The following is a 274,301-nucleotide window of genomic DNA, read 5'->3' on the forward strand; positions in this document are numbered from 1 at the left end:
TAGGCTGGTCATAACTTTTCTTCCAAGGAGCAAGCATCTTTTAATTTCATGGCTGCAGTCACCATCTGCAGTGATTTTGGAGCCCAAGAAAATAGAGCCTCTCACTGTTTCCATTGTCTCCCCATGTATTTGCCATGAAGTGATGGGACCAGATGCCATGACCTTAGTTTTCTGAATGTTGAGTTTTAAGCCAACTTTTTCACTCTCCTCTCTCACTTTCATCAAGAGGCTCTTTAGTTCTTCACTTTCTGCCATAAGTGTGGTGTCATCTGTATATCTGAGGTTATTGATATTTCTCCCGGCAATCTTGATTTCAGCTTGTGCTTTATCCAGTCCAGCAATTCTCATGATGTATTCTGTATATAAGTTAAATATGCAGGGTGACAATATGCAACCTTGATGTACTCCTTTCCCGATTTGGAACCAGTCTGTTGTTCCATGTCCAGTTCTAACTGTTGCTTCTTGGCCTGCATTTCTCAAGAGGCAGGTCATGTGGTCTGGTATTCCCATCTCTTGAAGAATTTTCCACAGTTTGTTGTGATCCACACAGTCAAAAGCTTTGGCATAGTCAATAAAGCAGAAGTAGATGTTTTTCTGGAACTCTCTTGCTTTTTTGATGATCCAACAGATGTTGGCAATTTGATCTCTGGTTCCTCTGCCTTATCTAAAACCAGCTTGAACATCTGGAAGTTCACAGTTCATGTACTGTTGAAGCCTGGCTTGGAGAATTTTGAGCATTACTTTACTAGCGTGTGAGATGAGTACAATTGTGTGGTAGTTTGAAAATTCTTTGGCATTGCCCTTTTTTGGGACTGGAATGAAAACCGACCTTTTCCAGTCCTGTGGCCACTGCTGAGTCTTCTGAATTTGCTGGCATATTGAGTGCAGCACTTTTGCAGCATCATCTTTTAGGAGTTGAAATAGCTCAACTGGCATTCCAACACCTCCACTAGCTTTGTTTGTCGTGATGCTTCCTAAGACCCACTTGACTTCACATTCCAGGATGTCTGGCTCTAGTCCAGTGATCACACTATCGTGATTATCTGGGTCATGAAGATCTTTTTTGTATAGTTCTTCTGTGTATTCTTGCCACCTCTTCTTAATATCTTTTGCTTCTTTTAGGTCCATGTCATTTCTGTCCTTTATTTGTGCCCATCTTTGCATGAAATGTTCCCTTGGTATCTCTAATTTCTTGAAAAGATCTCTAGTCTTTCCCAGTCTGTTGTTTTCCTCTATTTCTTTGCATTGATCACTGAGGAAGGCTTTCTTATCTCTCCTTGCTATTCTTTGGAACTCTGCATTCAAATGGGTATATCTTTTCTTTTTTCCTTTGACTTTTGCTTCTCTTCTTTTCACAGCTATTTGTAAGTCCTCTTCAGACAAGTTTGCTTTTTTTCATTTCTTTTCCTTGGGGATGGTCTTGATCACTGCCTCTTATACAATGTCACGAACCTCTGTCCATAGTTCTTCAGAACTCTCTCTGTCTAACAGATCTAATCCCTTGAATCTATTTGTCACTTCCACTGTATAATTGTAAAGGATTTGATTTAGGTCATACCTGAGTGGTCTCTCCCATCAGGAAACTTCCATAAGCCTCTTTTCCTTCTCCATCAGTGGGCAGACAGAATGAAAACCACAGTCACAGAAACTAACCAATCTGATCACATGGACCAAAATCTTGTCTAACTCAATGCAACTATGAGCCATGCCATGTAGGGCCACCCAAGACAGACAGGTCATGGTGGAAAGTTCTGACAAAATGTGGTCCGCTGGAGAAAGGAACGGCAAACCAGTATTCTTGCCTTGAGAACCCCATGAACAGTATGGAAAGACAAAAAGATAAGACACTGAAAGATGAACTCCCCATGTCAGAAATGACTCCAGAAAGAATGAAGAGACAGAGCCAAAGTAAAAACAACACCCAGTTGTGGATGTGACTGGCGATGGAAGTAAAGTCTGATGCTGTAAAGAGCAATATTGCATAGGAACCAGGACTGTTAGGTCCATGAATCAAGGCAAATTGGAAGTGGTCAAACAGGAGATGGCAAGAGTGATTATAAACATTTTAGGAACTAAACTAAAATGAACTGGAATGGACTGGAATGGGTGAATTTAACTCAGATGACCATTATACCTACTACTGTAGGCAAGAATCCCTTAGAAGAAATGAAGTAGCCACCATAGTCAACAAAGAGTCTGAAATGCAGTACTTGGATGCAATCTCAAAAACGACAGAATGATCTCTGTTCATTTCCAAGGCAAACCATTCAATATCACAGTAATCCAAGCCTATGCCCCAACCAGTAATGCTGAAGAACCTGAAGTTGAACAGTTCTATGAAGACCTACAAGACCTTCTAGAACTAACACCCAAAAAGGATGTCCTTTTCATTACAGGGGACTGGAATGCAAAAGTAGGAAGTCAAGAAATACCTGGAGTTAACAGGCAAATTTGGCTTTGGAGTACAGAAGGAAGCAGGGCAAAGGCTAATAGAGTTTTGCTAAGAGAATGCACTGGTCATAGCAAACGCCCCTTCCAACAACACAAGAGAAGACTCTACACACAGACATCACCAGATGGTCATTACCAAAATCAGATTGATTATATTCTTTGCAGCCAAAGATGGAGAAGCTCTATACAGTCAGGAAAAACAAGACCAGGAGCCTAGTGTGGCTCAGATCATGAACTCTGGTCACTAAGCAACAAGTAAGCCCAGCTGAGAAGCACAAAAACCTCTAAGATTTACCCTGAAAGTGACCTAATCCATCAGCTCAATACATACAAAAACCAAAGCCCTGACTGATAGTGTCTAGAAGAGTCCAACTCTTGTACATGTATCAATGGTACTCTGAAGGGGACATATCAAACCATTATTTTGACATCTTTTCAGGTAGAACCTGGAGAGGAAAAAAGTGTCAATTAGTTAGAAGAAAACACAGGGTTGGCAATGATTTCTTGAATATGACATCAAAAGTACAGGCAACAAAAGAAGAAAACAGGTAAGTTGGACTTCATCAAAATTTAAAACATTTGTGCATCATGGGACACTACCAACAGAGTAAAAAAGCAACCTGAAGAACCGGAGAAAATATTCAAAAATCATACACCTGACAAGGGATTGATACCCAGAATATACAAAGAACTCCTACAACTCAACAACAAAATTGATTTTAAAAAGGGCAAAGGACTTGAATAGACATTTCTCAAAAGAATATATACAAGTGGTCAATAAGCACATGAAAAGATGCTCAACATGACTAGTCATTAGAGAAATGCAAATCAAAACCACAATGAGATACCACTTGACACCTGTAAGGATGAACATTATAAAAGAAAAACTTTTTCAAAGAAAATAACAAGCTTTGGTGAGGATATGGAGGAACTGGAACCCTTATGCATGTAGGTGAGAATGTAAAATGGTACAGCTGCTAGAAAACAGTATGGTGGTTTAAGATAAAATTATGCAATCCAGCAATTCTACTTCTGGATATATACCCAAAAAAAGTGAAAGCAGGGACTCAAGCAGATACTTATACACTCATGCTCAAAGCAGCGTTGTTCATGATTAGCTAAAATATGGAAACAACCCAAGTGTTGTTTCACTGGGGTTCACAGTGAATGGATAAGTAAAATGTAGTGTATACATAGAGTGGAATGTTATTTAGCCTTATAAAGGAAGGAAATTCTGACATATGCTACAACATGGATGAAACTTGAGGACATTATGCTAAGTGAAATAAACTAGTCACAAAAGAACAAATATTGTATGAGTCTACTTAATCTACTTAAATGAGGTACTTAGAATAGTCAAAATCATGTAGACAGTAGAATAGGGGAGAAGAGAATGGGAAATTATTAATATTGTTTGATGGATACAGAGTTTCAGTTTCACAATATGAAGAGTTCTGTGGATGGATGGTGGTGTTGGAAGCACAACAATGTGAATGTACTCAATACCACTGAACTGTACACTTAAAATGGTTAAGATGGTAATTTTTTAAAAGATGATGCATTTTTATTTTATTTACTTTTGGCCATGTGTCATGGCAAATGGGATCTTAGTTCCCCAACCAGGGATAGAACCCGTGCCCCCTGCGGTAAAAGAACTGAGTCTTAACCACTGGACCACCAGGGAACTCCCAAGATGGCAAATTTTATGTTATATGTACTTTATTACAATTAAAAAACAAAACAAAAAGCATAAGCCTCAGCTTGGAGGAGCCTGAAATTACTTCTACTTATCAGTCTAAAGTTAGTAAGACTCTCCCTTGCTGACTGGCAACAACCAGTCATTCATTCAGCAAATATTTCCTGGGCATGTACCACGTGCCAGGCACTCTTCTAGACACCTGGCACACAGTAGGGAATAAAACAGACAGAAGGCCCCAATCTTCACAGAGCTTACATTCTAGACTGCTTGATAGTCAAGACTCATTTTGAAACCTAAATGGCAATATATTGATTTACAAAAAGAACTAGAACTGGTGGTTGACCAATACAAATGGTCTTTTAACATATGAAAGTATGTTCAACCTCACTCAAACTAAAAGAAATGCAAATTAAAACTATACTCTGTTCCCCTATTGATAGGGGAGTCTGAACATATTGCATATTGATAGAAAGTCCAAACTTTGACAACACATTCTGTTTATGAGGCTGCAGAGGTACAGGCACTCTCATACATTGCCTGTGTCAGGGCAAAATGGCACATTTTCCATGGATAGCCATTAAGTATTCACAACACCAAGAGCAATGAAGGTTCAGCAGGCTTCCCAGTGAGTTCAACAGCGTGTCCCCTGCCATGGAAATCGAATTCAATTTGAACTAATCACTCTCCTTTAAGAACAAATTCTAGGGTTTCTCTGATGGTACAGTGGATAAGAATCTACCTGCCAATGCAAGGGACAAGGGTTTGATTCCTGGTTCAGGAAGATTCCACATGCGGAGGAACAACTGAGCCCAAGCTCTAGAACCCGCAGGTCACAACAACTAAGCCCACGTGCCACAACTACAGAGCTCCATGCTCTGCAACAAGAGAAGCCACCACAACGAAAAGTAGCTCCCACTCACTGAAACTAGAGAAATATCACACACAGCAACAAAGACCCAGTGCAGCCAAAAATAAACTAAAAATTTTAAAGACAATTCTAAGAAATTAATGCAAATGTATAAAGATATCAATGTGCTAATTCACTTCAGTCATGTCCAATGCTTTGCAACTATGGACTGTAACCCTGCAGATTCCTCTGTCCATGGGATTCTTCAGACAAGAGTACTGGAGTGCGTTGCCATGCCCTCCTCCAGGAGATCTTCACGATCCAGGAATCAAAATCCTGATTCCTACGGCTCCTACATTACAGATGGATTCTTTACCACTGAATCACTGGGGAAACCCAAAGATATCAATAGAAAGATGATATTAATAGTTGCAGCATTATTTGCAATAGAAAAAACTGCAAAAATAATCTGAATGTTTATCAGATGAGAAACAAATAATGATATATCCAAACTACAGAATGTTACAGAATCATTGAAAATAGTTATAGTTTGTCTACATTCCACCATATATTAAATAAAAATTAAATTTGTTGCAGACAAAAATGTATTATCATCATAATAGCTAATACTTGGACTTTCCTGGCAGTCCAGTGGTTAAAACTCCACACGGCAAATGCAGGGTGCATGGATTCAAATCTTTCTTGGGGAACTAAGATCCCACATGCCATACAGTACAGCCAAAATAATAATAATGACAGCTAACACTTATATTGCATTGATAATCTGTCAACAGTGTTCTAAGGGCTTTTCATATATTATCTCATACAATCCTCACAACAAACTAATGAGGTAAATACTGTTATTGTTGTTGTTCAGTTGCTAAGTCATGTCTGACTCTTTGTGACCCCTTGGACTGCAGCACGCCAGGCTTCCCTGTCCTTCACTATCTCCCAGATTTTGCTCAAATTCATGTCCATTGAGTCGGTGATGCTATCTAACCATCTCGTCCTCTGTAGCCTCCTTCTCCTTTTGCCTTCAATCTTTCCCAGCATCAGGGTCGTTTCCAATGAGTCAGTTCTTTGCATCAGGTAGCCAAAGTATTGGAGCTTCAGCGTCAGCGTCAGTTCTTCCAATGAATATTCTGGGCTGCTTTCCTTTAGGATTGACTGGTTTGATCTCCTTGCAGTCTAAGGGACTTTCTAGAGTCTTCTCCAGCACCACAGTTTTGAAAGAAAACACCAATTCTTCAGCATTCAACCTTCTTTAGGGTCCAACTCTCACATCCTTAAATGACTACTGGAAAGACCATAGCTTTGACTATACAGATGTTTGTCGACAGAGATGTCTCTGCCTTTTAATACATTGTCTAGGTTGATCCGGAGAAGGCAATGGCACCCCACTCCATTACTCTTGCCTGGAAAATCCCATCGACGGAGGAGCCTGGTAGGCTGCAGTCCATGGGGTCGCCAAGAGTCAGACATGACTGAAGTGACTTCACTTTCACTTTTCACTTTCATGCATTGGAGAAGGAAATGGCAACCCACTCCAGTGTTCTTGCCTGGAGAATCCCAGGGACGGGGGGAGCCTGGTGGGCTGCCATCTATGGGGTTGCACAGAGTCGGACACAACTGAAGCGACTTAGCAGCAGCAGCAGCAGCTAGGTTGATCATAGCTTTCCTTCCAAGGAGCAAGTGTCTTAATTTCATGGCTGCAGTCACTGTCCACAGTGATTTTGGAGCCCAAGAACATAAAATCTGTCAGTTTCCACTTTTTCTCCTTCTATTTGCCATAAAGTGATGGGACCAGATGCCATGATCTTAGTTTTTTGAATGCTGAATTTTAAGCCAACTTTTTCATTCTCCTCTTTCACCCTCATCAAGAGGCTTTTTATTTCCTCTTCACTTTCTGTGATTAGAGAGAAATCTGCATCTGCATATCTGAGGATATTTCTCCAACAATCTTGATTTCAGTCTGTGATTCATCCAGCCCAATATTTCACATGATGTACTCTGCATATATGTTAAATAAACAGGGTGACAATATATACAGCTTTGTCATACTCCTTTCCCAATTTTGAACCAGTCCATTATTCTGTGTCTGGTTCCAACTGTTGTTCCTTGACACACATACAGTTTCTTAGGAGACAGGTAAGGTGGTCTGATATTCCCATCTTTTTAAGAACTATCCACAGTTTATTGTGATCCACGCAGTCAAAGGCTTTGGCATAGTCAATGAAGCAGAAGTAGATGTTTTTCTGTAATTCCCTTGCTTTCTCTATGATCCAATGAACGTTGGTTATTTGATCTCTGGTTCCTCTGCCTTTTCTTAACCCAGCTTGTACATATGGAACTCTTATGTGTGTGTGTGTGTTTGAATACATGAAAATGGTGTGTGTGTGTATGTGTGCTTAGGCATATAACTCTATGCCTAGATACATAAACTTCAGTTCAGTTCAGTCGCTCAGTCGTGTCCAACTCTTTGCGACCCCATGAATTGCAGCACGCCAGGGCTTCCTGTCCATCACCAACTCCTGGAGTTCACTCAAACTCACGTCCATCGAGTCAGTGATGCCATCCAGCCATCTCATCCTCTGTCCTCCCCTTCTCCTCCTCCCCACAATCCCTCCCAGCATCAGAGTCTTTTCCAATGAGTCAACTCTTCGCATGAGGTGGCCAAAGTACTACTGGAGTTTCAGCTTCAGCATCATTGCTGCTAACACAAACTTAGCAGGGACATAGAAAGAACACCCATTAAATGTAATGGTTATAACTCTTGGAGTTGTAGAGTGAGAGAAGTAGGGGAAGAAATATTTACTTCATTATGTAGTTTTTTTATGTGGTATGTGTGTGTGTGTATGTGTGTGTGTGTATGTGTGTGGTCTGTTAATTTGTGGTTTCCAGAAAGCTTTTTTCCCGATTTTTTTATTTTGGTAAAGTATACATAATACAAAATTTACTATTTTAACTATTTTTAAGTGTACAGTTTAGTAGCCTTAAGTATATTCACATTGTTGTGCTACTATCACCACCATCCTTGCCCATAACTCTTTTTATGTTGTAAAACTGAAATGCTATACCCATAAATCACTCCCCATTTTCTCCTCCTTCTCATAGCGCCAACCATTCTGCTATCTGTTTATATGATTTTGATTAAGTATCTCATATAAATGGAATTCTATAGTATTTGTCTTTTTTCTGACATTTCACAAAGCATAATGTCCACAATGGAGTTTCATCTACCTTGTAGCGTATGTCAGAATTTCCTTCCTTTTCAAGGCTGAATCATATTCTATTGTATATATACAGCACCTTTTGTTTATCAATTCATTCACTTGGGTTGCTTCCATGTTTTAACTATCATGAATAAATAATGCTGCTATGAACATGAATATATAAATATCTGAGTCCCTTTTTTCACTTTTTTGGGGTATATATCCAGATGTAGAATTGCTGGAAACATAGTAATTGTACATTTCATTTTTTTGAAGAACCACCATACTGTTATCCATAGAACCTGCACCATTTTACATTTCCACCAATAGTATATAAAGACTCCAATTTCTCCACAACCTCACTAATGCCTCTTATTTTCTGGGTTTGTTTGTTTTGATAACAATAATCCTAGAGAGTATGAGGTGATATTTCATTGTAGTCTTGATTTGCACTTACTAATGATTAATCGAGGAGGGCATGGCAACCCACTCCAATATTCTTGCTTGGAGAATCCCCATGAACAGAGGAGCCTGGCGGGCTACAGTCCATGGGGTTGCAAAGAGTCCAACATGACTGAGTGACTAAGCACAGCACAGCACACAATGATTAATCATGCTAAACACCTTTCATGTGCTTGCTGGCCACTTGTATATCTTTTTGGAGAAATGTCCATTCAAGTCCTTTGCCCATTTTTGTTTTATTGTTGTTAAGTTTTGGAAGCAAAAAAAAAAAAAAAATCAACAGGTCAAGAAAGAGTCTCTGTAACAGACATCTGTTAAAACCTTATCTATCTAGCTACCGATCTACAGAATTACAAGGCCTGGATTTACCACTCACACTTTCTGAGATGAAAGTGTTTCTCGATCAGTCTTATCTGACTCTCTGTGACCTCATAGACTGTAGCCTGCCAGGTTTCTCTGTCCATGGGACTCTCTAGGCAAGAATACTAAAGTCGGTTGCCATTTCCTTCTCCAGGGGATCTTCCCCACTCAGGAATTGAACCCGCATCTCCTGCATTGCAGGCGGATTCTTTACCTTCTGAGCCAGCACTTTCTGAAGTGTCTGCTGCTGCTGCTGCTAAGTCGCTTCAGTCGTGTCCGACTCTGTGCGACCCCATAGACGGTGGCCCACCAGACTCCCCCGTCCCTGGGATTCTCCAGGCAAGAATACTGGAGTGGGTTGCCATTTCCTTCTCCAATGCATGAAAGGGAAAAGTGAAAGTGAAGTCGCTCAGTCCTGTCTGACTCTTCGAGACCTCTGAAGTGTCTGAAGTCATTTAAAATTTTCTACAATTGGGGGACCAAAAGAAAGCAGGAGTCACAATACTCGTATCAGATAAATTAGACTTTAAAACAAAGGCTGTGAAAAGAGACAAAGAAGGTCACTACATAATGATCAAAGAATCAATCCAAGAAGAAGATATAACAATTATAAATATATATCCACCCAACATGGGAGCACCGCAGTATGTAAGACAAATCCTAACAAGTATGAAAGGAGAAATTAACAATAACACAATAATAGTGGGAGACTTTAATACCCCACTCACACTTATGGATAGATCAACTAAACAGAAAATTAACAAGGGAAAAAAAAAAAAAAAACATGTATCTATAAAGTTCACTAAAGCAAAGCACAGTAAAATGAGGTATGGCAATAAAAGGCGTTAAATTTATCAAATAAAAAAAAAATAAAGTGCTGAAAAATTAAAAAAAAAAAAAAGAAATGGTAGCTTTAAATGCCTATTTCAAATAAAGTATGGTACTGTCCTCTCTAACAGAAGTGACATCTGGCTTTGTTTTTTTCAAGAAGGGTGTTCTAAAGTCCTGAGAGTAAAACCAGGAGCAGGATTTCATGATGAAACTTCTTCACTGATGATCTGCTACCAGATAAGCTGGGTAGCAATTCCACAAATTCTTACAGAAAAGCTAGAAAGGACTGTAAACTTAACCACTTCCTTGCCAGCAATAAGACTCATATTTCCTGTCTCTTTTGCTCTGGTGTACGTAATTAACATTTAGTGAAAATATCATCAGGACTTGTACCAGTCTCTTCCTTTCTCCACTGGAAGAATTAACCACTTCCTTGCCAGCAATAAGACTTGTATTTCTTGTCTCTTTGGCTCTGGTGTACATAATTAACTTTAAGTGAAAATACTATCAGGACTTGTACCAGTCTTTTCCTTTCTCCACTGGAAGACTTTTGCATTCTTAGCAGCGAAGTGGGATAGAGAAGTATATGAGGGGTTCTTGGGCAACTTCTCACTGGTCAAAAAAAAAAAAAAAAAGAAACACCACACCTAATTGGAAAATAAAGGTGTGCAAAATATTGTGAACATCACTTTCAGAAAAAAAATAAATAAATAAAATAATTAAAAAAATAAAGCAAACTATACACACACACACACACACACTCCACCCCTCAACACTTCCCGGCCCTGACCATGGGCTCTAAGAACTTTTCTGTTCCTTTTACCTGAGACGGCTCCATAAAAAAAAATAAAAAATAAAAAAAATAAAATTTTCTACAATTGGACTTTCCATACCCTCATCACACCCCCACACAATCCCCTTGTGTGTGCGTCCTGTTTATTTACTCACTCCTCTTTTCTCTTTCTTCCTGAGGGTTTGTAGGACGGTCAAACATCTTCTGCAATGTATACCCATTTAGTTGAAAACATTTACTGAGTTGCCGTCTGCCTTTCCTTCTCCAAGCTAAATTTTCCAAAATTCTGAAGAAATAGTTTTTTTTCAGCACCGTCGCTAACTGGTACAGGGAAGAAATGACAAGGCCCGTCAGACCCATGAGGAGCGTTCCTGAGGAACGCGGGCCAAGCCACAGGCGCCGCGTGAGAACAAATCTCAGCCGTTGGATCTCCGAATCCCGGCATGCAACGCGGCCACGCGTGGTAAAGACCCTTGCAGAAACTTTCCCACGTAGTGAAACACCGACAGTTCTTGTGTTGAAGGAGTGCGCTGCCTTGCTGGAAAGCTCCTTCCAACCAAAGGACACTCAAGCTGCCTCACCCCGTTTCCACTGTGTCCCCAAGGTCCCGCACTTCGGCAGGCCTGGCTGACGCGCCGCAGTCACGGCCCCTTTCCCTTAGGGTGCTGCACTTCTCAAGACTCCAGTCTTGTGGCCCGTCCAACTCAACTTTATAGTGTTCTTGGTTCCAAATTTATTTCCAACCTGATTAAGACACAGAGTAGGGTTTCAATAAATGCTGACAGATTGAATAAATGAAGATGTCATAAAAGAATAAAATTTTAGCCACACATAATTTGGCATAAAGATTATGGAACTGTAACCTCACACTGATCGGGTTCCAACACTAGTTTTTCCACTTAATCCAGTCGGTCGGGTCCACTGAGACTTCAAAAAATGTTTCTTGAATGAATGAATAAAATGTTCTTACAGAGACGTATGACGAACTAAGTGCGATAATGCTTTTATCGTTCCCAGCCACAATCAGCGCTTAATATTAATGGAATTACTGCTCTCCATACTATTCCATGTTCTGTGTTTATGTAGACTTGTGAGTGCCCTGAGGGTAAGGAATGTCTTACTCGGTCTGGACTCCCCAAGGTGCCGGCTTACGTTAGGTGAGGAGAAAGAAAACTGAGGACCACAATTTTTAATGTGCTGGGAGCTGGTGGAAAAGAACCCGCCTGCCGATGCAGGAGACAAGTGACGCAGATTTGATCCCTGGGTGGGGAAGATCCCCTGAAGGAGGGCATGGCAACCAGTCCAGTATTCTTGCCTGGAGAATCCCCCTTAGAGGAGCCTGGAGGGTTACAGTTTATAGGGTCGCAAAGAATTGGACACGACTGAAGAGACTTAGCACGCAAGCACGGAGTGGAGATTATACATCCAGAGCTGCTTCGCAGAGAGTCTCATTATCCCCTAAGAACGTCAGTTTGGTCAAGAACAAATGATGACGGCAACACTTGCACTCCATAAATCCTCTCCTCGCCGCCCGAGTGCCTCAACTGGCCGAACCCGCGCCGCTGGGCCCCACTGCTCTCTGCCTCGCAGCTCAGCCATTAGGCAGACCTAGGGGAAACGCATGCGCATTCTTCTGCCCTCGGCTCCACCCTCCCTTCTTTCTCTACTCCTTCGCATTTCGAGTGCTGGGTCTTTTTGTCCCTTACTGCGTGCCGTGTCAGTTTCCGTGCGGAAGTGGTGGCCGTGAGAGAAGATGGCGGCCACTGTGGTGGCACCGCCTGGTGCGTTGGCTAGTCGGGTCAACAAGCGCAGCGGCGGCGGACCGGGAGGCGGTGGCGGCGGTGGTGGCGGTGGCGGCGGTGGTGGCGGCGGCGGCGGTGGTGGGGCAGCCAGAGGGGCGGAGGAGGAACCGCCGCCGCCCCTACAAGCAGTTCTGGTGGCCGACAGCTTCAACCGCCGCTTCTTTCCCATCTCCAAGGACCAGCCTCGGGTGAGCGACGTGCTCGAGTGCTGCCGGAGGGCCTTGTAGGTGGCAGGGCTAGAGCAAGTTATACTGTGTGGTGAGGCGGCCTCTGGAAGGACTTGTGCCCACTCTCTTTCCCAGAAATCGGGTTTATCTGGTTAGGAGGAAGGCAGAGAGACGGTCAAAAGCCCTGATGACTACCTGACCAAGTGAGTGGCTGGAAGATTTGGGCACGCGTAGTGCTGTTCACCTCCAGATTTTGGGAGGCCCGCAGGACTAACCTTGGACCAGTGTTTGTGAGAAGCCTTCACACGAGGATTCAGTGCCTCAAGAGGAGGCTGCGCGGCTTTTGTGCTTAGGAAAAAGAGATTCTTAGGTGAAAGAAAATGTAACCTCCTTTTGCCTTCAAAAGGGAGGTCCTGGGCCTAAAAAAGGAGCAGACTAGTCTGATCCCATAGTAACAGCTGTTTTGGATCTTGTACAGTGTGCTTTTTTCTTTCCAGGTTTTGATGACAGTCAGTGCCATCTGTCAATAGGAGAACAGAACGGGTTCAGTGGCTGGTTGCCAGCATCCCCTGTATTGTCTAGACACTGGGGAATTGGACTGAGCTACTCCTAATGATTGCTGGGTTCCTCAGCAGTCCCCATTTCAAAGAAAAGGACTTACATTCTGTTTACGGAAAACTGTCTTTGACTCCCCACCCCACCTCCAAATAGTCTAATTGGCTGTTTATTTGGGGCAACTGTTTGGGATGGCTAGACCTTGGCTCTTAGAAAGAGATCAAGGAAGGAAATCTTACAGTGAAAAAGGCCTTAGTGGTGTTTTAAGTTTCTGGAGGTATGACTGATTTCTAGTGTTAGAAATCAGGGTTGTCTGTTCTGTATCAGCTTTGTCTGATGCTAAGCAAGTAGATTCTATGTTTACTGTATCCAAATTGCAACACATTAGACTCGTGTTTGGGCTTCCCAAGTAGCTCAGCTGGTAAAGAATCTGCTTGCAATGCGGGAGACCTCGGTTTGATTCCTGGGTGGGGAAATTACCCTGGATAAGGGATATGCTACCCACTCCAGAATTCTTGGGCTTCCCTGGTGGTTCAGATGGTAAAGAATCTGCCTGCAATGTGGGAGACCTGCATTCGATCCCTGGGTTGTAAAGATCCCCTGGAGAAGGGCATGGCAACCCACTCCCAATTTTCTTGCCTGGAGAATCCCCTTGGCCAGAGGAGCCTGGTGGGCTGCAGTCCATGGGGTTGCAAAGAGTTGGACATTGGACATGACTGAGCAACTAAGCACAGCAGACTCATGTTTAGAGCATGCTATAAACATCAAAGATAGGAGCCTGATTACTTTTAAATAGGAAACATAAAACTACTGTTTGAAAATACTGACAGAGGAGTGAAATTGTGGTTGAAGTAGGAGAAAGAATGGTTCTCAGAGGATCCTCACAGATAACAAGTCTTCAGACTTTTTTTTGTCTCTTACCCTCCAGGTCCTCTTGCCCCTGGCCAATGTGGCACTAATTGACTACACTCTGGAATTTCTGACTGCCACAGGTGTACAGGAAACCTTTGTCTTTTGTTGCTGGAAGGCTGCTCAAATCAAGGAACATTTACTGTAAGCTCTGCAACTTTTCTTTCCATGTTTCACCATTTTTCCCCTGGTTTCCTTAGGGTGAATGTAACTAAGGGGAAATTATGAGGGAGAAAAATGTGTCTATTTGTATCCCATTGTAAGGTCTTAAGGGCATTCTCTTCACTTAGGAGGTGAGCAGCTGAAGCTGTGACAAAGATTAAAGAACAGCATTTGAATTTTTTCTGAATCTCATAGAGTTTAGTCCCAGTGAGTTTTGCTTTTTATTTGGTGGCTCCAATATGCCAGTTATAAGAGTAACATCTTTGTTTTTCCACTGAGCTTCTAAATGTTGAGCTCTTCCTCATCTTTGTATTCCTGGTACCTAGCTTAGTACCAAGCACATAGTAAACACTTAACAAATGTTGAGTGAAATCTTTTTGAAAAAGAGTGACTCTCAGGATTTAAGGAAGCTTAGGAAATATAGGCTAGGATTAGCATGATCTCCATCAGACAGCTTCTAAATTTGATACGAGCTTTAAGAGAAAGTTTGTCCCTAGAATACTTCGAATAACCTAAGTCTCAGTGGGATTTTTGGTTCCAATCCATGTTTGGGGATTGGTCAGGGAATGGAGAGGAAATAGCCCTGCTTCTCTAGCCCATAAAACAAGATTATATACTGAAAACAAGATTTATATACATAAAACAAGATTATATACATAAGACAGTATACTGAAACCATTCATTATAGTTCATTAATCTCTTTGAAGTTGAGGACGCTGGCAGAAACTCCAAAAAAATCACAGCAAAGGAGTGTGAATGTTGAATGGCGCAGGAATAGAGAAGCCCTGCATGATCTTTATGTTTGGTTTACTCATTCCCCTCACCCCTCCCTTCCCTTAGGAAATCCAAGTGGTGCCGCCCAACATCCCTCAATGTGGTTCGAATAATTACATCAGAGCTGTATAGATCACTGGGGGATGTTCTCCGTGATGTTGATGCTAAAGCCTTGGTGCGCTCTGACTTCCTTCTGGTGTATGGGGATGTCATCTCAAACATCAATATTACCAGAGCCCTGGAAGAACACAGGTCAGGATGGGAAAAACAGTAGAGGTGGGGTTTGGGACCACAGAGCCCTAGGACTGCTTTTTTACAGCTCTCTCCTTCCTGTCTTTCATAGGTTAAGGCGGAAGCTAGAAAAAAATGTATCTGTGATGACGATGATCTTCAAGGAGTCATCCCCCAGCCACCCAACTCGTTGTCATGAGGATAACGTGGTAGTGGCCGTGGATAGTGCCACAAATCAGGTGCTCCATTTCCAGAAGACCCAAGGCCTCCGACGTTTTTCTTTCCCTCTGGTATGTGGTTATCTGGGGTCCTTGAAGTGGGAAGGTGACAGGCTTCAGCAGGAGAGATGAGTTAAAGTCCTTGTAACTTCTTCCCACAGAGCTTGTTCCAGGGCAGTGGAGATGGAGTGGAGATTCGCTATGACTTACTTGATTGTCATATCAGCATCTGCTCTCCTCAGGTGAGCTCCTCAGTCAAAGGCTGCATATCCACCGAGTAAAACTCTGAGGATATATTACCACCCCCTTAAGTGACAAGCTATATTTCTTCTCCCCCTGTCTCCCATCTGTTCTATAGCAAAGAGGTGTTGTCATCTTGACCCCAGTAGCTCATTGGCTGACTTTTTTGGGATTCTGGCCCATGTCCTGCTGTCACAGTGTCTGATATGTCTCTAGGAGGCTATGTTTGCTTCCAGAGAATAGTACTTAACCTTATCCCCCTCTGACTTCTCCACACAGGTGGCTCAACTATTTACAGACAACTTCGACTACCAAACACGAGATGACTTTGTGCGAGGCCTGTTAGTAAATGAGGAGGTAATGAAAGGCTCCCAGTGCCTCTTTAGAAGAGGGCTGTAATATTACGTCACGCTGATAACTTTTGGTTTCCCACCCCCACCCCCCTTTTTTCCTCTCTTTCTTCATTGGCTTTTTTATTTTAACCAACTTCAGGGACAATAGACCCTGCTGACACACGAAAGCAGAAGATTCATTTTTCGTTTTTGGCAGATCCCCAATACCATCTGACCACCAGTGACATGTTAAAAAATCTCAAAATCAACAAATTGATTGCTAAAAACATGACTATCCACCATTACACGTAATGTGAAAGTTTGTTTTCCCTTGGGTAGGTGGGGGGACTTTTGGTCCCGTCTCATATTTTATTGGGCTGTAGGAGGAAGGAAAATAGCTGGAGGTGAGAGGGAAGCAGTACAGAGAAAAGTCTCAGGCCACTTGGCTGTGACATTGAGAAGCAGTAGGGAATTTAAGGAAGTTAGAAGAGAATTATACTGGGGGATGTTCTTTCTCTCTTGCTTGCTTGGGTGACCTCTCTTTTTTTCTCCTCATTTAGATCTTAGGAAACCAGATCCACATGCATGTGACAACTAAGGAATATGGTGCCCGGGTCTCCAACCTACACATGTATGCTGCTGTCTGCGCGGATGTCATCCGCCGATGGGTCTACCCTCTCACCCCAGAGGCTAACTTCACTGACAGCACAACCCAGAGCTGCACTCACTCCCGACATAACATCTACCGAGGGCCTGAGGTCAGCCTGGGCCATGGCAGCATCCTGGAGGAAAATGTGCTCTTAGGTTCTGGCACTGTCATTGGCAGCAATTGTTCCATCACTAACAGTGTCATTGGCCCTGGCTGTCATATTGGTGAGTATAGGTAGGGAGGTCAAGCTGGCCATCCTAGAAGCAGGAACTTGGGGGAACCCCATGAGTCCAGAAAAGGATACAGAGGGATAGTCCCTGAGAATAAGAAACTAGAGTGGCTGCCTTAATTAAGGAAGGAACAGGGATGTAAAAACAGTGATACTTTTAATTTGTGGTCTGTGGGCCTATTATTGGGTGACTCTTCACATTCCAGGGTACCCTGTATTCACATTCAGGACCAACTGGATAATTAACATGCAATAATACCTATTTAGTACATTGCAGTTTACAAAGGGCTTCTGCGTACTTTATTTCATTTAATCCTCATAAAAACCTTGTGAGGTATTATTTATAGATAAGTTTTATAGATAATCAAAAAGGCTAAAAGTGGTTGTCCCTCCAAGGTCATGGCTCATAAGAGGCAATGCAGGTACTTGATTCTGATTATAAGTCTAGTGTTCTTTATACTCTTTAATAACTCACTTTGGTTATAAGAAAGTGATGCTTCTAATGGAACTGCCCCATTAAGAGAACAATAAGATTCTGACTTTAAAATGTACCAAAACAAAAGAGGTAGAATAATTTGGTTCTACTTTTAGACATGAGTGTGATTCTAATAAGTTTCTTGAGTTCAAGGGATCTCCAGAAATCTTAAAGGTTCTCAGGTTCTTAAGTCCAGTATATAGTCAAATTTTTGTAAACCTGGTGGAGGGTAGTCAGGCTGAGCAATGTTCTAGTCTCTGGCCTGAGCTTAGAGAGGGAGAGGGAATATATGGTGATTTGGGGATGGAGTAGTAGAGCTGGATGGGATCTCTGTTGGTGTCAGCCAGCCCCATTCTCCACAAATGGTCTGAGAAGTGGTCTGGTCTGGAATTGGAGCCATGGGTGACCAGGAGTGTTTCCTGTCCTGAGCCAGGTGATAATGTGGTGCTGGACCAGGCCTTCCTATGGCAGGGTGTTCGAGTGGCTGCTGGAGCACAGATTCATCAGTCTCTGCTCTGTGACAATGCTGAGGTCAAGGAAAATGTTACACTGAAGCCTCACTGTGTCCTCACTTCCCAGGTAAGACCTGCTCCACATGGCACATAGGCCACGAGCTGAGTGGTGGTTATGCTGAGCCAGAAAGTGCCTTATGTCCACCAAATCCAGCCTGAATTGAAATTCCCAATCCAGTGGTTTCATTTGCTTTCTGCTTGACTTAGTAAAGTCACTTTCCTTTGCAGTACTTTTCCCACGCATTAATGGATCTGTGCCACCCACTCCTTTTTTCTCCTCCAGGTGGTAGTGGGCCCAGATATCATGCTACCTGAGGGCTCAGTGATCTCTTTGCACCCTCCAGATGCAGAGGATGATGAGGATGATGGTCAGTTCAGTGATGATTCTGGGGCTGACCAAGAAAAAGAGAAAATGAAGCTGAAAGGTGTGAGACTCAGCAGGTGTGGGGCATCTGTGTGTCTCTCTGCCCCATAGAAATACCAGTGTTTCCTCCTAAGGGGTTGGTGCTTCTCCTGGGCCCTTGCTAAAGATCAGTGTCTTTTCCAGGTTACAATCCAGCAGAAGTTGGAGTTGCAGGCCAGGGCTACCTCTGGAAAGCTGCAGATATGAACATGGAGGAAGAGGAGGAACTACGGCAGAATCTATGGGGTGAGCTAGACCTCATTCCTGCCATGCACCATCTAAATCAGATTATTTTGAGGGAGTTTGAACACTTCAGAATCAGACTGGCAGTGGTTTAGTCCCTAAGTTGTGTCTGACTGTTATGGCCCAATGGACTGTAGCCTGCCAGGCTTCTCTATCCATAGGATTCTGCAGGCAAAAATACTGGAGTGAGTTGCCATTTTCTTCTCCAGGGGATCAGAATCAGACTGCTTGTTCATTAATTTGTTCATGCAGACAGAGCAGATACATTGCTCTCCGTCAATGGCTCTTCCGTTTTCTTTTTTCTTACCCCTTCTGGATTCTCAGGACTCAAAATCAACATGGAAGAAGAGAGTGAAACTGAAAGTGAGCGAAGTATGGATTCTGAAGAGCTAGACAGTCGGGCAGGCTCTCCACAGATGGATGACATCAAAGGTATGTGGCCAAGGGAGCAGTGTCTGGGACAAAAGAGGAGAACATCCAGTTTGGTTGGGCATAAAGTGAGGACTGGATGATTTAAAGCATCCTGGAAAAATATTGGTCCATGAACTTATTCTTGCTTTGATTTTAGTGTTTCAGAATGAAGTCCTGGGAACCCTGCAGCGGGGCAAGGAGGAAAACATTTCTTGTGACAATCTAGTCCTGGAGATAAATTCTCTCAAGTAAGAGCAGCCGCTCCCTATTCTCATCTTCTCAGGGTAATTCTAGGTGGTGGAGGTTCTCTCCTAATTCTTCCCCAAATAGGAACATGTTCCCTTGACATCGAGACTGGACAAGGCTGGTAGCATTTGAAACAGGGAGAACATTGTTCTAGCCTCAGCATAGACTTCTTCCTTCCAAAATCCTCCCTTTCCATGTTGCATCTGACTTCCTCTTACCAATGTCCTGCCAAAGTCATAGTTCTACAATATGCTGAAAGGGCCAGTGAATGCCCTGGTGTCACCCCAGTGTCCCCACAGGTATGCCTACAACATAAGCCTGAAGGAAGTGATGCAAGTACTGAGCCATGTGGTCCTGGAGTTCCCACTGCAACAAATGGATTCCCCGCTAGACCCAAACCGCTATTGCACCCTGTTGATTCCTGTAAGCAAAGATTGAAGCTGGGTACAAGGGGTTGAGTGGAGCCAGGTATACATTTTGGGGGCTTGGCTTTAAAGGAAATCAGGAGTAGAAGGTCTTACGGGGTATATGTTACTTGTGGTTCCTTTCTCCTTGCCTCTGGACACAGATTGGGTTCTAGAGCAGGTTTGGTTGTCCAGGGGAGTCAAGTTAGTTTCAGTAATGAGTGGCCTTTGAGATTCCAGTATTCAGGTGGTATTCAAAGGCATACCCAAAATGGACTGGATTGTCATACTCTGACTGAAAATGATCTGACCCAGAATAAGGTGAACATTTAGACTGGGAACAGATATTTTGAGGCAGCCTGCAGCATCTGACCCCCTTCACCTTCCCTAGGAAATTTCTTTTTCTCCAGTCCTGCCAGCAGCTCCCAGGTGCCTCTGACATAGTTCCACAGAGCCTGTATAATCTCTTGTCTTTTTTAATTTTTAATTTTGTGACTTGTGGGATCTCAGTTCCCTGATCAGGGATTGAGCCCAGGTCATAGCAGCAAAAGTACCAAATCCTACCACTAGACCACCAGGCAACCACCTCTTGTCGTGAAAGACCCATGTTATCATGATTGATTCTCTTTACTGTCCAGGTCTAGATGCATGCTCAGGAATATATTGCAGCTTCTCCTCTTTCCCACAGTTGCTCAAGGCCTGGAGCCCTGTCTTTAGGAACTACATAAAGCGCGCCGCTGATCATTTGGAATCTTTGGCAGCCATTGAGGACTTCTTTTTGGAGCATGAAGCTCTTAGCACTTCCATGGCCAAGGTGAATACCACCCCAAGCCACATAGTCCTGCATTTACTTTGAAACAGGCTTTGGTGACCTCCATGGAGACACAGTATAGACTGACGTGAATCCATATGGAGTTTGATTAATAGCGTCATCCACCTGTAGTGTTGTGCTCATTGCTGGGATAGTACAGCTTGGAGCCAAGGTAGTAAGGCAGCCATTTGGAGGTTGTCCTGGGAATGTGTGGAGCGCTACAGTTACAGAAGTCAGACCTGTCCCAGTGTCAGAGTGAACAGCTCACTCTTGTCTGTTTTGGAGGAGACTCCACAGTGTATAGGAGGCAGCTGAGGGCCTGGTAGGAAGCCACTAGATCTTGCTGCCTCTTCCTCTGTTATCCATTGTATCTTGAACCCTGCAAGGCCCCTGAGACCTCCTCTGCTGGCCTTCTGTAGGTACTGATGGCTTTTTACCAACTGGAGATCCTGGCTGAGGAAACAATTCTGAGCTGGTTCAGCCGAAGGGAGGTAACTGACAAAGGCCAGCAGTTGCGAAAGAACCAGCAGGTGAGTCAGGCTGCCTTCCTCTCACTGCAGTCGTTGTCTGGTTCCCTGGCTCCTGGCCCCAGACTCCAGGTGGTTGGTCCCTGGGCCTCTGGTTGGTTATCCACTAAGGAGAACAGGAGGGTTATGTGAGTCCCCCTCAGTAGCTCTCCACTCTTCTTCCTTACAGCTGCAGAGGTTCATCCAGTGGCTAAAAGAGGCAGAAGAGGAGTCATCTGAAGATGACTGAAGTCACACTGCCTGCTTCTGTGGGTGTTGTTGATTAACCTCAAGGTTTCTGGGCCAGGACAAGTGAGAGATTAGTTCAAAAGGATGAGTGACCACCGTCTGAACTGAGACTGGAGCAGAGGCTGGAACTACAGTATTCTTCCCACCATCAGCAACCATCTTGACTGGGGAGTGGGGATGAGGGAAGTTGGGCTGGATAACAGCTCTGCCTAAGGAGGAGCTAAGCAGGCCCTGCGGTTAGAGGAAGACCAGAGGAACAGCTTTGTCCTCTGGTTCCCCTCAGGGAATAGCAGAGAGCAATTGGCCCTCTCTGCTGCTTGTATTTGTTAATATTAAAAAAAAAACAAAGAGAGGGGTATATTTGCTTTCTCTCCAACTCTGACTGATCAGCCATTGATGTGACCAAAGAGTTCTGAACCTCTGATGCAGTAGTAGCCTTTCCTTAACCACCTGGTGGAGAGGGAGAAGAGGGGTGTTGTGGCCACTAGATGGTACTGTGGTGCCTTGCTAGTTGACCATTGCCATTGTCATGATAGTGGAAGGGCTAGATTCTTTTCCAGCCTTTGTGAACCAATTTGTGGTCCTGGAGTGGTGTGCCCAAACCAGGTTCCATAGAGAGTCCTACTCCAAACACTTCTTCAGAGGGTGATGATACCAAGCATATGTAAAGTCCATTAGCCACCTGCCAGTCCATCACATGCTTTGTCCAGTTGATCCAGTACCACTGTCAGGTAACAGGGCTACTCTTCATCTTCAAAATAAGGGAATTTGTTCAAGGTCTCATGACTCTTGGGGGATAAAGTTAAGGACTTGATCCTCGTCCAGAATTCTTTTTCCTTCACCATTTTCAGTGTCTCAGTGAAGGGAAATTCCCCCCAGATGCAAATACAACCTCAGGCCAGCAATGGATATTCTTAAGAACAGAGGAAGATCTGAAATGGGCTGTCCCCTAATATGTGTTATTTTAGTTAATCTTCTGGAGAAGGCAATGGCACCCCACTCCAGTACTTTGCCTGGAGAGTCCCATGGATGGAGGAGCGTGGTAGGCTGCAGTCCATGGGGTCGCTAAGAGTCGGACACGACTGAGCGACTTCCCTTTCACTTTTCACTTTCATGCATTGGAGAAGGAAATGGCAACCTCAGCCCTATGAAGTAGGTCTTATCCCCATTTTCCGATCAGGAGTCTAAAGTTCATAGAGGTCCCATAAATAGTAATTAATAGAGCAAGGTTTTGTTATTAGACTCTAGAACTGGAGTTTGTCAGGTTCCAATATTGTCTGCTTTAACTTAGACCATGAGACATGCTCTTCTGTCTTGTCTTATTGAGTTTTTTGTTGCTTTCCTATAATCCTCACTCTGTTAACACTTAACTCTGGCAGATGTCTCTGATAACAAGTGGCCCTCTTGGACATCAAATAAAATAGTTGCCTTTCTTCATTTCAATTGGGTAGAAAGGAGTAAGCTGAGGAAGGGGATACTGAACTGTGTTCAGGAGTGTGAATGGGGCATTACTCAGTGTTTCTGAAGAGGGAGAAACAGGGTGGCTGAGATTTGGCTTAATTTACTTTTCTTATTCAGTAAATCTCAGTTTCTGGGTTCGATCCCTGGGTTGGGAAGATCCTCTGGAGAAGGAAATGGCAACCCACTCCAGTGTTCTTGCCTGGAGAATCCCATGGACAGAGGAGCCTGGTGGGCTACAGTCCACGGGGTCTCAAACAGTCGGACATGCTGAGCAACTTCAGTTCTTTGTCAAATATAGGACCTAGTGAATAGAAAGCATGTGAAGGTTATAGATGGATCTCATAGGGGCAGTTAAGTACAAATAACTGTAGAGTACCTCTAATTTATACCTAGTGGGTGGCAGAGATCAGAAGTGGCCTGTAGAACTTTTTAGAAGGAAGATATTCCTTCTAGTTTGGGTGCTTAGGGAGAAGGCTTACAGGATTGTGACACCTGAGTGGCCCTAAAAAAAAAAGTAGAAGGGAACATTATAAGCAAAGCAAAGGGTTTCCACTTGAGTATGGCAGATTGAACACATGGGCTTTTTACTCCCTCCAAAACCCCTTTCAAATGTCAACAGAGGAATTTTTCGAAAAAGGCACATGACTCTATGACAAGGAAAACAAGGTGACAGCAATGAGTGAGAGACATCGACATTTTGGAAAAAAAGTAAATGGAAAGGTGAAAGTTGAGCTAGCAGAGCAGAATGAGATGGGCCCTACCTGCTGAGGTGGTTGTTAACAAGAAGCAAATCAGTGTGCCCTTCTGAACCCAGAAGAGGCTCAGGAGAGGGGGTACGGATTGGGGCTGAGAACTGGGGTTGGGGGAGAAGGGAATCAGAGATGTGTATGAGAAAAAGCCCCCCAGGTCCTTTATCTGATCCAACCAAGTGATTACTCGTATTTTCTCTGCGAGAAATAGGAGCTTTAGTCTCTGGAGAAATGGTGGGGAGGCAATTTTCAAAGAACTACTTATAAAGGTTTCCTAAACCCAAAGGTTGTGAATTTCTAGACTGACAAGAGTCAGTGAGTGCCCAGCACAATGAACAAAAATAGCACTGTGAAATCTCAGAACCTTAGGGAAAGTATAAACCTTTAGAACCACTGGATTTAATAGGAGACATGGTGGGGATGAGGAGAGGGCAATGGCATCTCACTCCAGTACTCTTGCCTGGAGAATCCCATGGACAGAGGAGCCTGGTAGGCTGCAGTCCATAGGGTCGTTAAGAGTCAGGCAGGACTAAGCGACTTCACTTTCATGCATTGGAGAAGGAAATGGAAATCCACTCCAGTATTCTTGCCTGGAGAATCCCAGGGACAGAGGAGCCTGGTGGGTTGCCATCTATGGGGTCGCACAGAGTCAGACATGACTGAAGTGACTTAGCATAGCACAGCATATGGTGGGGATGAGAGTGAGGGGCTAGATTGAAAATGAGGAATAAAGTGAAAGTATATGAGTGGCAGGACTCTGAATGTCAGCACAACTGACATAGCCCCTAGGCCAAAACAATTGCAGACAAAAGGCCTACAAATACTTACATTTTTGTTTCAAAAAAAAAAAGAGAAATCCATCTTTCCCCCACTCATCACCCTACAGTGATCACTTGGTTGGATCAGATAAAGGACCTGGGGGGCTTTTTCTCATACTCATCTCTGATTCCCTTCTCCCCCAACCCCAGTTCTCAGCCCCAATCTGTACCCCCTCTCCTGAGCCTCTTCTGGGTTCAGAAGGGCACACTGATTTGCTTCTTGTTAACAACCACCTCAGCAGGTAGAGCCCATCTCATTCTGCTCTGCTAGCTCAACTTTCACCTTTCCATTTAATAAGCCCTATACATGGACAGAATTTACAATTATGGAATACCTCACTGGCTCCCGGCAATTAGCCTTTTAGTATTTCACTCTTAAATATGAATAGACCATTAAGGGCCACTGGACACAACTGAAGCGACTTAGCAGCAGCAGCAGCAGACATTGGAGGAAACTTGCAACATGGGTAGAGATCAAAACAAAATTGAAACCAAGGAATTCACAAAGTAGCTTTCTGAAAACTTTAGGGAGGAAAATGCTATAATTCTCAAAGCTCAGAGAAGATATTGTGTCTTTGAATAAATGCTATGAAAAGGAAAAGTTGGAGAACAAAAGAATTCTTAGAAATTAAAAAAATAGGTAAATGAATTTTTTCCTACTGGAAAACTGGAGGAGTACAAAACCAAATAGGAGGGATATTATACTACGTCCATCCTTATATACTTACTGAGTTTTTAATTGTGAATATTTTACCTGTACAATTAGATAGGGGAAAGGTTAGAAATAAGAAATCTTGCAAAAAGGTGAGATCATTTAAAAATGGATGATAAAAAAGGATCAATCCAGAAGGTCCAACATCTAGCAGGAGTTGCAGAAACAACAGGAAAAAAAAATGGTAGTAATGTTACTAAATAATTCAAGAAAGTAATGTTGAACTTCTAGATGGGAAGTGCTCACCCAATGCCTAGCACAGTGAATAGCACCAAGGCATATCACCAAGAAATTTGAGAATCCCCAGGGATAAAGAGTACTTCCTAAAGACTTGCAAAGAGAGTTAAAAACAAGTCCTGTACAAATGCTTAAGAAAAATTAAGAGATCAAAGTGATCACTTATAGCAACACTGGAAGCTAGAAGACAATGGAGTGACTCAGAATTCTGAAGGAAAATTATTAATACTTGAAATGCAGAATCATACTCTCTTCAAGTTTCTCCCCAATTAAAAATCTTTTTTTCAAAACTTTTTATTGAAATATAGATGGTTTACAATGTTGTGTTAGTTTCAGGTGTACAGCAAAGTCATTCAGTTTTATACATATATATACTTTTTCAGATTCTTTTCCATAATAGTTCACCCCAAATTTTATTTCTCATGCTTTCAAGGGAAACTACCAAAGGATGTGTTTTAATACTATTGAGGAGCAAATTATTGAGCAAACGGATCCAACACAGAGGAGAGGTAAAGAGGGTTCAGAGAATGATGCAAAGAAGTCCAAGGCTGAGAGCTGTTCACAGACTGAGACAGCCAGCAGTGCGGACCAGAGCAATGGAATGGAAGGGTCCAGAAAAGAAAGCCAATGGGTTATCTAGTACATTTAACTGAATTAGTAAAATACAAATTGAGAAGCTATTAGATTATGTGGAAAGACTTAAGTACACTATATAAAAAAGCAAATGCAAGAGCAAGGCAATGATTAATGCCAGAAAGAAAAGTTGGAAACATTTATAGTCAAAATGTCAATGCTAAGTACTATATTTTCTTAACCAAAATCCTAAGAGGTTAGGGGAGGTGGAGAAAAGGTAAATCCATTCATCAAAATTGGAAATCAATAAACAATGTCTAGAATGCATAAATCAGGGCTTCCTTGGTGGTCCAGGGGTTAAGAATCCACCTGTCAATGCAGGGGACATGGATTCAGTCCCTGGCCCAGGAAGATCCCACATGCCTTGGAGCAACTAAGCCCATGCGTCACAACTACTGAGCCCATGTGCCTCAATTAGAGAAAGCCTGTGCACAGCAATGAAGACGCAGCACAGCCATAAATAAATAAAACTTCTGAAAGACTCACAGAATGTATAAATCAAGAAGTAATACGAGCTTAAAAAATGTACACTAGGGTGAGGGTGGGGAGGGAAATGAAACAGGACTGCTGTTAAATGTTTTCTTAGTATTTGTCTATGCGTGCATATTACTTTGATAAAAATTTAAAGGGAAGATGTGAAATGAAAATATATTCAGTGTGTGAGCAGGGGCTGACAAGTAGGTTGAACAGATTTAAGTCAAAACTTTATTAGACAGGATACAATGAAAAAAAGGCTGTAGAGGTTAGATTATAGAGAGCTTTGAATAGCAAGCTAAGGATATTTGGAAAGTACTGCAAAATGTGGAGAGGTTTCTAACCTGAAGAGGTATCTGAAAGGTCCTTAATCTTGAAATGTGTATTTGGCAACAGTATACAAAATGGAGTGGGAGGAGCCCACACTTGTTACTGTGGCCTAAAAGGACCTATGTGGTCTGGTCCCAGCCTACCTAATTGACACTCATCTACCACCATCATTGTAGTCACAATGACCTTCTTTTTGTTCTTCAAATTTGGCAAGTTTATTCTTGCCTTAGCCCTTATGCTTGTCTGTCCCTCTGCCTAGAATGCTCTTCCTCCGGACCAGACCTTCTTATAGCTGCTTCCTCACTAGTTCTACGTCTTCAGGCAAATGGAAGAGGCCTTGTCTGACTGCCCATATTACTGTTTCCCCTGTTACTATCACATCACTCTGTTTTACTCTTTTTCCTAGCATTTGTCACTCTGAAGTTATTTATTTACAAGCCTGTATGCTGCTACAGTCCATGGGGTTGCAAAAAGTTAGACACTACTGAACGACTGAACACTTTGCCTCCTTCCAAATGAGTGAAGAGCCTGAGAACAGCCTTATCTGCCTTGTTTTGCTCTTTCATGCAGTATGCCTTGCACATAGTAGGCATTCAGTATTTATTAAACAAGTTACCTAAAGCTTAGGCATGAGGAGATCTGTTAGAAACGATTATACTTAGCCCTGGCTTGAGACTTTATGTCCCAGTCAGGCAGGCATCTTCATACTTAAGCTCATTCTGCATTCAGTCCATTTATTAAATCACTACTTCACACTTAGGTACTGAGGTTACAAGAAGGAATCAGAACTCGATCTTGTTCTGTCCTTAAGCAGTTGTCGGGTAGACTCAATGACAGCAGCTATGCTTCTCAGCAGACCCTAAAAGACCAGGTCGATGAGGTCTCTATCCTCCACAGATACTTGGTCAGAACCCTTTCTCTGGGAAGCAAAGCAACCCCTACATTAACGCCTCCCTAGCTGCAGAGGAGCAGCCGATCCCCTTGGGTCCAGAGCCAGGGCCTTGAAGAGTCCGGAAACCCGGCCATCCTGGAGAGATCTATCCATCCAGCCCCTGGGGGCGTAGGCGACCGCCGCCACGCTACCCCCGGGCCTGGGACCAGAGCGCAGGAGCCGAGCCTGGTGGGTGGGCGGGTTGTCCGCGGGTCCGGCGGAGAGCCAGGCCATCTGCCGCGAGGCCAGAACGGCTCGGCGGCAGCCGGGGGCGGGGCCGCGCCGGGGCGGGGCGCGCTGGGGTCGGGGGCGGGGAGTGGACCGGGCCGCGGCCCTGAGCCGGGAGGGCCGCGGCCACCGGAAGAGTCGCCGTAGCCAGCCGAGCCGGGAGAGTGGGGAGCGGAAGCGGCGGCCGCGACGGCGGCAGGCGGCGCTGGGACCCGGGAGCGGCCGGAGAACAAGGGAGCTGGCGCCGCGGCCGGCCGCGGAGCTGGGCTGAGCAGCTGGGCCGCGCCGAGCGCCGCCGCCGCCGCCCGAGAGGCCCGGCCCGGCCTCCCGAGCAGGCAGCGCGCAGGCCTCCGGGCCCGAGGCCGGAGCCATGGGCGAGACCAAGATCATCTACCACCTGGACGGGCAGGAGACGCCGTACCTGGTGAAGCTGCCCCTGCCCGCCGAGCGCGTCACGTTGGCGGACTTTAAGGGCGTTCTGCAACGACCCAGCTATAAGTTCTTCTTCAAGTCTATGGACGACGATTTCGGGTGAGGATGGCTCCGCCTCGCCTCCGGGGGACCCCGGCCACTCCGCTTCTAGGGCCCCACTCGACCAGTTTGGACGCCCCCCTCCCCTTTGCTACGCTGGCTTCTAGCCCTACTCTGGATTCTAGGGGCCACGCGGCCATTCGGCCCCCGTTGGCTTTTTCAGAGGCTGGACTTTCAGCCCCTCTAGGGGCTCCCCTTTCCCCTCTTGTTTGGGACCCTGGCCCCCTAGTTTAAAGGGGACGTTCAACTCCCTAAGAGCAGTCAGTTCCAGCTCAGTCAAGCTCCCTCATCTCCTCAGAAACCAGCGGCCCACACAGACAGACACACCCCCCCTACCCATTCCAGAGCGCAGTCCCCAACCCTCCTGCCAACTGAGCCACCTTTCTAGCAGAGACTCAGGGTGTTTGGCACTCGGCCTTTGCCTTCTCCATCTTTTCAGCTTCACAACTCCGAGCCATATTTGGAATATGGAGCATCTAAGGGCTATGCTGTGGGACCTTGAATTGGCTGGGGGTTGCTCAGGCTGTAAACTAAGGCCTGCAGCTCTGATGTTTACTTAGCTGTCTCCCCTGTCCCCTGTGGGCCATTCGGGATGTTGTCAGGGAGCAGGGCGCCTCACCCCCGAGGAGGAGTCCCCACTAGCCCAGGTGCAGATTCCCTTGCAGAACTGGGGCCTCTTTCCTCCAGATGGTGGCCAAGGAGGAGACCTTGGAAAAGGCCTCAGAGCCTGAACGGGAGGGCCAGGAAGGGTCTCTTGGTGTTCATCCTCCCCCGCTGACGGAGTCTTCTTCCCCCAGCTGCTGGGCTTTGGACAGGCGGAGTTTGGAAGCAGTGACTTCCCCTTTAAGAGGGGATGGAATGTTAGAGCCGGATGGTTCTGTAGCAGCTGGCCTGGGAGAGGGAGCCTGGCCGATCCCCTCACTCCCCGCCCCGCCCCGCCCCGCCCCCCACCCCCCCCGCAACTCCCAGGGGACTGGGGAGGGGGCGGCCCCCACACTAGCCTGCCCCGCAGTAACTGGGCACTGGGCCTGAAGGCCTGCGGGGAAGGCCTTCCTGGGCCCTCCAGGCCTAAAGGCCGCCTCTCCAGCCGTAGCCTGAGGCCTACAGTGCTCTTTAGAGCCGAGGCCCAGAGCTGAGTAAGGGGAGACATTCTTCTCCCTGGTGTTCATCACCCTGGCTTCTCTCCAGGGCCCCTAGCCCTCCTGGCTCTGGGATGCTAGCACCTTCTCTGTCTTCTGCCTGGCATGTTTTAGTGTCACCTTTCCCCCTGGAACTCAGGGTTTGATGATCCCATGAGCTCATATGTGTGAAAGTGCTTTGTAAGGTGGGAAGTACTATGCAGCTTCTAACTGTTCTTGATTCTGTTGCTATTCCTGCCTTGGGGTAGAGTACTCCTGGTGTAGTAATGATTATCTGGCTTCAGTCCAGAGACAGACACCCCTGATTGGAAGATGGTGAAGAAGGATCCATCTGCAAGGGGTGGGAGTGGTGGGGGGACTGGGGGAGATGCCTTGGTCTGTTAAGGGAAGAGTGGAGTTGGAAGAGACCAAGATACTGCCTCAGGGTATGGAATAGGGGAAAATCAGCTGGAGTCCAGTGGGGCCAGCCTGGGGCCAAGTGCCTTAAAGGACTAGGTTAGGCCTGTGTCTCTACCCCCCTATTCATCCCAGAATACACTAGGCCAAGCGCCCCCACCTCCTAAACCTAGACCTCTGTGGGCCACCTCCCACTGTCTTCAGGCTGCTGTCAAGCCAGGCCTAACTGAAGTCATAGAGTGCCCTCATGACATCTACTCATTGTTGACTTAATATCTTTGAGTCCACTGTCAGTCCACTCACTCTTAGTTTGACCCAATCAATAATATGGAACCACAGGTCTGATTTTCTGTTTATATTTCTTTCTAAACTATGTTTAAAAATATTTAACTCTTGAGTTAAACATTCATTCAGATACTCCTGAAATCATCTTGCATTCATCAGTGGTACTTGAGCTTGAACCATCTTTTGCAAAATATTAGAGAAGGCCATTTTAGCAATGTTGAAAACAATGGTAAAAATGAAGTAGAGGAGATTGATCATGTTTATACCCAGAAGGATTAATGATGAGGAGACCTGATAGGGCTATCTTGTCACAGATAACTAATAGCTGATGAATGTGTATATCTATTGGAGCAGGCAATGGCACCCCACTCCAGTACTCTTGCCTGGAAAATCCCATGGACGGAGGAGCCTGGTAGGCTGCAGTCCATGGGGTCGCTGAGGGTCGGACATGGCTGAGCGACTTCACTTTTCACTTTATGCATTGGAGAAGGAAATGGCAACCCACTCCAGTGTTCTTGCCTGGAGAATCCCAGGCACGGGGGAGCCTGGTGGCTGCCATCTATGGGGTCGCACAGAGTCGGACATGACTGAAGTGACTTAGCAGCAGCAGTATATATCTATATTTCATTTATTAAACTTTTTTATGGTGCTTATAGTGTGCAGACACTGATCTAAATGACTTTCAAATCTTTACTCATTCAGATCCTCTTAACAGTCCTGTGGAACAGGTAGTAATATCGTCAGTTTATAGATGAGGAAACTAGAGCACAGAAAACTTAAGTAACTTCCTTATCCTAGGTCACACAGCTAATAAGTGGCAGAGCTTATTAGGAACCTGGCTCCAAAGTCTAAGGCATTAATCACACAACTATAGGTATTATTATCACCATCACTTAACAAATATATCCTCTCTGAGGAAGACGCTGAGCCTCAGCAAACTGTGGAGATGACAGGGCTGCCACTTATCCTAGCCCCATGATAAGGGGTCAGGCAGGGCCCTGTGACCCCTGCTGACAGATGGGGAAGTGGGTCAGGGAAAGAAGGCTGCTATCTCCTCCACCTCTCCAGGGTCACTCACCAGGTTCTGGTGTATAAAGTCTGAGGACTCCCAACCTCCATCTGGTCTTCAGAAATATTTGTCAAGCTCAGGGTAGGCCCGGTCCTCTTAGAAATAAACATTAAACATTTTCAGCACTGAGGAGATGGTGGATGGGAGAACAAGGTACCACCACTAGAGGAGCTGTGAGCCGTGGGAGGAACAGCATGGGCCACAGTGTTGCTCATGTTGCTCCCGGCTCCACATCCCACACTGGCCCGTCTCTGGGCCTTCTACCTGGGGTACTTCTCTTCCCTGATCTTCTGCAGGTCCAAATTCTTTCCTCTGGGTTGTACTTTTGAAAGTTATATTCCTCTTTATCCTTACACCTACCCTGGTCGTAGCCAGGACTCAGTAATACTCAGCAGATGTCTGTCCAGTAAACACATCTGCTGTCTTTACAGCTCTGATCACTTCCACTTGCAGTATACTCACATGAACTGTGTGCATTGGTCAGGTCCTCCAAGAACAGGGCAGGTTCCAGGTCTGATGCTTCTTGAGCACCATGCAATGGCGAGCACAAAACTTAAAGCCCACTGGGCTCTTGGCAAAGGCTTTTTACTCCATTGAACAATGAGTGATAAGCAGATTTGTTTGGTCCCTGCCCTTAGAAACTTACACTTAGTTAGAAAGAGATTATGGATCCTGCAAAAAATTGACAAAGTTAATAACTAGTTTTTAGTGTATGTCTGGCCTATGTCAGGCATTTACAAATCTCACTTACCAGGATGAGAAAGGGCTTGGAAAAGTTAAGAAAATTCTCTAAGAGAGGAGGGCTAATAAGTGGCAGAATTGGAATTTGAACCCAGATTTGTCTGATTCCACTTGGTATGTGTGTGTGTGTGAGTGTATAAGTGCTGTGGAACCCTGAGCCATTCAGCTTCGTGGTGGGAGGGGGAGGCCTGTCTGAAGTCCCCCAAGGCTGCTGAAGATCAGCTGATCATTGTGAGTCAGCAGAGCCTTGGTGACCTGTCGGTGACCCCCAGAAAGAGAGGAAACATCTGTAGTGTGGAGCTGTGTGGTGGGGCCTCCAGGGGGAGGGGGTGGTGGGGACCCAACAGCAGTTTCCCACCACAGGGGTGCTGAGACCCTCTCCAGAGAAAGTCGCAGTCTTTGCCCCATGGCCCACATATCTCCTTTCAATTTGAGCCCCAATTCCCATGGGGGATACAATCTTGGGGTCCCCTGCGATCAGACTGGCTAGTGTGTCTGAGCTATGTCAGTGTCTCTGTTTTCTAGTCTGTTCTGTCTCCAGGCTTTCTGTGGTGCGCCTACACAGGATGATTTGAGCTGCTTTCTTGGGGTTGCTGTGGGGTTGGAAACGTCGGAGGAGTCAGAGCTGAATGGGAGGGAGGAGGGCATGCTCAGCCTTTGAACTTGGCTGTGAGTCCAGGAATGTGAGCATCACTAGGAGCCAAGCACGTCCCTAGCTCTGGGCAGGAGCTGCTTTAAGAACACGGGGGGACTGGGCTTCCCAGCCTCCTTCCTGTCTTCCCTCTCTGCTTGGAGCTCCAGGCACATGTCTTCCTCTTGCCCTGGATCACAGCTTTCTAGTTCTGTGCTCCTGAGATGTCTGATGCAGTCTGGCAGGGGGTGGAGGGGAGGTAGGTGTCAAGCTTTTCTGTTCCCTTTCCTGGCCCCAAACTATAGTTATAATCTGACTTCTTGCCTCACTGATGCACCAGGCCAAACTGCACACCTGAGACTATATGCTGCCTGCCTCGCCTATACCCCGCATCACGTCTCCCACACCCCCACCCTCTACACAGACCCACATCACCTCCATCACTGTATGGAAAATAATGTGGAATACCCTGGGAAGAATATAGGCTTTGGAGTCAGACAAGCTTAGAGTGGAATTCCAGCCCTGACATCTAGCTCTGTAACCTTGAACAAGTTTCTAATTCTATTTCCTTATTCATAAAATCAAGATCATATTGTCTATACAGTGAGGCTGATGTGAAGATTATACATTCTAACTGTAGGGGGATAAGATGGTATAATAGATAAGAATAAAGGCTTTGGAATCAGGCTGACCAGGATTCAAATTCCAGCTCTTCATTAATTATGTGACTGTAGGTGAATTTCTGAACCTGCTGAGCCTTGGTTTCCCCATCTGTATCTATTTTACAGCATTGCTGAGAATATTAAATGAAGTGATACTAGTAAACTGCTTAGCTTAGTGCTTGACCCATAGTACATGCTCAGTAAATGAAAGCAGTAGTTACCAGTGTCATGGTGGCAGTGGGTGATGTTTGGTAAATGCCTTCTCCCCTTCTCTTTTCTAATTTCCTTCAATTCCTCATCCACACCTCCCAGAAGAATGTCAGGATTCCCAAATGAGAAGAGGACAGTAATAAGCATGTGTTTTTTCCTAATTTCGGTTCAGAGGGAAAGATAATATCTAGCACAGGAGAGCCATGTTGGGGGATGAGTACCGCTCTTGAGATTATAGGGGTGATTGCGCTCAATGGGGACAGAGATTTGTCAGGTGTAATTTGCAGTCACTCAATGGCCAGGAGAATGCCCCAGGAAGGCAGCTGGCCTGGGCATGGCTGGTGTCCTTCTGGTGGTGATAGAGATCTGTTCCTGGGTCACCCCCCTGCTCCCATTTGAACAGGCTTATGCTGGTGGTTTGATTCCCAGTTCAGGGTAGAGGAGCCCCTGAGAACTGGGGTTGTATTTCCCACCCCAGAAAGCTCACTCTGACACCCTTCTTTCCCTGCAGAGTGGTGAAGGAGGAGATCTCGGACGACAATGCCAAGCTGCCCTGCTTCAATGGCCGGGTGGTGTCCTGGGTAAGGAGCTCGCCTCAACCCTCTGTCCACCTGCATTCCTGCAGTGAGCTGGATGGAGGAAAGGCATTGCTGAGACCGTGGTTTGATGCTTCAGTATCTGAATCTTCCTTGAGTTTTCTAACTGAACTCTCTCACTGCAGATTCTATAGCCTTGGTGAAAAGTGAGAGTGGTGGGAAGGGGGGAAAGAGACAGAAGTACACACTGGAGACAAAAAGCGTCTCCTATGTCCTTTGTGGCACTTGTCACGTGCCGACCTCTACCTTGGACCTCTGACCCTTGTTCTCTGCCCCCATCCCATTTTGCTAGCCCATGCGTTTCAGCCTCCTCGTCGTCTCAGCTGACCTTGCACAGTCCCGTCTCTTCTCCCCCCATGTCCCCGCTTCATTCTTCCCAAGTCTTCATGCCCTGCCAGAAGCCAGCTAGCCCCTTTTTCCTGGGGTCTCTGTGCCCCAGTACCCAAGCATCTTCTCCCCATCAGCTGGTGTCGGCTGAAGGCTCACACCCAGAACCAGCAGCCTTCTGTGCTGACAGCCCGGCAGAACTGCCACCGCCCATGGAGCGCACAGGAGGCATCGGCGACTCCCGGCCCCCATCCTTCCAGTGAGTGTGACCAGAGGGTGGGGAGAGCCCTGGGGGAGGGCTGCCTCAGCTCAGCTCGGCTGGAGGAGGGGGCCCCCAGCCTGCACCCTCCCCCACCGAGTCCTCTCTTCCCTACAGCCCTCACGCTGGTGGGGGCAGCCAGGAGAACCTGGACAACGACACAGAGACTGACTCCTTGGTGTCTGCCCAGCGAGAGCGGCCACGCCGGAGGGATGGCCCAGAGCACAGTGCGTCCTCCCTGAACCCACACCTTCCCCACCCCCAACATCTCTCCCTGCCCCTTCCACCCAGCTACCCAACTCTCTGCCTTCCTTCCTGAGCTCTGGATAGGCCTGGCCCCAGTACAGCCCCTGGCTCGTCCCTCTCCCCTCCTTCTCTCCTTCATCAAGCACTGTGAGCCCAGCTGCCTCCATCCCCTGCAGCAACCCGGCTGAATGGAACTGCCAAGGGGGAGCGGCGACGAGAGCCAGGGGGTTATGACAGCTCCTCCACCCTGATGAGCAGCGAGTTGGAGACCACCAGCTTCTTTGATTCAGATGAGGATGATTCCACCAGCAGGTGGGGCTTTGGTATTCTGGGTACTGTGGGATAGGTGACCCGTAGGAGCCCTGAACCCTGAGGATGCTGGGCCCCTGTGGGGAATGTGGGCTTTGTGGTGGGGACCCGGGCCCTGCGATGCCTCTTATGGGATAGGGCTGGGCCAGCCTGGTGGGGAACGACTGTGGGCCCCACAGGTTCAGCAGCTCCACAGAGCAGAGCAGCGCCTCACGCCTGATGAGAAGACACAAGCGGCGGCGGCGGAAGCAGAAGGTTTCCCGGATTGAGCGGGTATGGGGCCAATATGCTGGGGTGGGTGGAGCAGACTGAGCCCCCCTGCCCACAGCAAGACGAGAGTTTGTGCTTCCTTCGACCCCTCCCCTTGGGTCAGGGTATAGCATCCTAGAGGGGAGGTGGTGCTGAGGGCTAGCCTTGAGGAAGAGCTCGGTGGGAGCAGTGAGTTCCTGCCACCCCTGCCTGCTGCTCAGGGCCTCTGTCTATTCCAGTCTTCGTCCTTCAGCAGCATCACGGACTCCACCATGTCACTCAACATCATCACCGTCACTCTCAACATGGGTGAGTCTCGTGAAATGACACTTTCCAGCACCTGCTATGTGCCAGACACTGGGAGTGCAGAGAGACACATGATATGTTCCCTTCCCTCAAGGAGCTCTCTTTCATAAGCATAAACTGCTACATACACTGATCCGTTCAGTATCTCACGATCAGAGCTATGACAGAGATAAGCACTATGGAAGCAGAGAATGGCATCCAGGAAGGCTTCCTAAAGTGATTCTGATGCTTCCCCGCTTCCCGCTGTCCATCCCTTGCATTCTTGGTCTCTGATTTCTGCCCTAGGTGTTCTTCTTTAGGAGGTAGCAGGATGTAGTGAAAAGAGCCCCAACTTTGGAATTTAAATCTGAGTCTGAATCCTAACTCTGCCACTTCATGGCTTAGAAAAGTTGCTCAAATTCTCTGCACCTCAGTTGTCTGCTCTGTAAAACAGGATTGAGTCCCTACCTCATAGCCAGCAAGGATTAAGTAAAAGTATGTTTGAGTATGCAGAATACAGTGCCTGATTCAAGTTCAATAAATGTTAGTTCTTGTCCTTTTCTACCCTTTTCTAATGAAGGGCTTAGAATTTGGGTAGGAACGTTGTTCCTGTCTCAAGTTTTTATTACTCCCTATAGAAAAGTATAACTTCTTGGGCATCTCCATCGTGGGCCAAAGCAACGAGCGTGGTGATGGAGGCATCTACATCGGCTCCATCATGAAGGGTGGGGCCGTGGCTGCTGATGGACGCATTGAGCCAGGAGACATGCTGTTACAGGTACCATTGCCCACCCTGGGTGGTGATATGGATGGAGACGGGGAAATGTCCGCACCCTCTGTATCCTGATTCTTGGTATGGGGAAGACCCCCAGCCCTCCAAATTTAGCTTCCCTACCATCTCCCCAACACAGCTGCATATTCCACTCCTGGTCCTTTTTCCCAGGTAAACGAGATCAACTTTGAGAACATGAGTAACGATGACGCAGTCCGAGTACTTCGGGAAATTGTGCACAAACCAGGGTATGGATGGCATTGGGGAGGAGAAGAAAGATATTTCTCGCTAACAGGGAAGGGGCTTGGTTTGGCCTCCACACATCCTGCCCTCACTAGGGACACCCTTGCTTTCAGGCCCATCACCTTGACTGTAGCCAAGTGCTGGGACCCAAGTCCACGTGGGTGCTTCACACTGCCCAGGAGTAAGTGGATGGGAGACTGGGCCCTAAAGCTGGTGCCTAGCATATGTGAACCCTGTCTCTCCTTCCTTCTGTGTTACCCTGAACCTCACCCCTGACCCCTATAGGGCCAGGCAGTGGGCAGGGTGGGTAGTCCCTGACTCCTCATCCTCCCCGCAGGTGAGCCCATCCGGCCCATTGACCCTGCGGCCTGGGTCTCCCACACTGCAGCCATGACCGGCACCTTCCCTGCCTACGGCATGAGCCCTTCCCTGAGCACCATCACCTCCACCAGCTCCTCCATCACCAGCTCCATCCCTGACACAGAGCGTGAGTGTCCAACCCTGACCCCTGGGCCCAGCACAGGACCAGCTGGAAGGGACTGCTGAAGGCCCACCTGGAGACTCTTGCTTGAGCATCCCAGGGAGCTGGAGAGGAGAGTCGGTCTGTTCCAGCCACCTCACTCTCCAGTTTCCCTCAGTGGACACTGACCCTCACCAAACAGTTTGTTTCTGAACCTGTACTGAGCACCCATAAGCCTCAGTTTCCTCTTGTAAAATGGGACTGATGATATGCACTTTACCAGGCTTCTGGGGTTTAATAAGAGGATACAAGTAAAACATCAAGCACAGTGTGTGGCATAAAGTAATCACTCAGTAAATGACTGCCTTTCTATTATCACAGCATACATTATACACTGGGCTAAGCACCTTCATTTACATTATTTAATTCTGTCTTCAAATATCCCTGTAAAATAGATATTAAAGTCCCTATTTTTACAGAAGCGGAAACTGAGCGTCCAAAATGTTGGTAGTTTGCCTGACATTGGTCCATGTTATTAGGCAGTAGTGCTGGAATGCAAACTCCTGTGTACTTGACTCCATAGCCCCTTTCTGCCTCACCATTCTACCTCCCACCCCCAGGCCTAGACGACTTCCACCTGTCCATCCACAGTGACATGGCTGCCATAGTAAAAGCCATGGCCTCCCCTGAATCCGGGCTAGAGGTCCGTGACCGAATGTGGCTCAAGATTACCATTCCCAACGCTTTCATCGGTGAGAGGGCCCCATGGTGGGATGAAGGATGGGGTGGAAAGTGGTGGGGCGGGGCAGGCCAGGACCCAAGAACTCCCTTGGGCCACCCCTTGGAGTTGGAATCAGCACCAGCCTCATGGCTCCTGTGAGGTCAGAAGAGCCCAGGTCTGGTGGGCCTCCAATCAAGTGGCAGCCTTGCCCTCAGGCTCGGATGTGGTGGACTGGCTGTACCACAACGTGGAAGGCTTCACTGACCGGCGAGAGGCCCGCAAGTATGCCAGCAACCTGCTGAAAGCTGGCTTCATCCGCCACACTGTCAACAAGATCACCTTCTCCGAGCAGTGCTACTACATCTTCGGCGACCTCTGTGGCAGTACGTGCCTCCCCAACCTCCTTGCCCTGTCTCCTGGTTGAAAGTGGGAGTTGCCTGGTTGGATGTGGCAGCAGACTCTAGGGAACCCAGATTAGGGGGCAGCAGAGCTGGGGGAGCCTCAAGACCTGACAGTTCTGTGCGGTAGAGGCAGAGCCCAGACCAGTTCTTAGGCAGAACCAGTTCTTCTTCACTGCCCTGCCCAGCCCCCTTGGGGCTGGCATTTTCTGAGTGCCTGCTCTGTGCCTGGCACCATGCTGGTTGTTTCTAAAGCATCATCTCACTCTCACTCAATCCTCACAACCTCCCTAAAGCCCTTGGGGAGATGATTCTGTTTTCAGATGAGGAAACTGAGACTTATATAAGTTAAGTAGTCCACTCCAGGTTTCACAGCTGGAAGCAGAGAAGCGAGACCTTGAGTCTAGGTCTTTCTGGCTCCAGAGCCTTTGTTCTTCCCACATCAAGGCTGTCCTAGGTGTACAGTGCTGCAGAAACATTGCCGCAACAAGGCCAGTCAGAGTTCCTAGCCTTGGTTCCTGCTCACGCTCACAGCAGATTCCACTAAGACAGAAACTGGAGCTGGCCTGAGGCCTCAAGTCCCCAGCTTCCTCAGACCCCTGAAGCTATGCCTCACACTGAAGCTGGAAAATCTGACAGGGCCAGCCTGTAGAGGACTCTGCAAGCTGTATCAAGGGATCTGGACTTGATCGTGAGACAGTACAAAGCCAGTGAGGGTTCTTAAGCAGGAGAAGTCTGTAGGGAAGCCCCATTCTCCAGAGCCAGTGGACAGCCTTTGGAGAAGGGAGTCCTCAAAACAGGACAGCAAGGCTCAGAATTGGAAGCTGAAGCCCAGCCTCAGAAGCCAGTTCTGCCTCTGCTTCAGCTTAGGTTCAAGGGACTAGAAAGGCTGTTCTTGTGGAGTACAGGTCCCTGCATGGGGGGTAGTGTCCCTGGCCCTCAGCAGCTCCAGCATGGCCCCATGGAAGAGGAGTAATAGATGCATAAGGCTTTGGAATTAGACAGTTCTGAGTTCAAATTTTAGTTCCACCCTTACTATGTGAACATGAGTAAGTGACACAGCCTCTCAGTGCCTCAATTTCTTGATCTGTAAGATGGAGTTAATAGTAAAACATATCTCAGCTTTGTTTTGAGAATGATATAAGCTTAATGTATATAATGTTTTTAGCACCATGTTTGGCCCACAGTAATTGCTCTAAAAAAAAAATAGCTTACCCATTTATCATATATTTAATTGATTCACTGAAGAACATTTTTTCACATGTCAATATCTGAAATTGGAGTGCATCTTATAATCAGTGACTCCTTAGACTCAATCAAATATTATTATCATCATTTAGGAGAAGGCAGCCCTGGTCCCAAACCTTCAGAGGTACATAAAGCTTCTCAGGATAGCTGTGGCTTTTGCTTAGAGATACTGTGAGATACTGTCATCCCAGGGGCATTCTGGTCTTCTACCCATGGACCAAGTCACCAGAAGCTGAGCTCAGGGAGATGCTCGCAGAACAGGCCTTTTCCTTTGTACTGGCTGAGGTCTCCTCAGCTGGGAATATGGCAAGCTCAAAGGGAAGAGCTGGGGACTTGGGTAGCCCAGGAGCACACGGTCACTGCCCATGGGACGACAGCCTCGTGGCTGAAGTAGTCACCAAGTCAGCTGTCTGCTTCCTCCCACCACCACCACTCATGCTAGCTACTGGCCTTGACCGGTGGATGGTTTGGCTGGTAGACTTCATCAGCTGCCTCAGCTCCCTCTCCTGATTCCTCCTCCCATATAAGTTTGGGTCAGGTCCCTTAAGGGCTGGGATCAAAGGGCTCAGTCTGGATCCAACAACTGGCCCCTAGGGCAACTGCAGCTCTCTCACAGCTCTGGAACCTGGTACAGATGGGGTGTGATCTTAGTCCTAAGTGAAAGAGGAGGGCAAAATTTCACCTAAATTTCCTGAAACTACTCCTTTCTTACTAATGCCCTCATCTGGAAAGGTAAAGGTAGCAACTCTGAGCTTCTACAATTCAGGTTGACCTCTTCTGGCTGGTCATTTAACCTCTCTGGACTTCACTGTACTCATCTGGAAAAAAAAAAATGTGACTAAACATACCTTCCTCATAGGGTTGTGGTAACATTTGCATGATATAGAGTGCTTCGTATTGTGCCTGATAAAAGGCAGGTGTGCAACACCTGGTGGCTATCTGGTATTTCAGCTCCCATATTCCCCTCCCTACCTTTTACCCTCTAAGCGAACTGAGGAGAAAATTGCCAAATAAGAATTTTGCCCCTTCTTCCAGCCCACTGAGGAAGCAGGAGAAACTGGGCATCTGACCATCTGAAGTGGTGACTCGGGACCTTCCAAGGGATGGTTTTCTCTGGGCCTGTCTCTGCAGGGTCTCCCTTCCTACCACCTTTGGAGGGTGGCAGAGGGGGTCTGAAGGAGTGAGCGATCTCTGGCCTATCCCTCCTCCCATTCTGGCAGCCACTGCTGTCGCTGTCTTCCCAAGCACATCCACCCAACCTAGGCTGGGGATCTCTCTGCTGACTAAGGGTGCGGAGGCATGGGACAGAACTGGCTCATGCGTCCTCGGCTTCCCTCCACCCGACCTAGGCTGGGGATCTCTCTGCTGACTAAGGGTGCGGAGGCATGGGACAGAACCGGCTCATGTGTCCTTGGCTTCCCTCCACAGACATGGCCAACCTCTCCCTCCACGATCACGACGGCTCCAGCGGCGCCTCCGACCAGGACACGCTGGCCCCTCTGCCGCACCCAGGGGCCGCTCCTTGGCCCATGGCTTTCCCTTACCAGTACCCGCCGCCCCCACACCCCTACAATCCGCACCCAGGCTTCCCAGAGCTGGGGTACAGCTATGGCGGGGGCAGCGCCAGTAGTCAGCACAGTGAAGGTAATGAGGAGAGGGCCACGGGCGAGCCCCAGGCTTCCTCCGCAAGCTCTGAGTGTCTCCCACCCCGTCCCTGCCTGTCCCCTGCAGGCAGCCGGAGCAGTGGGTCCAATCGTAGCGGCAGCGACCGGCGGAAGGAGAAGGACCCTAAGGCCGGGGACTCGAAGTCGGGCGGCAGTGGCAGCGAATCGGACCACACGACCCGCAGCAGTCTGCGGGGGCCGCGGGAGCGGGCGCCCAGCGAGCGCTCGGGTCCTGCCGCCAGCGAGCATAGCCACCGCAGCCACCACTCGCTGGCCAGCAGCCTGCGCAGCCATCACACGCACCCAAGCTACGGCCCCCCTGGGGTGCCCCCTCTCTACGGGCCCCCCATGTTGATGATGCCCCCACCGCCCGCGGCCATGGGGCCCCCGGGAGCCCCTCCGGGCCGCGACCTGGCCTCTGTGCCCCCCGAACTGACCGCCAGCAGACAGTCCTTCCGCATGGCCATGGGAAACCCCAGTGAGTTCTTCGTGGATGTGATGTGAGCAGGGCCCCTCCCCCACTACCATCCTACCCCGCCCCAGGCTGGCTGCGTTCCTCTCTCCGTCCGTCTTTTTTATTTTGTCTGGTACCTGAAAGGGAAATAAATGGAACTAAATCCAGGCGCGCTAACTGCTCGCTGGGTGCAGCGAGGGTGGGGTGCACCCACTGATCAGCAATGCAGCCCTTAACCTGCCACCGGCCCCAGCTTGTCCCTCTGCCCGCTAACTGCTGCGCAGGACTTCCCAGGATCTTTCATGTCCCCTGGGACCCAAATGGCTAGTGCTGCTCCTTACCCTCCCCCAACCCCCCACACACATATTTCAAGAATTGACCCCAGAGGTGCCCTTGAAGACCTGCACACCCCTCTTCCCAGTTCCTTTTCACCATTTAGCAGCATCATCCCTCTATTAATCTTGCATGCATGCCAGTTTCTTGATTTTTTCCCTTAATACTAACACCAAAAAAGACTTGCTTCATCTGCCTCTCCTCCTAACTGTCCCCACGTACTGCCTCAGCCCTGCACCCTAGAGCTGCAGTTCCCTCCAGTAACCATCCATACTAACCCTACCTGTGCTTAACCTTAGCAGAAGCCCAGAGGGCCCCCTCAGTTGCTTGAGCTGCTAGCAGATCCCAGGGAGCATCTCTGCTCTGCACCCAAACCTACACCCACCCCATGCCTGCTCCGTGTGCTGGTTCCTTCAGACCCCTAACCCTACTAATCAGCAGGCTCATCTCACCTCTGGGCTGAAACATTTCTTTTCTTTTCTTTTTTCCTCTCCCAATTTTTCCTGGGCCTGGAGCAGCCAAGAATTTCGGGCTGTTTGACTTTCTGTGAGTCCCCAGCGAGAGGAGGCCCAGCCTCTGAGGAGACCAGGAACCTTGCTTCAGCAGCCCCTCAGGGCTTCCCAAGGATATTCAGCCCCCATACCCACACTTCAACAAACACGTCAAGTCACTAGACTTCTGAGAATCACCCCAGCCTCTCACCCACCTACGAGAGCCTCTGTTCCCCTTTCCCCAGAGAGTTCTCTGCTCTCTCATTCCCTCTCTCCCTTTTTCTCCCTCTGTGTCTGCCTGTGTCTGTCTGTCTCTCTCTCACACACACACGTGCCTATGCAAGTTCACTTAAGCCTCAGGGCTGGTCCCTGACCAGAGGGCTGGACCCTCTCTCCCAGTCCTCTCCCAAGTTGTGGGGCTGGTCCCCTGACTTTTTTCTCTTCATAGCCCTCACACCTCCCGCATATGTCCCCATCATCTTCCTATCTGAATAAAGCCCATAAGCTGAACTCAGCACAAGATACCCCAGGCAACTAACAGATTGTTCTCATTCTGTCCCCCACACCCTTCTGTGTTTTCACAGTCATCATGATAACTCAGAGCAAGGTTGGGCAGGAGGACTTCTGGGACTTAAGATAGAGTGCCAAGTTTTGTGGGGTGGTTTTTTATTTATTTATTTTTTTCTTAACCTTATTCTCCATTTAAACAAATCACAACTTTCTCTATGAGCCTCTTCTATAAATTCTGGCTCACCTAGGCTTCCATATTTTTAGACCTGGGGTGTCAAGAGTAAGATGAAGTCCTAAGCTCCCAAGTTTTGGTGTAAACCAGGGTAGGGGTATTTTGGCATTCATTCATTTAACAACTATTCCCGGGGCGGGGTGGGGGGGGGGTGGGGGGCGTTGGTGCATAAGGGCTGTGTTAGAAGTGTAACTCAGTCTTGTCTTCCTTCTGGGAGCTCTAGGTTTGCTCCCAGCTCAGACCATGGTTGCCTCTAGCCACTACTATGGGGCTGCCTCCTGTACTTCTCTTCCTCCTCTGGTTCTGCCATCTCTGACTCTCTTGAGGATTCTTCCCCTATTGCTCATGCCTTCGGGGTCCCTGTATTCCATCATTGGTCCACTTCTCTTTCCTCTCTATTTACTCCCAAAATAGAATCATCCATCCTGATGTCAACTGCCATTGATATGCTGGTGATTCCCAAATATATATCTCAAGCCCTAACTGCCCTTTATCTTTAGATCTGTATTTTTATCACCTGCTGGATATCTCCTTGGACATGTCCAGATGGACTCAACTCTTTCTGTCCCTACTGCCAAGTATGTTCCTCCTGAATTCCAATCCTGGTTACATTCATCACTCTTCATAGGCTCACCAGCTAGAAACATTTTATGGGCTTAAATTCCTTCCCATATTTTACTAGTCAGTATATCATATCCATTCCACTCCAAGTTTTCTTGTTTTTGGCCCTTCTTCTCCCCTCTGCCTCTACTCTAGTTCACAGGAGCTTGGGATTTGGAGTCAGGTTATTCTGGGTTTGAATCCCAACTCTACTACTTTTTGATTGTGTGATAAGAGAGTTATTTAATCTCTCTGAGCCTCAGTTTCCTCATATATAAAATGATAATAATACCTACCTCACAGGGTTGTTGTGAGGATTTAAATTAGATATTGTACGAAAAGTGCCTAGCACAGTGCCTGGCACACAGTAGAATAGGTGCTCAATAAATGGTAGCTATTATTATTACTACTACTATTATTATTATCATTATTACTTACTCTAAATTGGTAGAGGGGTTGGGTATGTGCTGAGACTTCCCTGGTGTCTCAGACAGTAAAGCGTCTGCCTACAATGCAGGAGACCCGGGTTGAATCCCTGGGTTGGGAAGATCTCCTGGAGAAGGAAATGGCAACCCACTCCAGTATTCTTGCCTGGATAATCCCATGGACGGAAGAGCCTGTTAGGCTATAGTCTATGAGGTCGCAAAGAGTCGGACACGACTGACTTCACTTTCTTTAGGGTATGTATTGAGGACAAAGCTCCTAGAAAGGTAGGAGTAAGCCTTGAGTGCCGGTTCAAGAATTAGACGTGCCTGTATTCAGTCACTTAATGGCCTAAGACTGTGACCCTGATCTGTAGGAGGTCAGATTTTCATCCTGCCATATTCTGGTTTCTAGCAGGAGAATGCTAGGAATAGTAGGATTTGCAACTAGTCTTGCCCTTTCTTGCCCTTGCTTCCTCTCATGATGGGCTCGGCCCTGCCTAAGGAAGGCAGAATGGTATCTCTCCCTACAGAAAGAGAAGAGCCAACAGATGTTCTTCAGGTCCTGCAAGAGCCAGGCAGGCCTTTCATGTGCTAGGATTGGCTCTGCCTCCTCTTAGCTTGGATGTGAAGGTTATTCATCAAAGAAGGGATTTCAAATACCATGTCCAGTTAAACTCAACTTGCCAACAGTTTTCTAAGCCACATATATGCCTGTCAGTAGAAGACACACAGGTCCTGACCTTGAGGACCTCATAGTCCCATAGGTATATAGTTGAGGTAGAACACAAACATATTTTGAAAAATTTTAGCTTTTCTTCTAAATATTTGATGCCTTACTCCCTGCCCCCTACCTTAAGTCTTGATTCCTGGGAAAAGGCTCATGTCTAGAACAAATATACGATGCAAAAAAGCTTGGGAAAATCAGAGGTGATGTTATAAAGCAGTTAACTCAGCACAAACACTTATACTGCCAGTCCTGTGTGTGTGTGTGTGTGTGTGAGTAAAATGACAATCAGTCCTCGGACTCTGGAGACTGAAAGGCCTACAGCAATCCAAGGCTTAACAGATGGGCTTCAACAAATGGCAGTAATCCTCTGAGGCTCTCACAAACTCTGAAAGACGAACAAGAGGGATTGCAGAGACTACAATTCCCAGAACGCTCAATGAGGAAAAGGAAGTGAGCATAGCAGCGTATTGCGGATTGTGTATTTCGGGTGGGGCCGAATAAAGCCCCTCCTACTCCTCGGCCAAGGCACGCCTAGTCCCTCCTTCGAGTCTCGAAGGCTGTCGGTAGTTGTAGTTCTGCCAAACCTAGGGGAGCTTAAAATTTTAAGAGATAAGGCCGAGAGACCTGTCGGGATTTGTAGTCTACGCCGTCGGCGGACGCGCACGCGCAGTTGAGGCCGGGGCGGGGCCGCAACACTGCAGTGAAAGCCGAGGCAGCGGGCAGGCGAGCAGGGGGCGGGCGGACATCTTGGGATCCGGAGAGTGGCCGGGCCGGCCGAGCAGAGGGCCGCGGACACCAGGTGAGCTCGGGATCTGGCCGTACGGGGTGAGGGAGGACGCCTCCCTGGCTGCCCAGCTTTGCCGTTCACTGCACTGCGCTACGCGGAAAGCAGCCCACACCCGGGAGTGGCCTCAGGCTTCAGATCAGAAAGGGAGCTGACGGCGGGGCGGGGGCGCCCTGGGCGCGGTTGCAGGACAGGCGTGGAGCGGTGCCCTCCACCTGACCCGCCCGGAGCTTCGCTTGAGAGGGAGACCCTCCTGGAATCCTCCCAGACAGAGACGCCGCGCGGCGGCCCCCTCCCTGAGATCGTGACAACCTCCTAGCCCTCGGCGCCTCCTCCTCCCGGGGCAAGGACAATTCCCCCATCCCCTAGGACGGTGACACCTCTTTGTGCCGCCTCCTTGGACTGTGACAAGCTCCCCACTCTGCGGCACCCTCTCCTTGCAGTTGAGTGACAGCCCCCGCATGCCGTGGAACCATCTTTACCCGTGATGTCCTCCCCGGGGCGAAAAGCCCACCACCCGCGCATGCTTATACACCTGCGTACCACAGCAAGCTACGTCTCCTCAGCTTTCCCTTATTCACCACTATTAGTCTCACCCTGCTGTTTTTTCCTCTTCAAAGCCGTGACCTTTGCCATACTGGAAACTCTTTTCTCCAGGTGCCCCCACCAGCTCTGTTGCTGCTGTGGGCTCACCTGAGTACACTGCCTGGCTGTTGCTGCCAGTCTATCCCTTAACTAAATATTCCTTTCCTGACCTGGGCCCCATCTCTGCTTTGATGCCCTGCGCTCCCTACCACCTGATCCCTGTGAACTTGCTTCTTTGCCCAGGGCTCTACCTCCATTTTGCGCTTTCTCTCCTGGTCTCTGGGACTGAGGAATGGGAAGTGTCCAACCACTTTGAGAGACTTCTCATTCTCTCAGCCTGGGACACCTTGACTGCTATAGTAATACACTTTATTTTCCAGTTTAGAAACTGAAAGTCTCCTAAACTGCCCCTCTTGTGAAATTAACACCAAGGCTAATCCAGGAAATCTAGAATTAAATTAACCCCTTTTCTCCTTGCAAACAATCTAAATCAGTTGGACCCAAGTAATTTAGATAGTTCCTGGATTCTGCCCCTTGTTTTTAGGCATACAGGTCAGAAATGAATTATGTTGCAGGTCTGGAATCAGAATTTTCACTGGAAGGATCTTTAAAAGAGAGGTGGTCAGAAATAACTAATAAGCTGCTTGGGTCACTGAAGTGTAGTCTGTCAGGGCTGGGGCCTTTCTACTCTGCTGTTTTACTTGTTTATTTGACTGCCTGGGAGAGGTTGGAGCAGCACTCCTGGGTTGATGTCAGGGCCTTAGGGCTCTCTTCTCTCCTCCCCAATCCCTGCACACCCTTTCCTAGAATGTTTAGACTTTTGTGAATTAGAGAGCCAGAGGTTCAGGCCCTGCTGCCTTCTCTGAAGGGTAGTGGAGCCTGAGAGACTAGCGCTCCTAAAGTTCTGCCTGGGGGCCCCAGGCCTGAACCAGCTGGAGTAATTCCTACTGCCATTCCTGCACCCGCAGGCAGGCCTTTGCAGTGACTCACCAGCTAGAGCCTGATTGAGAGTCAGCACAGGAAGGGGCCTTGCTGAGCTCAGCGCTGTGAAAGGGGGAGGGGGCTACTCTGGGCTCAGTCCCAGGAAAGGGAGGGTCAGAATGGCCTTAGAATCCTGGGCCTAAGTCCCTCTCCTTTTCTCCCTTCCAGTATGGGATAAACAGGAACTGGGGCCTGGTGAAAGGGAGGGGCTTGGCTAAGAGGACTGTAGGGTCACTTGCTGGAGGGTTGAGTCAGGAAAAAGGCCCAGCCAGTGACTTGGACAGCCCCTTAGGGGACAGGGCTCGGATTCTGCCGCCTTCCCTTACACTGCCCCCATCTATCCTAGGTCTCTTCTCAGAGCGATGGGCTGCGAAGACTGAGCTGCCGCCATGATTGGAGGCTTATTCATCTATAATCACAAGGGGGAGGTGCTCATCTCCCGGGTCTACCGAGATGACATCGGGTGAGTGCCCTGGCTGAGCCAGCTGTGCCCCTACTCCCATCCCTCCTCTCCAGCATGCAGGGCCAGGTCTCTTTCTCCCAGAGGCTTGATCTGGACTATTCCCCGCCCCTTGCTGCATCCTGGATGCTCAGCTATTACAGCCTGGTTCCCACTAGGTCTGGTGGTATTGGCCAAGCAGCCAGTTGCTGGCCACTCAGTGGGACCTGTGAAATGGCAGGACCCCCACAGTCCTAGGAACTCCTACCCTTGCTGCCTCCTGTTCCCTGTAGTGACAGACCTAGTTGCTGGAGATGAGTGCTTTTGCTTGAAGGGTTGATCCCTCCTTTGAGAAGGGAGATCTGTCTCTAGCGGGTGGAATTAGTGGTCAGGCTGGCAGTACTAATCTAAGTCTTGCTCTCAAAAGCCCTTCTTGTGGTGAGAGCCTTCACTGGACTTGAAAGCCTCTTCAGGCTGCTGAATCCTCTCCCACTCCCTTTCTCAGGAGTCAGGCTGCTGACTCAGCTGTTTTCAGTTCCTCTGGGCCACTCCAGGAAGAGAGGTGCTGGGCAAGCCTGAGGCATTCTCTGGGTCACCAAGGGATGAACAGGGAGGCTGTGCTGCTTTCCTGGTCTATCAGAGTAGACCAGGAACAGCTCCTTGTCTGTGTCGTCAGACCTCTACGAGGAGACATAGCCTCACTTATTCTGCCCCACCTGCATGCCACTGACCTTCCCTGACAGAGGGGACTTGTCCTAGCCTCAGGAGCTCTGATGAGATTAGGTTCCTCTGGTTCATGCTGCCCTGTTTTTCTTCCTAGAATTGCTTAGACTAGACAGTCAGAGATGGGCCTGCTACAGTGGCTCCTAGCTTCGTGGCTAATGGGGATAGCCTGGCCTTTGTGCCTGTTTGTTGGGTGGTGGTGGGGCATGAGCTAGAGACATGGCAATGCCTGGCATGCCTGTACCCATCCACACCCCTCCTCTGGCCCTGGAGGGCCTGGCTGAGCCTACCAGGGCACACACTGTCTTGCATGCCTTGCTGTGCTCTGCACCCCTTGCCTGTTGCCCATCTGCTTCCGCCGCATGGTGTGTGCTGCCCACCCCAGTGTGTTGTGTCTCTAACCCTCTCTCTCGTTACTGTCACTCTCCTCTTCTCGGTGGCGTCATTTCTCTCATCCCATCTCATTGGCTGCTGTAGCAATAGGTAAGCGGCCTGTCAAGCTGCTGCCCAGGCACAGGTGGGTGGGGGGCCCTGCCCCCCCATCACTGTTCTCTTCATTCTTTTTTTCATCCCTGAACTTGCCCTGGAATTAGATCCTGGACAAGCATGGGTGACCCAGCTCTGTGACCCCTTGGCTTTTCCCTTAGTATATTAGAGCCTTCTCTGAAGGCATGCTGGCTTTGCTACCTTCTGGAGGACTCAGCCTTCCCCGCTGGTGGAATGACTGGAGAAAAAGCAGTGTCTCTCTCTTTTCTGGGCCTGGAGCTTACTGAGAAGCTATAGAGGTGGAAGCAGGGAAACTGCAGCCAGGCATGGGAGTCAGGAACATATTTTCTCTAAATCAGATAGACCTCACTTTATTATCTGCCCTACTGTCATTGCCACTTGACTTCCTGTCTCTCATGGCCAGATGTCAGCCTGGCTCTGGCCCTTCTCTTGAGCCCCTGCTGGGAGGAGTCTTAGAAACTGGCCCGACAGTTAAGGCATTGGCTTTCGAGTATGTGTCAGGCTTCAGCAGAGAGGAGGGTGGCTATTTGTTAGCAGCTGTGGTTGATCCCCACGGAGTGAGGTTTGCCTGTACTGAGCAGCCTCTGTGCCCTCTTTTCTCTCAGGAGGAATGCAGTGGACGCTTTTCGGGTCAATGTTATCCACGCCCGGCAGCAGGTGCGCAGCCCCGTCACCAACATCGCTCGCACCAGTTTCTTCCATGTTAAACGGTCCAACATCTGGCTGGCAGCTGTCACCAAGCAGAATGTCAATGCTGCCATGGTCTTCGAATTCCTCTATAAGATGTGTGACGTAATGGCTGCCTACTTTGGCAAGATCAGCGAAGAGAACATCAAGAACAATTTTGTGCTCATATATGAACTGCTGGACGGTGAGGCTGGTGGGGCAGTGGGTCCAGGGTGGGAAAAAGCCTGGTGGGGCCTGGCCTGGAGGTGGGAGTAGGTCTGAGGCTCGCTCCAGTGCCCTCTAAACTTTGTTTCCTATATGGTCTTTTGAGCCAGGAGGAGGACAGTCCAAATCCAGACCTAAAGACTGATCTGAAGTGAATACAGAAATAGGCTAGCGAGTAGAGGTGGGGGAAGACCGAAAGGTCTTTTGGTGGCTGGTCCTCCTGCTGTTCAGTTAAGCACACTTCATTCTCTTAACCTTGTGGTTTGGGCCTTACTACACTGACTGTCCTACCAGCTTTCCATATCAAGAGCTGCCTCAGAGCCTGGGTTAGGATGTGATATTGCAGGTTCCTCTGGATGCATTGTTTCCTCTGTAGGGTATGATTTAAGTGAACGGAGTCCTTCCACCTTCCCACATCAACACTCTGTATTTTAAGGGCTTAGGGCTTCTGGACTTCTTACCCACTGGCTATGTGACTCTTCTGATTTTTTTCTATTTGAAAAAAATGTAATGTTTTAACTGTTTTCTTATAAAGCATATATTCTAGAGTAAATGCTACAAAGCTAGAAAAACCTTGCTGTAGATGATGCTACAATGTCTTTTAGAGCTATGCTGGCCAGATGTATCCAGGCTGGGGGGATGAGAAGTAGGAGCCTTCAGCTTTTTCTAGGAGCTGATGAATCCCTTCCTTTTGCAGAAATCCTAGATTTTGGCTACCCACAGAACTCGGAGACAGGTGCACTGAAAACCTTCATCACCCAGCAGGGGATCAAAAGCCAGGTACTCATACTGTCCAGGCTATAGTCAAGGTGGAGCCCAGCCGCCCTTCACCCCGGCTGGCCCGCAAGCCTTTTCTGAGCTGACACATGAGCCCATCCCTGATAGGAAGTGCTGGCCTGAGCCTTCTGCCCTGACTGCAGGCCTGTTCTGCTCTGTGTGGCCTTCTCCCACCCCTGGAGCTTGCCAACTCAGCGTTTCTGTTACTGGGAATACAGCGCAAGCAGTTTCCTTCTGTGTTGTGGGGAGTGGGGTGTGGGCTGCTCTGGAGGCTTTGATGTTCCTCAGGAGGAGAGAGCCTGGGCCCCCTTCTAGGATCCAGGCCTTATAGCCTTCTCCTTCTTTTCTGCCTGCCTCTTCACATCTGCACTCATCTGCTGCTTCCTGTGGGCACCGTGTTGGCTCTGTGTTCTCCAGCATCAGGTAAGCTGTTCCCTCAGCTTCCACCCTTGCAGCTTTGCTCAGTTTTCTCCAGGCCCTGCCCCATGGGGGAAGATGGGTCACACGGTGTGGACTAGAAGGCTGAGGGGATGAGGGTGGAGTGGGGATGGAGATAAGAGAATTGAAGGGGGTGAGGAGTGAGGCCTTGTTGTTTGTCTCTGTGCCCCATGTAGACAAAAGAAGAGCAGTCTCAGATCACCAGCCAGGTGACAGGGCAGATTGGCTGGCGGCGGGAGGGCATCAAGTATCGCCGGAATGAGCTCTTCCTGGATGTGCTGGAGAGTGTGAACCTCCTCATGTCCCCGCAAGGTGAGGGCCCTCGCGTGATGAAGCTGGAGGGGAGCCAGGGCAGGATATTGGTCCTGACTCAGCTGCTTCTGGTTATCTGTCCATCACCAGGGCAGGTCCTGAGCGCCCATGTGTCAGGCCGGGTAGTGATGAAGAGCTATCTGAGTGGCATGCCTGAGTGCAAGTTTGGAATGAATGACAAGATCGTCATTGAGAAGCAAGGCAAAGGCACAGCTGATGAAACAAGCAAGAGGTGCCCGAAGCAGGGTAGCTGGTGGGAGAGGGTGGACCTTGGACGGCTGAGCAGAGCCTGGTGAATCACAGGTTCCTTCTAGATTGCATGTCTGCAGTAATGCAAACTCTCACTTCCCAAGGGTGTGCTTGGCTGGTTGCTCTTAGTATCTGTGTTGAAGAGATGAGGGGGTTGTCCTCACCCTACTCAGAGTAAGCCCCTTGTTTTGGTCCCAAGGACCAAGATTCTTCTGTACATACTGGTGGCCTCTGCCCAGTGTGCCTGAAACTTTTGTGTTCCACACAGCAAAACTCTCAAAAGATAATGAGTTTGCAAAGCTTCCACTCATCCGTAACTCTAGGAAAGGGACCCCCAAGTGAGAAACCTGCATTCTGGCAGCTTTCCATAGGTTACAGTGCAAGCCTTGTCCAAGCTGTTGCAGCCTTTGTGGGTGGGGTAGTCTCCCAGCCTGACTCACTGCTGCCATCCTTGTATACCAACAAGACCTTCTATCCCTGCTTGCAGCGGGAAGCAATCAATTGCCATTGATGACTGCACCTTCCACCAGTGTGTGCGACTCAGCAAGTTTGATTCTGAACGCAGCATCAGCTTTATCCCACCAGATGGAGAATTTGAACTCATGAGGTGCCAATGGGGTGTGAGGAGCAGGGGTTGCTATTGGCAGAGAGCGGGGAGAGGGGGGAGGACAGGCTCTGCTGTGCCAACCTAAAGCTGTCACACCCCTGAAGGTATCGCACCACCAAGGACATCATCCTTCCTTTTCGCGTGATCCCACTAGTTCGGGAAGTGGGACGCACCAAGCTGGAGGTCAAGGTGGTCATTAAGTCCAACTTCAAACCCTCACTACTGGCTCAGAAGATTGAGGTGAGGATAAGGGGCTTAGGGAGGAGGAAGCACTTGTCTCTAAGAATAAAGGCAGGTGATGTCGGGATTCAACAGAGCTCCCTGACATGTGTGTCACTTCCAGGTGCGGATCCCAACCCCACTGAACACTAGTGGGGTGCAGGTAATCTGCATGAAGGGGAAGGCCAAGTATAAGGCCAGTGAGAACGCCATCGTGTGGAAGTGAGTCTTTCCTTCATGAGGGCACAATAGGGCTCAAGAAACCTTCGTGTATCCTCTTGTTAAGTGTCACCTTTTGTGCGCGCACGTGTGTGTGTGTGTGTGTATTGGGCGAGTGGGGGTGACTGCTTCTCCTGGAGCCCCGGTTGTGTTCTCATCCATTGTACCTCTGTGCAGTTGTGCACATGCCTGCACTGGGGTACCTGCATGCATGTTTTGTCACGATTCTTTAATGTTTCCCCATTTGCCCTTGTACCTCTGTGAAGTAGAGAGCAAGGGATAGCTTGGCCATGTGTCTAAGCAGAAACTGCATGCAGCCCGCAGTGCTAAAGGAATAACAGACCCAAGGTTTCATAGCAAGAGGTTATCAGAGTCCTCAGCACCTTGCCTTGCCCTGGCACCTCCCCTGAGCTTCTGGGTTCTTTTCCCCCCACAACCTCCTTAAAGGGGCATCAACCCCCCTTGAAGCTTTTCTTAGCTACTAGGGGCCCGTGCTGCCTGTTGACCCTGTGTTTCCAGGATCAAGCGCATGGCAGGCATGAAGGAATCGCAAATCAGCGCTGAGATTGAGCTGCTGCCCACCAACGACAAGAAGAAATGGGCTCGACCCCCCATTTCAATGAACTTTGAGGTACGGCAGAGAAGGGGCCTAGAGCAATGTGTGCTAGGAAAGACCTTAGAAATCCTTCCAGTCTACCTCTGCACCTACCACCTTGCTGATGATGAAACTGAGACCCCTGAGAGGTGATTTCAGTTCACAGACCCATTCCTTCCCCTGCAGGCTTCCTCCTAGAAATTGATATTCACACTGACAAAAATCTTTGACTTCCTTTGGCTGGTCATAAAACAATTCTTAGGAAAAACTGAGATTGCTTGCATGCTCAGTAAGACACAAGACAGGAAAATGGGCTGACTTTGCTTTATGCACATTAAACATGTAATTTTTTCCACCTTACTGTTTAAGTCCATAAAACTGAGCAGGATAAGTATATTTTAAGGTAGGTCTTTGGTTGCTGTCACCTCCTGATTAAAGGAACTGATTCAGGTCATCACAGGCAGGGCCTGACTTCAAACCCAAATCATAGATTGCTAGTTATGCTTTTTTCTTTAGTAGCCTCTTAGAGGACCTCTCACCATCCCAGCTTCCCAGAGCTTCTTTCAGGGTCCCAGTCATTCAAACCCTTCTAGTAGAGAGAGGAGGTAGGGCAGGGCTGTGGAACTTCCCCAAGGAGACTGGCTATGAAAGGAAGGCCACATCCCTAACTGGAGCTATCCCTTGCCCAGGTGCCATTCGCACCTTCTGGTCTCAAGGTGCGCTACTTGAAGGTGTTTGAACCGAAGCTGAACTACAGCGACCACGATGTCATCAAATGGGTGCGCTACATTGGCCGCAGCGGCATTTATGAGACCCGCTGCTAGCTGCCTGGTGGCCGCTAGCCCACCTCCCCACCCACCCTCTTCCACAGGTCTGGGTGCCCTTGGCCACCACACATCAGTGTCTCCTCCCTCCTGCTTTGCTGCCTGCCCTTTGCACTAGCCCCCGAGTCTAGGTCTGGACCAACCACATTGCAAGTGGGACTGGTGGAGCAGTCCCTGGGCTCCCTGAATGGGGTGGTTTCAGAGGCTCCTGCTCCACCATCCATCTGCCTGCCCTAGCCCACTGCCAGGCTCTTGAGTTCTGTGACCAAAGCCAAGTGGGCTCCTTCTCCTCCCCTCTCCTATGGCCACATCTCTGGAGTGGGAGGGTTGGCTGCCCCTCACCTCGGAGCTCCCCCAAAGGCCAGTAACGGATCCCCAGCCCTCAATTCCTACTCTGCTTTGGGATAGTGTGAGCTTCATTTTGTACACGTGTGACTTCGTCCAGTTATAAACCTAATAAACTCTGTAGAACGGAGCTGCTGGCTAAGTGTTGAAGTGGGAGCTACAGTGGAGAGGGTTTGGTGGGACTGTCCCTCCCCTGTCTTAACTCAGCCTTGAGTGGAATTCTCTTCTAAACTCTTTTGTCATATCTTAATTGTTATGTCCCTCAGGGCCAACCAAGCCCTTACCCTAACAGGTATTTCCCCCAGAACGCCCTCTGATAGCCTCAAGGGCAAGCAGCCCCACCTGGCCCCAGTTCCCTGAAGGTAGAGATTCTTGCCTAAAACCATTCTCAGTTTTAGGCAGGTATTTTTCTAATTAGAGATTAAGGAAGGTGTACATTTGGTCTTCCCAGCCATCCTTAGAAACTGACTGACTTCTTAATTTTATCCTCTTCCCAGTTATTCAAGCTTCCCAGACCTTGGTGGGTATGTTGTAAAAAGGAAAAATTTCACTCTTCCCGGGCCTCTTACGGGCTGCCCCCGCCCCCCATGGCTGAGGGGTTAAGAATTCACCTGCAATGCAGGAGACCAGGCTTCGATCCTGTGTCAGCAAGATTCCCTGATGGAGGAAATGGCAACCCACTCCAGTATTCTTGCTTGGAAAATCCCATGGACAGAGGAGCCTGGCAGGCTACATACAATCCATGGGGTCACTGAACAGGCAGGCAGGCCTCTTAGATAATTCCTCCCTCCATGCCTTCCCCTTGCCAAAGAATTGTGTGAACAGGACCCTGAGGGGAATGCTCCATATTCTGCTAATGTGTTAGAGCAAAGATCTGCCATCCCCAGTTTTCCCTTGCTTGGTCTCTGCCTTTTTAAACCTAAGAAATCTATTAAGAAAATTTCAAACAAGTAGAAAATATATAATGAACTCCCATCATAGTGGTTCAACTTGTGATTAGCTCTTTAATGTCACATCCAATCTGTGTTCATGCTTAAGTGTCCTACAAAAAAACTGTCACAACTTACATCTGGATCCAAACAAGGTTCCTTGATTGGTGGATGCTTCTTAAATCTTAAAAGCCACAGGTTCTCCCTCAGCTTTTGCAGTGTTGTTGAAGAAACCAGATAGTTCTGTAGTTGCCGTTAGAATTCCACTTTCCCTGTGTTTCAAATAAAATGGAAATCTTGTAATATTCCTCAATGACAAAACGATGAATGGGTGTGACTTTGACAATTTTGGAGCCAGTTTGGAAGAATATTCACATTAAATGTGAAGCGGTAGCATTTTGAGGAAATGCCTAACTTCTACCTGAGGGAAACACTGAAAGGCAATACCCTTTTAGGGTCACTTACTGAGACTCAAGTTGCGGAGAAGTCTGCTTTGGGTGTAGGTTGGGAATAATAAATACTAATGAAATTACACAGACCTTGTCGATCTGGTTTTCTTGCCCATTGGCGGTCAGTGAGGTAGTGCCCGGGGGTGATGGAAGACCCAAAGGGCGTTATTCGCTTAAGTCTGTTGAGCCGTCAAGTGTGAGAGGTCGCGGGCGGGCTGGCTACCTGATCAAGACAAGCAGCCCGTAGGGCCTGAAAACCGAACAAAATCCGCGACTGCACAAAAAGGCGCCAGAGGCTTCTGAGAACTCAGGCACCAGCGTGAGTCAGCAATGCTCTCAGCGGGCTCCAAAATGGACAAGCACGCAGCGGCTGACGCGCTTCTGGGGAACATGTAGAATCTAGCAAGGCCAAAGTGCTTTATCGACCGCCCTTCTCGGGAGGTTCCCTTCATGGCCTGATAAACTGCGAGCTTCCCTGCACCCCGCCCTCGCCGCCTGCAGGATCTCCACCTCCCAGAAGTCTGAGAACCGCACATGTGGCTAATTCTTTCGTGGAAAAAGAGTCGCGCAAGCGCAGAGAGTGCGTCTCGGCATAGACTCTGAGCGGCGCTTGCGTACGGTACCGCCAGCTCCGTTTGCCCCGCCAACCGGGCTCTGCGCACTCCGCGCCTTTCTTACGTCACCGTTTCGCATGCGCTTTGGAAGGAAGGGCGAGCTTTCGGGCGACCGGTAGGAGGCGGGCCTTGACCGGGGTCTCACAGCGACTGCGCGGACGGGAGCCCGACTGGAACATGGCGACTTGCGCTGAAATCCTGCGGAGCGAGTTCCCCGAAATTGACGGACAGGTCTTCGACTACGTGACGGGTGAGCCGAACCGAATCAACGCGCTGGGGATGCCGAAGTGGAAGTCAGGGCGGGGGGAAGTACTAAGGCAGAGCAGTGGCGGGGACCGCCGCTAGGCCTCTCCTCTGTGTGACCTCTTGTCCCGAGGACCAGTTGGGTCTGGAGCCCGGATTGGGGCCGCAGTACGGGGACCAAAACTACTTGTATGTCCACCTTACCTGGTATCTTCCTCGTGTCTTGACATGCCCTCCCTAGGCGTCTTGCACAGCGGCAGTGCGGACTTCGAGTCTGTGGATGACCTGGTGGAAGCTGTGGGGGAACTGTTGCAGGAGGTGTCCGGGGACAGCAAGGATGACGCGGGCATCAGGGCCGTGTGCCAGCGCATGTACAACACTCTGCGCCTGTACGTGCCAGGGCAGGGGGATTCGTGGGGGAGATGGGAGAGCGGACGGCCAGGTGACAAGACGTGAGAGAACAAGGTCTGATGGCCATAGAGCTTTTTCCTCCTCTTCTAACCCATTGCTTTCTATCCCTACCCTCAAGGGCGGAACCACAGACGCAGGGAAACAGCCAGGTGCTGCTAGACGCCCCCATCCAGTTGTCAAAGATAACAGAGAACTACGGTGAGAGAGAGGGAAGATTGAACTAGCTGCCTTACGTCCTCCACCCCCTAGCCATCTGCCCTCTGGGGCTCAGGACTCTTCTTACCTCTTTTCCACAGGACAAGGTTGTAGGAGTTAGTTGATGTCTTTACTGAGGGCAAATGAGCCATTAATAAAGGGATTAAGATTGGGGAGGTCTCCAAGCTCTTGGGTGTGGTAGGACCCATGGGTCTTGGAGCTGGACAGATTTAGGTTCACTTCCCAATTTTGCAGCTTACTAACCTACTGCATGATCTTGTAGGAGTTGCTTAACTGCTCCTAGCCGCTGTATCCTTAATCTGTGAGTTGAGTTTTTAAGTGTTGAGAGAATTGATACCTATCTCCAGGATTTGTAAAGCTTTCCATTAAATGTATGTGTCTGTGTCTGATTCATGTTAGCCACTGAAAATGTTAGTTTCCGTTCCCTTAGGGAGAAGGTGACTGCTTTTCTTATCGCTTACAGACTGTGGCACCAAACTTCCAGGTCTGCTAAAGAGGGAACAGTCCTCGGTGAGGAGGGACAGGAAGAAGAAAGGGAGGGGTCTGTGTCTATGGTGGGGGTGAGAGTTGACTGTTTCTAAATATTGGAGTATATTCCTGGGGCATTTCTGATTGACTTTCCCTGAGTCCTTGAGCCTACACCATAGGATGAAATGCATTATGTTTGGACTCTTAGACGGTGAATGCAAAGAAGCTAGAGAAAGCTGAGGCTCGACTGAAGGCAAAGCAGGAGAAGCGCTCAGAGAAGGACACACTCAAGACCAGCAGCCCTCTGTGAGTTAGTGAAAAGGGCTGAGAAGAGAGCAGAGCAGTCCCTATTGAGATGGAAGGCTGCTTGGGAGTGCTAAAAGCCATCCATTTCTCCCTTTAAGAGTCTTGGAAGAGGCATCAGCCAGCCAGGCAGGCAGCCGAAAGGAAAGTCGGTTGGAATCATCTGGAAAGAACAAATCCTACGATGTGCGAATTGAGAACTTTGATGTGTCTTTTGGAGATAGGTGAGGGAGTGGCTGTGGGGGAGTGGGGCTGACTTTTTTTTTTTTTTTTTACAGTTAAAGGAGAATTTGGAGCGGTGAAATGGGGCTAAAAATAGTTAGGTTTCTTATGTTATACTTGCTGTGTAGCTATCTCTAGAGCCCCCTTTGTCGTCTTCCTGCTACCCGTACAGGGTTCTGCTGGCTGGAGCAGATGTGAACCTAGCATGGGGCCGCCGCTATGGCCTGGTGGGTCGGAATGGGCTAGGGAAGACAACGCTGCTGAAGATGCTGGCCACCAGGAGCCTGCGGGTTCCAGCCCACATTTCCCTGCTGCATGTGGAGCAAGAAGTTGCTGGAGATGACACCCCTGCCCTGCAGAGTGTGCTGGAGAGTGACACGGTGCGAGAAGACCTCCTGCATCGGGAGCGGGAGCTCAACGCCCAGATTGCCGCTGGCAGGTGAGGGCTCCCTGGGACAGACTGACCAGCAGCAGCTGTGCTTCGCAGAGTGCCTGCCATGCTGGCACAATCCGCCATTCGAATACCCATCCTAGTAAGCAGCAGGGCTTAGAGTTTGGCTCGGTGGTGCTGTGCATTCCTTGTTCCTGGCATGGTGGCCGTTGCCCTCACTGCTGTGAGCAAGTCCTTCCTGTGCTCTGTTCCTGTCCCAGCAACAGTGCAGCCAGTAGCCTGCTTTGCAGCTGTCCTGAGGTGCAGGATAAAGTAGTAAACTTCTCCCGCTCAGCCTGATTGCTCTTCCCCCCATTCCTAGGGCTGAGGGTTCACAAGCTGCACAGCTGGCAGAAATCTATGCCAAGTTGGAGGAGATCGAGGCTGACAAAGCACCTGCCAGGTATTTAAAATTCCCTTCCTTCCTTCAGATTTTATCTTTCCTTTCTGTTACCTGTTCCAATCAGGTTCTTTGATTTCTTTACTCCTAGAGCATCAGTCATTCTTGCTGGGCTTGGCTTTACCCCCAAAATGCAGCAGCAGCCCACCCGGTGAGTGGCCCTTACCATTCTTGGCTCTGAACACTGTTGACTGTGCCTCTGCCTCTTCTCGTGAACACTCGCCCCTGATGCAGCTCTGTCTCTTTAGGGAGTTCTCAGGTGGCTGGAGGATGAGACTGGCCCTGGCCCGGGCTCTATTTGCTAGGTGAGTCCCCTGGACCTGTATGTGGATACTATGGAAGATGAGCTTGTCTCTTGGGAGGTGGCGACAAGTCGCTGACCTGAAACCTCAAACCATGCATTCTTCTTTTCCATAGGCCAGATCTGCTGCTGTTAGATGGTGAGTTTGAAATGCGGCACCCTGACTTTGGGGTGCAGAAGGGTGGCATTGTCCAAGTTTCCAGTTCTCTGGCCCTTCAATCCCAAACATGTCCTCCCCCGCTTTTCCAGAACCCACTAACATGCTGGATGTAAGGGCCATCCTGTGGCTGGAGAATTATTTGCAGGTGAGTGCCTCCAGGTGTGGAGCAGGTCTGGGGAGTGTCTGTCTCCAAGGCCTCTGGGGTTTGGGAGCTGATTGCCCTCCCAAACTGGGCCTGCCATCCTGTGACCCCCTCAGACGTGGCCCTCCACAATCCTGGTCGTCTCCCACGACCGCAACTTCCTGAATGCCATAGCCACAGACATCATCCACCTGCACAGCCAGCGGCTGGATGGTTACCGAGGAGACTTTGAGACCTTCATCAAGAGCAAGCAGGAGCGACTGCTCAATCAGCAGCGTGAATATGAGGCCCAGCAACAGTATCGCCAGCATATCCAGGTGGGAGAGCAGGCAGGACTGGGGACCCACCCCATCCCATGGGTACTAGAGTCGTGGGGGGTGAGGGAGCTGAATATGCCTGAACTTGTCCACTTGCAGGTTTTTATTGACCGTTTTCGCTACAATGCCAACAGAGCCTCCCAAGTGCAGAGCAAACTCAAGATGCTGGAGAAACTGTGAGTACAGTGTCCCTGACTGGGCCCTGACTCCTCTCATTTTGTAGGGAATGCCTACAATTCTCATCTTAGCCTCCCCTTCTAGATCTCTCCTTTCCTACAAATCCACTTTTAACTTCCTTTCCTGCAGGAAGGCATCTTGCCCCCAGACCTTGGCAACCATCAGTCTACTTTCAGTCTGTATATATTTGCTAATTCTGAACATTTCATATAGACAGATTCCTCCCTGTGACCTTTTTTTTATGTCTGGCTTCTTTTGCATAATGTCATATTTTTGAAGTTCATCATGTAGCCTGGATTAGTACTTCCCTCCTTTTCCTGGCCAGATAATATTTCATTGCACAGTTACTCCACATTTTGTTTAATGATTCATCAGGTGGTGGACATTTGGATTGTTTTCCGTTTTGGGCTGTTAGGAATAATAATGCTGCTATGAACAAGTTTTTGTGTGGACATATGTTTTCTATTCTCTTGGGTACAGAGCTAGGAGTGGAATTGCTGGGTTATGTAATAATTCTATGTTTAAGATTTTGAGGGATTGCCAAACTTTTTAACAGCAGCTGCACCATTTTACGTTCCTACCAGCAGTATATGAGGATTCCAATTTCTCCGCCTCTTTGCCAGCATTTATTATGTCTTTTGAAGTGTAGCCCTCCTAGTGGATGTGAAGTGATATCTCTTTGAAATCTTGATTTGTATTTCCCTTGTGACTAATGATGTTGAGCTTTGGAGGCATTTTTTACTGAAGTATAGTTGATGTGCAATATTATGTGTTTCAAGTGTACAACATAGTGATTCACAATTTTTAAAGATCATGTTCCATTTTTACTTATAAAATATTGACTATATTCTCTGTGTTGTGTAATAAGTATATCGTTGTAGCTTATTTTATACTTAGGAGTTTGTATCTCTTAATTCTTTACCCTAGTCTTGCTCCTCCCTCCCTCTCCTCTACCCACTGGTAACCACTGGTTTATTCTCTATATCTGTGAATCTGTTTTTTTAGATTTTAGTTTTTTAGATTCCATATATAAGTGATATCATACAGTATTTCTTTTTCTCTTGACTGATTTCACTTAGCATAGTCTTCAAGTCCGTTTATTACAAATGGCAAAATTTCATTCTGTTTTTATGGCTGAGTTGTTATTCAGTCACTAAGTCATGTCTGACTCTTTGCAACCCCAGGGACTACAGCACCCCAGGCTTTTCTGTCCTTCACTGTCTCCCAGAGTTTGCTCAAATTGTTGTTCGTGAGTTGTTGATGCTATCTAACCATCTCATCCTCTACTGCCCCCTTCTTCTGTTGGCCTTCAGTCTTTCCCAGCATCAGGGTCTTTTCCAATGGATCGGCTTTTTGCATCAGGTGGCCAAAGTATTGAAGCTTCAGCCTCAGCATCAGTCCTTCCAGTGAATATTCAGGCTTGATTTCCCTTAGGATTGACTGGTTTGATCTTAGTAGTCCAAAGGACTCTCAAAAGTCTTCTCTAGCACCACAATTCAAAAGTATCAGTTCTTTGATGCTCAGCCTGTTTTATGATCCAACTCTCACATTCATACATGGCTACTGGAAAAACCATAGCTTTGACTCTACAGACCTTTGTCAACACATTGTATATGTGTGTGTATATGTATATCCATTCATCTGTGGATGGATGGACACTTAGGTTGTTTCTTTGTCTTGGCTATTGTAAACAATATAGCTGTAAACACAAGGATACGTGTATCTTTTCCAATCAGTATTTTTTTTTTTTCAGTTATATACCCAAAAGAGTATTGGAAGTTTAATCTTGAAGCAACATTTCTAGACATACAGGTGGTAGGGGAGCTTAAAATCGTAAGGCTTAGGATCTTGTGACATTGAAACATATAGTATATTAACTGGGAAAACAAAAATCTACCCCCCAAAAAAAACCTCTGTTCTTTTCGGCATATGTATTACTTGTATGATAAGAACAAATCCATTTTTTAAAGTCACAAATCTAGTCTGTCTCCTCTCTCCTCAGACCAGAGCTGAAACCTGTGGATAAGGAGCTGGAGGTAGTGATGAAGTGAGTGCTGGGTCAGAGGGGCAGGTGGGGAAGCTCTTGTTTCTGGGGCTGCCCTCAGGCTCATCATCCCACCTCCTGCAGGTTCCCCGATGGATTTGAGAAGTTCTCACCACCAATCCTGCAACTGGATGAGGTGGACTTCTACTACGACCCAAAGCATGTCATATTCAGCCGTCTCTCCGTCTCTGCCGATCTTGAATCCCGCATCTGTGTGGTATGGCTACCATCTCTGTTCTGTGAGCTGGGAGTGAACTCTCCCAGTGTGGAGATTGTATTGTGGATTGGTCACGTGGGAGGGAAGGTCCACAGGAGTAGGAGTCAGAGCCTGGGCCGAGGACTTCACTGTACTTGTCCTGGTCCCTCTTCCAGCCTCACAGGGCCACTCTGCAGCATAGATAGAGAGCCTGGCCTGTGGTGTTTTATAAGTACTTAGAGCAGTACTTTATCTTACTGGTCTCAGCTCTGAGTGTCCTCCTAACTGGAACATAGAGGAGAGAGCATGGCTCAGGGTCAGACTTGGGATGTTAACTCTGCTATTTCTTAGCTTGGTTACTAAGCAGACTTCTCATTCTTAAAAGAGAGATAACATCCAGCTTGCTCTGCTATTGGGAGAATTAATTCCCTTGCACTTAGTGGGTACTTGGGTATTGGTCCCCTTCACAGCTTTACTGTTTCCTTCATTTTTTCTCTACAGTTCCTTAAAAATATTTTTTTTTAGTTGTTGGAGTCATTGGGACTATCTGGGATCTATTCTCATCTCCTCTGCTTCTGTATCGCACTCAGGGATGCTCTTTATATACTCATGTGTCATCTTACAGGTTGGGGAGAATGGGGCTGGGAAGTCTACCATGCTGAAGTTGCTTATGGGGGACCTGACACCTGTTCGGGGCATCAGACATGCTCACAGGTAGGGCCCACACCTCCGCTTTCCAACCCCTCCTGTGCTGTGGCTACACTCCTTTATGGTCATTGCCTTCCATCCCCTCTCCTCCTTCCCATCTGTCTGCAGGAATCTGAAGATTGGCTATTTCAGCCAGCACCACGTGGAGCAGCTGGACCTGAATGTCAGTGCTGTGGAACTGCTAGCACGCAAGTTCCCTGGTGCGTTAGGGATTTGAGCTGAGGAAAGAGGGCTGGGCCTGACACCTCCCCCTAGGCTTACCTTGGGTTGCTGAGTCTGGGTGTAAGGATGTGGGCATTGGGGGTGGGGCTGGGTGGATGGTGAAGGGAGGGAGTTGGGCCTGGAACCCATACGGTGGGGTGGGGCCTATTGCAGGACGGCCTGAGGAGGAGTACCGTCACCAACTGGGCCGGTATGGCATCTCTGGAGAACTGGCCGTGCGCCCTGTTGCCAGTTTGTCTGGGGGCCAGAAGAGCAGGGTGGCCTTTGCTCAGATGACCATGCCCTGGTGAGCCGCCTTGACTAGAGCTTTTGCCCTCCACTTTCCTGCTCTTGCCCAGTGGAAAATGATTGTCTTGCCTTGGTAGCAGAGCTCATTTTCTCCCAGCCCCCTAACTTCCCACCTTTCTGGGTTCTGCCTTCCAGTCCCAACTTCTACATTCTGGATGAACCCACAAACCACCTGGATATGGAGACCATTGAGGCTCTGGGCCGTGCTCTCAACAACTTCAGGGTGAGTGTACCTTCACACTGCCCACTCTTTCCTGGGCCTCAGCACGCCTTTGGGCCCCTCTGAGAGCCCCACGGTCTCTGTCTTGCAGGGTGGTGTGATTCTGGTGTCCCATGACGAGCGCTTCATCCGGTTGGTGTGCCGGGAGCTGTGGGTGTGCGAAGGAGGCGGCGTCACCCGGGTTGAGGGGGGATTTGATCAGTACCGAGCTCTTCTCCAGGAACAGTTCCGCCGTGAGGGCTTCCTCTAGGGCCACGAGGCTGAGGACTGTGCCCAGGACATGGACTGTCTTTCAGACCCCTGGGCCACCATGTAGGCAGCCATCTCCTGCCACGAACTTCCCCCAACTTTGGGGACAGCCTTATTCATAAATCTCTCTTTTTGACTGGAGCATCCTCTGCACAACCCAGGAGCCCCACCTAAGGGTCTTTGAGGACTGGTCCTCCAAGGGGAAGGGAGTGGGGGCGCTGCCCTCCCACTGTCCCTGCTGCAACTGGGCTCTGAGTGGCCACTATGTAAATTAAATATCCCTGCATCTCCCTTGCTCACTCTGCTGCTCCTGGTGCAGGGCTGCAGTGTTCGCCCATGGTTAAGGAGTGCAGTCTCTGATTTGGCATTTTCCTGTGACATTTGTGTCCGTCGTGTGGAGGAGGCCATGGAAGCATCACTGTTGTCCCTGGGGGGAGATGTCATCAAAGCCGCTGGGGGTCGACCTTGCAGTGGACCAAGCTTATAATGAAGGGCAGTGTATTCCATCACTGCAGTGCTGTGCTCTCCAGCCAAGGCTTAGCTAAGGGGTCTGGGCTCTTCTGTCTCAGCCCCACTGCTTGAGCGAGTAAGCTGATTCTGCAACCTGGCCTCAGACATGGTTTGCCAACTGCTTTCTCCAGTGATCTCTGGCCCAGCCTCACTCTACTTCTCTGAATTGGACCATTTGGGGCCAAAGAGAAAAGTGAGAAACTGTCCCCATTTTGCTTGAGTGGTTTTGTGTTCCTTATTTTTTCTCTTAACCACATAGGAGAGGCCTGGGAAGTAGGGAATTGAGAATGGGGTCTAAGGCAAAGAAAAAGAACATCTTGGTTTCAAATTAACCAGTGTTTAAATGGGGAGAGGGGGTTGTTTAACAGAAGTAGTATGATTTATAAATATTATTTCCTGGATACTCAGCCACTGTATGTAATTGTCGTGCAGAAGACACTAAAATTGCTTTCCTCTTAATGACCGGAGAAACCAGCATCAACAGAAGGAACTTGTCTGCTTCGTGGAGAATTGTCATCACAAAGTTCAACCAAGGGATCTTAACCCAGCCACTGCGGGTCGTGTGATACAGGTCACTGGGGAGGAGACACCTGTCTGGGGGTAAAGGAGAATAAACCTGGAAGGCTCTGCACCAGTGGACTGCTGCACAGCCAGCAGGAAGGGTCACTAAATCTTCCTGCTTCCTCAGTCCCTGTCTCAGGAGTCCTCAAGATGTGGTGTTCTAGGCATGTCTCTGGCCACATGCATGCTCATGGTTCCAAGGACCACAGGCCCCATCACTCTCTTCCAACCTCAGACCTGCATGTGGGCCAGTTGGGGCCATCTGGGGTAGGGTCTGTGCATCCCTGTTTGTCAGCCCCTTCACCCCTCACCAGCTTGTGGTCCCTGTCTGAGTTTTCCCAATTCTTTAGAGTCCCTGGAAATGCCGCCAAAGCTTCAGTGGCAGAGTGTTTCTTTGGAGGTGGCTCTGTGTGTGGAGAGCAGTGGAATTGGATCTGTGATCAGATCCCAGCACTATTACTGGTAATAGAAGGGCTCACCTATATTAATTAGCTGAGTAGCCATGACAAGTCGACCTTTGTACACCTTCTCGGGGTCTACATAAGCACTCAGAGTGATTCCTCTGTGTCCAGTCTATGATTTGGAGGGCCATCATAAGAAAAAGCAGTACATTTTTTTCTGAGTGACTCCAGAGTAGACAGGTTTGGGTTCAAAGGAAGGAAAAACTTTAACAACTCAAACTGCCTTGTTACATACAGTTCCCGATCTCTGGAACTGTTCAGCCCCATGGCTATCTAAAGAAGGGCTCTTTCAAATAGGAGGCAGCATTAGATGGCCTCTAGGCTGGCTCGCAGTTTTATGATTCTGTTAAATAAGAGCCTGTATGTGTGGCAATACAGACCTACACTGCAGACCTTCAGAAAATTAAGATGAGTTAATTGCAGCAGTTGAGAAAGACCCTACAATAAGTATGTAAGGTGAATTTGGGGGGATTTGGGGCATTTGGGAGTTGGGTAGAAAATTCAGGCAGTGTCAGCCTGCTCTCCCAAGAAACACAGCAGAGAGAAGGGAGGAATCTGACACAGGGAAGCACCCCCTTCTACTCTAGAGAGCCTTTCCAACTTCTGCCCCTGGGAGACTGGTTCTTCCACCAGAGCCTTAACAGTCAGGAGCTGGCCAGGTTGAAAAGCCTCTGTAGTCCTGACCTCCTTGCTTCTGCTGGCCTTATCACACTCCAGTGCCTCAGGCAGCCTCGCTGGTCCCGTGTGGGAGGGGGAATGCAGAGCGATCATAGATCCTTCCATACAAGTCTACACAGCAATTGAAGGTACCAGTCAGTTGTTTATTTCAACATTGGAATTGCTGTCAAGATTTGTGGGATATAGACAACTTTAGGTACGTTCTCACTGGTTTCCAGGCAAATGTAAGCCAAGAAGGGACCATTTACCCTCACTGGCCATTCTCCAGCCTAGTTTGTCATTTAGAACCTAACGTCCTACTAAGGGCTTCCCTGGTAGCTCAGCTGGTAAAGAATCTGCCTACAATGCAGGAGACCTTATTTCAATTCCTGGGTTGGAACAATCCCCTGGAGAAGGGATAGGCTACCCACTCCAGTGTTCTTGGGCTTCCTTGTTAGTTCAGATGGTGAAGAATTTGCCTGCAGTGCGGGAGATCTGGGTTCAATCCCTGGGTTGGGAAGATCCCCTGGAGGAGGGCATGGCAACCCACTCCAGTATTCTTGCTTGGAGAATCCCCATGGACAGAGGAGCCTGGCAAGCTACAGTCCATGGGGTCATAAAGAGTCGGTCAGAACTGAGCGACTAAGCACAGCACAGCAGCAGCATCCTACCAAGAGCCACCTTCCAGGCCTGGGTCAGGCTCATCCTCAGGTGGCAAACCAAACAACGCCAACATCAGAGCACTATGGCTTGTCACCAGCCTGAGCGTGTAGACTGGATGTCGGAGTCTGGGAAATCACAGGCTAGCAGGGTGGGCCCCAAACCTGGCTGAACCTGGAATGATGGATTCCCCTCAACCCTGCCCACCTCCAGGCGGGCTTCAGTGCACTTTATGTGTCCCTTACTGTAAGCTGCTCGCCATTAGCCTTGTGATTCCCACTTGCCTGGATATCTTTGAAGCCCAAACCCTGGCTTGCTTACATTTGCATCTTCTGTCCCTGTCACAGTTTGTGTTCCCTGGAAAGCAGCTTGAAGAGATTGGAATGTGCAGTGCTCCAGATTGAGCAGAAGGAGAAGTTGAGCTACAATGCAGGCCCAATGAAGGCCTCAGTCAACCCCACATTCTGGAGCTGGCAGAGGTGTTCTGAGTTGAGGCAATGGGTCCAACCGAATTGAACAGTCTGAGTGTTGGCTGCCACTGGGAGGAGCAATGACATTGGAAGAGGACGTTTCATCAGCTGAGGCAGTTACACTTAAGGGGTGACAGCTGAGGACTCGCTGCCATGGGTGTTCAGCACCCAGTGTGCCAAGTCTTTTATTCCTGGAAGCTCATCACAGCAACCACTCCCATGCCCGGCACGTAAAGAAGTGCTCAGTAAAAATGCTTGAGCGGACTTTCTCGGCAGTCCAGCAGTTAAGACTCTGCTGCTACTGCAGGGGATGTGGGTTTGATCCCTTCATGGGGAACTAAGATCTCACATGCAAAAGCTTGAGAAGTGAATATTTGGGGGAAATTGAGAAAAAGTAGGGGATGACATTGGAGAAGGAGAGCTTCCAGCCCTAAAGCCACAGGGTCAGAGCGGCAGAGATAGAGGTGCATAGGCAAGGGCTTGTGGGCTCTGCCAGAATGAGGAAGGGCTCCTTTTTCTGGGCCAAGCCTTGATATGAAAGCTTTGGGACATGATACTATGGAGGTGAGTTTTTGTTTGCAAACGTCTCCTTGTCTTTTTTCAAGAGAATTATTAAGAAAATGACAATCGTTATTGAGCTCTTGTTACATAACTGGCACTGTAGTTGCTTTACCTACACTAAATCCGCACAACCCCCCGCACTGGCACAGTTGTCCCCTTTTTTATAGATGAGGAAATGGAGTTGACACAGTGGGAGGATACAGGATCATCTGGCTCCAGAGCACAGCTCTGAGTGGCCACACTGCCCTACTGCTCAGCTCCTAGGGTGACATGCTGAATAGTGAGGATTTATTAATTCTGTCACTTAAAACTCATCATTAATTGCATGGGATGGGAAGTGGGGGGTTTGAAGATGCTTCTCTCAGGAGAACAAGCTGATGAGTAAGGAATACCTCACACGATGGCTGACACAATCTAAGTGCTCAGTGATTCGTTCATTAAGTGATTCAAAATGTGTGGTATAGTGGGAAAGTCATGCACTGGGATTAGCCCAGCTCTCCCACCGACTGCATGTGTGCTAAGTCACTTCAGTCATGTCCAACTATGCAACCTTATGGGCTGTAGCCTGCCAAGTGCTTCAGTCCATGGGATTCTCCAGGCAAGAATACTGGAGTGGGTTGTCATTTCCTCCTCCAAGGGATCTTCCTGAGCCAGGGATCAAACCTGCTTCTCCTGCATCTCCTGCACTGGCAGGTGGGTTCTTTACCACTAGCACTACCTGGGAAGCCCCACCACTGACTGCATCTTAGGCAAATCAACGTCTCCAGAGTAAATTATCCTTATCCATAAAATGGGCATAATGTAGTTTATCTTGCCCATTTCATGGGTAGGAGAAAGGGTTAAATTAGATAAGTTCCTGTGTAAATGGAATAATTTTTTTTTTAATAAGCTGTAAAATGTCATAGATCCAGAGGGTGTCATTTCATGGGAGGGGTGAGAAGACAGCAGCCTGGAGCCTCCTCTGGAGACAGACTCTCACGAGCACAGACAAGCACTCCAGGCCATCATCAAGATGATGGCCCCAGGAGGGCCACCCCACAGTCCTCATCTGCTAAACCAAGAATCAGAAAGCCTGAATGCAGGAGCACAGCATGAAACTCTGCCTGGAACCCACTGAGTTGCATGGGGAGAGGCAGAGATCACCATGCAATTTCAGCCCATACTAATAGTATGTGTAAGTCATACCCTGTTGGTAATTCTAGGTTTCTCTTTTCTTTTTGTTAAATAAATGGGTGGTTTGGAAGTGACTTCTGCTGCACTGTATAAAGGGAGACCTTTGAAACCCTAAATTAAAATAAATACTTGTCAACCCATGCTGCAGCATTTTTAACACCAAAGAATGCTTTCACAAATGTTCTCTTTCAGTCTTGTCTCTTCAATAATCTTGTTTTATGTGACCCTTGCTGAGTTACTCCCATTTTATAGAACAGAAGCTTGAAGTAGAGAGATGTTACGTGTCTTGCTTAGGTTCAGATACCTCTGTGCCTGCAGAGATGGGGTGGTAACCGAGGGATCCAGGTCTCCAGCCTTCTCACATCTTCTGGATCGGCTGTTCTCAACTTTGCTCTACAGCTATTCATACAGTGGGCGATCTCTTATCATGCATGCCTGTGAGTATGCCCAGGGTCATGTGCCCTCCTGTCCTTTTAGGAAAATATTTTGAACCCGAAATGAGGGGGATCAACTGTGACCCTATTTTAATTTGCTTTAAAGTTGTAAATTAGGGAGCAAGTTCTGGAGTCAGAACTACATTCAAGTCTGGATCCTATTATGTAATAGCTCTGTGACCTTGTCAAATTAAGCTTCTCTGTGCCTCAGTTTCCTCCTCTATAAAATGAGAGTAATAATCCTTTCAGGACTTCCCAGTGGTTGAGAATCCATCTGCCAATGCAGGGCACAAGGGTTTGGTCCCTGGTCTGGGAAGATCCCACATGTCATGGAGGAACTAAACTTGTGCGCCACAACTACTGAGCCTGTGCTCTAGGGCTTCCAAGCCCCACACTGAGCACACTGAGCCTGTGTGCTGCAGCTACAGAAACTCACGTGCCTAGAGCCTGTGCTCTGCAACTAGAAAAGCCACCTCAGGGAGAAGCCCACGCACCACAATGAAGAGCACTTGCCACAACCAGAGAAAGCCGTGTGCAACAACAAAGACCCAGCACAGCCAAAAATAATTAAAAATTTTTTAAATGGTCCTTACATTGTAGGGTTATGGTGACTATTAAATCAGATAATATAAGCAAAACTCTCATCATGGCATTGCAGGCAGTTTCTTTATTCCTTGAGCCACCAGGGAAGCCCTCCATAATGGTTAGCCATTATGATGATTATTAGTGGCGACCTCCACCACTTTATTGACTTTTATTGAAATGTTGCTTACAGTGTCCTACAGCTAAAATCCACTGTGTTTGGTCATGGTGCTTCAGTCAAAAAGACAGGTACCCATGCCTCCTGTTTTGTGTCCTTGAACCTAGAAGGACCTTTTCTTGGATTCTTCTTCCACTGAATAAATATTTTCTTTGGATTCTTCTGCACATACTCACATGCCCCTCTAGTTCGTTCTGAATGTTCTATATTCAATTTGTTCCCTTACTCAATACTTGGCTCCAGGTTGGTGACTCCCCATCAGTGTAGGAGTCTAGGGGTTTTTATTTTGACTGATTGAGACCTTTGAGCATAGTCATTCTGAAACTCTCACCACCAAGGATTTCATCCTCTTTCTTCTGCATGAACTCTACTGTGCGGTACACTCAACTTGGGAGTAGAGTTATCTTAGTGTAAAACTAGTAAGAGTCAACAAACAATGGTTGAGATGTAGAAGCCATTTAAGAGTTGGCAAATTGTGGTTTGCTGGTGTGTGTGTGTTTCAGGGTTGGGGGCACATTTAAGAACCATCAGGTTGATGAGTGTACATTTAGCCAAGGAAGAACACAAGTGATTTGAAGAGCACGTTAAATATGCTTCAAATCAAGAAGGCCAGAACCCTGCAATGGACAGACCAAGAATTGCTCAGTGGGGGTCCCCAGACCTGCCTGAGAAGAAGCAGGCTCTATCTTGTGGCTCTTCCCTCTGGCAGGTCTTGTCCTTCACAGACATTGAATGTCTTAGTCTGTCAGAGCTTGACACCACAGGCCTCTGAGCTCCATTCACTAACTCCACCACTCCATTCTAACTTTATCTGGTTTCTTTGGCTTGTGACTTAGTTTGCATGACCCTTCTCACCCAGAGAGGATGTACTAACCAGTATATATGGATTTTCAGGGCCCCTATTGACTGCGTTTCTAGTGGTAAGTTAATAAACTGACACCTGGTTTATACATCAGTCTCTTCTGAGTTTCAGTAGTGTGAGGCAGAAACCCTTGGCTTGATCCAACAATGATGATAATTTATCGGGCACTATGTTCCAAGCTTTATTCTAATCACTTTACATGAATTAACTTGTTTTATCCTCACAACAAACTAATAAGGTGTGGATTATCTGCATTTTATAAGCGAGTAAATGGAAATCCAGAAATGCTTTAAAAAACAAAACTAAATTAAATTTGCCTAGGTCTACCCAGCTCCTGAGTCTCTGAGCTGGGGTTTGCCCCGAGGTCAGAATGGGCCCAATGTCTAACACAGCAGGACACCTGACCATGTTGGCGTTTAGGATCTGAGTGATAAGGAGCAGCTCTGTGCCATGATGACCTCAGCAGGTACTGAGGCCCTAGGGTAGCCACACCTGCCAACCCACCTGGAGCATACCATTGCATTTAGAAAAAATTTTATTTGTGAAACAAACCTAGTTTGTTAAATAATTGTTTTCCCTTTAAAATTTAATCAAAGACGGGACTTCCTGGTGGTCCAGGGGCTAGGACTCCACTCACAATGCAAGGGGCCCAGGTTCAGTCCCTGGTCAGGGAGCTAGATTCCACATGCTGCAACTAAGACCCTGTTCAGCCAAATAAATAAAATATTTTTTTAAACGTAATCAAAGACATAATATGGTACTAATCACAGTTTCTGATAAGCCTTTGGTAATCACACTTGCTGACCTGAGTTATTTCATTCCAGCGCCAAGAAAGAAACACTCTGTTTAATTTAGCTTGGACATCCTTCAGTGACAAATCAAGGTAGACCATACCAGGAAAATAAACAGAAATTAGAACAATTCCTGATACAGGGAGAAGGAGCAACATAGTCTGTCGCAAAGGAACTTTCTTTTTTTACTTACTTTTTTCTTTTTCTTCTTTCTGTATGAAAATCCTTTCCTTGAAATAATCTCTCATAATGTACTCTGTGTATAAGTTAAATAAGCAGGCTGACAATACACAGCCTTGACATACTCCTTTCCCAATTTGGAACCAGTCTGTTATTCCATGTCCAGTTCTAACTGTTGCCTCTTGACCTGATACAGATTTCTCAGGAGGCAGGTCAGGTAGTCTGGTATTCCCATCTCTTAAAGAATTTTCCGCAGTTTATTGTGATCCACACAGTCAAAGTGGTCCACACTTCGCTGTAGTCAATAAAGCAGGAGTAGATGTTTTTCTGGAATTCTCTTGCTTTTTCGATGCTCTGATGGATGTTAGCAATATGATCTCTGATTCCTCTGCCCTTTCTAAATTTAGCTTGAAGTTCATGTACTATTGAAGCCTGGCTTGGAGAATTTTGAGCATTACTTTACTAGCGTGTGAGATGAGTACAATTGTGGGATAGTTTGAGCATTCTTTGGCATTGCCTTTCTTTGGGATTGGAATGAAAACTGACCTTTTCCAGTCCTGTGGCCGCTGCTGAGTTTTCCAAATTTGCTGGCATATTGCGTGCAGCACCTTCATAGCATCGTCTTTTAGGATTTGAAATAGCTCAACTGGAATTCCATTACCTCCACTAGCTTTGTTCATAGTGATGCTTCCTAAAGCCCACTTAACTTCAAATTCCAGAATGTCTGGCTCTAGGTAGGTGATCACACCATTGTGGTTACCTAGGTCATGAAGACCTTTTTTATACAGTTCTTCTGTGTATTCTTGCCACGTCTTCTTAATATCTAATGCTTCTGTTAGGTCCAAACCATTTCTGTTCTTTATTGTGCCCATCTTTAAGAGATCTGTAGTCTTTCCCATTCTATTGTTTTCCTCTATTTCTTTGCATTGATCACTGAGGAAGGCTTTCTTATCTCTTCTTGCTATTCTTTGGAACTCTGCATTCAAATGGGTATATCTTTCCTTTTCTCCTTTGCCTTTAGCTTCTCTTCTCAGCAATTTGTAAGCCCTCCTCAGACAACCATTTTGCCTTTTTGCATTTCTTTTTATTGGGGATGACCTTGATTACTGCCTCCTGTACAATGTCACAAGCCTCCGTCCATAGTTCTTCAGGCACTGTGGCAGCCATTAACTCTCTCCTTAGTGTCTTTCACTAAATAGAAATCCTTAATTTTGTAACATTTATTTTAGAGTAATTTCAGACTTGGAGAAAAGTTGCAAAATACAACAAAGAATTCTGCTCTTTCCTTCAGCTGGATTCCTAAATTATAACACTTTGCTGCCTTCTCTGTGTTGGGTCTATGTATGTATTTTTTCCTAAACCATTTATGAGTAAGTTGTAGACATAATGTTCCTTTATTTCTAAGTACCCAATATGTTGTTTTCTAGAAACAAGGACTTTACTTACATAACCACAGTATAATTATCAAAATTGGGAAATAAACTTTGATACAGTAATATTATCTACAGATTAGATACTAATTTATCCAAATGTTGCCATATATATCAACAATTTCCTTTATATAAAAAGAAAAAAAATATATGTTTGATTCAGGATCACACATTGCATTCAGCTGACCTATCTCTTTAGCCTCCTTCAATCTGAAGCAGTTCTGTAACCTTTCTATATCTTTCATGACCTTAACATTTTGGAAGAGTACAGAATATTCATTTTGAGAATGTCCCTCAGCTTGGGCTAGTCTGGTGTTTCCTTGTGATTAGATTCAGGCTGTGCATTTTGGGCAGGAATATCACAGAAGTGAGGCTGTACCTTCTCAGTACATCTTATCAGGAGGCATGTGATGTCAATTTGTCCCATTACTGGTGATGTTAACTTTGATTACTTGGTTAAGGTGGTGTCTGCCAGGTTTCTATGCTTTAAATTGCTATTTTTCCCTCTGTAACTAATAAGTATCTTGTGGAGAATAAATACTTAATTTTTGTATAATCAAAATCATCAATGTTTTGCAACAGTGATTTGTTCTTTTGAAATGTTTTAGTCCTTCCCTACCACCCCTACGTAACAGATTTTCTGCAACATTGTTTTTCTATTAATTGTATAGTTTTATTTTTCTTACTTATGTTGTGAATGGTCTAGAATTCACTATGTATGTATTGTATATGAACATGGCTTCACCTTTTTCTATGTAATGAACCAGTTTTTCCAACATTATCTACCAAAGAACCTGTCTTGTTTCCTGCTGTGGCTTCCACCTAACCATACAACAAGAAATATTTTTTGAGGGAATACTAATGAACTAAGCCATCTTTCAATTTGGATTTCAAACAGGGGCTGGGATTTTGGATATTAAGCTTGAGATAGGCTTTGCAGGGGGTGCAGTGGTAAAAGAATCTGCTTGCCAATGCAGGAGATGTGGGTTTGATCCCTGGGTTGGGAAGATCCCCTGGAGGAGGAAATGGCAACCCACTCCAGTATCCTTGCCTGGAGAATTCCATGGACACAGGAACCAGGCGGGCTACCGTTCACGGGGTCGCGAAGAGTCACACACGACTGAGCATGCACCACACAGGCAGGAAAAAACACTTTTTTTCTACACATAAGTCTCCTGAAACTCAAATATGAGTGTGTAGACACTACTGAGGTTTGAGAAAACACATCTACTGGCCCCAAACACAGGGAAGCAGCCCACAAGCAGAAGGTAACTGAGCTGAGCTTTGCAACAAGTGACTTGGATGCAGAGCATTTTCTGAGACGCTTTCCCTTCAAATTTACCCTCTCCCCACCCCATACCACCACCTTCAATAAAGGTCTTTGGCACTTTGGGCCCTAACCTGGACAGTGTTCTCCTGACTTGGGGCGGGGGGAGGGGCAAGTTCAGTCCTCCGTCCTGGGCCAGCTCAGAGGAAAAGCAAAAGCCTACAGGCTAGGTTGGTGGTGGCCAAGGTGAGCAGGTATTCTGGACAGGGACCTCAGTAGCCCAGCGGACTGCTTCACACAGAGATTAGAAGATAGGGTCAATTTCAGTAATAGAGTCAGTAAGTTTTCTCACGTTATCCCTCTAACTGAGTCAGCCAACATTGGGCATCCACTGTACGCCAGGGCCCATGGTGGAAAGAGTGAGTCACTCCCAGAGGCTCTCATTGGCTCAAGAGGTGAATGTGAGCTATAGATTCAACCACTTGACCTGTCCCATTCCCTGCCTGGGCCCCGCTGGCTCCCACCCCTGCCCACTGGCTGGGCACAAGGTCTCCTGTTCTCCACCTGGTTCTCCACCTGTCCTTTTATTTCTTGAGGTCAGCCAAGACTGATGGGAATTTTCAAAAGGAGGTATATTAAGGGATTTAGGAAATTTAAGTGAATATTAACGTACTGTGATAATTATTTTGCAATATGTAAATATATCAAATCATTGTGTTGTAGGACTTCCCTGGCCTGGTGGCTCAGTGGTAAAGAATCTGACTGCCAATGCAGGAGACAATGGTTCAATCCCTGGTCGGGGAGAATCCCATATGCTGTGGAGTAACTAAGCCCTTGCACTACAACTGCTGAGGTCTGCGTGCCTTAGAGCCCCTGGTCCGCAACAAGAGAAGCCACCCCAACAAGAAGCCCAGCTACTGCGGCAAAGAGTAGCCCCCCTGGTTGCCACAACTAAAGAAAAGCCCATGCAGCAACAAAGATGCAGCAGCACAGCCAAAGATACATAAAATTATTTTTTAAAAATCATTGTTGTACACCTAAAACTAATCCATTGGTATATGTCACTGTATCTCTATTTATTTATTTTATTTGTGTGTGTGACTGTGCCACGAGGCATGCAAGATCTTAGTTCCCTGACCAGGGATCAAACCAATGCCCCCTGCAGTGGAAGCACAGAGTGTCAACCACTGGACCTCTAGGGAAGTCCCTCAACTTTTTAAAAAATTCAGAATAAAAAAAGATTTAGGGAAAATCAAAGAGAAATAAGCCACAAAATAAACATTAATAAATTTGTATTGTCTGTGGTAGCAACTGTATTGTCTATCACAGTAGTCTGTGGTCTGAGGGCAGACCATCTGAGTTCAGCATTCTGGCTCTACTGCTTTATTAGCGTTTTCCTCACATGTAAGTAATAGTACTTGTCTCTCGAGCTATTTTCATCATTAAAGGAAGTGACTGATTCATGCATAGTGCAGTGCTCGGCCAACAGTAAGTGCTTGACAAATATTAACCTAGAGAAAACAACAGCAGCAACAAAACACTCTTACTTGCCCTTTCCTTAGTTCTTCTGACTTCATTTTTTGGTGAGCTGATCCCCCTGCTTCCTCTTCACTGCTTAACTCCCACTTAGGATTCCACTTACATGGCTTTCCCGCTCAACCACCAGGTTAGTTGCTGCTCCTAAAAGCTCCCAGCTAAAAGCTCTTATGATATCCCTGTAATGCAGCCCTCATCCTAGCCTATGGTAACTGTGTGTTTGCCTTCTTCACCAGAGTGTGAGCCTTCCAAGACAGGCTTACTGGCCTGGTGGCTCCAAGCCTTCCAAGACAGAGGCTATGCCTTTGTAGCTCTCTATCCGCCATGTCCTCCCCTACACCTGGCACACAGCAGAGCACTCAGGCTCCAAGCCATTGTGCCTAGAATCTCCTCCACCTCCTGAAACCGGGTTCTGGGACCCTCTGGGTCTGTGCTCCCCTTTCTGGTCCTCAGCCACCTGCCATGCTTCAGCCCCTCTATCAGCATGCCTCCCAGTTAGGCCTCAGAGCCCCTCCACAGAACCCCGTCATCTCCAGGGCCTGGCTGCCTGCACCCTTACCCCATCCTGCAGGACGCTTTACACCTCTGGTTGAACTGCAGACCCACTTCTCACTCCATTTGCCTCAGCTTAGACAGCCTCCCCAGCAGGAGGATCTTAGAGCCAGCCCAGCTTCCAAGCAAAGCTTGGCTTCTTCCAGAGTGTTTTCTAGTCTCTGACAGAGAAACCATCTTCCTGGGACACTGTTTTACAGTCAAGCTTTCCTCAGGAACCGAGGCAAGGACATCTTTTTCCATTTCTGCGTGTTTGAGGACCCTTAATGACTGTTCCCTGCAGCTTCATGTTTGTACATGTAGCTTTTGGCTTGTTCACAGAAGGGGCAAAGCACCAAACACCCATGAGGAGGTGGTCACTTGCCTGGACTTCCATGGAGCCCTCAAGGTCAAGGCTGGCACTGCCTAGGGACCTGGAGTCCCTGGAGGGCCTGTCCACCCCACCCCCACCATCTACCATTTCTCCCCAAGCCTGGTAGAGGAACATTCAACTCTGAATGAGGCTGGGAGAGGGTTCAATAGAGAAGGGAGAAGAAAGGACATGCAGTCAGGGCTTAGACAGTGTGGAAAGAATAGGGCTGCAACTCTGCTGGAGCTCCCAGTGAGCTAGATCATTGTGATGTTGGCTATGCCTCCTATATCATCCTTGTGCATTTCCACCCATGAAGTTCCCTGGGAAAAGGCCAAGCTGTTTCCACCATGCTAAGTGGTTTGAGCAAGTGAAAGGCTTGAACTGAGGGGTTCAGTGCTCAAGAAGGCAGAGGATCTCTCCCTGGGACCAGTGTGGAATAAGTGACTAGAATCAGGATAGAGTAAATAGGGAGGAGTGAGAATGCTGAGCTTAACTTGAAAGCCCACTCCCCACTGACTGCCCCCTACCCCCAGGTCTCCCCAAGCTCTCTTTGCAGAAGTTGGGTGTGGCTGCTGCAAGAAAGTTTGCATGGGTGACACCAGACATGGTCACTTTCCCAGGGCTCTTGGGGGAAGATTTTATGGACTTTCCTAATCTTTTGCAGCATAACACTGTCAGTCCAGCCAATAACAAAGGAACCTGATTACAGGCTGCCGGGATGTTTTCTCGGGATGTTTAAGGGGATGTTTGGGGTGGAGGTCATTTCTATGATGGGGGCAGTCTACAGCCACCAGAAGGCTCTGCAGGTTGAAAGGCTTCACTTCCAAGGTGGTGGACAACTGAAGTTTCCTGGAAGTTATAGCCTGAGAGGGCAATCCGCCAACCCTCCCCATCCCCAGAAAAAAGTGAGGAGATGGCACTGCAGTGGTGGGAAGGTTGGCAGCTGGAGGGGGAAGAATCGCTGCAGTGATGGGAATCACTGCATGGAGTGGACTGAAGTGGTCACACTAGCTGAAGACACCTGCAGGATGGAGAAGGTTTGTGCAGTGATGGAGGAGCACTGTGCAAAGGAAAGGATCAAGCTTTTGGGACGGGGGTCCTATGGTGATGCGGCCCTGGGGTTCGCTGCAGTGATTAGGGTCTCTGCAGTGATGAAAAGTTGAGCCATTGTGGGGGTGAGGGGTGAAGAGGGTAGAGGTGGGATAATCGGGGTAGCTGGAGTTGCTGCAGTGCTGGTTTGGGGGAGCCTGCAGCCCTTCTGCTGCACCTGCAGAACGCCTCATTTCCTGAAGGATAGAAAGGGAGGGGCCTCAAAGGCCCGGGTCTCTCACTGATGCTGGGCTGTGCGGCGGCGGGGATGCGGCTCCTGCACTGCGGTGCCGGGTCTGGCTGGAGCTGCAGGGGCTGGAGCGGCCGGGGCTGGCGCGGAGGCGGTACCGCGCGCGAATGGGGCGGGGAGCAGCAGCCCAGCCGCAGCGGCGGGCGGGGCCGAGACCGGCTGGAGGGGCGGCCTTCCGAGCGGGGGCGGGACCTGCACCCTTAGGGCCGACGCCCCTGTGCGGACCCAGAGCGGTCGCAGCGGGAGTCCAGAGCGGGCGCCTCGCAGGTGTCCAGACTGAAGGAAGCCCTGGGCGCAGAAGCAGCACCACCCACCCCAGTCCTGTCGTGCGGCCCAGAACTCCGCAGATGACGCGACGGTGAGGCTAAGGCTGCCCGCGGGGAGGGGGACGATCCCTAAACCCAGCCCGCAGCACCCCCTGACAGTTCGGCTGTGGGGGCAGCGGCGACTGCAGCGCACACCCACCCCCAACCCCCATCCCAGATCAGTTCTACCAGGATGGGGAGAGGTGCCCTGGACAGATCCTATGGAATCCCCCGATCACCTCTCCCGCTCTTGCTTTCGTAAGACCCCTTCCTTTCCCTTCCCACTTTGTTCTTCCCAACTGAACCCCCTCCACTCCGGCCTGCAGCCCGTCTCAGCGCCCCTCTCAGTTGAGGAGCCAGAGAAAGACTGCAGCCCTTTGGCTCTCCATCCCATTCCGCCCCTACTAACCTTTGCTGGACTAGGTGCATCCAGAAGGATGCTGGCCCTTTAAACCCTTGCTCCCCACCCAGAGCATCTTCCGTTATCTCCACCCGCGCCACTTCCAACAGCTGGCAGCCGCGGGGAGCCCCGGGGGGCCGGCAGGTACTGGGGTGGCGGTGAGGCCCGGGAGGGGGGTAATGGAACAACTGTGACACCCCACTCCCCCCACCCCCGCCGCCCCTCCAGGAGCCGGTGAAGGGACTGCTGCGCGCCCGGAGCTCCAGTTAAACATTAACCCTCCGCTCCCCGGTCTCCGTGCTGCCTGCAGCTGCGCTCCTCCCAGGCTTCCCAGGTAACCGGCGACGATGCCCATCTCGCCACCACCCCCACCCTCCATCCCCAGTCTCCCTCCCTTCGACACCTGTCCGCCAGGTCGAGCCCCAGGGCTCAGCCTCTCGCCCCGTGCAGGTCCTTGTCCCCGTGCCGGAGTTAAAAATCTCCCCGCCGGTTTTCAGGAGGGTGGGGCCGGGCGCCCCAAACTCACCCTGTGCACCCTTCATAGAGCGCTTCCTCCTCCAAGGCCACCATGCCCGGCCTGTACTGCCCCTCCAGCTGGACGCCGCTGCCCCTCACGGACTCCTGGGTCCGGGCCTGCGCCAACGGACCCTGCCTCAGCCTGCGGGCCCGGCTCACCTACCACAACCCGCAGCCGCAGCCGGTGGACGGTGAGGCCCGGGCGGAGGGCGTGGGGTGGTGGACAGCGCCGGCCTGGCAAGGTCCGACATCGCCTGTGCCCTCATCCCGCCCCAGGCGTGTTCGTGTATCCTCTGGCCGAGGCTGAAGTGGTTTCGGGCTTCGAGGCGGAGGCCGCGGGACGGCGCGTCTCCTTCCAGCTGCAGAGTCGGCGCCGCTCGCAGGCCGCCTGCTGCAGCGCTCTGGGCCCCGCGCTGGGGGCCTCAACGCCCCGCCGCTGCGCGCAGGGTGAGTCCGGGGCGCTCCCCGCCCCATCTCCTGAAAGCAGACGCACTGTGCATCCCACCCCTCTGCAAGCACCCGTTCTGCATCCCACGCCTCCCTGTCCCATCCGCCCGCCCCCCTCCCTGTCACTGTTTTTTCATTGATTCACCCTTTCATTCGACCATAGAGGACTGGGCCCCTGACGCTGACCAGGTGCTGGTGGGATGTGAACCAGGCCTGATCCGAGGCTTGCAGCCAGGTGGACAGACACAGCAGGCAGTCCACAAGGCTCTCCCTCCCCTCTGGAGCTTTAGCTCCGGGGCCTGGGACGGGGGTTTTGGTCATCTCTGAGTCCCAACATCTCTCAAAAAAAGTGACACAGAGGGGCTCAGAGAGTGCTGGGGGAGGAGACAGAAGCCCTCCCCTAGGATTCCTGGCTCACACTTCATTCTTTTATTTATTTGTGCATTCACTTGATTCCTGCACATGGGGTTTACCATCTGGGTAAGAAGAGGGACAGAATGCAGTGGTGCTGAGAGTTGGCACAAGCCCAGCAGGTAGTTGGAGGATAAAGGGAGCTCTGGGCTGAGGCCTCAGGAATATTTCAGAGGAGGTGAAGCCAGCATTTGACTGAAAGGAAGGGTGGGATGTATTAGGAAGGTTGAGAGGAGAGAAAAGGCACTCTACTCAGGGGCAACGGTGTAAGCAAAGGTTCAGAAGTAAGTTATACTGGGTAATGGTGATAAAATGCCTCATATTCATAGTGACTCCCGGTTTCAGTCACTGATGTCACCTCCTTTGAATCCAGAGAGGTATGTAATGCAAGTGTTGTTCTCCTTCCCCCTCTAACAGATGACAAGAGAAACAGCAATAGCCTTTTACATATTGGGTGCTTCCCGTATATTGTCTCATTCATTCCTCACCACAGTCATATAATTATGACCCCCATTTTATAAATGAGGAAACCAAGGCTCCTCTAAACAAGACAGTTGCTAAACAAAAGACAGAAGTCACAGAGCAGAGACTCAAAACCTGACACTGTGTTCTCTTCACTGTATCAGGCTGTCCCAAGCCTCAGATGCTGGAGACAGAAGCCCCTTTCTTCCTTCTTACCTCCATTTTTTCCTTTCATTTTTTCCTCCCCTTCATTCATTCAGCAAGTATTTTTCAGAAGAACGGGTAAATGATCATCCTGGGGAAATGAGGCCCAGGAGGGCTGTAAAGGTAGGCTGGGGCCTGACCACATAGGGTCTTGACTTCCACCTTAGACACCTGGCCATCTTCCCTTTAGCAGCATCGATGCTGCCCATGATGTCACCAGTCCCCAAACAAACCCCTTGGTCTAAGTAAAATGGAATACTTGGTATGCAAATGTCCTCTAGCCAGCTTCCAAATAGATTACTGTTCCTGAATTCCTCTTGGGCAGAAAATTCTGGAGCTACAAAAAATAAATAAATAAATAAAATTCTGGAGCCACAGCTAGTGGGCAGTGGGGAGTCCTCAACCCTCAACCATTCATGAGCAGGGTATTTGTGAGCAGGGAGGGTGCCAGGCAATGGGAGATGTCAGTAAGCATTTTTTAGGGAAATGAGGCCTACGGGTTGAACAGGCTGGAGCAGGTAAAGAAAGAGAGGCAGAGGGTATGGGTCCCACAGGACCTTGGAGGTGGTGTGGACATCCCCCTTCTCCTCCTCAGCTCTCCATCAGCAGTGATGTCACTTCTGCCTTTCCTGATGACAGCCAGATCCTCTGCCATCAACTTGCCTCTCCTTCTACTGCCATTCATCTCACGCCTCCATCTTACATCACCAATGCCCAGCATCCTTCCAACCTCACAAAGTTCTCCTTGCCCAAGCTCCCTGACTCTGTGCCTGCTCCCACCCTGTATTCCCCCATCTCCTCTGCTTCCAGCCCCGTCTGATCCCTTTCCTCACTCATAGGTCATCTTGTCTTGGATCTGGCCCAGGCCCGGTCCACGCTGGTGCTGCCCACAGGCCTCATCGCCGCGGCCGGCACCATGACAGTGACCCTGCGGAGCAGCCGGGAGCTGCCCTCCAGGCCTGACGGGGTGCTGCACGTGGCTCTGCCCTCTGTGCTCACCCCTCTGGCCCCGCCAGGCCCACCGGGGCCCCCCAGGCCTCCGGGGCTCTGTGACGACAGGTTGGGCCTATGGTGATTCTCTTCGTCCCTCCCTCGGCTTCTCTGGGTCTAGTGCGGGTGAGGGGGCCTTGGCAGGGTGTCCTGGGGGATTGGCAGGGTGGGGAAGGGCTGAAGCCAGTCAGCCAGAGGGGCTAGGGACCCTGGTAGTGGCCGAGTGACCCTCCTCATGTTCCTTTCCAGCCCCACCAGCTGCTTCGGAGTGAGCAGCCCTCAGGGTGAAGGGCCAGCCTGGGAGGAGTCAGCTGCTCCTCGGGATGTGTTCTTGGGCCCTGCCCGTTGCCCTGCCCCATACACCTTCTCTTTTGAGATGCTGGTGACTGGGCCGTGCCTGCTGGCAGGTGGGTATCCCTCCCAGTGTAGCCGACTGGGAAACAACTCAAGGCTCAGGGATGGGAGGAACGCAGTACAAAAAAGATGGGGACCTAAGACCTAGGAACCTCTAGTCTCCCATTGGGATCATCCGCTGGCTACTTCCACACAACACTCACACCTGTAGGTTTAAAGATGTCATTTCTTTACATTCCACTCCACTCACCAGTGAGAAGAGCGATGCTTACAATGAGACCAGTCCAAGTGATGAAGTTGAGTTTCCTTGTGCAAAAGGTAGAGGAGGATGTTAAATCAGCAGTTGGTTGATACAGAACTAGTTGACCAGCCAGGAACACACCTGGGATTTCCCCTCCCAGTCCGTGAAAGCAGGCAGACCCCACCTTGTCTACCCTATAGATTGGACTCTGAGAGCTGAGCTGAATCAGTCATGATCCTGCCCCCGGGCCCCCATTATTGTCTGGGAAGGTGATATTAGTGCTTTTGGGACTGGCTTAGGATGGCGTGGTCATCACCTCTTCCTGCCTCTACCTCCCTCAGGACTGGAGAGCCCCTCTCATGCTCTTCGGGCTGATGCCCCACCTCATGCCAGCTCTGCAGCCACCATCTGTGTCACACTGGCAGAGGGCCACCGCTGTGACCGGGCCTTGGAGATCCTGCTGCACCCCAGTGGTGAGAGACTGGGGCACACGGTGGGCTAGTGCTGCCTGCTTCAGGACCACCTGGGGAGCATTTTTCAATGATTTCTGGGCCCAAAGCCAAACAATTGAGTCACTGGTGAGGGTGGGCCCGGCAGTGCAGGGAGGCTGAGCCTGCAAAGTGTTCCCAGGATAGTGGGGCTGAGTGCTTGGGGTCTAAAGATGGGAGCTTCTCTGACAGAGCTGTGTCCCCTCCTCCCCAGAGCCGCACCAGCCCCACCTGATGCTGGAGGCCGGCAGTCTGAGCTCAGCAGAGTACGAGGCCCGGGTGAGAGCCCGCCGGGATTTCCAGAGGCTGCTGCGAAGGGACAGTGATGGGGACCGGCAGGTATAATGACCTGGGGTCCTGGCCTCACCTCTGGCTGCATTAATGCAGGAGGAGCAGGGGAGCAGGCTTAGGTTGGGATGGGCAGGAGGCCTCTACTCTCAGTGGGAGCTCTCAGTAGCTGCTACCACTGAGACAGGCTGATGAGTATTATCACAGGAGGCCCACGCAAGTCTCCCTGGAACGTGTCTCAGAGGATGGGGCATAGGACTGACACAGGCAGAGGACAGCCACCTGCTTCTGCCGTTGCCTTTATTCAGATGACGCAAAAGGGTGCCCCATCTGGGTGGATTGCATGGACAAAGGTCCCAGGGCTAGGTCCTGCTGCCAGCCCAGGTGGGAATTTCAGGAAGCCTGGCCCAGGATGACTCAGGGCTCCCATGCTCAGGTGTGCTTCCTGCAGCGACGCTTCCACAAGGATATCCTGCTGAACCCCGTGCTGGTGCTGAGCTTCTGCCCGGACCTGAGCTCCAAGCCCGGACACCTGGGCACAGCTACACGGGAGCTCCTCTTCCTGCTGGATGGCAGTAGTGTGGCACACAAGGCCTGTGGGGCAGGGTGTGGGTGGGCTGGGGGTTGGGTGAGGCAGTGGGTCTAGGTGGGCTGGGGGCTGCCTCTCAAAGACACAACACACACACACACACACACACACACACACATACACACACACCTACCTCTCTCCTTCTCATACTCACACACATGTGTTTCTCCCAGATTACAAGACCCACCTCTCATACATAAAGTTTCACTAGGTCACACCCAATCCCAAACCCCAGGGTTCACATGCACCTCTGTGGCCACGTGCCCAAATGTCTCTCACAGGAACTCAGAGTTTCCCTTGCACACTGGGGTCTCTCTCACAGTCACACACAGGTCCTTGCCCAGATTCTCTCATCTGGCCCCTCATCCCTTGTTGATCTTGATGCCAGTGGGGCCTGCCTCACCTTGCCCTCCCTGGCCCTCCCCAGGATGCCATCGTTTTGGCTGTGAAGTCACTCCCGCCCCAGACGCTCATCAACCTTGCCATGTTTGGCATCTCGGTGCAGCCCCTCTTCCCAGAGAGCCGGCCTTGCAGTGATGTGAGTGTGACCTAGGGATTTGGGGGTCAGTGGAGACATCTCAGGGGCTTCCCAGGTGGCACAGTGGTCAAGAATCCACCTGCGAATGCAAGAGATGCAAGGGACGCAAGTTGGATCTCTGGGTTGAAAAGTACCCTGGAGGAGGAAATGGCAACCCACTCTAATATTCTTGCCTGGGAAATCTCATGGACAGAGGAGCCTGGTGGGCTACAGTCCACAGGGTTCGCAAAGAGTCAGAAACACCTGAGTAACTGGGTGTGCACACACAGAGTCCTCCCAGCCCGCTGTGCCCAGCCCAAGCCTTCTTCCCCCAGGAAGCTGTGCAGCTGATCTGTGAGAGCGTTGAGACGCTACAGGCTGTGGACGGCACCCCGGACGTGTGGGCTGCTCTGGACTGGGCCCTGGGGCAGCCCCAGCAAAGGGCCCACCCTAGGCAGCTTTTCCTGGTCACTGCTGCCTCCCCCATGGCCGCTGTGACCCACCAGACCCTGGAGCTCATGAGGTGGCATAGAGGGGCAGCCAGGTAGGATGGAGTGGGCAGAGCCAGCCTCCTGAGATTGGCCCCCAGAGAGGGCTACTGAGGCCGCAGCTGCTCCCCTTCTGTTGTCAGGTGCTTCTCCTTTGGCTTGGGGCGCGCCTGCCGCCAGCTGCTTCAGGGTCTGTCTGCTCTCAGCCGGGGCCAGGCCTACTTCCTGAGACCTGGGGAGAGGCTGCAGCCCATGGTGAGCTTGAGCCTGGGCCCTGCTCCCTTCTCCTCAGGGTCCTTCTCCCAAGTGGCACTGAGTCTGAAACATCCTGGTCGGGTTGTGAGGTCTCCAGGCACCCTGCTGTGGGGTGCTGCAGGAGGCCAAAGGTGCGGGGGACATGGCCTCTGACTACTCCCCCAATCTTGTCCTAAGTTTTGTCCTGGTACTGAGCCATATCTTTGAAAAGCCTTGCCCCATCCACATGGCACAGGCCAGGAGGACAGTTCACACCAAGCCTTGAGGACTGAACACTCCGTCTCCTTGCTTGTTCCTATCCCCGTTCCTCCCCTTGACCCAGCCTGACCCTGCCCTGCTTGCCTCAGCAAGGCACTGGGTGGATAGCGGCACCAGAAGGGTGGCCTCCCCACTCCACCGGCTGTGTGGCACCTCCTTCTCTCTCACGGGTTCCCTCTGGTCATTCCTCACAGCTGGTGCAGGCCCTGAGGAAAGCACTGGAGCCCGCGCTGAGTGACATCTCTGTGGACTGGTTTGTTCCGGATGCAGTGGAGGCCCTGCTGACACCCCGGGAGATCCCTGCGCTCTATCCTGGGGACCAGCTTCTTGGTTACTGCTCACTCTTCAGGGTGGACAGCTTCCGGTCCCAACCCCCGGGGGTAGGCCTGGGTTGGGGGGCGGTGGGAGGTGGGCCTGGGATGGCTGAAGCCCCTGTGTCTCCTCAAAACCCATTTCCTCTTCCCAGTGCCTCTCTCTGCCAAACTCATCTACCGCTACCCCCTAGACTTCCCCAGGAGGGACCAAACTGGGTCCCTCAAGGTGACTGCAGCCTGCCCCCCTCATAAGATCTCCCACTGAGCTGTCCTACAGAGTGATGCCTGTAGTCACTGAAGCACACAGAGAGCAGCACCAGCATTAGCTTTGAGGTTTTTTTTGAAATCTGATCATTGTTTCACACGGTGCCCTACAAAAAGCAACATCTAGGAGAAGGCAATGGCACCCCACTCCAGTACTCTTACCTGGAGAATCCCATGGACAGAGGAGCCTGGTAGGCTGCAGTGCATGGGGTCGCTGAGAGTCAGACATGACTGAGCGACTTCACTTTCACTTTTCTTGCCTGGAGAATCCCAGGGACGGGGGAGGCTGGTGGGCTGCCGTCCATGGGGTCACAGAGTCGGACACGACTGAAGTGACTTAGCAGCAGCAGCAGATTATTTCCTGTAACACTCAGGGCCACACAGAGCATCGTCTTGATGAAATCTCAGATCCCAATTCTTCTGTGTACTGACCATTTGATTTGGGGCAAGTCAGTCAACCTCTCTGAGCCCCTTACACTGACTTTTTTCATAGGGGTGTTTAACTAGAAATTCATGACTTGCACGCTGTTGGTAGGATACTTGACGCAGAGGTGGAGTTGGATAAATGAGTTATTTTTATTAGGAAAAGCTTTATCTTTCTAGAAGAACCAATCATACTAGCTCTTTTTTGACTGGGAGAGCCATAAAATGGACTGTTTGCCTTTCTTTCCTGGCTGCCAGGAAGCTCAGGGCCAAACCTGAAGCCCAGTCATAGCAGCTCTAGTAACGCTCTGGTCAGCATGTATGTTTCCTTTCTTAGTACTGGGTTTTAATTTCTGCTTTATAATCTTTATTGCCTCTTGCAGTGAGCCATCTTAAATCCTGTTTGGAAAAAGATAGAGTGTATAACTATAATCAGCTTCTTTTCCCCTCTCAATGTCTATCCCTCTCCAGGGCCAAGAGCCTGGCTGGCAGAGCTTGGGCGGCTCGGTGTTCCCATCCCCAGAGGAAGCACCATCTGCCACCAGCCCTGGCACTGAGCCCACTGGCACCTCAGAGCCACTGGGAACAGGCACTGTGTCAGCAGAGCTGTCCAGCCCGTGGGTTGCTGGGGACTCAGAGCGGAGTGAGTGCCTGGGGGTGTGTGTGTGTGTTAGAGGGGAAGTGGGTGGTGGAGAGCCCAGGGCTGGGATCTGCTCTACTGCCTCCCCATAGGTACTGATGCTCTGACAGACCCGGTCACGGACCCCGGACCTAATCCCTCTTCTGACACAGCCATATGGCACCGCATCTTCCAGTCCTCGTACATCCGGGAGCAGTATGTGCTCACCCACTGCTCTGCCAGCCCAGAGCCAGGCCCAGGCTCCACAGGCAGCAGCGCATCCCCTGTCTCCCAGGGCCCGGGCTCCCCTGAGGGCAACACTCCCCTGGATCCCCCTTCTCAGCAGGGCTGCCGAAGCCTAGCCTGGGGAGAATCTGCCAGCTCCCGTTCCTGTCCCCTGCCTCCATCTCCACTGGCTCCAGTCAAGGTGAGATTCAACCCACATCCCACCATGTATCCAGCAAACGTTTATTGACCATTGGCTGTATGCCATAGATTGTGCAGTGGTTACTATTAAGTCTACTTGAAAAAACAGGTAATGATGATATATAATGATGATACCATGTGACACATGTTGACAAGCACAGAAGCGTGACATTATGGGGGTTCAGAGTCAAGGTGACTAACCCTGTCTGAGGGAGTCAGGAAAGCAAGAGCCTCCTCTGGAAGAATGGGGCATAGAGTGAGATGACACAGGGAAGGGGGCCAGGGGCCAGAAGGAGCCTGGCCTCACCCCTAAGGGTGGTGAGCAGCCATCTAGGGCTTCAGACAAAAGGGCATGTGGCTACTCATGTATGTATGTCTGATCAGGCCAGGAGCTCTGCACTCCTTGACCAGTGGACTCCACTTCTCATGTGCAGACTGGGGCTTTGAGTGCTGAGGTGCTGGGCCGTCGACGCAGAGTGGCTCTGGCTGGCCGAAGCCTCTCATCCCCCCAAGGCCGGGTGAACCCAGTCCCAGGGTGCCCCCGGCACCCCTCTCTAGGTGTAGCACCCGATGGGCCAGGCCCTGAGCCAGGGCAGCAGCTGGGACAGGGCTTGGATGACTCAGGTAAGGGTTACAGGGGAGCTGGGTTTTGTCACCCAGGAGGCTGTAGGGAGGTGGAGCCCAGGGCACCACGTGGCCCCTGCTCCTACCATTGTTTCTCCCCAGGAAACCTGCTCTCCCCAGCCCCCATGGACTGGGACATGTTGATGGAACCACCCTTCTTGTTCACTGCTGTTCCCCTCAATGGGGAGTTGGCCCCTCCAGCAGTAGCACAGCCTCCCCAAGCTCCACGCTGCCATGTGGTGATCCGGGCCTTGTGTGGGGAGCAGCCCATGTGCTGGGAGGTGGGTGTTGGGTTGGAGACGCTGTGGGGGCCTCAGGATGATGGCTCCCTGCCTCCGTCACCCCCTGAAAGAGATAATGCTTGGGACCAAGCACTCCATCGACTGACAGCAGCTTCTGTGGTTCGGGACAATGAGCAGCTGGCTCTTCGAAGAGGGGGTGAGACCAGGGCTGACCGGGGTGAGTTCCTGGTGGGCGCAATCAGGGCTCAAGGAAACTGTTCGGGGCAGAGAGTGGCAGAGGCATAGGTCTGTGTGATCACTCACTGTACCTCACCTTGCTCACAAATGATTTGAGGCAGCTCACCCACATTATCAAGAAAAAAAAAATTAAGCAGGGTAATGTCGGGGGAAGGGATAATAAAAGGAACAGAAAATTAGGTTATATTAAAGATATACACTATGAGGTTATGTACCCTTGCAAGCAGGGGACCCAAAACTGGCCAAGTTTCCTAGCAGCCAACAGAAAGGGAATTTCATCTTGTAATGATTCACAGTGCCCATAATGTAAAAACAAATCTGTCATTTAGGAAGATTATTAAAGTTAAAATGTCAGTTCTTCAGCTGCACTAGCCACGCTTCACATGCTTAGTGGAGACTCTAAGGAATAATACATACTGAATCCTGTGGCTACCACACCGGATCATGCAGATGCAGAATATTTCCATCATTACAGAAAATTCTACAGGGCAGTGCTGAAATGAGGGGATGGAAAAGGCACCACTCAATGCTTCCTCGGGGTTGTGTCCAGAATGTTGCATTTGTGGGTAGCCAAGGAGCCTAGCCTTGCTAATAGAAGGTGGTTGAGCATTTAGCCTAACCGCTTCTTGTCAAAGTTGAGGAGTCTGAGCTGGCCCCAAGAAGGAACTCCGTTCTGTTCAAAAGTGGACAGAGGGCTGGGAATTCCCTGGCGGACCAGTGGTTAGGACTCCACGCTTTCACTGCCAGGGTAAGGTTTGATCTCTGGTTAGGGAAGTAAGATTCCACAAGCCTGAAGGTGCTGCTAAAAAAAGAAAAAAAAAAAAGGACAGAGGAAGAAACCATGGCAATATGGGAGTAGAGGTTTTTTTTCTGTGAGCCTCTTTATAGAGAGTGGGTGGTAGGCGTGCACCCCCTCCCAGCCCACAAGCTGCTGCTTGGTTTCGTAGGTCACGCCCGGAGGTCCTGGCTCCGAGCCCTTCAGACAAGTAAGGTCAGCTCTGCCCCTTCTTGCTTCACCTGTCCTGTAGCTGTGGACGCTACCACCAGGGAGGTCCTACCCTCAGCCCTGCAGGTGCAGAGCTCAGGTAAGCAAAGGGTCTCCCAGGGGACCTCCCAGGAGCCAGTTCTCACCTCACTGGCCACCCTCCCAAACTTCTCCCTATCTTCTGTGCCCATACAGAGCCAGCTGAACCTGCAGGTACTCCTCCTATCTCTCAAAGCCATGTAGATGCAGCTCCTTTCCCCACAGTTGTCCACTCTAAAGGTAACACTCACATTTGAGGAAACGGAGTAGGGAGCAGCAGGCTTAGGGACCACCACCTAATGGCTCCAGTCAGGACTGAAGGAAGACTCTTTGGCAGGTGGCTGGGACCCAGACCAAACTGGCAACTCCAGTTCTGCTTTGGGGGACCATGCAGCCCCCATAGGAGGGTCTCACCGCCCGCTTCCCCGGCCTCCCTCCCGGATCAGCCTGGGCCGTTGGAAGTCCAGAGGCCCAGAAAGCCACAGACCCTGCAGCCCCAACACAGGCCAAGTCAATGACAGCAACAGTGAAGGCAGTGGCCACGACTACCTGCCCTTGGTGAGGACTCGGGAGGTGGAGGGTGGCGCTGCCAGGGCCAGGGCACTGTCTCAGCTCGCTTCTCCCCCCACCTCCTCTCTCCTCAGGTGCGCTTGCAGGAGGCGCCTGGCTCTTTCCGCCTGGACGCTCTGTTCTGTGCAGCGGTGCGCATCTCGCAGGAGCGCCTGTGCCGCGCCTCGCCCTTTGCTGCACACCGGGCCAGCCTCAGCCCCACTTCGGCCTCCTCTCCCTGGGCACTTCTAGCCCCCAGTGTTGGCCAGGGTGGCAGCGCCACAGCCTCTTGCAGCCCGTCCCCCAGCTCGGGTTCCGAGGGTCCGGGCCAGGTGGACAGTGGGCGGGGATCAGACACTGAGGCCTCAGAGGGGTTGGAAGGGCCTGGTGGCGCTGACCTGCGGGGCCGGACTTGGGCCACGGCTGTGGCGCTTGCGTGGCTGGAGCACCGCTGTGCGGGGGCCTTTGGCGAGTGGGAACTGGCAGCTGCGAAGGCTGACTGTTGGCTGCGGGCGCAGCACCTGCCCGATGGCCTGGACCTGGCCAACCTCAAGGCTGCAGCCCGCGGTCTCTTCCTGCTGCTGCGTCACTGGGACCAGAACCTGCAGCTCCACCTGCTGTGCTACAGCCCCGCAAACATGTGAAGGTCACCCACTGCTCCGGCTGGCATCCCCCCCAACCAACTCAAAGTCACTGCCACCCAGAGCCGGCCTCTCGGTGCTGGGAAGGGGTGGGCTGGCGACAGCCTGTCCCCACTGCTTCTCATTCCCTCCACAGAATTCTCCTGCCCCCACAAAAAGTGCCTGCCTGTGCTCTCTCTCGCCCCTCCCACCCTCTACCCCTTCCCCTCTGAGCTCTGTGCAGTTGCAGCAGAAGGGGAGAGAGCCACAGCCCCCAGATCCTATGCAATAAAGTGCCTCTTGGGACTGTCTTAATGAGTTCTTTATCTGCCACGTGCCTGTCCCTGACAGCTTAGTCCAGGCACCTCCACGGAGGCTGCAGAGGAGACTTGGTTTATTGGGAAGGGCAGAGTCCATCCCCATCTGGGGTCCCGAGAATGGACTGGAAGAGAACAGCTGGGTCTCAGTGGGCTTTCTTGCTGTGCGGGATGGTCTTGGGGAAGGGCTGGGGGCCCAGCCAGAGCTGCAGCAGGATGACTGCATGGCATGCATGCAGAGCAGCAGAGCTGCAAGACGTGGATGGGTATGTGTTCCAGGAGAGCTCGATGAGCCCCAGCACCAGCAACCTAGAAAGAAGGGAGAAGCTCTGGGTCTCATCCTGTCTCTAGACCTGCAGCTCTTCAGCTCCCCACTACCCCTCCACGGTCATGGCCTTGGGATGAGGAGCTTCCCACCCCTGTCCTCCCCCCAGGGTTGTCCCAGCCAGTACCTGAGCAAGTGAGTGAGCCAGCGGGCAGGCGTGGCCCACAGGAGGTAGGGCAGTGTGTGGAAATACCAAACGTAGAACTGGTAGTGAAGGGAGCGGCTGAAGCAGATGCCAATGAAGTTGGAGGTGAAGAGGGTAGAAACAATCTGTAGGCGGTGGTCAAGGCCAAGGGCAGGAGCAGAGGAGTAGGGAGATTTCAAAGCAGGGGGGACAAAAGTTTGGGGGGGTCTAACAGCACCTGGCTCTGTAGTTCCTAGATACATACTTTTGGGCAAATTTCTGAACCTCTTTGGACCTGTTCCTCAGTCTGTGTGGAGGCAATAAAATCTAGAGGTGTAAGGCCTAGGGAGCCATCATGACTCACTAGCTGTGTGACTTTGGCAAATTACTTAACCTTTTAAAGCCCTAATTTTGTCATTTGTAAAATGAGGATAAAACAGGGTTTCTTGTGAGCTTTAAACATACGTAAAGCTCTTAAGACAGCGCTAAGCAGAGGGTGCTCCCTCATAATGGTAACTCAATGATATTTAGAATTAAGAATAAAACACGCTTAAATACGTACAGTGCTCAGCACAGGGTTTGGTACAGAGTAGGAGTTCTATGAATGGACCCTGTAGCTATTACTGGAACCTCCTTTCCCTCTCCCAGAGCAGCAGCTGTCCAGGGTTAGTTGACCGGGACCCTGTCTGCACCTGGAGAGGGCAAGACTTACCTTCCCATGACTTAAAGGATATGGTTGGGTGTGAGGGGCTGGGGTGGAACCTTCCTTTTGGAGGGATCCTTCAGCAGCGACAGGATACCTTCCCCTGTCCTGGGGAGAAACCATTGAGACAACTTATCAAACCGCCATAGTGGGCCACACGGAGCTCAACGTGTCCCCAAGCAGCCCCTAAGGCCTAGGCCCTTCACTCTTTCCCCCATGTCTGCCCAAGGAACTGCCCCGCTTTCTCACCTGTGCCACCTGCAGAGCGCAAAGAGCAAGAGCACGGTGAGGTGGGCAGTCAACAGTGCCAGGTGGAAGGCACGATGCAGGAAGAGGGCCTCAGGGAGAAAGCGCCAGTTCACTGTCCATCGGAAGAGAAACTGGCGGCCAAGGTCAAAGGAGCGGGATAGGTAGCCGACGGGGTTCTTCAGCAGGAAGGGCAGCCCTAGCACCACCTGAGGATGAGTGTGACATCAGCAGAGCTGCCCAGGCTCAGCCTCAGCCTCATGCTAATCACTGAGGGGAGGGGAGATAGGGTATAGATCCCAGAGGTTCCCTAATTGCCACTAGGAATAGCAAGAAAGCCAGCCCACCCAGTCAGACCAAAATCTTGGGCCAAAAAGGCCAAGGAAGGACATAATAACAGTGCTTTATATTTAAATTCATCTAGTCATAAATGTGCACAGCTAGAACGGTTCTCTGAGACCATCTAATTCAACACCCTTGTTTTATAGCTAAAGAAACCAAAGTCTAGAGGTGATGGCTGTCCAGATCAGAATCAACTCCAAAACTGTCCCCTGGCTTTGAAGATGTCTCAAAAACGAAAGAAGTCCAGACAGAGTGGCCGCCACTTCATCAGAAAGGGGACAGGGTAGGGACGGAATACCTGAAGGACAGCACAGATGCCCAACTTGGGGAGGGCCCCACGGAGGCCAAATTTTGTGAGGAGAAGGAATAGTAATCCAGGGGCGAAGAGCAGCACACTCATCTTCACAGAGACTGCCAGGCTGGAGTGGATAGTGGGGAGGAAGAGTGAAGATCAGCTTCATCAGGGCCATGTACCCCTGACCATCACCACAGCAGCTCCCCGTTCCCTGCCAGCAAGCTCCAGGCAGAGGGTGAGCATTCATACTCAGAACCGCTGGAGGGGTTAAGGCAGCCTGGGAGGAGGCTGGGATAGGGAGCTGAATCATTGTCCCTACACTCAGACTGAGCCACAAATAATATACTGAGTACTTAGTAAGTGCAACTGACCAATTCCAACCACATAAGCAGCCTGGAGGAAACAGGATAGGAAGAGGGTGGTGTGTGTGTAGGCGCCTGGGGATGGAGACTTTCTACACATCCTGGACTCGCAGGATGCGAGTGTGGCCCTTAACTGACCTACACTGTCTGGCCACTCCCTTACTCCTGCTGCTGCAGAAAACTGGGGAGAAAATGATGGAAATACAGAAAATGAAAGAAGGGTCCACAAGGGAGGGGTGTTGACCTGAAACAGCAGCAGCCCCAGCTCCAGCGCTGGGCCAGCAGGAGGTTGACACTGAGGAAGAGCAGCACCATGGCCACTGGATCATTGAAGAGCCGCAGCACAAAGATGGAGTGGACACGATAAGAGGCACAGCACATGAAGAAAAAGACGAAGGGAGGTACCTGAGAGGTGGGCACAGTGGGGGACAAGGTCAGCGTACCAACCCTGAACCGTCCCCACTCCCCAGCCCTCGCAGTTTGGGGGCCCCTATTCCTGGTGGTGAGAACTCACCTTGCAGGTCTGGTGGTAAATCAAGAAGACAAGCAGCAAAGTGGCCAGGTAGAGCACAGCAAAGATGTGCTGGGCCATGCGGATGTCAGCACCTCGGTCAGTGGCATAGTAAAGCCCCATAAAGATGTACACGAAGCCAGCGGGGTACCTGGAAGAGAGGGAACATGAGTCCAGGTCAAGCTACTCAGCCTGGCATCCAGTCAACCCCTCCCATCCTCGCTGAACCTCCGATCCTACTCACACAAGAGGTCCAGTGTCACCTTGCAGTTGAGTGTAGTCATAGGTGCCATTGATGACGCCCTCTACCTCAGCCATGTAGGCTTTCCAGTCAATCTCTGTATCTGCAAAAGGACAGGATGGTGTGGTTACTTTGTGGTCCAGAATTGCTCTGCCTCACTCCATCAAAGCACAGAGTTCCAGCTCATTCTTGGGATTTCTATCATAATCCCTTCTCTAACTGATCTATTCTCTGCATGAACCCAAGTATCTCAAAATCAAACATGTCTGTAATGGAACTCAGAACTTTCCACTCCATATGTGGTCCCCTTCCTGGGTTCCATGAATGGCACCATTAACCTCTCACTTGCCCAAGTCACAAACCTGGGAAACATCCTTGATACTTCTCTTTCATTTCCAACCCTCAGTCACCAAGTCCTGCCTCTTCTTCATCCTAAATATCTGTCTCATCCTTCTCCGCTCAATTTGGGTGTAACAATCTCTAGCCTCAATGGTGCAATAGCTCCCTAATTAGGCTCCCAGCTTCCACTTTCCCTGCACTACATTTTATTGTCCACCCTGCAACCACAGAGCTCATCCTATAATAGAAACATCACATTTCTCTGCTTAAAACCCTTTAGTGATTCCCCAAGGCTCTTAGATAAAGACCAAGTTTTTTTATTATTCCCATTTTTAGAAGAGAAAATTATGAATTAACAAGGTTAAGTAACTAGCTCAAGATCAGTAAGCTAGGAAGGGAAGAGTTGAGATTGGCACATATGGAGCTCTAAATTCTTTTTCTTGAGCTCTAAATTCTTAATCACCATACTATCTCCTTAACACAGCTTAGAGATTCCTTCATGATGTGAAATCTCATCTCTTAGTACTACCCTCACTTGATTTCTGTGTTCCAACTCTAATTATTTCATTTCTTTAAAGGAAGTAGACTTTCTTTCAATGGGAGCTCTTTGGAACAAGATTCTCTCCTAGACTATAATCTGCCCCCTACCCCTTTCTCTCTTTCCTCAAGGAACTAGCTCTTATTGTTGGAAAAGGACTCTAGGAAGCCTTCTCTGACTCCTCAGGTCTGGCTGAAGTGCCCACCTTTGTCCATTATAGAACTTGGTCTAGTACCATTATGATGAATATAATGTAATGTAATTTTCTGTCAACTTATCTTTGTCCAGGTCCACATACACAAGTAGGAAATCTGTCTATCTTTTTCGCCACTATACCCTTGGCACCTAGTATGGTGTTAGCCATATAATAAGCACTCAGCAAATATGTAGTGAACTAAGTAAGCTTGAAATCCAGTGCTTTCTGCCTGGAAAGGAGTGACCAATAATGCCCAACTGACTGTAACAAAATGCTATCACAGAGAAAACACTTCGAGACCTCAGAATTCAACAGATGAGGAGACTGAGACCCAGCAAGGGATGTAACGTGTCCAAAGCCATAGAGACAAGCAGTTGCTGCTGCTGCTGCTAAGTCGCTTCAGTCGTGTCCGACTCTGTGCGACCCCATAGACGGCCTCCCACCAGGCTCCCCGGTCCCTGGGATTCTCCAGGCAAGAGCACTGGAGTGGGTTGCCATTTCCTTCTCCAATGCATGATACTGAAAAGTGAACGTGAAGTCGCTCAGTGGTGTCCGACTCTTAGCGACCTCATGGACTGCAGCCTACCAGGCTCCTCCGTCCATGGGATTTTCCAAGCAAGAGTACTGGAGTGGGGTGTCACTGCCTTCTCCGGAGACAAGCAGCAGCAGCCATTAATTTAGACCCAGGTTTTATGGGGGAGATTAAGATCGAGTTTGGTTTTCTGTGGAGCAGACTTTGGATTTGGGTAAAAGATATTGGTCTGCAATTGATGGCTGAGTGGATCAGGAGTCTGAGTTCCGAATGTGGGTCCCAGTTTTGATTGGGGGTTCGGTCTCCCTCCCCCTCCTCCCCTCCCCCTCGGCGCACTCACATGCCACCCTGTGAATGACCCAGAAGGTGATGCCCACCTCCGCCAGGCAGAGGCAGGCGGCCACCAGCAGCGTGTAGCGCGGTTCCAGCAGCAGTAGGCGCCGCTCTTGCCAGGCGCGCCGCAGCCACTGCCCGCACAGTCCTGCCGCTCGGGTTGCGGGACCTGCCCGGCCGCGTTTCCGCAGGCCTGCCGCCATCTTGCCGGTGCGCCGCTCTTGTGGGCCCGCTACCCCGGAAGCCCGACTCTTTGGTACTTAGGTTCCGCTCCCAGCGCCACGTGTCCCAATGGACTGAGCGCAGAGTTGTCTGAGTCCTTTTTTACGCCTCGAAAATTTCCTGCTTTCACATCTGTCTTCTCTGATGGAGTGCACACTCCATACGAGCAGGAATAGTCTTACTCCTCAGTACATACTTAGCCCTGGGCGCAAAGGCGCTAATGTGAATCGAACGTTTGCCCAGAAAAGTAACGTTACGTTTCTTTCTGACCGCGCCATGGTCTTCCGCACCTCACCTCCCCTGCCCAGCATAACACATCGCCCGTGTTGATATCTGCGTTCATGCCCGTCTTCCCTGGAGAGCAAGACCCGTGTTCGCTCTACTCCCGCCACCCCTCAGAGCCCTCCGGGTGCTCAAAACTGGGAAGAAATGAATCTTTTATTAACATTCAGGCTTCTTAATGGAGAGAGCTTGTCAAACTGGAAATGAGGTGGGTAGTGACGACCCGGAATGTGTGACACCATGAGTGTGACTCTCAGAAGTCAGTGAGCAGTGCATCCAGAGAATTCAGCGTATGGACGATACGACTTTCCCACCCGGAAGATTCTTTTCCGAACGCTTAGCAGAAGACGGAAGTTCCACGTGTTTATGTTGAGCAACTGCAGATGCCGGGCGGAGACACAAAGGCCACGCCTCCCACATGCCACCATTCTCATTGGCTACATTGGAGCACCACGCCCCGCCTAGAGGTGGGGGCCAGTTGCCCTCACTGTCCGGCAACCACAAGCAATGGCTTGTCTGGGGCCTTCCGCACAGGTGCCGGAGTTACCAGAGAAGAACTGCGGGTACCGCGAGGTCCAGTACTGGGACCAGCGATACCAGGGCGCTGCCGACTCTGCCCCCTACGAGTGGTTCGGAGACTTCTCTTGCTTCCGTGACCTCCTAGAGCCGGAGTTGCGGCCGTTGGACCGTATCCTCGTGCTAGGTAGGTAGTTGCGGGGCTGCCCAGTCTAGGTGGAGATGGTTGGACGGGCCCCGCCCCTTGCTCTGCCTGCCGCTCTCCGAGGACACTCCAGTCAGAAGTCAGGATCCAGTACCTTTAGAATCTCGGCAGTATTTCACCGGGGCAAACAGGAGCCAAGAGATTCTTAGTCCCGGGACCTTCAGGGGAAAGACAGTCTCTCTGAGTCTGAAGGTGGTAGGTAACCCATGACCCCGTTACGAACCCTGGGGAGGCCGCCTCGAGCACTGGCGAGTTCAGAGGACCTAGTTCAAGTCCCAGCGCTAGTTGACTGTGTGATTTAAGACAAATCATAAACTCTGAGCCCTGAATTCACTTCTAGGGACTGAGAATTCAAGTTGGATAAGGCACGTGCGTCCACCTTGAGCGGAATGCCTAGCGCTTTTCTGTTTGCGCCACTGGGTCATTGTCTCCTAGAGAGTTCTCTCTTGACTCCAGACTAACTGAAACTTGGTCCTCTGTCGTCCCGCTCCCCCTCTTCCTCCCCTGCGCCGTGTGTAGTGAGGATGAGGATAGCGCCCTCTGACGGGAGAGTGCAATCAAGATTGGTGTGATTCCCCAGAAGGGGTAGGGCTTCCCTGGTGACTCAGACAGTAAAGAATCCGCCTGCAATGTGGGAAACCTGGGTTCGATCCCTGGGTTGGGTAAATCCCCTGGAGGAGGGCCTGGCAACCCGCTTCAGTATTCTTGCCTGGAGAATCCCCATGGACAGAGGATCCTGGTGAGCTATAGTCCACAGGGTCTCAAAGAGTCGGACACGACTGAGAACAGGATGGGTCTCTGAGAGATCCAACTAACCCCAACCTTGGAATTCTCTTCCAACTGCCAGTCTTGAGGGCTCCAGTGAAGTTTGATTAAGTAACGGATTTCCTCCCAAAATCTTGATATTTTTAAAAGCATGTGTATGATTAAGTGAAATATTTCACATATGTGAGACATTTATATGTAATATATGTAAAGCATAAATAATAACTCGAATGTGTGTACATACCCTACTCAGTTTGAGAAATAGAGCATTCTTCAGACCAGAAAGTGCTTAAGAACTTGGACCCTGGAGGGAGCCAATTATGTAGGGATCTTGGCACATGTAATCTTAGCTGTGGAATCATGAACAAAATCATGGAATCGTAGCTGTGGATCCTGGACAAAATACTTAAATTTATGTGCCTCCATTTTCTCAGCCTTAAAAAAAAAAAAAAAGTACATACTTACAGCTTTTAAGATGATTGAGTGAGTATGAAAGAAACCTAGAAAAATGCCCAACAAAATTAAGCCTTGTATATTCAATGTTTTCTGTGTGGGCCCCTAAAGCTCTTCCCCCCAGAGGTTAAAAACTCTCTTGAATTTTGTGGCTTTAAACCATTACATTTATTTATAGATTTAACATAGATCTATGTTTTTCAAGCTTTAGTGTAATAACCTGGAAAACTAGACCCACTTTGATTTTCTAATTCTAGGGATGGTCTAAGGCTGGTCCCAGGGATTTGTATTTTCAACAAGCCTGCAGGCTGATTCTCATGCTGGTGATTGGCAGAGAAACACTGCCTTAAATTCTGCCTTACTAGGAGGTATCCTTTTCTGGATAGAGGAGGGAAATGTCTAAAGATCAAAAAGAAAAACTTTCCAGACAGAATTCCTAAGATCTAAGAACAGGACCCACAGCTTGGGGAGTACCCTATGTCACATTTCACCTAACGAAACACATTGAACACCTGATGCTAGGGAATGTGGTGGGCCCTTCCTAATTTATTTAATTCTCATGACAATCCTTAGAAGTTAGCGAAAAATATTGAGACCTATTCTAGCTTCAGATCTGATCATATCAGTTGCTCAGTCGTGTATGACTCTTTGTGACCCCATGAATCACAGCACGCCAGGCCTCCCTGTCTATCACCAACTCCCGGAGTTCTAGCTTAGGGTTCAGTAAATTTTTTCTGAAAACTGCCAAATAGTAAATATGTTAGGCTTTCCAGGCTATACAGTTGCTGCCACAACTGGAAAATGGTGATGGCTGCTGTAATAGTGTCTTCTCTATGGAGCTACTGGGAAAATAAACTGAGATAATCCTTATAAAGTACTTAGCGTGAGACCCAGTGTTCAAAAACTGTTAGCTATCATTATTATTATTGAAAACGGGAGTCAGAGAGGCACTTTCTCTGGGAATGCTCAGAGAAAGAGGACCTTGCCTGAAGACTTGTGTGTCTAGTCCCTATGGCTAGGTTCCTCATTGCTGATGAGTGTATGTGCTTGCCCAGTTTTGCTGTCATTATACTTCTCTGGTTCTCACTTCTTGCTTGACTCCAAGCTCTGTAGAATCTTTTGATTATATTTTTGTCTTAAGTGTGTATTTCCTATAGAGACACAAGGGACTGACCAGAGGATTGACTGTCCAGACCCCATGATGGCTATTTTTCCTGTTATTAATTAGTGAACTGGTATTCTGGTTTATACTTCAGTCGCTTGGTGTTGGGGATAGCATTCACATAGCTCTGGGCTCCCATATGATGCATTCTTGGATCTTGGATCCAGAGCTCTTTTTCCCTAAGGCCCCACCTAGGGAAACAGTAGCTGTTCCAAGCCTCATCTTAGTTGTTAGTCCCAAGTCACTGCTTTGTGGGCATAAAGTGGCTCTGTGATCAAGTTTTGTTTTCCCTCCATCTTTAATAAAGTTGTCTTGGAAGATGCCATTCCTGTACCAAAGGGGACAGTGGGTCTGTCCACAGTTTGACAGAGCACTGCAGGCATATGAGGTCAGGTGTTGGGTGATGAAGGCATTGTGGGTCAGAAAACTTAGTGGGATTTCAGCCTGAACTGAGTTAGGGTCTCCTGCTCAGTCACCCTCACCTCCTGTCCCAGAGCCTGTTGTGGTTCCAGTGTTGGGAGGTACACATTGGGTTTTCCTAGGCAAGACAGTACTCTTGTTTCCCAGAGTCTGAGGAACACAACAAGGGCAGCTGAGGACCAGTCAGCAGTATCTGGCATCTGTCCAGGTGCCAAGCTCTGCCTGCTAGATTAGGGCTATCCCAGCAGCTTATTTTGTGACCCTCTTAGGGAGGCAAATGGGGATTAAAGGCAATCTGATCCCAAGATCTGGGGATCCCCATGTGAGGCCACCAAGAACTGTCATCCAGGCCTGTTCTCGGTGATACTGACCACAAGAGGGCCTAGAAGAGGCTAAAAGATCTTTGAGGAAGACCATGCCCATTGGGCAGTAGGTCCACATCCACTCCTCTAACCTCCACCCTCCCTCCATCCCTTTGGGACTGCTTCCCAGAAACTTCCCACCAGAGTGTTATGATTCTTCAAGACTCTTGATTGGTTGTCAGTTCACCTGAACCTGTTAGCCCACCCACCTAAGGTGGGGACAGGGACTCTCCCATGTGCTCCTGCAGCCTGTCCCTATTGAAACACTCATCACATTATGAGGCAGTTGCCTGATTACACATCTGCTGCCCTCACCAGAGCATCAGCTCCTTAATGACAGGAGCTCTGTTCGTCAAGAGAACAACAATATGTGGTGCTCAAGTGTACATGAAGAAATTATTGGGTTGGCCAAAAAGTTCGTTTGGGTTTTCCTATAAGATGTTATGGAAAAACCCAAACAAACTTTCTGGCCAATCTAATATAGGCAGTCATCTCCACTGTGTGTCCCCACTTAAGTTTCCCCTTCTACTTGTTGATTCTGCCTTAGAAACCCAAGTAAGATAAAAACCCCTAACATGAAGTCTTCCCATGGTTGATGTCATCAGAGGAGAGATTAGGAATTAGGATAATAGTAGTGTTATCCTATTAATAATACTATATGCCAGTATTATCCCCGGGGCTTCCCTGGTAGCTCAGTTGGTAAAGAATCCACCTGCAATGCAGGAGACCCTGGTTCAATTCCTGGGTCGGGAAGATCCGCTGGAGAAGGGATAGGCTACCCACTCCAGTATTCTTGGGCTTCCCTTGTGGCTCAGCTGGTAAAGAATCTGCCTGCAATGCAGGAGACCTGGGTTTGATCCCTGGGTTGGGAAGATCCCCTGGAGAAGGGAAAGGCTACCTACTCCAGTATTCTGGCCTTGAGAATTCCATGGACTGTATAGGTCATGGGGTCACTAAGAGTCAGACATGACTGAGCAACTTTTATATTATAATATTGTCCCCATTCTGAGTCTGAGAAAACTGAAGTTGAGAGTTGAATGACTTACCAGGGCTGTATGACTGGGGATATCAGAACCCAAATCCTTGAACTTTTAAGTTCAGAGCTCCTACTCTTTGGGTGTTTTAGTTGTTAAATTTAGCCCATCACATCCTGTATGTAGGGTAGGTATTGTTGTCTTCATTTTTCTGGCAAGGAAATCCAAGTTCCTAGTATGTAAACAACTTGCCTTAGTCCACACAGCCAGGAGTGATAGAGCCAGGACATGTGCCCAGATCTGTACGACTCCTGGGCTCATGCTCTTGTACCATGCTGCTTCTCCCTCAGTACAGGAGCCTTTGGGCTTCAAGAAAACAGGCCAAGAGTGGATAGATAATTGCGGAGGTGAGAACCAAAGCTAACTAGACCTTTTGTCACCCACCCCTTCTCACCCCAGGCTGTGGAAACAGTGCCCTGAGCTACGAGCTATTCCTTGGGGGCTTCCCTGATGTGACCAGTGTGGACTACTCATCAGTAGTGGTGGCTGCCATGAGGGCTCGGTATGCCCACGTGCCCACGCTGCGATGGGAGACCATGGATGTGCGGGCACTGGGCTTCCCTAGTGGCTCTTTCGACGTGGTGCTTGAGAAGGGCACACTGGATGCCCTGTTGACTGGTGAACAGGATCCCTGGACTGTGTCCTCTGAAGGTGTCCACACTGTGGACCAGGTGCTAAATGAGGTGAGGGAGCAACAAGGGAAAGAGGGCTGTTCAAGAGCTGGGGAGGGTTTCCCTGGTAGTCCAGTGGTTAAGATTCCTCGCTTCCACTGAAGGGGGCATAGGTTTGATCCCTGGTTGGGGAGCTAAGACCCCACAGGCCACAAGGCCAAGAATAAATAAATAATTTTTTTTTTTTTTTTAAAGAGCTGGGGATGAAGGGTTAAGGTTTTAGGAGACTTGAAGAACTTAGAAGCCAGAGGAGGCATGGTTTGGAGCAAGTAGTGGGTCACCTTCAGGATTCTGGTTACCTGAAGGAAGAGGATGTTAAGCTGGGTCAAGATTATAGGGGGCTGGAGTGGGCAGGCTCCCAGAGGTTGAGGACTGGATACTGAGTTGCCACAGAGATGAGGTTGTGGCCAGACCCCAGATAGAGAAGGTCAGCAGTTGAGAGGAAAGCAGTGCCCCCTGCATCTGACATCATTCCCATGCTCCTACCTATCTAAGATGTAGCCTGACACCCATGGAACAGCCAGAGGCAGAGAGGGAGCCTCAGCCTTTTGCCATGGAAAGCCGTGAGCTACTGGATGCAGGGTAGAACCTGAGGTCTCACTGGGAGGGGATCTGGTGCAGTACTGACCTTTAAGAACCTGGAGGTGGGCTTCTCACCAATGGCTTCTCTATCTGCCTTGCAGGTGAGCCGAGTGCTGGTCCCTGCGGGTCGGTTCATCTCATTGACCTCTGCTGCCCCCCACTTTCGGACAAGACACTATGCTCAAGCTCATTATGGCTGGTCCTTGAGGCATGCAACCTATGGCAATGGTTTCCAGTTTCATTTCTACCTCATGCAGAAGGGCAAAGAGCTCAGTGTGGCTCAGCTGGCCGTTGGGGCACAGATCCTCTCACCCCCTAGACCTCCCACCCCACCCTGCTTCCTCCAGGACTCAGATCATGAGGACTTCCTCAGTGCCATTCAGCTGTGAGGCCATAAACATGGTCCTTCAGCCTCCCTTTCTGCTCCAGGCTCAAGTATTTGGTATTCCTGACTCAGGGTGGTCAAGTCCAAGGTGCTCACACCCCAGGGGCATCATGTCTAATATAGAGCTGATGGAAGCAACCCCACATGAAAAAAATACAGGTACAGACCTCTCTTGGATTCCCCAACTGCCTCCCCCACCATACTGAATCACCAGTAATTCATCTCCAGCACAACCCTTCTGCATGCCAGCCAGACTTGGACACTTACATCCCTGGGGCCTGCTACTGACCCCCATCCAACCTAGATTAATTGACAGAAGGCTGCAGACTTTGAATCTAGATTGCTTCTGACCCCAGCTCCAGCCCCAACTCTGGTGACCTATCCTGCTTAGGTTGTATTATTTACCCAAGGAGACCACGCTATTATGGTGTTTCCAGGCCAGACTGACCTGCCTTTTACTTGCCAACCCTTCTTTGCCAGTAACATGCACCTGAGATTCCCAAGTACCTTATCCCCTCCCTAAAAAGAACTGGAGCCATTTGGGGCTGACTTCTTAGCAAACCAAAGCAGCAGCTACACACACACACACACACACACAGGGAGGTCTGTGTTTATTCACACACTCCTGGTACAGTGAGGATGGAGGAACATTTACAAAGGACACCCCCAGGGGTTGAGAACATCTCCAGGGCCACAGGTGTCATCCAAAGATGCAGTGCAGCCCCTGTTTGGAATCCCAGGGGCAGGACGCAAAGGTCCAAGGTAAAATCAGACCTGGGCCCTTGGAAGGTGATACCTTGAGGGGAGGAGGTCTGCCAGAGAGCCGCCTGGAATCAGGCATGGGCAGACTGGTCATGTGATTGGTTACCATGTTGGGGGCTTGTCCCATCCCAGCCTCAACATCCATCCTTTCTGCCAGGCGCAGAAGAGCGTGGCCGAGACCGTGGGGGGCAGGGCATGAACCATGAGGGGAATTAGTAAACAAAGAGTCGGATATAAAAATACAAATGTGCTGAGGAAGTCCCTTAGAAAGAGGCTGAGGCTGGGGTCACGCCAGACAGGGGTAGGGGTGAGGGGCGGCTGGGCTCGGAGGGGTGGGAAGCTCATGCAAATACGCAGCCAAACATCCCTGGCTGCGCGCGAGGTCCGACACCGGCAGGCAGTCGGTTTGCAGACCAGACCTGCCGGAGAGGGGGCGGGGCAGGGGAGCCGTGCGGGAGGGGACGGGCCGGGGGTTGAGGGCCGCGGGTCTCTGTCCGTTCCGGTGTGCGGGGTGGGGCTGCGGCCCGAGGTTCTAAAGTGCAAGAGCGCGGCGGCGGGCTCCGGGCCGGTCCGCGCCGCCGCTACCGCCGCCGCCGTGGTGCTGAAGCGGACAGCTCCGGAGTGCCTGGCGGCGGCGGCGGCAGCGACTGCAACCCAAAGGCGGCGCGGCCCTGCAGTCCCCGCCCGCGGGCGCCTGGTCCGGGGCGGGGGGCGACGGCAGCCGCATCGCCGGCCCGCGCTCCTGGCCGCCGCGGGGCTGGGCCCGGAGCCTGCCGCCTGAGCCGGCGCGTCTACACTCCGGACGGCGGCTTCTCCCCCATCCCCTTCAGCACGTCGTCTATCCGGTCATCCTCGATCACCACTGCGCAGGGAGAAAGCGCGTCAGCCGCGCGGCCTCGGGGGGCAGCGGCGAGAATTGGGCCCCGGGTCCTCGCGCCCCACTCAGCTACTGCCCGTGGCCCAGAGACGCCCCTGGGATCACTGTGCTACAGTGCCCTGCCCATCTGCTCTTTCCTGCCGATTCAACCCAAGGCCGACCCCCAGCTCCCATAGACCCGCTCCTCTCTTTGCGGAGGAACGCCCCTCTTCCTAAGACTCCAGCCGTTCAACCTTCCAGTCCAAACCCTCCCGCCGCCTGAGCTCTCCTACTTCCGAGCTGATCGGAAAGCTTTTGCTCATGGGATCCCCCTCTTCCACCCTCCCTTCAACAGGATCCTCTCCTCAACCCGAATCTCCATCTATTCCAGCCCTCTCCCCAACCTAACCTTGTGGTTTCAACCCCTCTTCCGATCCGGGCACCAACAGAGCCCCTTCCCCATGCAAACAACCAGGACAACCGAACCCCCCGCCCCACTGCCAACTCTCCAATGGGCATCCCTCCCCTCGCGAAGATTCTTCCGTAGCATACACCGTCTCAGCGTTTTATCCTGTAGAAGCGGCCAGTCGCCCAACGTCCCCACTTCAGGCAGCCCCGAATGCCCTGGTCGGCCCCTCCCCCTCGCCCGTGTGCCAAGGCTCTACTTCCAGAGGTGGCGAGCATCGAATCCGGGGCACTGCGTTCCCAGGAGAGGGGAAGAGGGGGACACAACACTGCAGCAGGGACCACCCTCTACCCGCCACCCCCCGCCCCCGCCCCAACCGCGGCTGGCTGCGCTGGTCTGCGGCAAGAGCTGAGGGCGCTTGGCGGGGAACTGCAGCCGGGGGGCGCCCGGGGGAGGATTTCTGGGTCAAGCGGCGACTTCGGGTCCCGGCCGTGTACCTCTCTTGGCTCGGCCGATCTGGCCCAGCTTGGGGGGTCGCTTGGCTTGGTTGCCCGCGAAGAAGGAGTTGGTGTCCTGCAGGCGACAGCTGAAAGAGAGGTCAGAGCCCTCGGGGTCGGCGCCGAAGCGGCCCATCTTGTCCTCGCTGTAGGGCAGGATCTCGGACATGGCGGGCGCGGGACTGCGGCGGGGCGCGGGCGGCGGGCTAGCTGCCGGACCGGCCCTCGCTCAGCAGGGGAGCCGGCGGAAGGATGAAGTCATGCAGCATCCGGGGCTGCGGAGCCAAGCGGGGCCTCCTCCCCCGCGCCTCCGCCTCCCCGGCCGCTGGGCAGGCGGCGGCGGCGGCGGTGGCGGCAGCGGGGACCGGGCGGGGGCGGTGCGCGGGGGGCGGGGGCGGCGGCAAGAGCGGAATGACGATGAGCGCCCGACTGCCGCAGAGCGGGGCGGGCGGGGCGCGGGGAAGGAGGGGCGGACAACCGGCCAGGGGTGGGAGGCAGGGAGGCGGGCCGGGGGTGGGGTGGGGTGTGTGTGTGTGTGTGTGTGTGTGTGCCTGGACCCGAGCGCCTCCGGCTTTCTGCGGAGATACGGGAGCGAAAATGGGGGGGGGGGGGGCCTGCCATTGGCGGGAGTGGCGCCTGGGCGAACCGTACCGGCCACAACGGGTGCAGGATCTGGCGGGGAGAGGCGGGACTAGGGGGAAGGCAGGAGCGACCCCGGCATGCGAGGGGCGGGAGGAGAGTCTTGCACACAAGCTCTGAGATGCTTCTAGAGGCACTGGGAATTGGGGAGCGGGTCGGGGCCGGAAGCAGGGCCAGCATTCGAAGCTGGGCGGACACCGGAAGCGTGGCGGGGGGAGAGTCGGATACGCGGGAAGGTGTGCGGGAACCTGCAGGACGCAGGAATAGCTCAGGCCAATGGGTGGTGTCCCCACTTTTGGCGCGCTCTCGTGTGGGATTGCTCTTCGGGTCTGAAACTGTTCATCTGGAGTCTGTTTCTGTGACCGCCTTCTGTTTCTGTCTGTGCCTATTTATTTGTCAGTCTAACTCGACGTCTCTGTGTCTCTGCCTTGGTGACCCATTTCTTTTTGTGTCGTAGTCTTTGTCTACGTCTCTCTTTTTTTAAATTTAAGCTATAATATTTTGAGAAAGACCTTTGCTTTACACAGCAGTAAAAAATTATGTATTGTACATGGCATGAGTATGTGACCAACTCTTTGCGACACCAGTGACTACTGTAGCCCGCCATGCTCCGTCCTTGTAATTTTTCAGGCAAGAATACTGGAGTGGGTTGCCATTTCCTACTCCAGGTGTCTACGTCTATCTCTTAAGTGTCTCTGTTCTTCTATATCCATGCTTGGGCTCTTGTGTGCCCCGGTGGTACTTGGGGGCCTCAGGAGCTGGGAGAACCGCAGGGCGCGGCGGGCGCTTTGAGCCCGAGTTTCGGCGCCAGCAACAGGGCTGGGGGTGCAGGTCTGCCTTGGTGCACGCGTGTCGGCCCAGTTACCGAGACTCCTCCAAGGAGAGAGCCGAGATTAGTGCGGAAACTCGGGCTCAAAGCGCGCGCTGCGCGCTGCGGTTCTCCTAGCCCCAGAGGCCCGCGCGCTGCGCTAGCAGTGTAGGAGGAATGAATGACGGCGTCGCGGGGGGGCGCGCTGGCTGCAGGTGACGCGGGGAAGCCCGGAGCGCCTGAGGACGCGACGCGCGCCGGTGAGTCCGGAGGTAGAAGGGGAGGGATAGAGGGCGTCTCCGCCCTGGGTGCTGGGGATCACGTGACAGTTCTCGTCGCACCGAAGACCACGCACCCTCTTCTCTCCCTCCTCTGGCCGTCAGCGGCGGCGTCACCTGCTTGCTGGCGGGCTGGGGCTCTGGCGCAATCTCTGGCCTTGGGGGAGGGAGGTGTCGCACATTCGGTGACAGTGACGACAGCGCTGATAAGGATAATAATCATCCGAATAATAATCATTAAGTCCATACTCAAGGCGAAGGGTTCTCTACCGTCGCCGAAGCCCATTTCCTCTCCCTCTAAATCACATAGCTGGTGAGGCGCCTAGTGCTGGGTCTTCTTCCTCCAACAATTGTTAGTTGCAAGGACACAAAGGCGAATGCCATCATGGCTGCTCTAGGACGAGGCTCGGGAGTGCCAGAATTGCCTCTGTACAGCCTCACTCAAGACCAAAGACCTGAATGAAATTAAAGTTGTTCAGTCGTGTCCTACTATTTGTGACCCCTATAGTCCATGGAGGAGAAGGCAATGGCACCCCACTCCAGTACTCTTGCCTGGAAAATCCCATGGACCGAGGAGCCTGGAAGGCTGCAGTCCATGGGGTCTCTAGAGTCGGACACGACTGAGCGACTTCACTTTCACTTTCACGCATTGGAGAAGGAAATGGCAACCCACTCCAGTGTTCTTGCCTGGAGAATCCCAGGGACGGGGGAGCCTGGTGAGAGCTTCCCTGGTGGCTCAGAAGGTAAAGTGTCTGCCTGCAAAGCAGGTTCGATTCCTGGGTCGGGAAGATCCCCTGGAGAAGGAAATGGCAATCCACTCCAGTACTCTTGCCTGGAAAATCCCATGGACGGAGGAGCCTGATAGGCTACAGTCCATGGGGTCGCAAAGAGTCAGACACGACTGAGCGACTTCACTTTCATAGTCCATGGGATTCTCCAGACCAGAATACTGGAGTGGGTAGACTCACTTCTCCAGGGATCTTCCCAACCTAGGGATTGAACCCAGGCCTCCCGAATTGCTGGTGGATTCTTTACCAGCTGAACCACCAGGGAAGCCACCTGTACAGCCTCACTCAAGACCAAAGACCAAAGGCCTGTCCCTATCAAACCCTCCTCTGCTGTGTCCTGGTCTCTGGGATGAGGGCTGGAGCTGGAGGTGGAAGCCCTGTTGGGTGAGCAGAGTTTCCAGACCTGGAAGGACAGGAGAAGCTGGAGCTCAGGGTTACTAGGGGAGAGGCCAAAGAATTCCATCCCTACTGGAGGTTGTTCAGCCCTGGGTTCCAATCCAAGCTCTACCACTTCCTATGTGACCTTGAGCAAATAGTTTTCTAATTGACCCCACAATTATTTTTTTTAAATTAGTGAATTGGTACTCGTAACATTTTAGGGAGATATGGAAAATCACACAAAATCTTTCATATATACCATTCCAATCTTTTTCTCATGTATTTGCATAACATGCATACATACTTCTCTGAGCCTCCATGTTCTAGTGTGAAGCCTAGAGATGATAGAGCCTACACTAACAGTTTTGTAGAAGAACTTGTTTTAAGGTGAAGTGACTTGTCTCAGGAGGTAATGCACTGCCCCTACCAAAAGTGATCAAGGGCCCATCTGGGTTCTTGCCAAGAATAAGATGAGAGCACTGGGTGGGGAATTGAAACATTTCTGGTTTCTCCTCTCAGAATGAGAAAGAATGGAGGAATAGCAATTTTGGAGTTTATTTGGTTAGTTCCTTCTTAAATAATCTTACTTCTGTAAGACATATGCTGCATTGTGATTATGGCAAAAGACATAAGTGCAAAATTGTAAAGATATAGTAATATGTGATTCAGCTATGTTGTGAAAATTTGGAGTGAGTTCATTTTTTTTTATAATTTTATTTATTTATGGCTGCACTGGATCTTCACTGCTGTGCATGGGCTTTCTCTAGTGGTTACTCTCTAGTTCTGTTGCATGGACTTTTCATTGTGGTGGCTTCTCTTGTTGCAGAGCACTAACTCTAGGCACAGGGGCTTCGTCAGTAGTTGTGGCACTTCTCAGCATGTAGAATCTTCCCAGAGCAGGAATTGAACCCGTGTCCCTTGCATTGGCAGGCGGATTTGTTAACTAATGGACCACTTGGGAAGTCCAGAGTGAGTTCTTTAAATTATGATACTCTACTTAAATTCTGATGTTCTGCATCCCTGTCCATGAGATGAAGATTCATTTTCACAGGTAAAGTGAAGTAAAGTTTGTTTGGATTGTTCTGACAATGCATTGAATTTCTTTTGAAAGCCCCTCAAAACCTACTAGTGGGGAATCCATACGTTCTCAGCAGAATAATATGCCTTTCAACAGTTGCGTATCAATGACACTTTTATTCAAGCGGAAACTGTAGGCCTGTGTAGTGAGCTGGACAGGGTCTCCCCTAAAACTTATGTCTACCTGCAACCTCGGAATAGACCTTATTTGAAAATAGGGTCTTTGCAGATGTTAATTAGTTAAATTAAGCTAAGGTCATACTAGATTAGGGTGCAGCCTTACTGGTGTCTTTGTAAGAAGATGACAAATGCACAAGACATATACACGCTTGGGAAGGCCTTGTGAGGAAGCAGAGATAGGACTGGTGTGGCTGCAAGCCAAGGAACACCTAGCATTGCTAGGAGCCACAAGAAGATGTAAGAGGCAAGGAAGGATTCTTCCTTAGGGCTTACTGAGGGAGCATGGCCCTGCCTAGATTTTGGACTTCTCACCTCCGGAACTGTGAGAGAGTAAGTTTCTGTTTTTCTTTTTAGTGTTTTTTTTGTTGTTGTTCTTTGTTTGTTTTCTGGCTGCACCCCAAGGCATTAGTTCCTTGACCAGGGATCAAACTTGCTCCTCCTAAAGTGGAAGCAGTGTCCTAACCATTGAACTGCCAGAAAATTATAAGTTAAGTTTGTAAGTTACAAGTTTCTGTTTTAAGCCATCCAGTTTGTGGTACTTTGTTACAGCAGTCCTATGAAACAAATACAATGTTACAAGTATTTCAGGGGTCATCCTTTTACATCTCTCATGATCATGTCTTTCCTTCCTTAAGCTCTCTGGGGACCCTTTGCTCTCACCCTGTCCCTCAAAGAAAGCCTATACCACGAAGGTATTTCTGGGATTCTTCTTTTTAGCAGAGGCTAATAAATCACAAAAAAGAATGAAGCAGATCTGTGTGGATTGACATGGTAAGATCTTTAAGACCTGTCAAAATATCACCAAATAACAAGTGTAGAGTGTGATTTCACATGTGTGAAAAAGTATACACACATACCTATGCACACTTACACACACATACACAGTGTATTTAGATAAGTAAGTACATGTAAAAGAAAGAAATACATACCAAACTGCTGCTGCTGCTACTTCTAAGTCACTTCAGTCGTGTCTGACTCTGTGCGACCCCATAGACGGCAGCCCACCAGGCTCCCCCATCCCTGGGATTCTCCAAGCAAGAACACTGGAGTGGGTTGCCATTTCCTTCTCCAATGCGTGAAAGTGAAGTCGCTCAGTCGTGTCCGACTCTTAGTGACCCCATGGACTGCAGCCTACCAGGCTCCTCCATCCATGGGATTTTCCAGGCAAGAGTACGGGAGTGGGGTGCCGTTGCCTTCTCCACCAAACTGCTAATAATGGTTATCTCTGAGAATGGTACAGGGATCCTGGCAGAATGAACTTCATCTTTTATTCTATATACTTCTGGAGTATATTACATTTGCAATAAAAGAGTTTTAGTGATTTTTTTAAAAAAAAACTTTTGAAACCAATGGTATAGTCCATTTATCAAACATCACACTCTGACCTGAAACAAATCAGTTGACTTAAAAAGAGATTCGTGGTTAAGAGCATGGAGTTTAGATTCAAAGCAAGAATCTTCCTTCTCCTTGATGTGTGACCTTTTTAGGTATGTTATTAAGTTTCTCCCATCTGGACAATGATATTGGTAGACTCTATCTTACTGAGTCATCATGAGGATTGAGTAAGTTAACATTCATAAAGTGCTTTGGTAGTGCTAGATAATAGAATTGTTAGCTCTTATGCAGAAAAGCATAAAGAAGTTAAAAGTAACCTCATTATTAGATACATTCATTAACATTTTGTTGCATGTCCTTTCAATCTTTTTTTTAACCTATGCTTTTATACTTTTTTGCTTCACAAAAATGAGATTTTATAATTATTTTTCTCTCCCACTTAACTCTATATGGAGACCATTTCCTGATAGTATTAACTCTTTTCCATCATTTGTAAATGATGGAATGTTTGGATGTGTGTATGTATGTTTGATTTATTTAACAAGACCTCTACCTTTGGACACTGAATCCCCTCCCATTTTGTTATTATAGATGGTGCTGAGATGAACATATGGTATAGGAGAAAAACGGCCCAAATATTTTGTAGCTCTTCCAATCAAGAAGTAGACTCTTCTTCTCCATCCCTAAATCTGGGCGTGATCATTTGACTTGCTTTTCTCAGTGGGGACCTTGGCAAATTTGATGCCAGTAGAGTCTTGAAAAGTGTTTATGTACTGGAGCTTGCACGTTTTTGGTTGCTAGGAATTCTGATACCACCATATGAAGAAGCCTGGGCTAGCCTGGTGAAGGAGAGACCACATAGAGACTGGGCCCAGTCATCTCAGCTGAGGCCCAAACATGTAAATGAGGTCATTCAGCTAGGCCATTCAGCTCCTGGTGAGCTGACCCAGACCTGAAGAACCACGCAATCAACCTACTGAACATGAAAAGTAATAAATGTTTGCTATTTTAATCCATTAAGTTTGGGCAGTCTGTTATTCATTCAAAGCTAATTGATACAAACATGCTATAGATAACATGCTTATTCCTAGAACAATTTCCTAGAATTCGACTTTCTAGGTAAAAAATTATGTACACATACCTGTTGATTCATATTGCCAAAAAGACTGTGTCAGTTTATAAGCCACCAGCAAGACTGTGTCAGTTTATAAGCCACCAGCAATATATGAAGATGCTCACTTTCCCCATCTTTGTCAACATTGAGTACTAATGTGTGTGTTATCTTCATGACTATATGGTTCTTATAAGTTAACACATAAAACATTTTCCATTCCTTCTCAATTCACAATCAATTTAGAGAAAAACTGACCTCATAAAATTAAACTTATAGGAAAATAAGAGCAGAAAATAGAAAAATAATAGAATGAGAGAATAAAACAGAGTCAAATATTATAAACACAGAGGAAGTAAAATAGAGTTATATAAAATAGAAGAATCTCCAAGCCTATGATACATAAGGTACTTAACATGTAGTCAGGAATAGTTGTGAATCTGATAAACTATCTGGGTTATGAAAGAGGCATGGAAAGGAAATATCCATTTAGGCCAAACCTAGTGAAACTGGAAATACTGTATGTAAAGGTACCAGCCTCTTTCTTATGTGGTTGCATTTAATTTTCACAGCAATACACTGAGTAGAAACGATCCCACCTTGATGAAGAAGAATGAAAGGTCAGAGCTTTCAAATAAAGATTATATACCTGATAAAGAATGGAGCCCAGATTTGAATCCAGGTCTGTTTGGCTTGAAAACTATGTGCTTCCTCTTATTCATCCAGAGAAGATGTAGCAGAAGACTAGCAACTAATGTTGGGAGGAAGTATGTCCTCCTTTTGATTCATATTGCCAAACTGCTCTCCAAAGAGGAGTCAGATTGCCTGGCTTTGAATTTGAATTTCAGCTCTACTACTCACTAGCTGTGTATCTCAGCCTCTCTATGCCTCGGTTTCCTCACCTACAAAATGGCTTCATAAGCCATTTTGTGTGCCATGAAGATAAATGAGTGTGTTGATGTAAAAATACCTGGAACAGTGGCTGGCCATGGCACAGTGCTATATAAGCTTGCTACTTACAGTATGGTATTACAACAGCCATAGGACTATTTCTATGAGTCTGTTGCTGGAAAGTCCTTATAAAGAAGTTTGCTTCTACTCACATGGCCATGTCATGGTGGGATTTTCTATATGACAGGACTGACCCTGTGGCCATGTTTCCCTCCATCCAGGCTTGGGGGAAGTGGGAGAGGTCAGCAATGTGATGCCACATAGTCAACTTATTGAACATAAACTCCAGAGATTTGTCCCGTGTGGACAGGAGAAGGTTGTGCTGCTGCAGACCACAGTGCGGCTGGATGAGAAAGTTCCTTACTCAGGGAACCCTTGATTAACCTGGAACCCATGTTCCCATCTGGGAAACAGAACAGGCTTCCTCCAGCCATACAATTCTCATTTCCACCTATAGGATTTTAATAATAACTACACCAACAATAACAATAGCAGCGAGAGTACCCTTTATGTGCCAGAAATTGTCCTAAGAATTTTACAAGTATTGTTTCATTTAATTCTCACCACCATCCTTTGAAATAGGTACTATTCTTATTTCCATTTTACCAGAGAGGAAATTGAGCCTGGATCCAGAATCTTTCATCCTAACTATGACACTGTACTGCCTCTTATTTGAGAACATGCAGTTTTGGGGTGAAAAATGCCAAAAGAAAGAAATCCAGCAGTTTCTCAGTCATACATCATTTACCCTTTCTCAGCCACAAGAGCATTTCAAAATTGTTAGAGATGCTCACAGCAAGATGTTTGAGAACTGAGATTAGAGTCAAGACACGGGTGTGGATTTGCTGCCATTCCAAGCCTTCTCAGGTCAAATCCGAGAGAGGTGGGATGAGGATGAGGCACTTTTAAAAAATTTGTGTTTTTTTTTTTTTAAAAAAAAAACGACCACTCTTCAGTGAAGCAGACTGCAACACCACCAGGCCTGATTAAGGAATGACAATATGGAAGGCAGATGGCAGATGCATAGACGCCACACTATTGCCTTTCAGTTAAATATTGCTTGGTGTTTTTTTTTTTTTTCTTGTAAACCTCCCAAATAAAGTGGTTTGCTTTTCTCAAGTTAGAAGTGTTAGCTCGTCTTTTCTTTAAATATCTGTGCATGGCTGTTTTTTTCCCTGCCGATTTGTCACCATCTGTAACCCTCCCTTTGTGAGATGATCTGATGACAACAATTATCTTGGAGAGTAAAAGTGCAGTCTTGAAGCAGCGTGTAAGGGTGGACTCAGAGGGTGCGCAGTGTGTGTATGCTGCCCAAGCACTGTGTGTGTGTGTGTGTGTGTGTGTGTGTGTGTGTCCGGAACCTCAGGGCAGAACACACGTTGTCTCTGGGTGCCTGGTAAGTGTATACCTTTTGTGTGAACATGCAGTCTGTGCGTGGTGTTGTGTGTGTGTGTGTGTTTGTGGACCGTGTGTTGGGCTGAGTGCCTGCCTGTGTACTTTGGGTCTATGTGCTCCCTGTATAGATACAGTGCTGACACCCTGAATGTGGGTCACCTCGGGCGTGCTGCTCTGTGTGTGTTGGCTGAAGAGGGGCAGTGCGGACAGCTGGGGGAAGACGTTCCCCTGAGAGCGTAATTTCTCAAAGGTGTTTGAAGGGGAAGGGGAGGGCCTGCAATTTCGGGGATTGAGCAGGGTTTTCGGTCTGGGTCAAAGAAATGTAAATTAAGGGAGGCTTGCAAGAGGGTGTTGCTGGGATGCGGTGCTGACCACAAAGCGGGGAGGGAGACTCGGAGCTTCTGGAGGGCGGGTGGCTCTGGCTGGGTGCAGCTCTGTGGGGCGGGCCGCGGGAGCCAGGACCGGGCGCCCGACTGATGGCGGGGCGCGGCCGGCGCGCTCCTCCCCTCCCCCACCCCTACCCGGAGCGCCGCGCCGCGGGGGGAGGGGGGCGCCGGCAGGCGGGGGCGGTGGCGATGGCGGGCGGCGGCGGCGGCGGCGGCGGCGGCGGCGGCGGCGGGGGGGGCCGGCCCCGGGCCGAGGCCACGGCCTGGGCGACAGCCAGCCGCCGGGAGCCCTAAGGTGCCGCCGGCCCCGACTCCAGCATGAGCGTCGCGCTGCAGGAGCTGGGCGGCGGCGGCAACGTGAGTGCGGGCCCCGGGCTCCGGGGGAGAGGACCAGGGGTGGAAGGAGCGGAGGGGCCCGCGGCGTTGGGAAGCGGCTCCGGCTCACGGACTAACTTGACGGGCGGGTGTCGGAGGGACCCAGGCTGGCTGGAGGGAAGGGGCCCCGCACTTGAGGCAGGAGGGGCCCGGCCGGGCGAGGGGCGCCGGGGCAGGGCCGTGGGCGCGCAGCCCTCTCTGCCTGACCTGGGTCGGCGCCCCGACTGTCTGGCAGATGGTGGAGTACAAACGCGCCACGCTGCGGGATGAAGACGCTCCCGAGACCCCCGTAGAGGGCGGGGCCTCCCCGGACGCCGTGGAGGTGGGCAAGGGGGTCTTCCCTGTCTCACCAGGCCCCCCAGCCCTGGCATGACGCCCGGCACACCCAGGAGCTCTCTGGGTTGCCCTGGAGGGTCACTTGCCCCCACCTCAGCTCCGTCTCTGGCCTCTGCGCTAGGACTATGGGTGAGGCGACTCTAAGCCATGACGTTGCACAAAACAGGCTCAGGGCTCAACTCAGCCTGCCTCGTTGCCCCTGTGCCCCAAGTTAACCCTGTTAGCAGTCTTTGCTCCATGGCTCTGGAAACGGCCTGGGCCTTCACCCTCCAGGAGGACTTCTGTCGTCCGGTCGCCCACCTGAAGCTTGCTACTCCAGGTCCTCCTCTGTTCCCCAGGCGGGATTCCGGAAGAGGACCAGTCGCCTCTTGGGGTTGCACACCCAGCTGGAGCTGGTCTTGGCTGGTGTCTCTCTACTGCTGGCTGCCCTGCTTCTGGGTTGCTTGGTGGCCCTGGGGGTCCAGTACCACAGAGGTAGGTACTCCCACTCCTGTCACTAGCCCTCCTAGCTGTGGGGACTCTGGAGGCTGATGGCGGGAGACCTCAGCCGGCTGTCCTCTGGCCTCCCAACCTCCCTGTTGGGAGGGAGGGCCTCATGGCCTGTCGCAAAGCATTTGCCTCTCCCAGACCAACTGACGGTCCCCTACCCTCCCCACACCCCACCCCTCATGTCCCCTGCCGCAGACCCATCCCATAGCACTTGCCTCACAGAGGCCTGCATTCGAGTGGCTGGAAAAATCCTGGAGTCCCTGGACCGTGGAGTGAGCCCCTGTGAGGACTTCTATCAGTTCTCCTGCGGAGGCTGGATTCGGAGAAACCCTCTACCTGATGGGCGTTCTCGCTGGAACACCTTCAACAGTCTCTGGGACCAGAATCAAGCCATCCTGAAGCACCTGCTTGGTGAGTGGGCCTACCAGGGAAGCGTTGTATCACGTACGTGCTTCGTGCCAGCACAGGGCTCGGCATTTAGTAGGTACTCAATAAATGTCCAGGAATGAATAAGGGGATGACTGCCAGCCCTCCTGGGATAGGGATGCAGACACTGGGGGCTCCTGAATGGTGAAGTTGGGTTGAGGGAGCAGATCTCTGAGGACAGTGAAGGAACTCTCTGAGCACTGAAGCATCGCTGAGGGGTTGTAGACACCAGGGAATCTGTTGGGCTTCGAGATCTTTCAGAGTCTCCCTGGACAAGGGATAGGAAGCTCTGCTCTGCTGTGGTTGACAGTCTTCCCATGTCTACATTAGGAGCAGTGCCCCCTTGAGAAGACAAGGAGAGGGATCAAGCACGGATCCAGACCCCTCTCAGCAGTTAGCATGGTTGCCATCCAGACCTGTGTTCTCTCTGACAGAAAACACCACCTTCAACTCCAGCAGTGAAGCTGAACGGAAGACGCAGCGCTTCTACCTCTCCTGCTTACAGGTGGAGCGCATCGAGGAGCTGGGTGCCCAGCCACTGCGAGACCTCATTGACAAAGTAGGCTCCTGGGGTAGGCTGTGAGTGGGGGAGCAAGACAGGCCTTGGGAGAGGATGTGGCCCCAGAGAGCTTCGGGGGCCTTGTGCCAGAGGTGCCACCATGGTCTCCACTCAGATTGGTGGCTGGAACGTTACGGGGCCCTGGGACCAGGACAACTTCATGGAGGTGCTGAAGGCAGTGGCAGGGACGTATAGGGCCACCCCCTTCTTTACTGTCTACGTCAGTGCCGACTCTAAGAGTTCCAACAGCAATATTATCCAGGTACTGGGCTGGGGAAGGGTGGGGAGGGACTTATGGACTATTTGCTGAGGCCACACTCCCTTCCCCTGTGATGGGCTGGCTGGGGTGGCCTCCCTGCACAAGAGTCCAGATTTCAGGGGGAGGGCTCACTGCTTATCTTACTATTGCAGGTGGACCAGTCTGGGCTCTTTCTACCCTCTCGAGATTACTACCTAAACAGGACCGCCAATGAGAAAGTAAGGAGGATTCTCAGAATATCCACCCGACACCCTTGTGGAGTTGGGCTGATCCCTGTTTACTTTTCCCTTTGCTCAGGGTCAGAGTGGGGAAGGTGAGCCCATCCTGTCTCCCAGCCAACCCCCTTTCTTTTTTTTTTTTCTTTTCTTTTAATTTATTTATTTTTGGCTCCACTGTGTGGGCATGCAAGATCTTAGTTCCCCAACCAGGGACTGAACTTGTGCCCACTCCCCTCAATACCCTGACTCCCCCAACACCCCCACCCCACCCCGTGCAGTGGAAGCTCAGAGTGTTGACAATTGGACTGCCAGGGAAGTCCCCCCTTCCTCCTTCTTTCTCTCTTCATTCTCCTCTCCCTGCATTCTTCCCTCGCTCCTTTCTACCTTTTCCTTCCTCCTTTCTTCTTCTCTTCTTTCCTTCTTTCCTTTCTCTTAGTTTTCCAGGAAAACACTTATAGGTACCCATTGTGAGGTGTATACTTCAAAGCCTCTGTCACAGGATGCTTTCAGTGCAGATGGGGTCATGGGCCTGGATAGCTGAGAGCAAGGCTCACAAGAGGGGCCTCTAGGGCTCAGGCGAGATCCAGCAGCTGGAGAAGTTTTCCTCAGGAGGTTGCATTTGAGCCAGGCCCTGCAGAATATCTCGGGCTGGGTGGGGCATGCCGAGTTTAAACAAAAGTGTTAAAGAAGGAAAATCTAAGGTGTGTTTGAACAACAGGAAGGGGTCCAGTTTGGCAAAGTGTAGAGCTCAAAGCAGATGAGAGGGTGGAAAGGTGGGTAGGGACTAGTTATTGAGGGGACCTGCAATGCTACACTGAGTTTACTGTATAGGCCCCAGAGAGCCACTGCATGCTCTGGGGCAAACCAGGACTGCCCCAGTGAGCAGTGCTTTGGGAAGGCAGTTTGGCTGGGTGTGAAAAGTAGATGCAAGAGAGGGAGTCTGGAGATCAGTTACTCAAAAGTGTCTGCAGTACTCCAGGCTCTGAGTCTCTGAGGACCCAAATGGAGGAAGTGGCAGAAGGAAAATCAGGAAGGGGAAGATGCAAGAGACATGCGTGTGTGCTAAGTGGCTTCAGTCATGTCTGACTCTTTGTGACCTGGTGGACTGTAGCCCACCAGACTCCTCTGTTCATGGGATTCCCCAGGCAAGAATAGTGGAGTGCGTAGCCATTTCCTTCTCTAGGGGATCTTCCCAACCAAGGGATGGAACCCTTAGTCTCCTGAATTGGCAGGCAGGTTCTTTACCACTAGTGCCACCTGGGAAGCCCCACAAGAGACATAATTAAGTCCAAGTCATGAATTGTTAATGCCTGGATGTTAGAAGAGAGGAGATGAAAGAGGAAGAGATAAAGATAGTTGAGGCTGTGTGCCAGAATGATGGTGGGATTGAGTGGTCCTTAGAGAATCTGGGGTATTTACAGGGACAGCCAGTTTCAAGCACATTGTGGGTTGGGTGTTGCTATCACAGGAAAAGACAGACTTTGAAGTTAGACCTTGATTTTAATCCCAGCTTGGCAGCTTGGTGCAAGTTGATGAAGGTCTCTGAGGCTGTTTCTTCATTTGAAAAATGGGGATCATAGCATCTACTTCATTGCATGCTTGGGGACAGCAGGAGGGTGCAGGTATATGATTCTGTATGTGGCAGACACTCGAAGTGGGAGTTGCCTGTTTCAGCGATGTGAGTGTGAGGGAGCTGGGCACCATCTCTCTGGAGAGGTCAGCAGGCAAATATGAAAGTTGAGTGGGGTTCTGAAGAGAGTACAGGCCTGGAGGGAGCCAAAGGCTTGAGGGGCCTCTCCTTAAAAGCCTAGACAAAGGCTTAGGAGAAGTGAGAGAGAGGCAAGACTGAGACTAGAAAGAAGGAGATCCTTGTATTTCAAGAGGTGGAGGGAGGAAGAGAGACTTCTGTGGAGCAAGGCAACCAGGAAGGGCTTTGTGCTTCTTCCATTCACCCCCAAACATTACCAAGCATCCCTCAGACAGACCCTCCACTAGCATGTGGTGAACAAGACACTGCCATTCAGTGGAGAAGGCAGGAAACAGGACACATGCAGCTGTCCTGTGAACAGTTGCTGTTAGAGGAGAAGTGTGGCAATCCGAGAGTCCTTTAACAGAGAGCCAGCCTGGTCCTAGGGTGAGGGTAGGCTGTGGAGAAGAGAGAGAGAATCTAGGCAAAGGAAACGGCTGATGCAAAAGCTCTGAGAGGGGACAGGGTATGTCTTGTTGACAGATTAGAGAGGGGAGTGGGAGGGGAGAGTGGACCAAGTCCTTCTGGACAGGTTGGTAGAGTCCTGTTATACATAAACACTATGGGTCAAGTTTAGCACTGATCCCAAAAGAAATGGAAAGAGAATCTCAAAAGTGGGGAGTGGTGTGGAACAGATTTGTGGTTTTCACGTCACCTGAGTCAGGGGAGGAAGGAATTTTGAGAATTCAGGAGAGAACCACATGGTCGACTCAGCTTTTAGTGTGTTACCAGTTTTCTTGAGTAGGAAGTCTGTGATTACATCTTGGGGAAGCTGCAGCGCCAGAGGTTTCTTATCCTATCTTATCTGCAGAGTTCAGGAAAGTCTCAAAAGTAAGTCTTGGGACTTCCCTGGTGATCCAGTGTTTAGGACTCCATGCTTCCAATGCCAGTGGCCCAGATAAGATCTTGAAAGCTGCATGGTGTAGCCAATAAATAAATAAATAAAAGTAAGTCTTAAGCAGAAAGTAAGGAGGTAGGGAGAGAGGGGTGAGTTGGGGAGGGGTTGGCAAGATCACTGGTTGAACCAAACATCCCCCTTAGTAGCTAGGATGACTGGAATTGGTACTCAGACTTCTTCTGACATCAGCAGCAAGGAAGAGGGGAAGTGGGAAAAGGGAGATACTTCGAAGTGCAGAGAATGGAAGAAGAGATGGCCTTTGGCAGTTAAAGGAGCCCAGGGTGGGGCAAAAGTGAAAGTGGTCCCTGGGAGGTCCATAGGAAGTCAGTGCTGAGCAGGGCTGAGGGTCTGTGTACAGGATTTCATCCATCAGTCAACAATATTTATTGAGCACCTACGATGTGCTAGATGCTGTGCTAGAGCCTGAGAACACAGTGGAGAACAGAGCACACAGCCCCTGCTCCTGTGCAGCTCAAGTGGCAGCTGGGGCTAGGCGACATGAGTTTGTTCTGAGCCCAGGCAGTGCTGGGGCTGTGGCCCTGGAGTCATGGAGCCTGGGCCACATTTGGACTCTGCCATCTGCTCGTTGATGGTATGAATCAAGAAGTCATGTTGTCTGTAAAACGGAACCTAGTACTCACTTTATGGGGTTGCCTGGGCTCTGGTGGCAGGGGAGGTGGGAGATATATGTAAAGCCCCAGCAGAGAATTTGATACATGTACATACATGGAGTCACTACATATTTTTTCTCTGTGTTTTTTTCCCCCTTCGAGGCCAGAAGGGAAGGCAGCAAGTCTGAAGTCTGGCAGGATGGGAGGTAGAAGGGAATGAAAGCCAAATGTAGACCAAATTCCTCCATGGGGCCCACCCAGCTGTTAAGTGAAGGCACATGGTCACTGATGGGCTGGGAAAAGTAGAAGGGCTTCAGGAAATGAGAAGGGCAGAGGGATATGGGAAGCAGGGCCACCCACTGGACAGAGCCTATTCTGTGCTAGGCCCTTTTCCAGGCCTTTGGGATACAGTGGGAAATACTCCTCTGTAACCTGGAATGGTGCTCTCCTGGAATTTACCTTTTCCTTGGGTAAACAGATGATGAGCAAGGGCACAAATAAATAAAAAAAGATCCTAGCAGATGGTGATAAGCAGTATGGCAGAAACGATGAGGGTAATCTCAGAGAGCTTATTTGAGGAAGATCCACAGAAGAAACGGTGCACAGGGGCAGCAGCTGGAACAGTCCTCTCGGCCTGCAGGACTTGTTGCTGGGCTCTGAGGATGACTTGGGGCCCCGACAGGTGCTTACTGCCTACCTGGACTACATGGAGGAGCTGGGGATGCTGCTGGGCGGACAGCCAACCTCCACTCGGGAGCAGATGCGGCAGGTGCTGGAGCTGGAGATACAACTGGCCAACATCACGGTGCCCCAGGACCAGCGGCGGGATGAGGAGAAGATCTACCACAAGATGAGCATCGCGGAGCTGCAGGTGGGGCAGGCAAGGAACTGACACCACTGGAAGGGGTCAGCCCCCAGCCCAGGCCACCCAGCTCCCCTTTGTGCTGTCTGCCTGAGACAGACAGTCCTCTCCTTGTTTCCCTGCTGTTTCTGAGCTTCCCGGCTGTACCATTGCTATCCTGGAAAGAAAAATAGTGTCCATTTTAGGGCACCCCCACTGGGCCATCCTTTGGTCCCTTTTATGTTGCCTGGGGTTGCATAGAGGGATTATGTTAAAAATCTGTAACAACTTGTACAAGATGCCCACAAAACAGTCAGAAGAGAAATGGAAGCATCCCCTGGAAGGCCCTTACTGCACCAGGTATCAACCTCTTAGTCTTTGGATTCTGGAGAAGTTGGGTAAGGGGGATTCTGGAGGAGAGGCCAGGTATGTAGGGACCCTGCATGGTGTCTGGGGAGTTGATCCAACTGTTTGAAAAATATTTGAAAATCTGTAGCCCAACTAACGGAGAAGGCAATGGCAACCCACTCCAGTACTCTTGCCTGGAAAATCTCATGGACAGAGGAGCCTGGTAGGCTGCAGTCCATGGGGTCGCTAAGAGTCAGGCACGACTAAGTGACTTCACTTTCACTTTTCACTTTCATGCATTGGAGAAGGAAATGGCAACCCACTCCAGTATTCTTGCCTGGAGAATCCCAGGGACAGAGGAGCCTAGTGGGCTGCCGTCTATGGGGTCGCACAGAGTCAGACACGACTGAAGTGACTTAGCAGCAGCAGCAGCCCAACTAAATACCAGAGATGGTTGTTTTCCATGTATAGTAAGTGACAGGGTTCCCAGATTGAAGCACACTTAGGCCTAAAAATGGGTTTATTTTAGGAAGGGGCCATCAAGCAGCTGGTAGCTGTTGCTGTGGTGATGGAAAGGGCTCCCAGCTCCAGTGTACCAGTAGGGGAGGGGTCTGCTGAAAGCCAAGGGGCAGGGAGGCTTGAGACTTTTTGCTCACAGGCCCTGGCACCCTCCATGGATTGGCTGGAGTTTCTGTCCTTCTTGCTGTCACCGCTGGAGCTGGGTGATTCTGAGCCTGTGGTGGTGTATGGGACGGATTATTTGCAGCAGGTGTCGGAACTCATCAACCGCACAGAGCCAAGGTTGCGGGGAGCCCACAGTGTCTGGGGTGGGGTTCAGGGCTCTGTGCAGGCTATTCTCCTAGGCTGGGGCTTCAGGGGGCCCACTGTGGTCTCTGTTCCCATACCTTGCTCCACCCCAACTTTTACAGGCAGGTGTGTGGTCCCAGGATCAGAGAGAGGGATTCTGGGAGAACGCCCATGAATGACTCTAAGGGATTCCTGTTATCTGCATGTTGGTAGAGCTGGTTTTGTGGGGGTGGAAATGGTTCCTGCCTTTATCTTATGTTCTGGTCACTTATATACCAGTGTCCTGAACAATTATCTGATCTGGAACCTGGTACAGAAGACAACTTCAAGCCTGGACCACCGCTTTGAGTCTGCACAAGAAAAGCTGCTGGAGACCCTCTATGGCACCAAGAAGGTGGGTTTTCTAACTCTGCTCTCACCTTCCAATCCAGTCAGGCTGATGCTTCACAGCCCCTGTGTGTCAGATACCATTTAATTTACATGTGGAGCACATGACTGAGATTCAAGCTAACTTAGCTTCCAGTCCAAACTCCTCCATTTTTTGGCCCATGGGACCTTGAGCATATCTCCACCACCATTTTGTCTCTTCATTTCTGGGTTGGAGAAACAGAAACTTCTTGTGGGGTTGTTATGAGGACTGAATTCACATAAGTGAAGTACTTACCAGTACACGCTATGTGTAGGCACTCAACTTTGATAATGAGAGTGAAGAAGAAAATGAATAAGTGCCGTTCTCAGTTTCAAGAAGCCCTGTTAAGTGGGGGAAGGAGATACATAAACAGACATTATATTCTGAGGTGCTCACGCTGAATGAAAGACCTTCTTTGTGATGTAGGACAGAGGTGGGGTAGCACGTTTTACCTGGGCGTGGAGTAATGGAAGGGAGAAGGGCATTCCGGGCTGAAGGAGTAGGATGTGCAGATCCCAGAGGCCAGGAGGAGTGTGGTGGTGTTGCCTGTGTTCTGGCATGACTTTGAGGAGAGGGCACCCGAGAGGCTGAGGCTGGTGAGGCTGGCCTGGGGTGATCCATAGAGGGACCTGAATGCTGTGCCTAGGGAGCCTGGCCTTTCTTTCAGGGATGGAGAACCTGGGACAGTTTTAAGCAGGGGTGTAACTGGTTGGATTTATATATTAGGTCATCTTTCTGCAGCTAAATGGAAGACAGATGGTGGGGAGTGACAGGGGAGGGGGATGAGAATGGAGTTGGACTGTCTAGTTAGGAGGCCACTGAAATCTTCAGACAAGAGATGATAGTGTTATAGGGCAGGGAAGTGGCAAAGGGTGGATGGAGGAGATGATTAAGAAGCAGAGTTATTAGAATCTGGTGATAGACTGAATGTGGAGCTCGGGAGATGCAGGAACCTGTGACTCCCAGGTTTCTGGCATGTGGGACTGACTGGATGTAAGACTGAGAGTTACAGCTGGGTAAGAAACATCTGGACCCCAGTGGGCCTCTGAGAAACCAAGAGGAGGAGAGTGCTGAGAACAGAGTGGGCAGCGTACATGTGCCTCCTGAGGTTTCACTGCTGGGGTTCGCATGCTTTGCAGTGTTGCTCTTCATTTTCCCTGGAGTCTGAGGGAGAGATGGCACCCCAAACCCAGGGCTCTGATGTGCAGAGCTGAGAGGGGCTGGCCCCAGAGACAGAGAAAGACCCTCAGACTGGAGGACAGAGCCATCTCTAGGGACCCGCTCTTTCCCCTTCCAGTCCTGTACACCGAGGTGGCAGACCTGCATCTCCAACACCGACGACGCTCTTGGCTTTGCTCTGGGCTCCCTCTTTGTGAAGGCCACATTTGACCGGCAGAGCAAGGAAATTGTGAGTCTTCAAGGTCCTTCCAACACTACCCTTCATTTTAGTTAAAATTCACTGCCTCTATTTGTATGTACATAAAGGGAAAAAAGGCTTCCCAGGTGGCTCAGTGATAAAGAATCTACCTGCCAATACAGGAGATGCAGGTTTGATCCGTGGGTCAGAAAGATCCCCTGGCGAAGGAAGTAGCAATCTACTCCATTATTCTTGCTTGAGAAATCCCATGCACAGAGGAGTCTGGCGGGTGTCCATGAGATCACAAAGAGTTGGATACGACTTCAGGACTAAACAACAACAGGGAAAAAACTGGGAGGGAATTTATGGTGATTACTTTCGGTGGTTGGGGTTATGAGGGATTTTTTTTTCTTTTATAAGTTTTCTGTATTTTCCAAGTTTTCTACAATGAGTTATGTTACCTATATAATTAGAAAAATAATATTTATTTATAAGGAGATGATGTTTGTGCTTCAGATACTACCTACAAGGATATAAGTGGCAGTGTTGCTTATAATAGGCAAAAATGTATCCTTTGTCCCTGGTCCACCCTAGTGCCCCATCCCTGTTCTTCCAGATTCTTGAAATAAGGCTGAGCATCTGGAGAGGGTGAAAAAGAAACATGATTTGTCTTTTATTACCTACAAAGATGTAAGTGGCAGTGTTTATAATAGGCAAAAATGACAGCAGCTTAAATGTCCAATATAGAGGACAGGAAGAACAAATTGTGACTAGGGTGGATTATAAGGCAGCATTAAACTGATGATTGTTAAGTGAAAAAAAAGGTTTTTTATATATATATATATGTTGCACAACATAATTCTATATTATATATGAATATCCCATCAGGGAAAGACATTAGAAATAGGTAATCAAAATGTTAGAGTTATCTCTGAGTGATAGGATTGTTTTGTTTTTTTTTTGGCCGTGCCGTGTCACGCAGGACGACCAGGGATCAAAACCTTGCCCTCTGCATTGGGAGTCCAGAGTCTTAACCACTTAGGCTGCCAGAGAAGTCCCTGAGGGATAGGGTTTTTAAATGATCTATTTTCTTCGACTCCTTTCAGTTTTCCAGTTTTCTGCTATTAATGCCTGCCTTTTATAATCAGATAAAAATCAAAGCACTATATTAAATTATAATGTTAATTCAGTTAACTTATTAGTTTTTTTGATTCATTTGGAAAAAAACCATGACAGTCCCAGTGCTTTCACGAATCACGTGTCTTTCTCATCCTCTCCGGATGCTCAACCTTATTTCAAGAGTCTGGAAGGACAGGAATGGGGCACCAGGGTGGACAGGGACAAGGATGCATTAATGTGTGTGGGAGGCTGACTTGTGCACCCTCCCTCCCAGGCAGAGGGGATGATCAGCGAGATCCGAGCCGCCTTTGAGGAGGCTCTGGGACACTTGGTTTGGATGGACCAGAAGACCCGCCAGGCAGCCAAGGAGAAAGTGAGCAGTGGCCAGGGTTGGGGCGCCATCTGGAGGTGAGGATGGAGAATACAGTTTTGGGGGGGTGCCTGGGGAGGGAAATCCTTAACCTGGTCTCTTCAGGCAGATGCCATCTATGATATGATTGGTTTCCCGGACTTCATCCTGGAGCCCAAAGAGCTGGATGATGTTTATGATGGGGTGAGTACCTGCCTGTGAGTACTGAACCTTAGCTCTGTGGAGGTGGGGTGGGGCATAGGGCTCAAGCACTGCAAGGGCAAGAGGTGCTTGCTGGTTCCTTTCAGAGGCAAATGCTGGCTCTGTGCCAGGCTGCAGGCTGGACAGCAGCAGAATGCAGTGTTTACAAATAGAGTTTTGCAGTCAAACCTGTTTCTACCCAACTGTAACCTTGGACAAGTTATATAACCTCTCTGGGCCTCAGTTTCTTCATCTGTAAAAGGGGGTCCTGTTAGCACCTACCTGATAAGATTGTTGTGATAATCAAAGGAGACAGTATATAAAAAAATAAAGTACCTGCAAAATAATATTGACAAGTTATTATTTGTTAGCTATTTTACACCCATTTTACAGCTGAAGAAACTGACGCTCAGAAAGCTGCTAACTAGTAGCCAAACTGGGACTATTACCTTCTCTAATGTGTTCTCTCGCTTGTTTTCTACTTCTGACCATTCCCATAGTATGAAGTATCTGAAGATTCCTTCTTCCAGAACATGTTGAATTTGTACAACTTCTCTGCTAAAGTGATGGCTGACCAGCTCCGCAAGCCTCCTAGCCGAGACCAGTAAGAATGGGAGCTGCCGACGCTTGGGGCAGCAGGAGAGGTGGGGGAAGTTTTCAGAGTAGACAGAGGGGGATGGCAAGATGGATCCAAAATGAGGCACCAGGTTCTGGTAGGATGTAGGTCAGGCTGCTGGACATCAGGAGAGTCAGGCTCCGTTTCAGCTTCTCCCTCCCCCAGGTGGAGCATGACCCCGCAGACAGTGAACGCCTACTACCTTCCAACCAAGAATGAAATCGTCTTCCCTGCTGGCATCCTGCAGGCCCCCTTCTACACTTGCAACCACCCCAAGTGTGTCTGAGGCAGGAGGGACTGGGTGCTGGGGCCTGGGCCTGCGGGTGAGCTGGGAGCAGGGCTGGAGGTGAGATCGAGGTGTCCCTCCACCACGCCCTCACTCAACATTCCTCACCTCCCAGGGCCCTGAACTTCGGTGGCATCGGTGTGGTGATGGGCCACGAGTTGACACATGCCTTTGATGACCAAGGTAGAGGTCCACGCAATTGTGTCCTCCAGCCTAGAATTGCTCATGGCTCCTGTAAAACCTTGAGATGTTGGGAGCAGGCCCCATGGACCCTAGCTGGGAGGGGGTGTGTGCAGGGGGAGGGGTCTGTGGATGAGAGGCGATGGGGGCACTGGTGCCCCCAAGGGTTGAGTTCTGGTCTCAGTAGGATGTAAAGGTTCGTTTTCCTCAGGGCGCGAGTATGACAAGGAAGGGAACCTGCGGCCGTGGTGGCAGAATGAGTCGTTGGCAGCCTTCCGGAACCACACGGCCTGCATAGAGGAGCAGTACAGCCAGTACCAGGTCAACGGGGAGAAGCTCAACGGGCGCCAGACACTGGGGGAGAACATTGCCGACAATGGGGGGCTTAAGGCTGCCTACAACGTGAGTGGCCCTCTGAGGGCTAAGGCTCACCTCTTCTGGGGGTGGGGGCAGGGCAGGCCCCAACACGCTTGCCACCCGTGTTCCCAACCCCAGGCTTACAAAGCATGGCTAAGAAAGCATGGGGAGGAGCAGCAGCTGCCAGCTGTGGGACTCACCAACCACCAGCTCTTCTTTGTGGGATTTGCCCAGGTACTGTCCTTCTGGGAGGCCAGGGGTCTGCCCTTCTCCCACTACCTCCCAGGCATGTCATTAGAAGTCTGGGGCATGCAGGAAAAGGGATTGGGAAATGGGGCTGAAGTGGGAGTGTGGAAAGTGGTCTGGGAGGGCCTCATGGTCAGCCTCCTGTGGGGCCCACAAAAGCACGTGAGGAGGCCGGAGGAGGGAGGTTTCAGGAGGCTTTTGCAGATCTCAAAGGGCAGGGGGTAGGGAGCAGGATTGATCTTCATGATGCTCCTGTGAGGTGGCTGTGGAGGAGGAAGCTCGGGGACAGAGTGGCTCGTCCAGGGGTACCCAGGAAGACAGTAAGTGGCAGACTCAGCAAGGTCTCCAGGTACTTTGCACTATGGCAGGCAGTCTCTGGGGCTGGACTTCTTCCCCTCAGACATGTCCATCCTGGGCAGCCCTGTGTCCAGGCAGCTTTGAAAGGCCTTCGAGGAATTTCAGAGGGCAGGCGCCTTCTCCTCCCTTGGTGTTGATAGCAAGGCCTTGGGGCTGAGATGCTGGCTAAGCCCTCTTCTGCGTCCCGAGGCCTCCTGAGCCAAGGGGCTGGGGTGGTGGTGCCATGTGTCCCTGGGATGGCTCTGCTGCAGCTGGGGCAGGGGCCTCGCCCACACTAGACACTCTGTGTCCCCGTGTCTGTCCTGGCCTGCAGGTGTGGTGCTCGGTCCGCACACCCGAGAGCTCTCACGAGGGGCTGGTGACCGACCCCCACAGCCCTGCCCGCTTCCGCGTGTTGGGCACTCTCTCCAACTCCCGTGACTTCCTGCGGCACTTCGGCTGCCCTGTCGGCTCCCCCATGAACTCAGGGCAGCTTTGTGAGGTGTGGTAGACCTGGGTTGGGAGAGAAATGGCCAGCTCGGTTGCCGGAGCCTGGGGTATCTTGCCCAGCCAGGCTCTCTGCTCTGGGGTTGATGGAAGGCACATGCCAGCTGGGCTGTGTCCTGCCCCTCCACACCATAGGTGTGACATGAGTCCTAGTCCCTCCTCGGCCTCCACATCGTGCCTCTGCTTTGGGGGTGCCCCTGCCTCCAGCAGAGTCCCCACCATTCACTGTGATGTTCTTTGCCACCCTGCCTGGAGGAGGCCTGGGCAGGGGCCACCAGCTCCCACAAGAAGGGGTCCACCTCTTTAGGTCCCCAGCTCAGTGGGTTTGGTGGCCACAGGGCCTATTGTGCCTGCTGACCACGCAGGGCCTGACAGATGTGCCTCCCACACATCTCCCCAAGGCTTACTCACTGCTCCCTTGGGCATAGACAGAGCTCCTTTCAGCCCTGCCCCCAGTGGCGACCTTTATTCCATGTTCCTCATGCCACTGCTCCTAATACTGCTGCCAGCCCTCTCTGACGGACCCCCTGTGCTGAGCTCTTAGTGGAAGTCCAACAGCCTTTACAAACCTTCCTGTTGCCTCCCAGGGTCCCTGGGCTCAGCGGGGATGTGTGTACATGTCAGGGATGCTAGGCCCTGCATCTTGGGTTACAAGTCTTAGGGGGTGACTGATTCTCCCTGGACCAAGCAGGAAAGCAGATAGAGTAGGAAGAGTGAAGGATAGAGTCTATTTTTACAGGAAAGGGTGTGGGGAGGGAGTGGTCTTGGCCCTGGAGGACCCTGTGCCAATAAATAGACACGCATCAGTCAGTCTGTCTCTTCCTTCAGTCCTGTTTTCATTTACTCATTCCACCAGTATTTATTGAATACCTGCTGTATGCCAGGTGCTCTTCTAGGCACTCATTTATTCACTCACCAGACACAGGGGACTGAAAATTGAAACCCCAGAGAGACAAAAAGGTAGGATGAGGAGTGGCACAAAGTTGAGCCTGGCGAGTGGAGCATGTTCTCTGCTCACTGGTGGCCATGTCCCATCCCTGGCTGACCTATAGCTGGAAGGGTCTGCCGTGGCCCCCATGGATGCATGTAGCTAGGCCTGACACTGAGTCTGGGTAACAACTTGGCCAGGGTCAGCTTGGAAGGTGGGTGGCCCTTACCCTGCAGTGGAAGGCAGCCCTGGCCAAGGTAGCACTTCACTCCCTGCAGCTCGGAGCACTAGCCTCTGCTTGTGATGAGAAGACATGCGTTTCTCCACGTCCTCAAAGGCTTAGCGTTCCTGAGAGCCCCTCATCCCACCTACACATACTCATCAAGCCCTACCAGGTGCCAGGCACAGAGCCCACAGGTTTGGTGACCACAGAGCCTGCCACCCTTCAGAACAAGTGAGGGAAATGGAGTGTGCATGGAATACCTCTGTATTCCAGGCACTTCTGCTAGGAGACTCATTACTTTCTTCATTCATTCATTTATAAATTTATAGATTTATAAGTATTGAGTTGACCAAAAAAGTTTGTTTGGATTTTTTGTGACATCTTACAGAAAAATTCAAATGAACTTTTTGGTCAACCCAATATATTGATTACCAATAATGTGCCAGCACTGGTGATGCCAAGATGAAGATGATTCCTTCCCTCAGGTGACTCTTCTGTTGGTACTTTCACCTTCATGAACTCATCTGATCCTCACAGCAACATATGCTATATGTGCTCCAGTTTCCATTTTATAGATCTAACCATAATCACTTCACTGCAGTCAGAGACCTGGATTGAAATTGAAGCTCTGACAGCTATATGAGCTTCAGCCTGTCCCCTAACCTCTAAGAGTCTGTTTATCTGTAAAATGAGAACCAGAGTAAAACAGTGGAAAGGGCCCAATCTTAATTCTCTTTATAATGTAGTGTCCCCTAAAGTTTAAGTACAGGTGGGTTTATTAAATTAGGAAGGGTAAGAGTGAAGTTTTGTTAATGATTGATGGGTTCCTGGTCACGTGTCCTGCATGCTGTATCCTGTCCCAACATCAGACTGTCCCCATAAAAAGCTGTCTCTATCAAGTGACTTGGATATATGGCTGCCCGCCAAGGGAAGGAAATCGCTGGCTCCTTGGGGAAAGTGGGCTTGGGAACTCTTAATATCAAGGGAAAGCATGGCTTGAGTCTCTGCCTTGAGAACACAACTCTAGGAGGGGCGGCAGAGTGTACTGGAAAGAGGAGGGCTGTCACATCTGGAAGCCTGGTTCTGGCTCCAGCTCTGCCACCTGCAACTGTGACGCCAGGCACGGTTTATCCCCTCTTCAGATCTCAGTAACCTTGGCAGTCTGTAAAATAAGTGGGTTGGATGAGATGATCTCAGAGGCCTAGATCAGCTTTAATGTTTCAATAAGTGGCTTCATGGGCTTAGCAAGTTCTAGAACCCAAAGAAAAGAACTGGCTTATGAAGTTTGGATGTTGCACAGAGAATGGGATTTATAATGTCAGTGTCATGATGGAGGAGAGAGGCTTGGTATCATAAAGCCTCGCCCTTCTCTTGACACTTGATTTCAAAGACCAGCTTAGAATATTGACCAGCTGGCCACTGTGGCATTAAAACTCCATATTTGCAAAAGGTCAACATGTCAAATAATGATAATAAGCAGAAGCCCTGATTTACCAAGTCTCTTTTTTGCTTCAGTCTGTACTAAACACTTTAAAAATATCACCTTGTTAAATTCCCACAGCTTACAAGGAGGTTCTATCATTGTCTCTATCTTACAAGTAGAGAAACTAAAGGAAAAAATTATATAACTCCCAATGTCAGCTAAGACACACTGCATTAAAGTCAAATTTAGAATTCAGATGCTCGTAATCACCACCAATTAGTCCTCTAAGTCATGACAGAGTTGAGACTCAAGCATATATATCTCTTCTAGGCAATTTCATCGTGCTTCCAAGTGAGGCTGTTACCAGCAGGTACATTTCCATGGCACCCAGCTCACTCAGGCCAGATACATATGACAGCCAGGTAGTACAGGAAACCTAAGCACATGTTGAAAGTAAGTGAGACAGCACTGTTTGTTGAGCACTCTGCAGGTGCTTGGTTCCAGAGGCAAGGCTAGGTGAACATCAAGTGACAGATGTAACCTTCACCCTTAGTGGCCTGCCAAGCTGACAAATACCCATCTGTAATATGCTTTGGTGTGTTAAAGCAGAAGGAGGAATAAAGGATGGTGCTCCTCAGTGGGTACATGACAGCAGTTATTAGTTAAGGTGCTGGGCCATACCCTACACTGTCCCATGAAAGTTGGACTAATTCCGATGCACAGTACAGTAACATGCCAGACAACATAATTTCATACCTGGAGGTACTCTGGGAATGTCACGTTGGAAGACAGTCGCCCATTAAATAAGCACAGTGTCAGTAGACCTATCCTGACTCACAAGTGGAGACTCCTGAGTTTCTCAGTGCTGAGCTCTGGGCTCCAAAGAGACTCCTCCTAGTGGGCCATTATCATATACAAAGATGACCTGAAGATGAATGCAAAGCCATTCGGTCACTCACTTATTTAACAAATATTTGTCAAGGCCTACCACAAGCCAGATATTAGACTGGGTGCTAGGGGTACAAAGATGAATAAGACATAGTTCCTGTTCTTCTAAGAGCTCAGAGTGGAGTGAGGGAGAGGTAGGTACCAAGCAACATAGGAACACAGGGAAGAAACTGAAAACCTGAAAGAACAGGAAAGGCTTCTTACACAGGTGATACTGAGCTGGAGTACAAAGGATGGGAAAATTTGCTAGCGAAAAACAGTAATGAGCAGGGGACTTCCCTGGTGGTCCAGTGGCTAAGAATCTTCATTCCAATGCAGGGGACACAGGTTCAACCTGTGGTCGGGGAACTAAGATCCCACATGCCGCAAGGCAACTAAGCCTGCATGCCACAACGAAGCCCCAGCGCAGCTGAAAGTAAATAACTGAATACATTTTTAAAATAAAAAATGGTGACGGGTATTCCATATAGAAGGAACAGCAAAGTGAAAAGGCTGATCCAGCTCAAAGGGGCAGAGCATGTTCAGAAATAGTAAAATGTTTAGGCTGATCAGAAGGAGGGAGGCGAAAGGGGCATAATAAAGAGGTTGTAACAGAAGGAAGTTGTAACAGTCATTATGAAAAAGAGGGGATTGTAACAACTCCTTTCAGTTCTGGGGATTAATGGTAGGAAAGGCCACAATGCAATCTGACTTTGAAAAATATCACACAAAGAAAGTAGCAGCTCAGTGGAAACAGTGCAATGGTGTGTCCTGTCTGGAGCATTTCTAGTGTTACAGAAATGATGCTTTGGGTTGCATGATTTTCAGAGCCTCCATAAGAGGTGTAGTTCTACAGCTCAGGCCATAAGTTTGGGGGAAGCATGGCTGGTCAATGGGTGCAATTTGAAGGAAGGTGGTGAGAAGGGAAAGGTGATGGGCCTTGATTGGAGAGCAATTTGGTCACAAGGCTGGGAGTCCGGCCAAATGGTAGGAAGGAGTGCTTCTGAGAGAGCAATTTGACTGAAATGAAGCTTGAGGCAGGTCATCAACGTATCATCAAGCCTTGAGAATAATTGCAGGACATTTGCATTTGGCCAGAGAGGTTTGGGGCTTGAGTGCTTGGAGGTATGGAGCAAGGGGCAGCCCTGCAAATCTGAGGAAGCTGGAAAATGATACTGTTTTTTCTCCAGTTGCCAAGCAACTAGCCAGACACTTTATATACTCTTATTTTATTCTCATAAAAACTTATGAGGGAGATACTTAATTACTCACATTTCATACAAGAAACCAAACAGAGAGATTAGGAAGCTTGCCCAAATATCACAGCTGGTGAAGGGCAGAATTTGGTGTTTGTTCTTTTTTTTAAACTCACAATATACTTTATTCAATGACCTAAGTCATTGGCTTATTTCCATGTTAGTACATGTTTTTGTGAAAGGCTGTATGTTCTTCCATTATATAGATGCACCATAATTAATGCACTAGTTCCCTATTGTTTTCCATTTTTTGCTTCTGACTGGGTCTTTTTTTTTTTTTTAACTTTTTGTTTTATATTGGAATATAGCCGGTGAACAATGTTGAGATAGTTTCAGGTGGATAGCAAAGGGACTCAGCCATATATGGTTTTATTATTTTTTAAAAATATTTATTTTTTTAGGCCATGCCACATGGCATGTGGGAGTCTACTTTCCTAGCCAGGGATCAAACCCACACCCCCTGCATTTGAAGCATGGAGTCTTAACCACTGAACCACCAAAGAAGTCCAGAATTTGGTTTTAAATACCAGGTCTGTCCTCTCTAAAGCTTATGTTCTGCTACTCATCCTCAAATTTTTAATTTTGAAACATTTTAAACAGAAAAAACAGTTGAAATAAAGTACAACAAACATTCCTATACTCTTCATCTGGAGTCACCAGCTGTTAACAGCCTGTGCTTTATGCCACAACATCACCCCATCTCCTCTAAGGTAATGGTGGGGATATGATTGGTATAAAAGACAAAATTTGAGATCTGACAGAAGGAAGTCATGGAAATAGGAAAGATTTAGGAGAAATATCTCTATAGTGACTGAAGAAAGCATGTGTTTTGACACGGACATCTTGAAGCCACAGAATAGGCAGAATAGCTGTGTGTGTGTGTGTCTGTATCTGTGTCTCAGTTGCTCAGTCATGTCTGACTTTTTGCGGGCCCCATAGATTGTAGCCTGTCAATATTTCTGCCCATGGGATTTTCCAGGCAAGAATACTGGAGTGGGTTGCCATTTCCTATTCCAGGAGATTTTCCCAAACCCAGGGATGAAACCCATGTCTCTTGCATATCCTGTACTGGGAGTCAGATTCTTTACCACTATGTACCACCCAATTTCTGTCAGCACACTAGGGCTGGGGCAGTCACTGGTGATGGAAATGAAAGGTCATCCCCAGAATTCAAACACTGAGTGGAAAAGAACAACAGCTTTTAAAATGGGCATCACACCTTTACATCAACATCTATACAAATATTTAGCCAACATTCATTCAGTGCTAACTGTGCTGAGCAGGTGTTTTTTTTTTTTTTTTTAAACAAACACTTTCCGTTTTTTTTTAATGACTCAGAATCCATAAAATAGACTCCAGGCCAAATGGTGAGTGTTCCCACAAGATGAAGGGGAGCAGAGTTACTACTTCTTTTCTCACCTTCCAGATACATACACAGAGGCCTAAGAGAAGAACTTTTGAGATTTGCCTGAAACACTCAAGAATTTGGGAGATTGAAAGACCGAGTTTCAGTCTGATTCTATTACTTACTATGATTTTCTCTGTAAAATGGGCACAATCCTACCAAATTCAAAAAGTTGTGAGAACAATATGTATCATTTGAAATAAGACCTGACATAAACTATGTTGGTCATATCCCTCCTAAGTCATAACAGGGAGAGGAAGACCAAAAGACAGATGGACAAAGACCTTATCTTCTTCCGTTTTTAGCTCCAGAACTTCGCCTTAGGGCGTAGGACTGGATGTATTTTTTTCTACTTCATCTGGCTCAGCAGGTGGATTTAAGGTGGTAACCACATCCTCACAGTAATATCACAGCACTCTTCTTCAACGGGTGGTGATGGTGATGGTGATTTAGTCGCTAAGTCGTGTCCGACTCTTGCGACCCCATGGGTAGCCCGCCAGGCTCCTCTGTCCATGGGATTTTCCAGGCAGTAATACTGGAGTGAGTTGCCATTTCCTTCTTCAACGGGAGAGGAATGTTATTAGGTGAATATGCCACGGGGCTAGATTTATTACACAAACTTCACAAAGACTGCAATCAACAGTCCAGTACTTCAAGAATCTCGTCCATTTGTCCCAACACGCAGCTAACTGGGGTGTCTCCGTGGGTACTACTCACACTGCGGCCTTGGCTCACAGCCAGTTCAACTCCTACTGCACCGAGCGCCCCCGAATCCCAAACAGCGTTCGGGAAACTCCAGGTCCGAGCCTCTGGGACTCCTATAGCGCATGGGAAGCTGGGAATTGTAGTTTTCTCGTTGCTCTGATAGCGAAGTCAGCGGTTGCTCTGATAGCGAAGTCAGCGGTTGCTCAGATAGTCAGCGGATGGGGACTCCCAGGCCGCGAGGGTGGGTGGGTCGCCGCGGCGTTTCCGGTCGCAGGCGGGCTTTGGAGAGGGAGGTGCCGTGGACGATGCACGCAAAGACACCTGGGAAACGGGGCGGTGCGCGCGCAGCGGGCCAGCACTGGCGGTGGAGATGGAGGAGGGTGGCAGAGACAAGGCATCGCTGCAGCCCCAGCAGCCCCCAGCGACGTCTCCCGGCAGCGGGGACGAGAAGCCGAGCGGCAAGGAGCGGCGCGATGCCGGGGACAAGGACAAAGAGCAGGAGCTGGTGAGGCGCGGCCCCGGGAGCTGGCGGAGGAGGCGGCCATGGGCTGAGTCACGGCGGTCCCGCAGGCCTCGGACTCGACTCCCAACGGCCCCGCCGGCTCCGGGAGAGGGCAGATAGGGCGATCCTCGGGGCTCCCGGCACCCCGCCTCTCTGCCCCCTCTCCCATCCTCCGTTCCGCGCTGTCACCTCCGCCGCCCCTACCAGCCCTCACCACCTTCCTCACCGCCTTCTCGTGAGGTGGGCTCGGGCTGGTAATTGTCACCCCCTTTTTTCAGAACGGCTTTCAAGCAGAGCCTGGCCCAGAAGTCAGGCTGCCTTCCATCAGGTCATCTCACTCCCACTCTCCTTGTCCACCTGGTTCCCCCTAAGGAGGCAGGCTCACTCTCCTCCTGCCCCAGGGTGATTGGGAGGAGGATGTGTTTGAGATTCCTTCTCTTGATGGGCTTCTTCCTCCAACTCTCCAGTCTGAGGAGGACAAACAACTTCAGGATGAACTGGAGATGCTCGTGGAACGATTGGGGGTGAGTCACAGTGTTAACAAGAGCCGGTGCATATACGAATCTTTCTCACTTGTTTTATTCCAGTTTGGGCAGCAACTCTTGTATGAGGTATAGAGAAGGATGGAGTGTATTTTAGAGTCATGTTGCGTATTCTAGAGTCATGTTGCAATCATGTTGTGAGGGAGGGGAGTAAAAAGAGATGAAACATTTTTGTGGCTTCGTTTAATGGGAGAAACGGTTCTTGAACTCTTAACTGGGGACATTTGTTTTTGTGCCAGGCAGTGTGTGTGTGTGTGTGTGTGTGTGTGTGTGTGTGTGTGTGTGTGTGTGTGTGTGTGTGTGTGTGTGTGTGTGTGTGTGTGTGTGTGTGTGTGTGTGTGTGTGTGTGTGTGTGTGTGTGTGTGTGTGTGTGTGTGTGTGTGTGTGTGTGTGTGTGTGTGTGTGTGTGTGTGTGTGTGTGTGCGCGCGCGGGCGCGCGCCGGGAGCTGGACAATCCAGATAGATGAGACACAGCTACTTTCCTAGGGGAGTTGTTAAACACTTCTGTATTATGACTTAAGGGATGAGATTTCTTTTATCTGAGCCTTGATATCTCCTGGTCAGGAGAAGGACACTTCCCTGTACCGACCAGCCCTGGAGGAACTGCGGAGGCAGATTCGTTCTTCTACAACTTCCATGACTTCAGTACCCAAACCTCTCAAATTTCTGCGTCCGCACTATGGCAAACTGAAGGAGATCTATGAGAACATGGCCCCTGGGGAGAATAAGGTAAAACTATTCCAGAAGCTGGTGGAGGCCTAGTTTGGGAATTCCTTTTCATCTAGACCATGGGGTTTATGGTGAATCTCAGGAAGCCTAGTGGACCTGAGATCCTGAGCAAGTTCAACAGAACTCATCATAATCAAAACACTCACGTAAGAGTGAGTTGATAGGAAGATTGTTTTCAGAAAGGATAATTTTTTATTCAGAAAAGATAATAGTTTCTGTTATTTATGTTGGACCTTGAGATTTTATTATCATGATTTTTATCAATTTACTTTTAACCTTAATTTTTTTCTATTCTTTACATCCCATGCACCTATTCTATTTGTTTTATCTCTAGAGTATTATCCCCAACTCAGTAACTTTTCTGCCTGTTGGTACAACCCTAATCCAAGAAATGTTCAGTTCTCACCTGAACTACTGCAGCAGCCTCCCAACTGACTGACTCTCTTCCTTTTTTCTGTGACCTCCTACACAGTTTGTCTTTCATAGAGCAGCCATAGTGATCTTTAGAGTGTGAGTCTTTTCTGCTTAAAACTTTTAAATAGTTTACTATTGCAGTTGGAATAAAATTTAGAGTCTCCATCTTTCTCTGCTCTCCCCTGGCTAGCACCCTCCAGTCATGTTGGTTCAAAAGGGAGATTGCAGCAGGCTTAGGTAATATAAAATGTTTTAAGCTTTTAACATTAGATTGGTAATATAATTAACATTTACTTTGGGGGATAGTGACAGTGATCTTGATTCCATAATGTAACATTCCCCTTACCCTGAATTTGACTTCAAAGGACTGATTTCTTTGTAGCGTTTTGCTGCTGACATCATCTCTGTTTTGGCCATGACCATGAGCGGGGAGCGTGAGTGCCTCAAATATCGTCTTGTGGGCTCCCAGGAGGAATTGGCGTCATGGGGTCATGAATACGTCAGGTAAGACCTTTTCTTCTTGGGAAGCTAAAGGGGTTCTGAGTTATAGTCCTGAGGTCTGTCTTAGAGTACCAGTGTATCGAGTTTCCCAGATAGTGAATTCTTTGACCCACAGGGAAGTGCTTCCGGAGAAGGTCTGTTTCTCTAACGGTCTGGGCCTGTCCATAGGCATCTCGCAGGAGAAGTGGCTAAGGAGTGGCAGGAGCTGGATGATGCAGAGAAGACACAGCGGGAGCCACTGCTGACCCTGGTAAAGGAGATTGTCCCCTACAACATGGCCCACAATGCAGAGCATGAGGCCTGCGACCTGCTCATGGAAATTGAACAGGTGGATATGCTGGAGAAAGACATTGATGAGAATGCCTATGCAAAGGTCTGCCTCTATCTCACCAGGTAAGTGAGCAAGGTAGGGAAGGGTGGCAGGCCTACCCTCTCCAGTATTTCTTTCTCGGTTGTGACTCCTTTATTTTCCAAGAGTGTCTGCTTCAAAAATAGCAATCAAGCTGTAGTTAATTTGTTAATGTCTGTGAACTTCTTGAAGACAAGAGACATCATGTCTCCTTAGTAGTCCCAATAACTAGTGTAATGTTTAGTGTATAATAGGCATTCAATACTTTGGCCACCTGATGCGAAGAGCTGACTCATTTGAAAAGACTCTGATGCTGGGAAAGATTGAAGGTGGGAGGAGAAGGGGAGAACAGAGGATGAGATGGTTGGATGGCATCGCCAACTCAATGGACACAAGTTTGAGTAAACTCTGGGAGTTGGTGATGGACAGGGAGGCTTGGCTTGCTGCAGTCCATAGGGTGTCAAAGAGTCAGACATGACTGAGCGACTAAACTGAACTCATAGTAGGCATCCAGTATCGGGTAAGTGAATTAAACAGGGTAAATGAATATCTGATTCCTTTATTATTTTTACTTTGGTAGTTGTGTGAATTACGTGCCCGAGCCTGAAAACTCTGCCCTACTGCGTTGTGCCCTGGGTGTGTTCCGGAAGTTCAGTCGCTTCCCTGAAGCTCTGAGATTGGCACTGATGCTCAATGACATGGAGCTGGTAGAAGATATTTTCACCTCCTGCAAAGACGTGTATGTAAGGGAAAAAGTGGGCGAAGTGATAAGCTGATGGATGGGACATGTGCATGAGGCAGGACATGTAGTTTCTGGTTAGGGCTTGAAGGGCTATTCTAGTCGATGGGGGCTGAGCAGATGTGGCGGCTGTCTCCCACAGGGTTGTACAGAAACAAATGGCATTCATGCTGGGCCGGCATGGGGTGTTTTTGGAGCTGAGTGAAGATGTGGAGGAGTATGAAGACCTGACAGAGATCATGTCCAACGTGCAGCTCAACAGCAACTTCTTGGCTTTAGCCCGAGAGGTGAGATTCTTTGTCCTTACCCATCAAGGTTTTTTGGTTTTGATTCCACCTAGCATTTTACCTCCCTGATGCTTCTGACTAGACTTTCCTTGGTTAGAATTGCCATTCAGTGGGATAACAGAAGGGATGGCTAAGGGAGGACTTGGGGAGCAGTTGTGACCCTCTGACTTCTCTTCAGCTGGACATCATGGAGCCCAAGGTGCCTGATGACATCTATAAAACCCACCTAGAGAACAACAGTGAGTGGACATCTCCATGTGTGTGGGGATTGGAGGATTGTTAACTGTGCTTCTTGTATTGAGTGTTGGCTTGGCCCAATATGCTTGTCCTATAGAGCTCAGAATTCCCACATACTTTTTCCCTACTTCACTGTTGGGGGCCACAGATAGAGGATTCCAAGGGGCCAGCTCAGAATCACCTGTCATGCTATGTTCCTTTCTTGTTCTACTCTAAACCTTCATTTTTTTCCCCTCCTTTGCAGGGTTTGGGGGCAGTGGCTCTCAGGTGGACTCTGCCCGTATGAACCTGGCCTCCTCTTTTGTGAACGGCTTTGTGAATGCGGCCTTTGGTCAAGACAAGCTGCTGACAGATGATGGCAACAAATGGCTTTATAAGAACAAGGACCATGGTATAATTCTGTTCCTCTTCTGTGTAATTTTGTTCAGTCTTTTTGTCCTTCTAGGTGCATGTGTTATAAGGGATTCCCGAGGCAGTTCTTTATAACAGTTTTTCAAGGGTAGAGCCTAAAAGACTGATTGGTTTTTCCTTGGTATAGGAATGTTGAGTGCAGCTGCATCCCTTGGCATGATTCTGCTGTGGGATGTGGATGGTGGCCTTACCCAGATTGACAAGTACCTGTACTCTTCTGAGGACTATATCAAGGTTGGTCTGGGCACAATCCACTAATGCAGACATCCCCCTCCCATGTGCTAGGGCCCCCTCAGGGCCTCCTTTTCACTGGTAGGTCTGCCCGGTTTTTGACTCCAGTTAAGGCAGATGCTATAATGAGGCCCATGTGGCATCCTTTGTGGTGAGGAAGGTAGAGTAGCCCAGGTGAAGAATCTGTTTGCATTTTGTAGTCAGGAGCCCTCCTGGCCTGTGGCATTGTGAACTCTGGTGTCCGGAACGAGTGTGACCCTGCCCTGGCACTGCTCTCAGACTATGTCCTCCACAACAGCAACACCATGAGACTTGGTTCCATCTTTGGGTAAGGCTTCTTGCTTCTCCTTTTGATAGTACTCAACCTGTAAGCTCTGTGAAAACAGAACCGGGCCCTTCCACCTTTGTATAGCCAAAGACTACCACTGTGCTTATTTGGCTCTTGGTGACTGTTGAAATGACCAGTCCTCATTTTGTTTCTTCCTTGTCTTATCCTCGGGTATGTGTTGGGGACTGTCTCTCTTTGGCTTTTGTAGGCTTGGCTTGGCCTATGCTGGCTCCAATCGTGAAGATGTTCTCACCTTGCTGCTACCTGTGATGGGAGATTCCAAGTCCAGTATGGAGGTGAATAGAGGTTGTTGATCATTTAGGGGAGATAGGAAAGGTATTCTGAGTCCTTCCAGTCTCTTGTAAATAGTGGGGAAAAGAGTGTGTGTATTGTGGGGCGGTGGGGGAGGGGAGAGAGCGGGGATGTGTATCATTTCAGTGAAATTGCTTGGAATTGGGTTTCTAAGCCTCAGGGGACATTGAGGCTAAAGAGTTAATGTTTTAGTATTGAGTTCCAGCCCTTGGGATCCATGAGGAAGTATCAGACTAGAGTGGGGAGGAACTTTACCCAGCTTGGGGTGGGTATGCTGTTTTAGTCATTAGCCAACCTTAAATTTTCTTACTTGTGTAGAATCATTTTCAATTCAGTTCAGTTCAGTTCAGTCGCTCAGTTGTGTCCGACTCTTCGTGACCCCATGAATCGCAGCACGCCAGGCCTCCCTGTCCATCACCAACTCCCGGAGTTCACTCAGACTCACGTCCATCGAGTCAGTGATGCCATCCAGCCATCTCATCCTCTGTCGTCCCCTTCTCCTCCTGCCCCCAATCCCTCCCAGCATCACAGTCTTTTCCAATGAGTCAACTCTTTGCATGAGGTGGCCAAAGTACTGGAGTTTCAGCCTTAGCATCATTCCTTCCAAAGAAATTCCAGGACTGATCTCCTTTAGGATGGACTGGTTTGCTCTCCTTGCAGTCCAAGGGACTCTCAAGAGTCTTCTCCAAAACCACAGTTCAAAAGCATCAATTCTTCAGCGCTCAGCTTTCTTCACAGTCCCAACTCTCACATCCGTACGTGACCACTGGAAAAACCATAGCCTTGACTAGACGGACGTTTGTTGGCAAAGTAATGTCTTTGCTTTTCAATATGCTATCTAGGTTGGTCATAACTTTTTTCCAAGAAGTAAGCCTCTTTAGTGATGGATAAATAAAGTGTGGTGGCTAAAAGCATAAGTTTTAGTCAGACCTCAGTTCAAATCCTGCCACCTCTGCTTACAGGTAGTGTGAACTTGGGCTTGTGACTCAATCTCCTTAGGCATCCTTTTTCTTGTCAATACAAGGAACAACAGCAGAACCTGTTTCATGGGGTTTTTGTGAAGATTAAATGTTAATAGTATGCAAAGCAGTTGATGTAGTGGCTGCTTGATGCTCTCGTCATTTTGGCCTGTCATCAGAAGGGGGTTGTTACCTAATGTGGTTTCAGTGGACTCCAGGAGTTGGCTCTCTTGAATCAAGATAGGTGAACAACTATTTTAACAACTTAATATTTGATAACTTAATACTTTAATAGCTTGATATTTAGTAATGCTAAGTATTGATTTTCCCATTTCTAGGTGGCAGGTGTGACAGCTCTGGCCTGTGGAATGATAGCAGTGGGCTCCTGCAATGGCGATGTCACTTCCACTATCCTTCAGACCATCATGGAGAAGTCAGAGACTGAGCTCAAGGATACTTACGCCCGTTGGCTTCCTCTTGGACTGGGCCTCAACCATCTGGGTGAGAGAATGTCTCTCTCTTTGGGCAAAAGACTGGTATTAACTGGATACAACAGGGAGAGTTTATGAGTCAGGCTGTGCTGGAAGAGAGTATCTGTCCTCTGACCCCTTGAACCTCTCCTTTAGGGAAGGGAGAGGCCATCGAGGCCATCCTGGCCGCTCTGGAGGTTGTGTCTGAGCCATTCCGCAGTTTCGCCAACACACTTGTGGATGTGTGTGCCTATGCAGGTCTGTGTGTTTAGTTCCTCCTCAGGGACATGTCACTTCTTTCTTGGGCCTCCTTTCTTAGTCATCCTGAATTGCCTTAGATTCTTTAGCTTGGGTTCCTAGAGGAAGCTTTTCCTTGGTGGCTTCTCATCTCTTCCCTTTCTTTGCCTGACCACCCTGCCCCAGGCTCTGGGAATGTACTGAAGGTGCAGCAGCTACTCCACATTTGCAGTGAGCACTTTGACTCCAAGGAAAAAGAGGAAGACAAAGACAAGAAGGAAAAGAAGGACAAGGACAAGAAGGAAGCCCCTGCTGACATGGGAGCACATCAGGTTCTGTGGGCAGCTGAGCACATTCCAGGGAGGCTCTGGGAAAAGATAATATGGATTTGGGTTTGTTTTAGAGCCTCTCTGGGCATTGCTGAGTGTTGAAATAGCACGAGACAAGGTTCCTGCATGAGGGGTCAGGGTGTGCCCCACAGGACAGCTTTTTCTTCTTAGATGGCTTGAGTCAGGGGTGAGTTTTCTGTTCCATGAGCTTACTGGGCTTTGCTGGCTCTTCTTTTGCAGGGAGTGGCTGTATTGGGGATCGCCCTTATTGCTATGGGGGAGGAGATTGGTGCAGAGATGGCACTACGAACCTTTGGCCACCTGGTGAGTATCACATGAAGATTGAAATGTATTGGTTTTGATGCCTAGAATTCCCCCAGGAGATTTCCCTGATGGGTTTTCTCAGTCGGGAAATGGTCTTTCTGCTGCACCCTTGCTACAAAACTTAAGGCCCCATCTACCCATCTGTCTGTTCTTGTAACTGAGCTTGTTCTTTCTGCTTTCTATGACACCTTGTTATTTTATCACCAGCTGAGATACGGGGAGCCTACACTCCGAAGGGCTGTGCCTTTAGCACTGGCCTTAATCTCTGTTTCAAATCCACGACTCAACATCCTGGATACCCTAAGCAAATTCTCTCATGATGCTGACCCAGAAGTGTCCTATAACTCCATCTTTGCCATGGGCATGGTGGGCAGTGGTAAGTATTGGTCAGAAAGAAATCTTAGGCATCTTGGGGGAAGGGTTGAACCCCTTTCTTCAAGCCTCTGTAACACTTAATATTTCCAGGTACCAATAATGCCCGTCTGGCTGCGATGCTTCGCCAGTTAGCCCAGTATCATGCCAAGGACCCCAACAACCTCTTCATGGTGCGCTTGGCACAGGTAAAGAATAGATCTGTTCTCCTTAGAGTGCGCGTGCCAGGGGAAGTGTCTGTGTGATGGAAGGGAGACATGATGCTGTGTGAAGGGAAACCTTAAATCTGGCCTGGAAAGGAGAATGTGAATGAGTTGTGAGATTTGTGTGGCCGAGTTAGGTGATTTCTCCTTAGACGTGACTTCCCCACCTCCACTTCTCTCTGTATTTTTTTTTCTCCCAGGGCCTGACACATTTAGGGAAAGGCACACTCACCCTCTGCCCCTACCACAGTGACCGGCAGCTTATGAGTCAAGTGGCTGTGGCTGGGCTGCTCACCGTGCTTGTCTCTTTCCTGGATGTCCGCAACAGTGAGTTCCTGTCAGGAATCTTCCCTGGTGGCACAGAGTGCCCTCTTTCCACCCCTAACCAGGGCCTCTTTGGTAATTTAGGAACAAGACCCAAGTTAACTGTGTACTCCTCTGGGTTTCTGAGGTTCTTTGGGCCTCATGAGACTTCGATCTCTCACACTTTTGATCTTAACCAAAGAGATTTCTTTTGAAGATGAACCGAGCCCATTTTCTGCCCTGAGGGGAAAAGTGATTATCGAGTCTGTGGGCTTTAGGCAGAGTCAGGTGGTGGCATCTCCAGTTTGTAGTAGGGTGTCTGTGGGGAGAGCTGTGGGTTCAGCTGTACAGCTGAGGGGTTAGAGAGTCAGGGTTGGAGTGGGGTCCCAAGATTTAGGCCTGCTCTGCTGCCTTTAACTGTATTTGTCCTGTGTGCTTCCCTCAGTCATCCTAGGCAAGTCGCACTATGTATTATATGGACTGGTGGCTGCCATGCAGCCCCGAATGCTGGTCACATTCGATGAGGAGCTGCGGCCATTGCCAGTGTCTGTCCGTGTGGGCCAGGTGAGGGGCTGAGCAGAGGGGAGGGCCCAGGCTGTACTCCAGAGCCTGTAGAATGCATATATGCCATTTCTCTGAAACTGGGATGGGCACTGGGTTGCTGTTGCACTCCTATCAAGAGTCCTTCATCTCAATTTTCTCACCCTACAGGCAGTGGATGTGGTGGGCCAGGCCGGCAAGCCTAAGACCATCACAGGGTTCCAGACACACACAACCCCAGTGTTGTTGGCTCACGGGGAGCGGGCAGAATTGGCCACTGAGGAGTTTCTTCCCGTCACCCCTATTCTAGAAGGTTTTGTTATCCTTCGGAAGAACCCCAACTATGACCTCTAAGTGGCCACCAGAGGCTCTGAGCTGCAGCTGATATGTCAGCAGGTCATGATTCCTGCTGCCAGGGGTGGACACTGCTCCAGACCTTTAGGGGAATCCAGACCTTCTTTTGTTACTGAGTGTGATAACTTTGTTGAATAAAGACCTTTATCCCCAGGTCCCTCTGTGTCTATTTTCTGGGATATTGTGGCTGGAGGCCACACTGGGGTGGAGAGTGGATATGAGAGAGTATTGTTTGTAGCAGCTCTGAGCCTGGGCTAGCAGGAAGGCTGCTGTGAATGGAAAAAGCCAAGCCCCTTTTCCTCCTCCCTTCTTTCTTAATCATCTTAAAAAGTGGTTAATCTTTAAGGGGCATGAACTTTGAAAAGCTTATAAACGTCATGAATCTCCTTTTAGGAGAGATATGTATACCAATTTTTATGCAAACTCTTACAAATAACTTTCCAAGGGGCTTGTAGATCCCAAGCATCCCCCCTATTCCCACCTGCCAATGCGCACCCACCTCAAGCCCGTCATTCCCTGGCTTTGGACTAAGGATCTCTGCTCTTATGAGGCAGCAAAGTTAGCTCCACTCTTCCTAACTTGACTTCTGTGCTGCTGAATGAAATGGACATCTTTACCTTCTATAACCCTCTTGTCCTTTTGGGGAGGCTGCTAGTTGAGGGATTTGATCATGTTAACATTTACCTCTAGGCTGTTCTTGCAAAAATGGTGCAAGAAAGCTTGACCCTGACCTTCCTCTTTAGTAGAGCAATGGGAAAGAAATGGCCTCCTTCCTGGAATGTAATCACTCATGATCTGTAGTGCTCCTTCCTGGTGGGGCTGGTATGAGTATAGCTACAATACCAATAGGGGCCTGGACCCCTATGGATGCAGTGGAGGAGAACAGATGGCCCTGTCAGATAATTGCTACCATTTATCCAACACTTGAACTGTGGTTTTACCCTCTGAATAGTAATCAGCACTTAATAGGTCATCAACAAATGGCCTAGTAAAACAACAACAAAAAGAGTACGTACTCTATTTATATTTCTAGTGACAGCAGATCAATGGTTATCTATAGATGGGAGTGGAGAGAAAGATGATTCTGAAGGAAGAAAACTTTTGAGAGCGATGGAATTGGTCAGTATCTTGATTGTAGTAGTGGTGGTGATCATATATCTGTCAAAATTAATCAAATTGTACTTATTTTTCTGGCCACCCAGCTTGTGGGATCTTTGTTCCCTGACCAGGGATTGAACCCAGGCCCTCAGCAGTGACAGCGCAGAGTCCTAACCACTATACCACCAGGGAATTAATTCCTTGTATATTTTAAATATGTGCAGTTTGTAACATAAAGTTTTCAAACATGAGAAAAAAATAGTGATTGTAAAATGAAAACATAAAAGGTAATTCTCTTTCCAAGTCAGTGATTGTACTTTAAGAAATTTTCATAATGGCTCTTAACCTTTCACATTTAATGTCATTCAGCAATAAATAAATGGAGACATTATGCTTTAGACTTTCTAGTTTGTGGGTATATAAATAGAGAAAAACAAATCCTATCCTCACAAAGCTTACAAGAAGAAAACAATTGTGTTATGTTGCGATCAACTCAATACTGGAGTCTAAGCAAATACTCTGGGATCACTGAAATAGGGCCTAAGTGCCTGAATAGGTGAGGGAAGATTTTTCTTTTTTTGATGTGGACCATTTTTAAAGTTTTTCATTATTTTGCTAGGGGGCTGCTTTGTTGTGTATGGGCTTTCTCTTTTTGCAGAGAGTGGGGGTTACTCTTCCTTGTGGTGCTTGGACTTCTCATTGCCATGGCTTCTCTTGTTGCTTAGTGGGGCTCTGGAGTGTTTGGGCTTCAATGGTTGTGGCTCTCAGGCTTTAGAGCACACGCTCAGTCGATGTGGTGCACACGCTTAGTTGCCCCGAGGCATGTGGAATCTTCCCAGACCAGGGATTGAACCCTGCGTTGACAGGCAGATTCTTAACCACTGGGCCACCAGGCCAGTACATTTAAGTCTTTACTGAGTTTGTTACAATATTGTTTCTATGTTTGTGTTTTGGTTTTTTGGCCTCAAGGCATGTGGGATCTTAGTTCCCTGACCAGGGATTGAACCCCCTGCACTCTGCAATGGAAGGCAAAGTCTTAACTACTGGACTGCCAGGGAAGTCCTGAGGGGAGATTTTTGAGAAAACATTCTTGAAGAAAGATAAGTTTATCCAGAGGAAAAGACGGCAGGATACAGCTAAAGGAGTAGCAAAAGCAAGAAGGCAGACAAGCTACTTGCTTTCAGAAACCATGGATAGTTTGATTCGGCTAAGTGTTACATAGAGTTAGGGGAAACTGTGCTAGGAGCTAGAGACACAGGCTTAGATCATGTTTAGAAGAGCTTTGTTAAGAAATTGACAGTGTCTCTCTATGGGCACCAATGAATGATAACAGGAAAGGGACATTCTCAGCTAGCTATCTCGGTGAGAAATCTCACCATGGAGGCCTGGAGACCAAGTAAGTGAAATGAACTGAATTAGGGCAGTAGAAATGGGGAGGGCGGAAGAATTTTTAAATACAAAAACAACAGGACTTGATTCTGATTCAAACACCAATAGGACCTGATGTCTGATGAGATGTAACACAGACAGGAAGGAATGTAAGATGAAATCCAAATTTCCTGCCTGGGCACTAATCACTGAGAAAGAATACATGCGCAAGACACATTTGGGGGCAAAAGGCGGACACTATTCAAGTAGGGAGAGATGACACATTTCTATCTAGACATACATAATTTAAGATGCCTGTACGGTGATCAGGCAGGCTACAGTCCATGGGGTCTCAGAGAGTCAGATACAACTGGCTAAGCACACAGCAATGTTTTAGGTAGTACCTTGTTCTGATGGGAGTTTAAGATTTAAAAAAAAAAATCTTAAAAGTATTGAACTTGTTACAATATTGCTTCTGTTTTACGTTTAGGTTTTTTTTTTAAATACTGTGTTTTTTGGATGTTTGTATGAAGAATACTGAGAAGGGATCTATCATTTTTGACTTTTTAAATACTTTTTAAATTAAGTTTATTTTTAAGGATAATTGCTTTACAGTATTGTGTTGATTTCTACCAAAAATCATGTTTCGTTTTTTTGGCTGTGAGGTACGGGGGAATCTTAGCTCCCCAACCAGGAAAGAACCCACACCCCTTGCACCGGAAGGTGAAATCTTAACCACTGGACCACCAGGGAAGTCCCCTGACTGGAGTTTCAGAGTGATTTCTGAGCTAAGAAGGAATTGCCATGTAAGCAGTAATTGATTTTTATTTATTAGTTTTCGTAGAAAGAGAAATGAGAAGAGCAGAGAAGGGAGGCAACCATATACCATAACGTACAGAACTCCAAGAATGTAACAGAAAACAGCTATATGTGCATTTTCATTCTCCTTATGGTTCTTCCTGTGTGTCTATTTTTGCTCTTCTCTCTTTGGAGCTTAAGTTACTCTGATACAGTTCAGTTCAGTTCAGTCGCTTAGTAGTCTCTGACTCTTTGCCCATGAACTGCAGCACGCCAGGCCTCTCTGTCCATCACCAACTCCCGGAGTTTACTCAAACTCATGTCCATCAAGTCGGTGATGCCATCCAGCCATCTCATCCTCTGTCGTCCCCTTGTCCTCCTGCCCCCAACCCCTCCCAGCATCAGGGTCTTTTCCAGTGAGTCAACTCTTCGCATGAGGTGGCCAAAGTATTGGAGTTTCAGCTTTAGCATCAGTCCTTCCAATGAACACCCAGGACTGATCTCCTTTAGGATGGACTGATTGGATCTCCTTGCAGTCCAAGGGACTCTCAAGAGTCTTCTCCAACACCACAGTTCAAAAGCATCAATTCTTCGGTGCTCAGCCTTCCTCACAGTCCAACTCTCAATCCATATATGACCACTGGAAAAACCATAGCCTTGACTAGACAGACCTTTGTTGGCAAAGTAATGTCTCTGCTTTTGAATATGCTATCTAGGTTGGTCATAACTTTCCTTCCAAGGAGTAAGTGTCTTTTAATTTCACGGCTGCAGTCACCATCTGCAGTGATTTTGGAGCCCCCAAAAATAAAGTCTGACACTGTTTCCCCATCTATTTGCCATGAAGTGATGGGACCAGATGCCATAATCTTCGTTTTCTGAATGTTGAGCTTTAAGCCAACTTTTACACTATCCACTTTCACTCTCATCAAGAGGCTTTTGAGTTCCTCTTCACTTTCTGCCATAAGGGTGGTGTCATCTGCATATCTGAGGTTATTGATATTTCTCCCGGTAATCTTGATTCCAGCTTGTGCTTCTTCCAGCCCAGCGTTTCTCATGATGTACTCTGCATATAAGTTAAATAAGCAGGGTGACAATATATAGCCCTGACATACTCCTTTTCCTATTTGGAACCAGTCTGTTGTTCCATGTCCAGTTCTAACTATTGCTTCCTGACCTGCATATAGGTTTCTCAAGAGGCAGGTCAGGTGGTCTGGTATTCCCATCTCTTTCAGAATTTTCCACAGTTTATTGTGATCCACACAGTTAAGGGCTTTGGCATAGTCAATAAAGCAGAAATAGATATTTTTCTGGAACTCTCTTGCTTTCTCAATGATCCAGCAGATGTTGGCAATTTGATCTCTGGTTCCTCTGCCTTTTCTAAAACCAGCTTGAACATTTGGAAATACACAGTTCACATATTGCTGAAGCCTGGCTTGGAGAATTTTGAGCATTACTTTACTAGCGTGTGAGATGAGTGCAATTGTGTGGTAGTTTGAGCATTCTTTGGCATTGCCTTTCTTTGGGATTGGAATGAAAACTGACCTTTTCCAGTCCTGTGGCCATTGCTGAGTTTTCCAAATTTGCTGGCATATTGAGTGCAGCGCTTTCACAGCATCATGTTTCAGGATTTGAAATAGGTCAACTGGAATTCCATCACCTCCACTAGCTTTGTTTGTAGTGATGCTTTCTAAGGCCCACTTGACTTCACATTCCAGGATGTCTGGCTCTAGGTCAGTGATCACACCATTGTGATTATCTGGGTCGTGAACATCTTTTTTGTACAGTTCTTCTGTGTATTCTTGCCACCTCTTCTTAATATCTTCTGCTTCTGTTAGGTCCATACCATTTCTGTCCTTTATCGAGCCCATCTTTGCATGAAATGTTCCCTTGGTATCTCTAATTTTCTTGAAGAGATCTCTAGTCTTTCCCATTCTATTGTTTTCCTCTATTTCTTTGCATTGATCACTGAGGAAGGCTTTCTTATCTCTTCTTGCTATTCTTTGGAACTCTACATTCAGATGTTTATATCTTTTCTTTTCTCTTTTGCTTTTCTCTTCTCTTCTTTTCACAGCTAGTTGTAAGGCCTCTTGAGACAGCCGTTTTGCATTTTTGCATTTCTTTTCCAATGGGGATAATAATACAATGTATAGTAATACATTTTGTAGGATATTGTGAGGATTAAGTGAAATCACAAAGGTCATCATTGGTGCAACATGTTTTCTGAGATTATATGTGTTTGAATACAAAGAGTGGGGTGGGAAGGAGAGAGAGAAAATAGCTTTTGCTACATACCTAGGCACAGTTTTAAGCACTTTCACAAGAACTAACTTTTTTAAACCTGACAATCCAATAGGGTGAAAGCCGGGTGGGTAAAAGCTCAGAATTGAGCCAGACTGCATAGTTTCAAATACTCCCATTTTACAAGTATTAAGTAGGTAAGTAGTAGGTACATCACTAGGAGAGTAAGTAGAGAAATTTGGATTAAAATCCAGGCTGACTCTAAGTAGCTTTGGCTTTAGTATGTCCCTTCAGGCAGTTCAAAATTTTTTGGCTGCCAGGGAGAGGTCTTGGATTTACTTATCCCATCACTATTTGAACTTTCCATGACTGATCTTAGTCCCTCCCTGGGAGTGGCTGATCTTTATAAAAGACAAATCTAACTCTCTACTTAGAATATTTCAATTCTTTTAGCGTAACACCCAGTTTAATAGTTCTATATCTAATTTACATTATTTTCAAAGGCTGCCTAATTTGTATTTTTTTCCGTTTTTGTCCATGGTTTACTTCGGCGGGACCGAGTCTTTAATGTCAGTATTCTCAACCTTCAGCCAGCACTTCGCCTCGCACTCAGTATGCACTCAGTAAATACTTGCTCAAAGTATGAATGAACCAAAGAACCGCGGAACACATACGCGGAGCCGGGTCGGCCTGGGAGTTCCAAAGTTCGGGAGGGGACAAGAGGCGGGCAGTGGCTGTCACATGATAAGGCGGAGCAAATCCCATGTGCTCCGCGGCGCCGGGCGCTGCTCCGCCCTCTGCGCCGGTCACGTGGGGCCGCCGGCTGCGCCTGCGGAGAAGCGGTGGCCGCCGAGCGGGATCCGTGCGGGGAGCCGGAAATGGTTGTGGACTACGTCTGTGCGGCTGCGTGGGGCTCGGCCGCGCGGACTGAAGGAGACTGAAGGTAAAGCCGCCATGTCCGGGCCCGACCCGGCCCCCCCACCCCCTCCCCCCGCATCCGCCGCCATCCGGGCCGGGACCGGCTACCCTGCGCCGCCGCCCCAGCGCCCTGGCCCCGCGGCCCAAGCCCGGGCCCCGGCCCGCCAGGGCCCGATCCCCGGCCCACGTGTGCCCGGCCTGCCTCGGCCTGGCTGCTGGGTGGGGGTGGGGGAGCGCGGGGCCGGAATATGCGGTCCCCGCAGGCCGGGAGGGCGCCGGGTTCCCCGGCTGCTAAGTGCCACCTCGGCCCGACCCGAGGAGGCCCCGCGGGCGCAGGCACCGCGGCTCCCGACCCGCCGCCCCCTCCCCCCTTTGCGGCCCGGCCGCCGGGAAGTGACACGTTGTTCTTTGGCACTGGCCGGCGCTGCGCAGGGAGGGCGCAGGGGAGGGAGGCGGCGGCGGCGGGCAGGGAGGAGCCCCCGGCCCCGCCCGCCCTCCGGGCCGACCCTCACTTGCTTCAAACCGGCTCTTCTTCGGCCGCCGCCCGCCTGGCCTTTTACGGCCCGACTGCCGCCTTTCCTTGCCTCCACTGCCGGGCGGCGGCAGGCCTCGCCTCTGGCCCCGCGTGGGTGCTTCCGCTGCTACCCACGGCAGGCGTGCCTCGTGTGCCCCTGGGCCAGGCCCCGAACCCGGTGTCCCCTGGTGGGGGGTGGGGACACCACGGCCGAAGCTGCTAGCTCCGTTTGTGATCCGGGAGCCTGGTGCCAGCGAGACCTGGAATTTCCGGTCTGGTTGGTCTTGGGCCCCGCGGAGCCAGGTTGATACCCCTCACCTCCCAACCCCAGGCCCTCGGATGCCCAGAACCTGTAGGCCGCACCGTGGATTTGTTCTTAACCGAGGGGGTGAGTGAAGGGCTGTTTCAGCAGATCGGGGGGTGGTTGGAGGTGGTGAGGGTTTGACAGGGTGTTGGTGGGGACATAAGCTGGGTCTTTAATGTTCCTTTACCCCCTTGGCGCCTCCCGGCCTCATTGTGGGACCCAGCCCTTGCTTTAACCCCTCCCCCACTCCATTTGCCTTAAGTTTGTGTCCCTTTCCTCTTCTGAGCCCCACTCTTTCCCAACAGGTGCTGGGGGGACCCTGATGTGGCACCAAATGAAATGAACAAAGCTCCACAGCCCACAGGCCCCCCACCTGCCCCATCCCCTGGACTCCCACAGGTAATTAGGAAGGAATTAACAGGGACTGGGGTGGGGGTTGGGGAGACCAGGCAGCCGGGTCAGGAACAGGTTCCAACCTCTGGATTTTCCCACCCCCTTCTGTGTCAGGGCAAAGTGCAGCTTCCTGCTGCCAAATTGAGACAGGGCCCCCAGGCTGTTCCCAGGGGCTGTCATGGGGAGGGCATATGTGGACTGCTGAGGCTCTTGCCACAGATCTGCTCCCCTTCACCAGCTTGAGTTTCTGCACCACCTGGGTTTCCCCTCTTGCTGAAATCTGGTCTCCCCCCTTCAGCCAGCGTTTCCCCCGGGGCAGACAGCACCGGTGGTGTTCAGTACGCCTCAAGCGACACAAATGAACACGCCTTCTCAGCCCCGCCAGGTGAGGGGCTGTGGGGAGGGGAGTAGGGGGCCTGGGTGGGAGCCATGTAAAGCTTAGGCCAGTTTGGGCCTAGGATGGAAACTCTGGAGGCCCGGTACCTGCCCCGGTTTCCTGACAGTTGCTATGTGTTCTTTTATGCGGCTCTGCACTTTGTACTGTTGATTACTCACGGTGGCTGGCCCCTTGGGGAGTATGTTGTTGGTGGGGATGGCATTGCTAGGGGTTCTGGTGCCTTGAGAACTGGGGGCAGCGCTTTGGGCTCTGCTGCCAACTCCTGCTTCCCTATTTCCTCCTTTTACTAGGAGGTCTCCATTGCTCTGTTCCTCATCCCTTCTTTCTCTTTGGACTGTGGGAAGAGAAACATTCCAGCTGGTTCTTACCTTTCTCTATTCCTAAATTCTTCCTCACTAAATGGGAGAGGATTCTTGTCCTGCCTCTTTCATTTTTTTTCCCCTTCATCACCTTGGGGATAATTCTCTTCTTTCCTGTCCCCATGTGCTCTCAGGGAGGATTCAGGTCTCTGCAGGTAATACCCCTTTGCTAATCCTGGACTCTTTCCTGGTCTCACCCTTACCCTCCTCCCTAGTCAGGGGCTAGACACAGGGACTGGGGTCCCTCAGGGTGGGGACTTGTTGGCTGTCCATGTCCTCAGTCTGAGGCTGACCAGTGCATGTTAGGGGCTAAATCTTGCATAGCGCATATCTGGGAACTGAGAAACTTGCATGTTAGCAGTTAGCTCCTCAGTACCTTAGGATGGTGCAGTGCATGCTGGGGAGTATGCTGCTGAAAAAGGCTTTACTTAGGCATGATGCATCTGGGTGTTAGGAAGCCTCTGCTGAAGGATAGCGTGGAGGAGGTGACATGAGTATGCATGGCAGGGAGGGAGTAAATATACCGAGTGCAAAGTGTGTACCTGAGTTTGGAGGGCACACGTGAGTTCAAGAGGCCACTTAACCATCAGTTGGTCAAGTGAGTCTTGGCAGTGTTGGTCCCATGTTCCAAAGCCCCTGGTACTTCTCTCCAGACTAGAGACATAGTGGAATGGCCATTTTGCTGTCCACTTCCTCCCCTGCCCAGTGCCAACTGCCTTCCTCCCTCCTGACAGCACTTCTACCCTAGCCGGGCCCAGCCCCCGAGCAGTGCAGCCTCCCGAGTGCAGAGTGCAGCCCCTGCCCGCCCTGGCCCAGCTGCCCATGTCTACCCTGCTGGATCCCAAGTAATGATGATCCCTTCCCAGATCTCCTACCCAGCCTCCCAGGGGGCCTACTACATCCCTGGACAGGTGAGGCTGGAGGCTTGGGTGCTGAAGCCACACAACCTTGTCCCCGCTCCCCCACCTCCCCCCACCCTGATCCTCCAGTCCCATCTCTCCTCTAGAGGTGGGACTTTCTTCTGGTCATTGCCCAGAGTTGGCTTGTCCTGTCTTGCCCTGCATTCTCTTTGTAGTCTGATGTGGTATTCATAGCTCCCTCAACTCCTTCTCTCCCCTCCTTATCCCCCTTCCCCTCCATCAGGGCCGTTCCACATATGTTGTCCCGACACAGCAGTATCCTGTGCAGCCGGGAGCCCCAAGCTTCTACCCAGGTGCAAGCCCTACAGAGTTTGGGACCTACGGTAAGCGGGGTCTGAAGTCGGAGAGTGAGTCCCAGGGAGCATTTAAACTTGCCTAATTTCTAGGACCCTTCCGAGGCCTGTCTCTTGCTCTAAAAGTGATAGTGGTAGTCAGGATTGGTGCTAACATGTAACTGGTATTGGGGGGTGGTGGCGAGAGGATTTTACACTATTGTTGAGAGTTGTAGAGTCCTCCCTACGTCAAGGAATATAGTTCAGGTGCTAGTTTGAGGACCTGTCAGTAAATATTCCCTGACACTTGTTCCATGGTTGGGGGGAGCCCATGTAACATGGATTTGGGAGGTTTCTGTAGCTGTTTTTCATTTATATTCTAGGAAAGGATTAGTCTGTTCTTTATGGCAGTGGTTTCCAAAATTTTTTGACCATCAGGAAAAATTTTGAGTATGTACTTCTAATACATGTATGTTTTTGTTTGTTATACGTATGCATAATTTAAACAAATAACACTTAATGTTGCTTGTCAAAAACAAGTGGAGGTTATGGATGATATTAAAGAATGTATCCCATTTTGGAGACCATTGCTTTAAGGAATTTTCCTCATCCTGGGCCTGGTTCATAATGTTACCTTTTGTTTCCTTGCCCCTTAGCAGAGGGCTGGAGACTGGAATTGGACTCAGGTTGAATGGAACAGGGTTGGCAAATCTGTTTTTATCATTCCCAGCCAAAGACCTGATTCTGTTTCAGGTTAAGTAGTTGCTGCTCTCTCAGAGTGTATGTGTGTGTTTGCTGGGGGTGGGATGCACCCATGTTACCTTATGGGGTAGCAGAGGAACAGACATAGTAGCTGGTGTGTGGTGGGGAAGGAGTGCCTGCCTACAAGGGGTGTGTGTGTCAGTGTTAGGAATTCTTGTAAACGCAGTTCAGACTGGTTCCCCAGCTTTGACAGACACCTAATTCCCTTGGGGAGGAGGGTGGGGCAGGGTAAGGGGCCGGCTGTGGGTGATGAGAGGTTCTCCAGGGGCTGGGAGGCATTTGTGCTCAAGCAGGCATTTGTATGTGGTTGGGCCCTGACCCTGCCACTATTCTCCTTTCCTTGTCCCCCCCTCCCCCAAGCTGGCGCTTACTACCCAGCCCAGGGTGTGCAGCAGTTTCCCACTGGTGTAGCTCCCCCACCTGTTTTGATGAACCAGCCACCCCAGATTGCTCCCAAGAGGGAGCGGAAGACGGTGAGTAGCAGCAAGGGGTTGTAGGACATCTGGGAAAGCAAGGATCAAGGTCAGGCACTTTGTGGGTCAGGGAGCAGGAAGTTGAGGGAGATCTTCACCTGAGAGTAGGCAGAGAATGGGGATGTGTGAAATGCTCAGGTTCTTCGTAAGGTACTATGATTTCAGTATAGAAGAAGCTCACTAGAAGATTGAAGTGTCTGGTAGGGAAATTCTTGAGAGACCTGGGTTCTCTGTCCATAACATCTAAGTTTGGTTTTGGGTTTCTGGTGGCTTGCCTTGAAAATGGTTTGTTTTCTGTGTCCCCACCCCCCAGTCCTGGAAGCTCTTGAGGCCTCCGCCTCTGCTCAGTCCTCAAGCCCTGGGCGTGGTGCCCAGAATAGGGTGCCAGGGCTGGGGAAGCCGCTGAGTCACCCTGGCTCCACCCACTGGATCTGGGCCCTGCCCCCAGAGATCAGGCAGACTAGCCACAAGTGAGCCGGATGGGTGCTAGATGGGGGTCCTGGGCCCCCAGGCATGCAGCCACTTCTTGGGGACTGGTGGGGCAGGGATAAGGGAGGGAGGGGCATTGTGATGTACGTATCTGCTCTGTGAGGTCAAGAGTGTCTTAGGGGTAGGGGCCAGGGCAGAGACTACAAGAGCAGCCGGATGGGTTGACAGGAGAACTCACAGGGTTTCTGGCACCCACCCACCTGCTTCCCGGTGGGGGGCTGGGGGGTTGGCTTGGAGTCTTAGGAGCGGGGCAGGGTGGAGAGGTGGGCTGCTCCTGTTTCCCACTTAGCCCGTAGCTTTTTTTCCCCAGATCCGAATTCGAGACCCAAACCAAGGAGGGAAGGATATCACGGAGGAGATCATGTCTGGGGCCCGCACTGCCTCCACACCCACACCTCCCCAGGTACTGTCTGTCCTTTGAGTGATGCCCTGACTGGGATGGCTGTTCTTCCCTGTATTCCCAGGTCCCTTGATCTTTTTCCTCAACTAAGGGACTTATTTCCCTGCTTTCCTGGATTTCTAGGCAGCTAAAGTAGAAATGGCTGTAGCAGGGTTGTGGGACTCTTCAGGGCAAACTTGGTAACCCTTTGTGTCCTGCAGACGGGAGGCGGTCTGGAGCCTCAGGCTAATGGGGAGACACCCCAGGTTGCTGTCGTCGTCCGGCCAGGTAAGTAAGCAGGTGGGGCACGGCTTTTAAGGGGAAAAGGAGTGTGGCCGTTGAAAATGTCAGAGAAGAATGACTTAGGTCTCAAGTAGCAGTATTTAAGGGCAGATGGATTTTGAGTGGGAATGAAAAAGACCTAGGGGGAGAAGATTGGTATGTGTAGGAGGGGCTATTAGGTTGGGAATGCTTGGCTGGGAGGAGGAACAACAATCACGGGGAAGGACTTGCCTCTAATTACCTGTTCTTCCTATGGTGCAGATGACCGGTCGCAGGGAGCAATCATTGGGGAGCGGCCAGGGCTGCCTGGCCCAGAGCACAGCCCTTCAGAATCCCAGCCTTCATCACCTTCTCCAACCCCATCACCACCCCCAGTCTTGGAACCGGGGTCTGAGCCTAATCTCGCAGTCCTCTCTGTTCCTGGGGACACAATGACAACAGGGATGATACAGACGTCTGTAGAAGAATCAACCCCCACGCCCCCTGAAAGTGGGGAGCCGTGTTGCCTCTCTCCAGAACCCACTCCCCTTGCTGAACCCATATTGGAAGTAGAAGTGACGCTGAGCAAACCAGTTCCAGAATCTGAGTTCTCTTCCAGTCCTCTCCAGGTTCCCAGCCCCCTGGCATCTCACAAGGTGGAAATTCTTCCTGAGCCTAATGGCACAGTCCCATCTGAGAATTTGGAACCAGAGGTGGAGTCAAGCCCAGAGCTTGCCCCTCTCCCTCCTCCAGCTTGTCCCTCTGAATCCCCCATGCCTATTGCTCCAACTGCCCAACCTGAGGAACTACTCAACGGAGCCCCTTCACCACCAGCTGTGGACTTAAGCCCAGTCAGTGAACCAGAGGAACAGGCCAAGGAGGCTATAGTGTCGGTGACTCCCCCCACTGTCCTTTCTGCTACCCCAGCTGTGGCTCCTCCAGTGGCTTCCCCTGCTCAGGAGGAGGACATGGAGGAGGAGGAAGAAGAGGAAGAGGAAGGAGAAGCTGAGGGTGAGAAGGGAGGAGAGGAACCTCTCCCCCCAGAGAGCACCCCTGTCCCAGCCCACCTATCCCAGAATTCGGAGGTGGCAGTAGCCACCCAAGGTAAGGTGCTGCTGGTTGGTGGAGGTGGGGCAGGCTGGGTGTGCTTTTCAAAAAAGGAAACTTTTTTGATGGGTGACCTCTTGGGCCATTGTGTCTGGGTCATAGAAGCCCTGTAATGGAACTCTCAAGGGCTAGATTGAGGAATTATAAGTTGAGAGAGGATGTGACAAAAAAAGCGAATATTGTACAGTGGCTTCTTTTTATTTTTCCCAGAGGTTGGGGTACTCCTTAAGTTATTCTCACTCCTCCCCCCCAAATAGTGGCAGTGTCTGTGCCAAAGAGGAGACGGAAAATTAAGGAGCTCAATAAGAAGGAGGCTGTAGGAGACCTTCTAGATGCCTTCAAGGAGGTAAGGGAGCAGAACGTGGAGGGAGCAGGGCAGAGTGTGGGTGTGGAACAGTGGAGACAGTGCAACCAAAACGGAATGTGCAATGGTTCCAGGCGAACCCAGGGGTACCAGAGGTGGAAAATCAGCCTCCTGCAGGCTGCAATCCCAGCCCAGAGCCTGAGGGCAGCAGTGTGCCCCTGCGGTCTGAGGAAGGAGAGGAGACCTGGGACTCAAAGGAAGACAAGATTCAAAATGCAGAGAATATCCAGCCAGGGGAACAGAAGTATGAATATAAGTCAGGTATGTGGAAAGAAAGGGTGAGAAGGGTTGAGTATGCTTGTCAGGACCCAGGAGAGAGCAGTGTGATTGCTTCATCCTGTCTTCCTTGCAGATCAGTGGAAGCCTCTAAACCTTGAGGAGAAAAAGCGTTATGACCGAGAGTTCCTGCTTGGCTTTCAGTTCATCTTTGCCAGTATGCAGAAGCCTGAGGGATTGCCCCACATCAGTGATGTGGTGTTGGATAAGGTTGGTAGGCCTGAGGGAGAGAGTATGTTTATGCTGGTTGGTTGACTGAGGAGGAGCCAGAGGTCCTGAAAGAGTGGTCAGTAGCTAGCCCTATCCTGTTTCTGATACCTTCTCTGTCTTTTTCACAGGCCAATAAAACACCATTGCGACCGCTGGACCCCTCTAGACTTCAGGGCATAAATTGTGGCCCAGACTTCACTCCGTCTTTTGCCAACCTTGGCCGACCAGCCCTTAGCAACCGTGGGCCCCCGAGGGGTGGGCCAGGTGGGGAGCTGCCCCGAGGGCCGGTGAGTGGGTCTGGCAAGGGATGTGCTGGGGGTGTTGGCCCCTGTATCTCATTGAGGGCTGGGGAGAAGTCTGCCCTGGAGATGTGGGCGATGGTGGTAGTTGTGCTGACTAATTCCCTGTCTTTTGTCCCCGCTCCTTGCTTAGCAGGCTGGCCTGGGACCCCGGCGATCTCAGCAGGGCCCCCGAAAGGAACCACGCAAGATCATTGCCACAGTGTCAATGACCGAAGATATAAAGCTGAACAAAGCAGAAAAGGCCTGGAAACCCAGTAGCAAGCGGACGGCGGCTGATAAGGACCGAGGAGAAGAGGATGCTGATGGCAGCAAAACCCAGGTACCTGCAAGTTGTGCCTTGGTCTCCAGTTCTCTTCAGGGTCTGCCCTCTGAGCCAGCCTTGACCTCTGCTTCTGGCCATTCTCATCACTAGCACCTATCCGAGTCCCCACGGCCCTCTCCTCCGCCTCCTGGCAGCCCCTGAACACGTCACTGGATTCTATGTCTTGTCTGTTCCCTCTCTCCTCCAGGACCTGTTCCGCAGGGTGCGCTCCATCTTGAATAAGCTGACACCCCAGATGTTCCAGCAGCTGATGAAGCAGGTGACGCAGCTAGCCATTGATACCGAGGAACGTCTCAAAGGGGTCATTGACCTCATCTTCGAGAAGGCCATTTCAGAACCCAACTTCTCCGTGGCCTATGCCAACATGTGCCGCTGCCTCATGGCGGTTAGTTTCCACTATTCTCTAAGCTTTGTGGTCTAGTTCTCACTTCTCTTCCTAAGCCTCTGAGTCCAGCTTCTTGGTTCTCCTCTATCCTGTGCTGGTGGTGGCAGCCAGAAGGAGGCAGAGCTGGGCCAGAGGTCTTCAGGGATCACGTAGTTGAAGACTTTTGGAGGGTTTTCCTTGCCCTGCCCTCGACTGGTCTGAATGTGATGTTCTCTTTGACGTACAGCTGAAAGTGCCCACTACAGAAAAGCCAACAGTGACTGTGAACTTCCGAAAACTGTTGTTAAATCGATGTCAGAAGGAGTTTGAAAAAGACAAAGATGATGATGAGGTTTTTGAGAAGAAGCAAAAAGAGATGGATGAAGCTGCTACGGTGAGAGAAACTCCACTCCCAGTTCCACTACTTCACCCAGTCGCTCCTCAGCTGCAGGAGTGGGAGTGGGGATAGTGGTATTTGGGGGGTTCTCTGCCTTAGAATGTGAGTGCTTGGTGCTAGGTTTAGGAATCCAGGTAGTGGAGGGAAGGTTTTAACTGAGTGGCTGGTGTCTTTTTGACGTGACCCCTGTCCTATGACCGGCAGGCAGAGGAACGGGGACGCCTGAAAGAAGAGCTGGAAGAGGCTCGAGACATAGCCCGGCGGCGCTCGTTAGGGAATATCAAGTTTATCGGGGAGTTGTTCAAATTGAAGATGTTAACAGAGGCAATCATGCATGACTGTGTGGTTAAACTACTTAAGAACCATGATGAAGAGTCCCTTGAATGCCTTTGCCGTCTGCTCACCACCATTGGCAAAGACCTGGACTTTGAGAAGGCCAAGGTAGGGGTCCCGGGGTATGGGTGAGGCCAGGCTGAAGCATGTGGGGTCTGCCGCACACTGACCAGCACCCTTCCCGGCTGTTGTATCGGCATGGCACTGTGTGCCCCTGAGCTGCAGTGGTGGGGCTGAAAGCCTGAGGAGGGGCGGGGTCTGTAGCTGCAGGTGACCTTGATCCCTTTGCTTCTTGCTAGCCCCGGATGGATCAGTATTTCAACCAGATGGAAAAAATCATTAAGGAAAAGAAGACTTCATCCCGGATCCGCTTTATGCTGCAGGATGTGCTGGATCTGCGAAAGGTGTGTGTTCCCTCTTGCCCGCTGTCAGTCTGCTGCCTCTGACCCCACAGCCCCCATTTCCTGACACTGGTCTGGTCTTCTCTGATGTAATTACCCTGTGACTGGCCTATCCCACAGAGCAACTGGGTGCCACGCCGTGGGGACCAGGGGCCCAAGACAATTGACCAAATCCACAAGGAAGCTGAGATGGAGGAGCATCGGGAGCACATAAAAGTGCAGCAGCTAATGGCCAAGGGCAGCGACAAGCGTCGGGGTGGCCCTCCAGGCCCACCCATCAGTGAGTTTGAGGCTGGGACTGAGGGGGGACAGTGTGAGGGGTTGTGCTTTCCCCTGATGACTTCTTATTAGTGCCACGTGTCTGGGCCACTGAGACCCCGTGATGGAACTGAGGATCTGAGGAAGGAAGGCTGGTGGCAGCTCCCCGGAACAGGGTTGCTGGGACTTAGTTATCATTCCAGCATGCTTTCCTTGTTGTTCCAGGCCGTGGCCTTCCACTTGTGGATGATGGTGGCTGGAACACAGTACCCATCAGCAAGGGCAGCCGCCCTATTGACACTTCTCGACTCACTAAGATCACAAAGGTAGGGGTGTATATGTTGGAAGGGGTGTTGGTCAGTGATGGGAGAATAAAAGAGTGGTCAGACGGGCCTTAAGCATATGCTTGGATCTTAGTCCCCTGGCTTTCTGAAGTTGGGAAGGTGACAACTTGAGTTTTCCCCCTTAGACCAACTAGTTAGATTACTGGGCAGGACTGTCGTCTCTAGGGAGTGAATTCACATTGGTCTGAACCAGTGAATAGCACCCTGACATGCATACCCAATCCAGCCATTCCCTGCTTCTATATACCCACAAACTACAATTGAGAGTTTTCTACATTTTTTTAATGGTTAGAGGAAAAAAGTGATACTTTGTGACAAGAATTTTTATAAAATGTAAATTTCAGTGTCTATAAGGTTTTGGCACAGAACCACAGTCCTACCTTGTAAGTGCTGTCTGTGACTGCTCCTGTGCTACAGTGGCAGAGTCAACTAGTTGAAACTGTATGGTCTACGTAAGGCCTGAAATATTTACTGGTCTAGGCCGCTTGTGGCTCTGTGTGGTGGGGGCTGGCTGGGGGCTTTGACTGGATCAGACCCATGACTCTCCACTCCCTTTCCATCCTCAGCCTGGCTCCATTGATTCTAATAACCAGCTGTTTGCACCTGGAGGCCGATTGAGCTGGGGCAAGGGTAGCAGTGGAGGCTCAGGAGCCAAGCCCTCCGATGCAGGTATGGAGGCTACTGTCACTGTCAAGAGCTGGGTGGTTTTTCAGCTCTTGAGGTCAGAGCCTTGTCTGTACGGGAGGCTTTGACTGCAGAGTGGTTAGATCATACAGGTGGTGTGTACTCGGGACTAGGGACTGAACTACCTTCGTGCCAGAACTAGGACCAGGTGTCTTTAATCTGAGTTTTCTGCTTCCCCAGCATCAGAAGCTGCTCGTCCAGCTACTAGTACCTTGAATCGCTTCTCAGCCCTTCAACAAGCAGTACCAACAGAAAGCACAGACAACAGACGAGTGGTGCAGAGGTGAGGTTTCCTCGGTGTCTCTGTTCATCACACTGGGAGTGCTCATTGGGTTTTGGCTGCTAACACAGGAATTCTTAACACCTGTAATGCTCAGAGCTCCTGACTGAGTTGGGGTGTATTCCTGCTGCCACGAACAAGGCCAGACAGTTGCTCAGCGTATTTGACAGTTAAAACAGTAGCGCACCTGGGCAGTACAGGTGAGAGATGATGTCCCTGTCTGTCTTCCAGGAGTAGCTTGAGCCGGGAACGAGGTGAGAAAGCTGGGGACCGGGGAGACCGCCTAGAGCGGAGTGAACGGGGAGGTGACCGTGGTGACCGGCTTGATCGCGCCCGGACACCCGCCACCAAGCGGAGCTTCAGCAAGGAAGTGGAGGAACGGAGTAGAGAGCGGCCCTCTCAGCCTGATGGACTACGCAAGGCAGCTAGCCTCACGGAGGATCGGGACCGCGGGCGGGAAGCTGGTAAGGGGCCGGGGGAGGGGAAGAGAAGAGTGTGGGCTGGTTTGGGACCAACCAGTCCCGAGACAGTGTCTTCAGGGCTTCAGACTGTTTGCTAGGAAGACTGGAATTGATGAATCTGTGATATGTTTTTCTCCGCTCAGTGAAACGAGAAGCTGCCCTCCCCCCGGTGAGTCCCCCGAAGGCTGCACTCTCTGAAGAGGAGCTGGAGAAGAAATCCAGGGCCATCATTGAGGAGTACCTCCATCTCAATGACATGAAGGTAAGCCATGAGAGCGGTCTGAGTGAGGGATGACAAGGTGGATGGCCTGTGCTGACAGGCAGGGGTGGAGGGTCTGAGCCACACATGACTGGCCTCCCTTCTGTGCTCTGCACCCCTGCAGGAGGCAGTGCAGTGCGTGCAGGAGCTGGCTTCGCCCTCCCTGCTCTTTATCTTTGTACGGCACGGCATCGAGTCCACGCTGGAGCGCAGCGCCATCACGCGGGAGCACATGGGCCGGCTGCTGCACCAGCTGCTCTGTGCCGGGCACCTCTCCACTGCTCAGTACTACCAAGGGTATGACTGGCCTCTGCAGGCCTCCCGTTCTTACCTTCTCATACCTTTCTCTCCTTCATAGGACCCGTGAACCTTGAATAAGAGTGTAGGCTCCTCAGCCATTCTGGTCAACATAAGTTTTGGCATAGTTGGGGGTGAGCTCTAAGGAGAAGGTGGCCTTAGTGTGAGATAGGGCTTCCCTGATAGTTCAGTTGGTAAAGAATCCACCTGCAATGCAGGAGACCCCAGTTTGATTCCTGGGTTGGGAAGATCTGCTGGAGAAAGGGATAGGCTACCCACTCCAGTATTCTTGGGTTTACCTTGTGGCTCAACTGGTAAAGAATCTGCCTGCAAAGCGGGAGACCTGGGTTCAGTCCCTGGGTTGGGAAGATCCCCTGGAGAAGGGAAAGGCTACCCACTTCAGGATTCTGGCCTGGAGAATTCCATGGACTGTATAGTCCATGGGGTCACAAAGAGTCGGACACGCCTGAGCGACTTTCACTTAGTGTGAGGTAATTGCCCCGTGTTTAGGAAATGTTCCTGAGGAGGGTCCTGCAGTTGTTGATCCTTTTAGCGATGCCTTTGTTGCCCCAAAAGGAGGGCAACAAAGGAGTGCAGGCTTGTCTTAGAAGGTCCTGACTTTGAATTCCCTATGCAGGCTATATGAAATTCTAGAGTTGGCTGAAGACATGGAAATTGACATCCCTCATGTGTGGCTCTACCTAGCAGAATTGATAACGCCCATTCTGCAGGAAGGTGGGGTGCCAATGGGGGAGCTGTTCAGGTAAGCCCCCTCTGGTGGAATTCAGGGGAGGTAAAGATAGGAGGGAGAGAGAAAGGAGGCGTGGCAGGTCAGAACCCTGGATTTAGGAACCGATGGGCTAGTATGTTGAGAGTGTGTGGGAGGCTAGTTTAACAATGAATGTTTATCTTATAGGGAAATAACAAAACCTCTGAGACCCCTGGGCAAGGCTGCTTCCCTGTTGCTGGAGATCCTGGGGCTCCTGTGCAAAAGCATGGTGAGTGAGCCTTTCAGAGGTGGTTTGTTTAGGACGTCTCTTCCCACCATGTGGTTTGGTTGCTTGTGGTGACCCTGAAGCCTCATGGTCCTTTGGCAGGATGGTGGTGCTGGGTTGGTACCTGGGAGGGAAAATGGTGAGGCTGGCACTCTTGCTCAGGCCAGTTCCTATAGTAGGTTCTGGCCAACGCTGGAGGAGAATGAGAAATTTAAGGCCCTCTGGAGAAGGAGATGGCCATCCATTCCAGTATTCTTGCCTGGAAAATCCCATGGACAGAGGAGCCTGGCAGCTACAGTATGGGGTGGCAAAGAGTTGGACAGGACTGAGCAACTGAGCACAAGGTCCTAGGCCTTTGATTGATGAGTTAATTCATTCAGCTAGCCTCTTTTAGAACATTGACCACATACTGGGCAAAGTACTGTGAAATTGCAAAGGGGTGTCTGGTAATGTTCACGACAGAAACTGCTTTATTAAAGTTAACTGACTAGCAAATACAAAGGTGAAATGACTGGAAGGGCAAGTTGTCTGTGGTACTTAGTGGTGGTGAGATGTCGGGAAATACAGTTTTAAGAGAGTTCAGCTCTGGAACATGGAGGAGTGAGTCTTGAATCAGAGAGAAATTGTCCTTTCATATTCTTTTAGGTAAAAATGTATACCAGATAGTTTCTAAGAAGTATAGAATAATAATTCAAAAGAAAAAACATATTGATCTAGTAGTATTTCATTGACTCCAAGGTGCCATGGATTTTGTGACATTTATGCACTGCTAAGAAAGAAAAAACTTACGGTCTTATTTTAAAAATGTATGTCAGCTGTGAGACAACTCGATTTTAATGGTGTTAAGAGGGACGTTTTTAAAGTCCATGAAGTACTTTTGTCAAGAGTTGATGACGTCATCCTGAATATGTTGTTGTAAAACTGTGATGGCTTCAGAATCTGTTGCCCCTTAGAGAAAATGAACTCAAAAGACTGCCGTTTTCTGATTTGCGTTGGGGTTACATCTGCTTCTAATTTTTCTGGACTTGGGAGCTGAATACTTGTTAGAGGTTGTTCTCTCCCATAAGCTTTGTTACTTGCAATAATGAAAAACTAAGCTATTTTAGAAAGAAACGTAGATGTATGTGGAAGGCTTGGATGAGGTATTTTGATTTGGTTGTTTACCTTTTGTGGTCCAGTAATTCTTTGAGAGTCCTGTGACCTAGTTGACCTTTTCCTAGAGGCTCTCAGGCCATCTCCTGAGTCTCATAGCACTGTGGTAGGTAACTTCTCGTGACTTTGGATGGTCATTTGACTGATGTCTGTGCTCGGTACTAGACTGTAGCCATGAACGCACTGTTCTCATTCAGTATCTTAGCATCCTGAGCTGCTTGCAAAGTGTTTGGTGAGATTACAGTATGCATTTGTTAGATGATATTTGTGAAGCTGTTAGATTCTTAGAATGAGAGTTGTCTAATGAGTTGGTCTAATGTTTTCCAGGGTCCTAAAAAGGTGGGGACGCTGTGGCGAGAGGCTGGACTCAGCTGGAAGGAATTTCTGCCTGAAGGCCAGGATGTCAGTGCCTTTGTCGCTGCGCAGGTTTGTGACTAGACTTGGGTGGACTCTAGCACTTGGGGCCAGCCAGTCCTCTTCTTTTCTGTTATCTCATGTGATGCGTTTACCTCCCGACTGTGGGCCTTTCTGCTTGCAGAAGGTGGAGTATACCCTGGGAGAGGAGTTAGAAGCCCCAGGCCAGAGGTTGCTCTCCTTTGAGGAGCTGCGCAGGCAGCTGGAGAAGCTGCTGCAGGAGGGCAGCAGTAACCAGCGGGTGTTTGACTGGATAGAGGTATGTTTCTCCTTGAGACTGGCGTGGACACAGCGAGTGAGAGAAGGTGGGGCTTGGTGGGGGCAACAAAAATGGAGCCTTCCAGGCATAATTTAGAACTTTTGAGCCATTTGTTTCTCTTTCTCCTGCACAGGCCAACCTGAACGAGCAGCAGGTGACATCCAACACATTAGTTCGAGCCCTTATGACAACTGTCTGCTATTCTGCAATTATCTGTAAGAGGAGCCAGGGTTAGGGGTGGGTGGTTTTGGTCTTTACCTCTGGTTTTGGACCAGGCTGAGGGTGCATTATTCTACTTACCCCTGTCTTTCTCCCTATAGTTGAGTCTTCTCTCCGAGTGGATGTTGCAGTGCTGAAAGCACGAGCGAAACTGCTACAGAAATACCTATGTGACGAGCAGAAGGAGCTGCAGGCGCTCTATGCCCTCCAGGCCCTTGTAGTGACCTTAGACCAGCCCCCTAGTAAGAGCCAGGCCACGGGGATGGTGAGGGTGGGTGGGCTGGAGGAACTACCAGACCGTAGCGGGGCAGTGGTGGAAAGGGTCTCAACCGAAGAAAAGTGGGTGGTCCCTGGAGAGCAAAATATTCTCATGATTGAGTCCTTTTCTCTCCAACACTGTTTCCTTACTGACAAGTGGAAGGAGTTAGACTTGGCCTTGAAGGTTAATTGACTGCCTGTTTTGTGCTTCCCCAATGGCTCAGTAGGTAAAGAATTTGCCTAGCAATGCAGGAGACATGGGTTCGATCCCTGGGTGGGGAAGATCCCCAGGAGGAGGAAATGGCAACCACTGCAGTATTCTTGCTGGGATAATCCCACGGCCCGGAGAGTCTGGAGGGCTACAGTGTGTGGTTTCACAAAGAGACACGACTTACGTGACTGAGGATGTACTCCTGCCACGCACTGTGTGGCAGGGCATTGGGGTTGGGATATTAACAGTGATTAAGTCAAACATAGTTCCCATATGAGCATGGAGTTGGGTAAGTGTTGGAAGATGGGTCCTGCAGGATACTCTGGGAGAATTTACCTAGTCAGAGGGAATGAGTGGGAATTGACACATGGGGACTTAAATGACAAAGGGGAAAGGGAGACATATATGTATATGAACTGTATATGTAAAGAACTGTATATGTAAAGGGAGGCCTTGAGGTTGAAAACATGATACAAGGTAAAAACTTAAAGGAAGGCCAGTGTGGAAGAGCACAGCAGCCAGTTGTATGTGAGGCAAGTAGGGTGGAGAGATGGATGTGGCCAGGTCATGCAGGACTCTGTAAACCATGGGATGAGTTTGGGGCTTTAGCCTAAGGACAGGAAAATCGGCCTTTGTGGAATTTTAAGCAAGGATTTTAAAAATTCTTTTTAGTGTTTAGATCATCTTGGCCGTTAGTGGGAAGAGTGATTTGGAGTGGGGTGAATGTGGCTAGATTGGCCGGCCGATTGGGGCGTATTGGTAGTGGCTCAGCCTCTCTGGTGGAAATGGGGATGGGAGAGGGGTGGGCAGATTCAAGACACACTGGCCTGGGGATAGAAAAGAGATTGGAAGTCATACATGACTCCCAGGATGGTTTTAACAGGTGAGATGATAGTGGGGATGCCATTTACTGGGCAGTAGGGACCACTGGATCAAGTTGAGTTTGGTCATACTGAGTTTGTGGTCCTGATGGGGATGATCAGAGATGTCAGTCAGGTAGGTAGGCAGCTACCTGGGTATCTGATTTGGAGAGGAAGAGGTCAGGGCTGAAGGCCCATTTCTGGAGGCACAGGGCATATTAGGAGAGGGAAATGGTCTATAATGCTAGATGCTGCTTGAACAGATCTGAAAATTAGGGCCTCTGGTATGTGAAAACATGGAGGCTACCCTGGCAGAAAAAGTATTTGGTAAAGCAGGGGGCAGGATCTGGATTGGAAAGGACAGGGTAATACTCCCCTGAATCAGGAAGAAAATAGCAAGTGCAGACAAATTTTTTTTTTCAATACTTTTATTATTTGATTTGGCTGAGCCAAGTCTTAGTTGTAGCTTGTGGGATCTAGTTCCCTGGCCAAGGATTGAACCCAGGCTGACTTCATTGTGAGCATGGCCGTCTTAGCCTTTGGACCACCAGGGTAGTCCCTAGAAGAAATGTTTGAATTCAACTAATCTCTTGTCAAAAGACAAATCTTATTTTGTTTGGGTGTGAAGAGATAGTAGGTGTTAAAAGGAGGCTTTTAGTGTTTAGGTGGGAGAAGCTTGGGCTTATAAATATGGGGCAGAGTGGTGGATAAATTGATTGTGTAGAGTCACTGGGATACGTATACATGGGGTTTGGAAAACAAGTTTGGGATAAGTGATCAGTTGCTGCCATTGCTGAGGGATAGGGGTTGGAGGCTGTCCATAGCCTCGGTTGTGGCTTTGAGGGTGTGTGCCTGAGGAACATCCTGGCTTGGAGTTTCTCTTAGATGGCTCAGTCGGTGTTTCACTGAGGCCTCGACTCTAAATTCTATGCTGTATTCAAAAGAAATCAACTTCTCAACCTCCTTTTGCTTTTAAGAATGTATTGTTTTCTTTGGAAAGACTGGCAGTGCATGTGGGGAATGGAATAGATTATGTTCAGGGTTGTATAAGTGCTTTGGAAGGCTGACGGAAAGCTGGGGATGAGGGAGAAGCAGAGCAGAGAGGGTGCTTGAGTTGAGCCTAAAGGAATTCACTAGGAAGGTGATAAAAGGTGACAAGAGAAACAATGTTCCTGGCAAAGGATACATCACACCTAAAAGTGTCAAGGCCAGAGACGGGTGGATATATGTTCAGGAGATGGTGGAAAGTAAGAGAAAATTAGGGTCAAGTTTGTCAGAACCTGTAAAATGGGGCCGGGGTGGGGTCAGTGAATGTTCCAGGTTATACCCTTGACTTTTGTGGGAGGTACGTCTCAGCCTTTTGTGATTCCTCAAATTCAGGAGTACCAATTCTGCAGTTTTCCCCATTAAATAAATATATCATGAGTGGAGAAGCTTGAAGCTGCTGAGGTGAGGCTGGGCAGGTTTGTACGTTTTGGCCAAGTGACTCATTCTCGCCAACCAGTGTCTTAGATCATGAGATTAGTATGGTGTCAGAGACCTAGTCACTCTGGAATGGCTAGACACACAAATGTCAGCATGTTGGGTCTGGGCCTTGTTTCAACAGTGGAGCTTAGGGGTGGGATTCCTGGGCGGTGGGATGGGGTGCTTATGGACAGCATGCCTCTAACTGCTGTTCTGCCTGCTTGCAGACCTGCTTGGGATGTTCTTCGATGCGCTGTATGACGAGGATGTGGTGAAGGAGGACGCCTTCTATAGCTGGGAGAGTAGCAAGGACCCTGCTGAGCAGCAGGGCAAGGGCGTGGCCCTAAAATCTGTCACGACTTTTTTCAAGTGGCTTCGTGAGGCGGAGGAGGAGGAGTCTGACCACAACTGAGGGCGGGTGGGGCCGGGGACTTGGAGCCCCATGGACACTCGGATGGCCAAGCCAGCCGCCTGGACTGCAAGGGGGGGCGGCAGCAGCGGCGGCAGCGGCAGTGGGTGCCTGTAGTGCGATGTTGTCTGAGCTAATAAAGTGGCTGAAGAGGCAGGATGGCTTGGGGCTGCCTGGGGCCCCCCCTCCAGATGCTGCCAGGTGTCCCTCTCCTCCCCCCGGGGCACAGAGATATATTATATATAAAGTCTTGAAATTTGGTGTGTCTTGGGGGGGGCACCACCGCCTGCCCCTGGGGTCCTTTTTTATTTTCTGAAAATCACTCTTGGGACTGCCGTCCTCGCTGCTGGGGGCATATGCCCCAGCCCCTGCACCACCCCTGCTGCCTGGGCAGGGGGAAGGGGGGGCACGGTGCCTGTAATTATTAAACATGAATTCAATTACGCTCACTGCCTCTCTGCTTTATGGCCTGCTCCCTCTGGAGAAGGGGTCTGGATAGGTGGGCAGCCTCCTTTCCAGAGCTGGCACTGTAGCACAGTTCCCTCTAACTGGGCACCCCTCTTTCCTCTTCCCCTGTCTGCGATCTGGAGGGTTAGGGAGTCTTAGATGGTTGGCCCTCAAAAATGGACATGGTGGAGCTCCCTGTATATTAGAAGGGGAGAAAGGGGACATAGCCACGGGGTACTTAATGGGACACACTTGCTGGTCTTGATCTATGACAATGTGCTGCAAGACCCCTGTATGTGAAGACCCCGGGTTTCAGGCTGTTTTGAAGTTGGCACTTGCTACGGCTTCGAGGTCTCATCTGTGACCTGAGAGCCCAGGATACAAAGAATGTCTTATGCCCCTATGCAGTATGACCAGCAGCCCGGGCCCAGTGAGTGAGCGTGACCCGTCCCACCAGACCCCACCCTTGGTGCCTTGGGTCTGGGAGCACGGGACGAACCTTTCCTGACTCGGCCCCAGGCCGCCTCTACGTGGCTGTGACGTCGGCTTCGCCCCGCCCGCCTTGGGTGGTGACGCGGTGGCCACGCCCCCGCGCTTACGTCACCAGCCCGGTTCCCTCTCCCGGGAGCGTTGGCGGACGCGCGGCTCCCACCCCCCTCCCTTCTCAACGGGCTCTCCCCTCCCCGGTGGCGGCCGCGGCCCGACCCTCTGCAGAGCGATGGCCCGGACCCCGAGCGCGGGCTAGCGTGGCTGGGTGCCCGGTCATGGGCTGTATCGGCTCCCGGAGCCCGGCGAGTCAGGGTAAGAGGCGGAGACCGGGCCCGGGTTGGGAAATCGGGCTGAGGCTACCCGGTGCGCGGGCCGCCGCGGGCGGGTGGGGACCTTGAGGAGGGGGCCGGTGTTGGGAGAGGGAGGAGCCTGCACTGGGGAGGCGGGCCCGGCAGGAGGAAGGAGCGGGCCGAGCCGGGAGAGGGGTAAACCGATTCATGCTCGCTCCTAAGGCCTGCTACTGCCTCTGGGCTCTGCAGGGTGGACTCGTGGTCTTTCCTCTTGCATCCCCACCGCTGAGGGTGGCAGGAGGCGCACAGCCTAGAGAAGGGCTGCTCAACCCTCTCCAGCTCGTGGCGACTGACCTTGCATGCTCACTCCCAGTCACCTCCCCCTCTGCCTACACCTCTCCTCTCACTGTCCTGGGAGTGGCCCTATGCTGGGAACCTGTCTTCTCCTAGCTGTGTCCCAACCCCCTTCAGGAGGTAGCCTGCAGACGCTGGCCAAGCATCCTACCATGGAGTTTTTGACCAAACTTATTACCCACTTCAGACTCCGTAGGTTGATGAAGGGGACTGCAGCCTCATTTGGGGGCACCTGTGAACACCTGATCACCTCTCATCTGTAAAAAACTGTTTTAGTCCCCTGACCCCACTCCCAACAAAAACAGAACTCACTCTGCCCTGTGGAGGGAAACAGGACCCCAGAGGGAGGCTGTCGGGGCATCCTTTCCACAACTGCTGACCACTGCCTGGGCCTTGGTTCCCATAGATTGTGGTGCACACTGGGGCCTGGCCTTAGTTTAGTGTCTGAGGTAGGCCAGCCTACTTTACTCCCGTGTCATGGATTTCCCCAGGCCTAAAGCCAGGCAGTAACTTGTGACGTGTGTAGGGTTGGGTTTGGAATGAGTCCTGGGCTTTTAGGGCAGGCGGTCAGGCACAGAGGCCTTAGCGTGGGTGTTACTTGAGGTTCTTTGGGACTTAAGACTCTAGCTGAGACATGTATTTGACTGGGGTTCCCATGAGGAATTCTAGGATTTGTAGTCTTAAATTAATCTCATGACTTTTGAAGCTGAGAAGCAGCAGGCTGCTCTGATCCCTCTGGCCCTGCTAAGGCTTGGCGTTCAGGAAGTCATTCCCTCCTGCAGTCAGGAGAGTTTGGCTGACCCCATGACTGGCCTCGAGAGCCCTGATTAGGTACCAGCTGGGGGCCAGGGCTGGCCTGTAACCTTGTGTCTTCCTTCTGGTTGGTAGCGTTTCTGGGGACCACCAGCTGGCTGAGGCTCAGGGACAGAGACGGCTGCTCCAGCTAAAGGTCAGTTGTGATGTACAATTGCCTGTTGGCACTGTCTAGGGGATGGGCCTCAGCTCCTGAGCTCCAGAGAGCTCAGCTGGGCCCAGGCACTCCCACCTCCTCAAAGCCATGAGGCAGAGTGTTCTCCTTCTGTGACTAGGCACAGGTTCCAAGTGGGGAGGGGACTGGCTCAGCATCCGGAGCCAAAATAGGAATAGAACTGGGAGCTGAGCCTGGAGCGGTTCTGGGCTTTTGGTTCTCTGCATCAACACAGCCAGCATGCCTATGATTTCTGTGCTGGGCAAAATGTTTCTGTGGCAGCGTGAAGGGCCCGGAGGACGATGGACTTGTCAGACAAGTCGAAGAGGTGAGGCCAGGGACATAGATATGATTTGGGAGGTGATGGGAAGCTGAGGAGTAGGATGCTCAGGTGGCAAGAGGAAAATTACTCTGGGTAGCTATTGGGAACCAGGCTGAGATAGGAACAGACAGGCTGGGGCCAGACAGGGCATCAGGAAAAAGCCTTAGGGGACTGGGACGAAAGTCAGAAAAATCACAGGTTTGTCAGAAAAGAAGAGTGAAGAGCTGCGCACAAGCTGAGGCTGGCCAGAGGAAAGAACCATAGCGAGCTTGTAAAGGGTCCAAGTTGGTGGTGGGGAGAGGGGGTGATGTTGGTGGAAGAATGTGGTGTGTTTTCCAAGAGGAATGGGTAGGTTGAGAAACCTGAGAAGGTTTGGAACTTATCAAAGTTGAGGTTTCATACCTAGGGTTTTGATAGAATATATCTTGAGGAAGATGGTGGGGAGTGTCTGCCACAAAATGGCCCCAGAGGCCTGAAGGTCAGTGCTGTGAGGATAGGGGCTTTCAGGCTTGTGGAGAGCACCAGGTGAATGCTCAGGTTCTAGGGGCTGGGGGCTGGGGTACGGAGAAATGATAAGGGCAACACCCGATGAAAGTGGGGATCTCGGCAGAAGTAGGAGCCCAGCTGAAAGCCTTTCCCCCACCCCTCAGTGGCATCGGACCCCGCGTGGGCTGTGGAGTGGATCGAACTTCCTCGAGGCCTCTCTCTGTCTTCCTTGGGATCTGCTCGGACTCTCCGAGGCTGGAGCCGGTCCTCCCGCCCTTCCTCAGTGGACAGCCAGGACTTGCCAGAGGTGCTGGGCCCCTGGTGTTGGTAGGGGGAAGGGGGCCCCCTGCATCCACGTGAAGGGCATCTGTGTGCCCCACCCCCGCTTCGCCAGCCAGCCTTGCTTCTGTCTCCCTTTTCCTGCAAGCGGAGGCGCTATCCGGCCGCCGGGGCCACAAGGCCGCCCCCGCGCGCCGGTCTGCTCTGCTCGGCGCTGTGCCAGCGGGCGGGCTTGCTTGCGCCTTGGGCCCTGACGTCAGCGCATCCCGGGCCGTATCCCGGGAGACCCTGTTGCATGGTGATGGGTTGCCAGGGAGACATACACCTTTTTCTCTGGGCCTGGGCCGCAGCTGCGCGAGCGCAGGCAAGGATGGCGATGGCTGGGGGGAGTGATGGGAGGGCGGGTGAGCGAACCAGGGAACACCCACCAGGTGCTCCCCGCCAGGCTGGGCCTGAAGCTGCCGGCGCCACCCTGGGGGCCCTGTCAGCCAGGTATTGAAGGGACGGGGTGGGCCTGAGGTCAAGGGGGCAGGTGGAGCCCGTCTTCTGAGGGGTGGGAATGTGTTGGAGGAGAGGTCAGCAGTGCCGGGGACGGGGCGTGTGCCTCTGACTTCATTCATTCATTGAGGGAGACGTTTCCCAGGGCTGCCAAGGAGCACTGAGCCAGGTGTAGGGTGGAGGTAGGAACCCAGGTGAATCAGACTGAGGCTTTGCCACCTCAAAATTCCTCAGGAAAGATGCAAGGACATTGCTGAGCTGGGGGTGCAGGCATACAAGACAGAGAAACTGTGGACTGAAAACATAATTAGAAGGTGGTGGCACTTGAGAATCGGGCCTTAAATGATAGGGAGCGTTTTTTCAGGCAAGGATGGCATTCTTAGCCCAGGGGAAAGCTGCGTTCCTTTGCCTGGAGGGAAGGTGGAAAGGTGGGCTTTCACTGGGCAGAGGAAATCACTGGTGGATTCCAAGCAGACCTGGAGGCAGCCTAGGGCCTCACAGAATGGATTCTTTCAGTGCCTGACCATGCAGCTTCCACTTCACTGGGCACTGGAAGAACCCAGGAAAGATTTTAAATAGGGACATGTTGTGACCGGCTGCACTCCAGGAAAATTACTTGTTTATTTTTATACTTTGCCTAATTCATTCAGCCTATGTATTTTCAGAGCTACTCTGTACCAGGCCCTGTGTTAAACACAGGGTGGGTGCAGCAGTGACCAAGGGAGACCAAATTTCTTAGAGCTGAAAACCAACAAGAAGTAAGGAAACACAGGAAACAGACCATAGTGACACACACAGGGTCTGTTGATAGAGGATGGCAACTGGCTGTAGGCTACAGAGGGAGCCTGGACTACTGCTAGGGTGGCCAGGAAGGCTCTCTGAGAGAGTGGTATTTCAGCCAAGACCCTAAAGATGAGGAAGAACCAGTCATGGGAAGCGGGGTGGGGAACACTTAACATACACAACATTCTGGGCTGAGAAAACGGTGTGGAATTGGAACTTGGGGGACCACCGCTTGCGCTAATCTGAGCAGGGGGTACTGAGGGTGTACCCTTGAGAAAGGGCTGTGGCAGTAGGAGTAGAAAGGATGACAGTAGTGTAGAAGGCAGTTTGGAGATGGAGTCGCTAGGTGTTAATAACAGATCTAGGTGAGCAGGCTTAGGGGAGAGCTGATGGTAATGCTGAACTTTGGAGCCAGGTGGGGTGGGAGAGTGGTGGGCGGGAGCGAAGCCAGGAAGTCCGGTAGCAGGACCGCATGTGAGGAGAAGCTGTTGGGCTTGGTTTTGATCATACTGAGTTTGTGGCCCTTGTAAGCTCGAGAAACAGCTAGAATGGGGGATCTGAAGACTGAGATGGGCAAGGGGGAGAGAACCTGGAGAAGTCCCACTTGACATGCATTTGGCCTCCCCTCTTTGCTATTCTGAAAGGCCCCACTCCATTTACTTGTCAACCTGCTTCCCTCCCTGCAAGCCAGGATGTGGCAGGTTAGCTGCAGTTCTATTCCCTTGGACCTGCTCATGTCTATGTTGTTTCCTGAGTGGACACAGTTTGAAGATCTTGGCCTCTTACTTTCTGACATATCCCAGTGGCAACTGGGACATCGGAGATGATCTAGCATCTCTTCCAAGCTCCCACATCTCCTTGATGCCTTGGGTGGAGTATGGGCCTGTGGGGGACACTGCTGTCAGAGGGGCACTTACCCTCTGATGCTGTCACCCAAGGTGAATGTTGGAGACACAATCGCAATGCTGCCCAAGTCCCGGAGAGCCCTAACTATCCAGGAGATTGCTGCGCTGGCCAGATCCTCGCTGCATGGTATGCACCCCCTTTGTCCTTTTGCACATGCCCTTGGGGACTGTATCCTGTGAGCTTTTGCTGGGCTCCCTCTTTCCTCTCTTTCTCAAATGAATCCCAGCTCCCTCCTCCCGGCCAAAGACACATGTGGACTCTTAACTACCATTACCTCTCCCCTCTCTTCCCAGATGCTCTCTGGTCTGTGTCTTTACCAGCTTTCCTCATTCTGCACCCCCTTCCAGGTATTTCCCAGGTGGTGAAGGACCACGTGACCAAGCCCACTGCCATGGCCCAGGGCCGAGTGGCTCACCTCATTGAGTGGAAGGGTTGGAGCAAGCCAAGTGACTCGCCTGCTGCCCTGGAATCAGCCTTTTCCTCCTATTCGGACCTCAGTGAGGGTGAACAGGAGGCTCGCTTTGCAGCAGGTGGGTACTGAAAGGGTTTATCGTAGGGATGCTCATGTTCATCTCCTCGGGCCTGATGTGGGGGTTGGAGTCTTTCTGTACCGCTGTGTCTTCCCTCTCCTGTGTCTAAACTGAGCCCTCATCTTAGCTCACCTCTGCTAAACAAACTCTGTCCTTCCTGTCAGGAGTGGCTGAACAATTCGCCATTGCAGAAGCCAAGCTCCGGGCATGGTCTTCGGTGGACGGCGAGGACTCCACTGATGAATCCTATGATGAAGACTTTGCTGGGGGAACTGACTCAGGTGAGGGAGATATCTCATGCCAGTGCTGCCAGCAGAGGTGGAACCACCTGACAGGCCTTGTGGTTCAGAGCTCAGCCTTTGTTTTGGAAAGGGAGACCCAAAATGTCCTCAGCCTGCACAAGGGGAGAGGAGAAGGACAAACTGTCCAGACAGTCCTTGACATTCCAAGGGCAGGATAGCTGGCTACCGCTGGTGAGTGGGCAGTCAGCGGTTGGAAATGGGAGTGGTTCCTTTTCCATAGGTGCTGAGCCTTCTTTGCCTGTCTGTGCAGTTGGTCTTCACAATCCTTCAAGTGAAAGTCGCTCAGTTGTGTCCCACTCTTTGCGACCCCATGGACTATACAGTCCATGGAATTCTCCAGGCCAGAATACTAGAATGGGTAGCCTTTCCCTTCTCCAGGGGATCTTCCCATTCCAGGGATTGAACCCAGGTCTCCCGCACTGCAGGCAGATTCTTTACCTGCAGAGCCACCTTCAAACAAACAAACAAACAAAAAGCCCAGAGATCTCACCGATGCATTCTGTGCAGCTGATCTCTGAGGGTCTGCTGTGTCCTGCCTTGCCCTCTCAAGGCAGCCTTCTGGCAGCTCAGAGGAGCTGCAGTGCAGCAGCACAGCTCCCTGCAGGGCTGGGGCCCCAGGAAAACAGGAAGGCTTGCTGGGGTGGGACCGCCCACAGGGCCTCTGGCTCCAGCTCCGGATCCTTGCCCTATCCCTCCAGCCGAGGCCTGCCTGTGGATCTTTCCCTGGGCCTGGGCTTGCAGAGGGGACCCTGCAGGAGCTGTGCAGCTGTGCAAAGGCCCTCCTTTCATCTTCCAGTCTCTAAACCACGTGGCTTACTTTCTCTGTAGCTTCTAGCCTCAAACCTCACAGGTCACCATCCCCCCACCTCTTTGCCTTTGAAGATTGCCTCTACCCAGTGGCCCATCCCCTCCGGCTAATTAACAAGTTCTCCAGGGTGGGCAGTACATTAGAGCAGATTGGGGATTGCTGCTGTGGTCTTAAAGGGACTGATTAGGATGCCTGAACCACAAGTGTTTTTGTTTGAGTTCCAGGCCTGTTTTGACCCCTGGTATAATGATAACGACCAACATTTATCCAAGGCCACTACTAGCCCCTGTGGAATCTGTGGAAGTTAGAAAAAGGGTCGCCTTTTTCTGGTGGGGATAGCCCCGTGCTAGGGCATGTTGCTTGGCGGGGACTGTGGGCTGAACTCAGCCTTGGACAGGCGCCCCTTGTGCAGTGAGCCACCTGCACCATGTACGGTATCCCTGTATTTATTGACTCTCACCAAGTTCCAGAGTCTGTTGTTCTCTCAAAAATCCCATAAAGTTATAACCTCCAGTTCACCGTTAAGGAAACTAAGGCACTGAGAGGTTAAGCAACTTGCTCCAAGTTACTCAGCTCCTGTGAGGCTGGGAGCCGGGAGGATGTGGCTTCCAGGTGGGCCAATTGAAATGGGGCTAGCAGGGCTGTCTTCTTTCTCTCCCCCTGCAGACCTGACTGGGCAGCTGCCCCTGGGGCCCCACCTCCAGGACCTCTTCACTGGCCACAGATTCTCCCGGCCTGTGCGCCAGGGCTCCGTGGAACCTGAGAGCGACTGCTCGCAGACCGTGTCCCCAGAGACCCTGTGCTCTAGTCTGTGCAGCCTGGAGGACGGGTTGCTGGGCTCCCCAGCCCGCCTGGCTTCCCAGCTGCTGGGTGATGAGCTGCTCCTCGCCAAACTGCCCCCCAGCCGGGAAAGTGCCTTCCGCAGCCTGGGCCCACTGGAGGCCCAGGACTCGCTCTACAACTCGCCCCTCACAGAGTCCTGCCTTTCTCCTGCTGAGGAGGAGCCAGCCCCCTGCAAGGACTGCCAGCCGCTCTGCCTGCCACCAGTGAGCAGCTGGGAACGGCAGCGGCAAGCCTCTGACGTAGCTTCTTCTGGGGTGGTGTCCTTAGACGAGGACGAGGTGGAGCCGGAGGAACAGTGACCCAAATCATGCCCGGTGGTGGCATGTGTCCCCTGGCTGCTTCTGGGGACAGAGCCTCCGTGCCCCAGCGTGGGCGAGGCTTCCAGCAGAGCTCCAAAGCCTGGAGGGCTCCTGGGAGCACTCACTCCTCCATTGTGTGTTTGCATGAAAGTGTTCAGAGGAGGGAGGGGCCAGGCTGGGGGCGCATGTCCTGCCCCCACTCCTGGGGTTTGCCGGGGGATGCCCGGGGCCCCTGGGGCATGGCTACAGCTGTGGCAGACAGTGATGTTCATGTTCTTAAATCAAAAACACCACGTACACATTTCCTTCTCGGGTGATGTGAACCCCTAAGGGGGTGGCTGTGACTGGGCTGTAGAGCAGGAGGGAGCCCCACCTCTCCCGCCCTCTACCCCTGCCTCTCCTCTGCTTCTCTTCTCACCTCCGAGTCCATGTGCAGTGCTTGACAGAACTGCCCCCGCCCGGGGGGGCTGGCTCCAAGCCTCCTGGAGCCTCTGGATCGAGCTGTCCCCCCAAGGGCCCCTCGCCCAGCTGGGCTTGTGCTGTGCTTCACCTCTCCATAGTCTCTAAATCTTCTTTTTCTTAAAGAGGGGTCTCGGTCTATTCTTTCAGTCGGATCTTCTCTGGGAGGCCATGGAATGACGAAAGCCTGTACCCTTGGCCCTCTTCCTGGCCCCTGTGATGGGGTCTAGGCCTTTCCCCAGCTACTTGAAGGACGTGTGGGCAGGGTACTGGTGGCTCGAAGCCCAAAGGCTGCCCCATTCACTCAGGAGTTCTCTTTAGGGTGGAGTTGGAAGAAGGGATGGCCCTGGTTGCCACGGAGCAGTGATCTGGATGTTCTTCCAGAGAGGGCCACAAGGGGGCCACATGAGTGGCCAGGCAGTTGTCTGTAGGAATTATGTCAACAAAAGACAGTCATGAGGGAGTGTCTCTCCTTGGGGAGGAAAGAGGGTTGTCTTTCTTGGCTGAACAAAAGGGCAAAGCTACCTTCCTGGGGCCTGAGCCTCAGCTGGGGTCTGGATGAGCAAGCAGCGGCGGCCTCTGCAGACCCGGCATTCCATGGACAGCGGGCTCTGGAGTTTACAGCTCTGGGGGCTGCAGGTGGCCGCTCAATTTGGAGCTTTGTAGACTTTGGCAGGTGAGAGGGCCCAAGGTAAGAAGAGAGCCAAAGGGCACAGGCATTCTATATATAAGTGGCTCATTAGGTGTTTATTTTGTTCTATTTAAGAATTTGTTTTATTAAATTAATATAAAAATCTTTGTAAATCTCTATATACATCTGGTCATTGGAGGTTCCAGTATAAACCCATCTTAGTTCTACCCCTTCCCTCTCAAAGAGGGAGCAGGGGTCAAGCGAACCCACCCTCTTCTGGCCAGGCCAGTGTTGACCTTCCTGCCCTGGGAACACTTGCTGCAGGTGGGCACTGGCTCAGATTTCAGGTAGGATGAGTTGGGAGAAGCTAGCACCCCAGGTCTGGAAGTGAGGCTGGAGCTCCTGTGTTCCCATGGTGGAGAGAACAGGAAAGCCACAGGATCTGGGCCGATAGCCACGGCCACTGCCATCCCAGGTCACACCTGAGGGGATCACTGGCACTTGTCATCGCTGTCAGAAGGGCTGCCCTCCCGGGGGAGGCCGTGGCGGGAGCGAGGCCCCCAGAGTGCATGCACCTCGGTGGTCTCTGTGTCACTGCTACTGGTGGCACTGTCACGGAAGCTGGCGAGGGGCGGCCGGACTTTCACGCCCTGTGCTGTGACAGAGCCCTCGATAGCCTTCCGGAGCTGGAAGGGTAAGAGGGTCAGACGTGTGGACTCGGGGCTCCCTACTCAGATGCCTCCCCAGTGCTTCCCCAGGTGGGCTAGAGACAAGCCTCCGAGCCTTTGTGGAAGTGGCTTTGATGGCCATCATCATCTCACCTCCTTCAGGGTGACAATTCCAATGAGTCTGCCAATACTGGTGACATACGCATGGTCCACTCCCAGCAGTGAGAAGATGGTGTGAGTCTGCAGGGTGGGGATAAAACACACTGGACTTGATACGTGATGGGACAGCTGTACATTACAGGCCAGAGGGACCCAGAACAAGGTGGCAGTGGGCAGTAGAAGGGGGGTGTCATGGATGGTGAGGAGAAGGGGACAGGACCACCAGAGGAAAAACAACAATAATGAGAACGTTTCTGCAACCAAGCCTCAGAAACTTGATAGTGGGAATGTTTATGGTCCTTACGTTGATGGGGGAAGGGACAGGGGAAGGCTTCTTTATTCCATGTTAGAAAGTAGGACAGAGAACAACTGTTGAAATACAACATCAGATGACTGGCCGGGCACTGGGCTAGGTTTTTCCTATATAGGCATTTAATTTCGGTAGTGTCCTGAGAAGTAAGTATGGTACCCATTCTATAGGCGAGGAGCATGAGGCTCAGAGCTGAAGTGACTTGCTCAAGGTCATCAGTAAGAAGTAGCCTTGCAGCCCCAGGCAACTTCTCGTCACACTATGCAGGAGGAAGCACAGCCCCTGTCGTCCTATGCCGCTGTCCAATTAGTCGTGGACCCAAGTTCCACACATACCCCACTCCCCCTAGGGGTACTGGCCCTGAATCCTCCACCTCTAACTCACCTCTGTGACATGCTTGCTGTGGGCCCTTGCGGGGCTGGCCAGCTTTGATACCTCTCTAACTTTGGCCTGCAGCACTCTACATCTCTCATACACTTTGCCTTTTCTGCTAGCCCAGCTAGCATCCCGGCTCCTTCTGAGATGTAGTTTGCAGTCCAGGGGGACAACAGTTACACCCATCCTCCCCATGTTTTTCTTGCTTTGGGCCCTCCCCCCAGGCCTTCTAATGTAATCAACAAGGGTTCAGAAATTGTCAGGCAGTTCCCCTCATGCCCTAAGTGGATTTTCTCAGGCCAGATGTCTTGAAAAACACTCTACTGACTCAGCAGTTCCTGGAATTTTTGGCCTATCATTTATCACACTGTTCTGAGTTTACTTGTAAGCCTTTTGGCTTAATATTTGAGTCAAAATGGGCACTAATAACCCAGATTCTAGAGTACCAGTTACTCAGAACTCATTGTAATCATCTTAACAATTTTAAAATGTTTTATTATACAGTTGCTAAATTCTTTAGAAAAGGACTTCCAGGACTTTCCTAACTTTCTCCATCTGAGGCATGACAGTAATCATAAAGGGAGCTAGAAGTTCAGTTTTAGAATACGCTCTCCTGTGCTCCTTCCATGCCCTTGTCATAATTGTCCTGTGGTTAGTTAGCAAGTTCCTCCTCTTATCTAACTTGAATCCTGTGTGCTACAAGTTATCTTTAATTACATCATCTGCCTTTGGAGGGAAACATTGTTATAAGATTTCCTGTTTCAGTAATCCTTTAGTCTTGCCTTCTTATGGTTTAATAATCCTTTTCATCTCCCAAGGATCCTATTAAATAGTTCCCCTTGATTTTCAGTTCTCCACAATTCTAATCAGAGTGAGCTTCTGGCAGACAATATGCTTTTTAGATTTGCAAAACACTTGTCCCACTAAGCCTTACGGATTGACTTTCTGAACATCCTGGTGGTTCTCCCAAACTCCCTTAGCATCCTCACCAGGATAGGGCTGCCACATTGTAATGGGTTCTGCTTTCTGCCTCCTTTCCCCCCATGTTGGCTCTGCCATCCTAAGAGCTTTCCCAAACTTGAGTTAGACCCCAGACTCCCCAGAATGGCTCATAAGACCCTTCCCAAACCGCCTCAGCCTGTCTTTCCACTCTCAGATGCCATCAGGCACCCAAGCTTCAAGTCTCACATGATCACTCATCCTTTTCTGAGAACATCCATTTCTGCCACACTCAACCCTTCCCTCATGACACCATCTTTTAAAGTCTCCTGTTGGTTGTTTCTCAGTGTAAGTAGCAGCAGTAATTCCGAAAGGATATTGAATACTTACTATGTGCTAGGCACTGATATAAGTCGTGCCCGACTCTTTGCGACCCCATGGATAGTAGCCTGCACCAAGCTCCTCCATCCATGGGATTTTCAAGGCAAGAAGTACTGGAGTGGGATGCCATTTCCTTCTCCAGGGATTCTTCCCAACCCAGGGATTGAACCCAGGTCTCTCACATTGTAGACAGACACTTTACCATCTGAGCCACCAGGGAAGTCCGTAAGTGCTTTACATGTTATTAACTTTAATCCTCAGAAAACGCTATTATGTAGGTACAATGATCCCATTTTATAGTTAAGGAAAGTGAAGCACAGAGAGGCTAAGAAATGTGACAGGGTTAAAAAGCTGGCTACAACGTGGCAGGATTCAGGTTCAGCCCGCTGGCCTCCTGTTGGCACTCTAGCTCCTCCCCTCTACCCACTGGTGCTTTGCAGGTGGCCCTGAATGAACGAGGTACTCCACTGGTAGGAGATGTCCATTTGCACAGGTTCCTAACTAGTCTTCCATGTATTCCACTCCCTTCTGAATATTCTCTTCCTGCACTTCATTGGACTACTTACTGGTTCCTCAGGCCTAAAAGGGTAGTTTGAATTCTCATTTTTATGTTCTTATCACTTTCAGTTCTTTGTACTTTTGTTGGTTGGTTCCTCAAAGGCTTCTTTTCTTCCTAGGATTTTTAAATTTGTAACAAACATCTACTTGTTCCTTTTCATTTTAATTTAATTAGACACCAGGGAGCTCACTAAAAGGCCTGTACTTCTTAGGCTTAGGAACAGTGAATTGACAGGGAGAGGGACAGTGTGGCCTTCTGAAAGAATCCTGGAAGTAGGGCTGGGAAATCTGCCCTTGGGCCTGACTGCTTTACTGACTTGGGCAAGTGACCTCCTCACTGCCTCAGTTTCTCCATGTATAAATATGGTTAAATCCACAGACTTTTGGATTCCAGGCCTAGTTCAGGCCTAGTTCTGCTACTTACTTAGGTGTGTGCCGCCACTGCTGCTGCTAAGTCGCGTCAGTCGTGTCTGACTCTGTGCGACCCCACAGACGGCAGACCACCAGGCTTCTCTGTCCCTGGGATTCTCCAGGCAAGAACACTGGAGTGGGTTGCCATTTCCTTCTCCACTAGGTGTGTGACTTGAACAAACTGCTTAACCTGTCTGAATTTCAATGTCCTTGTAAAAACTAGACTATCACAATATCCATCTTACAGGGTAGTTGTGAAGATTGAACATGTGAAGAACTTAGCCCACTGCCTGGCACGTAGCTGGCACTAAAAAATGTCAGCATTTTCACTATCATTGTGCGATGTTTGAGGATTAAGTAAGATGATGGAAAAGCTTTAGAGGTCTTAGGAAGAAAGACTTTGAATAAAAGCCAGATGTATTATTCACAGGCCTATCTTCTTTTTTCCTTGCAATTGCATGGCAATTTTGATCTGGGGTCTTTACCCAAAGGCTTATAAGTTCCTTTATTACCTTTTGCTTTTTTGTTTTTGTTCCCTGTTCTTCCTGCCCTCCTTGTCTGGCTGGCTGGCTAGGCTGGCTCTTGGGCAAAGCTGGTGTCTAAGCTAGCTGCTCAAGCTGCAGACCTTGGGAGTGTTCCTTCTCATCCCCCGTGCCTCAGAGGCTTGCACGTTAAATCTGTCAACAATTTAGCTAAACTCTCCTGGTGTCTGCCTGAGCAGCCTGCTGGTGTACCTGTGCTCTCTGCCTTCCCTGAGAGGCTGGAAGATGCCCAGTGATGCTGGCCACTTCACCCTGGGGAGCCTGAGGTAGTCCTGCAAAGAGAACCCCTGCCCTCCACGAGCATCCGCCTCACCCGTCAACCTGTCTGCACTCTGGTTTTCTGCAGACTGTTTTGCCCTTCTGCTTAGCTATCTTCCTGTGTCCCTGCCAGTTTTCCTCTGGCCTACATTAAGTCAGACTTTCTGGGGTCTGACATTCCAAGCCCCCTGCTAGGCACTTCTCATCTTTGTTTATCTCTTCTCTGCAGTGTCCCCAGGCCTACTTGGATGTTTGTTCACTTGTTTATTAGATTCTCTTCTGCCTGTTTCTCATCCATTTTTCCCCTTTGTGAGTGTATTAGCCTCCTCAGGCGCTGGCAGCCTCCTGCCTCACTCTGACCCTAGAGGGTCAGAGGCCTTCTGGCTTCCACTCAGCTCCAGCCCTGTCTTTGTTGCTGTTTTGGTGCAGAGTTCCCGCGGGCAAGGCTGAGCACAGAAAAAATGATGCCTGGCTCTACCATAGACAGGAAGGGGCTAAGGGGCCCTGGCTCTTGGCCTCCCATCATTTGAAGCGATGTGTCTGAAAAACATGTCAGCACAGAGCCCACTCTCTGCTGTCTCTTTTTCCTGTCGCTGGCTTGAGTCCAAGTTTGTAGGAGGACTTAGATCCCCACCCTGTGCTCCTGAGGGCCCAGGTAGCCCCAGGCCTCTGGCCCTACCTTGTGCAAAGAGGTCCGCTCCACCAGCTGGAAGGGTGCAGGGTCAATTTTGCAGTCACTGAAGTTGACAGGTTCATCTAGTTGCTGCTCTTCCCACTCCAGAATCTGAGGGGACAAGACTAGAAGGGTTAGGGAGGTGCCAACAGCTGCTCTCAGCTCCCTGAAAGCCTGCCTCTTTTCCTATCCCACAGTCCCTCCCACGGGGACAGCAGCCAAGATGATGACTGAACACAGCCAGGAAGAAACAGAGTCTAGAGTCCAGTCACACCTTACCTCCTCAGGGGTCATCTCGCCTTCCAGGTCTGAGTCGCTCTAGGAGAGAGGAAGGAATGTTGACAGCTTGGGGGCTGGGGGAAGGGAGTGTCTCTCCCCAGCACAGGGAAGCTTGCCCCACCTACAGCCTGGCCCTCCCTGTCTCCTGCTCCAGAGGAGCCACAGGAGGAAAGGGAGCACTTACCGCCAAGGAGATTCGGACCCGCTTCAGCTTGCGCTTGTCACATTTCCCCGACTTCTCCAACTTTGTTAGAGCCAAACCAGAAAGAAGAGGACTTTATGTTATAGGGAGGAGGGAGGTGAGGGAAAGTGGTGGGGCTGGGAGGAAGGGCACACCGCAGGGACTGCTGACATCTAGGAGGACAGAAGGGCAGGGAGGATGGAGGCAGGCACTGCAGGCTAATGGAGAGGCGGTCTCAGTGTCAGAGAGAGACGGAGAGAAAGTGCCAGATGGAGAGGCTCCGACCACTCACCTCTGAGGCGGGCTCGGCGGGTGGACTGCCACAGAAGAGGCTTCTGAGGGTGATGCCAGCTGGCTCCATGTTCCCTGTGTTCCCAAACACAAGGCCCTGAGGGCAGTGCCATCTTTGCTGGAGAGGACCAGGAGAGGTGAGGAGGGCAGGGGAGAGGCATCCTATTGCTATTCTGGTGCATCTGGGCAGGGACCTTGTGGGTCTCCGGGGCCAGTCTCTGGCTCCATCGTGCTAGCCGGTGGGCTCACCTGTGGGGCTCTCCTTGACATTCACAGTGTTGCTGGGGCTCCTCTTGAGAGCAGGCTTCAGGGGCTTGTGAGTCTCGCCCCGGCCTGCAGGGAAGCCCTGGTCCTCTGTGTTCACCTGCATAGGCGGGAAGGGGTTGGGGATTCTGTGGTCCCTGACCACCTCTGTGTCGCCACCCTCTCGTACAGTCTACACGATGGCATTTACAAAGTCTGGGTGGCCCTGCCATGACGCCTTCCCCCTCACCTGGAAGCGGACGGAGGTCTCAGGGCTGGGGGGACTCTCCTGATCGGAGGGTGAAGAGGTCTGGGCAGCTCGACGCTCTTGCATGTAGCGCCACCGGCGGGCTGGGCTCAGCTGTGCCCCCAGCAATGCCACCACTTGCGAGCGCTCGATGGACCCCAGGAGGATCATGGACTCTGGAGAGAATAGGTGGGAGGACTCAAGAGCCGGGGAGAGGCCCTCCTACCCACTGGCCTTCTCTTGCACCCAGTGGGGGGCCTTGGATACAGGCCACATACCCAAGGGAAATCCTGGCTGAGTTTGCTGGCTTACTGCCTTTGGAACCAAGGAGTCTGGTCCTGAGCTCCCGCCCCTCCCCCTTCCTGAGCAGCAACGCCGGGAGATGACCCTCATTCCTGGTACCCCTCCTGGCTCACCAGGGGACTCTACTAGGGCCAGCATGCGGCCCTTGGTCCTGTGTAGTGCCAGCCGCAGGTCCCGGAAGGTGCAGCTGAGTGCCACGTGGGGAACGTCCCGCACCATGATGTCCTCCACTCGCACCCGGTACTGCCTGAGAGCCGAGAGAGGCACTCTCTTTGTGGTCAGTATGGGGAGGGCAGCCAGGAGTACTACCATCCCAGGGCTACAGGGAAGGCCCCAGAGCTTATGGGGACAAGGGTGAAGGACCCAGGAGCACCCTCTGCCCTCGTTCTGATTAGGTGGGTCAGCCATAGTTCCCCGTGGAGTGGACAAGGGCGGTGTTGGCCAGGAGGCAGCAGGGTGGCTGGTCTCCCAGCCTCACTTGCTGGAGGTGTGTGTGACGGAGTCCCAGGATGCCTTCTGCCCCTCACCCGCACCCCCCTCGTCACCCAGCCCTCCGTACTGGTGGCGGCCCCAGCCCAGCTCAGGCAGGTAAGGCAGCTTCTTGATTCGGATGATGCTGTCATAGAGTGAGGGCTGTAGGCTCTGGGCAACGGCATTGGCCAGAATGACGGCGATCATAACAGGCAGGATGTGGGCGATCTGGCCTGTGAGCTCGAACACGATCACGGCCGTGGACACAGTGTGCGTCACTGCTCCTGCCAGCGCAGCCGCCCCTGGGGACAGCCACTTTCAGTCTCCTCAGGGTGCCCAGGCCCTAGATGACCCCCCCACCCCTCAACTCTGGGCAGGACCCTCAGGGCTGCCCTGTGCAATCCTGGGGAGTGGGCCTGTGCGTCTGAGGGAAGCCTGGTTTCTACCAGCAGGGGGCGCCAGAGCCTCAGGCCCTATGGCCCAGCCACAGGGGTTTTCCAAGACGCATAGACACCTGGAGTACTCACCCACCACTGCATAGCCTCCAGGAACAATCCTGTAAGTGCTGCCGTCTGTGTGGATGCCGTCAGGGAACCAAGCAGCCATGCTTTCGCCCACCAGACGCCCAAATGCTGCTCCTTCAGGGAAGGGGGTGGGAAGAGAAACAGGTAGTGGAGGGGGAGGGCAGGGACACTAGGAAGAGAGAGGGTCAGAGGGTGGGGGAAGGGGCCGGTGGGTCATTCAGTGCAGGGGACTACCCTGCGGGGGTGGGGGTTGGGGCTGGGGCTGGACCAAACCCGCTCCCAGGCAGAGAGGGGACGGCCAAGGGGTGGCCAGAGGGTGCAGGCTGGAACAGGCAGCTGAGGACTCACCAATGACAAACACCGGCATGAAGGCCCCACAGGGCACTGGGATGGTAGTAGCCAGTGCAGACATCCAGAACTGCAGGCAGGAGGTCGTTCAAACAGGTAGAGGCACCACCTGGCCCCAGGCAGCCCCCAGCTCCACCCCAGAAGCCTACCTTGCTTATCAGTTAGACACAAATGTCCCAGTTATCTCAGAATCCCCCAGAGGTGAGGAAAAGGAGGACTTTGGAACAAGTTGGCTTAGGTTCAGCTCCTCACTTTGCTATCTAGCTGTGTGACTTTTGGGCCAGTTACTTTTAACCTCTTTGTGCCTGACTTTCCACCTCTAACGCAAGGGTACCAGTAGTAACCTTTCTCATAGCATTGCTGTGAGGCTTAAAGGGGTTATTATACGGAAAGTGCTTAGAGCAGTGCCTGATATCTAGTAAGCCTGTGTTGGCTATACATATGTAAGGAGCCCCACCTTCATGAGAATGAAGATGACCAGGGTGAGGAAGACGTTGGCCCGTGGTGGGTTCCAGGCCTGTGAGGTTCCAGGTGGCTCTAGTTCCTCCATCAGACCCTGGCGGACCCACGTTCGGTTGTCAAACAGGGTGACCAGTGTCTCTTTCTGTGAGAGCTGTAGGTGAATAGGGTGCCTCAGTCTGGGGAGACAGGATGGAAAGGGAAGGGGCCCATAGGCAAGCAAGGGCTATTGGCTTTCAAAGGGATACATCCCAAGAAAAGGGACATGTGCCTGTTCAGCCTGGGGTTACCTGTCCAGCCATGAACTGTCCAAAGCCAGCGGGGAAGGTCAGAGTAGAGATGAGTAGAGTCACCAGAGCCGGGAAGAGCAGGCGTCTAAGAGATGTAGGTTTCACAGCATCAAATACCAACCTCAGGCTGGTGATAGGCTTGGGTGCCCTCACATACCTTATAGCTAAGGTCACAGCAGAGCCTTGGCTCTTACATTAAAGCACACAGTTCTGAGAAAAGGCCCCCTTTGCCGCTCATGATACAATGGCCCTGAGGTGACAGCCATCCAGGCCATCTAATGTCTTTCTTTCGGCTCCTCACTCCCTAAGTATGAGCAGCAGCGGAGAATCCATCCCCCGAGCCCTCTGTGGGCACCTCTAAAGCTGTGACTCCGCCCCTTACCCTCAAGCTTCTGTCTCTGTCTCTCTGTGGTGACTTAAGAGTGAAGGTGTTGTTGGGGAAAGCTAGGGTTACTCATGAAGGTGCCAAGGGAGCAGGTTTCCTTTTCCCTGAAGCGTGTCAGTCCCAAGAGAAATCATGTCTCAAGTCTCCCAGCTCCCAATCCTTGGGGTCTCAACTGTGAGAGCAGGAGGAAGAACTAAGACTCAAACATTCTTCAGGGGGCACTGCCATCTGGGCCAACTCAAAGGCCTACAGGAAGCCTTAGTCTTTGATCCAAAATGCCCTCTTCCACTGACTAAAAATTCAAAAGTGGCAATTTTCAGGTAATTTAAATGAAAGTCAAAATGTTCAGTCTGGAAAACACTGGACAATTTCCTCCAGGGACTGCCCGTTTTTGACTAGGCCACTATCTGCTTCTCACTTGTTACTACGCCTCCCCTCCCCGCACCAAGGGAATGACCCTCATACAACCCAAAGAAGAACCAACTCACTTCTTCATGAGGAAACGGTTGATGGTCTTCTGCTTCCGCATCACCTGGACAATCTTCCGGTTCAGGTAGACAAAGAGTGCTCCCCCGAAGCCACTGGCGATACTGGAGAGACAGAAGAAGCACCCTCGAAAAGGAGGTCTTCCTTCTCTCACCTCCTCCTCTCCCACACCTCAGCTCCTTCAGCTCCTCACCCAATAACAGCAAAGGCTGGCAGCTCCTGGAGGTCGAAGGGGAAGTCAAGCCGGAACCGGGTTTTGAACAGAGCCGTGATGGTCTCTGAAGGGAAGTGGAGCAGCAGAGGGAGGTGGGTGTAGCCTTGGAGGGCCCCACCTCATCTGAAACATTTCAGGGCTCGCCTCCCGAACCATGCTGCCCCACCTTCATCACGGTTCCAGACGGCCAAGACCCGGAAGATGAAGGCGCTGAAGGTGGCGGCAAAGAAGCCCCGCCAGTAGTTGCGCACCGCAAAGAAGGTGGAGGTGACCTCGATACTGAATAGCACACCTGCGGGGGTGGGGGCAGGGAGGCCGCCCTTGAGGCCTGGGCCTGGCCCATGGCCTCTGACCCAAGGGCCCGGCTGGGGCTGACCCTCTCTGCCCACCTCCAATGGGAGCCGCAAAGCAGCAGCCCACCCCCACGGCACAGGCGGCAGCCAGCATCTCTGTGTTCCGGGATTCATTCTGTCGAAGAGTGGTGGGAAGGGGAGTCGGCATTAGCGTGGGCTCAGCGGTCCACCCCGCCCCTAAACCTTCCCCCAATGTCCCCCTTACCTCGTAGATGCCCCCAAACAGCGAGAGGAACTTGCTGAGAAGGGCGGCACACATGCTTGCGATATGCACAAAAGGGCCCTGGGAGGTAGAGGCAGGTGGTGAGTGGGGCTGGGGCACACCCTGATGTTGGCCGGGCTTCATCCTCCCCTGGGAGGGACTCCTTCATTCCCCAATCTGCACTGACCTCTTTGCCAAGGGGCATCCCACTGCCGAGGGCACAAGTCAGCCCGATGACCTTAGCTACGAAGGTCTTGAGGGTGAGGTATTCCTTCAGCACCACTCCCCGCAATATGGTTTTCATCTCCGGGATGCCAGACCCTGGGGTGGGGGGTGAACAATCCTAGGAGAGTCACCGGATGTGCCTGTTTCAGGAGGCCCATCTCCGCCCTCTCTTTCTCTCCTATTGTACCAACAGCCTGAGGAGCCAGGATCTGTGTGAATCCGGCAGAGAAAGTGATGAGGACGACGGGGTAGGTGACCCAGGCCAGATACTGGAGTAACAGGTTAGTGTTCAAGCCCCGGGACATCCACTGCTGAGCTGTGGAGAGAGGACATATCACTGGCACCCCAGTGCACACACCCAGTCCCTGCCTGGCCGCTGGACACAGTTGTGTGACCAGCTGTTCCAGGGAGTACTGCACAGAGCCAGGGGAACAAAGGGTAGGGAGGGGGTTAGAGGGCATTCACTGAGACAAAGATCACTGTAGGTGATAGGGTCAGCTGGATAGGGCGGCAAGAAGTTGTGGCCTATGGGAGTGGCAGTGATTACGCCTGAAGACAGGGCGGTCAGGCCGGCCAGGGGAAGTGGTCAGTGGACAAGTGCGGCATGGAGGAAGCAGGCTTGTTCTCCCCCGCTCTTCCCCACCAGCCCTCGTCCTCACCCTGCAGACAGGCAGCGATGGCGTAGTCCATGGCCCAGCTGACCAGGGCCATGAGGAGCCCCAGCAGGACTAGGAAGATCCAGTCTTCACCAACCCTGGACACTAGGAACTTATGGCAGTGTACAGTACAGACTGGGAGCAGGCGAGGGAAGAAAGGGACGCTGGCACCAAAGCATACCTACCCCTGTCCACCCCCACCCCTCCCCTCCCGGGCAGCTTGAGCTGCCTCTGTCCCCCTCAGCACAGCTCGGCCAAGTCCCCTGCCCCAACCCAGGTCTCACTGCGGCATCGGGCGCAACGGCTCTGTCCATATTCCAGGAGCTCTGGGGGAGCCCGAGGGGAAGGTGGACCCCGCCAGGGTTCGGGCCCTCCCAGGCGGATCCGAGCAGCTTCCTCTTTGGCAAAGGCCCCAAGGTCCTGAGTATAACGCCCGTACATCTGAGTAATAGGGGAGATAGGGGTTAGACATGGGCAGAGTGGGGAGGCAGGGAGGGCTCCTGGGGCCTCAACTCCCCTTCTCCCAGCCCCCACATTATGTACCCCTTTTTAAACCCATGTTTCCCACTTTGGCTTGGGGTGTGGGAACAATGCACACTGCGGATTGTGGGGGCTGTTCTGGCTGGAGTGATGGGGACAGCCAAGGTACAGGGACACAGCTCTGGGGGTGGCAGAATAATCGGTCCTCTTCTCACAAGCCTGGGGAGGCGGGGAGCAAAAGAGGAGGAGTGGGAGGGAAAGCCCCAGAGAAGGAAAAGATGGAAAAACCTAAAGCAGTGTGCAAGTGGGAGGAGGGAAGGTCAGAGAATAGAGGATGGTCAAGGGCACACGGGTAACAATAAGGGCCTCATGGAACTGGGGGCAGCTGAGCTGGGCCTAGGAACAGGCGGGGCCCCAATCCTTATCACGTTCCTGCTGGGCCTCTGGCCTGTGACCGACTCAGCTGCACCCCTCCCACCCACCCTAATCCCCTTGTCCCCAGTCTCCACTCCCACCCCAGCCTGTCAGCCCAGATGGGAGTGGAAAGTCTCTCTGGGTGGGTAGAGAGTACTTGGTGACCTCAGCCCCACTCTGGAGCTGCCCTGAGACCCGTGGTGGGTTAGGGGACAGCAGAAGCTGATGGCTTGGCTGTGACTGTGGATGCTGGGGTGATGGGATGGGAGAGTGGCCGAGCAGTGGCTAGACCTGCCAAGCTGGGCGTGTGTTTGGGGGGTGGGGAGGAGTAGATTCCGGCTGCCACCCGCAGAGCTTCGGGACACAAAGGGCTCCTGTTGGGGCTTGGAGGGGAGAGTGGAGGGAGGGAAAGATAGAGATACACAGAGAGAGAGTGATAGAGAGCAGGAAAAGGAGGAGAGGGAACCAGAGAGGAGAAAGAGGTGGGTGGGGGGGGGCAGTCTGGGAAGGGGCACAGAAGAGAAAGGAGACTAGAGGGGAAGAAGGGAGGAGGAGAAGAGAGAGAATAGAGTATAAGAGGCAGACAGCATAGGAGGGGGAGGTGAGTGTGTGACAGAAAGACAAAGGGATCGGAAGGACCAGGGGGAGAGGCTGGAGCAGGGAGTGCCCAGGAGAGAGCCTGACCCTGAGAACTCTGTTCCAGAGATGAGATAGAGACCAGGCAAGGAGACATGGCTGGTGCCCAGCTACCCTGACCAATGCCCCATTTTTGGCCTATGCAGACTGGCAGACACGTCCCAGGCTGTGCAAAGGCTTACCCCTCTCCCCTTGCTCCACTCCAACCCTGCCACCTCTCCCTGTCATCCTGTTTCATCCAGTCACTCTTATAACTGGGCACCTCCCTGCCTCAGATACAGCCCAGGCCCCCTCCTCCTGGAGAAGTACCTTCCCTGCCTCCTTCCTGGGCAAATTCCAGCCCACACTGATAAAAACGAGCTACAGGGCCCACTCCCTTCCCTAGAGTTTGGGTCCCCCACCCCAGTGACAAGCAGAGGCAAAAGGTTTCTCAAACACTGAAGTTACAGTGGTGGCTGTGAGTCAGCTCAGACCCCCAGGACCCCTGCTTCTAATGATGTTGAGGGCCCGCCCTGGGGTGGGTAGGGGCTGGACACCCAGAGTCAGCCTGGACAAAAGGTCCAATTCCCACACCCATTCCTGCTTGACCCATCCTCCTGTAAAGCTCCTGTCCCCCAGGGTAGCAGGTAACCATTTTTTCCCCAAAGAATCAACTGAAGGATGCCTACCCATGCTGGGTTGCCAGCCACTCCAGGGGTAAGGGCCAGGGATGGGTTTGGGTCTGATCATCTTTCTAGCACGTGCCACGCACAAAGTAGAGACAGAAAGAACGTCTTTGGATGGTGGAGATACAGTGGAGAGAGAGAATGTTCAAGGGTGTGAGTAGTGCTGGGAAGGCGTAGTGGGGTGCTGAGCCCTGGCCCCAGGTGGTGGTGGGGAGGAGCAAGGAAAACGTTGCTGGGGGGGAGTAGAGGGAAGGACAACTAGGACAAGCACCTGAAGTCCTTGTCCTGTGCAGGCCCCCAGTCTCAGCCAGAGACCTGCGTGCAGCTTCCCACCTTTTAGCCCTTCAGGCTCTCAGTTTCCCCAAGTCAGAGGGCGGGACGGGGTTAGGTTAGGCCCCCCAGACCTCGTCGCTTCCACAGGTAACTGGGAGCAGCGGTCTGGGAGCACATTCCTCAGGGTTCTGCTGGCTTCACTTACCAGGGTCTGCTCGTACTGCAGCGCCCGCGGCTCCATCCCTTCCTCCGCCGCCGGCCCCGCTGCCGCCGCCATCTCCGCTCACAGCCCTCTGGCCTCCCACCGCGGCTCGGGCTCTGGCTCGGCTCGATTCCCGGCCCGCGGAGCCGGCGCCCACAGCTGTCCCGTCCCCGCAGCCCGGGCGGCCGAGTGCAGAGTGCGGCGGGCCCCGGGCGGGCGCCGCTGGCACAGCCTCCCGCTCGCGTCCCCTCCTAGGCGGGCGGGCCGAGGGCGGTGCCCTCCGCGCTGCTCCGCCCGCCGGCCCCTCCGAGGGAGCGGGCCTTGCCTGGCCGGGGTCCGCGTAGGGGCCGCCTCCCGGGCTCGGGAGAGGCGGCAGGGGGCGCGGGCAACGCGCGAGCCCGCGACCCCACTCGGTGGAGGCCGGTGGCCGAGAGGGGCGTCCCGGGGCAGGGCGGGGGCGGGTCCGCTGGCACGTGGAGGGGCCGGACCCAGGCTGCGGTTCTGCGCGCCGGGTCGGCAGGGGCCGGACAGGCCGGGGCTCGGTAGGGCCTGGGGCGGTGGGCTGCAGAGCCGTCTAAATCAGATTTCGGGCCCAGTTCCTCAGCGGCGGTCCCCTCTCTTGCTTCTCCGGAGGGGCCAACGGCTGACTGGCCAGGAAAGGTCCAGTGCTCTGCTGGGGGATGAAAAACAACTAGGGGGGAACTCGGAGGGGGTCGCTAGACCCAGAAACGGGGGTTGCTTGGAACTAGGACCCTCGGTCTCTCTCATCCCCTTCCTTTCTCCTTCCCTTCTTTGCGAGTCCCCTAGGAGCACCCCCAAGGAGGTGCACTTTGAGCCACCTGGCCTTCGGGTAGTGCGGGGGTTGGGGTGGAGATGGGGAGGGAACGGGAATGGGTGAGGCCAGAGGGAAGGGAGGTCTAGGTGCCTGGGAGGCGGGTGTGGTGGGGACAGAGGTCGCTTCTCCCTGGCAGGGCCCAAAGAGAAACCGGAGTAGGTGCTGACGTCTAGCAGCCATGGGGGAACACGGCCTGCTGGGGCTCTGCGTTCTCTATGAGGGTCCGGAGGACAGAGCAGAGGGGGTGAGCACTGGTGTATGAGCAGCGTCAGGGAGAGTGTCAGGAGAGGCCAGTGCCCAGGAAACAGGCAGTGTGCAGGAGGAGGCAGCGCCGGGGTGAAGGGGCGCGCGGGAGGTCGCAGGGGGCTCCCGGGTAAGGGAGCAGTGCCCAGGAGGGGGCCGATGTGAGAGCTGGCACCCTAGAGGAAGGGGCAATGTAAAGAAAGAGGTGGCATCTGTAGGACAGGGTAGTGCCTGGATGAAGAAGCACGTAGAGCTTTCCTAGAAGGAGAGGACCGTGGTAGCGGAAAGGGAAGAACAGAGCTTAAGGGGCAGGGCTCGAGGAGGGCAGTGGGTTTGGGGTTAATGCCCTGCTGAAGGGGCGGTGTGAGAGAAGACAGCAGGGAAGGGCACGGTGCAGGCTTTCCTCTTCCCCATGGTGACATCATGGCCAATTCCCAAACTGGAGGGACCCGGCTCAGGTGACATCCAGCTGGGACGAGCCGGCCCGGGCCGGCCTGGATGCCAGCTGGAAGGGCTGGGTTTTGCGCCCAGTTGGGCCAGCGTCTTTGGGGCGGGGTGCTGCTCCCCTCGCTCTCCGTGCAGACGTGCCCGCGGCGGGCACGCAGACCGGCAGGGTAGGGCTCGGGCCGGGCTTCTCTGGGCCAAGGATCAAGGTCCCTGGCTGGGGCAGGCCCCTTGAGCATTCCAGTCTTCCAGACCCGGCTTCTGAAGAGGGCGCAGTAGAGCCTCGGGAGAGAGCCGGACGCGACGCCACCTCGGTCGGAGGTGGGACCCACCGTGTCGCCGCCCGGGGCGGGGTTTTCTGGACCCGAAACCAGCCCTCAATTCTGAAACCTCTGGGAAACCATCATTCGGGGCGGAAGTTAAGAAGCCCCGAGAACTAGGCAGCGGAAGTGGCCGCGTTACAGCTCGTCTGTGCGCATGCGTTATTCTATTCCTTTGCTGCGGCCGTTCCAGCGCGGAGTCTTCTTAGCGCCTCTGTTTTCCTCCACGCAAGGGGGTGCGCTACCTCTAGTCGTCGTGGTCGCGCGCTCAGTCCCTCTACTACTCTAGTGGCCCCCTCACCATGGCGGGCATCCTGTTTGAGGATATTTTTGATGTAAAAGACATTGACCCGGAAGGCAAAAAGTTTGACCGAGGTAAGCAAGGTTTGGAGGGGCGGTTTCGGGGAAGGGGCTAATCTCCTCGGGTACACGCCCCTAGGCCGCTTGTCCACCCACTTACGCGTGGCCTTTCCCTACCGGCCGGTCCTGGTGTGGGGACCTCTCTCGAGAAATAATTTTATAGATAAGAAAACGGAGACTCCCGAGCTCTCCCTGGTTTCACACAAGCTGTGCTCGCTGCCTGGGAGGCCTTTTCTCCTGGTGCTGGTGGACTCCAGGCATCTTCTCTAATCTCTCCCCACTCTGGACTAGGCGCTGTACTGTACACTTCACACACACTTTGTCTCACATTCTCTTCCAAGAGTAGGCGGTGTCTTACCCATTTTGCTCTGAGAGGCTAAGCAGCCCACCCAAGGTTGTGCAATGAATAATCCGACCTCACATCCCATTTCTCAGAGTCTGTAGCTGTTTGTAAAATCCTCTCAGAGTTTAATAGTTGACTGCTTGGTATACACCTCTTTCTTCTGTCATTTATCAATAATTGTCCTGGGTGTCTCTTCCTTTGCCTGAACACTGATATGTTCTTCGGGACAAACACCAGTTCTTACACATCTTGATAATCAATCCCCTTAGCACAGCACCTGACACAGGAAGAGGAAACCTTAGGATGAATGAATACCTTGCCCCAAATCAGGTTGTTTCTTAATCACCTAGGTTGGCCTAAAACCTGGATATTATTTATTGCCAGAGGATGTTTAATTCTTTTCTGTGGATTCTGTCCACTGGCCACAGGTTGTCTCCCCTTTCCTTCTTGCATGTGTGATTCTGATTGAGCCTGCACTTCTGTGAGAGCAGACGAGAGGCCAGTGGATACAGACTGCATTAGACTGAGTATTCTATTGCATCCAGTCCCCTGAAGTACCTGTCTGCCCTGCCCTGTAGGGGCTGCCCTGGGTCACAGGCAATTAACTTCTGCCACTCTTCCCCTCCAGTGTCTCGGCTGCATTGTGAGAGTGAATCTTTCAAGATGGACCTCATCCTTGATGTAAACATTCAGATTTACCCTGTAGACTTGGGTAAGTATTGAACACAAACAGCAGGAGGCTTTTTGCTATCTCAGCTGTTCTTCACCCTCTGATACCGCTGTTATTTCAGGTGACAAGTTCCGGTTGGTCATAGCTAGTACCTTATATGAAGATGGTACTCTGGATGATGGTGAATACAACCCCACAGATGATAGGCCTTCCAGGTGAGGGGGTGGAAAAGGGAGCACCTGAAATGTGCCTGAGGACTAAGTAGATAGGCGTATAGAAAGACCCTTACCTAACTCATGAAATAAATGATTATCAGCAGACTCTGTGTTAGCTTAAGGAAACTGCAGCACTTGAGAATCCAGACATCCAGGTGTTTATCCAAGGCAGTGATTACAGTGTGAGTTGTCGCTTTTTGATAGTGGAGGAAATGAGCACTGAATGACCTAGGCTCTGTGGGCCTTGTGTCTTGGGAGGGAGTTTGATGTGATGGAAAGGCTTCGGACGCCCACTCAGTTCACATCTCAGCTCTACCACGTATTTGTTGAATAACCTTAACTTCCTTCAACCTTAGTTTTTTCTCATCAGTAACAGTGATGGTCATACTTAGTTCACAGGTTGCTGTGAGGATTGAATGACATCACGTTTAGAAAGTACCTGGTGTTATGATGCTGGTATATAGTTACTAGTTACCATTTTTTTTAAAGGGCCTCTTACTTTTGTTAACTGTATTTAAGAATAACTGCCCCTGTTGTTCCACAGGGCTGACCAATTTGAGTATGTCATGTATGGGAAAGTGTACAGGATTGAGGGAGACGAAACTTCTACTGAAGCAGCAACACGCCTGTAAGTTCCGCGGTCTTGTGAGAGCCCTTTCCCTCCTCATTTTGTGAGAATTTGGGCTATGCTTTGAAAATCTGGACCATCCTCAGGCTCCCTGGATTTCTTTCTTCAAGCACCTCAGACCTAGTGAGACCCAGAAAGGAACAGTTTTGGGAACAGTTTCAGTCTGAAATGTAGGCTACTCAGTTTGCCCTCTGTCAGGATCTTAAGGCCTGTAATCTAAATGAGAAACTGTTAATCTTGCTGAGTGAAATGCCAAGGAAAGTTACTTCTCCAAGAACTAAATGCAGCATAAGTGATTAAACTGCTAGGCTTTTTTGTTTGTGTGTGTGTGTGTGTGTGTTTTGCTACTCTGCAATCCAATCCCTAGTTCTTTGGTTTCTCTGCCCAACTATTTTTTCCTTTTCTTTAAAACCTTATTAAAACAATATGTGCCCTTTGCAAGAAATTTGAAAAGCAGAAAAGTAATATGAAGAAGGAAAAAAGTCACCTATAATTCTATAACCAGAGGGAATCTTCTACATAAACATTCTTGAATGTTCTAGGTTTTTTTCCTATGTACTTTTTTCTCTGAGATCATGTTGTTTATTACAATGTTTTGTTCTGTTTCATTTGCTTAATGTTATGTAAAACATGTTTCCTCATGTCAATTTAAAGCTTTTCCTAAACTTTTTTTTTTTTTTTTTAATTCCTAAACATTTTTATAGCTGTGTAACATTCCAGTAAATGGATGTATCTTAATTGATTTGACCATTTCCCTTATTCTGGGCATGGAGTATTTTCCACCTTTCTGATATAAAAAACACTGCCTTGCACATATCTGTGCCACCATCTTTGTCTGAAATTTGGTTCCTAATGACAGAACTCTAGAAGGGTGCCTTTTTTTCTTAGGCTGGCATGAGAGTAGCTGAGTAGTTTTTGCTCTGGCACTCAGACTCACAGGACTGGGTCTTCTGTTTCAGCTCTGCCTACGTGTCCTATGGGGGTCTGCTCATGAGGCTGCAGGGTGATGCCAACAACCTGCATGGATTTGAAGTGGACTCCAGAGTGTATCTGCTCATGAAGAAACTGGCCTTCTGAACCACCCAGGAAGCTGGCCTTGCTGCTTAGTCACTCAGGTCCTGGATGTCAGTTCAAGCCCGAATAACAGTTGCTGTTGTTCACCTGTTCAAAAGGGGCTGGCTCTCTGTCCACTGTGGGTGCATCTTTAGGAGGTTTGGACTCAGTGGGAAACTGACTTGCCTGTGAAAGACCCAGTGGGAGAGCTTAAGATGAATCAGTAGCTGTTTTATGTACATGATTTTTTAAATTAAACTTTACTTTTTCAGACTCTTTTTCCTTCCTTTTTAAAAAAGGTTTTCCCATTTTAAAATCATTTTTTTCAACTTGTTTGTGGTACATTATATTCCTGGCCCACAGCCAGATGATCACGTGTCAATACAGGATCTATCCCAACCTTTCAGTATCTGGGTTCAGGATTATCTCAGGCTCCTGGCTGACCATCCCCAACATTTCCCCTCCAAGGTGATTTTCTGTGTGGGAGAGAAAGTGTGCTTTTGGCTCCTGAGGGCACCACCCATTTGGCATAGAACTTTGAATAGGCAAGGAGCCTTGCTCGTGTTTTTCCAACACTTTCAGTCTCTCAGGAAGTCAGATCACGTTGACTTGAATGTGTTGCCTGCATAGCCTGGATGCATTCATCATTTTTATGGAAGCTTTGAGATGAGGCTTTTAGACACAAACATGGGACACGACTCTGAAGAGGAGAGCCAGAACGATCTGGTGGTTGTGGAAGCAGGTGGATGAGCTAGCTCTGCTCTACATTCTAGTGGTGACCTGGAGGGAGGGTAAGTGGCGGTGGTTTTCACCAGTGACACTGAACAGAGAGCTGCCACACAGACCAGTGAAATGGACAGGGCAGCAATACCAATTAGGTTGGCAGTTCAGTGCCAGTGCCCTGGACAATACACTAGCCTGACTGCAGTCACTAATTTAACAGTAGGGGGGAGAGCAAAGTTGAGGCAGTGGTGATGCTTGCAAGGACTCCAGCATCTGAGCTCGGTCTTCAGCCTGGCGTTTGTGGTCTCAGAAAGTACATGGGACCCTGATTTCCCCTGGGAAGTTCAGGGTAACAATTCAGAAAGATTTTTGTGTGTATTAAGCCGTTGTCTCTTTTGATTTCCCAGTTTTGCCACGGGAGCTGGTCGTCCTGCTGGGATTCCTGGGGTATTTCCTTCCCCATCTTTTTCAGGTCTTTACTGGAGGTGTTAGGAATAGTATTTAGATAAATGGGTTGAAAATGAATGGCCTCTGAAAGGGGGTGGGGGATGGGCAGGGTGGTGGTGGTGGTGGAGAAAAGATGTTTCTTTTGCTTTACTGTGGGGAGGGGGAGAGTGAGGGGAGAGGGAAATAGGACATGAATTGAGTTGGGGTGAATTTTTATGGAATCCTAGGACCTTTTCCATGCAGTCAAAAAAATTTTTTTGTAGGGATTGGAGAAGGATGGATTTAGGTAAGAAAGGGAACCTAATTACCAATAGTGGTTTGTTGGGTAGCAGACTGTCCTAGCCGCCCTGGGTGGCAGAAGAAAGACAGCTGGCATACAGTTGAATAGAGATAAGAGTGTCCTCGTTGTAACAGTTTTTTGTCTTTTCTGTAAAGGGAGGAAGGGACAGAATCAGCCAGATAGAATGAAAGGTTAGATGTTCAATAGAGGCAAGTTAGTTTACACTGGAGCAGCCCATGAGTTGTTTGCATTTGCCCCAGGGTAAGTCAGATGCCAGCCCTGGATGCCTGGAGCTTTCTGGCTATTTACTTTTTTGTAGTCTTGCCATCTTTGTCTCTCAGCTGACTGTGCTGAAAACTTTTCTTTGTCTTCGGTCCCTTTCACGTGTCATGTACTGGGTGCTGGCTTTCATGTACCATGGTGTTTCATTTGATCATTAGATTTAACCTCCTTTAATATTTCAGTAAATTAAAATTTCCACTTACCATTCCCTTGACTCCACATTGGAATTTGTAGTGTGGGTAAATGGATTCTCTTCTATGCAGAAATTGTCACCATCTGAGATTTGGACAGCACTTTTGAGCTTTGTGCGTTTGTTGATTTTTTTCCTCCATGGCAACTGTTCTGTCCATGAAGTGGGCGGCGGGGTGGGGGGCGGGGGTGTGGGGAACAACACCTGGAGATGCCTAAATTGGTCACCCCACCAAGAGCTTTGGTTTTCTATTCAGAACTCATTTAACTGTTGATGTGTCCTCTCTAAGGACTTGGAAATTTCTTCCAATAGAGACAATGATACATTGGACAGTGCACCACACTGGGGAGCATTTGGGCTCCAGACTAAGTCAGCGTAGGGTGTTTCTTTTCCTGTTCACAGGCTATGAAACCACTGGGAACTTGCTCCTCATCTGTAAAGCAGAGATGTTAATAACCCACCTTATAGGGATGTGTGAATGTTAAAGGTAATGTGCATTAAGTTCCTGACATGGGGCTTTCACTCTGTTGTTTTGGAATGCCTTAATGACCCTGGGGTTTTTGTGGTGTTTGGAACCCTAGGTTTCCGGCTCCTCTACCTAATGGTAACTTTTGCTGTCTTTTGGGGAGTTTGAAGTGGGAGGGGAAAAGCTTCCAATAGCTTTCCTACAGGAGCCTCTGGAGGTAGTGCTGACCTTTGCAGTGGAGTGTTTGGGGCAATATAAACTTCTTCCTAAGTACCAAGGTGACATTTATTCAAAAAGCCCCGTAAGCTTAGCTTCTTTTCTAGACATCCCCAGGCAGAGTTTATGGTGGTCACACAGGTTTGCTTTTCAGATAGTATATACTTCTGGGAATTGGGAAATGAGCCTTCAACTTGTACTTGCCCCTCCTGCTGTGTGAGCCCTAGGAGACTGACTCAAGCCACTTCCTGCATTTCCCCCTGACCTCCACAGGAGGGAGGCAGGAACCCGCGCCTGGCAAAGCTTCCTGCTGAGCTGCTGAAGTGCTGGCTGTTTGCTCAGCTGTCACATCCAAGTCTCATCTCGTCTTGACTGACCCCATCTGTACAGCCTTACCTGGGGTGTAAGGCTCTCCAGAGCTTCCTGTTAGCATCTCTCAGGGTGGGGGGTTGGGGGGGAGGGATCTGTTGCCCATGAGAAGAACATCTTCCCTTTGCTTTTCAGGTAGCTTTGGGTCCTCTCGTTTCTTCATTATTTAATCCCTTTCAGTTTTGTCTGTTATGGAGGAACTTTTCTGAGAGACCTCTCCTTCATTTCTCAAGAGTAAGGGTCTCCTAAGAAAAGGGGATGAGAGCTCCATTAAAAATGATAGTAAAAAGAATAGAGAGACTAACCTTAGTTCTGAGCAGAAAACACAGGCTTTTTTTCTCTGAGATAAGTTCTGCCTCTGTTCAGAAGCTAGGCCAGGTCAGGCCTTTGCAGAATTATCACATGAAAAATATATAGAGAGTTAGTAAGCTGTAAATTTGTGCAGAAAATAGACCAGAGATAACTAACTGCTCTGGTGAATATTATTGATGGTTTAAAAAATAGCTTTTGAAGTTTTTTGACATATAGTAAAAAATTATACGTTTTCTGTCCTGCATGTCCCCCTTCACCAGGACTTTGGGTGTCAGGTGAAAGCAGGAAATCTGATAAAGGCCTACCTCGTGGATCTTGTAGATTCAGTTCTAGACCACTACAATAAAGTGAATATCACAGGAAGCAAATCACACAATTTGTTTTTGGTTTCCTAGTGTATATAAACTTCATGTTTCTATGATACTGTGGTCTATTAAGTGTATAATAGCATCAAGTCTAAAAAAGTAATTCGCATACCTTCATTAAAAAATACTTTATTGCTAAAAAATGCTAACCATCATGTGACAACACAGGGTTGCCACAAATCTTCAATCTGTAAAAAATACAATATCTACAAAGAGCAATAAAATGAGGTATGCCTGTATAGCTGCAGTTGTCTCCCAGGGCCTCTCCTACAAGTAAGGGGACTGTACGTGGAGGCTGATGTTGGCAGTGCTGAGTACCTTACTCTTCCTGAGACAGATTCCGGAAGTGAGAGTGGGCTGCAACTAGAAGAGAACTGGAAGAGTTGGGTGTGATGGCTGAGGGGTCAGGAAGCAGGGGTTGGAGGTGGACCGTGGGGATGGGTGAGGTTGGCGAAGGAGAGAAGAGTGTGTATTGTCCAGGGGGAGGATGGGCTGGGGAAGGAGAATCTCCAGGCTGGAGGTAGGGTGGCAGGGAGCCCATGTCTGAAGTTCCCAGAGGAATATCCGGGGCTCCTAGGGCCCTGGGTGAGGGCCCAGGAAAGAGTCCATGAACTCCACTTAAGGGTCCTTGTGTCCCATTCAGGTGTCCAGGGATTTGGCCTAAGGACCTGGAGGTTTGGTTCATCAGACCAGGAATCTTGGCTCTGAATCCTTGCAGCCTGTTCGGAAGTCCAAAGCCAGTAGTTCTGGCTGAGACACTGGAGTTGGTCTCCAACAATCCAGAAGTCCTGTTTGGGAGCTTGTTCAGTGTGAGCAATGGAGAGATGCTGCCCGGGACAGCTGTGGTGGGTGGGGCCCGCTTGGCACAGAGGCTGGGCCCCACTACAAGCAGCAGGAAGCGCACCTTTCCTCGGAGCAGCTGTTGGAAGCTCAGGAAGATGGCACTGGGATCCTTGTGAGCTGTGGTCCTGCCCTGTGGAGGAAGCTGAGGGCAGAGGATGGGCCTGAGGCCAGAGACCTGGGCTAGATATCATGCCTGCCTGTCTACATGGGGAAGATAAGGTGCCAGAACCCAGGCTTTGTGACTGGGAGGATGCACTCCTTAGCAGGTCAGCTCTTCCACCCTCAGGATTTCCAGAATTTTCTAAGGGGACTGAGTCAGAAAAGAAATATTCTCTAATTCCCTTGACTGGGGACTTACCTGGGTTCCTAGGAGGCCCTGCAGGGCCCCAAGAAGGAGGCGGACCTGCCCAGAAAGCTGCACCAGGAGGGATGAGAGGCAAGTGGGGCCCAGCTGTCCCCGCGCTGTCATCACTGCCTCCAGCAGAAGGGTCGTGGTTCCCAGGACGTCCTGTGCTTTGGTCTGCTCCTGGGAAAGAGATGGAAGAGAGAAGCGGACAGCTTCAAAGGGTATTCGAATGGCGGGTGGGGAGCCTGTAAGAGCAGCCAGCAGAATGAATCATAGGAGCTGAGAATTGGACAGGACCTAGGTCCCACCCAGCACAGGAATTCCTTCAGTCTCCCGACAATTGGTCATCAGCCTCTGCTTGAATAACTCCAGTGTCCGGTAACCCAGCTGGCTCTTAACACGTAATTTCAGTAAGAAAAGCTCTTTTTATTTTTATTTTTTTTCCCGTTCTTGGATTATTCTGTAATCTGCCCTATTATAGTTTTTACCTCTTGGTTCTAGTGCTGTAAATCCAGTCTTCCTTCTATAGAATGTTAGGATCATACGATTTTTAAAAAGTTAATGTAGGTAAGAGACCATCGTAAAAATTATAAAGATGAAGGGAAGGGACTTACTGATAAATGGCAGAACAGAATCTACAAGGGATCACTAGCAATTGCCCCTCCTCCCTGGCCCGGTCCCCAGAAGACCTGAGGGAAGCGAGGGAATTCTAGGTGTCTTGAGGGCAGAGGAGCTGACCTGGTCAGCAGTACTCCCTTCTAGTAGGTTTCTTCAGTCTCAGACTAAAGCAGTTTGTGCTCTGCCGTAAGACGGCTACTCTTCTCCAACCCCATCACATGAGCTTTATTATTTTTTTAAACAGTTCCTCACATAACATATTTTCCAACCTCTCACTGTTCAGGTTGCTTCGACATGCTAGTTTAATACGGGCCCCTGAGTACATGAGCATGCACCTAAAAGAGGATAGCTAGTACTCAGTGCGGTAGTTTAAGTGTAGTCCACAGACACAGAGAACAAACCTATGGATGCGGAGGGGGAGATGGGGGTGGGGCGAACTCAGAGATTGGGATTCACACATATACACTATTGATGCCATGTATAAAATAGATAACTAATGAGAACCTACTGTATAGCACAGGGAGCTCTATTCAATCATCTGTGGTGACCTAAATGGGAAGGAAGTCCAAAAAACAGGGGATATGTATATGTGTAGCTGATTCACTTTGCTGTACAGCAGAAACTAACACAACATTGTAAAGCAACTATGCTCCAATAGAAATTTTTTAAAATGTGCAGTCCACTCAGAATAGAGCTTTTTAGGAATGTTTCTACATAGTGGATGTTAAACATCTAAAGCCACCTAGGATCTCTAGCTTTTTAAGTAGCTGCTGCTTCGGTAATATTACAATGGTAAGTTTGAGGCAATCCAACCCTCCCAGGTCTGTTTCATAGTAAGTACTAGGGCTAAAATTTTATGTGAGGGAAGCAGGGTCAACTATGGCCTGAAAGTTGGAAGCGGATTTTATTCAATTACTTCACACATCCAGAGTTTTATACGCATCTGTTATATACATCTTTGTTTTTGACCTAGCCTTTTATCGATTTGAACCTTCATTCTGTCTTTTGTTATTTTAGCTGTGCCTCCCAGTTTTGTGTCATCTTGCTTCTTCACACCAACTTAAGGTTGAACAGATTAAGATGAATAAGTTCTGGGGGTCTAATATACAGTGATTACAGTTCATAATACTGAATTATGTGCACTTGAAATGTACTGCTGCTGCTGCTAAGTCACTTTAGTTGTGTCCGACTCTGTGACCCCATAGATGGCAGCCCACCAGTCTCTTCTGTCCCTGGGATTCTCTAGGTAAGAATACTGGAGTGGGTTGCCATTCCCTTCTCCAATGCATGCATGCATGCGTGCTAAGTTGCTTCAGTTGTGTCCGACTCTGTGCGACCCTATGGACAGCAGCCCACCAGGCTCCTCTGTCCATGGGATTCTCTAGGCAAGAATACTGGAGGGGGTTCCCATTTCCTTCTCCATGAAATGTGCTAAGAGAGTAGATTTTAAATGTTCTCACCACAGAAAAGAAATATTAGGGCCTCCCCGGTAGTCCAGTGGTTAAGAATCCACCTGCCAATGCAGGGGACATGGGTTTGATCCCTGGTCCAGGCAGATCCTACATGCTGTGTGGCAACAAAGCCCATGAGCCACAACTACTGAGCTCCTGCTCTAGAGCCCTCGAGCTGCAGCTACCTAGGCCTGCATGCCCTAGAGCCCGTGCTCCACAACAAGAGAAGCCACCACAAGGAGAAGTCTGTGTCCCGCAACTAGAGAGCAGCCCCTGCTCTGTGACTAGAGAAAACCCATGTAGCAAAGATGGCCCAGTGCAGCCAAAATAATAAATAAGAAATATTAATTATAGGATGTGATGCAGGTATTAGCTAATGTTAATCATTTCATAATATGTGTATATTATATCAACACATTGTATACTACCTTAAACTTACACAATGTTATATGCCCATGATATCTTAATAAAGCTGAAAAAGGGGAAAAATCTGAATTTAAAGGTCAAGGAGGCTAATAGTATGCTACAAAATAAATCGACTACTGTTTCTTGCCTTAGAAAAAGAAGGTTGAATGGAAATAGGTCAAAGGCATGGCCATGAGAGACCTCTATCCAGCTTCTCCTGGTCAGCCTTGACTCTATTTAACATATTGGGCCACAAGCCATCATCTTGTCCAGAAGATATCCCCATAGTAGAATGTATATTGGGTTAGGGTGGCCAAGTTGAAGTGGAACTCTTTTTAAAAGAGAGCTCAGAAATTTTGAAAAATCCATGGGAATCAGTAGCAAACAGATGAAGACAGGATTAGGGAAACCAAGGGAAAGGATGGCTTTCTTACCGTCTGGGTTTTCCATTCTCCCAAGCTGAAGTCCACAGCAGGCAGAAGGACAGGTGTGGACAAAGGGTTCACGTCTGGACACTGGCTCTGTTGAAAAAGATTGGTGGGGTGGTGGAGAGGGCACGTTATGGTGGCCCAATTACCAGGATAGGCTTCCATGCGTAATACAGCCAGACTAGAGCTTTTAAGAGAGCATTTGATTATAAACCATAATCCTTGTAAAGGGGTAGTAATCGGGTCAGGGGGTGTTGGTGGTGGTCTTACTAAGACAATATTGGAAGGGTAGTGATTGGACTGGGTCGTGAGAGGGAGTGGTGGGAGTGAGGGTATCTCTCCAGTTAAGTGGGCAGAAGGGAGAGTGCTTGGGGATTCTCACCAGTCTGCTGTGAAGGACATGGGAGTCACGAAGCAGTTTATTTAGGAGTCGGGGGTCACAGGCAGGAGGAGCCGGGCTGGACAGAGTTATTCTTGCAGTTAGGAGAAGGATGACCACGAGGAGCAATTCTTAGATGAGGAGAGGTGAAGTTGAAAGGGGTGGATAAGGAAGAAATCATTGTCGGTTGGCAGTCCAGAAATTCCTATTTAGGACCCAGACCTGCAATCCAGGGAATCTGCTGCTCAGAGGCCTTATTCCTGGGAGACTGGCTGCCTCCCCCCCATCCCACCACCACGGCACATTTCCTTTCTCTTTTCCCTCTACCAGGTTCTGATTTGGCCCTAGTTCTCCCAAGGATTTTCTTACCAGTCAGCTCCATTCTGGCCAGGCTGTCTGCTTGGAGTGGCTCCCTGAATGGGGCCTCTCCCCTGAATCCGTCCTGGGGCCATGGAGGCGGCTTGGGCTCTTGCACTTCGGGGCAGAGTGGGGTGGGGCACAGGTGGGGCACAGGTGGGCCAAGGAGGAGGAGGATTTAGAACCTATCCTGCAAGTGACAGGAATGATGAACAATTAATGGAGTTTCAAGGAAATGAAACTCTGCCTGGCTGGGGGAACAGACGTTGGGAGGGTGTGAGATGCTGACCAGCCTGGAACTGCTAAAGCCCCGAATGCTCCAGTCATCTTGTGATTGTACCGTATGGTGTCTATTCTTCGTCAGAGTACCTCAGTACCTCTGAGGTGGCTCTGGTGCCCCAGCCCCCCACCAAGGGCAGCAGGACAGAATTTATACACACACATCTAACTGCCTCAAAATCTGAGCAACCCTGCTTGTTTGGTTGGAGAAAACCTGGAATGGGGATAGAGAATGGACGCACTGGGGCTCAAGCCTGGAGAAAAGATTGGAAATGGCTACAGGGCCAGGACCAGAAGCTAGCAAACATATACAATGAGCTCAGGGGTAGCTTGGGGAGTGGGGTTGAGGAGGGGAATTGGACCAAAATAAAACTGAACTACTAAAAGTCGGTGATTAAAAGCTTGAGAAGATGATGTGGGAGAAATTAACCTCTCATTCTTTTTCTATCTACTCCAACACATAAAGCCTCTTGGGGTTTTTCTTTGGTTATTTAAGAAGAGATGGGCTAACAGTTCTGGAACTTCCTTCCTGAAGCAAGTCGCCCAGGAATGAGCACCTGCTGGGTGAGCTGATGCCTGCCTTACAGGGCTTACCTCACCTTAGACACCCACCATATCGGTCTCATAGCCCTCACCTTCCTCCCTGCCCCCTCTGCAGACCCCTTCCGGTTCCTTTGCAGGACCCCCCACATGGCTTCCTTCTTCTTTCACAAGTTGTGCGAAGAGGCCTGCACCTGATTCAATATTGGGATTTCCTGTAGGTCTGTCAACATTCATGAGCCCTCCTCGCATTACCCTCTCCTTGTGCCCTGGCTTGCCTGGCCCAGCTTCCCCAGCCCCAGGATTCAGAACCTCTTAAGCTCATTAGGAATGACTGGGTATGAATGGGGGTTGAGGCTGTGTCCACCTCGGTGCCATGTTCCCTAAGTCTGAAAAGCACCTTCTTTCTTGTTTTCTACCTGGGTTCATGCCCCCTTTCTTGAGGGCCAGCCAGGACTGTGCTGTATTCCACTAAGTCTGTTATCAGTACCTCAGAACCCAGCACCCCACCCCCTACCCCTGCTCTGTCCTGCTCCTCCCATTCTGGGAAGGCCACACTCTTCTCGACAAAGGTCAGTGCCTGTAGGTTCCAGTTTGCCTACCCCTCCCCCAGCAGAGAGCCCAATTCCTCTTTCCTGTCCTTCCTACCCTCACTTAACTCCAAACCTGGCTTGCCACTCACCGGGTAGAGAAGGGCTCCAGGACTCAGGTCCAGAGAAGGCAGCACTCTGGGGAGCAGATGGGTAGGAAGACAGGTGGCTGTTGGGGCACAGCCCCTCTGGGGCACTGGGGTCACCCGCCTGCCCAGGCCAATTCTGCCCAATCAGAGAGCAGGGAGCCACTAGACACAAGCAATGGCCCCGGAAGTGACGCTTTCTCCTCCCACCTGCGTAGGACTTGGAGCCCCTGCCTGGACCATGGTTCACTAATGGAGCCCAGCTATCCCACTCACGCATACCACACGGAGGATTTGAATAGGGGGATCTGTCTCTTTCTAGGAGCTGGGAAATCTGGGAGCCGGCTGGGGGAGAAGACGGGAGGGAAACAGTTTTTTTCCTAGGAGGAATCTGGCAGGACATTTTCACCCCTCAGGAAGAGGTACAGAGGTCTGGTTTTAGACTGGTGGGTCTCTCGGTTCCTGGCTGTCCAAATTTCTTTTCCCTGGACAACACACCTGCTGCTAAAATCTGTTAAGGCTCTTGCTTTCCTGCTTTCGTCATCAATAACACGCCGGGGGGCATGTCTTGTTCCTCCTACTCCAGTGGGAATGTGGGTACTGCGTGTATTAGAGAAGACCCTGTCAGGGGTCAGCGTTTCCAGGAAGCAGTCTGGACAGTTTGAGAGGACTTCAAGGTGAGGGGGTGCATATGCTGGATTAAGCCGGGTTCAGGTGTCCCTCTGTTGGGGCCCCATGGCTCTGATGGCTAAGCCCACTTATCTCTGTGCCAGGGCCCTCTTTGCCTGCCCTTTCTCCCTCTCCCATCTCTTACCACTCCACATGTGACAAGAGGAATAACCAGGCCCATGTGTCCCTGTCTTAGGAAAGACAGCTGCTGAACCTCCCCCGCAAATACCTCCTGCTGGCCCCCCTCTTCCACTGGCCTTGGCTCTAGTTCCTCTGCTTTCTCCTCAGTCCCACTCTCCCCACAGTCTGTCCTCAGGGGCCTCCTGGCCTGACCTTATTCCCACCTCCTCCCCCACGCCCCCTCTCCACTTCATCCTCAGGCTCTCTCCTGCTCCTCCTCCCAAGGATGGGGCTCTCTGCTAAGGAGTATGGCCTAGATCCCGGAATTCTCCAGTTCAGCCAGACCAGATGCCTCCCAAGATTAAGAAGGAGGGTGCTGGGATGGTTGGGAGGATGGTGGGAGTGTGGGGGTGGGAATGTGGGGGTGGGAGGTGGCAGGGAGGCTGTCGTGGCAGGGAGGCTGTCATGCTTGGGAAAGCAAGACAAAAGAGGTTTGTGGGTAGGGTGGAGAGGCAGAGGGTCCCCCAGGTGAAGGAAGAGGGTGGGGAAGTGTGTCAGGCTGGGGAGGAGGATGGTTGGATGGGCCTGAGCACAGGTAATAGTAGGGAGAGAAACGCTGTCAGCAGACAGAAAGGGAGACAGTCTGTTTCTGGCTAAGTTCCTATCCCAGGGACAGAGGAAAGAGGAGAGATCTCATAGGGGAAGTAGGGACACAGGCTGGGCAATGAGAGTGGTGTGGGGTTTGAGAGGTGCGGTGGGCCCAGAGACAGGCGAAGATGAGTTGATGGGCCCGTCCTGCCCGTTGTCATCCTTAAAGACAATTCTTCATCCTTCCGGCAGGAACTCAGTCTGAACGCAGTGGCCGGCCCAGGCCTCAGGCCGTCTCTGCCCCTCCGTGGCCTGGGGCTCCCATCCCGGGCCGGACACGCACCTCCTGGTCCAGTTGCCCTGTGGACGCCGGCAGCGGGTGGGTGGGTGGGGGGTGCTCCAGATCCGCCTCTCCTCCCCGCTTTGCGCCCCCTGGTCCCTCCCCTCCCCCTATCCCCTCCGCTCCCCCTTCCCCTACAGCCCCTCCCTCCTCCCCTGCCCGGTTCCAGCCCCTCCCTCCCCTCCCCCACTCGCGATCCGGGCCGCTGCTGCTGGGCCGGACCCCCCGGGCTCAGCCCGGCCCCTCGCCGAGCCGCCGCCGCCGCCCCGTTTGCTGAGGAGGAGGCCCCCGGCCGGGGCGCCGGGCGCGGGGCATAAAACGGGCCAGAGCCGGCGCCCGGGGCACTAGAGCCGCGTACGGCCCGGGTCAGCGCCCGCCCGCCCGCGCTCCTCCCGGCCGCTCCTCCCGCCCCGCCCGGCCCGGCGCCGACTCCGCGGCCGCCCGACGAGCCCCTCGCCGCACCGCTCGGGCCCTGGCCCCGGCCCCCTCCCGCCGCACCGCCCCCGGCCCGGCCCTCCTCGCGTCTCCCTCCTCCCTCTGCTGCTCCCTCCTCCCTCCCGCCTCCCCAGCTGTCCCGTTCGCGTCATGCCGAGCCTCCCGGCCCCGCCGGCCCCGCTGCTGCTCCTCGGGCTTCTGCTGCTCGGCTCCCGGCCGGCCCGCGGCGCCGGCCCCGAGCACCCCGCGCTGCCTATCCGGCCCGAGAAGGAGCCGCTGCCCATTCGGGGAGCAGCAGGTAGGTGGGCGCCCCGGGGGAGGCACGGGCGGGGAGTCCGGCTCGGGGCAAGTCTGCTCCCGCCCGGAGGGGGCGCAGGGCGCAGGTGGCTCGGCGCGGCGGGCGGCCCGGAGGGGTGCCCAGGGTACCCGGGGCCCGGCCCGCAGCGCCCGGGGCGGGCACACGGCAGGAGCGGGACAGCGGCCGCCAGCCAAGCCCGTCCCCGCAGGCTGCTCCTTCGGCGGGAAGGTCTATGCCTTGGACGAGACGTGGCACCCGGACCTGGGGGAGCCCTTCGGGGTGATGCGCTGCGTGCTCTGCGCCTGCGAGGCGGTGAGTGGACCCAAAGACTGTGGCTGGGGGCCCTGTGGGTCGGGGAGCGCTGAGGTCTTGGGACGTCGGATGGACCCGGAGCTGCTGAAGAGAAAGAAGCCAGTCTGCAGATATTTGGGATAATTTTTTTTGGCGGAGGAGGCACGAGGGAGGATAGAGGAGAGGAAGCGCCCCCTTCAAGTCTCAGGTGTTGCCTATTATTGATCGTCCACTATGTGTCAGGCTCTTAGCCAACTCCATTTCATCTCTCACTAAACTCCTAGTACAACCACGTTAGACAGAGACTATCATTACTCCCGTTTTTCAGCTAGGGACCGCACAGCCCAGAGAGGTTAAGTAACTTGTCTAGAGTCGCGCAGCTTGTAGGTAGCAGAGCACTCTTGCCTCCGTGGGCCGACCTTGCCCTTGTCCGATGCCTTCCCGGCTTGCCTTTGATTTTCAACAATTGATGTCTTGCCCTCACTCGGGTTTCCGTCTTCTCTGTGAGCAGCCTCAGTGGGGTCGCCGCGCAAGGGGCGCAGGCAGGGTCAGCTGCAAGAACATCAAACCCGAGTGCCCAACCCTGGCCTGCGGGCAGCCGCGCCAGCTGCCTGGACACTGCTGCCAGACCTGCCCCCAGGGTAAGGCCGGCTCCGCGGAGAGGGGAGGGCGGCAGGGCCGAGACGCGTGGCTGGGTGGAATGGAACGGTCAGCTGGTCCTCTCCTTGCCCACCTGAAACCCGTGTCCCCCACCCCCGGTGCAGAGCACAGCAGTCCAGAAAAGCAGCCGACGGGCCTGGCCTTCGAGTATCCACGCGACCCAGAGCACCGAAGCTACAGCGACCGCGGGGAGCCAGGAGCTGAGGATCGGGGGCGTGGAGACGGCCACACGGGTAGGCAGGGGCCGGGTAGGAACTGGGGTTGTGACGGGCGCCGGGCCGCAGCAGCGGGTGATGGAACTAGGGACATCTTCCTCCCCTCGCAGACTTCGTGGCGCTGCTGACAGGGCCAAGGTCGCAAGCGGTGGCGCGGGCTCGAGTGTCGCTGCAGCGCTCCAGTCTGCGGTTCTCCATCTCCTACCGGCGGTGAGAAAGAGGAAGGAGGGAGGAGGGGTCAGCGGGGGCCAGGGAGGGAGGATTTGGAGAGGCTGGAGCAGCCTTCTGGCCCGGGCTCAGAGCTGGTGCTCAAGGGATGCTCATTACCAGGCTGGACCGCCCTACCCGAATCCGCTTCTCTGACTCCACTGGCAGCATCCTGTTTGAACACCCTGCAGCCCCCACCCAAGATGGCCTGGTGAGACGATGCCATTTATGAGTACTTATCCCATCTGGGCACTATGCTGAGAGCATGCTCTACATTGCCTCCTTGGGTCCTCACAACAGCCCAGTGGGAGAGAGGCACTGACATGATGATGCCCATTTTACAGATGAGGGAAGTGAGGCTCACTAGCAGAATGTGATTTGTTCAAGGTCATACAGCTAGTTAATGGAGGATCTGGGATTTGGACCCTGGCATCTGGTTCCAGGGCCCTTTCTTACATGTCCTAGGAGAGCCTGGGGGCAGCTTCCCATATTCCTTCCTCACCAGACATGGGCCTCTCAGCAGGCATGTCCTGTATACTGAGAGGGCCTTCTTGTCTCTCTGCTCCAGGTCTGCGGGGTGTGGCGGGCAGTGCCTCGGTTGTCCCTGCGACTCCTTAGGGCAGAGCAGCTGTATGTGGCACTTGTGACACCCACTCAACCTTCAGGGGAGGTCTGGGGACCTCTCATTCGGCACCGGGCCCTGGCTGCAGGTGAGGGGAGCCAACAGCTCCTGGACATGAAGCTCAGAGTCTTTTTGGCCCCCAGAAATGGAGTGGGCTGAGGGGGGCACTTTCTGATGGGCTCTCATGGTCCTTTCTTCCCCAGAGACCTTCAGTGCCATCCTGACCCTGGAAGGCCCCCCACAGCCAGGCATAGGGGGCATCGCCCTACTCACTCTCAGTGACACAGAGGACTCCTTGCACTTTCTGCTGCTCTTCCGTGGGCTCCTGGAGTCCAGGAGTGGGGGTAAGCGGGATGGGGCAGACACGTGAGGAGGGTAGGGAAAGCATCCATCTTTCAGAGATTCCATGTGTGCGCCTGTTGCAGGACCAGCCCAGGTTCCCCTGCGGCTCCAGATTCTACACCAGGGGAAGCTACTGCGAGAGCTCCAAGCCAATGCTTCAGCCCAGGTGAGTGAGGGTCTGGCTCTTACTGCCGCCTGCTCTAGCCTCTTGCTGTGCCCACCGCACCCTCCTCTGCCCCCAGGAACCGGGCTTTGCTGAAGTGCTGCCCAACCTGACAGCCCAGGAGATGGACTGGCTGGTGCTGGGAGAGCTGCAGATGGCCCTAGAGAGGGCAAGTGGGCCAGGGCTACGCATCAGTGGACACATTGCAGCCAGGCAGAGCTGCGATGGTGAGGCAGGGTCAAGCCGGGCACCCTGGGCACACACAATGAGAGGCACAGCAAAGTGCCAGAGGAGGGGCCAGGGTGGGTACAGGAGGGATCCTGGGGGCTGGGGTGTGAATGGCCGTGGGGCAAGCCTGCGTCCACCTGTCCCTCCCCTTTGCAGTCCTGCAAAGTGTCCTTTGCGGGGCGGATGCCCTGATCCCAGTTCAGACGGGTGCAGCGGGCTCAGCCAGCCTTACACTGCTAGGAAACGGCTCCCTGATCTACCAAGTAAGAGTCAGGGGTGGGGCAGGGGCGGTGCAGGAGGTGAGAAGGCAGCAGGGCAGGACGGGGCTTTAGACTACAGAGATTCAGGGCCCAGCCCTTCTCTGCTAGTCTCATTTGCCCTCCCCACTCCTGCCCTCCAGGTACAGGTGGTAGGTACAGGCAGTGAGGTGATGGCCATGACGCTGGAGACCAAGCCTCAGCGGAGGAACCAGCACACTGTCCTATGCCACATGGTTGGACTCCAGCCGGGAGGACACAGGGTGAGTACTTCAGGGAGACCAGGGCTGCAGGGCCCAGGCAACAGAGTTGACAGTGTTGGGGGGCTGTGGGAAGCCATGTGGGATGAGCAGGGATGTTTGGTATTATTCACTCACTTGCAGTCTCTCTCACTGATGCGTTGATTCACTGGACTCATTTTATAGTGAGCCTTGGGCTAAGGACTGCAGTACAAAGAAAATCAGATGTGGCCCCTGTCTTCAGGAAGCTTGTATCCAGTGGAAGGAGTTACATAGGGAGGCCAGTGCAGCAGATCATATAATAATAAACATGATAGCAATGACTGCCATTTATTGAGCCTTTCTATATGCCACAAACTGCACTGGTTGCCTTGCTTACATTATTTTTGGCCCTCACATTACTCATCTAACAGATGATGAAGAGAAGGATCAGAGAGCTTAAATAATTCCTCAAGGTGGGTTGCATAGGTAGGAAGCAGCAGAGAAGGGACTTGAACCTGGGCCTGCCCGGTTCTTAGCCAGTTACTGGTGCATGGCAGTGTGTATGGGTTTAGTGGGGATGCAAAGCAACATGGAAAGGGTTCAGAATCTTGGGCTCGTGTGAAAGCTGAGGAGAGTTCATCCGGGGCCTGGCAGGCTGCACTTAGGGCTCACTCTTCCCTGCCCCCTCAGGCTGTGGGTATCTGCCCTGGGCTGGGTGCCCGGGGGGCTCATATGCTGCTGCAGAATGAACTGTTCCTGAACGTGGGCACCAAGGACTTCCCAGATGGAGAACTGCGGGGCCACGTGGCCGCCCTGCCCTACAGTGGGCACAGCGCCCGCCATGACAGTGAGTGCTCCAGGGGTCTGCCCCACCTTTGGTGTCCTCTAATTCAAGCATGTGAGGGATGGTGCCAGAGGGCCAGAGCCTGACACTTCTTTCTCTGCACCTGAGCTCCAGTTGGCATCTGGAGAAGGTGAGGATATTCAGGGTGGCCCTGCCGGGAGATGGTCCCTCTCACCACAATGCAGGCCTCTCCCTTGCCGCTTCCCCAGCCCTGGGCCTGTGGACAGTGCCCGCTAGTTTGTGGAGTCTGTGCCAAGGGAGATGGGAAATACTAGGGTTAAGTTGCTGCTCTCAGCCATCTTCTCATCAGTCATCTCTCCTCTGTCCGGATCCAGCACTGCCTGTGCCCCTGGCAGGAGCCCTGGTGTTGCCCCCGGTGCAGAGCCAGGCAGCAGGGCACGCCTGGCTCTCCCTGGACACCCACTGTCACCTGCACTATGAAGTGCTGCTGGCAGGGCTTGGTGGCTCAGAACAGGGCACCATCACTGCCCACCTCCTCGGGCCTCCTGGAATGCCAGGGCCCCGGCGGCTGCTGAAGGGATTCTATGGCCCGGAGGTGAGGAGGTGTTGGTGGGAGGCAGTTTGGAAAATAGCTGCTTTTTAGCATGAAAGGCTCTGTGGGCCTGGGCAGGGGAAACAGAGAGCAGGCAAGCCTCAGGAGTCAGGCAGACCTGGGTACAAATCTGGTTCAGCCTTTTAGTATCCCTTTACCCACCTGCGTCTTACTCTGCTGGGATCTCGTGGGTAGGATGTAATGTCCTGGAACTCCAAGGGGTGGGTGGGATGGACCAAGCTCCTGACACAGGCTGGGTTGCCGTGGACCTGGGGCTTCTGAGCTCTACTCCATTGCTGATGGGCTTGCTTCTCTGGAGACCTTACTTAACTTCCCTGAGTCTCAGTTTCCTTACCTGAGAAACTGGGAATGGTAGGCTTAGTCCGAGAGTGCCTTGTTCTGTCCCCTCTTCTGTCTGCTGCCAGGCCCAGGGTGTGGTGAAGGACCTGGAGCCCGAGCTGCTGCAGCACCTGGCTCAGGGCTCTGCCTCCCTGCTGATCACCACCAAGGGGAGCCCCCAAGGGGAGCTGCGAGGGCAGGTAGGGAGGCAGTGCGGGCCAGTTGGGATGGGTCAGATTCGGGTGAGCACCGTGGTGCTCTTTGTTAGCCACTTGCCCTCTCCGGACCCTGGGGGCGGTAGAATTGCGCACACTCCCTAGCTCGCTGAGAGGATGAAGCCACACTAGGTACTTAATGAGGCGAGAAGCTGACCGCCTGTCCTTGGCAGCTGGGATGAGTGCTGTGGCTAAGAGCACCCTTCTGGGGCACAGTGGGTGCTCTGGGTGTCTTGGCTGCCACTGGTGGAGATGCAAGAGGGAGCCTGGATGCTGCCTCAACCTGCCTCTCCTCTCAGGTGCACATTGCCAACCAATGCGAGGTGGGCGGCCTGCGCCTGGCGGCAGCGGGAGACAAAGAAGTGCAGGCGCCTGGGGCTCTGGAGGCAGTGGCGGCCATGGTGGCCCCACTGCCCGCTGTGCCGGGCCCAGACACCCCAGCGCCAGCCAGACCAGGTGGCCCCAGTCGGCTCCGAGACCCCAACACCTGCTTCTTTGAGGGGCAGCAGCGCCCCCACGGGGCTCGCTGGGCTCCTAACTATGACCCGCTCTGCTCACTCTGCATCTGCCAGGTAGGAGGCCCCGGAAGGGCGCACTGGGGCCAGGGTTCTGGAGCCCTGGAACCAACCCTCAGTCTCTCCCTGCAGAGACGCACGGTGATTTGTGACCCCGTGGTGTGCCCGCCGCCCAGCTGTCCAAGCCCAGTGCAGGCACCAGACCAGTGCTGCCCTGTGTGCCCAGGTGAGTGCCCTGCAGGAGTGGAGAGGGTCATGGAGGGTCCACCATGGGAGGCGGTGAGGCCTCTGGGGAGGGAAGGAAGAAGGGGGCCATCCTCTGCCTTCATTATTTCTTTGGATCCACAGAGAAACAAGATGTCAAAGACCTCCCGGGGCTGCCAAGGAACAGGGACCCTGGCGAGGGTGAGCTGGAAGTGTGTGAATGCAGGGGTGGGGAGTCCAATGGAGCTGTTGGGTAGGATTGGGGGGGAGTGGGAGGGGGAGTGTATTTACTGGGATGGAGGTGGTTGAGGGGCACAGGTTACAACTGACACCTGAGAGGCTTCATTAGAGTCCTTGGCCCACAAGTAGGCTCTGGGGTTAGACCACTGTGGGTTTGGCCTGAGGCTCAAGCCTGGGTTGTGGGCCTAGCTAATGAACTCAGCACTAATGGCGCTGGGCACTGTCTCCCACCAGGCTGCTATTTTGACGGTGACCGGAGCTGGCGGGCAGCAGGCACCCGGTGGCACCCTGTCGTGCCCCCATTTGGGTTAATTAAGTGTGCTGTCTGCACCTGCAAGGTATGGCAGCCCAGCTTTCTCTGATGCTGGAACCCCTAAGATCTGCAGAGTGGGAGAAGGGGCTTCTGGGAGAGTAAAGCCCAGTCTTGGTGATCAAAATAATAGAAGTCCTTTGCACAATCTTTTTGGGGGGTGGCCACACCATGGGACTTGGGGTTCCCTGGTGGCTCAGATGGTAAAGAATCTGCCTGCAGTGCAGGAGATCTGAGTTTGATCCCTGGGTCAGGGAGATCCCCTGGAGGAGGGAATGGTAGCCCACTCCAGTATTCTTGCCTGGAGAATCCCATGGACAGAGGATCCTGGCAGGCTACAGTCCATGGGGTCGAAAAGAGTTGGACACGACTGAACAACTAAGCATACACAGCACACACACTATGTGACTTGCAGGACCCCAGACTGAACGTGGGCCCACGGCAGGAAAGTGCCAAGTCCTAACCACTAGGCCACAGGGAACTCTCAGTTCCTGGGCTTTGAAAGTTGGCTTCCTGTAGGAAAAGGTGAATTTGGGTGAATTCTGGCTCTCCCAGCTGACTAGCTCCATGTAACCCTGGGCACTTTCTGTATGTCCCTGAATCTCACTTTGCTCGCCCAGAAGCAGAGATGGTAGCACCTACCTTGCAGGGCTACAATGAAGATTTGTAAAGTAGTAAAGATGGTAGCACCTACCTTGCAGGGCTACAATGAAGATTTGTAAAGTAGTAAAGAACCTGCCTGCCAGTGCAGGAGATGCAAGATATACAGATTTGATCTCTGGGTGAGGAAGATCCCTTGGAGCAGGAAATGGCAACCTATTTCAGTATTCTTGTCTGGAAAATCCCATGGACAGAGGAATCTGGAGGGCTACAGTCCATAGGGTTACAAAGAGTCGGACATGACTGAAGCAAATTGGCATGCATATAAAGTTGCAGTCCAAGCCCTCTGGGCTTCCCTGGTAGCTCAGCTGGTAAATAATCTGCCTGCAATGCAGAGACGCCGCTTCAGTTCCTGGGTTGGGAAGATTCCCTGGAGAAGGGACAGGCTACCCACTCCAGTATTCTAGGGCCTCCCTTGTGGCTCAGCTGGTAAAGAATCCACCTACAATGAGGGAGAACTGGGTTCAATCCCTGGGTTGGAAAGATCCCCTGGAGAAGGGAAAGGCTACCCATTCCAGTATTCTGGCCAGGAGAATTCCATGGACTATATAGTCCATGGGGTCACAAAGAGTTGGACACGACCGAGTAACTTTCACTACAAGACCTCTGGGTGAAAAAGGTCATGCGTCCGAGGTATGGGAAAGGAAAAGGAGGAGGCAGAAGGCTTGTGTGTCCTGCCTTTCTCCTGACACCCTTCACTCCATGGATCCCTGCAGGGGGGCACTGGGGAGGTACACTGTGAGAAGGTGCAGTGTCCCCGGCTGGCCTGCGCCCAGCCCGTCCGCGCCAACCCCACTGACTGCTGCAAGCAGTGTCCAGGTAAGGGGGACAGGGGCACTGAGGCCTCTAGGGGCAGACGAGGCTCTTCATGCCTTGTCCTGGGTGGGAGGGATGCGTGGCGAGGGGATGCCTTTTGAAGGTGGAGGGAAGGGATGTCTTAGCTAATTCAGCATTTACCCAGGCTGCTCTCTGCTTAGCCCGAAGCCAGGGATCTACATGCAACAAAAGAATGTGCATGTGTTAGTGGGCTGTGACGGGATCCAGTTCCTGTCCCACCCACCTATCCACCCACCCATCCACCCACCCATCCATCCACCCATCCATCCACCCATCTATCCAAATTTATCACCTACTAAGTGCCAGAAACTGCTAGGTGACAAATATGGCCTGGATGGTCCCCACAGAGCTCACATCTACTGATCTATTTCTCCTTTCCTCCTCTTCCTGCCCACAGTGGGGTCAGGGGGCCACCCCCAACTGGGGGACCCCATGCAGGCTGATGGGCCCCGAGGCTGCCGTTTTGCAGGGCAGTGGTTCCCAGAGAGCCAGAGCTGGCACCCTTCGGTGCCCCCCTTTGGGGAGATGAGCTGTATTACCTGCAGATGTGGGGTGAGTGGGGGCTTGTGTGAGGTAGGCGTTGGGGACCTGGCCTGGGGGAGGGGAACTTCCTAGGGAGGGCAGGCTCCTGGCAGGCGGGCTTCCCCTAGGAGGCTGAAGGCCACTGTGCCCCAGCACCTCTGGGAACCCTCAGGATCTGGTCTGTCCTGCACCAGGCAGGGGTGCCCCACTGTGAGCGGGATGACTGTTCACCGCCACTGTCCTGCGGCCCAGGGAAGGAGAGCCGCTGCTGCTCCCACTGTACACCCCGGCGGCGGCGTAAGTGCGGGGTCTGGGGCGGCAGCTCTGGGATGCCTGGGGAGGGGAGGGAGCACCGACTACATGCTGGGCGCAGTGCCCTCTGCTGCACAAGTGTTGTCCTGTCCCCTCCCACAGCAACCTTGTAGGCTTGGTCTCCATTGCCTTTTCTTCACCAAGGAACTTGCTGACCCTCAAAGGGATCAGGCAACTAGGCTAAAGGCACACAGCTGGTGTGTGCTGACTTGCTTCATGAATTCTGACCTTTCTGAGATCAGAACAGGGAAGCTCCGCTGTGTCCTCTGTGTCCCGCCACCCCCTTGCTCCTCTTCCAAACTTCACTCTCTTCTGCCTCCAGCAGCCCCAGAGACCAGGACAGTCCCAGAGCTTGGGAAAGAAGATGAAGGCTCCTAGGGAGCAGCCAGAGGCCCCGCGACCAAGAGGATGGGGCCTGGGCCGAGGGAAGGAGGGGCACCGAGGACCCCGAGTTCTCCTGCGGGAAATCCAGTGCCTTTGGCCCCTCTCTTCTGCCTCTTCCCCCTCCCCCACTACCTCTGGGAACCACAACTGCACACGGGGGAGGGGCAGCCAGGGCAGACCAAGGCCATGTCAGCTCCAACTCTGGCCTTGTCACCCTCCGGCTCCTGCCTTGGAAGCCCAACCCCTTTCCTTCTGTACATACTGTCACTGGCTTGTTGGGATTTTTAATTTATCCTCACTCAGCACCAAGGGTCCCCTTCCACTTCACTCCTGCTGCCCCTGAGCTGAGCAGAGTCATTATTGGAGATTTTTGTATTTATTAAAACTACTTTTTTTCCAGTCTTTGGGCTAATGGTTGTTTCTTTGTGACCAGGGGCCTAAGTGGGCCCTAGTGGAGAAGGGTCTGAGGGGCGGTAGGGAGAGAGAGGGGCACTGGCTCCAGGGGCCTCGCTCTACCTTTGTGGAGCAGGAAAAGACCCGGGGAAGGGGGCAAGATGACACAACAGCCGGTGGTAAGGCTAGATCCTGCAGAGGGGCCTAGGCTGTCTTTGAGATGGAACAGAGCTTCAAGAACTCAGGCCACTGGAAGCAGTATTTGGACGTTAGTTTCCACTGACCTGCCCAGGCCGGCATTTTTGCGAGTGTTATAGTGTCTCAGCCCTGGAGGAGGACATGGCAACCCATTCCAGTATTTTGCCTGGAGCATCCCATGGACAGAGGAGTCTGGCAGCTACAGTCCATGGGTTCACAAAGAGTCAGATTCGACTGAAGCAACTTAGCATGCATGCACGCATAATGTCTCAAAATAGGTGCTGGCAAGATTTACAGTTTGATTTGTTACCCTGGGGTCAGTCAGGCCTTCTCTTTTGCAGCAAGTTTGAGCCTCTGAGCTTCTCTAGCAGAAAAAAACAGAAGGTAATACACAGGGACCCTAACCAGAGGAGAAACTGGGGTAGTTCTGGTACACCTGGTTTTTGAAGAGAAACCTCTTTCACATAGAATCCTCCTCTTTGAGAATCACCTTTCCGCATTCTCTAGTGACTCCCCTGGGGTATCTTTTATACCACATCAGATTTTGGATCTGTCAGAGGAAGGACAGCCTCTCAGAGCCATCACTTGATGGTGCTGCTGGCAGCCAACAGTTCACTTTGGGCCAAGTCAGTGTCTGTGCAAAATTCTTAAAAAGATGGGAATACCAGACCACCTGACCAGCCTCCTGAGAAGTCTTTATGCAGGTCAAGAAGCAACAGTTAGAACCGGACATGGAATAACAGACTGGTTCCAAAAGAAGTACGTCAAGGCTGTATATTGTCACCTTGCTTATTTAACTTATATGCAGAATACATCATGAGAAACACCGGGCTGGATGAAGCACAAGCTGGAATCAAGATTGCTGGGAGAAATATCAATAATCTCAGATATGCAGATAATACGACCCTTATGGCAGAAACCGAAGAACTAAAGAGCCTGTTGATGAAAGTGAAAGAGGACAATGAAAAAGTTGGCTTAAAACTCAACATTCAGAAAACTAAAATCATGGCATCTGATCCCATCACTTCATGGCAAATAGATGGGGAAACAATGGAAACAGTAAGAGACTATCTTTCTGGGCTTCAAAATCACTGCAGATGGTGACTGAAGCCATGAAATTAAAAGACACTTGCTTCTTGGAAGAAAAGCTATGACCAATCTAGACAGTGTATTAAAAAGCAGAGACATTACTTTGCCAACAAAGGTCCATCTAGTCAAGGCTATGGTTTTTCCAGTGGTCATGTATGGATGTGAGAGTTGAACTATAAAGAAAGCTGAGCGCCGAAGAATTGATGCTTTTGAACTGTGGTGTTGGAGAAGACTCTTGAGGGTCCCTTGGACAGCAAGGAGATCAAACCAGTCCATCCTAAAGGAAATTAGTCCTGAATATTCATTGGAAGGACTGATGTTAAAGCAGAAGCTCCAATACTTTGGCCACCTGATGCGAGATGTTTGACTCTGATGTTGGGAACGATTGAAGGCAGGAGGAGAAGGGGACGACAGAGGATGAGATGGCTAGATGGCATCACCAACTCAATGGACATGGGTTTGAGTAAACTCCGGGAGTGGGTGATAGACAGGGAGGCCTGGTGTGCTGCAGTCCATGGGGTCGCAAAGCGTCAGACACGACTGAGCGACTGAACTGAATGTCTGTGCAGGTATTTGAATAATGTATGACTACAGACTACAGAGGGTGCCTCTTCAGGACAGGGGGAGAAGTGAGGGCCAGAGAGGCAGCCCAGGCACTTCGTGGGAGTGTGGAGTCCGGGTTCCACCACTCTAATGCATGTCAGGGGCTCAACTTATAGGATAGCCTGCATTCTAAACGACAGTTGGTTGCTTTCAAAAAAGTTTCTGGATTATTTCATTGCATTTCACCCTTAGTCTTTTATGAAATAATGGGAACTAGAAAAACAAAGTGTGACACTTCTGACCCAACAAAAGTGGCTTCATAAAGTGACACAATTGGGATAAGGAGAGAGTTTGCCAGGCATGCTGGAGTGGGCACATTTTAGCTCACCAGATTTTAGGAAGTCAAAGAGGATGAGCAAAGGAAAAAAACACAGAGCACAGTCTGGAATACTGGAGATATATTGTTGTAGAGGACAAAAGGGGAAAAACTCAGGGATACTGAAACAATTATGGTGCCCTGAGAATGGCGCTGCCCCTTATAACATTGTTTGGCTTTGATATATGATCTCAAGAACAAAGGGAGCTGCCAGAATGATTTCTGCTCATCATCGTAAATCACTGTGAATGTGGTAATATACACATGTATGAGAAAGAAAGAAAAATTCACCTGTTAGAAAGAATTCCAACCCCTAGATAACCACTATTAAGAAATCATTGAGTATTTTTCTAGGTTTCCGTTTGCCTGGCCAGAGCCCCACTCGGGGTCCTGGCCCTGTAGTACCTTTGTTCCCACTTGTGGAGTGGCTGAAATGCTTTCCTTGACCCAGCTGACGGTCAGCTGGGTTTGTATGATCAGCTCAGAGGCTGGAGCACATATAAATCTGCACAAATAAGCAAGGCAGGAGACTGCATTTCAGGGAAATCTGATCCTCTGCATTTAAAGTGGCAGAGGAGGCAAAATCCCAGACATTTTGAAAAAATGGTGAAAAAATCCTCACCAAATCAGGGCACTTGGCAAGTTGACATTCAGTGATTTGATTTCCAGGGGATGACTGGAGCCCACAAGTGGGGTTCCAGCTCCTCAGCTGATGGGTGTTGGGTAGGCCTTGAGCTGTCTCATCCTCTGGGGGCACCAGACAGCTGGTGGGGCTGTCTGCAGTACCCCAGGTGCCCCTGGGAGGAGTCACTCACCTCTCTTTTGTCCATCTGCCTGACTGGGCTGGATCCTGGGCCGAGACTCAGCCTCCTTGTGAGAGGCCAGGCCTTTTCCTCATCTTCTGGAATCTGTCATGCCTAGTTGAGCCCCTGATCCTACTGTGGGGACAGAGACTCCTTTACTCTCCATTACCCTCCATTTGTGCAGGGGGACAGGAGTGCAGACAAGTGGAGGTAGCAGGGGACAGTGGGAGGAGAGTTGCAACAAGGATCCCACTGAGTTCTTCTCCACGCAGTGGGCAGTGAGGCTGCTGACTGGGTACTGGGGTGACAGCTCTGCCATGGAGCTGCTGGGCTTCATGGACCTGCCTGTTGTTGCTGCCACTCTTACTCGTAGCCGTGGGGCTTAACATGAAGTGCTGGGGTCCTGACCAGCCCCCACTCTGAAGGGAGATGAGGGAAGATGAGAGGAAAGCAGAGGCAAGCTTGTGTCTTCTTAAGGTGAGTTTTGGGAGCATTGGCATTTGTGTATTGCACACGCACACACACACACTTCTGAAGTGTGTTCTGGGAGAGAGTAGAGTATCCACACTGCATCTGTTATTCACACCCATGTTTGTTACAATGTGAAGTTTTCAGTTTCCTTTATTTCTGTCTCATTCTCCCTTACAGGAATCTAAAAAACAAAGCCAATGGAATTGTTCTTTCTTTATTTTGTAAAGATTTACTTATTTCATTTTAGTTTTGGCTGAACGGGGTCTTTGTTCCTGCGCTCGGGCTTTCTCTAGTTGTGAAGAGCCAGGGCTACTCTCCAGCTGTGGTGTGCGGGCTTCTCAGTGTGGTGGCCTCTCTTGCTGCGGAGCACAGGCTGTAGGCTCTGGAGCTTCAGTAGTTGTAGCACTCGGGCTCAGCAGTTGTGGCTCCTGGGCCCCAGAGCGTGCAGGCTTCAGTTGTTGAAGCTCATGTGCTTAGTTGCTCTGTGGCATGTAGAATCTTCCCAGACCAGGGAGCAAACCCGTGTCCCCTGCATTGGCAGGCAGATTCTTATCTACTGTACCACTATACTAGGGAAGTCCTGAACTTGTTTTTTTAAAACTCAAACCTTCTGTAGTCCTTTCTGCCTTCTAAGTGGGTAGCAGCGGAGTCATATTCTTTATACTGGTTGGCAGGGAGAGTTGGGGTGGCAGATAAAAGCAGCAAGACAAGAGGCAACAGGAAGAAGGCCAGAGAAACATTCCATGGAGAGACAGCAGAGGACCTTTTACTATGTACTATGTATCTCACAAGTAATCAATTTTATCACTAGCAGTGAAAGTGAAAGTGTGAGTCATTCAGTTGTGTCTGACTCTTTGTGACCCCATGGACTGGAGCCCACCAGGCTCCTCGGTCCATGAAATTCTCCAAGCTAGAATACTGGAGTGGGTAGCCATTCCCTTCTCCAGAGGATCTTTCCAACCCAGGGATTTGAACCCCAGTCTCCTGTATTGAAGGCAGATTTTTTTGCCTTCTGAGCCACCAGGGATCGCTATTAATTGCATGCAAAAGACACAAGATAATTCCTAGGGAATAGTTTCTTTCTTCCATCTCTATCTCCTTGGCCATCCAGGTCTCCTCTCCAGAGACCCCCTATTACCTATTTCTTACATATAAGAAAATCTTTTAAGAACAGGATGGTCCAAGTTTAAGTTGTTTGCATGGCTATATAGATCAGTGCTTTTCAAACTTTGATCTGCATATGTCTTATCTGGGAGACTTGTTTAACTGCAGTCTCTGATTCAGAAGGTCTAGGGTCAGCCTGAGAGTTTGCATTACTGACAGGCTCCTGGTGATGTGATGCTGTGGGCCCAGAAACACAGGGTGAGTAGCAGTCATTCCACGTTTTCAGCAAATGTGCCATGCCACTCTAAGTTTATTCACTCAACTAATATTTACTGAGCATTTTTTTCGGTGCCAGGCACTGTTCTTGGTTACAGGGACTCAGCAGTGAATTAAACTGACTGAACGTCCTGCCTGTGTAGAGTTTATAATTTAGTGGAGGAGGACAGACAATACACACAATAAGTATATAGTGTGCCAAAAAAAGATGGAGCTATGGGAAAAATAGAGCAGGAACATGGAACTGGGGGTTCTCGGGGAGGAGGATCTGAGTGTAGTTTTAATGAGGATGACCACAGAATGCTCTGGTGAGGAGACATTTGAATAAAGACTTGAAGGAGGGGTGAGAATGAACCATAGATAATGATTTAAAAAAATTGCGAGTGGGCTTAAGTTCCGTATCAGCAGAGAAGGGAAGAGACTTGCCATAATCTGAGATACATGTGAAATCAGTATGTCAGTAGATAAGTAAACTCGGGAGAGCAGATTCTGAGAAAAGGAGCCCCTTGGTATATTAGGGAGAGAAGTGGATCTCCATAAGAACAGAGGATGAGGTCTTGATTGAATTGTATGAAATCCCTTCTTCTAACAGTTGAATTATATACTACATAAAGACGAAGGATGACTAGAGAAAGAGTTAAAGAAATATCTATTACCCAGTACAGTTAGGTCATATGCCTTACTGTGTCAGTTCTGTCTATAAGGTTTGCTTACAAGATACAGCCCATCCAGGCATTTCTGAGTCTGGAAAATGAAGAAGGAAAGAAGTGCTACTCACAACAGGGAAGGAACCTTACGGCAAAATCTCTACCAAGGAAGAGTTTGCAGTTTAAGTACATACTTTGTGGTTGGAAACATTAGAGGCCAAAATGCCACATGAAACGAAGACGTTTTCAGGTTGGCAGCCAAGGAAGGCTGTAGTTGGAAATCTTACTGAATGCCACCTAAAGAAGCACCATGCAAGAGAACTCTGAGGAAAGGAGTTAAAGAGAAAGGAGGGGAGCAGAGGGAAGACGGTGGGGGTAGTACCTGGTCGACTCATCCTGAAAGGGTGGGTTCCAGAGACTGGAGGACCAAAGATGCCTGATTCTTCCCAAATAGCTGGAATCAGACCAGCTTCAGCTTGTCTTCCAGAGGAGTGGGAAGCCTGCTTTGTGTGTGTGTGGCGGGGGCGGTTGGTGGGGAGGCCCAGCACCTCTCCTTCTGACCACCCCACTAGGTCCCAGGAGGTCTAAATCCCATTTACTTCCAGGGCTCACCCCCTCCCCCAAGACAAACATAACTGCACCTGCTGGCTGATGCCTGAAATTCCTTTAGCAGATGTTTTCCCTTCCACAACTGGAAGACGGGAGTTTTAAAATGCAAATGACTGGTTAAGATATTAGGTCACCTGCTAAAGTAGAACTACCAGTCAACAAGTAAATGGTTAGCGTCATATCCTGTTACTTTTTGACAAGGAAAGAGTTAGAAAAAAGGTAGACTGAAAGGGAGGAGGTAAGGAAATAGGGATTTTTGCAGCCCAGCCTGCAGGCAGACAAGGGCTGGGCTATTTACCTTCAATAGCTCCGGGGAGGAATAGTCGCTGTGTGGAGAGGAATTCTGTCCTGCACATCTGTGTGTTCTCCCAGCTTAGTGGGAACTTGGCCACTCAGACATATGATTCACATCAACTGTGTTTTTCATAAGTTTTAGGGTTTTCTTTCCTTTTTTTTTTTTTAAGCAAGATTGATGTCATTATGAAGGAACTTTTTCTCATAGGTTCCAACGGAGGTACCACTTAAAATGGCACCAGGCAAGACCTTCAGAAGTAGCTTTTAAATTCTCCCTTCTCTCTTTCAGACTGAGAGGAATGAGAGGACTTCCTGATAGGAACAGAAAGAAGTAGGGTTTTATTTTTATCTGATCATAGATGTAATGATTCTTCAAGAGTGATTCTACATTCTTCAAAATGTAACGTTCTATTTTGGCAAACAGGATGGTATAAAATGAAGGAAATTCAATGTTAATTACTTAATAAAATAAAAATGTCAACTCAGAAAAAGTCCTCATTTACCTTTGATTTTTTCCCTTAAATTTTTTTTCTGCACATGAATAGACCATGATTTCCTTGAACACTTCAGATGGTATTTCTAGTGAACGATCTTTTTTTTTTTTAATTACAAAAATAATATTTGCATGAAGTAGAAAATTTGGTTAGAGAAAAAACCCAGGATAAATTCTTTGCAGAGAAAACAAAGTTTTTTGAAGTATTTGCTTCCTTCTGCGGGTTTTGTTGAGTTCACCCTGTTTACTGTATTAAATCCCATTTTTCTTTACTTGGCCCCATTTTCACACATCTCCTGAGCTTTTGCGGTGGATGGTCCGGAGCTTGAAGAGAGACAGTGCCTGTTTTTGCCATATCTGGGTACAGCCAGAGACTGGGGCCAAGGGACCAGATGAAAATCCCGAAGATTTTCATCTGAATGCTTTCTCTTTGGGGTAAAGTCGGTCCTCTGGTCTGGCTTTAGCTAGAAAACGGGCCGGGCAGGTACTTGGCGCCTCGGATGAGGAAGGAATGCATTTGGACGCCTACAGTGGCGCAAGTCGGGGACAGCAGGAGCCGCGAGGGCGCTGGAAAGAGGAGTGAGAGGGAGGCAGGGATGCGCCACCGGCGGGCGGGGCGGGGCGGGGCCGCTCCCCGGGGTCAGTCAAAGGCGGCTCCAAAGCTGGACTGAGTTCTCCCTGCATAACTGTGGTCACCTTAATAGTTTGCAACGTTTGTATTCACTTTGGTTGCCAAGAAGACTCAGCTGAGCGGATTCGGGCTTAGTAGGTGACATTTTGTGAGGAAAAGAGAAGCAGTTGAGAGGGCGGGGTGGGGATGCGGTAGGAGGGACCTGGGGAGCCAGAACAGCCCGCTTTGCTAGTAACCCTTCTGGTCGCTTGACCCCCCCATCACCAGCTTGCTTTGGGAAACTTCACAGTAGAGCTGCATTGAACTAACAGAAGCTTAGTGTCCTGGTGTGAAACCAAGGCCTGACACTTTTTGATGATGTGATCCTGGGCAAGTCACTTGACGTATCTGAGCCTAAGTTTCCTGCAAAATGGTGAAATAATGGTTAGCTGCATGATTGTTACAAGGACTATAGAGAAGGTCTGTAAGGTGCTTGGCACAGAGCTGGCACTCAATGACTTCGCTGTAATTGGATCTGATGGGTGTGAGAGTCAGTAAGGGGGTGGAAAATGCTAGGCATGCCTATGAAAGGATGAGGTTATGTTCTGGTAGAGGAAACTGAACACTCACATCTCCACTGTTGACGGGATGAAAATGACGACTGTGGGCATGACCACAGCCCTTCCACTGTCAGAGTCCTTCACAGCCAACCTCATCCTCCCTTTTCTTTCCCAGCCCAGAGAAAGCATTCTTTCTTGGTGGGAGTGAGGCTAAGCCCATCTACCTAATCAAGTGGTAAGAGAGTCGGGGCAGGTGTAAAGGTGAGCATGGAGGATTGTGCAGAAGTGTATGTGGGGTGAGAGGGAAGTGGGCACCAGAGTGAAGAGATTCTAACATGTTGCTGTGGGCTGTGTTTATGGGTTTCCTTTAATATGTTTCAAGATAGGAATAAAGATGGAATTCTTTTTTTGTGGTAAAATATATATAACATGGGCTTCCTAGGTGGCGCTAGTGGTAAAGAATCTACCTGCCAATGCAGGAGATGCAGGGTCATGCCTAGATTGGGAAGATTCCCTGGAGAAGGAAATGGCGACCCATTCCAGTATTCTTGCCTGGGAAATCCCAGAGGAGCCTGGCAGGCTACAGTCCATAGCGTCTCAAAGTGTTGGACGTGACTGAAGCGACTTAGCACGCATGCACATATAACATAAATTTTACCATTTTAACCATTTTTAGGTATACAATTCAATGGTATTAAGGACATGCACAGTGTTGTGCAACCATCATCACAGAACTTTTTCAAGATCCCAAACAGAAACTCTGCACTCATTAAACAAAAACTCCTGAACACCCCCAGCCCCTGGTAACCTTTATTTTGCTTTTTGTCTCTATGAATTTGTCTATTCTAGGTACATTATAGAAGTGGAATCATACAATATTTGCCCCCGTGTCAGTCTTATTTCACTTAACATAATGTTTTCAAGGTTCATCCATGTGTTATAGTCTACATTTTGTTTATTCATTTACCTGACGATGGGTATTTGGGCTGTTTCTACTTTTTGGCTATTGTGGATTGTGCTGCTATCAACATCGGTGTACAGGTATCTGGCTGAGTTCCTGCTTTCAATCTTTGGGCATTTATCTAGAAATGGAATTGCCATATTTGACAGTTATATGATGATTCTAGTGTTTAACTTTGGAATGCCACTTTAAGTGCCTCTTTGTTCTTATTTTGTTTCTCAAATCCTCTTTTTCTGTTATAGTCCCTCCCCTTCTTTATTTATGACATTTTGTTGTTGTTGTTGGAGCAACTGGATTTCTTGTCTTTAGAGAATGATTCACATTTTAGATTTATGTATTCCGTCCTTGCAGTGCTATTATTTTGCTCCTCCATCCCTGTATTTCCTGTAAACTGAAAGTTAAATATAGAGTCTTGATTAGATTCTGGATCATTTTCCACAGGAACATTTCATAGAGGTGCTTTATATTTCCCATTTGATCATATCAGGAGGCACAGATTCTATTTCTTCAATGTAAATATACTCTGACAAACAGCATATCTTAAAGGTGATATATGGAATCTAGAAAAATGGTACTGATGAACCAATTTGCAGGGCAGGAATAGAGATGCAGACATAGAGAACAGATTTGTGGACATACAGGGGAAGGAGAGGGTGGGATGATTTGAGAGAGTAGCATTGAAACATATACTTTACCATATGTGGAATAGAGATGATTGAGATGATTGTGTGCTGTGTGCCAAGTCGCTTGAGTCAAGTCCAACTCTTTGTGACCCTATGTCTCCTCTGTCCATGGAATTCTCCAGGCAAGAATACTGGAGTGGGCTAGTGGTAGAGAACCTGCACTACCAATGCAGGAGACGTGAGTTTGATCCCTGGGTTGGGAAGATCCCCTGGAGGAGGAAATGGCAACCCACTCCAGTATTTTTGACTGGTGAACCCCATGTACAAAGGAGCCTGGTGGGTTACAGTCCATGGGGTTGCAAAGAGTTGGACTCCACTGGGCAACTGAGCACTCAGGTAAAACAGATAACTAGTGGGAAGTTCCATATAACACAGGAATCTCAACCTGGTCCTCTGTGACAACCTAGAGGGGTGGGATGGAGCGGAGATGGGAGAGAGGTGCAAGAGGGAGGGGACATACGTATACTTATGACTGATTCATGTTGTATGGCAGAAACCAGCACAATATTTTAAAGCTTTATCCTCCAATTAAAAATAAAAAATACTCTGAGAAGGAACAAGCCAGGCATCTGGTTTATTAGAACTAGAGTTCTTAGAGCCACATTTCATAGGAAAGGAGTGGGGTTAGGACGTAATGGTCAGCAGCTGCAGCACTTCTTCATAGCATTCCTGGAAAGTGTCCCCTCTCCTGCCCCTTTAACCTCAGATCTTTTCGTTCTAGGAGGAGGTGATTTTGAAGTATTCAGGAGCTGCCTCCCAGGCACCTTGATCTCACTACTGCCTCTGACCCTCACACCGTGGTGTGGAGTCTGGCCCACTTCCTCTTTCAGGGTGATTACTTTTCTGGGTTTCAGGTGCCGCTTGTGTTATGAGTCTCCTTTGGACCTTCTCACCATCCACCCAACTGGTATTACCTCTGTCTGTACACGTGTGAACCTCAAACGTGATTAGAGTTCAAGTTATTTTCCGTGGGTACAGAACACTACTTTAATGTCTCCAAATGTTTTGTGACAGCTTCAGTGGCATAAGGGTACCTGCAGGATGGTGTCATTCAACTCCATAGGCCAAAATATGTGTGTGTGTGTCTACGGTCAATAACAACAATCCCTGAGTGTCAAGATTCTTACTGAAAAACACTTATTTTTCTTTACAATTTCTGCTACATCAGGTATTTAGTACTTATATAATAAAAGTAAAATTAATATAATGTGAAGAAAAATTTTAAAGCATATAAAAAAGCAAAACTAAAATAATCTGTCACCTCAATACCGAGAAATACCTACTATGAAGATTTTGGTACAACCACCGAGACTTTTTCTTGTGCTTATGTATACACATGATTGGGGTCGTCTTGCTTTTCTGGTCACATGTAACAGAAATCATCCTCAGGAAGACTAACCAAAAAGGGAGAAATGTGTTTGGAGGTGCATGGCCTTTTGTGGCTGGAGCTGGGCACTGCTCTCTGCTCTGAACAGCTCTGTGGTCAGTGGACTTCTGGATGGCTCACCATACTTGCTCTGGGGGCCTCCTCCCCCAGCCCTCACCCCTGGTGCATGCAGATGTTCAGGGGAGAGCGTCCATCACCTTTGTTGGCTACCTCTTCCCTCAGGGCTGATGTGTGGTTCAAAATCATTTAGTCTTCTCTGGGCAGAGCTGTGAGCATGAGGGGAGGAATTCTTATTTCCCTGGCATTAAAAAAAAATTTTTTTTAATGAAGTATAGCTGATTTTTAATGTTGTGTTCATTTCTTTCCCAGCATTTCTAAAGTCCTCTATACCTAGGATGGGAAAGAAGTAGATCGAGTTGAGTCAAGAAGTGCAGAGAAGGACAAAGCTCTGTCACACGGACACAGCACTCTTGCATTCGGCAGCTCCTGATCAGAGCCGTCCCTCTTTGCTCAAGCGGCTTTGATCTGGAATTCTGTCACTCATTTCTAAATGAGACTGACCAGTATCTCTGATTGTGACTCACCCGCTGCAGTTCCCCGTTTTGGACACTGGTCTTTGCTGCCTTTCCAAGTACAAAGTGGTCTGTACTGTTGGGGCTGGGGGTTTGGATTATAGATCCTCAGTCTCAGCTGTGTTCAGAGAGTTCCCTGGCTGTGATCGAGCCCTACATCCCTGGAGAGGGAATTTAGCCAGAGAATGGAGTCACACAGGAGAATTGTGGCTGCCTGGGTCCCACCTGTGTGGGGGTGTGGGTAGGTAGTTTGGCAGAGGAATTCCCAGACAGAGAGAACCACTGTGAGCCAGGCAGGCACCCTGAGGCATTTCCTAGGGGCCAAAGTACGCTTGTGCGATGATCCATTCTTTTGTGGGCAGCAGTGGTACTGGCGCTACTGAGAACTTGGTTTCTGTTGCTCTGCAAATGCAAGGACTGCCTTTTACTGTGGGCTCCTCCCGTCTGTCTCCTCCTCCGGACCCTCGTGTTTCTTTCCTGGCTCCTCCTCCCCATCCTCTGCTCTAATTAATCAACGCCCTGCCGGGTGGAGACCTTGCCCTCCAGGTCACCGTCTGGTATGGAGACCTGACGTGCATGAACTCCAGTGACACTGAGCCGGGAGTGATGAGAACAATGCCTGAGTCCAGCAGAGACCTGGTGACAGACATGCTCCCAGCTGGGGTGACAGAGTGGACCTCACAGAGGAGGTGGTATTTGAGCCTGGCTGTGGAGGATCCCTAAGATGTACACGATGCCCTAGGAGGGAAGACCCCAGGTCCTAAGGTGGGGGATTTCAAAGTGAGAGTGTGGGTTCAGTGGAATGGGAGAAGAAATATGAGGTGTGAGGGGATGAGGTTGGACAGAGCCTGGAGAAGGTCTTGGATATCATATGTATCTGTACCGAACAGCCAAGGGCCCCCAAAGTTCAGGGTTGAGAGGATGGCTCGGAGGTAAACTGTGTCCCTGGGCCAGTATAGTCCTTAGATGTAGGCAAGCAGGACTCTGCCCCAGGCAGGGCCTCAGAAGTCTCAGTGCTTCCGACCGCCTGCCTGTGAGAATTCGGAAAACCCACTTGGATGTCTGGGATGGGCTGGGCCGGGTGCCCAGAGCCTAAACTGGTCTTGTGAGGGTTATGGGCTCTAGAAGCCTGTTCCTCAAAATTTTCCGAGTCCCACTTGGATGACTGAGAGCCGGGCTACCTTCCCAGCAGAGCCCGTAGCCAGTCCCAGGACCCATGCGGGCCCCAGGCCCTGGCCCTTCTCTCCGCTGACTCTCCGCTCTGGGTATCGAGTGAACCAGATGCCCTGAGGAGTTCTGGAACTCCTACCAATGGTGCCGTCCTGGGGCTTGTGCTGGGACCCCACTTCCCGGAGGGCTGCCTGTGAGTGGATTGCTCCTGCTGGCCGGCACTGTATGTTTGTGTGGGATCACATGAGTTTGAGTCACCCAGGACTCAGGACAAACTCAAGGCTCTGGGCTGCTGCCAGCCCTGGAGCCTGCCTGTGTGTGTCCACGGTCTGGCCTGGCGGGGCTCTAACCACGGGCTGCCTTGGGGCCACAGCGCCCGAGACGGGCGGGGGTGGCAGCGAGTATTCCCTGTGCCCCCTCCCCACCCTGATGGGGGCCTCTACACACCTGTGGGGCATTCTCTGTGGTGGCCCACCCATCTCCTCCCAGGGCTTTCAGACCTGCTTAGCCACAAGGGACCTTTCCCGTGGGGGTCTGCACTTGCTGTGAGGTGATGGGGGACATGAACGAGACTGTTCCTTTTGCTCTGGCCGTGGGCATCTTCACCTTTTCTTCCATGGAGTGTGGAAGGCAGGGCTGTGGCCAACAGGGAAAGAGGTCACATTCTAAAAATACCACGATTATGGGCTAAAGTGTTCCAGAGGGGTCATGGTTGGAAGATGTGCTGTTCTATGTTCACACTGTAAAGTCCCCAGTGGCATATTTAACATAATAGAAAAATAAATAATTGCTTTCCTGCCACCTCCCCAATACTTTGAGTAAGACTTGCATTTGTGATCATTATCAAGGAACCACCTTACAAGCTTTGCGAGAGTCACCAGAAGCCAACACGCAGGGCCGCATTGCAGATGATGCAGTGATGGAGCTTACATTAAATAAATAATATTAGAGAACCAGAGAGGCAGGGTGGTCTCTACTGTTTCAGTATAAATGGGTTCTGAAAAGCCACTGCACTCTGAGTAAACGGTAGCCTTGCTACCCTTTCCTCCCTGTGAGATTTATGAAGTTAGCTAAGAATGACAACCTTGGCCATAAACAATGTGAAGAGATGGTTCCTGTATATTACAGAGAGTCTTCAGTGCTCTAACTGGACAATAAAGAAATACTGAAGTATCTCTTCAATCCATCTGTGTGGCTCCTGTGGGCCCATGAATTTTTGCAGTACATTATCAAATCAAATGGTTGATGTTGATGGGGCTCCACCCAAAATATTTGCCCGAGGTCTGCATTCCTGAGGGGAGGCCCTGCCATGGGCAGCGCTTGAGAGATTTCAGGCCCCAACCCCTCACCCCTTTGGACAGCACCATCCATCCTGGTCTTGAGGGAATGGTCATTCCCCTCCCTTGGGACCAAGGCCTGCATCCTAGGTCTGAGAGCCTGCCTGGCCCTATGCACTGGGTGGACCCAGGAGACAAGAGATGTGTGATGATGGCATAAGAGACCTGGAGCAGGGGGGGAAAAGGTCACAGGCCAAGAGGAGGAAGTTCGTAACAGAAGGCACATGGATCTGTCTCTTTTGGTACCAGGTGAACAGAAGCCAGGCCTCCTCTGAATGCTTCCCTCTCTCACCCTCTGTGGGGGTCACCGGGTCCGGCCAGTTTGCTGCAAGCTGTGTGGCAGGATGGGCTGGGTGGGGCGGGGCTGCTTCACAGGGACTGTGACTCTCAGGATCTTTGGAGTGTTCTTCTTGGGCTGCTTGGACTCTTTCAGGTGGCTCTTCCAGTGTCGTGGCTGGGGGTGAGAACCCTGGCTGCTGGTGTTGGGGGAGCAGACAGATGAGGAGGCTGTGGATGGGTCATTGCTCAGTATTCAAATGTAACCCTGCATTTGACCCCATTTTCAGTGTGGGGCCCTGCCCTCACTCTGCTGGCATGCCAGTCCAGGGACACTCAATTTTACCCTTTCATATAAAAATGCCTCTGGTGTCGGAATAAGGGGAAGCAGGAGATGGGGTGGGGCAGGAAGCGATCTTCAGTTCTCCTGCTCTTGACTCCACCTTCACCGGCATTCTCCCCCTCTCTCCACTTTCACAGGGACCTGGTGCCCCTGATTAGTGAGCCATTGGGCAGCTCTGGGGTATAAAAAGGATTTTTTCTTTACTGCCCCACAGCTCAGGACTGAACTTGCTTGGTTCTGCTTTATTGGTTACCATTTGTCTAATTGCTTTCCAGCTTCCAAAATGTTGCTTTTGACATGTCTCCTGTTCTCTTTACTTATGGGTTTTAATATTAAAAACTTAAAAAAAAGAATTTCAGAAAGCAGTGGAGATGATTGCGTGGGCCCACTCCACTGCCATTAAGCTACCAGAGTGATTCTTCTAACATCTAAATGTGATGATATCTCCCTTCTGTTCAAAAACACTTCCATGGCTCCTGATTGGCAGCAGGGTAAGAAATAGAAATTGAGTACATGGTGTTTTTAAGGCTCTGCCCCAAGTCAGGGTTTACTCCTTTCATGGACCAGACTGCACTTGATTCTATTAATTTTAGTGAAACAATTTTAGGATACATAGAGAAAGAAAGAGTTAAAAGTTCACTTTTGGTTCTCTGTTCAATGCCAATGCTAAAACAGTGCGTGGCAGTTACTTGTATAACTTTTTCTTGGGGAAACTTTAATTGCTGAGTGGTACTGGGTCTTGAGCTGACTGGGGTTGGGGGTCAGTGATGGTAGAGTGGTGTGTGTGTGTGTGTTCACACCTGTGGCCTGCAGCCCTGAGTTGGTGCCGGGAATTTCCGGTTTATGTTGCCAGCAATGAGAAGGCAAACTTTTTTTTTTTGGTATTCTTTCCAGGGCATAAATTGCAGCTGGTGATAAAATTTGTTCAATCCACCTCACTCTTAAATCACATCAGACCACACAAATGCTGAGCCTACCTTATCCTATTAGACCTACACCAAAGGGCCAGACTTTCCTCTATATGGCTTGAGAGTTATAACTCCACAGGTGAGTTGGCAGGATCATCTAAAAAACGGCAATCTCCCTTTGGAAGCTGGTGCTCAAAGACAGTGTCAATTTATTTACCTATTACCTTATCAAAGAAAAATACCATCGTAAATGTGGCTTCAACAGAGTATAGGACCCCATGGTGACTTTGCTAAGCATCTCTTTAAAAAGGCAATAAAGCCTCTTCTCCCTCTTCCTCAAAACAAGGCTGCACGACCCGGCCAAGCAAGACGGCTCTTCTCTTGCTCTCTGTGTATCTCTGCTCTATCAGCGCCTGTTTCACCAACACCCTACTCTCACCACAGAGCATCCTGCATACTTGCCCCTGCCCTAGTGAATGATCAAAACATCTCCACCAGCTTATCAAAGGAGTGGTGTGAGGTGTGCCCTTCTCCTGGTTTCCCTGGTAACTGATGGGTCAACCTGATCATCAGTTTCCCCATAACTGGTAACCTTTGCCTGCCCTTGGGAGTGAAGCTACCATATCAAGCCTTCCATCAGCTGCACACGGCGGAGTGTTGCTCCAGACCTTGCTTTAAACAAGTAAGCTCCCCATCCACTAGACCATTGATGTTTCTGTCTCTGACTCCAGGCTCTTTCTTTGGTCTTGAAACTGGGCAAGCACAGAGCTCATAGGCCTGGCAGTGCGGCCCAGCAAAGACACATTGGTTTTCCTGTTCAACCACATAGAACTACCCATGCTTGCCAGGCAAGGGCCTACTTTCTTTTTCATTACTTAGTTATTATTTTTAAAAATTAGAGTATAAGTGCCTTACAATATTGGTTTCTGCTGTACAACATTAATCAGCTATATGTATACATAAATCCCCTCCCTCTTGAGCCCCACTCCCACCGCACCCCCCATCCCATCCTTACCTCTAGGTCATCACAGAGCACTGAGCTGAGTTCCCTGTGCCATACAGCGTCTTCCCCCCAGCTATTTTACACATGGTGGTGTATATTTGTCAATCTTACTCTCTCAATTTGTCCTGCCCTCTCCTTCCTCTCTGTGTCTACAAGTCTGTTCTCTGCATCTCTATTCCTGCCCTGCAAATAGGTTAGTTCATCAGGTTCTACTTTATTTTACATGAGGTTTTGTTCAAGTCTTTTCCCCTCTGTCTGGAATACCTACTCTGATTCTTTTCTATTCCTGCTAGGTTGGCCTACTTGTTGCTTTCTAACACTCTTGTCATCTCACCTCAGAGCCTTGGCACTGGCTATTTATCTGCCTGGACTGTTCCTCCCCCATGTCTCCATGTGGCTTGCCCCTCATTTCATTGTCTCCACTAAAATCCTACCTCTTGGTCATCATTGTAACACCCTCCACCCAAAGACCACCAAGAACCCACCTGCAGTGGAGTCAGTTAGGTTTATTGCTCATTGCAGTAGAGGAGAACACACGCCATGGGGAGCTGCCAGGTCTCAGTACTCGCGGTGGGGGGGCATCAGAAAGGCCTTCCAAGGTTGGGGCTTGTTTCTATCTAGATCCATCCTGGTCACAGAGTGGCCTTGTCTGAAGTTGATGTTCTGTGGGATTGTTTATATTCTGCAGGAGAGTGCCAGAGTCCAGCTGTGAATGCTGGGCCAAGACCTGGACGGCTGTAATTGCTGTTCTCTTTAGCATCATGGAATCCCCAGCACACAGGAGATGGTGGAGGAGAGGGTGGCAGACGGTGAAAAAAAATTTGTTGAACAAATGGATGAAGTTTGTCCTTGGCACATTCTTACTCCACATTCAAGGAACCTCTCTTCTGGAAAGTGTACCTGGTGGTCCTAGGCTGGCCCTGATCTGAGCCTCTCCTGTGCACTGCACCTCTCCTTACAGCAGTCATCTGAGTTCAGTTGAGAGGGTCTGCAGTCAGGCTTCCCACCCTGCTGGGAACTCCTTGAGGGCAGGGGTTGCCTTCCCCTTAGGACCTCAGTGCAAGCACAGAGCAGGTGCCTCATAAGTCACTGACTGACCAGCTGAAAGCCCAGGTTGACTGCACTTGAATTGAAGGCGTGAGTTGCACACTTTTGTAGTGTGTGTTCTGAGAGTATAGTCTGCAGGCCACTGGATGGGAAATAGTTAAATAGGAACCACCGGGGCGCCAGCAGCCAGAGGGTGTGTTTGTGAATTTGTGATTCTCAAGAACAGCTTTAGACTGGAGGACTTTGGCCCTCCTGTGGGGCCTCTGCTGTAACTCCATCTGAGTTTGGTTCTTCCTCAAAAAAATCCTCCCATCTTGGCTACCCAAGACCCAGAAGAGGCTGACTGAAGCCTATAGGTCCCAGAAACAGGATAGGAAGGGGCTATGAGAGCCTAGTCATGTCTAAAACAGGGACCATGTACACAGGAGATGGAGTTATCTGATTATCTGGTTCTATTCTCCTTTGTTGTTGCTGTTCAGTTTCTAAGTCATGTCTGACTCTGAGACACCATGGACTACAGCACTCCAGGCTTCCCTGTCCCTTACTATCTTCTGGAGTTTGCTCAAACTCATGTCCATTGAGCCGGTGATGTTAATCTATCTCATCCTCTGCTGCCCCTTTCTCCTTTTGCCTTCCATCTTTCCCAGCATCAGAGTCTTTTCTAATGAGCTGGCTCTTCGCATCAAGTGGCCAAAATATTGGAACTTCAGCTTCAGCATCAGTCCTTCCAATGAATATTCAAGGTTGATTTCCTTTAGGATGGACTGGTTTGATCTCCTTGAAGTTCAAGGGACTTTCAAAAGCTTTCTCCAGCACCATAGTTTGAAAGCATCAATTCTTTGGCTTCAGCCTTCTTTTGGGTCCAGCTCTCACATCCATACTTTGACTATATGGGCTTTTGCTGGCAAAGTGATGTCTCTGCTTTTTAGTACATTGCCTGGGTTTGTCATAGGTTTTTTTCCAAGGAGCAAGTGTCTTTTAATTTCATGGCTGCAGTCACTGTCTGCAGTGATTTTGGAGCCCAAGAAAAGAAAATCTGTTATTGTTTCCTCTTTTTCCCCATCTATTTGCCATGAAATGATGGGACCAGATGCCATGATCTTCATTTTTTGAATGTTGAGTTTTAAGCTTTTTCCACTCTCTTTTACCCTCATCAAGAGGCTTTTTAGTTTCTCTTCACTTTCTGTCTTTAGAGTGGTTATCACCTGCATATCTGAGGTTGTTAATATTTCTCCCACCAATCTTGATTCCAGCCTGTAGTTTACCCAGCTTGGCATTTCACATGATGTACTCTGCGTATAAGTTAAATAAGCAGGGTGACAATGTTCAGCCTTCTCGTACTTCTTTCCCAGTTTTGAACAAGGTGGGACTAGTGGTAAAGAATCCATTCTCATAGCAACTCATTAAAGTAAGAAAGTCTTACCATTATTTATAGATGAAGAAGCAGTGGCACAGAGGTTTGGTAACCTACCCAGAGACACACAACTAGTGAGTGACAGAGGTGGGATTCAGACTCATGTCTGTCTAATCTCCAAACCCATGTTCTGGACGCCTGCATAGACTGTCTTCCCACAGGCCTTTGTGTGGTCTCAATGAAAGGTGGGGATCCTCTGACATTTGAATTAAGGAACCCATTCAAATAGCTCTCTGGACCAAGAAGTCCCTAGAAGCAAGGTTCTGATGCTCAGAAGTGCCAGGCAGGAAGTAGCTGCCATCACAGAACTGGTACAGGTTGGGTGGACTAGGTCTGGCAAAGCAGAAGAGACAGCAGAGAGGACTCCATCCTGAGGCCTGGTGAGAACTTCAGGCTGCCTGTGCCATCTCCACAGGCCCTAGGTCATCCAGGATTGGATGTGCATGAAAGTGAAAGTGAAAGTGGCTCAGTTGTGTCTGACTCTGTGACAAAACCTTAACTCTGGTGGGCATTTCCTTGTCTGTGGGTGCTGCAGCTTCCTCTTGTGGCCACTATGGTCCCAGGCCCCCTTCCTGCTCTTATGCTCAGGCCTTGTTCTATTCTGAGAGAGGATTGGGTGCTACACTAAGATCATGGCATATGGTCCCATCACTTCATGGCAAATAGATGGGGAAACAGTGGAAAGAGTGTCAGACTTTATTTTTGGGGGCTCCAAAATCACTGCAGATGGTGATTGCAGCCATGAAATTAAAAGATGCTTACTCCTTGGAAGGAAAGTTATGACCAACCTAGATAGCATATTCAAAAGCAGAGACATTACTTTGCCAACAAAGGTCCATCTAGTCAATGCTATGGTTTTCTCAGTGGTCATGTGTGGAGGTGAAAGTTGGACTGTGAAGAAAGCTGAGCGCCGAAGAATTGATGGTTTTGAACTGTGGTGTTGAAGACTCTTGAGAGTCCCTTGGACTGCAAGGAGATCCAACCAGTCCATTCTAAAGGAGATCAGTCCTGGGTGTTCATTGTAAGGACTGATGCTAAAGCTGAAGCTCCAATACTTTGGCCACCTCATGCGAAGGGTTGACTTGAAAAAGACTCTGATGCTGGGAGGGATTGGGGGCAGGAGAAGAAGGGGACGACAGAGGATGAGATGGCTGGATGACATCACTGACTCGATGGACATGAGTTTGGGTGAACTCTGGGAGTTGATATTGGACAGGGAGGCCTGGCATGCTGCAATTCATGGGGTCACAAAGAGTCAGACACAACTGAGCGACTAAACTGAATTGAACTGAACTGAAGGGCTTTTCTGCCTGTGGCCTCCCCTTTCAAAGAACAGCTCACAGTATTCCTAGCAAAACCCATGTATAAAAGCCTACTGAAGTTTTAGAAAATGATCCCCTTTCACATTTAATAAAAGGAAACATGGGTCTTCTTTATAGGTATGGCAACCACACAATTCTGTTCCCAACTTATAGCTGAGATGGCATAGTGAGTTCATGCTGTGGCCTACGCCCTCTGTTCCAAATACAGAGCAATAATAAATAAAATAGAGAAAATGATAAACAAAAGGACATAGTTGGGCCCTAAACCAAGATAGATATCTTTGTGTACCAGAAATGCAATGTGATGAGTAGGGCTGAGGGCCTGGTGGCCTCGGGGTCTAAAAGCAGCAGTAGCTGCCAAAGGCTTAGCTCCTGGTTACAAGCTCTGTGTAGGACAGGGGACAACAGCCAGGCTCCTTGAAGCCAGGGGTGGGGTGAAGCTCCCTATGCTTGTGAAAAGAAGCAAGGAAAAAAATAAAGCCAATTGTCCATGTACAGCCTGGGGCTTAAAATGTGGAAAGATGAAGACAGACTCTTGACTAGGAGCTGAGCCAAGCCACCCTCTGGCTACATGCCTGGGTCTGTGATATCCTCATACCACAGCAGAGTGGGAGCCCTAAAGTGCTATTCTAGAACCTGGTTTTCAACTGGGTCTGGGGGTCCCAGCTCAGGACAGAGACAAAGTGAAAAACAGATATTAAAACAAAATTTTAGAAATTCTCCAACTCACTGAGATTCAAATCAAAATACAAGAAAAATACTTAACGGTAAGAAAAACAGTCACAGAATCAATATTTGGAATTTGAATTTATTCCAGATTAATTTTCTGAAAATCTTGTAAAGAATTAAAAATAGGGTTTTGAATGCCTAAAGAGGCAAATTAAAGTTTAACATTAACAAGAAATGATTGGAGGCAGATAGAAATGAAATGAGAACAAGGAGATACAAAAAGAATTAATTAGAGCTCTTGGAAACAAAAACTTTGATCATTAAAAAATGTAGTAGACAGAATAAATGTAGACTAGACACAAAGAGAGAATTAGTGAATTAGAAGACATTACTTAGGAATGAACACTAATATAGTACGTGGTGACAAAGATTAAAAAATGTGAGAGCAGTTATGAGATGTGAAGGATAGATTGTATGAAGGACAATGTATGTCCAGTAAGAATTTTGGAAGAAAAAAGTGAATAGAGCCACAGTGAAGTAATAAATGAGGGAGTAGTAGCAGAGAATATTTGGGGAGAAATTGCAGATGATCAGATGCAAAGAGAAAAAGACCTTATAGTAGACCCAAAAAGAGAGTATTTACAAAGGAACTTCTGGCCTCAGCAAAAGCCAAGACCAGAGATGGTGGAGTAGAAGCTTCAAAGTCCAGCTGGACTTTTATACCAAGTTAACTTGCAGTTAAAATGAAAATAAAAAGAGGCATTTCCATATATACTCTCATTGAAAGAATTGTTATCGGATGTACTTTGAGAAGATAAGATGAACCCAGAAAGAAATGGAAGGGTACAAGAAACAATGCTAACCAAAGAAAGTGATAAAGATACGTTGATAAAGCTAAATGAGCATTGACTATAAGCAAAATTTTAAAATTCTTATTTTTGTTAAAAGTAATACATATTTCTAAAAGTCGCTTAATTCTCAAAGGTTCTAAAGTTGGTGCCCGATGATCCTTGCCTTTTAGTCATACACTTGTGTTGTAACCCCCACACTGAACAGAGCTGACTTGCGCAACCAGTAGGATGTTGCAGAACGTAATGGTGTAGGACATCTGAGGTTACACGATGAAAGACATTCCAGCTTCCACTGGGTTTCCTCTAGGCTTCCTTCTTCTGGGGGAAGGAGACTGCCATGTGGTGAAGACACTCAAGTGGACCCAAGGAAAGGTCTGTGTGGCAAGGAACTGAGGCTTTGTGCTAGTGATCAGCACTGATTGCCAGGCATGCCAGTGGATCAACTTGGAAAGGGGGTCTTCAGTCTTAGCCAAGCTTTCAGATGATTATGGCCCTGGCTGGGCTCTTGACTATGATCTCATGAGAGATTCTCTCATCTCCACCTAGCTAAACTGAATTTCTGACTTACATATATGAAATGAAGTAACAAACATTTATTGTTATTTTAAATTGATTAGTTTTGGGTGATTTGTTATACAATAGATAATTAATACAGGTGTACCTCATTTTATTGCATTTTGCTTTATTGTGCTTCACGGATACTGTGTTTCTTTGTTTTTGTTTTTTACAAATCAAAGGTTTGTGGCAATCCTGCATTGAAAAGTCTATCAGCGTCATTTTCCCAGCAGCATTTGCTCATTTTGTGTCTTTCTGTCACATTTTGGTTATTCTAGCAATATTTTAAGTTTTTTTCTTTTTTCTTTTTTTTTTTTTGGTATTTAGAGAAGAGTTTTATTTTGAACAGATAATTCTCATGGAATTTGTGTGACATTCACATAGCAATATCTAGTGCAATTGTATTTTTTTTTTACCTGTAACAGCAGAGTGCATGCAGCTCACTCACACTGGGTTTGGTCTCCACTACTCACATCAGACCCCCATGTATCCACCAATAATTACAATTACAATAATTACAATAATCCACCACAATTACACAGTATCCACCAATCTCTAATGTGGAACTGAGGCATTTAATGATCAGTAGAGGAGCTGTGGTGTTGGAGAAGACTCCTGAGAGTCCCTTGGACTGCAAGGAGACCCAACTAAGTTTTTTTCATTATTAAGATATCTGTCATGGTGATCTGTGATCAGTGATCTTTGATGTTACTATTGCTAAAAATTACAACTTCTTGAAGTTTCAGATGATAATATTTTTTGTGATCAAGTATTTTAAATTATGGATACATTATTTTTTTATATATAGTGCCATTGCATGCTTAATAGACTACAGTATAGTATAAGCATAACTTTTTTTTTTTTAAGCATAACTTTTATATGTACTAGGAAGCCAGAAATTCATGTGACTTGCTTTATTGCAATGTTTGTTCTCCTGAGGTAGTCTGGAACCAAACCTGCACTATCTCCAAGGTACACCTATATAATTTAAATGAAAATCTGCAGCCCCTTGTTCCCTCTTACTCCATCCCAGTTCCCATCCACTAAAGGCAAACACTTTCAAGGCCATTTAGCTAGTGTGTTCTTGTTATTTGCCTCCATATTTTTACATGCCTTGTTTATATTTTTCTTATTTTTCATTAAGTATTATATACTGATTTCCTGTTTTGGAAAATGATGCTATTTTTCTCCTTCCCAAATTCTCCAGCATTTCCCTTTCAAAATTATCCCTTTCAAAATATATCATATTTTCTGGTTATTTAGTGCTAATATTAGTATTACCACGTCAGTACTATTCACAGCAAACTTTGAATTGTGAGATGACTACATTTCCTTTCTTCTATCACTTTCTGTTTTCTCTGTGATAAAAATGGTCTATCTTTTTTTTGTTTGATTAGATTTCCATTCCTAGGAGTGACTCTTTCTCAATATGTCTGAATGTGTTAGGTAATCTATTAATTTCATATTTTTCTTGGGGACATCGCCTCCTAGAACCCTTAGTCCCCCTCTTTCTGAACAGGGTGGCGGCACCCAGGCCTGCTGTCCAGCTGTCTTCCTGGGACATTCCTTCTCTGTCACCCTGGGGATTCCCTTTTGCCTATAGCCTGTGTCTTATATCTTCTTCTTTCTTGATTTATTCCTTCATTTTGATGGAGTATATTCTCCAGCAGCTTCCTATGCAAGGGTATGTAACACCTAGGCTCAATATTTTTTTAGCATTTTCACCCCTGAAAATGTATATTCTACCATCACATTTGAATGATAGTTAGGCTGTACAAGTAATTCTGAGTGAGAAATAATTTTCCCTCAGAATTTGAAGGTACTACTCTCTTACATTTTAGCTTCCAGTGTTACTCTTCAGAAGTTCATTGATATTTTGATTTCAGATCCTATATAAGCGTTCTTTCTTCTCCTGGAAAACTCTTGGCCTCTTTTATCCTTATTGTTCTGCTATTTAATGATTATATGTTTTGGTGGGATCTTTTTAAAATTATTGTCCTGAGAATGTGGAGATTCTCTTACTCTAGGAAGCTCATGTCCTTTATTAGAAGTCTTTCTTAAATTATTTTTTGATACTTTTCTCTCTCCGTTTTCTCTTTGTAGATTTTTTTATTATTTGAATGTTGGTCTTTCTGGGTTGATCACTTAAAGGTCTTACTTTTCTCAGCTATTTTTAATCTCTCTCAAGTTCAGATCCCTTGGTTTTATTTCTAAACCTTATTCTAAAATTCCATTTCTCTACTCATATTTTTATTATTCACATATTTCTACTTATCTCTCTGAGGATACTAATTACAGATTTTTAAAGCAATTTTTTTTCCTGTTCTCAAATTGCCTTTATTTCCTAAAAATTCCTTCTTAACTTGTTTATTTTTGTTTCTCCACACAGGAAATTCAAATGATTGATGATGTTTGTTTGTTAATATTTAGTATAAAATATAAAAAGCTGTCTGTCAGCTCTGTGTAGATCAGTGGGGTTTGGCCAAGGTAGATTTCACTGTTGGACTGACTAGCTGACCATTTTCTCATGGGTTCACAAATAGGATTTCTGAGACTTAGAATGAACAAAAGAATGTAAACACAAGAAACAGTTATGAAATATTAATTGCATATTAGATGAAAAAGGATGTCAGTCAACACCATGCAAATTGTATTCTCTGACCACAAAACTCATAAATTGAAAATTAACAATAAAAATCACACTAAATCTTCCACATGTTTAGAACTGTAAGGAGTCACTCCTAAATAAACAAGTTACAAAAGTTATCACAGTGGAAATTACCAACTATTTAGAATGGAATGATAACAAAAATACCATATATCACAACTTGTAGGATGAAGCCAAAACAAATCTGATTTTTCGGGCACTTATTACAAACAAGACAGGATTAAAATTAATTAAACAATCAATACAAAGAGCTAGAAAAAGCATAACAGAGCAAACCCAAGTAAACTGTTGTTGTTACTGTTCAGTTGCTAAGTTGTGTCTGGCTCTTTGTGATGCCATGGACTGCACTACGCCAGCCTTCCCTGGCCTTCACTATCTCCCAGAGTTTCCTCAAATTCATGTCCATTGTGTTGGTATGGTATGTAACCACCTCATCCTCCGCCACTCCCTTCTCCTTTTGCCTTCAATCTTTCCTAGCATCAGGGTCTTTTCCAATAAGTAAACTCTTTGCATCAGGTATCCAAAATTATTGGAGCTTCAGTTTCAACATCAGTCCTCCCAATGTATATTCAGGGTTGATTTCCTTTAGGATTGACTATTTTCATCTCCTTGCTGTCCAAGGGACTCTGAAGAGTCTTCTCTAGCACCACGGTTCAAAAGCATCAGTTCTTTGACACTCAGCCTTCTTTATGGTCCAATTCTCACATCTGTCCATGACTACTGGAAAAACCATAGCTTTGGCTATACAGACCTTTGATGGCAAAGTGAAAGTGAAAGTCACTCAGTCATGTCCAAATGTTTGCAACTCCGTGGACTATAGAGTCCATGGAATTCTCCAGGCCAGAATACTGGAATGGGTAGCCTTTCCCTTCTCCAGAGGATCTTCCCAACCCAGGAATTGAACCCAGGTCTCCCGCATTGCGGGAGCTGAGCCACAAGGGAAGCTGGCAAAGTGAGGTCTCTGCTTTTTAATACACTGTCTATGTTTGTCATAGCTTTTCTTCCGAGGAGCAAGTGTCTTTTAATTTCATGGCTGCATTCACCATTTGCAGTGATTTTGGAGCCCAAGAAAAGAAAATCTGTCACTGCTTCCACTTTTTCCCCTTCTGTTTGTCATGTAGTGATGGGACTGGATGCCATGATCTTAGTTTTTCGAATGTTGAATTTTAAGCCAGCTTTTTCATTCTCCTCTTTCACCTTCATCTAGATGTTATTTAGCTCCTCTTTGCTTTCAGCCACTAGGGTGGTATCATCTGCATATCTGAGGTTGTTGATATTTCTCCCAACAATCTTGACTATAGCCTGTGATTCATCCAGCCTGGCATTTTGCATGTACTCTGCATATAAAGTAAGTAGGGGAGGAGATTAGTAAAAATAGTGAGGTTAGCAAAGTAGGACACAAAGAAAGAAAATGCAAAAGCAGTTTAGTGAAAAAACACAATACACAAGCTTTTATTTTTTATTTATTTTAAAAATTAATTTTTTATTTACAGTTGTGCTGATTCTTTGTTATTGTGCATGGGCTTTATCTAGTTGTGGCAAGCGGGGGCTATTCTCTAGTTGTGGTGTGTGGGCTTCTCATTGAGGTGGCATCTCTTGTGGAACACAGGCTCAGGGGTACTCAGACTTCATTAGCTGCAGCTCATGGGCTCCAGTTGGAGAAGGAAATGGCAACCCACTCCAGTGTTCTTGCCTGGAGAATCCCAGGGACAGAGGAGCCTGGTAGGAGGCTGTCTATGGGGTCACACAGAGTCGGACACGACTGAAGCGACTTAGCAGCAGCAGCAGCAGCATGGGCTCCAGTAGTTGTGGCACACGGGCTTAGTTGCCTCAAGGCATGTGGAATCCAGGTCAGGGTTTGAACCTGTGTCTCCTGCATTGGCAAGTGGATTCTTAACTACTGGACCACCAGGGAAGTCCACAACACACAAACTTTCAGCAAGATTCATCAAGGAAAAAAAAAAAGTCACGAATAAGCAATATTCAGTTCAGTTCAGTTCAGTCGCTCAGTCGTGTCCGACTCTGCGACCCCATGAATCGAAGCACGCCAGGCCTCCCTGTCCATCACCAACTCCCAGAGTTCACTCAGACTCACGTCCATCGAGTCAGTGATGCCATCCAGCCATCTCATCCTCTGCCGTCCCCTTCTCCTCCTGCCCCCAATCCCTCCCAGCATCACAGTCTTTTCCAATGAGTCAACTCTTCGCATCAGGTGGCCAAAGTATTGGAGTTTCAGCTTTAGCATCATTCCTTCCAAAGAAATCCCAGGGCTGATCTCCTTCAAAATGGACTGGTTGGATCTCCTTGCAGTCCAAGGGACTTTCAGGAGTCTTCTCCAACACCACAGTTCAAAAGTATACATTCTTTGGTGCTCAGCTTTCTTCACAGTCCAACTCTCACATCCATACATGACCACTGGAAAAACCATAGCCTTGACTATGCGGACCTTTGTTGGCAAAGTAATGTCTCTGCTTTTGAATATGCTATCTAGGTTGGTCATAACTTTCCTTCCAAGGAGTAAGCGTCTTTTAATTTCATGGCTGCAGTCACCATCTGCAGTGATTTTGGAGCCCCCAAAAATAAAGTCTGACACTCTTTCCACTGTTTCCCCATCTATTTGCCATGAAGTGATGGGACCAGATGCCATGATCTTCGTTTTCTGAATGTTGAGCTTTAAGCCAACTTTTTCACTCTCCAGATAGACTATTCAAGTATTTAATTCAATTCAGCTATATTTCAGGACACAAGGTCAACACAGAAAAAATTACTAGTTTTCCTACTCATCAATCATGACCAGTTAGGAAATGTAATAGGAAAAATAAAGATCTCGTTCATAATGGCAAGATAAAGTGTGACGTGCCCAGTGATTAACCTAACAGAAGATAGGAAAAATTTTATGGAGAAGAAGATGACAAAGCATGGTGGGAAGAATACAAAAAAAGATTTGAAAATGAATGAAGAGACATATGTTCATGGATCAGAAGACTCAATGTTCATGCCAGTTTCTCCCAAATCATCTATAAATTTACTTAAACTTCAATGAAAATTGCAATGAAGTTTTTTTGATGGAATTTGACAAAATGATTTAAAAACTCATAGGGAGGAGCAAGAGCTAGATAATTTTGGAAAAGAACACAAGGAGGTAGGATGGAAGGAAGACTTAACCTACAAGATAAGAAGACTTAGTGGCGTTGTAAAGGAATAGTAATTAGAGAGTAGGGTAGTGATACAGAACAGAGAGCCCAGGAAGAGACCCACGCACATATGGAAAAGATACACAACAGCTGATATTTCAAATCAGTAAGGGAAACAAATTAATTTTAAAAATAAATGATGCTTGAAAAATTGGTTATCCACATGGAAGAATATCAAATTAGGCTGCTAGTTCCATACTCCAAAATAAAGAACTAAAAAGCTAATCTTTAAAGCTTTTAGAATAAATATAGAGAGAAGACTTTTGGGCAAGTAATGATTTCTTAAACAGAACACAAAAATAGATCATAAAAGGAATGAATGACATCTTACTTGTTTTAAATGAACAGCTTCTGTTCAAAAAAGACATCTTAAAGAAACTTGAAGATGAAACTCAGACTAGGGGAAGGTATTTGCTACTTAGAGAACTGACAAAAGATTAATATCTACAATTTGTAAAAAAAATTCTACAAAAGAAATAGGAAAGAGATAAATAATACAATAGAAAAATATGAAAGGGTGATTAAGACAAAAAGAAATCTGAAAGAGCAACTACTTTAATAATCAAGGAAAAAATTTAGACTATATGAGATACCATTTCACATCCATCATATTGGTGAAGTAATTAAAAAGGGCTACTACCAAGTATTTATAAGGATGTAGAGTAGATAACCAGGCAGCTGGTGGGAAAATAAATTGGTACAATCACTTTGAAGAGCAATCTGGCAAGGTCTGATAAACCTCAGATGTGCATGTCCTTCAACTCTGCAGTTGACTTCTGGAGAAATCCTCGCACGAGCACTAGATGGTACACGTCATCAAATTCCACTCGAAAGCAGTCCTGCTACCAGAAGATTAGACAATGAATAAAGTTCTGTGACAATCATAAAAAAAAGAGTCCAATATAACATTGCTTATAATAGGGGAAAACTGGAAATCATCTACATATCCACCAACAAGAGAATGAATAAATAAATAGAATACTATAACGCAGTGAAAATGTGCATATATAAATATGGATAAATCTCAAAAGCATAATGTTGAGAAAAAAATCACTTTGTGAAATGATATGTAGAGTGTGATACATTTTGCATGAAATTTGAAAACATGAATATTATATATAGTTACATATATATATATGTATGCAGGATAGAGTGTAAACACACCGGGGAAAGATAAATACCAAAATCCCCAGAACAGGGTGTTGGGTATTTAGATGTAAGGTAGTGAGCATCTTTGCTTGTTTGTTTGAAATGTTGTAGTCAAAATCATCATAACCCAGATCTACATAACTGTTAGCTCAGACAGGACTCCTGAGATCCCTGTGTGTCCATATGTCATGACACTGGGGTTGATGGTGGCCTCTCCCAGTGAATCCTGAGCTCCCTCAGGGGCATGGTCTTTTTGCTTGCCACATTCCTAGAGTTTGGCAGAGTGTTCAACCCATCCTTGTTGGTTGACTGACTGGCTGATGAAGTGGAAAAAGAGGGAAATGTGAAAGGAGCAAAATGAGGAGGAGGAAGGAGAGACCGAGACAGGCCTCCAGTGTCTGCCTCTGACAGGGACTGTGGAGAGACGTAGATAGGCTTGAGCAAAGCTGGAGAGATGAGCTGTGCTGGCGGAGCTGTGATTAGAGGGAGACGCCTAGGAGGTTTGCTGAGCCTCTCACTGGGTGATGGTAATGGTGGAGTTGCCACCTGACATTTTATCTCTTTAGGTAAGAGCCCTGAAGGGCATGTAGGTCGAAGAAGTCGATGAGTTTAATTTTTTTAATGTTATATGTTCTTTTAAAGAGTATTTATTTATTATTTATTTATTTATCTATTTATTTTTGGCTGTGCTGAATCTTCGTTGCTGTGCAGGCTTTCTCTGACTGTGATGAGCAGGGGCTACTCTTGAGTTGTGGTGTGCGGGTTTCTCATTGTGGTGGTTTCTCTTGCTGTGGACTGCAGGCTCTAGGGTGCAAAGGCTTCAGTCACTGTGGCTCCTGGGCTCTTGAGCACATGCCCAGTAGTTGTGGCTCATGGGCTTGGTTGCTCCTTGGCATGTGGGATCTTCCCAGACCAGGGATTGGACCATGTCCCCTGCATTGGTAGGGGGATTCTTTACCACTGAGCCACTGAGTTTAATTTCAGACAGTGATGTGAGCCCTCCAGGTGTGAGTATCCAGTGTGTACTAGGACATGTGGTCTAGAGCGTAGGGGAAATGCCAGAGCTAGGAGTGTAGACGTGGTTGTTTCAGGAGAAGGATATGAGTGTTGAGTCTGTGATGAGCTTTCCCAGGGAGGCGGATGGCTATAGACAGGCCCTGGGGAATATCAGTGTTTAAGGAAGGAGGACAGAGAAAGGACCCAGGCAAAGAGGCCGCGTCCAGAGGAGGAGGCAAACAGGAGCAGCAAGATAAAGTTTCAGGAAAGAGTCCCTTTTGGTGAGGTCGGATAAGGAAGAAAGGTCCAGAAAGATAAAAACTGAATAGTGTCCTTTGAGTTTGGCAGAGGAAGGCTGTTTATGATCGTCGCTGAAGGAGTCTCATTGGAGAGGTGAGGAGGAAGAAGATTGTGTTGTGTCATGGGCAATGGGGAGCTGCATATGAGCGCACGTGGAAGAGTCAATCTCCAAATCTGCTTTTTTCAGATTCTTGGACGTGAAGGGTAGACACAGATAGGTCAGTAATATTGCGGTGTGAATTTAGGGGGTGGGACATAGTTGACTCTGAAGAAAGTAAGGGAAGGAAATTTGAAGTCTCCCATATAAAATATGGGAGACAGGGAGAGATAACTAATGAGTCAAGGTTTTGGCAGAAATGGAGGAATGCAGTAATATTCACAATGCTAATCAGTACTGCCACCGCCGCCGCCAAGTCGCTTCAGTCGTGTCCGACTCTGTGCGACCCCAGAGACGGCAGCCCACCAGGCTTCCCCGTCCCTGGGATTCTCCAGGCAAGAACACTGGAGTGGGTTGCCATTTCCTTCTCCAATGCGTGAAAATGAAAAGTGAAAGTGAAGTCGCTCAGTCGTGTCCGACTCTAGCGACCCCATGGACTACAGCCCACCAGGCTCCTCCGTCCAAGGGATTTTCCAGGCAAAAGTACTGGAGTGGGGTGCCATTGCCTTCTCCGTAATCAGTACTAGTAACACTATTACTAGCACACACTAATAGAGCCCTCACTATGTACAAGTGCTCTTCTAAGTGCTTAACAAATATTTAACACTTTTAATCCTTACAACAAACCTATGAGGTCGGTACTCTACCCTCTTTTACAGATGAGGTAAACTGAAGTACTGAGTCAAAACAATGATCATCATTATCATTTATTGGGCTCGTACTTACTTATTTAATTTATTGGCTGCACTGGGTCTTTGTTGCTGCATGGGCTTTTTCTCTATTTGTGGACAGTGGGGGCTATTCTCTAGTTCCGGTGAGCGGGCTTCTCATTGTGGTGGCTTCCCGTTGTGGAGCACCAGCCCTAGGACATGTGGACTCAGTAGCTGTGGTGCACAGGCTTAACTGCTCCTCGGCATGTAGAATCCTCCCAGACTAGGCATTAAATCCGAGTTCCCTGCATTGACAGATGAATTCTCAACCCCTGGACTACCAGTTCAGTTCAGTTCAGTTGAATCACTCAGTCGTGTCCAACTCTTTGTGACTCCATGAATTGCAGCACGCCAGGTCTCCCTGTCCATCACCAACTCCCGGAGTTCACCCAAACTTATGTCCATCGAGTCGGTGATGCCCTCCAGCCATCTCATCCTCTGTCATCCCCTTCTCCTGCCCCTAATCCCTCCCAGCATCAGAGTCTTTTCCAATGAGTCATCTCTTCGCATGAGGTGGCCAAAGTATTGGAATTTCAGCTTCGGCATCGGTCCTTCCAATGAACACCCAGGACTGATCTCCTTCAGAATGGACTGTTTGGATCTCCTTGCAGTTCAAGGGACTCTCTAGAGCTCTTTTTATTTATCAGGAGTATGATTCTTGACAATACCTCTATAATGTGTTAATAGATCAGTTTTACATATTAGGCATAGTAAGAAGACAGTCAGAGGCAGTCAGGACACAGAAAGAAAGTCTACCTTGGTCTCTAGTTTTGGAGGGAAGGATGAATGTGGACATAGAGGTGGGTACAGAAATAAGGAAGGGGTGGAGAGAAGACTGACTTTGAGGCAGTTCAAGACAATGGCTTTGGCTTCTATGGCAAATAGAGAAGGAACATTTATTATGGAAAACACAGGTAACAATAAAAGAAAATAAGAATAATTCTAAGCCTTTGCCATAATCACTTTTTACATCTTGTGTTTCCTTCCAGAGTTTTCTGTCAGCATACATATACAGGTATTTATACATACATAACATGAGAAGTCAGTCCTTTGTTCTGGTTGAAAGAATAAGAACAAATAAATCCAATAGAATCTACATCTTGCAATTTTGGAGCTACAAGCAGAACAGTTCTAAGTGTCAGGAGATAGCGCCCCCTTGTTCTGAGCAATCTCCCTCCCTCTATAGTTGTGCAAACCCTGCAAAGACCCTCTTCTGGCACACAGAGGTTTGAGGCGCTGTGACCTGGAGAAGCCAGACTGCTTTGCACAACATATTGAAAGATCACCTTTGTAGTGGGGCAGTGGAGTTGCCTCTCCAACAGACTGTTCTTGAAGAAGTGTTTCAGACCTACGTATGAATTTAGCTCAATCCTAGAGGCAGAAAATATACTTACTATGAACCAATTACATATAAGAACAAAACAACATTTATATGTGTGTTTGTGTTTTTGTTGCAAGGGAGATTGTCCTAGATTAAATGTGGGGGTGTATATGTGTGTTCTTCACTGAAAAGTGCCAAAAATACATTCTGGCCTCAGGGATGCAGCCCCCATCAGAAATTGGGGGTAGGATTGGGTGAAGCTTCCTGGAATCATTGAAGGGTTCATTCAACAGATGGGTTCCCAATGAGTGGCCCAGTTGTCTGGGGAAGTGACATGGGGGTATGACAACTCCCTTGGTTTACAGAGGGTGTAGAACACCAGCAAGCAGATACTTGAGAGGGGCTGTAGGAGAGATGGAGGTGAGTGGCTCTGACCATAGGAAGTGGAAGGGACTGGACCCTGTACTGACCCCAAGCCTTTGGCTGCAACCTAAGGATAGATAAGGAATTCATTTGAAGAGATGTTATCTCAGGACCCACAGTGATCAATGGAGCCAAGAACTCAGACAGCACCTTTTAGGCTTGTCTTCTAGGAAAACTTGTTCAAGCAACAGCACTGCTTTTGTAAATATAGAATTCTGTTTCACATGAAGAAAGTGAAAGTTAGTCGTGTCTGGCTCTTTGCAACCCCATGGACTGTAGCCTGCTAGGCTCCTCTGTCCGTGGGATTTCTCAGGCAAGAGTACTGGAGTGGGTTGCCCTTCCCTTCTCCAGGGGATCCTCCTGACCTAGGGATTGAACCCAAGTCTTCTGCATTGCAGGCAGATTCTTTCCACATAGTTTTTATTAAACAATATTGTAAATATCTCTTCATGTAATTAAGCGTTCTATGCTATGATGTTCAGTGGTCACTGCATTGTGAATAGAACATGGCTTTTTTTTTATTAGAGGATAATTGCTTTATTGTGTTGGTTTCTGCCGTTCAGCAACTCGAATTAGTCATGACTATGTGTATGTGTTCAGTCACTCAGTTGTGTCTGACTCTGAAGCCCCATGGACTGTAGCCCGCTTGGTTCATCTGTCAATGGAATTTTCCAGGCAAGACTACTAGAGTGGGTTGTCATTTCCTATTCCAGGGGATCTTCCTAACACATGGATCAAACTCAAGTCTCTTGAGTCTCCTGCATTGGCAGGCAGATTCTTTACCACTAGTGCCACCTGGGAAGCCCCCCAGTCATAATTATTTATATGTATATATATATCGCCTCCCTCCCGTACCTCCTCCCTGTCTCCCATCCCACCTGGAACATGGCTTAATAACTACTGCGTTGGAACTGTCCACCGGACTGGACCTCATCAGCGACAAAACTAAGCCCCTCTTGCTGTCTGGCCAGTGCCATATGCTTGCCCTCCTCTAAGGACCAGGTAAGTCAGTTCCTCCATCTCTCACCTCTCAGCAGCTTCCTGCGGTAGTTGTGGATCACCTGCTGAAGTCCCAGCATGCCTTGTTCCCAAGCTCACGGAAGTCATGGAGAAAAGAAGGCCCAAATACATCGAGGAAATACTGAGGCAAAGACATGGCTGGGATCCCAGCACAGATTCCCCGTCCTCCTGCAGTTATAGTCTTGGCTGAGCTGAGCCCTTTCCTCACAGTGTTTGGATTGGATATTGGACTAGGTGAGTCAGGCCTCTTGGCACCCTCCTCTGAGTTGAAAGTCACATTGAGATGGGGTTGTTGGCAGATCAGTAGAATAATCGGTCCTGTGCACAACCCAAGTCCTCCCATCTCTCTCTCTGAAACTAGGTCCCACTGTGTCTTGTGAGGGTGTAGGCTGGACCGAGTCATAGGAGCTGACCTACATCAGCCCTGTAGTAGCCCAGAGCCTCTTGTGGTGACCTGGGTCCTGGGTCCCAAATGAAGGAGGCACTTCCCTCTGGGCCTTCAGCTTCTTTCTGTAGCCAGTGAGCTCACCCCTCCCAGGCAACCCTAGACAGACCTGGTTGGAATCCCAGCTCCATCACTGACTGGTTGGGTGACCTTGGCTTCACCTCTGTGTTGGGATCCCTGCCATGGCTTTGCCTCAGTGTTTCCTCAGTACGTTTGGGCCTCCATGCTTCTATGAGCTTGGGAACAAGTCCTCAGAGATGAGTTTTCCTCATCCTTAAAAATGAAAAAAATGTTATCTGTTCCTATGAATGTAAAAAGTGTCAATGCATATAAATGTAACAGGACCTTAAAACTAGATTTTCCACCAGGCATTAACATGTATTATAGATGTGAAAATCCAAAGTGCGATGCCAAGTCACCTTCTGGAGATTTTCTAAGGAAATGCCAACATCTGTTCCAAGACTTTTGAAACCCCTTGCCCCCTTTGAGACTCTGAAAAAGTAGAAATAGAGGAGGCAGAAGGATATTGTGAGGAAGATTTCTTTGAAGAAATCTGTGCTATGAGTCCTGTCTTGGGGCTGGGGTGAGTGCCTGCTCCCTCACCTCAGACCTAGTGAGAGTGAGTATCTGGGGGTGGAGAGGGCTACTCTAAGTGCTTAACATATGAACCCTGGATCTGGGACCTGGGGGCCTGGCTCTCACCCACTTAGGGAGTCTGGAAGATAAGAGAAGAGCTCACTAGCTGCTCTTGTTGGGGGGGCTGCCATCATCCTGGGACCACCTTCCTCTCCCAGAGTTTTTGGGATACAAGAAGCATGGGAGTTTCTGCTGGTCAGATGTGGACCTCACAGCAGAGAGCCTATGAGGGCTCCATGTCTTGGGTCCTGTGTGGAGGGACCCCGCTAGCTAAAGGTTAGTGCTGAGGAACCCCCAGATGACCAGCTGAAACGAGACTGGACTTGAGATACAACCACAGGTTAGGGAGAACTTGGGAAGAAAGGGGCTGAGTGGGAAGCCTGTGGAGAGGATATTAAAGCACTCCATGAGAAAGAGGCAGAATTCAACATCTGCCTGGCAAGGAAGCTTGAAGTCAACTGCCAGCTGTTGCTGCCCCTTCACTGCCTGCTCCCGTGGAGTAGCAGAGTTGTAGCCATGGCAACTGGCTGGGGAGACCCAGTGGAAAACCATAGAAGAAGCCAAGTTCTCTCCACTGTCCCCACTGCGGGGTCCAGCTGGGCAGGCCAGGCCGGAGGAAAAGAGAGGATTTAAGGTAAAAAGAAGTCCTGAGTTTTGATGAAAGCCTTGTATTTGCATTCCAAGTACTGAATCCAGACTGTGTGTGCAACCCCAAGAGACTGCAGACCCTATTCAAAAAATGAGCAGAAAATCTCGGGCCTGCTAAGGATGCATCCAGGCCTGGAGGCTTTCCTCCTGGAATACTGTAGGTGCAGGGAAACAGCATATGGTTGCTTAGGGTTCTGAACAGAGCATTTAGCAGCTGCAAAACATACAGCAATCATTTTTTCTTCCCTGCCCACCTGATCATCTCTGATATATAGTCCGCGCTTGCTCTGACACATGTTCCTCCAGTTCATATGTTATACCTGAAGCATGTTGTCTGTCTGAATGCCAAGGCCAAGGTTTGTGGGCAAAAGCCCTTTTTTTGTGTGTGCCCCTGATTATCTTGAGCCTAATCTCCCTAGAGGGAGAAGGCAATAGCACCCCACTCCAGTACTCTTGCCTGGAAAATCCCATGGGCGGAGGAGCCTGGTAGGCTGCAATCCATGGGGTCGCTAAGAGTCGGACACGACTAAGCGACTTCACTTTCACTTTTCACTTTCATGCATTGGAGGAGCAAATGGCAACCCACTCCAGTGTTCTTGCCTAGAGAATCCCAGGGACGGCGGGGCCTGGTGGGCTGCTGTCTATGGGGTCGCACAGAGTCGGACACGACTGAAGTGACTTAGCAGCAGCAGCAGCAGCAGCAGCAATCTCCCTAGAAGACAGATGAGCTCTATGACAGGCACGATCTTCCTGTGGGGAGAGGGGATCATGCAGTGTTTCCCATTTCTCAGATGGAGGAAGCACTACCCAAATCAGGCAGGGAGATGGAGCCAGGCAGACTACCCCCTCCCCACCATTTAGCCATCTTAAAGCCCCCGTCCGTGGTCTTAAGCTTCCTGCCCCACTGGCTGCTCCTCTGTTATTAAAAAAAAAAAGTTGATAATAATAGGGCAAATCTCACAGAGGTAAGACTATGAAATGAAATCATGTATGAGGTTGAATTCTAGGAAACTGCCAGTATTCAATGGTCTTTTCACTCTCAGAAATGGCAATTTAAGATGGTTTAGCCTAATGTGTAAACAATGCTTTGTGAACTCTAAATTGTTAGTTATTGTGTTAAAAAACCAAAATAACAGTAACAACAAAATCCTTCCATCCATGCTCCCTAATGAGTCTCCAGAATTCTGTTTGCAGGAATGTCCCGAGGCACTGAGGATTTGTAAAGTGGCTACACAGGACAGCCTGAGACCAGAGAGTGTGCGAGACCTCAGTTCTGTGCTTGTTTCTCCCAGGACCTAGACAGCTCCCCCTCTCTCTTCCGGTTCCATTGCAAACACTTGCACAAATGACAATTCTCCCCCACCACAAATGTCTGAAGTTTCATTACTTTGGGTCTAGATGGGCATCTGTTATGTTCACTCTGCTCGACACTCAGTATTCTCTCAATTCTGAGGACTCAATTTTTTTAGGTTCAAGAAATACTCATTGAAGTAAGTCAGACAGAGAAGGAAAAAGATCATATGACATCCCTTATATACAAAATCTGAAAATAAATGATACAAATGAACTTATTTATGACATAGAAACAGACTTACAGACTTAGAGAATTAACTTATGGTTGCCAGCAGGGAAGAATGGGGTAAAGAGACAGGGAATTTAGGATCGACATGTTCATGTATATTTAAAACAGATAACCAACAAGGTCCTACTGTAGGTCCTTCTGTTTAATATTATGTGGCAGCCTGGATTCGAGGGGAGTTTGGGAGAGAATGGATACATGTATATGTATGACTGAGCCTCTTTGCTGTCCACCTGAAACTATCATAACATTGTTAATCAGCTATACTCCAATATAAAACAAAACAGAAAAATAAAATAAAAAACTGCCTTAAAAACTCTTTCAGTTTTGGAACTATAAAAAAAGAAATACTCATTCTTTAAAAAGATATATCTCCCACCAGAGGATAAATTTGACTATGTAAAAATTTAAAACATTTATATGATAAAATACTATAAATGCAACTGAAAAAAGGATTCAGGAGGTGGAGGGGCTGAGTGAAGTGGGTGAAGGGGGTCAAAAGTATAAACTTCCAGTCATTAGATAAATAATTCCTGGGGATATAATGTATAGCTAGTGACCATACTTAATACTGTATTGTACATTTGAAAGTTGGTAAGATAGTAGATCTTAAAAATACCCAACAAAAGAAAAATTATATAGTTAATGTGTGTGGATGAATATTAACTAGACTTTTTGTGGTGATCATTTTGCAATATATTGAATCATTATGCTATACACCTGAAACGAATATAATGTTATATGTCAATTATATCAATTTTAAAAACGGCAAAGAGACAATTCACAGGAAAGGAATCCCAAATGGCCAGTAAACTATGGAAGGGTGATCAAACTGACTAGAAATCAAGGTCATACGAATAAAAATTATAATGAGGTAAAATTTCTTATCCATCGGTCTGGCAAAATTAAAAAGTATGAAAATATTAAGTCTTGGTGAAGTTGAGGAAAAGCGGGGACAGGTATATACTACTTGTTGGAGTATAAATTGAAGAGCAGGTTTCCAGAATATAGTAAAATTGGACATGTGGATATCCTATCACTCTGCAACTCTACCTTTAGATATGTACGTGGAAAAGCTTCACCCAATTGCCCAAAGCACATATTTTTATATTGTTTCATTGTTCATGATGGTAAAGAAAATTGAACTGTTGCATAAATCCATCTATAGATAAAGTACTATATACAAATGTGGTATAGTCAGTAATACAATGAGACGTTCTATAGCAGTCCAGAAAAATTAACTGATTTACTCTCTGTAAATCTGGAGGAAGCTAAAACTTACACTCTGATGTGAAAACCCCAAGTTATAACAACATATGTGCAGTATATTACTGCTTAAGTAAACTTTAAAGCTACATGCAACGGCATTGTATTTGTTCAATTGTTTAGTTGCTAAGTCGTGTTTGACTCTTTGTGACCCCATCAACAGTAGCTCGCCAGGCTCCTCTGCCCATGGGATTTCCCAGGCAAGAATACTGGAGTGGGTTGTCATTTTTTACTCCAGGGGATCTTCCTGAACCAGGGATCGAACCCGCATCTCCTGCTCGCAGGCAGATTCTTTACCGCTGAGCCACTGGGGAAGCCCATTTATTGTACGGTACACATGTGTATTATGTAACAAATGGGCTTCCCCATATATATGTGTGTGTGTATATATATAAAATGGACTTGGAAAGATCCACAAATTCATTATAGTGGTATTGCCTCAGAAGAACCATCAGTTTTATCTGTAGTTTTCTTTCTTTAAAAATATTACTTGAAGCACATCCAGTAAAACATTATAAATTATTAGTACTGATTAGTGGGAACACATTACATTATTTTCTATTCTAATTTTTTAGTTTTAACATTTATTTAAAAATTCCCTCTCTGTTCTATTTTTCTTTTTCTGGAACACCTGTTAGAAGGAGATTGGAACTTTAGACTTTATTTTCCACATCTCTTAAATTAATTCGTATTTTCCTCTTCCTGTGCTGCATTCCAGAAGAATCCTTCAGCTCAATTTTCCAACTCAGTAATTCTTACAAACTGTCGTTACTTTGTTATCAGCTCATCAGCTTAATTTTTAAATTTCCTTTATGGCATTTTTTATTTTCAAGCGTTCTCATTGGTTCTTTTTTGGCACGGCCTGCTTCTTGTTTCTTGGATGCCAGACCCTCACTTACCAGTCTGAGCATTTGGATTCTGTTTAGGTCTTGCTGAGAATAAACTTTGCCTCTGACCGCTCCTTTTTGTTGTCTGCTCCACTTTTTCATGGTGTTAGCATAACGCAAGAGTGTGCTGACTGTTGACTGTGCTCATCACTGGAGCTGAGTGGTGCTCTCTAGTATCTGCTTCTGCGACTTGCTCAGGAAAACAGCGGGAAGGGGGTGAGTGGGGAAGGAGAGGGTGGGCAGGTGGGAGCAGGGGGGTGGCCCTGGCTGGTCTTGTGGCATGGATGCTCCAGTTTCTGGTGTGTATCGCAGCCTGCCTTATCTCTCTGAAGATAAGGCAGGGTGCCCTATCTAGGCAGGTTGTGGGTTGTTCCAGCCCACAACCACCCTGTTGCCAGGAGGGAGATGTCCCAGTCGCTTCTGACTGGCTGGTGTCTGAGTGTGGGCAGGGGTTGGTTTTTGGAGACCAAACACTGCTCCCCTTGGCGGTTCTCTGTTTGGGTTGCCTTGGTCCCCCTCCAGCTCCTGGGCACTCCTTCCTCTGGGCCTGGTGCTGTCCCGTCCACATTTTGGATTGTGTTATTGTGTTTTCTTCAACCCAATACCCATCAGCGTTTCACCAGCATTTCATCTTTAGAAGTTCTTTGTGGTTGCTAATCCATCAAGGGACCCCTTCATAATTTTGAGTTGCAGATTTAAAAAATACCTTTTTTTTTTCATTTGTTAGTGATCTTTCTTATTTATAGGCTACCATCTGTGAATCTCAAGCTTGGAGAAAGAGCTTAGGGCTAGCCACATAGATTTGGAAGTCATTTGAATAAAATAAAACCTGAAGCACGGAAGGGTAAAAGAAAGTCAGAGAGAGCCTGTGCACGGAGAGAGGAAAAGCAAACCAAGGATGGAAATTAGGAAATTACCCGTGCTTAACAGGTTGGGATAAAACGAGGAGCCAGTGGGCAGGAGTGTGGGAGAAGCAACAGGAGACTTGCAGAAAAGCGGGAGAGAGAGGAAGGGCACACACAGAGACATTAGAAAAGGCCAGCAGGGCAACACTGAGGTTGCTGGGAGCCCTTGGGAGTTGCCTCACCTGAGCACTGGGTTCAAAGCCAAACAGTGAAGAGTTAAGCGCCGGGTGTGATGAGAAGAAAGCTGAGGCAGGCATTGTCCTGCTATGACCTGGTGTAGAAGTGGAGGGGGTCTTGGAGGCAAAACGCCAGCCAGGATGGGGTTCTGGGAGACCCTGGCCAAATCCCCTCCATTTATTTGAGGCTTCCTGACACCCACATGTAAGGAATTTTTCCTTGGTATAGGAAGCAGATAGAATTAACAGCTTTGATTATTGTTTCTGTTTGTAATATATACAGCAAGAGGTATTTTAGAAACACTTGTAATCCCCCGTTATAAATCCATCTTTGTTAAGAAGCCTTCTTAACTTTCTTTTCATGATCCATAACTGTCTAGACCAGAGAAGAATTTGGATCTTTGGCAAATGGCCAAATCAGTGGGGTAAATATCTGTGAGTTGCTTGGCACCAGAGAGGAAATATGATGTAGGTTAATGCTGTGAATGGACTCTGATTAGTTGAGCCCTGATGCTTCCATCATGAGGTGGGAAAGACAGGGCTGGGTCCAAGGACAGCCTCCTCATGTATAGGCATTGGGCAGAAGGCAAAGCCACCTCCTTCTTTTGCACTTAACGAAGCCATGATGCATGGAGGAATGGCATCTAAAACAGAAACTTTTTAGCATCTGAGCAAGGAATGCTGACCATGAAAACCATGAAAGTGAAAATATTAGTCACTCTGTCATGTCTGACTCTTTGTGACCCCATGGACTGTAGACTGCCAGGCTCCTCTGTCCATGGAATTCTCCAGGCAAGAATACTGGAGTGGGTAGCCATTTCCTTCTCCAGGGAATCTTCCAGACCCAGGGATCCAATCCAGGTTTCTGGCATCGCAGGCAGATTCTTTACCATCTGAGCCACCATGGAGCATGTGCAATAAAAATGCGTAAGTTGCTGATGACCCTGTGTGACCTTCCACATGTGGCACTCAACTAGTGAGGGCAAATTTAAGAGAAAACAGTACTTAGAGTGCATGTCCAGTGGCTTCAGGAGACAGATGCATGGGACCAGAAGCTGACCTGGTTGCAAGCTGGGTTGCAATCTGGTGCAACCCAGGCCACAACTCAACCCTCTCCTCGGTGAATATTCCACCCTTAATCAAAAAGACCCCCACCTATTTAAAGGGCCAAAAGTAAGATAAAATGGGGAGCAAAAATTTCTGCGGTGTGCCCCTCACTCTCAAGGATGCCAGCACCCTTCTCTGCATGTGTCCTCTGCTTTTGCCTCAGAAAACTGCTTCTTTGCAGCACAGGAGTGAGCCCTCTAATAAAGGAGTTGCTAAAGGGGAGGTGGAGGGTCTACCCTCCTCTCTCCTCACAGACACCGGCCTTTCTTAGTAAGTGTGCACAGCTCTCCTCTTCCTGCTGCTCTCCGGAGGTGGAGAAGTCCCAGCACCCTGGGCACATCTGCTCTCTCCGTGCCCATGATCACCTCTCTAAAACACCACAGGATGCCATTTTTGTGGCCTCCAAATCTTTGGTGTTTCCCCCCAACCCTCTCTCCACGCTCTGACCCTTTTTTTCCACTCTCAATCACTCCACACTTTTCGGTGGAGCCTCTGAGAAGAGCTGGGCACTGTGTCGGGTGTTGACAAGTGTAAAAATGAGCTGATAGCTTGCGGCCTGGCAGTGGGGCGCTGGGGTCTCCTTGGAGCACATGGTGCAATAGTTCCAGCATTGAGACTTGTTCCAGAGCCACACAGCACCTAAGGAGGGAGAGTGTACTGGATACAGATGATCCAAAAAAACGTTTTCAGGAAAATTGGGGAGGGCATCCTGGACAGGGGGACCAGCATGTGTGACGACCCAGAAAGACGCTGTGGTACGTTTGGTAAAGGCGGGTGGTTTTGTTGCCTAGACTCTGGAGAAGGAGGGGGTGACATGGAGGGAAAGGTGGCCTGTGAAGACCCAGAAAGACGCTGTGGTACGTTTGGTAAAGGCGGGTGGTTTTGTTGCCTAGACTCTGGAGAAGGAGGGGGTGACATGGAGGGAAAGGTGGCCTGTGAAGACCCAGAAAGACGCTGTGGTACGTTTGGTAAAGGCGGGTGGTTTTGTTGCCTAGACTCTGGAGAAGGAGGGGGTGACATGGAGGGAAAGGTGGCCTGTGAAGGGCTTTGTACCAGCGCTTGGTGGAGAGGCAGCAGGCAGGTGGAGGTTGTAGGGTGACCACCCCTACATTCTCTGGAGCTGGCTCTGGGACCTGTGCCGGATGTATTCGGAAGGGAACACTGTGGTGGGGGCAGGAGGACTGTTTAGGAGACTTGTACTGGCCAGACAGGTGGCGCTGAGGGACTAGGCTCTGTCAGCAGTGGGGGAGCTAGAGAGATGGTTCCCACTCTAGAAGGTGAAGGGTGGTGAGGGGCAAGGGTGTGGCTGGCATTTCTGTACGGAATTCCTGGTCAGGTGATGGGGACTGGAAATGTGAGCTGGGGAGCGGAGTAGGGGAGGTTGCTGGAGTCTCATCCTCCATCCTACTCCCAGGGCCCAAGATCCCAGCAGCGTACTTTCCAGCCCCACAGACGGGTCTCTGTCTCTAACACACCTCGTCTGGTCAAGCCTTCGCTAATGGTGTTCTTTCTGCCTGACGCGCCCTCACTGTTCACCTGTCTTCACCCGGTAAATAGTAATCATGGCTCATAACATAAACATAATTAGAATCAATTTTGAGCCCTCACCTTGAGTCCAGGTAGGATGCTGACCTCTCTGTCTTTAACCTGTAAATACTCACAACAAACCTACGAGATAGGCATCATTACTGAAGTTGCAAGATGAAGAAATTAAAGCCAAGAAGTGGTTAGGTTGCTGATAATTACAGTAAGTGGCAGAGCCAAGATTCGACTTTATGCTCTTAAAAACTAGTCCCTCATGCTAGAGGGACTCCAAGGTCCAGCTTCTGTAACACCTTCCACATGGAACTAGCCTGTACCCAGCCTCTTCTCCACCAAGTGGGATTCCCCTCTTTGGGGCTCCCTGTTGCCTCTCTGGGGCTCCCAGGCTCTGTGCTGATGACTCTGGGCTCTGACCCTAGGCACTTGTGAAATTGGGGGATGCTAGGACCAATTCCTACCAGTCCCAGGAAACTGGAGCTCAGAAAGGGCAAGTAATTTTCATACTGACACAGTTAGAAAGTAGCAAGACCTGATAGGAGAATGAGAAAAGACTGCTTGAAGTACTGGACTGTAGTGAAATAGGCAGGACATGAGCACAGATCCTGAGAAGGTCCCAACACCTTTGATCAGCCACTTCCACCCATCACAGATAACCAAACCCTCCCCAGGGTTCAGTGGTCATGCTCAAAGATTTTTGAAGAGCATCATTGCTTATGAAACCTTCTAATGATCTGATTGGGTGGGGTGTGGGGGTGAGCGTGAAGGGTCATAGGTTCAGAATGATGTTTTCCCGAGAAAAAGAAGCAAGAAGGAAGAAGCCCAGACCCAGAAGGATGTGTTCAGGGTGGAGACACTGCCGGAGAGGGAGGGAACCACAGCAGCTGATAACATCCACCTTTCTTCTTTAGAGGAGGGTCAGAATCTTTGGGGCTTGCTAAGACAATGGCATCTCTTTCGTAGGAGCTTTAAAGAGCAGCCTGGGCTGCCCAATCTCTGGAGTGGAGGGGCTTACAGCTCTGGTTCTGGGCACAGACCGTTGCTGCTTCTCTCTGGCTCCTGCCTGATCCCCCTGGGGGTTTTAGCCTCTCTCACGCCTCTACGTTTGACACAAATACAGAGCCTCAGCTCCCTTTGAGTCTGACGCAAGGTGGCCCATCTCTCTGAGACTTGATTCTGGGCATTTAGGACATATTACTTGGGTCCAACTCTCTCAGTAGTAACATGTTGCCTGGAGAGTCCAGGGTCATCCAGACAGGGCAGCACCTGGGTTTTTCTGAAGGCCTTTTCCTGCAAAAGGGGAAATGGTAGCCTCCAGTACTTTCTCAAAACCCTGACCATAATGGGGTTTATGAGAGAGAGAATCAGGAGAAGAGAAGCAGGATTCCCTAGTGTGAATACTATGTGGGTTGACAATTGACACAGAAGGAGAGAAATGTGACACAGAAGGATGATTCTGGGTGTATGACTGTGGGAGATTTGTCTTGTCTCTACTTTTCCATATGCTCTAGATTTTCTAAAATGAACAAATATTACTTTTTTAAGAAAAGAAATGATTGAAAAAATGTTTATCTGAAAGCTTGCAACCAATAATAAGAATGTTAACATATATTTAAAAGATTGGAAGGAAAATGTTCTCAAAATTCTCTTTGCTTCTTTCTGGGTAGAATGTCATCTGATCCTCTAAATATGAAGTTCCTACCGCGCCCACCCCCAGTCTCCCTGCTCTCCTTGCCCTGTTTATTCTTCATGCTGTTTATTATGACCTGATGTATTTTATGCTTGTTGAATTGTCTCTTTTCTCCTTTCCCCACTAGCATGGAAACAACACAAGAGCAAGCAGTCTGTCAGTTCTGTTCGTCTCTGCTGCCCAACGCAGACCTGGCATTAAGAAGGTCTGAGCCAGTATGTGTTTGTTGACTGAATGAATGGTCAGCCTTGTGAGCGATTTTAATTTTCTTCTTCATACATTTCTGAGATTCCTGCTGTTTTCCAATGAACTTTTATTACTTTACGAGCAGAAAAAAATGAATCAATATTATTTTTTCCTCCATGGAAATAGCACAATGGAGTGACATCTCAATTATGATATCTGAGAGTAAGCTCCTTTTATAAGGAAGCTGGCATTCTTTTAAGTCTCAAAAACACTTGAGCAATCTGTGGGTGTGAGTCATATGTCTGCCTGGCCGGACTCCTGCTGAGCTGGGTGAGAGCACAGATGTGTAGAGAAAGCTGCTCATTGTCGGCAGGGCCCCCAAAGGTACACAGGGCCAACTGTGAGAATTTGCTTTGCAGGAGGCTAGCTGGAAGCCTGTGCTCCGTGTATCTTTCCTCATCTGCTCAACCTTGGATCTTTGGTTAGAAGGTGTAGCGACATGTTTGCCAACAGGGCTCTTGAAATTTGATCTAGTCTGCCTGAATTAGATCTCCAGAATTAGATGCCTGCTCTCTCCTCGGTGGGATCCCTGCTTCCCTGGGAAGATAAGCGGGGGCTGGTCTGGTTCCAGCTGTTGAAGCTTCTGGGGAGGAATGAGGCATCTTTTGTCCTCAGGCATCTGGGGCCTGTCCTCCAGGATGGGTGTGCCAGGCTTTTCCTGTTCCCTGTTCCTTCCCTTGCTGCCCTTCTTCCTCTAACTTAATTATTTGCCATGCAGTTCCGAGGCCTGTTTTCTATGCTCAGGGACATGGCTTCTTCTGTCTTTTTTTTTTTTTTTTTGGCTGCACTGTGCTGATTGTGGGATCTTAGTTCCCCAACCAGGGATCGAACTTGGGCCCACAGCAGTGAAAGTGCTGAGTCCTAACCACTGGATGGCCAGGGAATTCTCAAGAACATGGCTTCTTTAGATGATGTTCAGTGATAACCTCAAACCGCAGCTCAACTTTCCTGCCCTCTTGGAAAACCTCTCTATGCTCTTTGAAGATTTCCAGCCTCTGATGACAGCATTTCTGACCACACAATCCATCATGGAATTGCAGCATTCTCACTAGTGGGATTTCAATTTGCAATCCTCTCTGCAATCCTTTTTGCATGCCTTTCTACGATGGAAATGTTCTCCTTTCTCTCTGTCTCTCCAGACTTCCAAATGTTGTGTTTATACAACACATGCAAGGAGGTTCATTCCAGTAGAAGCAGCGGCCTCCTAGTTGGGCTAAGGGATACTTATTTCTATAGAGTTTGCTTGAGCTGTATTTCATTTCATCTACATAATGTGTCAGTTGACATTCTGGTTTATTTGCACCTCCTCTCCTCATTTTGAGAGAAGTCCCAGGCTCTGAAAATTCCTGTGGACTCTAGGGTGCTGACACTCTGAGGTACCCTTTAGTGCTGAGTCCCTTCCTGCATCTTTGGTACCACTGAGATCGTTTGCATCCCACCAACTCAGATATGTGCCTTGACTTTGTTTTCCCCTAGAATCAATTACACAAAACATTTGTTTGATATATATTTATTTATTTGGCTGCACCAGGTCTTATTTGCAGCACGCAGCATCTTCAGTCTTCCTTGCGGCGTGTGGATCTTTTAGTTACGGCAAGTGGGATCTAGCTCCTTGAGCAGGAATCAAACCCAGGTCCCCTGCATTGGGAACGTGGAGTCTTAACCCCTGGGCCACCAGGGAAGTCCCCAAAACATTTATTTGAGAAGCTGACTTTATTGAAAAGGTAGATTAAAAATATTTTTATTCATAACTCACCTCAAAAATTGCTGTACAATCATAACTTTGATCCCTGTTTGGCTAACATCTGTTGAAGAAGATAAATCTAGATTTTTAACAACTTCTGCCATTAATTCTGAAAAGGCTGGATTTTTTACATCACAGGACAAACGGTTTTAGCATTAGTTATTAGATATCCCTGCCCACCACCAGTTTTAAGAACTGCAAAATCTTGGTAACCTACCTCTCCCTCTGTGTTCCCATCATCTTTCACATTTCTTTAGCTGCCTTACTGATGGAAAAACCATCCAGCATAAACAACCATCATAAAAGAAAAAACATCCCGGTAGCTGGAACTCCTCACAGATCCCTCCCTCCCCAGGCTCAGCCTCCACTAAGTGCCTGGGTCCCCTTCTCCTCTCCAGAATCTGCTGCCAGTTACGCCAGCCCTGCCCCCTTTCCTCTCAGAGCAGAAGGGAATAGAGTCACTTTTGTTTTTAAACAAGTTCTCCAGCCTCCTATAATTAACACAGAACACAAAAACAAAAAGAACAGAAGAATGAAGGCATCTGAAATCCTCACAATATACAAATGTGGAGGAGAGCCACTATTACCATCTCTCTCTCTCTCACATTCAGCTCTCCAGCCTCAGGCACAAATGCACACAGGATTTCCCACCCAAGAGACAACTTCATGCCTACTTCTATCCACAGCTTTAAATGGATCTTCAATGGATTAATTATGACCTTGGATCACGACAAACTCTCATGTTGATCCATGATTGGTCTTTCACTTTATTTACCTATTGATATACTCATGAACCTGCTGCTAGTTTTAAGACCACCACATTTATTCTGTTGCCTCCTTTGTTCTCCACCCTTGAGAGGTTTATCTTCTTGAGTTTTGTGTTTATTATTACCAAACATCAAAAAGTAGCTGTATCCCAAATTTTGAGAAAAGTCAAGGAGAGACAATCTACTTTTTAAGAAGAACAGCAAGAAAGGGAGACTTTCCTATCAGATATCAGTGATGTAATGGGGCTGGGAAGACTGGGTTAGCCATCCAATTCACATTCATCTCCCACCTTCCAATCCCTTAGCCCTCCTGGATTCTAGAAGCAACTAGAGAAGAAGTCCTGGAGTCCCCACAGAGAGGCCTGGAAACCATACTCACACAGTAGGCCAGACAGAGAGGCTGATAGACTGACAGCATTAAAAAGCCATCCCGGCAGCTGGCAGGTTTATCTGGGGACAAGGAACATGGCTTCTGAGATAGGAAGATACACTGTGGATCCCAAGACCTTGCAGTGTCACTCACCCTTACACGGTTTTATAGGGACAAGGCAAGTACAGCTGGGGACAGGACAATCTTTAGATTAGATGACTTCATCCTGCAGCACGGCCTCTGCTCTGAACTGCCCAAGCTCCTCACTGTCCTCGCCTAGGGGGCACGCCTGGTCCTCAGCACCTGGGCCCCTTTTCCAGGGGGAGCAGCAATGGTGCCAGAGGCTGCAGAGGCCATAGACAGTGGCCAGTATGACAACCCCCAAGCCCAGGAGCCAGCAGAAGAAGGTGGTGACAAAGGCGAGGTCCACAGGGCTGTCTGCCTGCCAGGGCTGCAAGGAGAGTGGGGCATGCAGCATCAAGGTCACCACTAGCAGCCAGGAGCCAGACACCAGCATCAGCCAGGCCTTGAGCACCCAGAATGGGGGCTGGTCAGGGGCCCAGACCTTGATGGTGAGCACCAGGGCCAGGAGGAAGGAAGGCAGCATCAGCATGGTGTGCACTCGGAACTCCAGGGCGTTCCTGTTCTCAATGAGGGCCACCGTTTCCAGCACTATCACAGCAAGGGCCAAGGCTGTGGCCGCCCACTCCAGCTTCATGCTCTGCTGTGCCAGCCACGTCTGGCTCATGAGATCCACCAGGGCAATGAGCAGGAAGAACGCGATGGTGGCATACTGCCACGCATTGTGATGCTGGAAAGGCCTCCGAGGGTCCTCCCAGTCTATTGGGAGAAAATGATTGGTTCTAAGCGGGAAGAAGAACTCTCCCAAGATCAGTATCATGCCGGCTCCCATCTTCACCACTGCCTCTGCATGCACTCGTTGCCCCACCTCTGGCCTTGCTTGTCCTTTGTGGGGAGTGGGAGGAAGAGGAGCTTCTGCCCCTGTGAGAGGGCCCGGGACACCATCGCTGCACAGCAGAGCCCAGTGGAATAGATAAGCAGGGCCGGAGTCAGGTGACCCAAGAGAGTGCCCATGCCTCGGCCAGCAGGCTGCTGGAGGGCCAGGGCTTGTGAGTGACTCTCCCCATCTCTTAACTCTCAAAAGAGGCCCTGTGGCCCCACCTCTGTTGCCCACACAGGGGGAAGGCACAGGCCCCATGTGGGCCCAAGTCATCTTCAGGTAACTGAGCGCTGGCCGGGCTCCTCCCCGATGGCCAGGTTCTAGAACAGGGCGTTACTGTTACAACAGACAGGAATCTGCTCCCTTCCTCAGCCCAGAGCTTGCATCCCACTGTTAGAAGAATGCATGTGAAGTACTTGGCACCTTGGCAGTACAATAGATGGCACTTATTATCATTTATTACTACATCAACTGGGATGCCCTGGGTTTCACCAGCCAGTGAATATAAACCCAGGCTCACCACCGTTAATGGCCAAGTTCCCCACCCTCACCTGAACCCCTGTGTCCTGCCCTTCCCCAGGTCTTTCTGTGGCTATAAGGGAGGGCTGTGACTCAGGTTCTGGATGTTGCTTTCTGCTGCACCCCTGCACTGGTGGTGTTTCCGAGCTTTGATGCTACAGCCGCAGGCCCTGACTGGGCTGCCCTGATGGAGCCACTGACACTCGGTTCCTCCTGCCCTGAGAGGCCAGGACCACGTCTGCCTCTTGTCCTGGTCACCAGGTCTTGGCTCTGCCTTCTTCCTCCTTCTCTGGATAAACCCCTTACCCCTACTCTGCACAGGGCCCTGCCTGGAGCAGGCACTGTCTTTGGGTTCTTGACATGTAGCAAAGGATACATAGAAGTGTTTAAAACCTCACAATGGAGGTCTTAAATGGAGTGTAGAGGACAACACCAAGGCCAGTGGAGACAGGGGCAGACAGACTTCCACATGGGGGAATTGGGCAGGAGGTGGCAGTTGAATCTGGTCTTGAAGGTTTAGGCATTGGAAGTGGAGGGCCCTGTGGTAAGAGATCACAAGAGGAAACTCTAGACTCAGGGACTGAAGCAGGAGGATGGGGGCGAGGCAGAAGGGAAGAAGAGGCAGGTCTGGGCAGCCAAGTAATGGGATAGGGAGTGGGGGACTTAACTATTGGACCACCCATTTCTATTGGACCAAGAGCCCCAGAGCCTGGGGCTGAGAGATGACCTGGGCAGGGGCTGTATCAGGTGAGCTGTCCCTGGGAAATGCCTGGTAGCCTCTTCTGGGATCTATTCCTGAACTGTCTGCTGTTCATATGCCTCAGGTAGACAGGAGGATAAGCAATGTCCAGTGGTATGAGGAACTTGGGGTGGGGAGAAGAGACCACAGGTCAAGGGGAAGAGAAGACTGGGGCAGAAGGAGAGAGTATATGGACTGGTCTCTTTTGGGAGCAGGTGAACAACCAACTGCAGAGTGCATCATGCGAAATGCTGGGCTGGATGAAGCACAAGCTGGAATCTAGATTGCTGGGATAAATATCAATAACCTCAGATATGCAGATGACACTACCCTCAGGCAAAAAGCAAAGAAGAACTGAAGAACCTCTTGATGAAAGTGAAAGAGGTGAGTGAAAAAGCTGGCTTAAAACTCAACATTCAAAAAACTGAGATCGTGGCATCTGTTCCCATCACTTCGTGGCAAATAGATGGGGAAACAGTGGAAACAGTGAGAGACATTATTTTCTTGGGCTTCAAAATCACTACAGATGGTGACTGCAGCCATGAAATTAAAAGACGTTTGTTCCTTGGAAGTAAAGCTATGACCAACCTAGACGGTGTATTAAAAAGCAGAGACATACTTTGTCAACAAAGGTCCATCTAGTAAAAGCTATGTTTTTCCAGTAGTCTTGTATGGATGTGAGAGTTGGACCATAAAGAAAGCTGAGTGCCAAAGAATTACTGCTTTTGAACTGTGGTGATGGAGAAGACTCTTGCAAGTCCCTTGGACTGCAAGGAGATCAAACCAGTTAATCCTAAAGGAAATTAGTCCTGAATATTAATTGGAAGGACTGATGCTGAAGCTGAAGCTCCAAAACTTTGGCCATGTGATGCGAACAACTGACTCACTGGAAAAGACTTTGATGCTGGGAAAGATTGAAGGCGGGAGGAGAAGGGGACGACAGAGGATGAGATGGTTGGATGGCATCACCAATTCGATGGACATGACTTTGAACAAGCTCTGGGAGGTGGTGATGGACAGGGAAGTCTGGCTTGCTGCAGAGCACGGGGTCATGAAGAGTTGACTGAGTGACTGAACTGAATTCTGAACAACCAACTGTATGCCCAAGCCAGAAACCAGGCCATTGTCCTGGGCTCTTCCCTTCCTCCACGCCCACAACCAGTCCCTTACCACATCCAGCCAGTTCTTCCTCCTGCAGAGGCAGACTTTCCTTTTCCTCTGACCACCCCATCTCAGCTCTCTGCTGGCCCATGAAAGCATCCTCCTGACCCTCACTGGCCTCTCCACCTCCTGGTTTCTCTTTTCCATATAGCTGCTAGAGAGGGCCTGCTAGTATTCATAGCTGACGGTGCCATTGCCCTAATGAACATTCTTCAAGTGCCTTGTGTTGGCTGCAGGTTGGAGTTACATGGCCGGGCAAACAAGATCCTGTGTGGTCTATCCCCTTCTATCACTCATACCTGCATTCCCCCACCTACCAACATTATGCTTCAGCTCCTCTGAATTCTCTGTATTTTTCTAGAACATCCCCATGCTTTTCATTGCCTTGGTCTTTTGCCAATTGATTCTCTCTGTCTGCAAAATCCCCTCCTACTTTATCTTTTTGGTAATCATCTACCCAACACCACTTGATTAACCAGAGAAGTGACTCTATGTTTTGACTGTACTCTGCCCAGGCTCACACAAATCCAGTTCTTCGTGTGTCGTATCATCTCTGCTGCACTCTGGAGCTGCTCCTCTCAGATACCTCTTCCAGAAAGGACTTGCTGCCCAGCTGCCAAGCTTTGGTGAGCTGACAGCTTCAGTTATAGTCTCCTTCAGGGTCAACCTCAGTTTTCCAGCTGACAGCGCAT

The 274,301-nt window shown here is 49.7% G+C and overlaps 15 protein-coding genes, 2 long non-coding RNA genes, 1 other non-coding gene and 1 pseudogene across 67 annotated transcripts; 13 read left to right on the forward strand and 6 right to left on the reverse strand.

Moving 5' to 3' along the window:
- Positions 1–12,383: 12,383 nt before the first annotated feature.
- On the forward strand, positions 12,384–21,533 carry EIF2B5 (eukaryotic translation initiation factor 2B subunit epsilon). Of its 2 annotated transcripts, none has more exons than XR_015162571.1 (16): positions 12,384–12,645; positions 14,108–14,232; positions 15,091–15,276; positions 15,368–15,545; positions 15,635–15,715; positions 15,993–16,070; positions 16,606–16,918; positions 17,832–17,977; positions 18,194–18,351; positions 18,458–18,559; positions 18,881–18,988; positions 19,125–19,215; positions 19,513–19,636; positions 20,306–20,431; positions 20,848–20,958; positions 21,125–21,533. XR_015162571.1 is itself a non-coding variant. In XM_086396616.1 (16 exons), the coding sequence occupies exons 1-16, from the start codon at positions 12,409–12,411 to the stop codon at positions 21,182–21,184; spliced, it is 2,208 nt and encodes a 735-aa protein (XP_086252742.1). In that variant the 5' UTR covers positions 12,384–12,408; the 3' UTR covers positions 21,185–21,533. The 2 variants fall into 2 exon arrangements, 1 of the variants encoding a protein (XP_086252742.1); XM_086396616.1 differs by having other exon boundaries at positions 18,194–18,335.
- A 6,363-nt stretch (positions 21,534–27,896) lies between these two features.
- DVL3 (dishevelled segment polarity protein 3) lies at positions 27,897–44,229 on the forward strand. Of its 2 annotated transcripts, XM_086396630.1 has the most exons (16): positions 27,897–28,287; positions 33,932–34,001; positions 34,481–34,602; positions 34,720–34,829; positions 35,025–35,160; positions 35,337–35,430; positions 35,646–35,715; positions 36,330–36,469; positions 36,635–36,711; positions 36,820–36,887; positions 37,044–37,193; positions 37,787–37,918; positions 38,103–38,270; positions 40,962–41,177; positions 41,265–41,675; positions 42,503–44,229. In XM_086396630.1, the coding sequence occupies exons 1-16, from the start codon at positions 28,127–28,129 to the stop codon at positions 42,532–42,534; spliced, it is 2,157 nt and encodes a 718-aa protein (XP_086252756.1). In that variant the 5' UTR covers positions 27,897–28,126; the 3' UTR covers positions 42,535–44,229. The 2 variants fall into 2 exon arrangements, 1 of the variants encoding a protein (XP_086252756.1); XR_015162572.1 differs by lacking the exon at positions 42,503–44,229 and having other exon boundaries at positions 40,569–41,177; positions 41,265–41,818.
- A 1,439-nt stretch (positions 44,230–45,668) lies between these two features.
- AP2M1 (adaptor related protein complex 2 subunit mu 1) lies at positions 45,669–54,594 on the forward strand. Its single transcript, XM_086396694.1, has 11 exons — positions 45,669–45,768; positions 47,666–47,782; positions 49,594–49,859; positions 50,577–50,659; positions 51,271–51,406; positions 51,497–51,638; positions 52,143–52,262; positions 52,367–52,502; positions 52,606–52,703; positions 53,220–53,331; positions 53,985–54,594. The coding sequence occupies exons 2-11, from the start codon at positions 47,709–47,711 to the stop codon at positions 54,117–54,119; spliced, it is 1,302 nt and encodes a 433-aa protein (XP_086252820.1). The 5' UTR covers positions 45,669–45,768; positions 47,666–47,708; the 3' UTR covers positions 54,120–54,594.
- An 848-nt stretch (positions 54,595–55,442) lies between these two features.
- On the reverse strand, positions 55,443–56,502 carry LOC147379646 (uncharacterized). The gene is made up of 2 exons (XR_015162599.1): positions 55,933–56,502; positions 55,443–55,665 (listed from the first exon to the last, which is right to left on the reverse strand). It is a non-coding gene; the product is annotated as an uncharacterized LOC147379646 (long non-coding RNA).
- A 122-nt stretch (positions 56,503–56,624) lies between these two features.
- On the forward strand, positions 56,625–65,090 carry ABCF3 (ATP binding cassette subfamily F member 3). Of its 3 annotated transcripts, XM_086396647.1 has the most exons (21): positions 56,625–56,706; positions 56,941–57,088; positions 57,229–57,308; positions 57,790–57,836; positions 58,003–58,100; positions 58,199–58,321; positions 58,492–58,758; positions 59,072–59,152; positions 59,241–59,300; positions 59,398–59,454; positions 59,567–59,589; positions 59,700–59,755; positions 59,869–60,069; positions 60,169–60,245; positions 62,249–62,293; positions 62,375–62,507; positions 63,112–63,200; positions 63,303–63,394; positions 63,570–63,702; positions 63,840–63,927; positions 64,016–65,090. In XM_086396647.1, the coding sequence occupies exons 1-21, from the start codon at positions 56,634–56,636 to the stop codon at positions 64,172–64,174; spliced, it is 2,130 nt and encodes a 709-aa protein (XP_086252773.1). In that variant the 5' UTR covers positions 56,625–56,633; the 3' UTR covers positions 64,175–65,090. The 3 variants fall into 3 exon arrangements, with proteins under 3 accessions (XP_086252773.1, XP_086252778.1, XP_086252787.1); XM_086396652.1 differs by lacking the exon at positions 57,790–57,836; XM_086396661.1 differs by lacking the exons at positions 56,625–56,706; positions 56,941–57,088; positions 57,229–57,308; ... (1 more) ...; positions 58,003–58,100; positions 58,199–58,321 and having other exon boundaries at positions 58,498–58,747; positions 59,045–59,152.
- Positions 65,091–78,890: 13,800 nt separating this feature from the next.
- Positions 78,891–91,595, forward strand: VWA5B2 (von Willebrand factor A domain containing 5B2). Of its 6 annotated transcripts, none has more exons than XM_086396751.1 (21): positions 78,891–79,087; positions 79,663–79,768; positions 79,979–80,141; positions 80,227–80,397; positions 82,314–82,533; positions 82,714–82,871; positions 83,401–83,532; positions 83,762–83,886; positions 84,272–84,427; positions 84,852–84,962; positions 85,277–85,485; positions 85,573–85,684; positions 86,137–86,322; positions 87,415–87,586; positions 87,676–87,989; positions 88,423–88,612; positions 88,715–89,071; positions 90,039–90,176; positions 90,272–90,355; positions 90,453–90,673; positions 90,760–91,595. In XM_086396751.1, the coding sequence occupies exons 3-21, from the start codon at positions 80,003–80,005 to the stop codon at positions 91,306–91,308; spliced, it is 3,744 nt and encodes a 1,247-aa protein (XP_086252877.1). In that variant the 5' UTR covers positions 78,891–79,087; positions 79,663–79,768; positions 79,979–80,002; the 3' UTR covers positions 91,309–91,595. The 6 variants fall into 6 exon arrangements, with proteins under 6 accessions (XP_086252877.1, XP_086252866.1, XP_086252850.1 ...); XM_086396740.1 differs by having other exon boundaries at positions 79,997–80,141; XM_086396724.1 differs by having other exon boundaries at positions 88,423–89,071.
- Positions 91,589–97,337, reverse strand: ALG3 (ALG3 alpha-1,3- mannosyltransferase). 4 transcript variants are annotated; one of them, XM_086396857.1, is made up of 9 exons: positions 96,733–97,337; positions 94,754–94,853; positions 94,513–94,660; positions 94,243–94,403; positions 93,640–93,760; positions 93,003–93,208; positions 92,783–92,861; positions 92,054–92,194; positions 91,589–91,910 (listed from the first exon to the last, which is right to left on the reverse strand). In XM_086396857.1, the coding sequence occupies exons 2-9, from the start codon at positions 94,825–94,827 to the stop codon at positions 91,608–91,610; spliced, it is 1,233 nt and encodes a 410-aa protein (XP_086252983.1). In that variant the 5' UTR covers positions 94,828–94,853; positions 96,733–97,337; the 3' UTR covers positions 91,589–91,607. The 4 variants fall into 4 exon arrangements, with proteins under 4 accessions (XP_086252983.1, XP_086252966.1, XP_086252993.1 ...); XM_086396840.1 differs by having other exon boundaries at positions 96,696–96,922; XM_086396867.1 differs by having other exon boundaries at positions 94,243–94,318; positions 96,733–96,915.
- A 335-nt stretch (positions 97,338–97,672) lies between these two features.
- ECE2 (endothelin converting enzyme 2) lies at positions 97,673–130,281 on the forward strand. Of its 8 annotated transcripts, none has more exons than XM_086396821.1 (20): positions 97,673–97,895; positions 102,509–102,792; positions 116,205–116,291; positions 116,644–116,779; positions 116,990–117,205; positions 117,655–117,779; positions 117,895–118,041; positions 118,191–118,256; positions 122,195–122,383; positions 123,360–123,502; positions 123,788–123,902; positions 125,215–125,325; positions 126,668–126,766; positions 126,869–126,946; positions 127,444–127,547; positions 127,725–127,835; positions 127,961–128,028; positions 128,237–128,427; positions 128,521–128,616; positions 129,299–130,281. In XM_086396821.1, the coding sequence occupies exons 1-20, from the start codon at positions 97,700–97,702 to the stop codon at positions 129,473–129,475; spliced, it is 2,739 nt and encodes a 912-aa protein (XP_086252947.1). In that variant the 5' UTR covers positions 97,673–97,699; the 3' UTR covers positions 129,476–130,281. The 8 variants fall into 8 exon arrangements, 7 of the variants coding, with proteins under 7 accessions (XP_086252947.1, XP_086252916.1, XP_086252937.1 ...); XM_086396830.1 differs by lacking the exons at positions 97,673–97,895; positions 102,509–102,792 and adding exons at positions 115,781–115,951; positions 128,888–128,977 and having other exon boundaries at positions 129,299–130,276; XR_015162645.1 differs by lacking the exon at positions 116,205–116,291 and having other exon boundaries at positions 127,725–127,882.
- On the reverse strand, positions 104,342–106,602 carry CAMK2N2 (calcium/calmodulin dependent protein kinase II inhibitor 2). Its single transcript, XM_086396883.1, has 2 exons — positions 106,269–106,602; positions 104,342–105,371 (listed from the first exon to the last, which is right to left on the reverse strand). The coding sequence occupies exons 1-2, from the start codon at positions 106,435–106,437 to the stop codon at positions 105,301–105,303; spliced, it is 240 nt and encodes a 79-aa protein (XP_086253009.1). The 5' UTR covers positions 106,438–106,602; the 3' UTR covers positions 104,342–105,300.
- Positions 130,282–136,692: 6,411 nt separating the features above from the next.
- Positions 136,693–146,166, forward strand: PSMD2 (proteasome 26S subunit ubiquitin receptor, non-ATPase 2). The gene is made up of 21 exons (XM_086396781.1): positions 136,693–136,843; positions 137,308–137,364; positions 137,947–138,111; positions 138,908–139,029; positions 139,195–139,419; positions 139,956–140,114; positions 140,257–140,401; positions 140,580–140,640; positions 140,883–141,029; positions 141,177–141,283; positions 141,481–141,608; positions 141,817–141,904; positions 143,218–143,380; positions 143,506–143,607; positions 143,773–143,918; positions 144,156–144,239; positions 144,447–144,615; positions 144,705–144,799; positions 145,015–145,141; positions 145,563–145,681; positions 145,829–146,166. Exons 1-21 carry the CDS (start codon positions 136,709–136,711, stop codon positions 146,009–146,011), a joined length of 2,727 nt encoding a protein of 908 aa, XP_086252907.1. The 5' UTR covers positions 136,693–136,708; the 3' UTR covers positions 146,012–146,166.
- A 6,159-nt stretch (positions 146,167–152,325) lies between these two features.
- Positions 152,326–171,303, forward strand: EIF4G1 (eukaryotic translation initiation factor 4 gamma 1). Of its 11 annotated transcripts, none has more exons than XM_086396916.1 (33): positions 152,326–152,456; positions 153,277–153,333; positions 153,555–153,648; positions 153,881–154,027; positions 155,133–155,309; positions 155,542–155,641; positions 156,713–156,825; positions 157,625–157,717; positions 157,915–157,981; positions 158,237–159,058; positions 159,319–159,407; positions 159,500–159,686; positions 159,778–159,911; positions 160,040–160,198; positions 160,344–160,532; positions 160,723–160,920; positions 161,147–161,293; positions 161,501–161,737; positions 161,929–162,033; positions 162,151–162,310; positions 162,514–162,614; positions 163,199–163,301; positions 163,497–163,599; positions 163,828–164,060; positions 164,201–164,319; positions 164,441–164,613; positions 165,251–165,376; positions 165,530–165,611; positions 167,088–167,186; positions 167,299–167,433; positions 167,567–167,648; positions 167,754–167,894; positions 170,673–171,303. In XM_086396916.1, the coding sequence occupies exons 4-33, from the start codon at positions 154,001–154,003 to the stop codon at positions 170,855–170,857; spliced, it is 4,686 nt and encodes a 1,561-aa protein (XP_086253042.1). In that variant the 5' UTR covers positions 152,326–152,456; positions 153,277–153,333; positions 153,555–153,648; positions 153,881–154,000; the 3' UTR covers positions 170,858–171,303. The 11 variants fall into 11 exon arrangements, with proteins under 11 accessions (XP_086253042.1, XP_086253017.1, XP_086253025.1 ...); XM_086396891.1 differs by having other exon boundaries at positions 153,941–154,027; XM_086396899.1 differs by having other exon boundaries at positions 153,941–154,027; positions 160,347–160,532.
- Positions 162,359–162,434, forward strand: LOC147379654 (small nucleolar RNA SNORD66). Its single transcript, XR_015135412.1, has one exon. It is a non-coding gene; the product is annotated as a small nucleolar RNA SNORD66 (small nucleolar RNA).
- Positions 171,304–171,795: 492 nt separating the features above from the next.
- On the forward strand, positions 171,796–192,047 carry FAM131A (family with sequence similarity 131 member A). Of its 9 annotated transcripts, XM_086397094.1 has the most exons (7): positions 171,852–172,102; positions 173,323–173,383; positions 174,374–174,516; positions 176,708–176,801; positions 177,023–177,205; positions 177,370–177,486; positions 178,982–180,726. In XM_086397094.1, exons 4-7 carry the CDS (start codon positions 176,732–176,734, stop codon positions 179,455–179,457), a joined length of 846 nt encoding a protein of 281 aa, XP_086253220.1. In that variant the 5' UTR covers positions 171,852–172,102; positions 173,323–173,383; positions 174,374–174,516; positions 176,708–176,731; the 3' UTR covers positions 179,458–180,726. The 9 variants fall into 9 exon arrangements, with proteins under 9 accessions (XP_086253241.1, XP_086253220.1, XP_086253279.1 ...); XM_086397115.1 differs by lacking the exon at positions 173,323–173,383 and having other exon boundaries at positions 171,796–172,102; XM_086397153.1 differs by lacking the exons at positions 173,323–173,383; positions 178,982–180,726 and adding an exon at positions 191,516–192,047 and having other exon boundaries at positions 171,872–172,102.
- Positions 180,636–194,914, reverse strand: CLCN2 (chloride voltage-gated channel 2). Of its 6 annotated transcripts, none has more exons than XR_015162717.1 (24): positions 194,652–194,914; positions 192,263–192,419; positions 191,982–192,113; positions 191,510–191,638; positions 191,285–191,418; positions 191,101–191,178; positions 190,932–191,010; positions 190,709–190,834; positions 190,522–190,606; positions 190,331–190,432; positions 189,458–189,542; positions 189,166–189,321; positions 188,709–188,778; positions 188,364–188,474; positions 187,925–188,138; positions 187,479–187,612; positions 187,066–187,238; positions 186,822–186,936; positions 186,574–186,690; positions 186,285–186,344; positions 186,101–186,139; positions 185,828–185,932; positions 181,369–181,455; positions 180,636–181,233 (listed from the first exon to the last, which is right to left on the reverse strand). XR_015162717.1 is itself a non-coding variant. In XM_086397036.1 (24 exons), exons 1-24 carry the CDS (start codon positions 194,721–194,723, stop codon positions 181,039–181,041), a joined length of 2,712 nt encoding a protein of 903 aa, XP_086253162.1. In that variant the 5' UTR covers positions 194,724–194,914; the 3' UTR covers positions 180,636–181,038. The 6 variants fall into 6 exon arrangements, 3 of the variants coding, with proteins under 3 accessions (XP_086253162.1, XP_086253186.1, XP_086253172.1); XM_086397036.1 differs by having other exon boundaries at positions 186,574–186,647; XR_015162718.1 differs by lacking the exon at positions 187,479–187,612 and having other exon boundaries at positions 186,574–186,647.
- A 1,727-nt stretch (positions 194,915–196,641) lies between these two features.
- POLR2H (RNA polymerase II, I and III subunit H) lies at positions 196,642–200,032 on the forward strand. The gene is made up of 5 exons (XM_086397188.1): positions 196,642–196,865; positions 197,822–197,905; positions 197,985–198,078; positions 198,623–198,706; positions 199,666–200,032. The coding sequence occupies exons 1-5, from the start codon at positions 196,793–196,795 to the stop codon at positions 199,781–199,783; spliced, it is 453 nt and encodes a 150-aa protein (XP_086253314.1). The 5' UTR covers positions 196,642–196,792; the 3' UTR covers positions 199,784–200,032.
- Positions 200,033–203,522: 3,490 nt separating this feature from the next.
- Positions 203,523–210,843, reverse strand: THPO (thrombopoietin). Of its 4 annotated transcripts, none has more exons than XM_086397159.1 (7): positions 210,230–210,368; positions 209,738–209,783; positions 208,249–208,426; positions 207,883–208,010; positions 207,507–207,593; positions 204,611–204,778; positions 203,523–204,394 (listed from the first exon to the last, which is right to left on the reverse strand). In XM_086397159.1, the coding sequence occupies exons 3-7, from the start codon at positions 208,259–208,261 to the stop codon at positions 203,729–203,731; spliced, it is 1,062 nt and encodes a 353-aa protein (XP_086253285.1). In that variant the 5' UTR covers positions 208,262–208,426; positions 209,738–209,783; positions 210,230–210,368; the 3' UTR covers positions 203,523–203,728. The 4 variants fall into 4 exon arrangements, with proteins under 4 accessions (XP_086253285.1, XP_086253303.1, XP_086253282.1 ...); XM_086397177.1 differs by lacking the exon at positions 210,230–210,368 and having other exon boundaries at positions 203,523–204,197; positions 204,314–204,394; positions 209,738–209,875; XM_086397156.1 differs by having other exon boundaries at positions 209,738–210,843.
- LOC147379659 (uncharacterized) lies at positions 210,016–211,482 on the forward strand. Its single transcript, XR_015162782.1, has 3 exons — positions 210,016–210,153; positions 210,318–210,408; positions 211,361–211,482. It is a non-coding gene; the product is annotated as an uncharacterized LOC147379659 (long non-coding RNA).
- Positions 211,483–211,636: 154 nt separating this feature from the next.
- Positions 211,637–221,724, forward strand: CHRD (chordin). Of its 5 annotated transcripts, none has more exons than XM_086396989.1 (23): positions 211,637–212,181; positions 212,390–212,493; positions 212,984–213,113; positions 213,237–213,365; positions 213,458–213,557; positions 213,678–213,765; positions 214,123–214,264; positions 214,380–214,520; positions 214,602–214,684; positions 214,761–214,908; positions 215,066–215,172; positions 215,310–215,429; positions 216,078–216,234; positions 216,567–216,787; positions 217,210–217,323; positions 217,638–217,910; positions 217,986–218,079; positions 218,202–218,258; positions 218,532–218,635; positions 219,984–220,086; positions 220,502–220,656; positions 220,821–220,923; positions 221,261–221,724. In XM_086396989.1, the coding sequence occupies exons 1-23, from the start codon at positions 212,034–212,036 to the stop codon at positions 221,314–221,316; spliced, it is 2,877 nt and encodes a 958-aa protein (XP_086253115.1). In that variant the 5' UTR covers positions 211,637–212,033; the 3' UTR covers positions 221,317–221,724. The 5 variants fall into 5 exon arrangements, with proteins under 5 accessions (XP_086253115.1, XP_086253127.1, XP_086253138.1 ...); XM_086397001.1 differs by having other exon boundaries at positions 211,642–212,181; positions 221,264–221,724; XM_086397012.1 differs by lacking the exon at positions 217,210–217,323 and having other exon boundaries at positions 211,863–212,181.
- Positions 221,725–270,440: 48,716 nt separating this feature from the next.
- LOC147379661 (transmembrane epididymal protein 1A-like) lies at positions 270,441–271,324 on the reverse strand (annotated as a pseudogene).
- Between the last annotated feature and the right edge of the window lie 2,977 nt (positions 271,325–274,301).

Source organism: Bos grunniens, chromosome 1 (genome assembly GCF_055505025.1).
Source record: "Bos grunniens cultivar Pamir isolate PY7600 chromosome 1, Bosgru_T2T1.0, whole genome shotgun sequence".
NCBI classification, from domain to species: domain Eukaryota; kingdom Metazoa; phylum Chordata; class Mammalia; order Artiodactyla; family Bovidae; genus Bos; species Bos grunniens.

Coding starts and splice junctions, on each gene's coding strand:
- EIF2B5 (XM_086396616.1), top strand. CDS start 12,409: ATGGCGGCCACTGTGGTGGCACCGCCTGGTGCGTTGGCTAGTCGGGTC. Junction 15,546..15,634: donor GACGTTTTTCTTTCCCTCTG/GTATGTGGTTAT, acceptor TTCTTCCCACAG/AGCTTGTTCCAGGGCAGTGG. Junction 20,959..21,124: donor AGTTGCGAAAGAACCAGCAG/GTGAGTCAGGCT, acceptor TCTTCCTTACAG/CTGCAGAGGTTCATCCAGTG.
- DVL3 (XM_086396630.1), top strand. CDS start 28,127: ATGGGCGAGACCAAGATCATCTACCACCTGGACGGGCAGGAGACGCCG. Junction 28,288..33,931: donor TCTATGGACGACGATTTCGG/GTGAGGATGGCT, acceptor CTTTCCCTGCAG/AGTGGTGAAGGAGGAGATCT. Junction 35,431..35,645: donor AGGTTTCCCGGATTGAGCGG/GTATGGGGCCAA, acceptor TGTCTATTCCAG/TCTTCGTCCTTCAGCAGCAT.
- AP2M1 (XM_086396694.1), top strand. CDS start 47,709: ATGATTGGAGGCTTATTCATCTATAATCACAAGGGGGAGGTGCTCATC. Junction 52,704..53,219: donor GAGAACGCCATCGTGTGGAA/GTGAGTCTTTCC, acceptor CTGTGTTTCCAG/GATCAAGCGCATGGCAGGCA. Junction 53,332..53,984: donor CCATTTCAATGAACTTTGAG/GTACGGCAGAGA, acceptor TCCCTTGCCCAG/GTGCCATTCGCACCTTCTGG.
- ABCF3 (XM_086396647.1), top strand. CDS start 56,634: ATGGCGACTTGCGCTGAAATCCTGCGGAGCGAGTTCCCCGAAATTGAC. Junction 59,455..59,566: donor GCCCGGGCTCTATTTGCTAG/GTGAGTCCCCTG, acceptor TCTTTTCCATAG/GCCAGATCTGCTGCTGTTAG. Junction 63,928..64,015: donor GTGCTCTCAACAACTTCAGG/GTGAGTGTACCT, acceptor TCTGTCTTGCAG/GGTGGTGTGATTCTGGTGTC.
- VWA5B2 (XM_086396724.1), top strand. CDS start 80,003: ATGCCCGGCCTGTACTGCCCCTCCAGCTGGACGCCGCTGCCCCTCACG. Junction 83,887..84,271: donor ACAGTGATGGGGACCGGCAG/GTATAATGACCT, acceptor TCCCATGCTCAG/GTGTGCTTCCTGCAGCGACG. Junction 86,323..87,414: donor TCCGGTCCCAACCCCCGGGG/GTAGGCCTGGGT, acceptor ATCCCTCTCCAG/GGCCAAGAGCCTGGCTGGCA.
- ALG3 (XM_086396840.1), bottom strand. CDS start 96,891: ATGGCGGCAGGCCTGCGGAAACGCGGCCGGGCAGGTCCCGCAACCCGA. Junction 94,661..94,753: donor GGTGACACTGGACCTCTTGT/GTGAGTAGGATC, acceptor CCTCTCTTCCAG/GTACCCCGCTGGCTTCGTGT. Junction 94,404..94,512: donor TTTACCACCAGACCTGCAAG/GTGAGTTCTCAC, acceptor CCCACCTCTCAG/GTACCTCCCTTCGTCTTTTT.
- ECE2 (XM_086396821.1), top strand. CDS start 97,700: ATGGCTTGTCTGGGGCCTTCCGCACAGGTGCCGGAGTTACCAGAGAAG. Junction 116,780..116,989: donor GGGGGTCCAGTACCACAGAG/GTAGGTACTCCC, acceptor CCCCTGCCGCAG/ACCCATCCCATAGCACTTGC. Junction 127,548..127,724: donor AAGCCTCCTAGCCGAGACCA/GTAAGAATGGGA, acceptor TCCCTCCCCCAG/GTGGAGCATGACCCCGCAGA.
- CAMK2N2 (XM_086396883.1), bottom strand. CDS start 106,437: ATGTCCGAGATCCTGCCCTACAGCGAGGACAAGATGGGCCGCTTCGGC. Junction 105,372..106,268: donor GATCGGCCGAGCCAAGAGAG/GTACACGGCCGG, acceptor CTCCCTGCGCAG/TGGTGATCGAGGATGACCGG.
- PSMD2 (XM_086396781.1), top strand. CDS start 136,709: ATGGAGGAGGGTGGCAGAGACAAGGCATCGCTGCAGCCCCAGCAGCCC. Junction 140,641..140,882: donor AACCCACCTAGAGAACAACA/GTGAGTGGACAT, acceptor CCTCCTTTGCAG/GGTTTGGGGGCAGTGGCTCT. Junction 144,616..144,704: donor CATGGGCATGGTGGGCAGTG/GTAAGTATTGGT, acceptor TAATATTTCCAG/GTACCAATAATGCCCGTCTG.
- EIF4G1 (XM_086396891.1), top strand. CDS start 153,589: ATGAACAAAGCTCCACAGCCCACAGGCCCCCCACCTGCCCCATCCCCT. Junction 155,310..155,541: donor CCTACTACATCCCTGGACAG/GTGAGGCTGGAG, acceptor CCCCTCCATCAG/GGCCGTTCCACATATGTTGT. Junction 163,600..163,827: donor AACAGACGAGTGGTGCAGAG/GTGAGGTTTCCT, acceptor TCTGTCTTCCAG/GAGTAGCTTGAGCCGGGAAC.
- FAM131A (XM_086397080.1), top strand. CDS start 173,642: ATGCCTATGATTTCTGTGCTGGGCAAAATGTTTCTGTGGCAGCGTGAA. Junction 174,517..176,707: donor ACAGCCAGGACTTGCCAGAG/GTGCTGGGCCCC, acceptor CTGTCACCCAAG/GTGAATGTTGGAGACACAAT. Junction 177,487..178,981: donor TGCTGGGGGAACTGACTCAG/GTGAGGGAGATA, acceptor CTCCCCCTGCAG/ACCTGACTGGGCAGCTGCCC.
- CLCN2 (XM_086397036.1), bottom strand. CDS start 194,723: ATGGCGGCGGCAGCGGGGCCGGCGGCGGAGGAAGGGATGGAGCCGCGG. Junction 190,433..190,521: donor CCAGCCTTTGCTGTTATTGG/GTGAGGAGCTGA, acceptor CTGTCTCTCCAG/TATCGCCAGTGGCTTCGGGG. Junction 181,456..185,827: donor AGCGGACCTCTTTGCACAAG/GTAGGGCCAGAG, acceptor CCCACCCTGCAG/ACTCACACCATCTTCTCACT.
- POLR2H (XM_086397188.1), top strand. CDS start 196,793: ATGGCGGGCATCCTGTTTGAGGATATTTTTGATGTAAAAGACATTGAC. Junction 196,866..197,821: donor AGGCAAAAAGTTTGACCGAG/GTAAGCAAGGTT, acceptor CTTCCCCTCCAG/TGTCTCGGCTGCATTGTGAG. Junction 198,079..198,622: donor ACAGATGATAGGCCTTCCAG/GTGAGGGGGTGG, acceptor GTTGTTCCACAG/GGCTGACCAATTTGAGTATG.
- THPO (XM_086397156.1), bottom strand. Junction 207,594..207,882: donor ATGTCCTTCACAGCAGACTG/GTGAGAATCCCC, acceptor CTTTTTCAACAG/AGCCAGTGTCCAGACGTGAA. Junction 204,395..204,610: donor AGGGCCTCCTAGGAACCCAG/GTAAGTCCCCAG, acceptor CTCTGCCCTCAG/CTTCCTCCACAGGGCAGGAC.
- CHRD (XM_086396989.1), top strand. CDS start 212,034: ATGCCGAGCCTCCCGGCCCCGCCGGCCCCGCTGCTGCTCCTCGGGCTT. Junction 214,265..214,379: donor GCACCGGGCCCTGGCTGCAG/GTGAGGGGAGCC, acceptor TTTCTTCCCCAG/AGACCTTCAGTGCCATCCTG. Junction 214,909..215,065: donor AGCCAGGCAGAGCTGCGATG/GTGAGGCAGGGT, acceptor TCCCCTTTGCAG/TCCTGCAAAGTGTCCTTTGC.